The sequence below is a fragment of the Myxine glutinosa genome, chromosome 7 (assembly GCF_964187855.1).
Source record: "Myxine glutinosa chromosome 7, kmMyxGlut1.1, whole genome shotgun sequence".
Classification (NCBI taxonomy): domain Eukaryota; kingdom Metazoa; phylum Chordata; class Myxini; order Myxiniformes; family Myxinidae; genus Myxine; species Myxine glutinosa.
This window is the reverse complement of record NC_136267.1, coordinates 39,568,543-39,856,900: the sequence shown is the minus strand read 5'-3', so window position 1 is coordinate 39,856,900 and position 288,358 is coordinate 39,568,543. Positions and strand designations below refer to the sequence as shown.

At 45.7% G+C, this 288,358-nt stretch overlaps 8 protein-coding genes across 24 annotated transcripts in view; 4 read left to right on the top strand and 4 right to left on the bottom strand.

The window, feature by feature from the left end:
- The window catches only part of LOC137431148 (S-adenosyl-L-methionine-dependent tRNA 4-demethylwyosine synthase TYW1), a 34,970-nt gene extending 24,231 nt beyond the window's left edge, over window positions 1-10,739 (bottom strand). For 2 of the 11 annotated variants that reach the window (XM_068122142.2, XM_078781536.1), the window contains exons 1-2: window positions 10,434-10,721; window positions 4,511-4,664 (exon numbers count right to left, since the gene is read on the bottom strand). In XM_068122142.2, the coding sequence (XP_067978243.2) occupies window positions 4,511-4,648 (138 nt within the window). In that variant the 5' untranslated portion in view covers window positions 4,649-4,664; window positions 10,434-10,721. Of the gene's footprint in view, window positions 1-4,510; window positions 4,665-10,404 lie in introns of all 11 variants that reach the window. The other 9 variants (XM_068122144.2, XM_078781535.1, XM_068122143.2 and 6 more) reach the window with 9 other exon arrangements.
- A 7,168-nt stretch (window positions 10,740-17,907) lies between these two features.
- Window positions 17,908-28,126, bottom strand: NUDCD2 (NudC domain containing 2). Of its 3 annotated transcripts, none has more exons than XM_068122140.2 (6): window positions 27,997-28,126; window positions 27,359-27,454; window positions 21,923-22,018; window positions 19,102-19,150; window positions 18,630-18,781; window positions 17,908-18,453 (listed from the first exon to the last, which is right to left on the bottom strand). In XM_068122140.2, the coding sequence occupies exons 2-6, from the start codon at window positions 27,449-27,451 to the stop codon at window positions 18,373-18,375; spliced, it is 471 nt and encodes a 156-aa protein (XP_067978241.1). In that variant the 5' UTR covers window positions 27,452-27,454; window positions 27,997-28,126; the 3' UTR covers window positions 17,908-18,372. The 3 variants fall into 3 exon arrangements, with proteins under 3 accessions (XP_067978241.1, XP_067978239.1, XP_067978240.1); XM_068122138.2 differs by lacking the exon at window positions 27,997-28,126 and adding an exon at window positions 27,611-27,808; XM_068122139.2 differs by lacking the exon at window positions 27,997-28,126 and adding an exon at window positions 27,558-27,694.
- A 190-nt stretch (window positions 28,127-28,316) lies between these two features.
- BORA (BORA aurora kinase A activator) lies at window positions 28,317-82,678 on the top strand. Its single transcript, XM_068122137.2, has 9 exons — window positions 28,317-28,394; window positions 54,597-54,743; window positions 55,151-55,257; window positions 55,584-55,629; window positions 76,139-76,211; window positions 80,510-80,572; window positions 80,738-80,794; window positions 80,946-81,244; window positions 81,553-82,678. The coding sequence occupies exons 2-9, from the start codon at window positions 54,597-54,599 to the stop codon at window positions 81,769-81,771; spliced, it is 1,011 nt and encodes a 336-aa protein (XP_067978238.1). The 5' UTR covers window positions 28,317-28,394; the 3' UTR covers window positions 81,772-82,678.
- A 10,791-nt stretch (window positions 82,679-93,469) lies between these two features.
- FGG (fibrinogen gamma chain) lies at window positions 93,470-109,943 on the bottom strand. The gene is made up of 10 exons (XM_068122136.2): window positions 109,674-109,943; window positions 109,521-109,559; window positions 106,370-106,553; window positions 106,073-106,166; window positions 95,604-95,740; window positions 95,369-95,499; window positions 94,876-95,054; window positions 94,633-94,783; window positions 93,946-94,072; window positions 93,470-93,753 (listed from the first exon to the last, which is right to left on the bottom strand). The coding sequence occupies exons 1-10, from the start codon at window positions 109,722-109,724 to the stop codon at window positions 93,596-93,598; spliced, it is 1,251 nt and encodes a 416-aa protein (XP_067978237.2). The 5' UTR covers window positions 109,725-109,943; the 3' UTR covers window positions 93,470-93,595.
- Window positions 109,944-115,074: 5,131 nt separating this feature from the next.
- On the top strand, window positions 115,075-135,202 carry TMEM33 (transmembrane protein 33). 2 transcript variants are annotated; one of them, XM_068122134.2, is made up of 9 exons: window positions 115,075-115,481; window positions 126,292-126,333; window positions 126,508-126,602; window positions 126,702-126,807; window positions 133,461-133,530; window positions 133,752-133,819; window positions 133,974-134,107; window positions 134,203-134,286; window positions 134,509-135,202. In XM_068122134.2, the coding sequence occupies exons 2-9, from the start codon at window positions 126,295-126,297 to the stop codon at window positions 134,639-134,641; spliced, it is 729 nt and encodes a 242-aa protein (XP_067978235.1). In that variant the 5' UTR covers window positions 115,075-115,481; window positions 126,292-126,294; the 3' UTR covers window positions 134,642-135,202. The 2 variants fall into 2 exon arrangements, with proteins under 2 accessions (XP_067978235.1, XP_067978236.1); XM_068122135.2 differs by lacking the exon at window positions 115,075-115,481 and adding an exon at window positions 122,208-122,278.
- Window positions 135,203-139,346: 4,144 nt separating this feature from the next.
- RPS3A (ribosomal protein S3A) lies at window positions 139,347-144,011 on the bottom strand. The gene is made up of 7 exons (XM_078781502.1): window positions 143,767-144,011; window positions 143,226-143,329; window positions 141,073-141,260; window positions 140,819-140,944; window positions 140,231-140,313; window positions 139,778-139,887; window positions 139,347-139,553 (listed from the first exon to the last, which is right to left on the bottom strand). Exons 1-7 carry the CDS (start codon window positions 143,826-143,828, stop codon window positions 139,435-139,437), a joined length of 792 nt encoding a protein of 263 aa, XP_078637628.1. The 5' UTR covers window positions 143,829-144,011; the 3' UTR covers window positions 139,347-139,434.
- Window positions 144,012-144,969: 958 nt separating this feature from the next.
- Window positions 144,970-159,992, top strand: LOC137431143 (AN1-type zinc finger protein 2A). Of its 4 annotated transcripts, none has more exons than XM_068122129.2 (8): window positions 144,970-145,539; window positions 151,750-151,844; window positions 152,336-152,461; window positions 152,578-152,696; window positions 157,168-157,312; window positions 157,872-157,924; window positions 158,242-158,296; window positions 159,662-159,992. In XM_068122129.2, exons 1-8 carry the CDS (start codon window positions 145,485-145,487, stop codon window positions 159,695-159,697), a joined length of 684 nt encoding a protein of 227 aa, XP_067978230.1. In that variant the 5' UTR covers window positions 144,970-145,484; the 3' UTR covers window positions 159,698-159,992. The 4 variants fall into 4 exon arrangements, with proteins under 4 accessions (XP_067978230.1, XP_067978232.2, XP_067978233.1 ...); XM_068122132.2 differs by lacking the exon at window positions 144,970-145,539 and adding an exon at window positions 145,576-145,581; XM_068122130.2 differs by lacking the exon at window positions 144,970-145,539 and adding an exon at window positions 151,538-151,644.
- A 12,842-nt stretch (window positions 159,993-172,834) lies between these two features.
- Window positions 172,835-237,878, top strand: SMO (smoothened, frizzled class receptor). The gene is made up of 14 exons (XM_078782676.1): window positions 172,835-172,972; window positions 173,173-173,228; window positions 191,147-191,437; window positions 192,172-192,383; window positions 194,201-194,407; window positions 194,537-194,709; window positions 194,797-195,016; window positions 199,694-199,817; window positions 229,182-229,274; window positions 229,374-229,482; window positions 231,748-231,912; window positions 232,044-232,183; window positions 232,305-232,430; window positions 237,778-237,878. The coding sequence occupies exons 2-14, from the start codon at window positions 173,225-173,227 to the stop codon at window positions 237,876-237,878; spliced, it is 1,965 nt and encodes a 654-aa protein (XP_078638802.1). The 5' UTR covers window positions 172,835-172,972; window positions 173,173-173,224.
- Window positions 237,879-288,358: the final 50,480 nt, after the last annotated feature.

Below are 288,358 nucleotides of genomic sequence, written 5' to 3'. Positions count from 1 at the left end.
ATGACTGATTGTGAACGATTATGAACTCAACTCAAGTCAAATTGTTTCGACGAGATAGCACCCTCTTAACTAGAACGGCACTCGATAGAGTGCATACCTCCATCAGGCTGAACAGTTTACATTTTGTTTTCCACCGATAGGCCGGATCTGCATCCAGACCTGAATCAAATCAAATCAGCTTCATCTTCTCACCTAACCAACTCATCCACAAACTTTTGTCCTAATCCGTCCAAAACTTTTTGAGATATCCTGCTCACAAACAGACAAAGAGGGGTGAATACATAACCTCCGTCCACCTTAATGTCACTGGAGAGTTCATAGAACACGTTACCCCACACAGTTTTCAAGTATATACGTACTTCAATTTAAATAAAGTTTATGATAGTAAAGATCGTTTTAAAAAGTCCGGAAGTTTAGCGCTATTGAGGCAGACTTATACACCACCCTTATAATTATATACGTACTACCTTAATCAACATGTCCGAGTACTGCTAGACGGAAGGGTTTTGAAAGTGCAAATAAGGTGATTTGTTATATACTGATCAAGTATATAATTCAATTTAAATAAAGGTTTAAAGTTGTATAAATACATTAATTCAGGGTTTCACCACCATTTTACCCTGTGTCTATTACACCACCTAATCTAACAGGTTAAATTAGTTATTTGAGCCTGTGGTTTGTTCTTTATAACATTCTTACAAACAGTAAATTTCCTCTTTGGAATGATTTTCACATTTTGTTGGACTGCCAGAGAGGCAGCCAGAATAAATATATTATCTCACTCCTCTGCACATGTGCAACTGGGACGACTTCAAAGACAAATTTCTGCTAATTTACAGGTTTATTTTTCGATTTATGTTCAGAATATAACATTCAATATAACCAAGTTGTTCCTCGATCATAAATTGACGTTTTAAGATAGATAGATGGAAGGACGAACATGACCCAATTGCTTAACCCCACTTTTCTCTTCGTGTGCGTGGTGTAATACAAGCTGCCTCATTGAAGAATGTAGTGTGCGTCTCCTTTCCAAAAAAAAAAAAAAAGTTTCCTCCATTACAGCTGGGCTGCATCAAGGTTTAAAACAACTAATGCTTATGGATCGCAAATTAACTCGAAAGGTGCGATCACAACATTCACAAGCCTGGTGTTGGCTAAACGGTTAGGGTGCTGGCTTGGGATCCTAGGATTCTGAGTTTGAATCCCAGTCGATCATTGAATTAATGAAAGGGGGGTTGACTCGGCCTGTCATCCTTCTGAGGTCGGTAAATTGAGTACCAGCTCACTGGTAATTTGGGCACTGCATCAGCGGCACAAACGCGCCTCCAGAGAAATAACGCAACCAGAAGCCACAGGCTGCATACGAACAACAACATTCACATCGTGAACATCTCTCTTCAAACAAGTATTGACCATAAAACAACAACAACAACAAAAAGGTTTTATGCCCATTTTCAGGGTATTGGTTGAGCGATGGCAGTCCTCCATGTAGACCTATCCATTGTGTCCCTTTCGTGCAAATCCAAACGTTCCCCATCTCTCTTGACAGTTTCAATCAACGTCTTTTTCGGACATCACCTTGGTTTTCTTCCTTCGACCACGAGCTATAATTCTGTCTTTACATCTTCGTCTTCCGACCTTTGTTGCACATGACCATAGTTTTGATGACAGTTATCTCAATTTTGAAAGGTGTTGACCGTACACCCTTGTGTAGCTACACCAGTGGTTCTTAACCTTTTTAAAGGCACGGAACCCTAACGAACACTCACGGAACCCCTCAAATTTGACAATAAAATTAAGAAGAATTTCATCTTAATGTGTTTTCTGTTCTTCTTTTCGGGAGGCGACCTGGGAAATGCGTGGTTTTGTTTTGGCAAGGGCCACCCTCAAATCATTTTCGCATGCAAGCCTGCTCCTTTTCTTTGTTTTAATGTCCACCAGTTTCGAAAACGCATGCTCGCAGAGATACGTTGTAACAAACGGCGTGAGGATCTCAAGGGCAATTTTAGCGATGTGAGGATACCCTTCCATTTGGCGGCACCAAAACGTTGAGAGTGTTGTTGTGCCATAGAGTTGTTGTTGAGTCTGGCTCTGCTGAAGTTCGATGAGGTTGTTGAGGTATTGGTCGTTGACATCTGCCGTTGCAACGTCGAAAGTAAATGGCTGCCCCGCACACATGCTAGGTATTGCTCTTGGTCAGGGAAGTAGCCGTCGAATGACTTTCCCAGCTCATCCAAGTGCGTGGCAATCGCTTGCTTCAGCTCCGCCGGTACAGCAGTGCCTCCAACTTCAGACTCATCTTCGATCACGTTCACGCACTCGTCCAGTAGCGAAAAGTTCACGAAGTTGTCGTTCTCTGTTCGCCGCCTCCACAACGGTAACTTCTTTCGGAAAGCGCTCAGCTTTTCTTCAGATTCGATGACATTCACTCCACCGCCCTGCATCTGGCAATTGAGATGATTGAGTGCGTCGAAGATGTCAGCCAAGTACGCCAAGGCGAGAATGAACTCTGACTCTTGGAAATGCGTTGCATGGCAATGCTGGTGTTCTCGCAAAAACAGGGCTAATTCTACACGCAAGGCAAAAACACGGCTCACAACCTTTCCTCGTGATAACCATCGAACATTAGAGTGGTAGAGAAGGACTTCGAATTCAGAGCCGATTTCATTGCGCAGCTCTTTGAAGATGTGATGATTCAGAGCACGGCTTCGCACGTAATTCACAGTTTCAACGACGATTTTCAGAACATTGGCCAGTTTTGGAGGCAGGGTTTTTGATGCCAGCGCGTGTCTGTGCAGGACGCAGTGCGTGACGATGATGTGTGGTGCATCGGCCTTCACCAGCACTCCAAAACCGGAGTTGCATCCCAGCATGGCTGGAGTTCCGTCCGAGCAAACTGCAGACACCATGTTCCACGAGCGGCCGTTGCTTCTGAAGAAGTCGTCCACAAGCTTCTTCACGTCAGCTGCCTTCGTCGTTGTTGTGAGCGGCTTGCAGAACAGAAAGTCTTCCTTGATCCCGTCTCCTTTGACATAACGCACAAATAAGATGAGCTGGCTCAAATTCGAAACGTCGGTGGTCTCGTCGAGTTGAAGGCTGAATTTCGTCGGGCTCGCGACTAAATCTGCAACTACCTGGGCGAGGATGTCGTCGCTCATGTCGTCGATTCAGCATCTGATGGTGTCACTTGAGAGTGGAACGAGAGACAACTTGTTTTCAGCAGCTTTTCCCAGCATGATGTTGGCCATCTTCAACGCGGCCGGTTTGATGAGTGTCTCACCAACAGTGTGTGGTTTGCCCTGCTTTGCGATCAGGTACGCAACTTCATACGACGCGGTGAGGATCGGTTTGTCAATTGGAACGAAGCTGAGAGTGGGCAAGGTAGCACTTGCGTCGAATCGGACTCTCTTCAATTTGAATTCATCCAGCGTTGCGTCTTTGTACTGCCCCTCGCCGTGCAGTTTTTTGAAGTGTTCCCGTAGTTTTGCTGGTTCTACGCTGGAGTTGCTCAACTTGACATTGCAAAGCATGCATTGAGGACGCTGACTTCCGTCCCGTTCCGTCAAACACGTGAATCCGTGCCGCACGTAATCCTCCGACCACTTCCTTTTTTTGCTCAACATACCGCAAAAAAGTAACAAACTGATCTTAATTGAGTTCGGGCAAATAATTATATGACAAAAATTTAAAAAGGAACATGCTTAAATATAATCAGTACCCCTCTGAAAACTGAGAAATTTTAATGAAGAAAACATAACTTATAGTTACGATGACGGGATTTATTATCTACTCAACTCTGTCACCTCAAATCCCATGATAATATTACATAGAAAACTGAGAACTGTTAGTTTTGAATTGCGACCAAAGGAGTTATATCATCTCCACCTAATTTTCTGAGTAATTCAATCATATTTTATAATCACCATCCACTTTTGACTTTAATATAACTCTGAACCCGCCCTGCATATCCACAAACATTTCCAACTTACTTTTCAATTAATCGGTAACTCCAAAGTAAGGCGCGACCAATGACGCACGGCACACGGCAAGCTAATCGAGGCTATTCACTGGAATTTCCGAACACCTGCAAAGTCCAAAACCCAGTAAGTAAGTAAGCAAGTAAGCACCATCAACAGAATAATTAGCAAGTTGCTCATTGATTCAACTTACTACAGTCAGTGTGAAACAACTTATCTTAAACACAGACCAGAGAAACCATGAATGGGATGGGAATACAATTACAAATAACATTTCCATTCGTTCGTAACATACATAGCAAAATAATAATATTAATAATAAGCGTAATTACACATCGATTCAAAATTGATACAAAACTAAAAATAAATAAAAAAACAAATTGCAATGCGTTTGAGGACCTCCGCCGAACCCCTGAGACTGGCTCACTGAACCCATGGGGTTCGCTCGAACCCAGGTTAAGAACCACGGAGCTACACGAACCATCGTCATGGTTATTCTTTCGTCCTCACCAGCACAATCTATCCCATCCCACCTGAGCAGGTGCACTCTTCCTCCTGGTTTTTGAATAATGCAAGGCAGCCCAAATTCCACATCCAAACGCAACCGCAGAGTAGATGTAGAGACGGACATGCCACACGCCAGCCACGTATTCTAGCATCCCCATGACCATCCAAGCCTCATCGGCCCTGTAAACACAGGCCAGACGAACAAACCACCACAAATAAACGTTAAATTGTTAATGTGAAGGGTTTGCAATAACGAATCGGTAAACAGAGATAATTTGGCCCATCACAGCCGTGTTATAATAAAGTTTATATGGTAATTTACTTGCGGTGCATTTACAAGCAATCCTGATGACTAAGACTTGGCTACACTCGATGGTAATTACCTCTCAACGATTGGCTTATGGAAGGAGACCCTGAATATCAACCTAGAGGTCAAGGCTGTGTCTGTGGGCAAATCTCGCACATTCTGGCACCTTGACCTACTTGTGGAATACAAGGCCACCTTCATTCCGACAAAGCTTGCTGACTTCCTTAAACTCGGACAAATTGCGCGCAACTCTTCAAAATAATCCTCTCACCTCTTCTCAGAGTAGAGGCTGGAGTTCTTAAAGGCAGCATCTTTCACCCAGTCCTATTTCTCATATACATTAATGACCTCTCCGATGCTCTGAAAAACGTTTGCCCTCTTTGCAGATGACTCCACATTATATTTACTACAACTGCACATCTCACCAACAAGATGATGGCAGCAGTGGTTTACCTCTCTGCTAACCTGGAAAGGATCCGATAGTGCAGGGGTTCTCAAACCCAGGGTTGCGACTCGAACGGAACTTGAAAAAAACCCTCAAAATCCCGGTTTTTGAGGGGGGTTTTCACGTCGAAAGCGTTTTCCCCAACAATTATTATCGTAGGTACCGATAACATTTGGGTCGCGGGGGGAATGCGATTTCAAATTTTTGGTCATGGGCAAAAAAGTTTGGGAACCACGGCAATAGTGGTATAACACTTGGAGCACGTCTTGCAATCCAGGATAATCATACAGCCATCTTTCTGGAAGGTTCTACAAATCAACCCTTGCTGGAAAAGGTTGTCACTGGAATTTCTGGGCCTCACTAATCAGCTATGATTTTTTTGGGCAGACGATGCTTTTCATTCAAAAGAAAAACACCAAATCTGCCCTCTGAAGTCAGCTGAAAGCGAGCATCCGCCATCATTTCTTTCCTCGGTGAATATGAACATAAAGGTCTTTGTCTGTAGATCAATACACAGCTCTCACTTCTGAAATGGATCCTCTGCTTCACACCTGTCTCTGCGTAATGCAGTGGAATCCAAGGATATAAACGTCATTGGTTTCTCCCACAAAGATGTCCATGGCCTGCTGCTCCCTCATTGCAGACAGGTCGGCGGACCCTCCGTCTTCATCGCTCCAAGTCACCCGTTCTTCCATCAACAACCTCATTATGCTGCTCACCTTTATGTTCCTTTTTTCTCCCACTTTTGGAACCTTTTTCAATCCCACTCTTTTCCCTCCACGGCTTTGCAGTAGCAGCGCAGCACCACTTCAGATCTACCTCTATCCCCACCTGTGAACTCTCCTCTTCTCATTAACCTTCCCCTCCTCTCTCCATCCAGTTACAGGTTGTGATGTTCTCTCACCCCTTCTCCTCATTAATCCCTTTATTGCACCCACCTACTGCCCCACTGGCAGTGCATTGCTCTCACTCTTCCCTGAGCCTTCATTTTGCATACCAAGAATTACATAACATATGAACATTCTTTTCAAAATGTTATTATTTTACTAATATAACCAAAGTACCACAATTTGTGGAGAAATGTTGAGAGCATCTCCTCTCAAGCTAAGAGGTCAGCGGTTTGAACCCGCAATCGGCCAAGTCATCCCAAGTACGAGAAATAGGACCACGGGTCCTGAAGCTCACCTGGATCAGGAGCACAGGTCAATGACGTCATAAAATATTGAAACTCTGTTCATGCACAGAATCAATTGGTACCTCTCGATGCTGATTACAGCGATATGTTTACAGGTCGTGTTTTTATCGCCCCCTGTAAGTTAGGACAGGTATTATTTTAGTGTTTCAGGCCTGATTTCAACACGTTAATGAGCGCAGATTTTGATGCGGTCAAAACACCTTCGTTGGGCATCAGATATTAAGCTTGTAGCCAAGTTTTTTTTTTGTTTTTTTTTTGTATACTGAATCGAGGCTCGTGAAAGAGCTAACATTTATTTCACAAACAAATCAACCAGACAAACAAAACACACAAAAAGAGGGAGCGGAAGACAAGATGGGGAGAGAAGGGGAAGCACACAACCACAACATTTGAGAGCAGGGAGAAGTGTGGGAGGGAGAGGACTTGGGGGCAGGAGGCGTGGGAGGGGGAGGGCGGGGGGGGCGAGATATAAAACACAAGGGGACCGAAATTAGCGGGGGTAGAAAAGATCAAGGTTTTGGATGGGGGAGGATAAGAGATGGTGGTGAACAGCTGTTTTAAAGACCTGGAGGGTGCAGTGGGGTTGAAGAGAGTGAGGGAGTTTGTTCCAGAGGCGGGAGAAAAGAGGAATGAAGGAGTGAAGGTGAGCAGAAAGTCTTGATTTTGGCAGTTTAACCATAAGAGGGTTGCAGGCAGATCTTGTGTGACCTGTAGGAATATTTGGGGGACAGAGCCCAGAGAGGGCTGGGGGGGCAAGGCCAGAGAGGAGTCGGTAGAAGACGGAAAGACCACCAACCTGCCTGTGGTGAGTGAGTGAAAGGCCCTTGGAGTTAGCTTCATCGCGGGAGATTCCAATGATTCTGAACGCTTTGGTTTCAACAGCGTGAAGACGGGCTAGGTGTGAGGCAGGAGCACCAGACCAGAGGGGAGAGCAGTATTCCATAGAGCTGCGGATGAAAGCCTTGTATGTGGTGAGGAGCTCAGGTGTGCAAAGGAAGGACTTCGCACGACGGAGGATGCCCAGTCGGCGACTGGCTTTGGAGGCCAGATTTGAAATGTGGTTTTCCCAGGAAAGATCATGGCAAATAGTGAGACCCAAAAGCTTGAGTGACAGAACTTCTTGGAGAGGATTATTCAGAAAGTGGATGGGAGGGTTTTCCAGTCGGTCTTTTCGGAGAGACATCGTAAGAGTGTGAGATTTATCAGGATTGAAAGACAAGTTCCATTTGTTTGCCCAGTCTGTGATTTTGTCCAGGTCTGCAGAGAGTGAGGAGGCTGCAGACTGCCGAACTGAGGGATGAGAAATGGAGCGACAGAGCGTAGAGTCGTCAGCAAAGAGATAGAGAGGATTTTCAAGAGAGTCAGAGAGATCATTGATGAAGACCAGAAAAAGCACAGGGCCCAGAACACTACCTTGGGGAACTCCAGCCTGAACAGGAAGAGGAGATGAGAGAAACCCATTCAGGGCCACACGTTGACTACGACCAGAGAGGAAGTCCGCCAGCCATGCGTGGAGATTTCCATGGATACCAAAGGAGGAGAGTTTGGTGAGCAGAGCAGGGTGCCAGACCGTATCGAAGGCACGTGAAATGTCAAGGGAGACGGCTCTAATTTCCTGTTTGGTGTTGAGGACCTCCATCCATTGTTGAGAAAGCAGAAGCAGCATGTCCAGAGTAGAGTGACCAGGTCTGAAACCAAATTGATGATCAGAGATCAAGCCATTGGAGAAGAGGAAAGATTTCATATCTGAAGCAATGATGGATTCCATGACTTTGCTGATAATTGGGAGAAGGCTGATTGGTCTGTAGTTGCTGGGATCTGTTTTTGCACCTTTTTTGTGCAAAGCGGTGATGTTGGCTGATTTCCAAGCAGATGGCAGATGACCTTGAGCAAAAGAGAGGGTGAAGAGAACAGAAAGAGGGAGTGAAAGTGCAGAAGAACATGATTTTAGGACCCGTGGGCTGATGCCGTCAGGACCAGTTGCAGAATCAGAGTCGAGGGTTGACAGAAACTTTTCCGCCTTGTCAGGAGGAAAGGACACAGAGTCCAGGAGCAGCTGGGTACGACGGGTACAGAGAGGGATGGGTTTGGGACACAAGATTTAGAGGCAAACACAGAGTTGAGGCATTCAGCTTTTCCACGTGCGGAGTCAGCCGTTAAGCCGTTTGAGGTGAGGGAGGGGATGGAGGGGGAACAAACACCAGAAACAGATTTGACCAGACGCCACCAGGATTTGGAAGAGGGAGACAGATAAGAGAGTTCGGTCTTGAGAACGGTGAGATATTGTTTCCTGGCTCTCCTGAGGGTGGACACACACTTGTTTCGGGCTTTGTGAAAGGAAATGAGATTTCCTTCCGTTGGATTTGCTTTCCAGGAGACGAAAGCAAGTTGTTTCAGGGCAACAGCCTCACCACAAGATTCCGTGTACCATGGACGGGAGGAAGGGTATGACAACTGAAGACGAGATGGGATAAATCTGTGCATGAGAGAGAGCAATTTACTTTGAAAGAATTCCCAGGATTAGTTGATGTCAGAGGCGGTAGAGATGGGAGACCAGTCCAGATGATTGATGGCTGCTTGAAGACCGTGCCAGTTGGCCTGAGTGAAATGCCAGACTCGACGCTGAGGAGGCTCTCTGAGAATGGTCAGAGAGATGTCCACTTTGACAAGCACATGATCAGATGAGCCGATTGGAGCAGAAGAAGAGCAGCAGACATTTTCAGGGAAGTTTGTCATAACCAAATCCAGAAGAGAAGATGCTCTTGACTGAGATCCGGGTCGCAGAAGTCCTTTGCTGAAGAGCCATGGCTGGTGAGAGAGGTACCCACACCCAGCCAACTGGCATGGTGACAATTGAAATCACCACATATGAGGAAGAGAGAGTTGGGATGGGTAGATAGAAGTTGGTCCATATTATCAGACAGTGAGATGTAGATGGAGTCATCGCTGTTTGGTGGATGGTACAACACACATATGAACAAAAGGTGGGAGCGAAGGGGAAGCCGTAGCCAAAGGTATTCCTGGGGGTGAGGTGGAGAGAGGGCAGTGGAGGGCGAGTGAGGAAGAGAGTTTTTTATAAAGATAGCAACCCCACCTCCAGGACGAGGCTCAGGTCTATCATACCGGAGGAGAGATACCAAGGCATCAGAGACATCATGAAGGAGGAAAGTTTCTGTTAAGCAGATCACATCTGGTTTGTCAGAAGCAACCTGTATGGAGAGGTCAGTCAAGTTTGAGCGAAGGCCCCGGATGTTTGAGGTCCATACCGTTAATGAATAGGAAGGGGGAGCATCGGGTCCAGAACAGGGGGGGGTAGGGGTAGGGTAAGATGTGGAAGAGGAGGAAGAGGTAGGGAGAGCTGTTGAAGGTGTGTCAGAGATTACAGAGATTTCAGAATAGCTTGGAGAAAGGGAAGAATGGGGCGGACAAAAGGTTTGATGGAGATTGGGTGAGGCACAGTGAGGTGTTATTTGAGGAGGGGGAAGAGCAAGGCAGAAGGTTGGGGGAGATGAAGGTGAAAGTTGGAAGGGGGAAGAAGCAGGGAGGATGCTTTGAGGAGGAGGGGTGAGAGGGGAGTCTAGGAGGGGAGGAGCGAGGGAGAGTCTCGGAGGGGAGGGGTGTGGGGGGAGTTTAGGAGGGAGGGGAGGGAAGGGGCAAGGGGGGAGAAGAGCTTTATGTTTCATGTGATAATAACTGAAGGGTTTACGGACTCACTGACTGACACTGACTGACTCACCTGAGGACACTACACAATCGCATAAGCTCACCAGAATAAAGTCCAGGTGAGCTAAAAATGGTACGTGCTGCTTCCTTGCTTGACGCTCAGCAATTGAGAATAAAGCACGAATAAACAATAGGTTGGCAACCATAACGCAGGCTTTGATATACTAATACTATATAATTATAGGCCTAATGGCCTCCTCTACTTTCTCACAACTCGTTTTGCTTTATAACATTTTTAATTCGCACAAACCTGAAGTAATTCACGTGGTATACACCTACCACGAGTCGGTGATCGCTCTCGTTTTATTGAATTCGTCAAATCATTTTAGCGTCGCACGAACTGGCGAGATGAGCAACCGCGATGACTCGCCTGAAGTAAAGCTTTAGTTTGTAGGACTCGAGTCTCAGTAACTAGAGGTTTTATACTTTGATATTGCTCACACATATACTCGCAAAACATATAAGTTAACCCATTTTATACTCAATTGTATTACATCGAGCATACTGTACACAGGAGTGCATGACGGAAGCAATTTGTCGCTTAATCGCGGCCATCTTACCCTGCGCAAAAAGTGATCGCTTTAAAACAATTCTGTACCAACAGTTTGATCACATTAACCGAAACCTAATGTTAATCGGAAATAGTGACAATACTGCCCTGTGCAAGTATAAACCACTAATTATTGTGTCAAAGGCAATGCTAATTTTTTTTTTTAAGTGTCTTCCATAGTGTTGTTGTTGTTTTACGAATTTTTTTCCTTGTGGCTGGGTGGACGCAAATTTGGATTACTTCCGGTTAGCTACGGCCGCCGCCATTTTAGCGCGGTGAAAACAACTCCTTAGCAACGATTTGAACGTCATTGCTTAATGTGATACTGTTCGTAATTTTTGTTGTGCAACCTGCCCAAATGTTGTTTAATTACATGGAAAACCTTAGTAACGATGCTAAACATCGTTATGAGGTGAAATTACATGCGATTGCGCAATAAAAGTGCCCTTATATGCATCTAGCAGATATTTGGATTGAGGATGGCCAGTCTGCGTGGCCACACTGAGTATGCTGACCTGTATTGCCACTTCGTAGAAAGCCACAATGAGATATGTTAGTGATATCAGAGTTCCTGAAACAATATTCCTTCTGCGTAATAGAATATCAGTACCTATCCTATCCTATCTCTATATCCTATCTATCTATCTCTTTTTATGATCAGGACATGTTCCAGAGGAGCGCACTATGGGAAAATAGGGCTATAAGAGGTCGTTACCAACATTGTGCCTATGGAGAAAGGTTCCCAAGAGTGTATACATGTAATAAGTATGAGGGCCAAAGAACAACCTCATTGGGCATTGAATAGCACTATGTGCAGATGTATTTTGGAGTTTTACAAGTAAAAAAAAATCTTTGTGATGCGGTAATTAAGACATGCAGGACATACAGTACTGTATTGCACCTCTCTCCACATCAACACTGCACTCCATGGAATTGTAATAAATTCCCTTGTTTGTTATTATTTCCCTTAGTAATTCTCTTCACAGAAGAGATATGAGATCTTTAACATCCACCAACTAATACTAGGAGACGGTATGCCCGGGTTTAACATCCATCAGGACGGCACACACACATTGATGAATCGCTTTGCATGAGAAACACCAGGACGAGAGGGTATAGTTGTGTGGAGATTCAAACCCAAACTAGATGGCTCAGAAGTGTATCGCATATCCTACCAGCTCACCAAAGAGTGTTGTACCTGCATCTTAGGGATCTCAGAGACTCGTGAACTGCTTGGGATGGAGTCGCAACTCAATATGTCATTTTTTATCATAACTGGTGAATGAACCACCACCGCAGGGCAGGGCACCACAGTATAAACCAGGGAAAAAAGCATACAGCGAATATGTACATATATAATGCTTTAAAAGTCCATTTCACAATGAAAAATATTACCATCAATGTCAAAAGTGTTTCTGCTGCAAATTAAGATTATGAAAAAAGATCATTATATGTAGTCTAGTAGGAAGACTAGGTCCCCCTGCACCCCCCGGAGATATACTTCTAATCAGTGTTTCTAGATTGGAAAAAATGTGTAGAAAATGACTAGCTATGGCCCCAAGCTGAGAAAATGTCCCACATACCATTTTTATGCAAATTACTGCTGCCATTATCAAAAAAACGATTTTTGACATATCTCAGCCAATATTGCAGATAATTGAAAAATGAAGGTGTCTAGACCCATGTTTTGAAGGGCATAGATCATGATAGAACTATTCATAACATGATTACATGTGTCTATGGTATACTAGTATGCTAATTAGTGCTTTATTTACAAAATAATCACAGTTTTACGAAATAATAGACTCATATTAAGGTCCGTCTACACAGACGTTAACACAAAGTTTTATTTTTCTAAATATTACAACTGTCAAAATAGTCCTAGCACTCAATGTGACCACTCTTCTCTTGCTTGTTTTAGATAAACATCATTAGCATTAGTGATTCTACACTGAGTCAGTCATCATCATTTTCATCGAAATCGTCAGAGTCAAACTCTTCTTCTCCTTCCTCTTCCTCCTCCTCTTCGTGCTCTCCTGTGTTCAGAAGATCCACCAGTGAGGTTGGTAGGATGGGACCACTGGACCACATTGGTTTCAACAGTCCTTCATCAGTCCTTATCCATCCTTGCTCCTCATAAGGTTTTGGCTTTTCGATGATAGGTTGATCGGCTCTTTTGTACAATGCTACGCGGTGGTTCACACGCTGGATGTGCGGCTTCAGGGCAGACTGGCATGGAGGAAGGCGAGCCAGATCAACCTTGGACTTGGATGTGAGGGTCTTGTCCTCTCCCACCATTTTTCGTAGCAGCTTGGCACGGACAATGTCCACTGATGACTCGCGACTCTGGCCGTACATCACACAGGTGAATTTTTCCAACTGCCTCTCCACCTCAGGGTTGGCATCCCAGTTGTCACCCAGTTCACCGAATGCCCTGTGAAACCTGGGATTCTTCTCCAGCTTTTTCAAGGGCCCGACTTTTCCCTTCCCTTTGAAGGCACTGGTGCAGTCTTCCCCAGGTGGCCCTTGCGCACCTTTTCCTCAAAGGCATGGTACTTTTTGATGAGGAGTAGAGTTGAGGGGTCTTTGAGGGCTTCATCGAGGTGCTCTCGGTTGCAAGACTGGGTCATTCTGAGAAGCACAGCAGGGTCAGAGATCATGATGTTCTCCTCCTCAGTGAATCTCTCCATCAACAGCCTCTCCATTGCCTCACACACTGTTTTGAGGCAAAAGAGGGACTTTGCGTAGGCCTTTCCACTGAGAACACCTTTGAGAGATCCACTTGTTACTAGTTGTGCCTCAAAGAGAATCTCTGCATATCCAGAACCACGCATCTTGTGTCCAGTGAGCATCCCGATGTAGTTCATGGATGTGTGGAAGGGTCCAATCGTTACTACATGACTAGCAAATTCATTTGGCCAGCGCCAGATGATGGGAAGGGCTTTCATGCAGACACCCAGATCAAATGTATTCAGGACCCATCTCTGACCCACCTCAGCAGTTGCTGCCTCGGAACGCTTCAGTAGCTCACGAACAACTGCGTTGTCTGTGATCGGTTGGTGGATAGGCGTGCAGTAGTCGACTGTTGATTTGCTGGGTGGGGGAGAACCAGTTGCAGAGGTGAAACCCCCTAGCCCAGGCACAGGTTGCAGGCCACAGCTTCCGATGTATCTGATGAAGAGCCAGATGTAGTACTCTTGCATCGTAGTGGCATAGACTGTGTCATTCTCTGCTGGCGGTGTGAATGATGAGCCTTCAGGGAACTTCGGGCCAACGCGAGTAAAGTGCAAGGGTGGGAGAGTTTTTGGTGTGTCGACCTTCAGGCTACGCTGTTGTGACCTATTGATGGTAGGTAGCATTCGGTCCTTGCTGCTCTCGAACCCGGGCTTGACCTCCTGCACCATGATTCCTCCAGCACTGTTTACAATGTTGCTGCCGTGCACACTGGTAGTGGTTTTATTCAAGTTGTCCCACTCACAGTGGAATACAAGGTTGCCCTCTCCTGTCACAATTTGTGGTGTACGATAAGTTGAGACTTCATCCAGGACCTTGGCGAGAGCAGTTTCCAACTCCAAGGCGAAATCGTAGCTCTCAGAGTGTCCAAGCCTGTGTAGTATTGTGGTGAGCTGTTTGCTTCGGAACAGGTGCCTTACAGTCACACAGAGGAGAATGTGCTTTGGTAACTTCCATTTTCCATCTGACACTGCACGGCACAGATCTTGTCCAATGGAGAAGACCAGACGCTTCACCTTTTCTGTCTCGATGCCCTCCTTGCCAGTCATTAGCACGCTGAGAAAGCGGACAAGGTCTGGAGGTAGGATGTCTTCAGGATTGAGCTCCATGTCTTCAGCTGTTGGTGGCCATGGTTGGTCTTTACACTCTCTGAAAGCCTGTAGAATACCCTGGCGAAGTTGGAGGGCAACATTTTGGTTCTTGTTTGTGCTTCCGAGTGTGAATGCTCGTGCGAGAGCATTGGAAACTGTTATGTTTGAGCTGTGCACAAGCCAGAAAGAAATGACATCACATTTGTCATGATCAACCTTCGTGAAGTGGATATGCTCCTTGATTGGGTCATTCTGTAGGCGTTTCAGTAGTTTCTCTGACCGATAATTTGAGTTCTCATATCCATTCAGTTTCAGTTCCTCGACATAGAGCAAGCGCAAGGAAGAAAGCTGTAGAACTTTATTCTGCTGGATGACCTGGGTTTGAATGTGTTCCAGTACTGAGTTGAATGCCTTTTCATGGGCGGCTGACATGCAAGCCTGCTCCTTTGGTGCTTCGGCTCTGTGAATCGCACGCTCATAGTTGTAGAATGCTGTGCGGAAAGCTTTAAAACATGACGGATGGTGTTTGGCCTCACATGCAAAGAGGTCTTTGTTTTTCACCTTTCGATGGAGTCGATAGAGACCCATTTTCTCAGCCCGTGTTTCGATTTGCTCCCATGCATTTTCTTTGTTTTTAAAGGATGGGAAGGTTGTAGGCCTCTCAGTATTGCGATGAGCATCTTTGGTCTCAACTTTCTCACAAAATATACACTCTGGCGGGAAGATGGGTTCAGCAGAACCTCCTGGTTTACGAGGAGAGTGATGCCATGATGAGGTTGATGGCCCTGGTTCTGTATCATCTCCCAGACGATGAAAGTGGCGGACAAAGTGCTTATAACACTTGCTGTGATATCCTACTCTTTCTAGGTCATCAGGAAGAGTTGCCGGGATCTGATCACATACTGATTGCATACGACATGGGGAGTCATGCGGTTGGTTGAGACGTCTATCCCGGATCTTTTGAAGCAGTTGCAGTTTTTCTGAAGCAGATCCTTTAATTTTACGGAGGGGCGTGAAATCCCCATGATCAGACATGGATGGTACATGAAGGATGCATGTAGGAGGAGAGCTTTGGGCTGCAGGTTCTACACTCCGTTTTCTTTTGGGCATGCTTGCTGTCGATGTCTACCATCACTGTTAAATGACAAATAAGAAATCACGAATGATGTTAAAAGTGCCTGTGAAAGGAGGCTCTGAGTTTTCAGTGAGGTAACAGAGGTTCTGAGTCATGTTCTACACTAGGGTACTTTTTAGCTGACTAAACCATGTTTAGTGGCATCAAAAGTGCTAATAGCTAAAACATCTAAATTCTTCCACACTAACGTTAGCTATCTAGGCCAATGAAACATTGTGCTAAGTTACTGTAGCTAGCTCAGCTGTCGTGCCTCTTTCTGGTTCAATTCATATACAGAAGTCAACAGATATGTCTCATGTTTGGCATTAACAAAAGTTTAAGTTACACCGACATTAGGAACATACTGTACATAGATGAGGCTAGCTTTAACGTTAGCTAACATGGTGCTAGCTGGCTCAGCTGTTATTCTGCCTGTTTATGATTTCATGCAGAAACTGAAGTCAAGAGTGTGAGTAACATTATAGTTAGCATCTTACCTGGCTAGATTGGAGGATGAATACCAAGAACAACACACAGATGGAATGGAAGACTGAACTTTCAACTGAGGTATTCAATAACATCAACGTTACCAATTGATACGAGCGCGCGACATTACCAATTGATACGAGCGCGCGAGCGCGCATGTTACATGGATGGAAATGTAAAATGGCAGCTATAGCAGCACTAATTTGGATCTCTAGTCTGTCATTTCTGCACTGTGATTGGATAACATAAAAAAATATGTTTGGGAGTTAACAGCAGGAGTTGGTAGATTTTACGTGGGCTGGGTGAGAAACCTTTAAATAAGCAAGTGAAAATCTCTCGCAATACAAAGTCAATGGTGGGAAGAAAAGTTGAGTGGTACCAATGTTACTGCCAATGTCCCGCCCCTATGCAAGACTCAGGAGCATCTTGTTGACATTTAACCTTGAAAATACCTGGGTTTAGACCCCTTATGTACCATGTTAAGTTATCTGCAGTATTAACGTATCCTTATCATTTGTAAAACTGATTATTTTGTAATTACAGCATTAATATGCATACTAGTATACCATAGACACATGTAATCATGTTATGAATAGTTCTATCATGATCTATGCCCTTCAAAACATGGGTCTAGACACCTTCATTTTTCAATTATCTGCAATATTGGCTGAGATATGTCAAAAATCGTTTTTTTGATAATGGCAGCAGTAATTTGCATAAAAATGGTATGTGGGACATTTTTTCAGCTTGGGGCCATAGCTAGTCATTTTCTACACATTTTTTCCAATCTAGAAACACTGATTAGAAGTATATCTCCGGGGGGTGCAGGGGGACCTAGTCTTCCTACTAGACTAATGCTGTTATTGCATTGACATTCATTTATTTATTGTGGGTGAATGGTCATAAGTCGAATAGACTTATCCTACAATTAAGCAAAAAGCGAGGAGTGAAGTTGAGCAACAAGCCGAGATTGAGAAAGGGTAGCCTGTCACAAGAGAACGGCTGCAAGCTGAAGGGGCAGAAGAGTGACATCGGCCAGAAAACACAGTGTGAGCAAATAGTTTGAAAGCTGAGAGGCCACCAACCTGTCTGCAATGAGTGAGCAACATACAAGGATGTGTTCATTTACCAAGTTTATTGTGCCATGCTCACTAAGTGGCTTAAGCAATCAAACAAGCACTCCATTCAAACCCGCTGAAAGCGAATGGCTGGCTTGGCAAGCGTTAGGTAGCTGCTTGGTAATTTAACTCACCACCCGCGTCTTGCCTCTTGGTGGAAATGGTAATGAGGTTCAGAGCTTTGGACTCCCCAGAATTCGGGAGATGGTTTCAAATGCACCATCCAAAGGAGAGCAACACTCTTTCAATCAAGCAATGGGCAAAGAACTTGTTGGCCTTTGCTGCATACAGGCTCTAAGATCTGTAGCGCAGATTATTACAACGACCAAAACCTTGATGAGTTGCACCATACTCTTTACAGAGCGTTGGTGCTGTCTTTAAAGTCCACAAACTAGTGCTGGAAAGCCGGGACACCCAGCTTAACGTCCATCCGAGGGACAGCGCACACATTCATGCCTCGCCCTGTCTGCGAAACACCCAGGATGGCAGTTTATAGCTGGGTCGAGATTCGAACCAAGGCTGAATGTGCGTACCTCTGGCGTGAGCCTAGGCTGGCGAGCTAGCCCACCAACATGTACTCGCATAATAAAGCACAGAACACAAAATCATTCAAAGAATACATCCCACGCGTTCACCATATAATGGAACCCAACACAAGAAGGAAGAAAGTGGAATATTTTTATTCCAAAGCGCAGAACATTTTGCCAAATGGGCAGTTTGAAAAAACATGAATGAGAAGATATAAAGGGAAGAGAAGGGGTTGGATGGAAGTTAATTGCAATAAATGACTGGTTCTCAAAAAACAAATTCCGGTAGTGATAATTTTTCATTGAACTCCTCATACACAATGGCTTTCAAACCCCGATTTAAAATAATAACAATAACAATTTTATAAAATACAGATGTCTTTCTCTCCGAAGAGTGTTTAAGAAAATCCTATGCAATCCCATTTTGATTTTACCACTGGCCACATCCAATTGTGGGTGATGCATGGCAGTACAACCCACTTGAGATCTCTGTTTTATCTCATGAATATCAATATCATACATCAGACATTTTAAAGATCAGGAAACAATCAAGTTATTTCTCACTCATGGCAAAATAATTACGTCTGTGGCCAGGTGAATCAAACATTGGGAGATAAATCGGGGCCACCGGTAGAATAATTTCCACTGACTTCTGCTTTGCTGAAATCAAAGCCAGGATTCTGTTGAAGGTAAGGTCATTGGGAGGATTAGGGGTCAGGAAGGGGTGGGGGGGATGCAAGGGGTGGACATTCTCATTAACAATTAATAAAGTTGGCCTCATGTTAGCAAAACTGCATTTGGACCTCAAACTGTACATAGGCATAGCACAACGAAGGAAGGAAGAGGTATACTGTACCTCGGTCTGAAAACGTTCAAGAGTAAGTTTGCGCTGCATCTGGTCAAGCGTCCATGGGTCAGCCATGAAAGATCCTTTTAAAAGTGCTGACCAACAATGGCTCGCCTGCCTCACCGATTTCACGAGGACAATGTGCAGCAAGCGATTTTCCTCTGCGCAAAAAGGCATAACTTACAATGAAATCTGGAGGCATAACGAGTTCAAAGTTTAAAAAATAACATAACCCATGTCTTTTTACGTACTCCATGTTTTCTTGGTCGTTTCGCTTCTTTTTTTTTTACCTTTTAAAAGTTCAACATACATTTTGCCATGGCATTGGTATGGGCAGCTGTTTTAGACATGCAAAATGTGGTGCTTTTTAAGCTTTTCTTTAAAGTAATTAATCACCCGTTTTCAAAGTATGCTGAGTTTTCAAAGCCTCATATTTTGAAACAATAATTAAGATAAAATAAGAACCAAAGATTTGTATTACCAAGCGTCCATGTTGATTCATCTGCAACTATCGTTTCAAACAGTGGACCCTGTAAAACACATGACACACAGCCAACATAAATATACTGTGTATATATATATATATATATTTAAATATATTATATATATATATTTAAATATATATATATATATATTTAAATATATATATATATATATATATTTAAATATATATATATATATATATATATTTAAATATATATATATATATATATATTTAAATATATATATATATATATATATATATATATATATATATATATATATATATTATAATAGCCGTAGATGATTCTGTCTGTCTGTCTATCTGTTGGGTGTCTGTCCGAAGTGTGGCTTACTCGGTTTGCAGAGTAGCTCCACCCATAGCTCCACCCATTCTGGGAGAGCCTTCATATAATTATAAACAAATATCCACCATTTTATTAACTCGCATAGCTTTGAGGCCTGTTTTGTAGGCCCGTGGTGTCTTGCTCTCTCTCCCAGTTTTATTTCAAATCAAATTCGATATATCATTTCATTTTACACAGTCGCTAACATAGTTTTAGACTCAGTTGAAAAAAAACGGGAAGAAAATCCGATGAAAGTTGCCCTTTATAGAACGAAATGAATTCTCAAACGCCTGTAACTTCAAGGCCATCGAGTCTCTCTCACGCCTTTATCTCCAATCTAACTCACCATATGATTTCATTTTTATCGATGGTTTTAGACTCGGTGTCAGCAATAATTGAGAACATTCCACACACGCGGGAAAATGCAGAGATATATTTTTAAAAATCGCGTCATGGTGTATCATACACCGCCCAACATGACACCGACGGCAACGTGTCGATATATATTAAAAATTCGCTTTTGCTTTTCCGTTAAGATATATTACTTTTTTGTTTGATGACAGTCGTCACAAAAACGTCAACAATGATGCCGACATATATTTCTTCGTTTTTATTTAATTCAACATTATTAGCCGGAAGTAAAATATGTTTCAGGAAATTACCGAGAGATATTTCTTCGTTTTTTTTAAAATTAGTTATGTGCGCATACACTTTAAATAGGTTTATTTGAAATCTTTAATTTTCCACAATATAATTTACTTGCCATTTATCATTTGATGATTACGAGACAAATTCCTCTTGAGGATCGTGACAATTCATGCGCTGCGTGGAAACTTCTATTTCCAAAATGAATGAGACGATCGATGAAGAACGCAGACTTGACCAGGATGTAGCAAGAAAGCGAATGAGACGGGCGAACGAGTCCATCGACGAACGTCAATGCAAACTTGCGGGGTCACCCGTGGGAATCCCACGGGCATGGATGTGTGTGACATTTCGACATATTGAGTTAGATGCTGCACATTCATTTTTACAAAATGGTTACTGGCAAGTCATCAGATCCAGAAATGGTGTAATGAACACAATTTATTTACGCGCAAGCACGAAAGCAAGACGGGCCGATTTCCGATTCCGACGGACCGATGGGCGAGACGGGCCGATTTGGAGCAAGAAAAAGAACGAGACGGGAGAAAAACGAGAGAAACGAGACGGGGAAAGCCGATTGGAGAGGCGAGTGAGGAGCGATTGGAGAGGCGAGTGAGGAGCGATTGGAGAGGCGAGTGAGGAGCGATTGGAGAGGCGAGTGAGGAGCGATTGGAGAGGCGAGTGAAGAGCGATTGGAGAGGCGAGTGAAGAGCGATTGGAGAGGCAAGTGAGGAGCGATTGGAGAGGCGAGTGAGGAGCGATTGGAGAGGTGAGTGAGGAGCGATTGGAGAGGCGAGTGAGGGGCGATTGGAGAGGCGAGTGAGAAGCGATTGGAGAGGCGAGTGAGGAGCGATTGGAGAGGAGTGTGAGGCACGATTGGAGAGGAGTGTGAGGCGCGATTGGAGAGGAGTGTGAGGCACGATTGGAGAGGAGTGTGAGGCGCGATTGGAGAGGTGTGTGAGGCACGATTGGAGAGGAGTGTGAGGCGCGATTGGAGAGGAGTGTGAGGCGCGATTGGAGAGGAGTGTGAGGCGCGATTGGAGAGGAGTGTGAGGCGCGATTGGAGAGGAGTGTGGGGCGCAATTGGAGAGGAGTGTGAGGGGCGATTGGAGAGGAGTGATTGGAGGGAAGTGTGAGGCGCGATTGGAGAGGAGTGTGAGGCGCGATTGGAGAGGAGTGTGAGGTGCAATTGGAGAGGCGTGTGAGGGATTGGAGAGGAGAGGAGTGTGAGGGATTGGAGAGGTGAGGGATTGGAAAGGAGAGGAATGTGAGGGATTGGAGAGGAGAGGAGTGCTAGGTGGAGAGAGGAGAGTGTCAGGTGGAGAGGAGTGAGGGGTCACATATTATGTGAAATAAATAAATTGTGTTCATCACTCCATTTCTGGATCTGATGACTTGCCAGTAACCATTTTGTAAAAATGAATGTGCAGCATCTAACTCAATATGTCGAAATGTCACACACATCCATGCCCGTGGGATTCCCACGGGTAACCCCGCTAGTATATATATATATTTATATATATATATATAGTAAAGACTTGCGATTGGGAGTAAAATCAAATGAATCCATCTTGAGTTCTCCAACCTTTAATTAATGAGCAAACAATTACTCGAGGTTTCGATCAGCAACACAAAACTGTGCATCCACTGACCGTTCTCAAGAATAAAGAAATAACTCTAAATCCCCCTTATATCAATGTGAAAAAGGTCGTGAGCACAGCCGGATCGACCAAACAACAGCTTTCTGGAACTAGACCCATAACCTTCAAATTACATACAGTGAAACATTGATGTTTTGAATTCTTGTTGCCAAACAATCCCAGCACTTACTTGTAGGATGCATTTTCCACTTAAGCTTACTGACAGCCGTGATGGTTCAAGAACGCACTTTATATTGCGAGCAGACGTGCCTTCTGGGAAATCTATCTGAACAAAAACATGTCAAAACATTAAACAACAATGTGTGAGGTTTGTCATTTATGCATTTGGGAATAGAGTACTGATCAAGTACAGGTGCAGGGAGGAGAATGAATGTTACAATGTCACGGAATTTGCTATTTATCGGTCGATTCGATGAATATGGCAAACATCATTTAATTAAAGTAATTCTGGTGTCGAGTATTGTCTGGAGTGTCATTCATGAGTGACAAACTCAGTCATCACCGACATGTATGATGGATAATGTGGACAAAATCTTTCAATCAGATACGCCCGTCAGTTTGGAGCAGTGAGCCAGCCATTGGGAGCGGAGCAGAACATCTGCCAGAAACCCAGTGTTGCTTCCAGCCATAAATCCAGTGGGATTTGATCTCACTTACTAGTATCTAGATTCTAGAAGTTAAACATTTCAGGATGTACTCGCATGTAGTTTGTGAAGTCTTTCAGCTTTCCAAGCGCTATCCCCATATATGGCTATTCCAGTGCATCTCTTTCATCATTATCTTGCCTAGATTTTTTATTTTTTTTCTCTCTGTCTCTGTCTCTCTCTCTCTCTCTGTCGTTACGTGGTCCTCCCGGTGACTACCTGGTCTCGGTGACCCCCGGACCGTGAGAGGAACCCCGCCAGAAAGATATATGATTTATACGCTTTTGTAACGCAATCAATATGAATTCCAGTGAATAAGAAACCCCACACCAAGGATCCAGATTAATCAATAATATATTCCCAATCAATCAACAACAATCAACAATCAATCAACAATATTACTAAGATGGCCATCTCATATTTTCCCCCTTGACCCCACTCACTGCACCCTCAATGGTCACTGTCCCTCACAATGTCTCTGGGCCCCTCCAGACCAAGGTGAAGGTCGACTTCTCCACACACGGGCGGTTGAACGGACCCCTGGCTGACGTGCTCCAAACGTGCACGTCCCGTACCGGGAACGGCTGCTGCAGCGGACACCTCCTCGGGACGCCACCGGGGTCGGAGCCCGTGATCGCGGCCTCTGGGCTGTGAACGGCTCGCAAAGCGCGCGAGGCCCAAGGTGCGACCCATACACGCCCTCGGAGGCGCCGAGGCGAACCGTGCCGGACGCTTGGTTCCTTCCAGGAACCCACGGCAACCTGACACGTAACAGGCAATCACCCCGCACAGGTAACTCCTCTCGCCAGACGGGCTTTTCAAACTCAACGTTCCCAAAGCAGGTAAAGATCGACTCGGCTCGCGTCAGAGCTGGTCGAGGATCAAGATGGCCGCTTCTCTCCAGACCTTGTCTTCCCTTTTTTTCTCTTCCGGTTCATGATCCCGTTTCCGGCCTCGTTCTTACCAGGAGCGCTTCTAACCATTTAACCACAACAACCTTTAATAGAATAAACATTAATAAGAAATGACCTGAATAGTAATTCACATAAATCCGGAATCCGTAACATCATTATCCCCCACCCAGTGGGGGATAATAATGATTCACAGAAACCCAGTGTTGCTTCCAGCCATAAATCCAGTGGGATTTGATCTCACTTACTAGTATCTAGATTCTAGAATAATAATAATAATAATTCATTTATTTTGTATAGCGCTTTTCCAGAAGCCCAAAGGCGCTTTGACAGAGTGGCAAACATAATGCATAACAATACATGAAAACAACAATTGCAAAAAAGACAAGAATCAATAGGGAAATATTTAAAGCAAAAGGAGGGAGAAGGAGAAGAGATAGTCAGGGGTTAAATGCTGTGGGTTGAATGTTGAATGCAGTGTTGAACAGGTGGGTCTTTAGTGATGTTTTGAATGTGGTGAGTGAGGAGGAGTCTCTGATGGTGTGAGGTAGTGAGTTCCAGAGGGTGGGCGCAGCGATGGAGAAGGCCCTGTCCCCCCAGGATCTGAATTTGGTCCGGATGGAGGGGGTCAGGAGGTTTGTACCAGCAGAGCGGAGGTTGCGGGTGGGAGTGTGTCTGGAGAGGAGGTCAGCCAGGTAGGATGGGGCCAGGTTATGGAGGGCTTTGTATGTCAAGAGGAGGATTTTGTACTGGATTCTCTGGGGGATGGGGAGCCAGTGAAGCTTGTAAAGGACGGGGGTGATGTGGTCACGGGTCCGGGAATGGGTGAGTAGACGGGCAGCGGAGTTCTGAATGTATTGGAGTTTATTGGTGATTTTTGAGGGTGAACCATAGAGGAGGCTATTGCAGTAGTCCAGACGGGAGGTGATGAAGGCGTGGATGAGGGTTTCTGCAGCCGTGGAGGAGAGGGATGAGCGGAGACGGGCAATGTTTTTCAGGTGAAAGAAGGCTGACTTTGTGATCTGTTTAGTGTATTTGTCGAAGGAAAGGGTTTGGTCAAAGATGACGCCAAGATTCCGGATGTGAGGGGAGGTGGATACTGGGATACCGTCGATGTTGAGGGCAAAGTTATGGGTGGATTTTGTGAGCGTTTTTGGGCCAATGATGATTATTTCAGATTTATCACAGTTAAGCTTGAGGAAGTTGATTTGAAGCCAGGATTTTATTTCAGTGATGCAGTTTGTCAGGATAGAGTGGGTGTCGGTGGAGACGAACTTGGTGGAGATGAAAAGCTGGATGTCATCGGCGAAGCAGTGGAATTGGAGACCATGACGGCGGATTAAGTGACCGAGCGGGGACAGGTAAAGGATGAAGAGGAGGGGGCCAAGAACTGAACCTTGTGGGACACCTTGGGGGAGGGGAGCAGTGGGGGATTTGCAGTTATTGATGGAGATGAACTGGCATCTGTCATAGAGGTATGATTTAATCCAAGAGAGGGCAGTGCCGGTAACGTTAAAGGTGGATTCAAGTCGGGTGAGGAGGATAGTGTGATCGATGGTGTCAAAAGCAGCACTGAGGTCGAGGAGGACGAGAATGTTGAGGTTGCCAGCGTCAGAGGAGAGGAGAAGGTCGTTGGTGATTTTGAGGAGAGCAGTTTCAGTACTGTGGTTGGACCGGAATCCGGATTGGAATGTTTCATACAGGTTGGCAGAGAGATGATGTTTGAGTTGAGTGGCTACAGCGCATTCCAAAACTTTTGACAGAAAGGGTAGGTTGGAGATGGGTCTGAAGTTGTTTAGGGTGTCAGGGTTTAGACCAGGTTTTTTTAGAATGGGGGTAACAGCAGCAATTTTGAGGGAAGGTGGGACGATGCCTGTAGACAGGGAGGAGTTTATTGTTGCAATGATAAGTGGAGAGAGAGCAGGGAGGGAGGCTTTGACAAAGCTGGAGGGGATGGGGTCAAGAGTGCAGGTGGCAGTTTTCATTCCTATGAGGAGTTCAGAGAGGTCAGTAGGGGAGATTGGGGAGAAACGAGACAGGGGATGGCAGGACAAGGGGGGGCAGGTGGTTGGAGGGGGAGCGGGTGCGGCGGTGGTCAAGCTGTTGTAGATGTTGTCAATTTTGCGTTGGAAGAAAGAGAGGAAGGAGATGCAGTTGTCTACTGTGAATGACTGGGTGGTGGTGTTCAGGGGGCGGAGGAGTTTGTTTATTGTCGAGAAGAGTGCTTTTGGGTTTCCAGAGCCAGAGTGGATAATTTGAGAGTAGTAGGCAGAGCGGGCGCGGGAGAGGGCATCTTTGTAGTGTTGTAGGTGGTCCTTGTAGGCTTGGGAGTGAACTGTGAGACCCGTTTTATTGCGGAGTCTTTCAAGTTGGCGAGCACGAGTTTTCATCAGGTGGAGTTCAGGGGTAAACCAGGGAGCAGAATGGGTGAAAGAAACTGTTTTGGTTTTTACAGGCGCAAGCTGGTCAAGGCAGGAGGAGAGAGTGTGGTTGTAGTAGTCAGTGAGGTCAGAAGGGGTGTGGAGGTCAATGAAGGGAGAAGTGGACATTTTTTCAGAGAGGGTGGATGAGAATGAGGTCGGTGAAAGAGCGTTTAGCTTACGGAAGTTGATTGTGCGATAATGCCTTGGTGTTGGGGCGGGGATGTTGATGGTCAGAGTGATGGCTAAGTGGTCAGAGAGGGTGAGGTCAGAGCCATAGAGATGGTGCAAATTTAATCCAGTGGAGCAGACAAGGTCCAAAATGTGACCACGGATATGGGTAGGAAAGTCGACATGTTGAGTGAGGTTAAAGCAGGTGAGTAAATCAGTGAAGTCAGTGGTTATTGTGGAGTCAGTGGAGTCCATGTGGATATTGAAATCACCAAGGAGGAGGATTGAGGGGGAGAGGGAACATAGCTGGGTCAGAAAGTAGGAGAAGTCAGACAGGAATGATGGGTGTGGTTTGGGAGGGCGGTAGACGACAGCCATGACTGACTGCGTGCGACCAGAGAGTTTTAAAGCCAGGTGTTCAAATGATGGAGCAGATGAGATGGAGATGAGGTTGGTCTTGATGTCTTGACGGTGGATAACGGCAATTCCACCACCTCGGCCCTCCGAGCGTGGTTTATTGACGTAGGAATATCCATTGGGTGTGGTGAGGTTAAGTGTGTAGTAGAAGAAGCAACCGGATAGAAGTGAAACATTTCAGGATGATTGGATCCATTTCAGGATGTACTCGCATGTAGTTTGTGAAGTCTTTCGGCTTTCCAAGCGCTATCCCCATATATGGCTATATAACCCAATTGGCCATTCCAGTGCATCTCTTTCATCATTATCTTGCCTAGATATATATTTTCTTTTTCTCTCCGTACGTGTCTGTCTCTGTCTCTGTCTCTGTCTCTGTCTCTCTCTCTAGTCCGATGGCACAAATCTCCTGCCCCATCTTGACCACAATACTCCTCCACTCCCCTCTGTCCTCGGCCAACTCTCTCCACTCTCCAACAACCCCACCTTACTGATATCCCTCGTCACACAGTCCTCCCATCAACTGCGGTCTACCTCCTTTTCTCCTACCTTGCTCCCTCAACCTATCCACTCTCTTCCCCCATCAGAACCAAATGTCCAACCAACCCACTACAACCACCTTTTTACCAATATTCGTTTTGGAGATTGTTCTTTCATGATTAATCACACCAATCACAACATGCTGCAATTATAACCGAGAAATGCACATTTTTGATGTTTCTTTTCCAGTTATACCGGTAGTTATTAAACATTCTCAGTTTATCAGTTATGAATGACAGTCGATCTGGAGGAGGTCGTCACTTTGCGAACAACCAGTAGCAACCAGTTACCCAACCACAACACGGGGGTAACTTAGAACACCCTTTGGGGTTCTTATTATTATTATTATTATTATTCGTACACTACAATTGCAGCACAAGGCCGCGAGGTAGCATCATTGGCTAAAGGCGCAGCTGTGCCGGCGATAGCTAGCCTCCTCTTCACGAAGAAAACCCGGTACTGGGAAAATACAAGTACAGTACAATGACGTGTTAATTTTAATTACCTCCAATACGACATCTTCTAACGTCTGATACCAGCAACCCCAGGGTGCTTGGCAACGCACCACACCGCTCCGTTCGTCAAAATCTGTCGCCATATCCTGTTCAGTACGATCAAGTTAGTTTCCTCACAAAACAGATCACTGTTCATACAATCATGTCACCAGGATGACGCCTCACAGGTAAACAACAAAACCTAATTACCTTTCATCGATACTGATATATTATTATTAAACGAAGGCAGCGTTCGTTCTTACCAAATCAGTTATTTACAAAGCATGATGCACAAACACAAACCCCAAATTAAAAAAACTACATACAGATACAATCCTGCACTAATACTAATATAGTAATAGTTATGGCGTTAATTAAATACATTTCACCACACTGTAGTTTAAGTTTTAAATAAACTAAGGACAAGTAAAACAACAACAACAACAAATTTATATAATTATGTATGTGTGTATATATATATATATATATATATATATATATATATATATATATATATATATATATATATATATATTTATATACATACAATATATTATATATTCCTCACATGAATTTCCACCTCTGTTGGGATATTACTTATATATCCTATTAGGTTTTTTGTTTGTTTTTTTTCACGTCAATCACCCACTTATTGTTGTTTTCCACACCTCACGTTCATCAACCGGAAATTATACGCCGCACTTTCGTTACATATTAATTAGTTTTCGGTTTAAATCTCTCACATTGATTGCATTCAAATTTAAATTAAATGTTTCTTCAAATTTTCCCTCCAAAATTTTTTTATTATTTTATGTCTATTTTTATAACAACAATTACCTCCAACCTTTAACCCAAACCAACTGCTTAGTTGGCACATAATATTATCTGTTTCTATTGGTTACTCTAAATACCGAGCATAATAAGGTTAATCGTGATTGGCTAAAGCCGCGCTGTGTTGTGCGTCATTTCGATCGTGGTCGTGATTGGCTGGCTCCCAGTTTTGAACACGATTGTGCATCCAGGTGAACTGCAATCACTCAGAAAAAGGTATAATGGTTTTTATTTCGTTTACGAGTCTTGATTCACGTGTGCCTTTGAGTAACCTTCCGGCAAATTGCCATTAGATCTGTTCGAGTAAATGCGCAGTTTATTCCAATGAGGTGGCTTGGTGATTTATATATGTTTTTATATCATTCATTTCGGGATTTATCGGTACAGGTTTTAAATGGTATTGATCATGCGACCGTTGAGTGGGGTAGGGCTGCTTTGCACAGCGGGGAAACTTTCAAAAAAAAAAAAATTCGATTTACTTCCATTAAAAAGGTATTTTTTTATCATTATAGATTATATACTATATAGGTATTAATATTGATTTTTACTCTAAATTATTTTTATTTTGGTTCCACAGTGAATTTCTAAATTGTGGCCTGAAATTGGCAGAAATTTTGTTGTGCAAACTTCTACCTGCTCAAATGTATGGTATTGAATAAGATACCTTAGTGTAAGCACACCTTACCTTGTTTGGTTGTGAAGGTGTATACAACACATTCTTTCCCTGAAATTTGTCATTTTGTGATGGAGTAACTTCGAACACCTTTTGGGGTAACTTTGAAGTGTTCATTTTGCACCATACTTTGAAGTTTGAGAGGACGATATATTAGTTATTGCTGTTATGTGAATAAAATGGAAATGTTGAAAGGAACAATGTTGAATATAGCAAGCGATTATGAGAAACGGGATTGAATGAGACCCACCCTTATTTGAAAAAAAGAAGAAGATTGAGCAAGAGTTCTTTTTTTTCTTTTTTCTTTTTTCATGTAAATTGAAACTGGCCCATCTATCCTCACTTTAATCGACTATATCATACTGTTTGAAGATTGCTTAGCATATGATTGATAAAAATATGGCGATCAGAATTGGTGTATAAATCCCCTATATGACTTGCTTATGGCGGAGGCTCGCTGAGAATGAGATCCTTTTATATTGTTGCGGATCTCAGCGCCGGCCTTTCCCCTTACCAAGGGGGGATTAGCCCCCTTGTCTTTGACTAGCCGACGGGACCCGGGACCTATGACGTCACTCCTGGACAGCGCGAAGTAGGGTCGTAGGACTAATCACTATTACCTAATTACTCGCGCCGCCCAGAAATGAGGAAATAAGCCCCGCCCGAATCACGGGTGTAGATGGAAACGCCGAGCGGTAGCGAACCCGTGACCCGAGCCGTTATCAAGGGCTAAACCCGATCCAAGCGGTCCGTGATCGTGCCACGCTTACCCAATGGAGGAAATGACTGAAACGGTCGGATTTGGAAGAAAGGAATAACACGATTTATTTACACTTTGTACAATAAAGAAGAAGCAGAATACACAGTGCAGCCTTATACAGTCTTAACTTATCCCTGGACAAACGGGCCCGTTCACACACAGACACACTCACACGGGGTTGCAGATGAACAGGTCGATGGTCCAGGAATGGCGTCCAGGCAGCTCGTTCTCCGGTCCCCAACTCGCACCGCGAAGCAGATGAAACGGACGGCAGCGGCCAGGAACTCTCCTCGTGTCGTTTGGCGCGCACTGGATTATTACAGGGCAACGGTAGGCTGGCTGTGGCGGTTACACTCGCGGCTCAGCCGCGTACATAATAAGCGAACAGTTCCAATAAACGCGAACAATGCGCTCTTCAGTATCTCACTGCGTAGCTCAATGCGCTCCTTCAATACAATTCGCTCGCGATGCGTTACTCCGTTCTCATCTCAGGTGAACTCGCCGAGTGCCTCTCCCTTCTCATAACTGAGGTGGGGGCCTCGTGCCAAGGGTTTTATTACCACGCCCTTGGAACCCTCTGGAACTCACCAGACGTTTCTTGCCATGCCCTCTCAAGCCATGCCCATCGAGCTCTGGTTGGTTGTTGCCCTTATTGTCACCGCCTTCTGACACGCTGCTTGATGCGGCCACACCTCGTCCTCGCGCTCCTCCCTCTTTCCGGGCCTACCTCGTGTCATTGGACTAGTTTCGAGCGAAACCAAGGGCAGCGAACGCTGCTGGCGGCCAAAGCGTAACAAACTGCTGCGGGTAGCCCAAAGCGTAACAAATTGAGGGATGCCAAATGGGGCACGGGATCGAGTTTGCCCATAGATGGAATTGAAGGGTGGCCGCAAAATTAAAAGGACCTAAGCTTATTATTTATTTACACAACGCAGATGTTTACTAGTGAAAGTGGCCTACTCTTCCACATACTATGACATAACTATTTCTAATGGGCCTACGTGTTGCTTGTGGACTAACTATGGGGGCAAACCTTTAACCTTTAATGATGTTATATGTACACTCTCAAAACCGCAACAATATTATGGATGGGAAACACCACAGCAAACAGTGTGGTCCAACAGTGCTTGGTGAGCAGGAGGAAGTGGTACTTTGCGGATCACGTGAAAGCTGTTTCAGCACGGGGGTTCTGTTTGACATGACTGACTTGTGCATGCTTCTTCGGTCATACTTATGTAAAGCTGGTAGGGCAAAGGGGGGCATTAAGCTCCAGGGGGCATTAGGCTCCACTACATTGTAAATGCATTTTATAATAACTTCCTGTACAAGAAAACTCATTCTGATTGGTTCTTGAGTCACTTGAGAACATGGCCGGTGTATCATGAATAAAATATAATCCAATTACAATGTAGTGGAGCCTAATGCCCCCTGGAGCTTAATGCCCCCCTTTGCCCTATAACTGTGCTGTAGTTTTCCAATAATTTCTACAGACGATGTAGATGCACTTCAAGGAATAGTGTGGGATCCAGTGAACAGCCGTAGCCAAAAATATTGGCACCTTGGCACGTTTTTCAAATAATGCACCATTTCTTCCAGAAAATTGTTGAAATTAAAAAATCTTTTGGTATCCACATATGTATTTCTTTGGTTTGTAGTGGAACTAAACAAAAAAGCTGAAAAACTACTAAATCTTAGCTTATTCCACACAGAAATCCTAAAATGGCCCGGACAAAATTGTTGCCACCTTTTGGAAGTTGTTAGAAATATAGATTTCAAGCAGGTGATTCTCCTTTACCTTGAAATTGAACTCGCCTATGGTGAGTTGCAGGTGCCTGCAATATAAAAATCACTCGTCAACCCATTTGAATAGAGAAAAGGAGTCAATCTGCTGTTTTGTGTCACTGTGTGTACCGCAATGAGCACGGAGAAAATAAAGAAAACCAGAGAATTGTCTGAGGAGGTCAGACACAAGATTGTAGCCAAGCATGGACAATCTCAAGGCTACACGTCCATCTCCAGAGATCTTGATGTTCCCATGTCCACCATACGCAATGTTATCAGGAAGTTTAAGGCCCATGGTACTGTCGCCAACCTCCCGGGACGTGGCCGCAAGATAAAACTTGATCGAAGATTGCAGCGAAGGATTGTTCGATTGGTGGAGAAAGCACCTCGATCAACTGCCAAACAGATTCAATGTGACCTTCAGACACAAGGTACGACAGTTTCAACTCACCTCGTCCGTCACCAACTCGATGAAAGGGGGTTATATGGTAGGAGACCCAAGAAGACCCCACTGCTGAGAGAGAGACATAAGAAAGCCCAGCTGGAGTTTACCAAAACACACCTGAACAAGCCAAAGAACACCTTCCCTACAGTCAAACATGGAGGATGTTCGGTAATGTTTTGGGGTTACTGTGCTGCCTCTGGCACTGGGTGCCTTGAATGTGTGCATGGCACATTGTGGCCTGAAATTGGCAGAAATTTTGTTGTGCAAACTTCTACCTGCTCAAAGGTATGGTATTGAATAAGATACCCTAGTATCCGGACGTGGCTGCACAATCAGGAGTAAATCAGGAGATTATCACGGCATTTTGGAGCACAATGTTCAACCCAGTATCAGAAAGATGGGTCTCAGTCGAAGGTCATGGGTCTTGTAGCAGGACAATGACCCCAAACACACTTAAAAAAAGCACCCAGGAATGGTTCAAGACAAAACGCTGGACTGTTCTGAAGTGGCCAGGAATGAGTCCAGATCTAAATCCCATTGAACACCTGTGGGGAGACCTGCAAACAGCAGTTGGGAGAAGGCACCCATCAAATCTGGGAGAGCTGGTGCAGTTTGCACAAGAAGAGTGGGCCAAACTGCCAGTCGAGAGGTGAAAGAAGCTCATTCATGGCTATTGGAAGCACTTGACTGCAGTTATTTTGTCCAAAGGCTGTGCTACAAAATATTAAGTCTGGGGTGTCAATAATTTTGTCAATGCCATTTCTTTTTATTTTCTGATTTAAACGGATATATTAAGTTCTGAATTAAAAACAAAGGTTCTGTAATATTAACAGTGAAATAAAGAATTGTGGAGACAAAATATTTTCGTCAATTTCAAATTATTTTTAAAGAAAATTGTGAGTTATTTGAAAAAAGTGCAAGGGTGCCAATATTTTTGGCCACGACTGTATACTCACAAACTTTATATATTAATAATAAGATTGCATATACAAACTTTATATAATAACAATAATTAATTTTAAAAAACATTTTCATGGTCGAAATATCCCACCCCAGTTGTGAGGCAACCTTGAAAGCTATATGATTTGTATACTGTTCAAATTAGCCCCAACCATGGGATAACTTTGAACGCAACAACAAAAAGGTCATCGCAACTCCCTGCGCTTTCTACCTAAAGCAAGGTTGAGAGCTGGCAAAATGTTCCACCAGGAATAACCAAATATAAAATTGAGTATTTCCTTTTCCGTTTTGATCCCTGTAACCATAAGTTTCCACCCCATGGGGAATGAACTGGGTGTCAATTTTAAAAAAATGTTACATATTTCATGCACCCCCAAATTTTGATTGCATATACAGTTTCATTTTTAAAAATCTTTTGAAATTTGCCCATTATTGCATTTTTCAGTATTCGACCTTTTGACCCTGCCCCAAGAGGCGTGGTCAAAATGATGATGCTCTTGCACCTTGCCATGTGGTGAGCATAACTACCAAGTTTGGCGAACGTCAAATACCAAAAAATGCGATTCCGGGCACATTTTAAAACATTTAATGAAACATTTAAAAACAAAAACAAACAGTTTAATGAGACTGTGTATAACCAATCAGCATTGGGAAACACATGAAATATGTAACGATTTTTGGGGGGGATTTGACCATGATTCATGCCCCAGGAGTTAACAGAGATGAAAACGTCACACAAAATTTAACACAAAACATCAAAATTAAAATGTCACAGGGAGCAAAACACAAAAAGAAATTTAACTCAAAATTATATATTCGGTCTTTCCTGGTGGTACCTTTTGCAATCTTTCAACTTTGCTTTAGGTGGAAAGTTGACGGCAACAGTCATGCAGTGCGCGATATTCTTTGACGATCATCGGCGTGTCACAATGTCTTGACCAATTAAACTACAGCTTTCATTGACTCTGGCCGTAGCGTCAAATAGCGTACTTTGAAGCCCAAAAATATATTATGAAAATTCAATGTAGTAGCCTGAGCCTGACTGACCTGAGTTTCCTTAAAGGGACACAGACAATGTGTCCTAAAAGGGACACAGACAGAAAATCATGGTTGGTTTAATTAATAGCTATGGCTTCACTTGACACTTTCTCATTGTTCTTTTTTTTAAATAAATGTATTGGATGGAAGATATTGTTACATTTATGAGGGTAGGTGAGAGGATACCATAAGGAAGGTAGGACTGTATAATTGTAGCATGGACCATGGATGCGTAGGAGAAATCTCGATGTACAGAAGTAGGGAAACTGTAGCTTCAGATTGTTTGTGTCTTCACATGAGGGGTGAAGCAGTGCTAATTCGTGTAGGGATTAAGGCAAATTTTCCCCAGTACGTGATTTCCCCTCTGTAATTTTCCCTTTATGTTTTCCTGACAAGGCCGTCCAGGAAAACCTCCTTTAAACAACAACAACCGCCGACAGATCCCAAGCAGAGCTGATCGGACTAAGCCCCGCCCAAAAGACCTAATAACGAAAATGGCCACGCCCCCAGGGTAGGGTGATAGGAAGGTGGAGAAAGCCGGCAGGCTACGCCCTTAAAGGTCATAATTGGCCGAGAGGAGCATGGGGTGAGTTGGAAAGAGCTTCGCCAATGGTCGGTGTGAGGTCATCTAGAAACTTTGAGAGTGAAGAAGAAGGGCGCGTCTCTCTTGGTCCTGGTGAAGAAGTTTGGCCATTTTTGTGTGCTTTTGAGGAGCGGTTTTTCTGCAACAATCGTTTAAAGAGCTTCGATTATTGTTGGTGCAAGGGAGCTGGAAGCCACGCTGTCCCTCCCGAACAGTGGTGGAGAACACTGAGTGGGCCGTCTTGTCTGCTCACTTCACAGCTCGGTGTGCTCGTGTTGGGCAACAACTCTTGCCGATCGTATACAGAAGTTCACCAACAGTTTTGAGATTTAAGAATGACGAAACTTTATTAAAACAGCACTTATACAGATCTGGAGGAGACAGACATCTACAGCAAGAACCAGCTTCATGCCACGTCTAGCCTTCCTGGAGCACATTGATTCGCAGTCCGTATAAATAGGGACAAGTTTATCAGAAAATCTCTGAGAGAACAAAGGAACTAGCGAGAGTCCCCCACCGTCATCCCTAGCCCCCACCGTCATCCGTCCCTTATCCGGACCAGATGTTTCTCTGGGCTCCGAGGAGACAGAAAATGTAACTCATTAAAGGGAGGGTGCATTCTTGGCTTCGATAAGGCCATAAAATATATGGGTTTGTTCAACTGAGTAATTCAAAACATGTTTATACAGATTCAAGCGTCGCTGTGATTAATACAAAATATATAGTTTTAACGATAGGTTTATGTCTGCAATCTAATCATTCTACCGGCGTTACACATCCGCGCGCATGTGAGCGTTCTCCTGCCCGCGGCTCGAGGCGCCGTCTGAGAATCATCAGAGGGATTTTACGACCGGCCTTATCTAGCCTCGAAAGGGCACACGTATACAATTGTCCAGCACGACTAAAGCGAGCCTTTCCTCATTTTAAACTAAAACGAAGCAAAAACCTTTTATTAACTTTATGAAATAGCATTTTAGACAACATTTAAATCATAACCTCGTAGCCATACGGCGTCCATAGCCGACCATTAAGCAGCAACAATTCTGCGACCTGACATCCCTTCCTCTTGTCTCGTCGAGACAAAGTATCTCAAGAGACAACGTGCCACATCGGGCTTTATTGAAAGACAATCGTGTAATGCGGGTATCTCCCGAGGGCATACCGTGCGCCCATAGCGCCTCGCCCGTGCATTTGGGGAACGTGTCGTGTGGTGCGTGCTTTGAACCTGAGGGCTCAGAACATGAAAGTCCATTAACGTTTCGGATCCACAACGAAGACGTCTGGTCCAGATGAGGTTCTGCCCCGCCAGAGGGCCCACAACCTCCCCTGCGGAACTTGCTCCCCCCACCCTTTGCAGACGCAGTCCTTGCAGATCTTCGAAGTTAATCAACGGTCATGCCCATGAGGTCCCTCACGTGCTGCTGTTCTGGGGAATACAAAATGTCGTCAGTATCTTGTGTCTCAATTTCCTGATCAGGGTACAGAGCGTAAAAATCCGATTCACTTGAAGCATTTGAACTTAAAACATTTGGAGAAAAGAGAGGGACTTCCTTTATGTCAAAGTCTCCCATGGGCGCCTGGTCGGCTTGCGGGTCTAGGACATCCGCGTCGGGTCCCTCGACCGCCAGACCCAGTGTCGCAATCAGATCCATAGTTGGGTCGGAAGGGGGCGTGCAGCTGTCAGCTTGTAATACATAAGAGGCGTTAGCCAGTACACGCAAGGGGTTTTCAGCACAAGTATCACAGTCATCACAAACATCCATACAGGCAGCAGCCAGTTCCCACATGGGATCCACACAAGTATCACAGTCGTCACAAAATTCAATACAATTTTCTGGAGCGTTGGTCGCAACTGCCTTGTTGAAGGACCCGTTCAGGTCGACGGCCTCTGTGGTCAGAGCCATAGTCGTTGTCAGCGGCTTCTTCACTTTCCATCCTGTAAAATACTTTCTCATACAGAGGAGGACTAGAGATTTCATTAGTGCCCCCCAAATTACTACCCCGATTATCACAGCCAGTGCGGTCAATAACCACTTCACTATGGTGCCCGTCCATCCCCGGAACCAGTCAGTGAGCCAGCTAAATGTATAAGAATTTTTGCGCGCGATCCGATCGATCGTCAGGGCGTGGCTAGTTTCCCTTAGTCTCACTATTGCGGCTGACACTCCTTCAGATGGATCGGGTATGTAAGTGCAACATTTTCCCTCTATAATTCCGCATACCCCTCCTTTCTCTGCCAAGAGCATGTCCAAAGCCACCCGATTCTGCATCACCATTGTACGCATGTGAATCACCGTATCCAATAGTATGTCATGAGCCGTAGCGGTGTCGTTTGCCACCTTTTCTAGGGCCAAAGCCAATTTATCTATCCGGAAACTATCCATGACTGTGCCCGCTCCTGGGAAGAAGAAACCAAACACCTTTTCCCATAGGCTCCCGTGTAGTTTAGTGGTTCCATCTTCGTTCATGACTGACCTCTTATAACGCCTGTCCAAGGACTTTGGGTCTAGCTCATCCAGTATCTCAACGTCAGGAAGGACTGAACCCAGATAACATGTGCCCCCCCAATTATTTGGTAAATAGGGGTAAGCCTTGTCGCCGCATATAAACATTGTCCCATGGGGTGGGACCAGGTGGGTGGATAAGCACCGGAGTCCCTTTACCACCCCATTAATCCTACTAACCCCCCTAGAGAATGTTATAGCCGTTATGTTGTGGTTGTGTTTATCTTGCAGTACTATTCGTAATGTAATCCCTGAGCTCCCTTGTCCCAGCTTCCCGGGGAGAGTGTAGGCGCATTCTGATTCTCCCATACGCAAGTGGCCGGAACCCTGGAGGCAGACCCTCCCTTTCTGTGGTTTGACCCAGACGGGGGCAGGCCTCTCGGCCACATGGGCAATCATTGACGGGCGATAATTAAATTGTCGATTGCAACTCTTGCCGTTGTCAACCCCTTCTCTTTCCAGCGTGGTGACTAAACATGGGGAATCGATAGGTTGTGAGCAGAGGTCATTGAGGGACAGAGGTAGCACTATCATGTGTATTCCTGTGGTGCCTGCTTGGGGAAAGTGCATGCACGACCAGCAGTGTGTCCTATTTTGAATTGTTGCCACCTCCCTGGCCACTTTCCAATATGTGTTTTCCCCCCTCTTTGGGGCCTTATCCTGAGGGTGTGGCGTGAGTATGTATTCGATGCATGGTGTGTATTTAGTTTCGCTATCAATAGTATTGTACCTATGATTAGGCCCATCCTTACTGTGGTTGCTGTGGTGTAGTGTCTGGTGCTTGTATGGCCAACTTACAGTGCGTGGCGTGGATCCACGAGGTCTTGCCCTCGCAAAAGACTGCCGTTGGTGTAGTCAGCAACACCTGGACTGGTCCCTTCCACCTTGGTTCCAAGGCGTTCTTGCAGGTGAAGTGCTCCACGAACACCTGGTCTTTTTCCTCTGGTGGAACACCTGGTCCACAAGTCTCCTGGGAACGCCTGGTCTACAGGTCTCCAATTCATCTATCTAGATTCAATTCATTCAATTCATAGTTTCATAGAACACCTTTTCTCCAATTTCCTAATCCACTTTTTTCAAGTGGATCCAATTTTATCCAATATTCAATTTTTTAATTCAATCCCATTTAATCCAGTCCAATTCAAATTAAATTCAATCCTTCTCTCAGCATCCCATTACCTGTTTCCAACATCAATCAAAATCATAAAAATCAATAAAATAATAAAAATAAACGAAAATTACTTCAGCTAGAGTTTCAACTAGAATTAACACAAACAAACCACCATTAACCTCCATTAACACAAACAAACCACCATTAACCTCCATTAACACAAACAAACCACCATTAACCTCCATTAACCTCCCCCTATTATTTATTTATTTTCACGAATAAACAAATAATAGAAATAACCTGGTCTACTTCCAATTTCAATTCTGGTCAGTTCTGGTGTCTGGTCACACACAATGTTTTCCTCACCCACTGTGATTCGCTCAAAATAGATTCTCACTGTTATGTCTGAAATTCGTCTCATGAAAACCCATTCAAGAGTCCAGTGTAACAGACAGCCAAACACATAGACACGCCGAAGACCCCAGGGTACCCATCAACCTAGCTTGTCCCCAGATCCACAACACAGCGAAACATGTAACTTTACTAAAACTAGAACGGGCACTCGGTAGAGCGCATACCTTCGCCGCAGCTACTTTTGTTGCCAAAATAAAAGACTACAAGATCTGTGTAGCAAAGCCACACCTACGTTGTCATGCGGGAAGATTTGTTTCAAATTAAACCATTCTATCCCGCCAAAAGTTTGATATTGTAATCACATCCATGACCTTTTCATGACCTTGACCTTGACCTTTGACCCGGTCGATTCCAAAATCTAATCAAATGGTTCCCGGATAATAACCTATCATCCCACCAAATTTCATGCGAATCGGTTGAATACTTTTTGAGTTATGCGAATAACATACACATACACACACACACACATACAAATAAATACACAGCGATCAAAACATAACCTTCCGCTTTTGCGAAGGTAATAATCACTTACTCATAACTAATACTCATAATAACTCATAATTACTTATGTAATTACTCATGCCAATACTTACTCAAAATAATGTAATATCCCAATCTTCACCCCCTATGCAAATCGAAGCACCCCGGACAATCCACAACCAATATCAACCACTGTAGCCGCCTTCCCGACTCCAGGCAGCCACACACAGCCACATACATCTCCATCCACGTCACACAAGACAACAGCCAACGAGTGTGTCCACCACACAGAAACCTTTGGCAATGCAACAACCGAACTCCCAGACAACCAACAACAAAACCCAATCCATCTCCATGGCTCATCAAGCAGTTCCAACTTAATCCAGCTTCACATACCGATTTCCCCAAAAACTCGTGAAACTTCACCCCCATTCTGGAAAAACCCTGGACTAAACCCTGACACCCTAAATAACTTCAGACCCATCTCCAACCTACCCTTTCTGTCAAAAGTTTTGGAACGTGCTGTGGCCACTCAACTCAAACATCACCACTCTGCCAATAACCTGTATGAAACATCCCAATCCGGATTCTGCTCCAGCCACAGTACTGAAACTGTTCTCCTCAAAATCACCAGCGACCTTCTCTCTCCTCTGACGCCGGCAACCTCAACATTTTCATCCTCCTCACCTCAACGCCTCCTTTGACATCATCAATCACACCATCCTCCTCACCCTGTTTAGACCAGCTTGTGCCTATTAAACCCAAATCAGTTCACTCCCAAGCCTACAAGGACCACCTACAGCACTGCAAAGATGTCCTCTACTCCACCTACTACTCTCAAATTATCCACTCTGGCTCCGGAATCCCAAAAGCACTCTTCTCTACAATAAACAAACTAAATAAACAAATAAATAAACAAACTTTACAACGTGAACAAACTCCTCAGCGCCCTGGATACCACCACCTGTCATTCAGAGTAGACAATCTCCATCTCCATCTCCATCTCCATGCTTCTCCACTTGCAACCCAAATATTTTCCATGAAATGAATAAAATGAATTTTATGAATCTTCTCATTATTCGAAAGTTTACAAAATGTCCCAAATCTGTATATTATTTTCTACTGTGGTTATATTAAACCATTATTTTACAAAATCCAACTTTCAATAAACTGAAAAATGCTTCGCCATGGAATAGTCCACCACTCATATAAATAATCATAAGAGTTCTGCGAAACATCTCCATCTTTAAAACTTAGCCAACCATTTTTAAACCACATGTTTTCCCCCCAAAAAACAAGTCACATTCTTTGTATATTGCCAACATTGTTCATCGTTTAAGTATCATCCAGAACTAAAATTTTATAAACCATCAACTTGTAGATGCATTTATTTATATCCCATTAACCCAAGAACTCTCAATTGCTTGGTTATATTTTAGTAATGTCATATATCCATATTTCTTTTCCAAAATGTTCCTGATATACACATTAATCCCATCTGTCTTTGTTTCCAGATCAACTCAAATCAAGAAATCGACACAAATCCTTATTACCTCCAATCAACTCAAAATTAAATCAAACAATTCAAAACCAGATCGGATCAGCGATCAGAAATCACTTTTCCCTGATTCATTGACCTTATATCCCATCCCAGGTCCAAATTTTGTGACTCACAGTACCTGCCTCCATGGAACAATGACGCCTGAGCACTCAATTAGCCCTCCCAGTACCAAAGACTTACAATCAGACCGACAGACAGACAAATAACAGAGGCATGTCGCCAGCCCCAGCACAGGACATCACCTTTCCGGGCAGGCACAATATAATCCACAGTATCGAAATGCCAATTTCTATCCGGAGCCTCGCAAAGCCAAAATCGGGCATGTTCACTGCATTTCAACCTCCAACCACACGGGGTGTTCCACCCTGCGCCTGCTCCACCATGCAACCCGATCTGTACTTGGTGCGCCCGGCGCCCCCTATAATCAGCGAGTTATAATAACCACAATATACTTACTTGGTGTACCAATATACCAATATACAGCACCCACCTCTTGATACCACAACTTAATTCATGTTACTTGCATCTCTTTGCATCTTCCCAATTGTCCTCCATTTACCATGACTATCCCCATTGCTCGGTCACACACGTCACTGTGCTCGGCCCGGTTAAATTAAACTCAAGCGTACTGTACCTGACGCTTCCGGTCGGCACCGGAAGTCTGTTTATTTCTTGAGACCCCTGAATCGGGACATCAACGACAATTACAACGACAAACAGAACTCGATATTCTCTGTTCACTAATTACGTACATGATTTCAGTTTTAACCCACAATATAATGTCCCGATATTCTCCAGATTTAAGTCCTATATATCCTGCCGTTAAATCAACCTCCAGTAGACTGACAGCCTGTCGTTCTTCCAAGGTTAGTGAATTATCTCCGACCTTTTTCCCTTACAAATCTCGAACAAAGGTCAAATGAACTTTAAAAGGTCAAACTTCAAACGGAGAAAGGTGGTACCAGTTCTCATTCCACAACTAATACAAGTCCGGCGACATTCCCGTTCCTTGCAAGAACTCCACATCCGGACAGACAGACGACCACTATCGTGGCTCCACATCGCAAAATGCTAGCTTCTACGAATCCAACAACCGTATAACTCCACAGACAGACAAACACAACCACATCCTCCTCGCGCCCACACCTTGGCACAAGCCACACCACATACCGACAGTTGAAACTGAACGTCCGACATCCAGCAAAGTCGAAATGACCCACAATGCATTTGGGCACACATCCTCCTCTGAGAGTGGGCGAGTTATCGCCGGCACTCTGAGCAAATCTCATGCTCTGAACCCAATTCAACAAACTCAACAACAACTGCTCTTATTTCCCATCCTGACAACAACAATTACAACGACAACTGCCCAAAACCGAGAGCCCCCATTCAGCGCACACGTGACTCGCGGTTCGCTCGGCTCCTGCCCGAACGCACAATAACTCTACCCAAACTTCCACGGAGCCGCACGGCGGAAACACAGGTTTGTACCACACTTTAATTAAACGAACATCGCCAGGATTCTCGGATAGACGTTAATTTCACAACACACACGACAAGAATCCGATTTAAATTCAGAGATCGCCGATCGACCTGGCACAACCATCTCAACGCGACGACGCCACGCCGCCCTCCGTCCTGGCGCGCACCCTCGTGCCTCCACACGAATCCCAACACTCCCAAACAGATGAAAATCCGGACTCAGTTCAGGACCTCACCTGTTCCCTCGGATAGTCGCTAGGAATGTCAAAGCTTCACACCGAAACCCTCTGCTTTGCATATGTCATACAGACAAATACATTGGCCAGATACACACGTCAATTAACATCCCAATATACATTCATTCCTCATTCATATACGAGTGAGTCTCCCAGACTTCGCGCGAAACTCAGATCGACTCAAATCATGCCTTTCTCCAGCCACTCCCATGTACAATCTTTGCTCATTCATGTTACGTCTCTCATTCAAGGAAAAGGATTTTTGGGACGGGTTGGACGGGGTGGGTTGAGGTGAAAAAGGGAAGGCAGGGCGGGGGGTGTTGGGGTGTTGCCTAGAGCCCCGGGACTGAGCTCAGGTCTTGGGGGGGGGGTGGGGGGTCCTTTTGCACGGCCCAATTCTGCGGCTGTGGAGGGGGCCCTTGTATGTTCCAGTTTTGGGGAGGGGGCCCTTGTGGGTTCCAAATTTTGGGGAGGGGGCCCTTATGGATTCCTGGGCAAGCATTTGCAACATGTCGTCCTTTACATCGGCCTTCTTATCGTCGCCCATGTCCCACTGCTCGGCCGCTTCATCTAATTGGTCGGTTAGCCTTAGTGCGATGTGTACCCCGGCCAACAACAGGTCGACCAGGGCCCCCCAATCGTCGAGGGTCTGGGCCGGGGTTGGTGCTACATTCGGCCAGCGTGCGTGTACTTTGGCCTGGTCCCACACCCACGCTGGCAATACAGCCTCTCCCATGTGGCAGACGTCCCGCCAATCTGCGCCTGTATTCTGTATCCACAAACGCATAAGTTCCGGTACGTGACCGGGCTGTTCAGCCAGCAAGGTTCTCACCCGCTCCTGCATAGCCGCCAAATCTGGTTCTTTCAAATGGTTTTTTAAAGGGACACATCTCGATTGTAGGCTGTGGGTTCTCCGATTCCGTGAGCCCTTCCACTGAGGGGTACAATACAATACTCCTAGCCCTTCTGGGGCCGCGAACCCGCTGTCCGCCCCACTAATTTCTTGTCCTCTAAAAGGGTTGCCCGGGCTAAGGTGAACCTGGGGGGCGGCTGGTCTAGTTTTCTGGGGGTCTAACCCCTGGGGGAACAGGGGCGGGGGTGGGAGAGGTGGCGCCTGTGGCCCGGGGACAGGGCTCAGGGCTTGGGGGGGTGGGGGGTCTTGGTCTGGCATCTGGTCCAGCGGCATCACTCGCTGATTTACTTGCTTAACTGCTTACTTACTTGTCCTCTGTCTGGTGTAGCTTCAATAACCATAGCTGCAATGCTTAAAATTTCAATATTTCAAAAACCATTCCTGTCCTTCTCACCCTATGGCCACCTGGCCCATTTCCTGTGAGCTTATTTATTTTCTCTTGTCCACCAGATCCTGGCCTGTTTTATCTGGACCTCTGTTGCTTGCTTCCTTCTTGTCAAGCCTACCTACTGCGCGTTTTCCTTTTCCTGGCCATGTTCCTATGGCCCTCTAAGTTAGCCACAGCCCTTCGTTCCCTGGCATGCAATGGCATACCCCATCTTGTCTCTGGGCTGTTCCTTCCTGGAAAAATCTTGGCCACCTGGCTTCAACCTATATGGCTGTCCGACCTCATTTTCCCCTCCTGGTGCTAACTGTAACTTTAAGCTTACTGTTAAGTCCTTACTGGTATCCTGCGCAAAATCTATTCTTAGCTTTACCCTTAATGTTTATCCTGGCTTTAACAAAGGTACGTCATTCTGAGGCCTGAAACAGCCTTTACTTACAATTTCAGTTCGGAATGCAGGCAGTGCGGATGACAGGGAAGCGGACTGAAACCGTTCGAGGAAGCAAGGTACAAATTTGGAAAGATAGCCCTCTGGTATAAAACAATTGCTCACCTTAATCAAATTAGAGTGCCAGCGTCCCGGCCTCGGGCAGCCTTCCTCCTGTCGCCCGGGTTCCGCTTCCCGTCCTCCGCGTCTGTTGCGATCCGAGTCACGGCACCATCAATGTTGGGCAACAACTCTTGCCGATCGTATACAGAAGTTCACCAACAGTTTTGAGATTTAAGAATGACGAAACTTTATTAAAACAGCACTTATACAGATCTGGAGGAGACAGACATCTACAGCAAGAACCAGCTTCATGCCACGTCTAGCCTTCCTGGAGCACATTGATTCGCAGTCCGTATAAATAGGGACAAGTTTATCAGAAAATCTCCGAGAGAACAAAGGAACTAGCGAGAGTCCCCCACCGTCATCCCTAGCCCCCACCGTCATCCGTCCCTTATCCGGACCAGATGTTTCTCTGGGCTCCGAGGAGACAGAAAATGTAACTCATTAAAGGGAGGGTGCATTCTTGGCTTCGATAAGGCCATAAAATATATGGGTTTGTTCAACTGAGTAATTCAAAACATGTTTATACAGATTCAAGCGTCGCTGTGATTAATACAAAATATATAGTTTTAACGATAGGTTTATGTCTGCAATCTAATCATTCTACCGGCGTTACACATCCGCGCGCATGTGAGCGTTCTCCTGCCCGCGGCTCGAGGCGCCGTCTGAGAATCATCAGAGGGATTTTACGACCGGCCTTATCTAGCCTCGAAAGGGCACACGTATACAATTGTCCAGCACGACTAAAGCGAGCCTTTCCTCATTTTAAACTAAAACGAAGCAAAAACCTTTTATTAACTTTATGAAATAGCATTTTAGACAACATTTAAATCATAACCTCGTAGCCATACGGCGTCCATAGCCGACCATTAAGCAGCAACAATTCTGCGACCTGACACTCGCATCGACAGCCGGCACCATATTGGGCGCTCAGACACGGGAAGCGTTGGACTTCGCCACCACTGCTAACATCACCAAACAATCTCGTTGGATGAGCTTAGTGCACAAGAAAAAGGGATTTTATTTTATTTTGTTATCTTTCCCCTGTGTTGTATTTGTAACTGCATGGAGGTACCTCAAAATATAATTTTAGTTTTACCTCTGCACTCATTTTCATTCTTTGGTTTATAATCATTAAATTCATATTTGTTGAATCTATTGTTGTTTCTTTATCGTGGGTTCGGGAATAAACCCGTGTTGCTTCTGCTCCGTTCAGGTAAACGTTTCACAGCCTCCATCTCACGCGGCACGTCATAACCGCTAAGAATTCGGGAGTTCGCCTCGGGAGTAAAAACGTGCAGCCATTCGTCGCCCGGTGGTCTTAATTGCTGGTGACGTGACAATATTACTGTTTTGGGGTGTACTTTTACGATTGATTGGCCCCACCCTCTCCTCCTCCTTCCCCCCCCCACCCCCCCCCCCTCCCTAAAAACGGCAATTTGATTACCTATGTGACCCGCTACGTCATCTCGAGGATAGTCTTTCTGCTGGGAGTTTTTATAATGATTTTGACTCTCAAAGGATTCTAGATCAGAAAAATCTTGGAAAAAAGGGTGCCAATTTGATTCATACACCTGCATGAAGAAATAAATGTATTTTATTTTCCAGATGTGGGGCACCTCTTTATATGAACCTTTCTAGAGCATTACTTGGTTCCTCCTAAGAACACAAGGGTAGTGTAGCATGCACATGAGTTTTTTTTTTGAATGTCCCTTCTTTTCTGGACTTTGCCACATGGCACATACCCTTATATAAATAAAGAGGCCTTTTCTATGCCCCTGGCATTTTACCCAAGAATGTCTTTGGACCCCATCGTCACCTTTTGTTTAAGTTTGGTTGGTTTTCATGTAAACAAGTTCTTATTGCTTTACATTAGATAAAATAATATTGAATTAATTATTTTGGTGTCCAGTTAATTCTTTAATTAATATTATTGATTAAACATATATATTTATGAATAGATAGTATTAAATAATGGAGGTATTTAGATAAAAATAATATTTATAAAATACATTATAAATAAGCATTAAAATAATTTGGTGGTTGCTGGGATTTGCAGTGCAGCATGGTAAAATCTATATATATATAAAACACAGTTTGTGTGTGTGTGTGTAATGTTACCGATAGACTCCTAAACGGAGAGGCTCACGTGCTTGATATTTGGCACAGACATGGCCACTGAGCCTGGTAAGAACATGGCCGACCTAAAAATTTATTTCATAATATTTCTTTACCATATTTTAACCTCAGCGCGGAATATTATGACCAGAATCTGACCGCTAGCAGAGCAGCGCGCTGATTCGCTCAGAGCAATCACATGATGTTCCTTGCCGCCATTAACTCAGTTACGCGTTCGCACGTATTTCAGAGCGAAAAGCAATTGCCTTTTTTCACATTTCAGCGACGAACATTGCCATTCACACCACAGAGGTTTTTTGCCCTTTCATCTTTAGATCCATATTTTTTGCCATAATGTAGCGCATTATGGCTCTCTCGAGCTCGAGTTAGCCAATCACCTGGGGGCATGAGGCCACGTTGGCCACGCCCACGACACGACGCAGAGTTGCAATCGATCGCTCAGAGCGATCACGTGATGTTCCTTGCAGCGCGACTATATATATATATATATATGTCACTCAGATCCCTCACAATCGACCACCACCTCCTCCTGCAATACTAAATATCACTCAGATCCCTCACAATCGACCACCACCCCCTCCGACAATACTAAATATCACCCAGATCCCTTGGAATCGACCACCACCTCCTCCTACAATACTAAATATCACTCAGATCCCTCACAATCGACCACCACCCCTCCTACAATACTAAATATCACTCAGATCCCTCACAATCGACCACCACCCCTCCTACAATACTAAATATCACTCAGATCCCTCGCAATCGACCACTACCGCTCCTACAATACTAAATATCACTCAGATCCCTCACAATCGACCACCACCTCCTCCTACAATACTAAATATCACTCAGATCCCTCACAATCGACCACCACCTCCTCCTACAATACTAAATATCACTCAGATCCCTCACAATCGACCACCACCTCCTCCTACAATACTAAATATCACTCAGATCCCTCACAATCGACCACCACATCCTCCTACAATACTATATATCACTCAGATGCCTTGGAATCGACCACCACCCCCTCCTGCAATACTATATATCACTAAGATCCCTTGGAATCGACCACCACCTCCTCCTACAATACTATATATCACTCAGATCCCTTGGAATCGACCACCACACCCTCCTGCAATACTATATATCACTCAGATCCCTCGGAATCGACCACCACCTCCTCCTACAACACTAAACATCACTCAGATCCCTCACAATCGACCACCACCTCCTCCTACAATACTAAATATCACTCAGATCCCTCACAATCGACCACCACCTCCTCCTACAATACTATATATCACTCAGATCCCTTGGAATCTACCACCACCTCCTCCTACAATACTATATATCACTCGGATCCCTTGGAATCGACCACCACCCCCTCCTGCAATACTATATATCACTCAGATCCCTTGGAATCGACCACCACACCCTCCTGCAATACTATATATCACTCAGATCCCTCACAATCGACCACCACCCACTCCTGCAATCTATATATATAAAACAGTGTGTGTGTGTGTGTGTGTGTGTGTGTGTGTGTGTGTGTGTGTGTGTGTGTGTGTGTGTGTGTGTGTGTGTGTGTGTGTGTGTGTGTGTGTGTGTGTGTGTGTGTGTGTGTGTGTGTGTGTGTGTGTGTGTGTGTGTGTGTGTGTGTGTGTGTGTAATGTTACCGATAGACTCAGAAACGAAGAGGCTCACGTGCTTGATATTTGGCATAGACATGGCTATTGAGCCTGGGACGAACATGGCCGAGACCATATTTGACGAGATCCATATTTTTTTATTCATATTTACCTCAGCGCATTTCAGCGAAGTACCCGCTAATCTCAGCCGGTGCCAGAGCAGCTCGCTGATTCGCTCAGAGCGATCACGTGATGTTCCATCCCGTCACACGTTTGCACGTAATTCAGGGCGAAAAGCGGTTGCGTTTTTTCACCTTTATGCGATCGTGTTTTGTGTCGATATTGTGCGATATGAATTAAATTTTAATTCATATTTCGTGTTTACGAATTCGAATATGAAGGATTTCCCCTTTCCCCTTTCGATTTCGAATACGAATCGAATAAGAGCTTGAGTCGAGAGGGCGAATGTACGGGTTGGGAAAGTACGGGTCTCCCTTCCCCCCCTGCCCGGCAACGCCGGTACTGGAGGGCGTGCGTGGGTCACAGGATCGGTGAGTCTCCAAAATCCGCTTCGTGCTCTTGCGAAGATGCAGGACGATGTCGCGATTGTTGTGCTGCTCTCCGACCATGAGAACTGCAACGTCATTGTTGACTGGCCCTCCCCTTCCCTCCCCCTTCCCCCTCCCCCATCCGTCCTCCCCCTCCCTTCCCCCTCCGTCCTCCCCCTCCCTCCGCCCTACCCCCTCCCCTTCTCCCCTCCCCCCTCCCCCTCCCCCTCCCCTTTCCCCCTCCCCCTCCCACTCCCCTTTCCCCTTCCCCCCTCCCCCTTCCCCTTGCCCCCCCCTCCCCCTCCCTCCTCACCCTCCACCCTCCCCCTTCCCACTCCTCCCTCCCCCTCCCCCCTCCCACCCCTCCCCCTCCCCTCCCCCTTCCCACCCCCCTCACCCTCCCATCCCTCACCCTCCACCCTCCCCCCTCCCCCCTCCCCTCCTCCCCCCCCTCCCACCCCCTCCCCCTCCCATCCCATCCCTCACCCTCCCCCTCCCCATCCCCCCTCTTCTCCCCTCTCCCACTCCCCCTCCCCCTCTTCTCCCCTCCCCCCCCCTCTTCCCCCCTCCCCCCCGTTCCCCTCCCCTCCCCCGCCCGGCAATGCCGGGTACTTCTGCTAGTCCGTTATAAATGACAGTGTAGGAGCTATGCTCCAACGTGAATCGGAAGAATGGACGCGACAAAAAGCTGGAATTCGTCCGAGTTTCTTTATTAACTCAAATCAACTCGGGTACTCTGAAAAGCCCGTTTATCGGGCAGCAATATATATACACATTATCCCGGAGCGTTTGCCCGGGAAAGGCGAGAGGGGGCGTGCCTGGGCGTCCTGGACGAGGCCTGGCAAGTCGAGAGCAGGCATGCCCGGGCGTCCCGGACGAGGCCTGGCAAGTCGAGAGCGGGCCTGCCCGGGCGTCCTGAACGAGCCCGGCATGGTGATCGCTCCGCGTCCTCGGTAGGTGCAAGGCGATTGTGTATACCCAGCGGTAGCCGCTACACACGTCCCCCTAGAATCGACTTGCACCGGCAGGGTCAATTTAAGGGGGGTCCTGATGACCCGGCCGAAGTGACCCCTGGCGGGTCGTTGGGGGGGGTCCGGTGTGGTGGTGGGCGGTCGAGTGGGGGGCACCGTGCACGGGGGGGCGGCCTCGCCGCGGCGGAAGGGCCAACCGTGGTGGTTGGTCGATGTCCACGTGCGCCGGCTTGAGGCGGTCCACCGCAATCCGGTCCGACCTGCCGCCGATGTCGATGACGAACGACTTGTCGTCCCGTCGCAGGACCCAGAAGGGCCCGTCGTACGGCGGCCGGAGTGGCCCCCGATGTGCGTCATGGCGCACAAAAACGTACTCCACTGTGCGAAGCGCTGGGGGGACGTAGGACTGGGGGTCACCGTGGTGGGATGTTGGCACGGGGGCAAACCGTCGGGCGGTCTCCTGGAGGTCCGAGCGCTGGTGAGCTGCGGACCAGGGACTGGTAGCGTCGGGCACGAATTCGCCCGGGACGCGTAGCGCCTGGCCGTAGACCAGCTCGGCGGTGGACGCCCGGAGGTCCTCCTTGGGGGCCGTGCGGAGGCCCAAAAGGACCCACGGCAGCCGGTCGGCCCAACCTCCGTCCTGAAGGCCGGCCATGAGCGCGGCCTTCATGGAGCGGTGGAATCGCTCGCACAACCCGTTGGCTTGGGGGTGGTAGGCCGTAGTACGGTGGAGCTTGACCCCCAGGTTGCGGGCGACCACGCCCCACAGCTCGGAGGTGAACTGCGGTCCGCGGTCCGACGAGATGTGCGCCGAAGCGGGCGACCCAGGTGGCGATGAAAGCCTGCGCCACGTCGGCGGTGGTGGTGGAGACGAGGGGAACGGCCTCCGGCCACCTGGTGGTCCTGTCCACCATGGTGAGCAGGTGTGTGAAACCCCGTGATGGGGGGAGGGGGCCCACCAGGTCCACGTTGACGTGGTCGAAACGTCATTCGGGCACGGTGAAAGGTGCCAGCGGGGCCTGGGTGTGTCGGTGGACCTTGGCCTGTTGGCAGGCTGTGCAGGTGCTGGTCCAATCGCGGACGTCCCGTCGAAGGCCGTGCCAGACGAATCGCGCCGACACAACCTTCTGGGAAGCTTTCCGGCCCGAGTGGGAAAGGCCGTGGAGGGAGGCGAAGATGCGGCGTTGCCAGGTAACGGGCACGATGGGGCGAGGCTGGCCTTGGGAGACGTCACAGAGCAGGACAGTGTCCACGAAGGGGATGTCGGCCAGGCGGAGGCCCGTGTCCGCCACCCGGAGGGCTTGCACCGTGGTGTCGGTGGTTTGGTCCGCCGTCGTAAGCGCGAAGTCCACGCCGAGGTGGCCCGCGTTCGCGCTGGCCCGGGAAAGACAGTCGGCCATGGCGTTGTCTTTGCCGGCGACGTGCCGGATGTCCGTGGTAAACTCCGACACGGCGGAGAGGTGGCGCTGTTGGCGGGCCGACCACGGCTCCGTGACCTTGGCCATTGCATAAAGCAACGGCTTGTGGTCAACGAACGCCGTGAAGGGTCGGCCCTCCAGGAGGTGGCGGAAATGGCGAACGGCCAGGTGTAGACCGAGGAGCTCACGGTCAAACGTGCTATATTTGAGCTCGTTCGGCCGGAGTTGCCGGTTGAAAAAAGCGAGTGGCTGCCAAACCCCGTTCACCCATTGCTCATGTACGGCGCCCACCGCGTAGTCGGAGGCATCCGTGGTGAGGGCGATGGGAGCGTTGAGCACCGGGTGAGCGAGCAGTGTTGCATCGGCGAGGGCCCGCTTTGAGCTTTTAAAGGCCGCGTCCATTGCTGCGGACCAGACAACGTTGTGCTTGGCCGGCTTGCCCCGGAGGGCTTTGTAGAGGGGCCGCATGAGTTGAGCAGCGCGGGGCACGAAGCGGTGATAGAAATTCACCATTCCCAGGAATTCCTGCAGGGCCTTTATGGAGCGGGGACGCGGAAACGTGGTGATGGCCTCGACCTTGGTTGGCAGCGGCACGGCCCCGTTCTTGGTGATGTGGTGGCCCAAAAAATCAACGGCCGTCATGCCGAAGTGGCATTTGGCCGGGTTGACGATGAGGCCGTGCTTGCTGAGGCGCCCGAACAGTGTTCGGAGGTGGAGGAGGTGCTCGGCCCGGGACGTGCTGGTGACGAGGATGTCGTCCAGGTAAACGAAGAGGAACGGCAGGTCGCGCAGCACGCCGTCCATCAAGCGCTGGAACGCCTGAGCCGCGTTCTTGAGGCCAAACGGCATTCGCAGGAATTCGAGTAAGCCGAACGGCGTGATGACGGCCGTTTTTGGGACGTCTGCCGCCCTGACAGGTACCCGGTGGTATCCCCGTATTAAATCGATCTTTGAAAAAATGACCCGTCCTGCCAAACGGGTGGAGAAGTCTTGGATGTGCGGGATCGGATATCTGTCGGGGGTGGTAGCGTCGTTAAGGCGGCGGTAGTCGCCACATGGGCGCCAGCCGCCCCCTGGTTTTGGGACGATGTGTAGTGGCGAAGCCCACGCGCTATCGGAGTGCCGCACGATGCCGAGGTGTTCCAAAGCGTCGAACTCGGCTTTGGCCACGGCGAGCTTGGCTGGGTCGAGGCGGCGGGCTCTGGCGTAGACCGGCGGGCCCGTGGTTGGTATGTGGTGCTCGATCCCATGTCGTACTGCGACGGCCGAAAACGTCGGCCGCGTGAGGGCTGGGAACTCCGTGAGCAGGCGAGCAAACTCGTTCGCCGCTGGGAGGGCGCATGCCAGCTCGGTCGGAGCGGAGCTGCTCAATGTGCATGCCAGGGAGCTGAAGGTCTCGGCGTTGATGAGGCGACGCCATTGGACGTCCACCAGCAGTCCGTGTGCGCAGAGGAAGTCGGCGCCTAGCAGAGCCATGGGCACACTTGCGGTTACAAAAGTCCAATTAAAGCGTTGGCCGCCGAAGCAGAGGGTGATGTTGCGCGGGCCGAAGGTGCGGATGGCCGATCCGTTGGCCGCAACCAAGGAGGGGCCGCAAACCGCGGACTGCCTGTCCTGATCGGAGGCGGGTATGACACTCAGTTGGGCGCCGGTGTCACACAGGAAGCGCTGTCCGGACGCTTTGTCCCTGATGAAAAGTAAGTTGCCCGTGTGGCCGGCGCTCATGGCTGGTAATGAACGCCGGCCCGGCCGTTTCCCGGCTTGCCGAAGGTGCACGGGGGTTGGCATGTCCGGGCCTTCTGTCCGAACCTGGCATGATAATAACACCACGCCTGGTCAGGTGGAGGCCCTGGTCGTCGTGCTGGAGGTGGTCGGCGCGGCGTAGCGGCCGCCAATTGCGTCGGCAGTTCGGTCGTCGACCGTGCTGGGTGCTCGGGCGCCATGGGCGTTGCTTCGGACGGCGGTGGGCTCGTGGTCGCTGCTCCAATGCGTTGGCCTGCCGCGGAGATCTTGTCGGCTTCCCTGGCGAGGGCGCGGGGAGCCGTGATTGTCGTGCTTGCCAGGGCGAGGCGTACCGGGCTAGGCAGCTGACGGAGGAACAGCTCCCGGAACAGGAATGCCGGAGAGTGCTCGCCGAGCAGCGAAAGCATGTAGTCCATTCGCTCGGACGGGCGCGTGTCGCCGAGCTCGGGCAGGTCGAGCAGGCGCCGTGCGCGTTCCGCTGATGAGAGGGCGAAAGCGTCGAGGAGGAGCTTTTTAATCGCGTCGTATTTGTCAGCGGCTGGCGGGCTCTCGAGGAGGCTCAGGGCGCGGGCCGCGGTGGCGGAGCCGAGCGCTGCTACCACATGGTGGAAGCGGGTGTCGTCGGCCGTGATGCCTCGCAGGGCGAACTGGGAGTCCGCCTGGGCGAACCAAACCGCCGCGTGAGCCTCCCAGAAGGTAGGCAGTTTGAGGGTAACTGCCGTGTCCATGTCGGGTCACCAATGTAGGAGCTATGCTCCAACGTGAATCGGAAGAATGGACGCGACAAAAAGCTGGAATTCGTCTGAGTTTCCTTATTAACTCAAATCAACTCGGGTACTCTGAAAAGCCCGTTTATTGGGCAGCAATATATATACACATTATCCCGGAGCGTTTGCCCGGGAAAGGCGAGAGGGGGCGTGCCCGGGCGTCCTGGACGAGGCCTGGCAAGTCGAGAGCGGGCATGCCCGGGCATGCCCGGGCGTCCCGGACGAGGCCTGGCAAGTCGAGACCGGGCCTGCCCGGGCGTCCTGGACGAGCCCGGCATTGTGATCGCTCCGCGTCCTCGGTAGGTGCAAGGCGATTGTGTATACCCAGCGGTAGCCGCTACAACAGTTTGAATATTTGAATAACAGTTTGATTCGATGGTTAGATGAGGATTCTGTGTAGTGAACATGTCTATCAGGTAAAGTGTTTATCGCTTAATATATTATCATATAAAGTGATTTATTATTTAAGTTATTAGTTTGTGGTAATACTTTAAATACAAGTAGTAATTAAATAAGTTTCAATACGGATATTGCGTTGCTGGGTTTACTGACTGTCTGGCCACAACTTTGAGGTTGTGGGTCCATTGATGTTGAGTAATATACTGATGTGTATCTGCAGCCAGGGTTGTGGACCTGCCGTTTGGAGGGGTTCTGGGCTGAAGGCATCGAAAACTCCATGAAAAACGTTGCCCAGTTGATCCGGGCAGTGGGAAAATCAGTCAATTGCTTATGAGTTAAGGTTATAACTTCTAATATAATAGATTTTACAAGTACTGTACTTACAAGTACTTTGTATGTGTATGTGTATGTTATGAATGTCCGGCTTCCTTCTCAGGACTACAGCGCAGTAATTGGTCTTTGTTTTGGTTAGAACCTTCAAAAACACCAGGTTTTCTCCAATTTTGTTTCCATTTTGCAAATTTTGCAAATGGGGCACATTTTAAAATGAAACATTTTATATGCAATCATGTGGCTGCTTGGCTGCATCATCTTCTGGGAGTGCTGCTGTGCCGCTGATGCAGTGCCCCCTATCTATTACCAGTAAGCCGGTACTCATTTTGCCGACCTTGGATGAATGACAGGCTGAGTCAACCCACCTGGTTTTATTTAAACAGTTCGACAGGGGCTCAAACTCAGGCCCCCAAGATCTCGAGCCAGCCACCCTAACCGTTAAGCCAACACCGGACTTGGACATTCATGATGAGAATGAAATTTATCATCGGCAGACAAGTAAATTAGTCTTTTAATTGGGTAAGTGTAGCGACCGGGCAAAATGGCCTAATTGTTATTAATTTATTTGTATTATTAATTGCTTTTGCAGATGTCTCGGGAAGTTAACTTGCACGATCTCTCCTGTCCGAAAAACTCCACTCTGAACATCTACAACCCGTTTGATAATGAAGACCCCAAATCTCTCCATGAGTCTATCATTAGTCCAGGAGGTTTGGAAATGGCTCAGAAACCGCAGGTAATTTGTTTATCTGACATGCAGGACAATGCATGAAGTACGGGTTGTCAAGTAATGATTATGGTCATGAGACATCTCCGCATGTCCACGGAATGCCTGAGACATTTCCAAGATTCCCACAAATGTGTACGGAAAAAACATTATAAAGGAGAATATTATTTTTCTCTTTTGGAGGATATTCCACTATAAATTGGATTTAAATGATGCCAAACAGTCATGTCAGGGCTTGATTTGTGAAAACCGTAACGCATGCTGATTTGTCGACCACCGATTGGCTTAGGCTGGATTGTTTCAATGATCAGCTCTTTGGTGTTTGTTGTTGTTCGCTTGCTTCTTGATTTTTTTTGGGGGGGGGGGGGGGCTATTTGAGATTTTTTGGGGGATTTGATGATGTTGTGCTCTACCAGGCACCTCACGGTTTCCGTTGGTCCATCAACGACCTGGCCATTATGCAACCGGCCGAGATATCCCACGAAGACGTCCATCGGCAAGCCTTGTACATGTCCTCCACAGGGTATGCGGTGTACTGGCATTGGCATTGTGTGAATTCTCAATTGATCTCCTTGCTCATTTCTTTCTTTGCAGTTCCTTTTTCACTTTTGTAGAAGCCTAATTCACAAGACACCTTAACTGGCTTGGGGGCTTAGGCTGTGTGTGTGTGTGGTTGTGTTTGTGGCATGTTGTGTGGTCCCTCCACCCCAAAGTTTGTCAAAAATTGAGGTGTGCAATTATTTTAATGATTACAGTTAAATAATAGGTTAGTTTTTTTCATTCCATTCTGCCCCTATACTTGTCGCTTTGCTCGTTTAACACCGCCATTTGCGCCACACTGCTCTCTAGAATGAATGATGACATGGAGGAGGAGAGGCAGCAAGCCATTGAAGAGGTGAGTGGCATTTATTGTACAATCGAGCTTCTTCTTTTTTTGCCCACACTTATTTGGATGGAAAATTAGAAGTTATGGTGTGTAATGTGGCGACGCTATGCTTTCTTTTTATGGCGTAGCTCATCGGGCAGAGCCGTCTAGAACGGTGTTTCGCCGTCCGTATGTATGTATGTATGTAAGTATGTCCCCTCAAACGTATACCAACCAGAACTAAGAATCTGGTCACATGACAGGGTGATGTGATTATGTCTGATGTCATTATGGCGGTGCGGCTGCTGACTCCACACACCGCCATGTTGATTTATATGCCGTTCATGCCGAACATATAATCGAACCTGTTATACATCACAATCTTCATGCTCTACCTTTACGCTTTTCATTCTGTGTGAAACACAAACAGACCGATTGTTAAAATGATCATCAAATATCGAAATCATCGGCGTCCCGTCTCTTCCAACAATACTGTATGAATAGGCCTTGGGCATTATGCCTCATCTTCGGACCACTTCAGACAAATTAAGCCCAGGTTTCTTAATACAGTAGTGTATCGTTTTCGGGAGTATAGTTTTCGTAATAGTAATAATAATAATATAGTAAATATAACCACAATACTTTAATCACATTGTCATGAATTGAAAGTATATGGATTGAAGCAGTGTATGGTTCATGATCAATGATGAGCATTGTTCGGCATGAATATTAATAACCGAGGAAGTAAGGAATTAGCCTCGGGTTTTTGATAGTAATATCATTTTCGAAATAATCATAATGTAACGTTTTTTGGGGGTTTTTTTTTTGTTTTTTTAATACAAGATCGAGGCTCGTGAAAGAGCGAACATTAATCACACAGAAAGACAAACCGACACATAAAACATATAATGTCGGGAGCGGTAGACAAGATGGGGAGAGAGGGGGAAGGACACAAACACAACATTTGAGAGCAGGGACCGAGAGACATGGAGACATCGAGAGATCAGTGAGAGGGAGAGGGCTTTGGGGGGGGGGGCATGGGAATGGGGGGCATGGGAAGGGGGGGTGGGAGAGGTATAAAACATATGGACACTGCCAGGACTTCCAGGAAAGAAGTTGGAATTTCAAACAAGGTGGATCTGGGGTGAATTAGCGGGGGTAGAAAAGATCAAGGTTTTGGATGGCGGAAGATAAGAGATGGTGGTGAACAGCTGTTTTAAAGACCTGGAGGGAGGAGTGGGATTGAAGGGAGTGAGGGAGTTTGTTCCAGAGGCGGGAGAAAAGAGGAATGAAAGAGTGAAGGTGAGTAGACAGCCGAGATTTCGGCAGTTTAACCATCAGAGGGTTGCTGGCAGATCTTGTGCGACCTGTAGGAATATTTGGGGGACAGAGCACAGAGAGAGCTGGGGGTGCAAGGCCGGAGAGGAGTCGGAAGAAGACAGAAAGACCACCTACCTGCCTGCGGTGAGTGAGTGAAAGGCCCTCAGAGATAGCTTCATCGCGGGAGATTCCAATAATTCTGAAAGCTTTGGTTTCAACAGCGTGAAGCCGAGCGAGGTGCGAGGCAGGAGCACCGGCCCATAGGGGAGAACGGTATTCCATTGAGCTGCGGATGAAAGCCTTGTATGTGGTGAGGAGCTCAGGTGTGCCGAGGAAGGACTTCGCACGACGGAGGATGCCCAGTCGGCGACTGGCTTTGGAGGCCAGCTTGGAAATGTGGTTTTCCCAAGAAAGATCATGGCAGATAGTGAGACCCAAAAGCTTGAGTGACAGAACTTCTTGGAGAGGATTGTTGAGAAAGTAGATGTGAGGGTTGTCCAGTCGATCTTTTCGGAGAGACATAGTAAGAGTGTGAGATTTGTCAGGATTGAAAGACATGTTCCACTTGTTTGACCAGTCTGTGATTTTGTCCAAGTCTTCAGAGAATAAGGAGGCTGCAGACTGCCGATCTGAGGGAAGAGGAATGGAGCGGCAGAGAGTGGAGTCATCAGCAAAGAGATAGAGAGGATTTTCCAGAGAGTCGGAGAGATCATTGATAAAGACCAGAAAAAGCACAGGGCCCAGAACACTGCCTTGGGGAACTCCAGCCTGAACAGGAAGGGGAGATGAGAGAAATCCATTCAGGGCCACACGTTGACTATGACCAGAGAGGAAGTCCGCAAGCCATGCATGGAGATTTCCATGGATACCAAAAGAGGAGAGTTTGGTGAGCAGAGCTGGGTGCCAGACCGTATCGAAGGCACGTGATATGTCAAGGGAGACAGCTCTGATTTCCTGTTTGGCATTGAGGACCTCCATCCATTGTTGAGACAGCAGAAGCAGCATGTCCAGAGTAGAGTGACCTGGTCTTAAACCAAATTGATGATCAGAGATCAAGCCATTGGAGAAGAGGAAAGATTTCATATCAGAGGCAATGATGGATTCCATGACTTTGCTGATAATTGGGAGCAGGCTGATTGGTCTGTAATTGCAAGGATCTGTTTTTGCACCTTTTTGTGTGACGCGGTAATGTTTGCTGATTTCCAGGATGCTGGCAGATGACCTTGAGCAAAAGAGAGGGTGAAAAGAACGGAGAGAGGGTGAGATAGAGCGGCAGAGCAGGATTTTAGGACCCGTGGGCTGATGCCGTTTGGTCCAGTTGCAGAATCAGAGTCGAGGTTAGACAAAAACTCCTCCACCTTGTCAGGAGAGAAGGACACAGAGTCCAGGAGCAGTTGGGTTCGACTGGGAAAGGTGGGAACAGCGAGAGATGGGTTTGGGAGTAAAGATTTTGAGGCAAACACAGAGTTGAGGCATTTGGCTTTGTCACGTGCCATGTCAACTGTGTGGCCATTTGAGGTAAGGGAGGGGATGGAGGGGGAACAAACACCAGAAACGGATTTGACCAGACGCCACCAGGATTTGGAGGAAGGAGACATGTTTGAGAGTTCATTCTTCAGTGTGGAGAGATAGTGCTTCCTGGCACTCCTGAGGGTAAACACACTTGTTCCGAGCTTGGTGGAAGGAACTGAGATTGCCTTCAGTTGGATTAGCCTTCCAAGAGGCAAAGGCAAGTTGTTTCAGGGCAACTGCCTCAGCACAAGATTCAGTGTACCGTGGACGGGAGGAAGGGTAAGACAACTGAAGACGAGATGGGATAAATCTGTGCATGAGAGAGAGCAGTTTGCTTTGGAAGAATTCCCAGGAAGAATTGATGTCAGAGGCAGTGGAGACGGGAGACCAATCCAGACGATTGATGGCTGCTTGAAGACCGTCCCAGTCGGCCTGAGTGAAATGCCAGACTCGTAGACGCTGAGGAGGCTCTCTGAGAATGGCCAGAGATGTCCACTTTGACAAGCACATGATCAGAAGAACCGATTGGAGCAGAAGAAGAGCAGCAGACATTAGCAGGGAAGTTTGTCATAATCAAGTCTAGAAGAGAAGATACTCCATTGGCTGAGATCCGGGTCGGGAAATTGACAGATTGTGTCAATCCCAGTGAGTCACAGAAGTCCTTTGCTGAGGTGCCATGACTGGTGAGAGAGGAACCCACATCCAACCAGCTGGCATGATGACAGTTGAAATCACCACATATGAGGAAGAGAGAGTTGGGATGAGTGGATAGAAGTTGGTCCATGTTGTCAGACAGTGAAATGTAAATGGAGTCATCACTGTTTGGAGGACGGTACAGAACACATATGAACAAAAGGTGGGAGCAGAGAGGAAGCCATAGCCAGAGGTACTCCTGGGGGTGAGGAGGAGAGAGGGCAGTGCAAGGAGAGTGAGGAAGAGAGTTTTTGATAAAGATAGCCACCCCACCACCAGGACGAGGCTCAGGTCTATCACACCGGAGGAGGGAGTAACCAGGAAGAGATATTAAGGAATCGGAGACATCTTGAAGGAGGAAAGTCTCTGTTAAGCAGATCAAGTCTGGATTGTCAGAAGCAACCTGTATGGAGAGATCAGTCAGGTTTGAGCGAAGGCCCCGGATGTTTGAGGTCCATACCATTAATGAAGAGAGAGGGGGAGCATCGGGTACAGGACAGGGGAGGGGAGGAGTAGGGTAAGATGAAGGATGAGAGGGGGAGGTAGGAAGAGCAGTTGAAAGTGTGTCAGAGATTACAGAAGAGTTCCAAGAAAGGGAAGGATGAGGAGGATGAAAGGTTTGATGGTGAAGGGATGAGGCACAGTGAGGGGTTCTTTGAGGGGGGGGGGGGGCAGAGGAAAGTAGAAGGTTGGGGGGGGTGGAGGTATGAGATAGAAGGGAGACAAAGTGGGGAGGAGGCAGCTTTGAGGAGGAGGGGGGAGGAGGGAGAATTGGAGAGGAATGGTATGGGGGGGAGATTTGAATGGGAGGGGTTGGGGGAGAGTTTTGAAGGGGAAGAGTGAGGGGGGAGTTTAGGAGGGGAGGGACAATGGGGGAGTTTAGGAGTGGAGGGGCAAGGGTGGAGTTTAGGAGTGTAGGGGCAAGGGGGGGATTTGGAGGGGAGGGACAAGGGGGGAGTTCGGGAGTGGAGGGGCAAGGGGGGGAGTTTAGGGGTGGAGGGGCAAGGGGGGAGTTTCGGAGTGGAGGGGCAAGGGGGGATTTGGAGGGGAGGGGCTAGAGGGGAGTTTCGAAAGTGGATGATTAATGAAAGACGAACATTGATAACAAATTGGGTTTGTTGTGATTTTCAAGTTAGCAATCCGATTCAGAACGATGGAGGAGGGGTGGAATGAATGTGAATTTAGACCATGCAGTGAGGGAGACGTATAAGAGATTGAATTTCTTTTTTTTGACGTGAAATGAGATGGAGAGGAAATTGAGAAAAGCCTTTTAAATAGGAAGAAAAACAGCGTGTTGTAATATACCATTGAATAAAACACTGAAGAGGAAAGTTTATACATATTTAAATAATATTAAAACAGAACCGTAAACAATCTTATATGCACAAAGTACCAAAGGGGGGAGAGCCGAGAGGGACCACCACGAGTCACGTGGATGGGGCAAAAGGTGGTTGGCAAGGAGATAATGGGGGCGGGGCGAACAGCACCTGAACAGAAAGTACAGGATGAGACAAAGCACACACGTGGAGAAAGGAAAATAAAAATAAAAATAAATTTTTTTTGGGGGGGGGGGTGGGGGTATTTTAAATAAATGTATTTAAAACGTTAGACAAAGAGTATTATGTTCGGGGTAGAAGGGAAAAAACTAAGAGCCAAGCAAAACACGATGTAGGCGTCTTAAGTAAACAAACACCGATGGGGGTACAAGGCCACACACGCGGAGCAGAACACGATTAATTAATTACGAGTTACAGGAAATTCAAACCAAAACTAACTATAAACAAACAATAACGCAATGGACGATAAAATAGCGAGTTGAAATTTGACAAACACACGAATGACACGAACGTTAATATTATAGTAAACTAGCAGAAGTACCCGGCATTGCCGGGCGGGGGAGGGGAAGGGAGGGGAACGGAGGGGAGGGGAGAAGAGGGGGGGGGAGGGGAGAAGAGGGGGAGGGAGGGGAGAAGAGGGGGAGGGCGGGAGGGGGAGGGTGAGAGGGGGGTGGGTGAGGGATGGGAGGGGGAGGGGTGGGAGGGGGGGAGGAGGGGAGAGGGGGGTGGGAGGGGAGGGAGAGAGGGGAGGGTGAGAGGGGTGGGAGGGGAGGGAGAGAGGGGAGGGAGAGGGGGGTGGAGGGGGAGGGGAGGGAGAGGGGGTGGGTGAGGAGGGAGGGGGAAAGGAGGGGGGAGGGGGAAAGGGGAGGGGGGAGGGGAAAAGGGGAGGGGGTAGGGTGGAGAGGGGAGGGAGGTGGAGGATGGAGGGGGAAGGGAGGGGGAGGACGGACGGGGGAGGGGGAAGGGGAGGGCCAGTCAACAATGACGTTGCAGTTCTCATGGTCGGAGAGCAGCACAACAATCGCGACATCGTCCTGCATCTTCACAAGAGCATGAAGCGGATTTCGGAGACTCACCGATCCTGTGACCCACGCCCTCCAGTACCGGCGTTGCCGGGCGGGGGAAGGGAGACCCGTACTTTCCCAACCCGTACATTCGCCCTCTCGACTCAAGCTCGTATTCGATTCGTATTCAAAATCGAAAGGGGAAAGGGGAAAAGAGGGGAAAGTATTGTAGGAGGAGGTGGTGGTCGATTGTGAGGGATCTGAGTGATATTTAGTATTGTAGGAGGAGGTGGTGGTCGATTGTGAGGGATCTGAGTGATATATATAGTATTGTAGGAGGAGGTGGTGGTCGATTGTGAGGGATCTGAGTGATATATATAGTCTTGTAGGAGGAGGTGGTGGTCGATTCCGAGGGATCTGAGTGATGTATAGTATTGCAGGAGGGGGTGGTGGTCGATTCCAAGGGATCTGAGTGATATATAGTATTGTAGGAGGAGGTGGTGGTCGATTCCAAGGGATCTGAGCGATATATAGTATTGTCGGAGGAGGTGGTGGTCGATTGTGAGGGATCTGAGTGATATTTAGTATTGTAGGAGGAGGTGGTGGTCGATTGTGAGGGATCTGAGTGATATTTAGATCTAATCGTAACACTAATCCCTTCGTAGTGACTGCAAACTTACTGGAAGTTATAATATATCATTTTTGTTGCCCGTTACGTCATTACGTCTATGATGTCATTACGACGGCTGACTGCACCGACCGACATTTGAATTTTCAAATTAACCCGCTCACTACGGGAGTGGCAGGCAGGAAGGGCCATTCATCTTTGGGGTATATAGATTACAGTCGACGGGTATATAGATTACTCAAGAACATTGGGTGTGTGTTCATGTACAAAGTTTCTTGTGGAGAGATCGCCAAGTGGTTTAAGCATTCGGGCAAACACTCCATTCAAAATCGTTAAGGAACGGCTGGCTTGGCAAGCGCTAGCTAGCACACCTCCAACCCTTGGGGGGTACATAGATTACAGTCGATCTTCGCTCAGTTCTGTAAGTAAAACTTACCTCATGGATGTCAAGATTCCTCCAAATTTCTTTGTTTAATGTTATAAACGGCATTAGTGATGGTTTGAAAAGCTAATAATATGTGTTTGTGGTTTATAATATTTTACAAGCCCGGCTACGCCGCTGTGAGACTTTTGGTCTTGTTTTATACTGTTGTGGCGGACACGATGGCTCGCTGGCGCGATGACATCATTCCGCGCACCAGGAGGGTGTCGGCCACGCCCGAGGGGTAGGCGTGGCCTCGGGATATACACGGGGCACACATCCCTGAGCACGGCAGTGCTATAGTGATCCTTAGAATAAAGACTCTTTTGATTACGTTCGTTGTTGCTTCCTTCATTGGCAAGACAAGTCGTGCGCATAGCACCGCACTACATTGGTGACCTCGACTAGTTCCGCCGACGCTGAACTACAGAACGCGCCATGATCAGCAACGCGGTCGTGGTGAAACTCCCCGAGTTCTGGGAAGCTCAGGCGGAGATATGGTTTATGCAGGCAGAAGCCCAGTTTCAGCTTCGTGGCATAACGGCGGACGAGACGCGCTACTTCCACGTCATCGCCGCCCTCGGGCCCGGCACAGCCGCCCGCGTCGTGTCCGTCCAGCGGAACCCACCGGCCGACCACAGATACGAGGCACTCAAGCGTCGCCTCATCGCCACGTTTGGCCTCACAGAGGACGAACGGGCCGACCGTCTCCTGGACCTTCCCGACCTCGGCGACACGCGACCATCGGTCCGAATGGACCATATGCTGTCGCTACTGGGGGACAAAGCACCGGATTTTTTATTCCGGGCGCTCTTTTTACGCCAGCTGCCGGCACAGGTACGCCTCGCGTTGGCCGGTTCAAAGATAAAGGAACCCCGAGCGCTGGCCGTTGAGGCCGACAAGTTTTTCGCGGCATGTGACACGCGGGCGAGCTTCGGTGCGGCCGTCGCGGATCCCAGGGCTGACCCTGATGCTGATGCACCACACCTCGTGGATCTCGAGGCTGATGCACACCGCGTGGCCGCCGCCACGCCCCGCCCACCACCACCACGAAAACCGCGGCCTCAGCCTTCGCCGCAAACCTGGTGCCATTTCCACGCCAGGTTTGGCCACAAGGCGAGGAATTGTCGCCCACCGTGCTCGTTCGGCAAGTCGGGAAACTGCCAAGCCGGCGCTCGGTAGCGGCCCTGAGCGTCTGCCATTCCGTCAGCCTTCTTTTTATAACAGACACCTTGTCCGGGCGCCGCTTCCTATGCGACACGGGTGCACAGGTGAGCGTTATCCCTGCCTCTACGTCCGACAAGCACGCCGCGGCCGGGGCCCCGCGTTGCTTGCAGCCAACGGAACACCCATACGCACGTTCGGGAAGCGCTGCCTCTCCCTGCGGTTCAGAGGGCAACGCTTCACGTGGACGTTCGTATCTGCCAGCGTGCCCATGGCATTGCTCGGTGCGGACTTCCTCTGTGCAAACGGGTTGTTGGTAGACGTACAGAACAGACGCCTCGTCCAGGCTGAAACGTTCAGCTCGCTTCCTTGCGCGCTGAGCAGCTCGTTGAGCGGCTCACTAAGCGGCTCACCGAGCGGCTTGCCAAGCGGCTTGCTGAGCGGTTCGGTCCCGGCGAGGTTGGTTTGTACCCTCCCGGCAGCGGATGAGTTCACCCGCCTCCTCGCCAGTTACCCCGCCCTCACGCGGCCCACCTTCTCGGCGGTGGCCGTAAAGCACGGTGTGGAACATCACATCCCCACCGTCGGGCCACCGGTCTACGCCCGGGCCCGCCGCCTCGAACCAACAAAGCTCGCGGTGGCGAGAGCAGAGTTCGCTACGCTGGAGTGGCTGGGCATCGTGCGGCGCTCCAAGAGTGCTTGGGCGTCGCCGCTACACATCGTGCCGAAGCCTGGCGGGGGATGGCGACCGTGCGGGGACTACCGCCGCCTCAATGATGCCACCACCCGTGACCGTTACCCGGTCCCCCACATCCAGGACTTTTCCGCCCGGTTGGCGAACATGTCCTGCTTCTCCAAGGTGGACCTCATACGCGGCTACCACCAGGTCCCCGTCAGGCCGGAGGACATCCCGAAGACGGCCGTCATTACGCCGTTCGGCCTCTTTGAATTCCTTCGGATGCCCTTCGGTTTGAAGAATGCGGCTCAGGCGTTCCACCGTCTGATGGACAGCGTCTTGCGCGACCTGGATTTCGTCTATGTCTACCTGGACGACATCCTCGTCGCAAGCGCGTCCCGTGAAGAGCACCTCCGCCATCTCCGCACGCTCTTCGAACGCCTGGGCCAGCATGGCCTGATCGTGAACCCCGCCAAGTGCCGGTTCGGCGTCGCCGAGATCGACTTTTTGGGGCACCGCGTCACCAGGCACGGGGCCATCTCCATACCAGCCAAGGTGGAGGCGGTCAAGGGGTTTCTGCGCCCCCGCACGATCAAGGGGCTCCAGGAGTTCTTGGGCATGGTAAACTTTTACCACCGTTTCCTGCCCCGCATCGCCCAGCTCCTGCGCCCCCTGCACGAGGCCCTCCGGGGGAAGCCGGGCAAAGGTGACGTCGTTTGGACCGAGCAGATGGACGCGGCGTTCGCGGGCGCGAAGCTCGCCCTGGTTAACGCCACCATGCTCGCGCACCCGGCGCTCGATGCACCGATCGCCGTCACCACTGACGCGTCGGACTACGCGGTGGGGGCGGTGCACGAGCAATGGGTGCGTGGAGCTTGGCAACCGCTGGCGTTTTTCAGCCGGCAGCTTCGCCCGCACGAACGCCGGTACAGTACCTTCGACCGTGAGTTGCTCGGGCTTCACCTGGCGGTCAGGCACTTTCGCCATCTGCTCGAGGGCCGTTCGTTGACGGCCTTCGTCGACCACAAGCCCCTGGTCTTCGCGATGGCCAAGGTCGCCGAGCCGTGGTCGGCCCAGCAGCAGCGTCACTTCTCGGCCGTGTCCGAATACACGACGGACATCCGGCACGTCGCAGGGAAGGACAACCCGGTGGCGGATTGCCTTTCCCGGTCCGTCGCCCACGCGGTCCACCTCGGCATCGACTATGCACGGATGGCGGCGGACCAGACCACCGACCCCGACGTCCAGGCCTTGCGGACCGCCGTCACGGGCCTCTGCTTCACCAGGGTGCCGTTCGACGGCGCGGGCACGGCCCTCCTGTGCGACGTCTCCCTCGGGCGGCCTCGCCCCATCGTGCCCGCGGGCTGGCAGCGCCGGGTTTTTGACGCCATCCACGGCCTGTCCCACCCGGGCACAAAGGCCTCCCAGAGGCTGGTCGCCGACAAGTTCGTCTGGCATGGCCTCCGGAAGGTCGTCCGCGATTCGACCAGGACGTGCCTCGTGTGCCAGCGCGCGAAGGTGACCGCCACACCCAGGCCCCGTTGGCCCCGTTGGCCCCGTTTACGGTGCCCGAACGTCAGTTCGACCACGTTCACGTGGACTTGGTGGGACCTCTGCCCCCCTCGCGGGGTTTCACCCACGTCCTCACCATGGTGGACCGCACCACCCGGTGGCCGGAGGCCGTGCCTTTGACGGCGGCGGACGTCGCGCAGGCGTTCATCGCCACCTGGGTTGCCCGGTTTGGCGCCCCCTCGGACATTCCGTCCGACCGCGGCCCCCAGTTCACCTCAGAGCTCTGGGGGGCGGTCGCGCGGGGGCTCAGTGTCCAGCTGCACCGTACCACGGCCTATCACCCCCAGGCCAACGGCCTGTGCGAGCGGTTCCACCGCGGGCTGGCAGCGCCGGGTTTTTGACGCCATCCACGGCCTGTCCCACCCGGGCACAAAGGCCTCCCAGAGGCTGGTCGCCGACAAGTTCGTCTGGCATGGCCTCCGGAAGGTCGTCCGCGATTCGACCAGGACGTGCCTCGTGTGCCAGCGCGCGAAGGTGCACCGCCACACCCAGGCCCCGTTGGCCCCGTTTACGGTGCCCGAACGTCGGTTCGACCACGTTCACGTGGACTTGGTGGGACCTCTGCCCCCCTCGCGGGGTTTCACCCACGTCCTCACCATGGTGGACCGCACCACCCGGTGGCCGGAGGCCGTGCCTTTGGCGGCGACGACGGCGGCGGACGTCGCGCACCCTCCACTCCGGGCCACCCTCCCATTGGCTCCGGGCCACCCTCCGCGACGGCGGCTGGGTCGACAGACTCCCCTGGGTCCTGCTGGGCCTCCGGACGGCGCCCAAGGACGACCTGCGCGCATCCGCGGCGGAGTTGGTCTTCGGACAACCGCTGCGGGTGCCGGGCGAGTTCCTCCCCGACTCCACGGCACCATGGTCCGCTGCGCAGCAGCGCTCCGCGCTGCAGGAGACCGCCCAGAGGTTCGCCCCAGTGCCGACGGCGCACCACGGGCACCCGCCAACGCACGTCGCCCCGGAGCTTCGCACGGCGGAGTACGTTTTCGTCCGACACGACGCCCACCGGACACCGCTGCGGCCCCCGTACGACGGGCCCTTCCACGTGCTGGAGACCGGGGCGAAGCACTTCACCCTGGACATCGGCGGTACCCCTGACCGCGTTTCAGTGGACCGCCTCAAACCGGCCCACCTCGACGTGGACCACCCCCCGCCAGTGGCTCAGCCCCCGCGTCGGGGCCGCCCCCCGGCGGGCGGACCCCCGGCACCACCCAACCCCGCCGGCACGCCGCCCCCTGGCCCCGCACCCATCCCAGGGGCAGCCGGTGGCATCCCTGCATCCCAGACGCCGCCAGCCGCCAGAGGGCGCTTCGGCCGGGTCATCCGTTTGCCCCGCAAACTGACCCTTCAGGTGCGCGGGAATTCTGGGGGGGGCGCGTGTGGCGGACACGATGGCTCGCTGGCGCGATGACATCATTCCGCGCACCAGGAGGGTGTCGGCCACGCCCGAGGGGTAGGCGTTGCCTCGGGATATACACGGGGCACACATCCCCGAGCACGGCAGTGCTATAGTGTGATCCTTAGAATAAAGACTCTTTTCATTACGTTCGTTGTTGCTTCCTTCATTGGCAAGACAAGTCGTGCGCATAGCACCGCACTACACTGTACTTGTTTTCTGAATGCTTGCTTCTCAAACTTTATCAAACAGCTCATGTTAGTTGAAACGTTAAAGATGTATAAAGAGGACCTGCATACTCTGTGATCTAAGAAGTGTATTGGTTTCTACAAAAGGACAAACGAGTATCCAAAAATCAACAACAGTTCGTGTGGTTTATTTACTTATTTATTCATTTTGTATACTAAGTCGAGGCTCGTGTAAGAGCTAACACAAAGAACATATAATAAAAGGGAGCGGGAGACGAGGGTGGGGGGAGAGGGACGCATGCAAGCACAACAGTAGAGAACAGGAACATCGGGAGATCTGTGGAAGGGAGAGGGCTGGGGCTGGGTGGGGTACACAGGATAAACAAGATAGACACGACAAGGACTTTCAGGAAAGAAAACGGAATTTGAAGGAGGTAGATTTGGGGTGGATTAACGGAGGTAGAAAAGATCAAGGTTTTGGATGGGGGAAGATTTGAGAGGTGAACAGCTGTTTTAAAGACCTGGAGGGTGCAGTGGGATTGAAGAGAGTGAGGGAGTTTGTTCTAGAGGTTGGAGAAAAGAGGAAAGAAAGAGTGCAGGTGAGCGGAGAGTCTTGATTTTGGCAGTTTCACCAGAAGAGGGTTGCTGGCAGATCTTGTGAATCCTGCAGGAATATTTGGGGGTTAGAGCACAGACAGAGCAGGGGGAGCTAGGCCAGAAAGGAGTCGATAGAAGACAGAAAGACCACCAACCTGCCTGCGGTGAGAGAATGAAAGGCCCTTAGAATCAGCTTCATTATGGGACATTCCAATGATACCATTGATGGGAGAAAGTGGTTTGAGAAACTGTCTGTTGTCTTAATCTTTCACATTTAGTATGGCCTGGTGTTGGCTTAACGGTTAAGGTGGCTGGCTTAAGATCTCAGGGTCTTGAATTTGAGCCCCTGTCATGCCGTTAAATAACACCAGGTTGGTTGACTCAGCCCTTCATCCTTTTAAGGTCGGAAAGTTGAGTACAATACCAGCTCACTGGAAACGGGGGCACTGCATCATTGGCACAGCTGTGCTATCAAAAGTGATGCAACCAGCAGCCATAGGCTGCATACAAAATAGTAATAATAAAAAGTGTATACAATGTCATAGCTTGTGGAGGAGCAAGAACATACAACGGATCAGGACGTAACAGAACAAAAGGAACCATAGAAAGAGAAGGGGAAACGTACCAACAGCAGGGTAGAGGGATAAAATAGAGGGAAACTTGGAGAAAATAATGAGCGGTCGGAGATGTCAGATGGTGATCTGTGACCAAGATGGGTACAGAGAAAGCTCTCGGGGAGGAAATCTTAAGGAAGTAGATGGGAGGGTTCGCCAGACGGTTGTTTCAGAGAGAGAACTTGAGATTTGTCAGGATTTAGCCCTCTCCTCCCTCCAGGTCTTTAAAACAGCTTTTCACCACCATCTCTTATCTTCCCCCATCCAAAACCTTGATCTCTTCTACCCACATCAATTCACCCCAGATCCACTTGGAAATCCCGACTTTTCTTTCCTGGAAGTTCTGGCACTGTCAATGTGTTTTATACCTTCCCCACCCCCACCGCCCCTGTCTTCCCATGCCTACTCCCCCCAAGCCCTCTCCCTCCCACAGATCTTGCGTTGTCCCTGTTCTCTGCTGTTATACTTGTGTGCTTCCCTCTCTCTCCCCATCTTGTCTCCCGCTCCCTTTATTGTATGTTTTGTGTGTCCGTTATTTTTATTTTTGTGATTGATGTTAGCTCTTACACGAGCCTCGATCTTGTGTACAAAAAAAACAAAAAACGGTTAGGGTGCTGGCGTGGGATCCTCGGATCCTGAGTTCGAATCCCGGTCGATCGTTGAATTAATGCGAGGGCGGTTGACTTAGCCTGGCATCCTTCCGAGGTCAGCAAATTGAGTACCAGCTCGCGGTAATTGGGGCACTGCATCAGCAGCACAAACGCGCTTCCAGAAAAATGATGCAACCAGCAGCCACATGCTGCATTCGAAACAACAACTGAGTCATAGTGTATTGACGTTTAAATGAGGGGTATATCTCTCCCACTGTTCACATAGAGGTTTAAACCTTTCTATATTCTGGAATCAGTAAAGCAAACTTTATTAGACACTCGTAATAAGCTTCTTGTGGTTCAAGAAGCTTCTGCCATTGATCTGTCCAGTTTCCCATTCAAAGATGCATTTTGGAAGAAGTCCGAGATGTTCAAATGCATCCGTCAGTGTGTTGATTGCTCTCAAACTAAAAGCAACTGACATGAAGTTGTGCTTTAAATTTTAAATCAAGATGAAGATGTGGTCAAGCAGCTTTTTAAAACGGAAGGCTAGCCCAACTGAGGACAACTTGAGGTCACCCTGTAAGGCTTGCAATAAGTGTTTGTTCATCCTGAGGCAAGCCATAAAATGTCATGTTACTCGTCTCGAGGCTGAGCTCTCCAACCGATGACCTTGCGCAAACTTCTGGTGGTGCACCGGCGAGCACTCTACCCTTCTTATCAAGCTCACTGCCTGTGAATATACAAGTCATGCATCAATGTGTGGTATAATCTCATTTTTACCTCTGCCACCAAAGGTGGATGGAGGTTGTGTTTTCTCCCCTGTCTGTCTGTCTGTCTGTTTGTTACTTGCGAAAATCGAAGATTTTTCACATATATTAGTTTGGTCTTGTGCGTTATTCTGTTTGTCTGTTTGTCTGTTTATCTGTCTGTATGTCTGTATGTCAGTCGCCTACAGGGCACAATTTTCAGTCGATCTTCACCAAACTTCACCAAATTGTAGAGTTGGTCATAATCAAGAAGTTTATTGTTTTTGGGGTCAAAAGGTCATACTTATGGTCATACATACAAAAGGTGAAAAGGTCAACAACTTTGTCAAATTTCTAAAATCCTCAATTTTCATCCAATTGCCTTGAAATTTTAATGAGGATTTGCATATTGGGACACTGAATCCAACTACCAACTATTTTTGAGGTCAACATAGGCCAAAAGGTCAACATAGGCCAAATTTCTAAACATTCTTAATTTTCATCTGATTGACTTGAAATTTTAATAGGATTTCCATATCTGGTCACTGAATCCAACTACCAAGTATTTTTCAGATCAACACAGGCCAAAAGGTCAACATAGGCTAAATTTCTAAAATCCTCAATTTTAATCTGATTGACTTGAAATTTTAAGAGGATCTGCATACCAGGTCACTGAATTCAACCACCAATTATTTTTGAGGTCATCATAGGCCAACAACTTATTTTATGGATTTCGCAAGTATCGTGCTATGCACGACATATTTATTGTTTGTTTGTTTGTTTGTGAACAAGATGTCTCAAAAAGTTGTGGATGGATTCGGAAGAAATTTAGGGTCAAGCTGCGTGAAGCTTCAGCTACGTGAAGCTCGGCTTCACGCTGTTGAAACCAAAGCTTTCAGAATTATTGGAATCTCCCGCGATGAAGCTATCTCTGAGGGCCTTTCACTCACTCACCGCAGGCAGGTAGGTGGTCTTTCTGTCTTCTACCGACTCCTCTCCGGCCTTGCACCCCCAGCTCTCTCTGTGCTCTGTCCCCCAAATATTCCTACAGGTCGCACAAGATCTGCCAGCAACCCTCTGATGGTTAAACTGCCAAAATCTCGGCTCTCCGCTCACCTTCACTCTTTCGTTCCTCTTTTCTCCCGCCTCTGGAACAAACTCCCTCACTCCCTTCAATCCCACTCCTCCCTCCAGGTCTTTAAAACAGCTGTTCACCACCATCTCTTATCTTCCCCCATCCAAAACCTTGATCTTTTCTACCCCCGCTAATTCACCCCAGATCCACCTTGTTTGAAATTCCAACTTCTTTCCTGGAAGTCCTGGCAGTGTCCATATGTTTTATACCTCTCCTACTGCCCCCTTCCCACGCCCCCCCCCGCCCCCCAAAGCCCTCGCCCTCTCTCAGATCTCTCGATGTCTCCATGTCTCTCGGTCCCTGCTCTCAAATGTTGTGTTTGTGTCCTTCCCCCTCTCTCCCCATCTTGTCTACCGCTCCCTATGTTATATGTTTTATGTGTCGGTTTGTCTTTCTGTGTGATTAATGTTCGCTCTTTCACGAGCCTCGATCTTGTATACAAAAAAAAAAAAAAAAAAAAAAAAAAAACATTCGGCAAAACGGTAGTGTATTTTACTATTAGTGTATTCGGCAGAACTACAGAGCTGAAGAACAAGGATGAAATGATTAGATTTTGGTGTAGATATGGATTCGGATCCAGCTACGAGAATTTTTAAAGTGATTCTTCACCATTGGGAAATAGGGCCAAAAACGATATAGAGCAGGATATCTCAAAAAGTTGTGGACAGATGATTTTGATGAAATGTGATTCTGTATTGTGATTTTCTGATCTACTCGGGGATACAAAACGTAAACAGTTCACCTTGCGGAGGTATGCTTTCTACTGAGTGCCGTTCTAGTGTATTTGTTCATCCTTCATATCTTGAACATATAGGGTACTGCGTATGAATTCTTTTTTTGTTTGTTTATGCCTCCGCTGACGAAGTCACCGGAGGCATCATGTTTTCGAGTTGTCCATCTGTCCGTGCGTCCGTGATAGGTTTTCGTTACCATGATAACTTAAGAACAGCTGAGGGGAACCAAGTCAAACTTGGTACAAGTATGTATACAACAACCGGCATTTTAAGGCCATTTTCCCTGCAAGAGTGGGGGTTAGCCTTGCGGTCCCCATGACAATCTTCTCCATTTTGCCATATTTTCTGCATCTCTCCTTGTTAACCCCCTTGCCCGCATTTCTTCTTCGACCATCTTTAGCCAAGTCTTTCTCGGTCTTCCCCGTCCTCTACTTCCTTCTACATTCATTTCCATCACTCTTCTCAACCAGTCACTTTCATCCTTCCTCAACACATGACCAAACCATCTCAAACTGTTTCTCTTCACAGCATCCATCACAGGCTCTATTCCCATCATCTTTCGCAATTCATCATTTGTCTTCCTCTCTCTCAACGATACCGAACCATTCGCATTTCCACCCTTTCCAGCCTTCGTTGCTGCTCCACGTTCATTACCCATGTCTCGCTCCCATAAATCATAACACTTCTTACACATGCAGCATACACCTTTCCCTTCAGCTTCAACGACACTCCCCTTCTCTTCAGCATGCCACTCAGTTCCCGAAACCTCTTCCATGCACATCTCACTCTTGCAACTGTTGCCGAGTCTGATCCACCTTCTCCATTCAGCATGTCTCCCAGGTAACAAAATGCCTTCCAGCTTCACGCCATCTCCAAGATCCAACTCAACATTTCCTCCATCTGCAGCTCCCTCTGTGCACACCTTACACTTGAATGTAGCTGCCACACTGGTTAATGACCCTCTCAAACCACTACATTTTTGATGAACCCACTCAGCACACATTGTACATTGAATGGAATTCACTCCGACACCCTTCCTGCACACAGCACACGGCCACGTCCCAGTTCTTTCAACCTCACCACATGCTTTACCACTTGCCATCACCTTCGTCTTTCCGATATTCACCTTCAGGTCTCCATGCATTCCTTCCACTTGTTCATCTTCTCCTTCAGTCCATCCATACTTTCTGCAATCAACACCAGATCATCTGCATACAACAATTCCCACGGTAAACCCTCCTTTACATTCCGAGCCAGCACCTCCATCACAGCTACAAATAGTAGTGGACTTAGTACCAACCCCTGATGCACTCCCACCTTCACCTCAAACTCACCACTGTTCCCGTCCTTCGTCCTTACAGCTGTGCGCGCTCTTTTGTACATTGCCATCACTACTCTGGTCAACCATTCCTCCACTCCTAACTTCCTCAATGCCCATGTCAATACTTTGCATGGAACCCTATTGAATGCTTTCTCCAGATCAACAAACCCAAGAAACAACTTCTTCCTCTTCTCCATGTGCTTCTCCTGCAACTGCCTCACAATAAAAAGCACGTCTGTCGTTCCTCTTCCTGGCATAAATCCAAACTGCATTTCGTCAATCTTCACTTTCTTCATTATCCTCCTCTCCAACACCCTTTCCAATACCTTCTTTCCATGCTCCAATAACTTTATCACTCTATACGGGCCACAGTCCAGAGGGCACCTTTCCCCTTGTATAGAGGGACGAGGGTACTCGGTTCCCAATCCACTGGAATGCGGCCTTCTTTCACCACCAGATTGCAGATCTCTGTCATTCTCTTCACACCCCAATTTCCCGCTGCCTTCAACATATCTCCCACGACTCCCATCGGCCCTCCCGCTTTTCGACTCTTCATTGCTTTTATCGCTTCCTCAACTTCCTTCTCGGTTATCTTCTCTGCCGGTCCTAAAACTGGGTTACTCTCTATGTTGCCATCCCATTCATTCTCTGCATTCAACAATATTTCCATATATCTCTTCCATCTTCCTTTTATTGGCTTATATCCCTGGTGTTGGCTTAGCGGTTAGGGTGCCGGCTTAGGATCCGAGGATCCTGGGTTCGAATCCCGGTCGATCGCTGAATTAACGCCAGGGGGGTTGACTCAGCCTGTCATCCTTCCGAGGTCGGCAAATTGAGTACCAGCTTGCTGGGATGAATGATCCCGGTGTGTACCCCAGTTTAGAATAGGTACACCGTATCCCGGCGCATCGTAAGAGGCGACCAAGGGTTGGCGTCAGGAAGGACATCCGGCCATAAAAACATTGCCTCAAACAGGGAACCATGATTGTCATGGGGCCCGCAATGCTAACCCCCGCTCTAGTGGGGAAAAATGGCCTTAAAACGATCATTCATTCATTCGTCCTTTAATTCCATCTGGGTCCACAACGATTTGTCCCACTTCATCCGTCAATCAACTCACCCCCATCACATCACACCTCTCTTTCGATATCTGCTTTGCAATCCTGAATACCGCTCTCTGACCTTCCGAATCCAAGCGTTCTCCGAACATTTTCCTACATACCTCCTGCGCCTTTGCTACCTCTTTCTTTGCAGCCTTCTTGGCTGCCTTATAACTTTCATGCTCTGCCTTTTCTGCCCCCATACCCTTCGCCTTCTGCCACTCCTTGTACTTCTTCCTCTTCTCGTAAATCTTCTTTCCAACTTCATCATCCCACCACCATGTTTCCGAGTGCCTCGGTGATCCTTTTGTCCATCCGCATACCTCACCAACGGCTCCCAACAGACTATCTTTCATTGACATCCAACCACTTTCAAGCTCAACCACATCATCCTCTACCATACTCAGCCTCTCTTTGAATGCCTCCCTCACTGTCACCTCTTTCAACCTCCACACCTTCATTCTCGGTTAGTACTTCACCCGCCGAGCTCTCCTCGCACCTTTCACGCTTATGTCGCAGACAACCAAGTGGTGCTGTGAAACAGCCTCCTCCCCCGGGATCACCTTTGTCCCGGAGGTGCCCCCTCTCTTGCCTACGCACCAGCAGGTAGTCAACGGTTGTCGTCGACCCACCTGACGTGTATGTAACAAGCTCATTATCCTCTTTCTGGAACTGAGTATTACAAATCAATAAATAAGCTCCATCAGCAAACTCCAAAATCCTTTCACCTTCTCCATTTCTCACACCATATCCGTAACCCCCATGAACTCCCTCAAAACCGTCCGTACTCCTTCCCACATGTCCATTTAGGTCTCCTCCTACCACAACAACTTCCTCATCTTTCACGTTTTCCATCATCTTCTCTATTGCACACCAGAACTTGTCCTTCTCTTCATCGCTCCGACCAACCTGCGGAGCATATCCAGAGATGACGTTCACCAAGAGCTTTCCAATCATCATTTTCACCATCATCAACCTTTCACTCACTCTTGTCACACTCACCACACTGTCTACAAACACCTCAGAAAACAGGACACCAACACCATGCACGCCTTCTGGGCACCCTTGCCACACAAACTTGTATTTCTGTCCCTGCCTACCCTTCACCATTCTCACACCACTTCCCTTCCATCTCGTCTCCTGCACACAACATATGTCCACTCTTCTTCTGATTACTTCCACCACTTCTCCTGATCTCCCTGTCATTGTCCCTACATTCCATGTCCCAAACCTCAGAAACCGATCTCCACGTCGGGCATCAGACGTTTCGTCATAAATGGAGTGATTTCCACCCTTGCTTCGATCGGGTTCCCCACCTTGAGTTTTGACGAGAGGGAGTGGGGTCCCCCATGGGGTACTTCGGGCTGTACCCTGCCCATATGTCGTTGTAATTGTCATGGTTCTCTTTTTGAGGCAATGTTTTCATGGCGGGTACAAGTATGTATAATGATGTAAAATTATGAGGTCAAGACGTCAAAGGTTATAAGTTCCGTTAGGTAATAATTCTGTTGATGCGCTAACTTTTAAACTAGTGATGGAATTTTGACCAAACTTGGTACAAGTCTATATCATGATGCAAAGTTGAACTGATTTGATTTTGGCATCAAATGTCACAGGTGATGACAGGTAAATATGTGATACTTGAGAAGAGCTGAATGGATTTTAATCAAACTTGGTACAAGTATGTATAATGATGTTATGTGGGCGGAGGCATATCGGTCGATGTCACAACGTCGAAGAGTGACAATCTAGTTTTGTTTTTAACTACCATCTATGTTTGTTCAGTTTTTTTCCAAGAGCCTAATCGTTCCATCACCATGGATTGAAGATGGTAATGGCAGCCGCAAAGCAGCACCAAGTATGTACCTTACCAAGTTATACTGATTGGTAATGTAACATCTTTTTAATGCGGTGTTGTTTCTAAATATTGTTTAAAAGTTTTCTATGTGAGGGACCATAAGGGAAGAGTCAACGAATAATAATAACTATAATAGTTCGCTGACATGTCACTTCATTGGAGGAGGAGTCCACTCGACCCATCAAGCCTGCGCAATGATTGGTTGTCCGTGATATATCGTTTTTCAATGCTGAGCGTCAAGAAAGGAATCGGCACGTACCATTTTTAGTCTTTGGTATGACTCGGACGGGGCTTGACCTGCCCACCTCCAGACCATTATCCCACCGAGACTGGTCGACTGAAATGACAATATTGTGGTACAAGTTTGACTTCAGCATCCTGTAAATTGTTATTTAGAGTTTTGGTTATTTAGACAATAGTCAATGTTTTAATCCTAAAAGATGAGCAGCAAACAGGAAGGACTCTTCAAAGTATTGATTTGGCCTGTTCACTCTTTATTTTAATAGTATATGCACTTCATATGGGAGCGGCAGGGAGGGTCTTGGAAAAATGACACGATAAAACACCGATATACACCTTAACACAGATTTCACCCAAGACAGAAAGCCCCTTGGGAAGGGGGGCAAATGCAGTCACTACAACCTCCATCGTGTGAACCTGAGTCCTCCTGTGAAGTGTGGTTGAGATGGACAAGTAACAACCGAATGTATCATGGTCAGACAGACAGACAGACAGACAGACACCAAATTGCGTATTTTAGTACGATTATTAAATTGTTGTTTGTATAAAAGTCGAGGCTCGTGAACGAGCTGGAAAATATAACAGATCAGGATGTAACAGAACAAAAGGAACAGTAGACAGAGAGGTGGAACACACCAACAACACGGTAATAAGTAACAATATCAAGGGAGACTTGGTCAAATGTTTCAAACTTTGTTTCATCACAGCCAACTCTTTAAACACGGGTTTGGATAATATTTCCCAGTGGGGCAAATGCAAGGGGGGCAAACGTTAAGTTTAATGCTTCGAAAACTGGATTTCTTCCCATCTCTCTCTAAAACTCCTCTCAACTCTCCAATCTTCTTTGAAAACTCCACAATTACAACATGTGATACAATAAACCTACTAGGTATTACCCTAACATCAAATTTATCTTGGAATCCACACATTACACAAATAGCTATGTCTGCCTCAAATAAACCAGGAGTCCGGTTCAGATGTTGAAGATTCTTCTTCTTTGAACAGTTGCTTCAACTATATAAACGATTGATTCGTCCTCGTATACGTATAGAGTACTGCTCTCACATCTGGGGAGGTTCTAGCTCCACATACTTACTGGACAGAATTGAATGCAAATTAATTCCGATTTATCAACTCTCCCAATCTGACCTAAAAACTCGACCTGCTCGAATTATGCCACAAAGTTGGCTTTCTTTCTCTTTTCTACAGTTATTCCGGTTTCTGCTCCCAATAATTTGCTGCTTGTGTACCTCCGCCATTAGCGAGACCATGCAATACTCGACAAGCCACTACATCTCGTGATTATTGTGCGGCCATTGGAAACTCAATGGTGGCCCATTATGATGTTTGTATCTTCCCCTCCACTGCCAAACTCTGGAACTCTTTACCTTCCCATGTATTTCGAAGCACTTACGACCTTCCCCTTTTCAAAAAGCAAATTTTTAAAATTACTTTCTCAAAAACTTTTAGACTATTCTTTCTTTCTTCACTTTACTCTCAATGCAGTTGTCTTATTTAATGCCTGTCCAAGATGAGGACTATATAATCCGTGACTGAAGCCTTCAACAACAGACCTGTCAGTGATGGGAAATTGATAGGCCCATAGACACAGCTTCATTGCAGGAGATTCCAATGATCTTGAAGGCCTTTGTTTCCACGGCATCAGGCTGAGAAAGGATTCTGCTCTTTCCAAAACCCAATGCCTTAACTCTTTTCCAGAAAACGTGAGGGTCTCATATTCCTCTCTACCCATTATATGCGCTTGGCTGCAAACTCCCTCCAACATAGCTTCATTCCTGCCCATAAGGAGGAATTCCGAGCCAATCTCGACGGCTCCACAGCTACCAGAGCCAACAGCATCAAGGCGTTAATCTTCATGACTTGATTATCTGCTCTTTTCTGGGTCTTTATTTGAAGGCCTCCATCCTGCATAGTCAAAACTGTTGCTGTTACCCAAATTCATTAGAATGGTGCCAACTGACACTCAACTTCAGACCATCACCCTTCACCCCATCATAAGTAATCATCATTGCGTATGCAGCTTGTGGCTGCTGGTTGCATCATTGATGGGTGTGGGGCTTTGCTGCTGATGCAGACAAATATGCAACGGTGAAATATTAAGATTCTATGGAGGTGGGAAAGTGGGGCCTAGATACAAACACTGGGCATAGCAGGGTAGACTAGATCTATCTAAACACGAGCTCAGCACATTTAATTAATTATGCTAATCACATCACACTTTTTCTAACATGCACTATGAAATAACGATACTAATCTATCTCCATTTTATCCCCGAGACCAGATCCATAACAATATACAGTCACGTGAAAAAGTAAGGACACCCCATGTAAAGTTTTGACTTTTTCAACATATTTCAACATACAGCTATTTGATCTTCATTTCAACAATATTGATAGATAAAGGTGATAGAATATAACAAATATCATGAAACATTTACATTTTGTAGTCCATTGTATAATTTAAATAAACATAAATGCAAATTTTGCATGTGGAAAAAGTAAGTACACCCCTACATTTATCACTACTTCAAATACCTAAAATTAGAATCAGGTGCACCAGCTCAGGTGCAAATGATTAGAACATCGTTGGAGAGGATCTTGGAGGAACCTGTCTTATTTAAACCTCAGACATTTAGTTTTGTTTGCTCTTTGTTGTTGAAGTGTGCGGCGTCACCATGCCTAGATCAAAAGAGCTCTCTGAGGCCTTCAGAAAGAAGGTTATAGATGCCTACGAGTCTGGGAAGGGATTTAAAAAGATCTCCAAACAATTTGATATCATTCATTCGACTGTCCGGAAGATCATCTACAAGTGGAGAAGATTCCAAACAACTGCCAACTTGTTCAGGCCAGGCCGCCCCAGCAAGTTCAACCCGAGAGCAGACCTCAAGATGCTGAAAGAAGTCTCTAAGAACCCCAGAATGTCATCACGGGACCTACAGGTAGCTCTTGCCACTGTTGATGTCAAAGTGCACGAGTCTACCATTAGAAAGAGGCTGCACAAATTTGATCTGCATGGGAGGTGTGCCAGGAGGAAACCTTTGCTGTCCAGAAAGAACATCAGGGCAAGACTAAAGTTTGCCAATGAACACTGAGGCAAAGACCAGCACTTCTGGAACAATGTGCTCTGGACAGATGAGTCAAAGGTAGAGCTATTTGGCCACAGTATCAGAAGACATGTTTGGTGAAAACCAAAGACAGCATTTGACCACAAGAACCTGATACCAACTTAAAAGTATGGTCGTGGAAATATGGTTTGGGGCAGCTTTGCTGCATCAGGGCCTGGGCAGCTCACCATCATAGAATCCACTATGAATTCTTCATTGTACCAGAGGGTGCTTGAGGATAATGTGAGGCCATCTGTCGGAAAGTTGAAGCTCAACCGAAGGTGGATCTTGCAACATGACAATGACCCGAAACATACCAGTAAATCCACCAAAGAATGGCTGAAAAGAAAGAAATGGAGGGTTCTGGAATGGCCAAGTCAAAGCCCAGATCTAAATCCCATCGAGATGTTGTGGGGGGATTTGAAATGAGCTGTGCATGCAAGAAACCCCTCAAACATCGCATAGCTGAAAGAATTCTGCATGGAGGAGTGGGCAAAAATTTCTCCCAGTCGATGTCAGAGACTGGTAGACAGTTATAAGAAACGCCTACTTCAGGTTGTTTCTGCCAAAGGGGGCAATACCAAAGGGGACAATACCGCCAAGGGTGTACTTACTTTTTCCACATGCGAAATTTGCATTGATGTTTATTTAAATTATACAATGGACTACAAAATGTAAATGTTTCATGATATTTGTTATATTATATCACCTTTATCTATCAGTATTGTTGAAATGAAGATCAAATAGCTGTATGTTGAAATATGTTGAAAAAGTCAAAACTTTACATGGGGTGTACTTACTGTTTCACGTGACTGTACATACAGTGCATGTACAATGTTTTCTGCTAGCTATTCATCATGTATATTGGCAGGAAATGACATTTTAATAATTGACTGTAAATAATCTTGAGGTTATCTCCAATTTGTCTTTGCAGGGAACACCGTTGCAGAAGAGTCTTTTATTCAAATGAATTGCAGTCTTCAGGTCATGACAGATGGTGAGGCCTCATTGCGTGCCATCGGAATGTAACCTTTTCACATTTCCGAGTCTTGTGTCGTCTCTCGTCATGAACCTGCAATGAATAAGATGGTTTTTTTTATTCTCATTGTTCTGTTCACAGTTGCTCACAAAATTTTGTGTTTCTTCCTATTCTCCTCTAAAGTTTCTTGCCAGACGCTCATTTCGGTCCCACCATCGGTCGATTTGGAGACTATTTTGGGTAAGAACATACAATACTTACCTTGTTTTCACACTATCGTGTTGGTGTGGATCATATTTAAGATTTTGGGTTTTTTTCTTCCCAAATGTCCTGCTGAGTTGTTGCCTAACGTCCTTTCATTGTTTCCCCCTCGACGCCATCGACACGACAGCTGAGTTTTGTGCTCCTGCAAACGATTCCAACTCGAGTATATCTTTACGAAGAAAACTGTTCCTCGACAGCCCATTAGACATGTCACAAACAAGCAGCCTGTACGACTCGCCTTTGGTCTCCCCAAGTGTCTCACCTCTCGTACCTGAATCTCTTCCACAAGCGATCCCACTGTTTCAATCCTCGGCCCTTCCTGGCAGTCACGCAAAAGACGAGGTTCAACAAGTGCCGTTGTGTGCTCGCAAGAATTGTGGAGGCAGTGAAACGAAAGCGTCTTCGGACGTGCCTACCTCTAACACAGTAAGGCATCCGATGCATATTTGTCATGCCTAGAAACATTTATACTCTTATCCACAGTTTCACGGTCATTCACTAATGTGAGATAATCAGTTGTTTTTCAGTTTATCCAGATTATTGAGCTGATATTCAAACCAAGCTTCTTTCACTAGATCCTTATCACAAGGATTCTCCCCACCTTCCACGCTGTTCCTGAAAATCCCATAATTTGATCATGTACCACCCTAACTAGGTTGTATTACCGATGTCACGAGCTGATTTCTCCCTCCCCCCTTGCTCTCTCGTTCATTCCCCACGACCTGCCGAAACAGGACCATATCTCTTCCAGTCCTTTTGCCAGCCGACAACTGGAATCCTCTGAAATACTGATGCCACCCAACCTTATTCCAACTACTCCATCCGGGAAGGTCATCTTTCGTACTGCCACCCCGACTCACACAGCCATGCGAACCCCAGACATTGAGGGTTTCTCCCCCATACCCCATGCAAGGCACAGGGATCAAGTGCTTGATGTTGCGGTTCTGTCTTGAGCATTCACTCTTAACACGTTTTTCTTGGAATAAGTTCTTAAAATACAAAGTAGTTGTGAACTACACGTGGAGAGATTTTTTTTTTTGTGTATATTTTGTAATAAACGATTGTTAAAGACAACTTTTATCATTGACAGTTTTTAATTTCCTGGAAATTCTTCTTGTATTGTTAGATGTGCCTAAACCAACGCTATGTGATTGTCAGTTTCATCTTTAACTTTGAATACCTTGAGGCTTGATGTTGAACCTTTTGAGAGCTGAGCTTGTTTCCTTAGCTGCTGCCCCCACACCCTCTGGACCTGTGCTGATTGCTCCTGATCTTCACTGTAGCTCCATTTACATAGCAGCTTTATTCACCAACTACCTTGTTGGATGCCTGTTTTCAACCTGATACCTGTTTTTCTATTAATTCCTCAATATTTGAAATGTAGCAATAGAATGTATGCAGTACAGCAAGTTATCTGTATATGCGAATTCGCTAGCATGCGAGGACCCACTTCGACCAGAACTTCAATATATGCAAGAAAAGCTTGCTACTATGTGATTTGTCTCTGCGGAATAATTTGTTCAGTTGTCATGCGTGGGGCACTGTGGGAGCGGCGTGGTGTTGCTGTACATACCATCGTCACTCTCGCATTGTCCATCCTAGTGTGTAAATCTCTGGCTTACTCTCACATTTTCTCGCATTAACCATGGCCTCCAAGTGTCCTGCACCATCAAGCACCTACCCCAGCTGCTCCTAAGAGGAAGAGGACATCACTATCTTTCGAGCAAAAATCTGATTTTAAGACGTTTGTATGGTGGTGACGATGCGTCGGTGGTCGGGCAAGCATTCAACCTTGGCTGCCACACAGCACCACCACCAAATAATTGCTTTAGTTGGTTAATAAAACTCCTGTCGTTTTAATATTGTTTGTTTTTACCATACTGTACATTTATAATATTATTGTGTTGTTATTGTTTGAATAACATATCATGGGATGAGTCATTATTAGTCCCCTACCGGTGTACACCGGAGGGGACTATAGGTTTGCACTCCATCCCTCCGTCTGTCAGTCCGTCATGCAAAGAACAGTTTTCTGGACTTTTTTTCTAAACTCTTAATGCTAATGATTTCAAACTTGGTACATGGTTTCCTCATGATAAGTTACAGATCAAGTCCAAACTTCACGACGTTTCGATCATTTTTAACAAAGTTATGGCACTTTGAACTTTGGTAATTTCCCAACAGTTTTCCAGGCGACAGACTGACGGTAGGGGACATGTATTGCAGCGCAATACTCAGAATGCTTGTTGTTTTAGACATGGAATTGAGCCTGTTGTTGGCTTAGCGGTTAGGGTGCCGGCTTGGGATCCTGGGTTCGAATCCCGGTCGATCGCTGAATTAATGCCAGGGGGACTGACTCAGCCTGTCATCCTTCCGAGGTCGGCAAATTGAGTACCAGTTCACTAGTAATTCCCTGTGTGTCGCAAGAGGTGACTAACAAGGTTGGCAGCAGGAAGAGCATCCGGCCCTAAAACATTGCTTCAAAAAGGGGACCAAGGTGCCCGAAAAAGGCCAACCCCTGCCCTGCAGGCGAGAATGGCCTCTAAAGGTGGTTATTCTTCTACATGGAGTCGGGGGAAAGTCAAATTCAGTCACGCATCCCTATGATTTGCATTAAAAGTAATATTCGTTATACGCAAGCTTTCAGGAGCGCATCCCTCGCATATATAAGAGGACGTAAATGTATGGGACGCTTCCACAGAGGGGACAAAATCAGTACCTCCTCCCAGGAAAAAAACATTGCCTAACCTGTCGAGATTGACCAGCCTTCATGACATTACTCACAGCTCTGCAGTCTATGTATAAGGGGTGCCATCTTGTCTCCATGTACCATCATCTCTCCCCCATCAACAGGGCAATACATAACTTTTGAAATGACGTATGAATGCAACAGGGCAATACACACACACACACACACACACACACACACACACACACACACACACACGCACGCTTCAACTTTTACCAATGGATGCAAAAATCTAGTATAATTCTCTTGTGGCCCTGGAACCAAACAAATATTAGAGGGCCAGTCAACACCTTAAAATGGCGATATAAATTCGAGAATGTAATGTGTGTAGTTGTAGATGATATATGTTATATCTATGGGTAAGAGGGTATTTTATATAACATACTATGATATAACATACTATGGGTAAGAGTTTTGCCTGTTTTAGATCTGGCAACTGAGCGTACAGCATCAGTTGAGCAGTTCCAAGATAGCGGCTCCCCTTTGAGGCAATGAGGCATGCACCAGGAAGGAGCAACATTCTGTTATCCGTTTCTTGGGAAGTGAGCGTGTGAATCCCAGTGAAATCCATCGCAGATTGAAAATGGAATCTGATGACGCATGTTTATCGCTGCAGCAGGTGTACGACTGGGACAGGTAGTTCAAAAGTGGAGTGTCCATTGTGGCAGACGCTGCTCGCTCTGGCCGGCCTCACACAGCCAACACACCAGAAATGGTTGCAGGAGTTGAGCGCGTGCAAAGGGGAAACCGTCGCATTACGCTGCATTAAGTGGTCTCCGAATTGAATATTATACATGATTCAGCACACCATATCATTCACAATGTGCTGGGGTTCCGCAAAGTGTCTGCAAGGTGGGTGCTTCGACAACTCGCACCCGAACTGAAAGAACGGCGAGTGGACCTATGTGAAGAACTTCTGCGACTTTACGAAACAGAAGGCGATACTTTCTTACAGTGCGTAGTGACTGGGGATGAAAGCTGGGTCCACTACTTTCAGGCAGAAACGAAGAGAGCAAGCAAAGAGTGGTGCAATTCAGCTTCACCGTAGCCCAAAAAATTCCGCACACAGCCGTCCGCTGGAAAAGTGATGCTGACGCTCTTCTGGGATAGTCGAGGCCCACTTGTAGAGCATTACATGCCCAGAGGGACCACAGTCACCAGTGCGTCATACTGCGACCTCCTTAAAAATCATCTGAAACCATCAATCAGATCAAAACGTCGTGGACTACTCAGTACCGATGATTTGCTGCAACATGACAATGCTCGGTCCCATACCGCCTGCGCTACAGCTGCAACAATCGAGGACCTGCATTTTGAGTGTCTTCCTCATCCACGCTACTCACCAGACCTCACCCCTTCGGATTTCCACATCTTTGGGCCACTTAAAGAGGCACTTGGTGAACCACTTTCCGATCCAACGAAGAGGTCCAAGAGGCGGTGCACGAATGGCTACACAAGCAGCCAAAATATTTTTTTTTTCTAGAGGAATCCAGGCCTTAGTAAAGCGCTGGAAAAATGCATTGAACGCAATGTAGATTATGTTGAAAAATAACAGTTATACACGTACATGCAATAAACAGGTTGTGAAAAATATTTTAAGGTTACTTATTGATTGCCCCTCGTATATACTGTATTTATAACATCCTCCTCTGGGCCCCTCCCCCTTCCAACATGATTAATACTAATAACTAGCCGAAACCCATGGAACATCCATGGAAGGGAGGATGTGGTGTATGGATAGAGTGTACCATTATGGATGGCATAGGGGATTTGCTTGTCCGAGTAAGAGTTAGGAAGAAAGATGAGAATGAAGAGTGCGTATATGAACAACGATCGCCGACACCGGCACAAATGCATGCTCTGGATTGTCCAGTCAGTGGACGGCTTGCTTTCGCCTTCGCCTGTCCAATCGGCGGACGGCTTGCTTCGCCTTCGCCCAGCAGACGCCAATACGATGGCGTCGTAAGATGGCGTCGTATCGGCAGTTAATCGGATGCTTTTGGGCCCCAACGTTGGCTAATTCAGATTTTTCGAGTATGGCTGTACGTGATAAACAAAGAGCGCGGTTCGTAGATCGTAAATCCATTAGTGCCGTGGGCATCGGGTCACTGGGTGCGGCGTAAAAGGGATAACAAAGTCGAGTCCTTATGCTATTATTATATAGATAGTAAATATCATCATTTTAAACTTACTCTGTACATGCACAAGCCAATATGCCCTTCGCAGCGATCCGTCAGAGCGTTGTGTAACGTTCTCAAAGTTTCAAGTCTTTCGTTGTGCAGAGACACAGTCCTTTCTCTCAGGTACTTTTTCCAAGTATTTTTGGCTTCTTACAAAAGCTTGGTGAGCCATTCCAAGCAACAATCCTTATCCCAGACCCACTATACATTTTATGTATGCCCCAAACTCTTCATGGTTTCTGCGCATGTGCAATGAGTATTTTGGGGTGGATTATGTCATTTTTAAAGTGCCTATTAAAGAAATCCCCACCCCATTACAGGATGCCAGCCTAGGGAGCTTTTCGGTGTTCGGTGATTCTCAGGCGAAGGAGCATCACATCTTTAGTCTTGGATATGACGGCCACGGTCAAATTCCCCTCCTCACTTTCCTCTTTTCATGTTTGTTCGTTCCCTTGCTTATTGTGTCCAACTGTTACCCCCACTCTCCCTATCCACCAATCAGTGCGTTGTCTTTTTAACCTCTGTCACGTTACCCCGCTTTCAGCCAACATGTTGAATATGATTTTTTTTTTAATAGAATGGATGTTATTTTCATATTATTTGCAATATTTTTCTCTTATAATTGATCCTCCTTTTATATTCTCAACGAGTGGTCACCCCCACCGCCTGGGCGGGAGTAGCCGTGTCGGTCCATCGAACACAGATGGCCACTTCGTGTCAAAGAAACGTAAAATAATTGTCAAGGGTAGCACCACGACCAATATTGTAATCACCACAGGATGAGTCACAAGGTGAGAAAAAGGGCGAATGGAAAATGAGGAAAGAAAAACGGGCACACCCAATTGGTCAGTGTCGCGACCAATCGACGAGTGATGGGAAAAACAGGCACACTCAATTGGTCAGTGCCACGACCAATCGACGAGAGAAGGGAAAAACGGGCACACCCAATTGGTCAGTGTCGCGACCAATCGACGAGAGAAGGGAAAAACAGTCACACTCAATTGGTCAGTGCCACGACCAATCGACGAGAGAAGGGAAAAACAGGCACACCCAATTGGTCAGTACCGCGACCAATCGACGAGAGAAGGGAAAAACGGGCACACCCAATTGGTCAGTGTCGCGACCAATCGACGAGAGAAGGGAAAAACAGTCACACTCAATTGGTCAGTGCCACGACCAATCGACGAGAGAAGGGAAAAACAGGCACACCCAATTGGTCAGTGCCACGACCAATCAACGAGTGAGGGGAAAAATGGGCACACCCAATTGGTCAGTGCCGCGACCATTCGACGAGTGATGGGAAAAACAGGCACACTCAATTGGTCAGTGCCGCGACCATTCGACGGGTGAGGGAAAAATGGGTACACCCAATTTGTCAGTGCTGCGACCAATCGACGAGTGCGGGGAAAATAGGGCACACCCAATTGTTGAGTGCCACGACCAATTGATGAGGGAGGGGCCAAACCAAACGAGCACACGCAATTGGTCAGGGCCGTGACCAATCGACAAATGAAGGGAAAAACAGGCACACCCAATTGGTCAGTGCCGTGACCAATCCATGAGAGAAGGGAAAAACAGGCACACCCAATTGGTCAGTGCCGCGACCAATCGACGAGTGAGGGGAAAAATGGGCACACCCAATTGGTCAGTGCCGCGACCATTCGACGAGTGACGGGAAAAACAAGCACACTCAATTGGTCAGTGCCGCGACCATTCGACGGGTGAGGGAAAAATGGGTACACCCAATTTGTCAGTGCCGCGACCAATCGACGAGTGAGCGGAAAATAGGGCACACCCAATTGTTGAGTGCCACGACCAATTGATGAGGGAGGGGCCAAACCAAACGGGCGCACGCAATTGGTCAGTACCGTCAACGTGAATAATAAATATTGCTGATATAGATACAGACGCACAGATACGTCAGGGGGCAGGGATACGTCAGGGGGCGGGGATACGTAAGGGGCGGGGGATGCTTCGGGGGGGGGGGGATACGTCGGGGGTGAGATATGTCAGGGGGTGGGGGGATATGCCAGTGGGTGATATGTCAGAGGGGGATTCGTCAGGGGTGATATGTCAGGGCCTCAGGGGGGATATGTCAGGGGTGATATGTCAGAGGGGGATTCGTCAGGGGGGATATGTCAGAGGGGGATTCGTCAGGGGGGATATGTCAAAGGGGGATATGTCAGGGGTGATATGTCAGGGCCTCAGGGGTGATATGTCAGAAGGGGATTCGTCCGGGGGGATATGTCAGGGGTGATACGTCAGGGCCTCAGGGGGGATATGTCAGGGGTGATACATTAGGGGTGAGTTCATTTACCAAGTTTCATGTGGAGCGCTCGATATGTGGAGCTTATAGCTACCGGGCCAGCTTTAATCTCTCTTTCTTGCAAGCACACATCATACACTTTTCATCATACACTTTTCTTCTCTTTTATTTAAGGCCTTGCCTGGATGAGGACTATATAGTCCGTGCCTGGAGCCTTCAACATAAAAATCAAATTTCAAACGACACGTCGCCTCTGAATTTTTGAAAAGCAGATAGAGCATTCAGACGATGATATCAGACGAGCTCACCAACCGGCATCGACCGTTGGGTGTGAGCCAGCCGCTCAAGCCCTATCATGTTTTGATGTAAACCTGCTGAGATGTGCCAAGATTTTAGTGGTCTGCTAGATAGCTACGCAAGGTCAGGTGAGGGCCGGAGTTCACTATTGCAAAATGAGTGTTTGTTTCTGTGTCACGTGTGGTCGGGCCCTGAAAAGAGAAACTCGAAATTAGATTATTGGTTGTTTTTTTGTTTTTTGTTTTTTTATTCATGTTCTTACATCAAAACAATTAAGTATGAAGAAGCAATTGCAGCTTGGTGCTATATGGAGGCACCCATGTTTTGCCTTGGTGTGTCCCTGATTGGCTGTGAAAAGCGTGTGATGCAAAGAGCCATACATCCGGAGGATCTTGATGGGAAGAAAACTTTTATTTTGCTTTGTTTTGTAAAACGAATTATACCATATAAGTGATACAACCACTGACTTAAAAAAATCTAGACGAATGTAACCTTGTTGCACACAATGCATTTCAGGTGGTTGGACTTGTACAATGCAATCAGCAAGATGGAGCCAATAGCGGGCATTCAATGGAAGATGAGGACAACAGAGGGCATTCAATGGAGGATGGGGACAATAGAAGGTGTTCGGTGGAGATGGGAGCAACAGAGTTTGTTTGATGGAAGACGGAAACAATAGAGGGTGTTCGATGGAAGATGGGAACAATAGAGGACATTCAATGGAAGATGGGAACAATAGAGGGCGTTTGATGGAAGACGGGAACAATAGAGTTTGTTCGATGGAAGATGGGGACAATAGAGGGCGTTTGATGGAAGACGGGAACAATAGAGTTTGTTCGATGGAAGATGGGGACAAGAGTTTGTTTGATGGAAGATAGGAACAATAGAGGGCGTTCGATGGAAGATGGGGATAATAGAGGGCATTTGATGGAAGACGGGAACAATAGAGTTTGTTCGATGGAAGATGGGGACAATAGAGGGCGTTTGATGGAAGATAGGAACAATAGAGGGCGTTCGATGGAAGATGGGGACAATAGAGTTTGTTTGATGGAAGATAGGAACAATAGAGGGCGTTCAATGGAAGATGGGGACAATAGAGTTTGTTTGATGGAAGATAGGAACAATAGAGGGCGTTCGATGGAAGATGGGGACAATAGAGGGCATTTTATGGAAGACGGGAACAATAGAGTTTGTTCGATGGAAGATGGTGACAACAGTTTGTTTGATGGAAGATAGGAACAATAGAGGGCGTTCGATGGAAGATGGGGACAATATAGTTTGTTTGATGGAAGATGGGGACAATAGAGTTTTTTCGATGGAAGATGAGGACAATAGAGTTTGTTTGATGGAAGATGAGAACAAGACTTTGTTTGATGGAAGATGGGGACAATAGAGGGCGTTCGATGGAAGATGGGGACAATATAGTTTGTTTGATGGAAGATGGGGACAATAGAGGGCGTTCGATGGAAGATGGGGACAATAGAGTTTGTTCGATGGAAGATGGGAACAATAGAGGACATTCAATGGAAGATGGGAACAATAGAGTTTGTTCGATGGAAAATGGGGACAATAGAGTTTGTTTCATGGAAGACGGGAGCAATAGAGTTTGTTCGATGGAAGATGGGGACAAGAGTTTGTTTGATGGAAGATAGGAACAATAGAGGGCGTTCGATGGAAGATGGGGACAATAGAGGGCATTTGATGGAAGATGAGAACAAGACTTTGTTTGATGGAAGATGGGGACAATAGAGGGCGTTCGATGGAAGATGGGGACAATAGAGTTTGTTTGATGGAAGATGGGGACAATAGAGGGCGTTCGATGGAAGATGGGGACAATAGAGTTTGTTCGATGGAAGATGGGGACAATAGAGTTTGTTTGATGGAAGATGAGAACAAGAGTTTGTTTGATGGAAGAGAGGAACAATAGAGGGCGTTCGATGGCAGATGGGGACAATAGAGTTTGTTTGATGGAAGACGGTATTCTTGTCTCGAAACACTGCCCAATATCCACATACCTTTCCTATTGCATTTGTATTAGACCTAAAGTCCTAGAGATCCTAGAGTCATGTAATTTGTGGAATAGTTTCTCTACAAGTCGTACAGGAGGAAGTTGTGACACTGTTTACTTCGGAATTTACCATCTTTCCCACATGGTGATACAACGTGTCATGCAATGATCATAACTGAAATTGTGGGTTTCTTGCCATTTCTAAGTTTTTAATTCTGGTTGTAAAGAAAAACAAGTTCTTCCAGTTGCAGCCCAAAGTAGCATGGTATTTGAGGTGAAAGGACAAGAAAAGAAAACAAACCAGCAACAGTTGCAACATTTGCACCAACAAAGATTATAATTGCTAATAGCCGGCGAAGCCGGTGTTGTGAATGAACGCGTATTATGTTGATAAGCCAGATTTTGCTGGATCCTTTGAGAATTTCGCAGCTTTGACGCACCAAATCGCTCCATGAAGGCCGCCATCTTGCGGATGCGGAAGTATGCATAAAAAATTGCGAAAACGTTCAATAGGAGTTTGTTTCACAATCTTATGCACCTCTAATTTGTAATTAAAATACTTTAAGACCAACCTCATTCCCCGGGCCCGCACGGGCCCTGGTTATCTTCAACGAAATCTTCATTAAACACCAGAACCAATGAGATTCGAGAGAACCAATTAGAACCAATTAGAACCAATTAGAACCAACCAATGAGAACCAATTGAAAAAATATTTCCAAAAAAATTAATTACCGCGTTTCGGGGGCTGAAAACGGCATCAAATATTTTTTGTCCGTTTTTGTATTTTTGTGTTTTGTATGTTTTGTAATCTTTTGTTTTCTATTTTGTTTGTATTTTGTATGTTTTGTTTTGTTTTGTATTTTGTTTTGTTATTTTGTTTGTATGTTTGTATGTTTGTATGTTTTGTATTTTTTATGTTTTGTTTGTATTTTGTTTTGTATTTTGTATGTTTGTTGTAAACTAGGAGGCTTTGGCTTTGGCTTCGCCGGCTCATTGCAGCTTTGCAGTAGAGTCATATTATGATTTACATCAAGTAAGGCCCAAGCTGACAGGTATAGAGCTAGGCCTAAGTTGACCATTATACCTAGACAGGCAATAAATGGCTGCTCAAATTAGAACTAAACACAAAAATATTGTTACGTTTGTGGGGGTAGATGATGGAATACCTTAGTAAAGGTAGGATCGTTTCGGTATAGCATGGACCGTGGACGCATAGGAGACATCTAAATATATTTAAGTAGGGAAACTGGAGCTTAAGATTGTTTATGTGTCTTCACACAAGGGGTGAAACTGTGTTATCTAGTTAGGGATTAAGGTTATTTTCCTGCCGGTATTTGATTGCCTCCTGTGGCTTTTCCCTACGTTTTTACAACTACAACAAGGCTGGCCGTAAAGAAAACCTCCGTTTAACTTTAAACAACAATCACCGGAACCGCTGACAGTGAAGTAAGCCACGGTAAGTAAGCCACGCCTTAATGACGCTCACACCAAGCTAAGCCGGCAGGCCATGCCCCAAAGTTTGTCATTGGCCGAGCACGACCATGGGGTGATTCGATGGGGCTCGGCGATTGGCCAGTGCGACGTCAGAGCGAAAAAGTTTGAGGGAAAAAGGACTGTTGAAAGAAGGATCGCTTTCTTGGGTTTTTGTGCAGGAGGAGGAAGGGCGCCATCCTTTTGCGCTGTGCTGGTGATTTTAGTGCGCTTTAGAAGGAGCGTGGAGCTTTTGCTGCACCGGCAGCATCTCGACAGAAGCGGGCAACATTTGGGCTCATCAAGGAGCTGGGGTCAGCGTGGCACTTGACAGTGGAGAGTGAAAGAGGGCTGTCTCGGCTGCTTGCTCACGCCTTGGCGTTTTGGACGTGCGGTTTCGGTGCCATTGTTGGAGCACTTCCTGCGCTAGTGGCTACACCGGCTGCAACGACCACCAAGCCCCTAAAAGCATTTTGGGCCAAAGCTGAGTGCCGGCCGATAAAAAGGGAAACATTTTATTTTATTGTCCGTCCCCTTGTCTGTATTTGAGTCTGCATGTGAGGTACCTCAAAGTAGATGTTCGTTTTTACCGCACCTTTCATTTTCACCTCTCTGATTTATTTTCATATAATTCTTGTGTTGCATTTTATTTGTCGTGTCGTGTCTGTTCATTGTGGGTTTCAGATTAAGCCCATGTGCTTCCCTTCATGTAAGCACCTTCGCTGCCTTCCGTCCTGCGCGCGTCATAAAAATAACCGCCAGGATTTTGGGAGTTCACCTCGGGAGTAAAAACGATTGGTCATTCGTCACGCAGTGGTCTTAATCGCTGGACGACACGACAATGTGACCAGCCATTAAAGGTCAAAGTTGGCAAATAAGGTACAGTATATGGCCAGCCATCCAAGTCAGGCCGAAGCTGGAAAATATGTGGCTGTTCAATAAGTATTTCCCCATTGGATTAACTACCAGGATTGTTATCTCCGCCACCAAAGGTGGATGGAGGTTATGTTTTCACCCCTGTCTGTTTGTTTGTCTCTCTGTCTGTTTGTCTGTGAACAATATATCTCAAAAGGTTGTGGACGGATTCAAACTAAATTTGGCAGAGAGGTAGTTAGTGTATGTGACAAGGACGAAATTATTAGATTTCGGTGAAGATCCGGATTCGGATCCGACTAGTAGAATTTTAAAGTGATTCTTCACCATTGGGAGATAGGGCCAAAACCGATACATAGCGGGATATCTCCAAAAGTTGTGGACGGATTTAGACGAAACTTGGTGGAGAGGTTGGGTGTGTGACAAGGACAAATACATTCGATTTTGGTGAAGATCTGAATATGGATTCAGCTACCACAATTATTTAATTTTTAAGTGATTCTTCACCATTGAGAGATTGGGCAAAAAGCAATATATAACATGATATTTAAAAAGTTACGGCCGAGTTATGACTAAACTTGGTGGATGAGTTGGTTTGGTGACAAGAACAAGCCGATGAGATTTTGGTTTAGGTCCGAATTCAGATCCGTCCTATCAGTGGGATACAAAACATAAACTGTTCAGCCTGGCGGAGGTTTGCGCTCTACCGAGTGGTGTTGTCGTTTATTTGTGAGTTTTTGTTTGGTTTTATCTCACACTAATAAGAGTAATGTAGCAATGGCGGGAAGGTATGTGGATATACTTGCATTTCCCTTTTTCTTTCTTTATTCCATTGTTGTACTCATAGTTTGTGTTGGTGGTGGTAGTTCGTGCATGGTGGTGCGTGACTTTTGCTATGGTATGTTATTAAGGTGGAGGTCATTCTGCGATGAGCTAGTAGTCTCCACGCTTCTGGCCTGCACCCAATTGCCGCACCATTGGCAGCAGCTTCATGGAAGTGGATTTCAGAGAGTACCAGCGGTCATGCCACGTGGACCAGATGATGCCGTTGTCATAGGTACCAGCTTCCTCATCCCTGGTGTAAAGACCACCTGGGTAGAATGATCACCACAACCACAATGTGTGAAGGTTAGTGTAACTGTAAAACGAGGCCTACAGCAGTTGGAGCAGTAAACTCCCATATTCAAAATGTCATGTCCGTTAATTGCATCTCTAACATAGAAGAACTTGTTCTTCAAGCGTATTGTCATTGGAGAAGAAATTACTTAAACTTTAGTCCGTACCAGGATAATACTGTCCGTTGAGGTGTGCAGCGTGACAGCGATTCATCCACCAGCCCGAGCCATCCTGTGCCGCACAATTTCCATCGTACCTGTCGTTGTCGCTGTCGCGAGTGCTGAATTGCATGCCCTATGACAACAAAAACAACCGAGCTGAAAATGGCGGCATCAGAACATCACCGGTATCATTTCCGCAACACTTGTGTACCTTGCATCAGTGATGAGATTCTTCATAGGCAAGGGATCGCATTTCAAAATTGAACAAAATGTGACAAAAACAGGTCTTTGTCTACTGGTACCCTGAGCACCCCTAACGTGGTCCTCGAAGCAGGATGTCCTGTTTAGGGTCAACATCTGAACCCATGGATCATGATGCCAGGATCCCAGGTTCGCATCCCAAATGTCGTGTTGATGTTTATCCATTGTCGTTCGTGTATGGGTTTCTGCACACTTCAATACTCCTTTCAAAGCCCCATAATATTCACTACAGGAGTATATTATGGAGTATCTCAGGATTGGGTGGAGGGGTGTGAGTTGTTGAGGACCTGAAGTTCCATTTTGCATTACGCGGAATTTCCAGGGGTACCTGCTAATCCATAATAATGCGGGCCTTTTGCAGATGGATTACTGTGGCATTTCATGGAATTGAGTGTTGTGATCAAGTCAAACTATGATAGGCTATTCAAGTACCAGGTGAGAGGTGAATTGCTTGTCACTGGGGTCGTCTCCAAAATCGAATCCATCGAAAGAATCACCAGCATCTCCTTCCAGGAACACGGAGTAAAATAAGCGATAACTGTCATCCTCGGCTCCAATCTTTATGTGACCGTAGTCTGCGTAGCTGCAAGAAGCAAGACGATTTATTGAAGCCATTGGACAAAAACATTAAGCAAAAACTTGTTGCAGCTCATGCATTTATTTGGGAGCAGGCACCGTTTTTCTCCATCCCAGTCGGTGAGCTCAACACGCAGCCGGTACTGATCCTGTGTGGTCAGCAGGTGCATCTTCTCATTTCCGAGCCAGAACTCGGAGTTCAGTGTGGGTGAGAGGTACCCAAAGCCCTCTCGATAAGCATTCCATCCTCGAGAGAAATTCACACTTCCATCTTGGCGCTGGAATTGGGTGAAGGAGTGGGATAGGTTAGACGATGCCATTAAATGGACAAGCAAACACAGCAATGACAAATGTGTCGGTTGAGTAGTGTGCGTAAAGGAAGGATTTGGTATGCTGCGGAAAGGAGTCCTCAAGGTTACTCAAAAACTTTACAGTTAGCTAAAGACAACAAAGATAACTGTAAATGGCTCATCGTGCATTGTTCCAGAAACACTCAGTGGAATGGAGATCAACAGATTGGAAAGATCAATCTGCAGGATAAGCGTAGTGCTCCACAATATTGTTCGAGTCGCCGAGTAATAGAGTAACATACGTGCTGGATGACCGTCCAACCAACCCCACGGTCTATCTCGCAATAAACGAGGAAGGGACTCTTGGCTTTGAGAGGTTTCACATTGTACAAGCCACTCTGAGTGCCCCCATTATCAGCGATCTGCTGGCAATCTGAAACAAAAACAAGAGGTTGGAGACACATGGAGCCATGCGGATACTGCATTGTCCCGAGGAAGTCTCCATCTGGAAAGTGTGTTTCTTTTGAGCAAGCTCACCTTTCCCTGTGATCGGTGAGATGGACTCCTCGGTCTTGTCAACACAAGACCGCTTGCAGGTACCCACTATGCTGACGAGATTGGCCTTCAGCATCTCGGATTGATCCCGGTTGGTCTTGTACAACTCCACCAGCTCTCTACGCATAAAAGGGTCCGTACAAAGGTTATCACCAACTCTTTGCCTCATGATGGAGTTGTGTGAGAGAATAAAAGTTTAGTCTGGAGTACTAGACTCAACAGCGCAGTCTTTGGTCCTAACGACATAAATTTTAGTGCAATTAGGGGTCATTTATTTATGACTAATGCATCAAGTCAGGTCAGTTGTCCTCTTCGTCCAGGAGGTTGACTGCCATGGAGCTCCAGGATATGACCAGGGTATGACAGTGCAGTCATAACGAAGGATATGACTAAGATTTAATCCACTTTGTTTATTGATGGTATCCAACAAGCTTCTCCTCTACATAACTGTCCTTAAGAGTTCCTCCTTTACCTTATTCTGCATCCAGAAGATTCTGAACATCCAACTTGTACATCCACATCTCAAAAGCCTCCAGCCCACTTACCACTGTGCTACTAATGTCCACGTATCTACTCCATCAAACAGTGCTGACCACACGTGACATTTAGCTATTTTTTCCAACATTTGTGTGATAATTTGTCTAGATATAAACATCTTGCTCCAACTTAATGAAAGCACTTCCATCGATTTCTGTTTGCCTTCTCATTTCTGTGTCACATTTCCCATTCTCTGTTATCATACAGCGAAGATGTACATACCTTCTTTTTTTGTATACATAGTGGAGGCTCCTGGAAGAGCTAGTACTGGTACACTAAATGAATCAGGATGCAACAGGACAAAAGGAACAGTAGAGAGAGAGTGGGTGGGGGGGGGGGGGGGGAACATAAACAGCAGAGTTGAAGGCCAAGACAGAGGGAGATTTGGACAAACATTGTGTGTCAGGAGGAATGTGGGAGCAGGAGAGGATGCTTGGGGAGGACAAAATCAGGGAGACTTGGACAAACAATGGGTGTGGGGAGGAATGGGGGAGCAGGACAGGATGCTTGGGGTGGACAAAATCAGGGAGACTTGGACAAACAATGGGTGTATGGAGGAATGGGGAGCAGGAGATGATGCTTGGGGACGACAAGATCAGGGAGACTTGGACAAACAATGGGTGTATAGAGGAATGAGGGGGAGCAGGAGAGGATGCTTGGGGTGGACAAAATCAGGGAGATTTGGACAAACAATGGGTGTATGGAGGAATGGGGAGCAGGAGATGATGCTTGGGGAGGACAAGATCAGGGAGACTTGGACAAACAATGGGTGTATAGAGGAATGGGGAGCAGGAGAGGATGCTTGGGGAGGACAAAATCAGGGAGACTTGGACAAACAATGGGTGTATAGAGGAATGGGGAGCAGGAGATGATGCTTGGGGAGGACAAGATCAGGGAGACTTGGACAAACAATGGATGTGGGGAGGAATGGGGAGCAGGAAAGGATGCTTGGGGTGGACAAAATCAGAGAGACTTGGACAAACAATGGGTGTATAGAGGAATGGGGAGCAGGACAGGATGCTTGGGGTGGACAAAATCAGAGAGACTTGGACAAACAATGGGTGTATAGAGGAATGGGGAGCAGGAGATGATGCTTGGGGAGGACAAGATCAGGGAAACTTTGACAAACAATGGATGTGGGGAAGTATGGGGAGCAGGACAGGATGCTTGGGGTGGACAAAATCAGGGAGACTTGGACAAACAATGGGTGTATAGAGGAATGGGGAGCAAGAGATTATGCTTGGGGAGGACAAGATCAGGGAGACTTGGACAAACAATGGGTGTATAGAGGAATTGGGGAGCAGGAGAGGATGCTTGGGGTGGACAAAATCAGAGAGATTTGGACAAACAATGGGTGTATAGAGGAATGGGGAGCAGGAGATGATGCTTGGGGAGGACAAGATCAGGGAGACTTGAACAAACAATGGGTGTATAGAGGAATGGGGAGCAGGAGATGATGCTTGGGGAGGACAAGATCAGGGAGACTTGGACAAAGAATGGATGTGGGGAGGAATGGGGAGCAGGACAGGATGCTTGGGGTGGACAAAATCAGAGAGACTTGGACAAACAATGGGTGTATAGAGGAATGGGGAGCAGGAGATGATGCTTGGGGAGGACAAAATCAGAGACTTGGACAAACAATGGGTGTATAGAGGAATGGGGAGCAGGAGAGGATGCTTGGGGTGGACAAAATCAGCGAGACTTGGACAAACAATGGGTGTATAGAGGAATGGGGAGGAGGAGATGATGCTTGGGATTGCCAAGAGGGACACAGAAGGAAACTCTCAGTAGGGAAACTTGTCCACTTGCTCCAAACTGTTACGATCGACTGAGATTTCCAGTACTGATTTATCTTGCTGTTTACCTATCGCAGTTGTCTTCGTTGTTTTTATGGTGATTTTTCATTCCATATCCTTTACCTTTCTGATTCACTGCCATCACTATTTCTTGCAGCTGCTCTGGTGATTCTGCTGTTAGTACACTCTATCAGGAGCATAACCTGAGGTTATTACCCCACGCACGCAAAGCGAAAGGCAGAGTTAAGCAAATTGATTCACTTGTCTGTCTGTCTGCAGTTTACAAATGTCAGCCACACCGCTTTTGCCTTTGTATATTCTCTCCAGATTTTCGTCCGATGCAAACCTTGCCTGCGATTCTGGTAGCCTTGGGATACCCATGTCCAAGTGCACCCTTTGTTTTGCTTTATTCATGACCTTTAGCTTGAGTATGACCGTTCCCACTACTGGCTTGGTCCTCAAGTTGATATCTGCCGATGGATAATTTTTTCCTCGTTTGACACTTTTCCTGAACCTTTGATTTCCCATGATGTAGTTTGTAGTCAGTCCCCAGCTTCCTCTTTATACCTGGAGGACAATTCCCATTGTAACTTTCCTCTTGTCTGCTGAAACCATCTACTCAGAATAGACAATATGTTATCCTTACAGAAATGTTTTCATTTGTCTCATCTGCTGTTCCTTTCCCCGACCCTTAGTTGGCTACAATATTATCATGTTGTTGTGCTCCTCCCTTTACATTCAGATTTCCCATCATTATTAGAACATTTCTGATGCACGCATGGGTATGGGACTATGGGTGACAAAGTTGCATAAAGGAGCGTGAAAATGTGGAGAAAGAAAAGCTCGGTTAGAAGTGGATAAGAATATGGGTTGGGGAAGGGTTATGTATATATGATTAGGGTGGGAGGAGGTCGTGAGGAGGTCGTGAGGAGGTCGTCAAACATTAACCATTTCTGTAATTAATAGATGACCTGCTTTGATATTGCAGAGGTCAAGGTTCGTAGAAGGGGTTAGTCAATGCACAGACAATGAGGTGGGGAACAGGTGGACAAGTTACACAGACCTGCAAAAGGACAGACAGCACAAGAAGACAGCCAAACGAAGAATTAGAGGATAGGCAGTTAAGCAGCAAATGGATGTGACAGCCAAGAACAAGATAGATGCTGATGAGAAACTATAACAGTACTCCGTAGAGCGCAAACCTCCACCAGGCTGAACAGTTTACATTTTGTATCCAACTGATAGGCCGGATCTGGATCCGGACCTGAACCAGAATCTAATCGGCTTGTTGTTGTCGTCTATCCAAATAAACTACCAAGTTTTGTCCGAATCCGTCCACAAATTTTTGAGTTATCCTGCTATATATAATTTTTGGCCCTATCGCCCAATGGTGAAGAATCACTTTAACAATTCTCATATGTGGATGTGGATCTTAACCAAAATCGAATTAATTCGTCCTTTTCACAAATACAACCTGTCCATCAAGTTTCGTCCAAATCTACCCACAGCGTTTCTAACAGCTATCCTTTAACAGCTATCCTTTAACAGCTATCCTTTAACAGCTATCCTTTAACAGCTATCCTTTAACAGCTATCTTTTAACAGCTATCCTTTAACAGCTATCCTTTAACAGCTATCCTTTAACAGCTATCCTTTAACAGCTATCCTTTAACAGCTATCCTTTAACAGCTATCCTTTAACAGCTATCCTTTAACAGCTATCTTTTAACAGCTATCCTTTAGCAGCTATCCTTTAACAGCTATCCTTTGACAGCTATCCTTTAACGGCTATCCTTTAACAGCTATCCTTTAACAGCTATCCTTTAACAGCTATCCTTTAACAGCTATCCTTTAACAGCTATCCTTTAACAGCTATCCGTTAACAGCTATCCTTTAACAGCTATCCTTTAACAGCTATCCTTTAACAGCTATCCTTTAACAGCTATCCTTTAACAGCTATCCTTTGATAGCTATCCTTCAACAGCTATCCATTAACAGCTATACATTAACAGCTATCCTTTAACAGCTATCCTTTAACAGCTATCCTTTAACAGCTATCCTTTAACAGCTATCCTTTAACAGCTATCCTTTAACAGCTATCCTTTAACGGCTATCCTTTAACAGCTATCCTTTAACGGCTATCCTTTAACGGCTATCCTTTAACGGCTATCCATTAACAGTTATCCTTTAACAGCTATCCATTAACAGCTATCCATTAACAGCTATCCTTTAACAGCTATCCTTTAACAGCTATCCTTTAACAGCTATCCTTTAACAGCTATCCTTTAACAGCTATCCTTTAACAGCTATCCTTTAACAACTATCCTTTAACAGCTACCCTTTAACAGCTATCCTTTAACAGCTATCCTTTAACAGCTATCTTTTAACAGCTATCCTTTAACAGCTATCCTTTAACAGCTATCCTTTAACAGCTATCCTTTAACAGCTATCCTTTAACAGCTATCCTTCAACAGCTATCCTTTGACAGCTATCCTTTAACAGCTATCCTTTAACAGCTATCTGTTAACAGCTATCCTTTAACAGCTATCCTTTAACAGCTATCCTTTAACAGCTATCCTTTAACAGTTATCCGTTAACAGCTATCGTTTAACAGCTATCCTTTAACAGCTATCCTTTAACAGCTATCCTTTAACAGCTATCTTTTAACAGCTATCGTTTAACAGCTATCCTTTAACAGCTATCTTTTATCAGCTATCCTTTAACAGCTATCTTTTATCAGCTATCCTTTAACAGCTAACCGATAACAGCTATCCTTTGACAGCTATCTTTTAACAGCTATCCTTTAACAGCTATCCTTTAACAGCTATCCTTTAACAGCTATCCTTTAGCAGCTATCCTTTAACAGCTATCCTTTGACAGCTATCCTTTAACGGCTATCCTTTAACAGCTATCCTTTAACAGCTATCCTTTAACAGCTATCCGTTAACAGCTATCCGTTAACAGCTATCCTTTAACAGCTATCCTTTAACAGCTATCCTTTAACAGCTATCCTTTAACAGCTATCCTTTAACAGCTATCCTTTGATAGCTATCCTTTAACAGCTATCTTTTAACAGCTATCCTTTAACAGATATCCTTTAACAGCTATCCTTTAACAGCTATCCTTTAACAGCTATCCTTTAACAGCTATCCTTTAACAGCTATCCTTGAACAGCTATCCTTTAACAGCTATCCTTTAACAGCTATCCTTTAATGGCTATCCTATAACAGCTATCCATTAACAGTTATCCTTCAACAGCTATCCATTAACAGCTATCCATTAACAGCTATCCTTTAACAGCTATCCTTTAACAGCTATCCTTTAACAGCTATCCTTTGATAGCTATCCTTTGATAGCTATCTTTTAACAATTATCCTTTAACAGCTATCCTTTAACAGCTATCCTTTAACAGCTATCCTTTAACAGCTATCCTTTAACAGCTATCCTTTAACGGCTATCCTTTAACGGCTATCCTTTAACGGCTATCCTTTAACGGCTATCCATTAACAGTTATCCTTTAACAGCTATCCATTAACAGCTATCCATTAACAGCTATCCTTTAACAGCTATCCTTTAACAGCTATCCTTTAACAGCTATCCTTTAACAGCTATCCTTTAACAACTATCCTTTAACAGCTGCCCTTTAACAGCTATCCTTTAACAGCTATCCTTTAACAGCTATCTTTTAACAGCTATCCTTTAACAGCTATCCTTTAACAGCTATCCTTTAACAGCTATCCTTTAACAGCTATCCTTTAACAGCTATCCTTCAACAGCTATCCTTCGACAGCTATCCTTTAACAGCTATCCTTTAACAGCTATCTGTTAACAGCTATCCTTTAACAGCTATCCTTTAACAGCTATCCTTTAACAGCTATCTGTTAACAGCTATCCTTTAACAGCTATCCTTTAACAGCTATCCTTTAACAGCTATCCTTTAACAGTTATCCGTTAACAGCTATCCTTTAACAGCTATCCTTTAACAGCTATCCTTTAACAGCTATCCTTTAACAGCTATCTTTTATCAGCTATCCTTTAACAGCTATCTTTTATCAGCTATCCTTTAACAGCTAACCGATAACAGCTATCCTTTGACAGCTATCTTTTAACAGCTATCCTTTAACAGCTATCCTTTAACAGCTATCCTTTAACAGCTATCCTTTAGCAGCTATCCTTTAACAGCTATCCTTTGACAGCTATCCTTTAACGGCTATCCTTTAACAGCTATCCTTTAACAGCTATCCTTTAACAGCTATCCTTTAACAGCTATCCTTTAACGGCTATCCTTTAACGGCTATCCTTTAACAGCTATCCATTAACAGTTATCCTTTAACAGCTATCCATTAACAGCTATCCATTAACAGCTATCCTTTAACAGCTATCCTTTAACAGCTATCCTTTAGCAGCTATCCTTTAACAGCTATCCTTTGACAGCTATCCTTTAACGGCTATCCTTTAACAGCTATCCTTTAACAGCTATCCTTTAACAGCTATCCTTGAACAGCTATCCTTTAACAGCTATCCTTTAACGGCTATCCTTTAACGGCTATCCTTTAACAGCTATCCATTAACAGTTATCCTTTAACAGCTATCCATTAACAGCTATCCATTAACAGCTATCCTTTAACAGCTATCCTTTAACAGCTATCCTTTGACAGCTATCCTTTGATAGCTATCCTTTGATAGCTATCTTTTAACAATTATCCTTTAACAGCTATCCTTTAACAGCTATCCTTTAACAGCTATCCTTTAACGGCTATCCTTTAACAGCTATCATTTGACAGCTATCCTTTAACGGCTATCCTTTAACAGCTATCCTTTAACAGCTATCCTTTAACCGCTATCCTTTAATGGCTATCCTTTAACAGCTATCCTTTAACAGCTATCATTTGACAGCTATCCTTTAACAGCTATCCTTTAACAGCTATCATTTGACAGCTATCCTTTAACGGCTATCCTTTAACAGCTATCCTTTAACAGCTATCCTTTAACAGCTATCCTTTAACGGCTATCCTTTAACAGCTATCCTTTGACAGCTATCCTTTGATAGCTATCCTTTGATAGCTATCTTTTTACAATTATCCTTTAACAGCTATCCTTTAACAGCTATCCTTTAACAGCTATCCTTTAACAGCTATCCTTTAACAGCTATCCTTTGATAGCTATCCTTTGATAGCTATCTTTTAACAATTATCCTTTAACAGCTATCCTTTAACAGCTATCCTTTAACAGCTATCCTTTAACAACTATCCCTTAACAACTATCGTTTAACAGCTATCCTTTAACAACTATCCTTTAACAGCTATCCTTTAACGGCTATCCTTTAACAGCTATCCTTTGACAGCTATCCTTTGATAGCTATCCTTTGATAGCTATCTTTTAACAATTATCCTTTAACAGCTATCCTTTAACAGCTATCCTTTAACGGCTATCCTTTAACAGCTATCCTTTGACAGCTATCCTTTGATAGCTATTCTTTGATAGCTATCTTTTAACAATTATCCTTTAACAGCTATCCTTTAACAGCTATCCATTAACAGCTATCCTTTAACGGCTATCCTTTAACAGCTATCATTTGACAGCTATCTTTAACGGCTATCCTTTAACAGCTATCCTTTAACAGCTATCATTTGACAGCTATCCTTTAACAGCTATCATTTGACAGCTATCCTTTAACAGCTATCATTTGACAGCTATCCTTTAACAGCTATCATTTGACAGCTATCCTTTAACGGCTATCCTTTAACAGCTATCCTTTAACAGCTATCATTTGACAGCTATCCTTCAACAGCTATCCTTTAACAGCTATCATTTGGCAGCTATCCTTTAACAGCTATCATTTGACAGCTATCCTTTAACGGCTATCATTTGACAGCTATCCTTTAACAGCTATCATTTGACAGCTATCCTTTAACAGCTATCATTTGACAGCTATCCTTTAACAGCTATCATTTGACAGCTATCCTTTAACAGCTATCATTTGACAGCTATCCTTTAACAGCTATCATTTGACAGCTATCCTTTAACAGCTATCATTTGACAGCTATCCTTTAACAGCTATCATTTGACAGCTATCCTTTAACAGCTACCCTTTAACAGCTATCCTTTAACAGCTATCATTTGACAGCTATCCTTTAACAGCTATCATTTGACAGCTATCCTTTAACAGCTATCCTTTAACAGCTATCATTTGACAGCTATCATTTGACAGCTATCCTTTAACAGCTATCATTTGACAGCTATCCTTTAACAGCTATCATTTGACAGCTATCCTTTAACAGCTATCATTTGACAGCTATCCTTTAACAGCTACCCTTTAACAGCTATCCTTTAACAGCTATCATTTGACAGCTATCCTTTAACAGCTATCCTTTAACAGCTATCCTTTAACAGCTATCCTTTAACGGCTATCCTTTAACAGCTATCCATTAACAGTTATCCATTAACAGCTATCCTTTAACAGCTATCCTTTAACAGCTATCCTTTAACAGCTATCCTTTAACAGCTATCCTTTAACAGCTATCTTTTAACAGCTATCGTTTAACAGCTATCCTTTAACAGCTATCCTTTAACGGCTATCCTTTAACAGCTATCCATTAACAGTTATCCATTAACAGTTATCCATTAACAGCTATCCTTTAACAGCTATCCTTTAACAGCTATCCTTTAACAGCTATCCTTTAACAGCTATCCTTTAACAGCTATCATTTAACAGCTATCGTTTAACAGCTATCCTTTAACAGCTATCCTTTAACGGCTATCCTTTAACAGCTATCCATTAACAGTTATCCATTAACTGTTATCCATTAACAGCTATCCTTTAACAGCTATCCTTTAACAGCTATCCTTTAACAGCTATCCTTTAACAGCTATCTTTTAACAGCTATCGTTTAACAGCTATCCTTTAACAGCTATCCTTTAACGGCTATCCTTTAACAGCTATCCATTAACAGTTGTCCATTAACAGTTATCCATTAACAGCTATCCATTAACAGTTATCCATTAACAGCTATCCTTTAACAGCTATCGTTTAACAGCTATCCTTTAACAGCTATCCTTTACCAGCTATCCTTTAACAGCTATCCATTAACAGTTATCCATTAACAGTTATCCATTAACAGCTATCCTTTAACAGCTATCCTTTAACAGCTATCCTTTAACAGTTATCAATTAACAGCTATCCTTTAACAGCTATCCATTAACAGTGGATGATATCCAAGGACGGCCAGGGGGGTTGACTCAGCCTGTCATCCTTCCGAGGTCGGCTAATTGAGTACCAGTTCACTTGTAATTCCCTGTTTGTCGTTAAAGGCGGCAAAAAGGGTTGGCGTCAGGAAGGGCATCCGGCCGTAAAACATTGCTTCAAAAAGGGGACCGAAAAACAACAACAACCACGGTTCCCGAAAAAGGCCAACCCCCGCTTTGCGGGGAAAAATGGCCTCTAAAGGTGGTTTGCTAGGCAGAAAAGCCACTAAGGCCATAGTTCCCAGATTTGATTGTCCCATCATGACAGACAGATTTTAAAGCTGAAGAGGTCCAAGGACTGCACCTCCATCAGAGGATGCACAAAGTTATTTAACCAACTTTCTTTTTTGTATGCGAAGTTTTACGGTCATGGAAGAGCAAGAACACAGTGGAAAGTGGGTAAAAACACCAACAGCAGGGTAGAGGGAGATACACTTGGAGGAAGAATGAGTGAGGGAAAGGGTGAGTGCAGGGGGAGGGTGGGGAACAAGCTGGACACAAGCTCAAACAGAACAAGAAGAGGGATGAAAGAGGAACTTTCTGACTAAATGTGGAATCATCTGAGGATTCTAAAGAGGATTTTCCAGTTCCAGAAAAGCACAGAAGTCATTGATGCAAACTAGAAAAATAGGAAAACACTCCCATGGAGGATCAGTCCCCAAAGGAAGAGAAGGAGAAAGGATTCCATACACAGCACTGTGATTCTAGCATGCATGGAAGAAATCTGCAAGCCATTTTAGGAGACAGGCCGAGATTCCATTGGTGGAAAGCTTAGTGAGCAGAGCTTGATGCCAGACTCCGAATATCGAATTATGAATATTATTTCCTGGTGTACTAACTAATAGGGTAGGAGTTGTGATAGTTACGGTACTCACTTGATCTGGTTGTCATGGCTTATTGAGACGGATTCCAATATTTTAACTTGCTCCAGGATATTCTCAATGGTGCCATATCCTTTGCTTCTCAAGTCTGAGGATGGATCAACGGGTTTAGTGTAAACGACGTGTTCGATGTGAACAACTGGAAGTCTCAGAGCCGGAGTTTAAATTTAAAAAAAAAAATTGAAATGCTTTTGTCGTCTGTCAATGCTGTGGCTGCGGAGATGAAAAAAAGAAGATATTAGAATTGTTAAAATGTTAAATCATGGAATATATGAATCCGTAGCAATTTACCCTGAGTCTTCGTCGTCACGTGTTTGCTGTCTTCACGTATCGTATTGATGTTTATCTCCAGTTTTTCTCTCTGCTCCTCGAGCTTTGTTAAGTCTTCCTCGGCATTGGTTGCACCCTCCCGCACGTGTGTGTGGAAGTTGCTCATCACGTCTGCCACTCCGCAGTGCGTCGGACATGACTCTCCCTGGGTGAACGTACAGGTGGAGCATTTAGAATTTCAATGGTGTATATTTATTGGCTTGCATCCATTTCAGAAATATTCCTGACATTGTGTTAACCTTCGACCTTTTCTTTCGATCATCAACAAACGAAATAGCCAGGAATCTGGTCAATTGTGTCAACTGATTACGATACGCGGAAATACTTTGCAGCGTGTACGGGCATTGCCGACGGGCATCCATACAGGTTGTGGTTTAGATGTGGCTGACAGAAACAGCATTGTGAATTTGGACACTAAGCCTCCTAAAGAAAATCTAGTCTTGGGAGTATTATGATGTCACTAATAGCTTGTGAGGTAAAAAAAACCCAACTGACTCACACATGACACTCAGAGAGGAAGTTAGCTTGGCTGCTTTGCCAGGTCTGTTCTGTATGTGCTGACAATCCAAAAACATGTTACCACACTCAGGGAAACTTAGTATGGGCAACGCAAGGCAACGCCAAACAAAATCATTCCGACCAAAGAAAACCAAAACCAAAAAAAACAAAAAACGGTGTGTGCTGACTATCAAAAAACATCTTACCACACTCAGGGAAACTTAGTATGGGCAAGGCAAGGCAACGCCACACAAAATCATTCTGACCGAAAAAAAACAAAACCAAAAAAAACAAAAAACGGTGTGTGCTGACAATCCAAAAACATCTTACCACACTCAGGGAAACTTAGTATGGGCAAGGCAAGGCAACGCCACCCAAAATCATTCCGACAGAAGAAAACCAAAACCAAAAAAAACAAAAAACGGTGTGTGCTGACAATCCAAAAACATCTTACAACACTCAGGGAAACTTAGTACGGGAAAGCCAAGGCAACACCACCCAAAATCATTCCGACAGAAGAAAACCAAAACCAAAAAAACAAACAAACAGTGTGTGCTGACAATCAAAAAACATCTTACCACACTCAGGCAAGCTTAGTACGGGCAAGGCAAGGCAACACCACACAAAATCATTCTGACTGAAGAAAAACAAAACCAAACAATACAAAAAACAGTATGTGCTGACAATCCAAAAACATCTTATCACACTCAGTGAAACTTAGTATGGGCAAGGCAAGGCAACGCCACCCAAAATCATTCCGACCGAAGAAAACCAAAACCCCCCCAAAAAAAACAGTTTGTGCTGACAATCCAAAAACATCTTACCACACTCAGGCAAGCTTAGTACGGGCAAGGCAAAGCAACGCCACCCAAAATCATTCCGACCAAAGAAAACAAAAAACAAAAAACAGTATGTACTGACAATCCAAAAACATCTTACCACGCTCAGGGAAACTTAGTACGGGCAAGGCAACGCCACCCAAAATCATTCCGACCGAAGAAAACCAAAACCAAAAAAAAAAAAACTGTGTACTGACCATTCCAAAAACATCTTACTTACTCAGGAAAACTTAGTATTGGCAAGGCAAGGCAACACCACCCAAAATCATTCCAACCGAAGAAAAACAAAACCAAAAAAAACAAAAAACAGTATGTGCTGACAATCCAAAAACATCTTACCACACTCAGGGAAACTTAGTACGGGCAAGGCAAGGCACGCCACCCAAAATCATTCCGACCGAAGAAAACCAAAACCCCCCCAAAAAAAAACAGTGTATGCTGACAATCCAAAAACATCTCACCACGCTCAGGGAAACTTAGTACGGGCAAGGCAAGGCAACGCCACCCAAAATCATTCCAACCGAAGAAAAACAAAACCAAAAAAAACAAAAAACAGTGTGTGCTGACAATCCAAAAACATCTTACCACACTCAGGGAAACTTAGTACGGGCAAGGCAAGGCAACGCCACCCAAAATCATTCTGACTGAAGAAAAACAAAACCAAAAAATACAAAAAACAGTATGTGCTGACAATCCAAAAACATCTTACCACACTCAGGGAAACTTAGTACGGGCAAGGCAAGGCAACGCCTCACAAAATCATTCCGACCGAAGAAAACCAAAACCCCAAAAACAAAAAACAGTGTATGCTGACAATCCAAAAACATCTCACCACGCTCAGGGAAACTTAGTACGGGCAAGGCAAAGCAACGCCACCCAAAATCATTCCAACCGAAGAAAACCAAAACCAAAAAAAAACAAAAAACAGTGTGTGCTGACAATCCAAAAACATCTTACCACACTCAGGGAAACTTAGTACGGGCAAGGCAAGGCAACGCCACCCAAAATCATTCTGACTGAAGAAAAACAAAACCAAAAAAAACAAAAAACAGTATGTGCTGACAATCCAAAAACATCTTACCACACTCAGGGAAACTTAGTACGGGCAAGGCAAGGCACGCCACCCAAAATCATTCCGACCGAAGAAAACCAAAACCCCCCCAAAAAAAAACAGTGTATGCTGACAATCCAAAAACATCTCACCACGCTCAGGGAAACTTAGTACGGGCAAGGCAAGGCAACGCCACCCAAAATCATTCCAACCGAAGAAAAACAAAACCAAAAAAAACAAAAAACAGTGTGTGCTGACAATCCAAAAACATCTTACCACACTCAGGGAAACTTAGTACGGGCAAGGCAAGGCAACGCCACCCAAAATCATTCTGACTGAAGAAAAACAAAACCAAAAAATACAAAAAACAGTATGTGCTGACAATCCAAAAACATCTTACCACACTCAGGGAAACTTAGTACGGGCAAGGCAAGGCAACGCCTCACAAAATCATTCCGACCGAAGAAAACCAAAACCCCAAAAACAAAAAACAGTGTATGCTGACAATCCAAAAACATCTCACCACGCTCAGGGAAACTTAGTACGGGCAAGGCAAAGCAACGCCACCCAAAATCATTCCAACCGAAGAAAACCAAAACCAAAAAAAAACAAAAAACAGTGTGTGCTGACAATCCAAAAACATCTTACCACACTCAGGGAAACTTAGTACGGGCAAGGCAAAGCAACACCACCCAAAATCATTCCGACAGAAGAAAACACTTACAAACTCGGGGTCTGGGGTGCAGCCATCGTCGCCTCGGCCCTGTAAAGACAGATGATGAGATGGAATCATGTACGGTACACCATCCGTCCATTGTACATCAGTGAGAAGTAGTATCAATTTGATAATCCGCAAGAAGAAAAAGAATATACTCACTTGTGCTTGAGCCAATAAGAAGGTGAAAGCTAATAACAAGAGGTGATGCATTTTGACGACACTGGCCACTGGACTGCAGTATGTGCTGACAATTTTCTGTTGTACCACTTGTACCACTGGACTGCGGACGACCTTTTTTATTGGTAGAGGCACCCACCACTATTAGCCAACATCACCCGTCACGGTGTGCCGCCCCTTGCCCTCCACTCGGCATTTCCCAAACGCCGGTGGCAGTTGAAGGTCGGGAAATCATTAGAGAGTCTTTCCTGACATTGATCAAACGGCAACCCAAATAATCCTTGAGATATTGGTGGTTATGGTCAAATATTTGATAAGAGGAATTTCTGGCCACCATGTTATTGTATGCCGATGGATTGACCATGTACTGGCACAAAAATATAGATTGAATATTGTATCATTTTAAAATGCCATAAAACTTTAGAAATTGCTCCGCAAAATAAAATTCCATAATAAACAGTTGTTTACAAGCAAAAAATGTGTGCAAGCAGCGCTTTTGAAGGTGTCTTTTGTTCCGTACACCATTCATTACCATTCATTTACTGGTTCCATAAAATGCTCAAGGTTCATTCACAAGATGAGGTTCATCATAGCAGTTAGAGAATGTAGTTTGAAAACCATCATCAGGTAGTATTACAGGGGCGATGATGAAACCGATTTACGAGTGCTAACTAAAGTAGCGTGAAAAATGAGGTTTTGTCCTAATGTTAAAAAAATTCGAGATCATTGATAACTCCAAGCCTGTAATCAATAAACAATAGAGGTAAAGCTAAATGTTTATGAACTTGTGATTTTTATTCCACATTACACACGAATATTCCACATAACAAACTCATGGCCACAATGGACAGAGCGGTAGAGGTAGTGAAATGTACACTACACTCTATCAAAAGATAGGACATTGGTCTGTAAAGAAAAGTCTATTTTCAAGTAGTTTTTCATTCAACAAACTTTAAGTATTTTATTTTTTATTAAACAATGGCCTTTTTTTTGTATACAAGATCGAGGCTCGTGTAAGAGCTCGTGTAAGTCAAGTCAAGTACTTCCCATGGGGAATAAAATTAAAAAAACCACCTTTAGAGGCCATTTTTCCCCGCAAAGCGGGGGTTGGCCTTTTTCGGGAACCGTGGTTGTTGTTGGTTTTTTGGTCCCCTTTTTGAAGCAATGTTTTACGGCCGGATGCCCTTCCTGACGCCAGCCCTTTTTGCCGCCTTTAACGACAAACAGGGAATTAGCAGTGAACTGGTACTCAATTAGCCGACCTCGGAAGGATGACAGGCTGAGTCAACCCCCCTGGCGTTAATTCGGCGATCGACCGGGATTCGAACCCAGGATCCTAGGATCCCAAGCCGGCACCCTAGCCGCTAGCCCAACACCAGGGTTTCCCCTGGTCTTATGGGGAATCTTATGGGGAACATCTTATGGGGAATAAGATATGAATTTTCATCCGATTGACTTGAAATTCGAAGAGGATTTACATATCAGGTCAATTTATTCAACCACCAATTACTTTTAAGATCAACTTTGGCCAAAGGCTAAAGGTCAACATAAGCCGAATTTTTAAAATCATCAATTTTCTTTTGATTGATTTGAAATTTGAATATAATTTGAATATTTGTTCTTTGAATTCAACCACCAATTATTTTTAAGGTTAAATTTGTTTTAGGGATTTCGCAAGTGTCGTGCTCTTCTTGTTTGTTTGTCTGTCTGTGAGCAGGATATCTCAAAACGTTGTGGCCGGATTCGGACGAAACTTGGTGGACAGGTTGGGTGTATGACATGGACGAATTGATTAGATTGTGGTGAAGATCCAGACCAAGATACTAGAATTAGCTTTATTTCTCAAGGGATTCTTCACCATTGAGAGATCGGGCCAAAAACGATATATAACACGATATCTCAAAAAAGTTGTGAACGAATTATGACAAAACTAGGTGGATTATTAATAGTAGTCCATGGTGTTGTTGAACTATTTATTATTTATAACATCCTTTAAATGTTTGCGTGCGTGTTCGTGCTCGCTCTACCACCTTAGGTACCACCAAATAATTCACAACTGTCAACTTATCAGCAATTTATAAGGTTAAACACCCACAATCATTTCACTACTATGGAATAAAACTATCCCAGTATTTGACATTATAATCCTAAAAGCCAGTACATGCCCATTAATGATTAGGCTGTTAATGAAATGTGGGTTTAAGAGTTTTTCTGTTATTCTGACTCATTAGGAGGGAATATATATGGTTTTACAATGAGACACGTTTGGAGGAAATTTGGATTTTATTCCCTAATGCTGATGTTGCTTTTCTGTCGATGTTTGCTTTGATTAATGATCTGTGGATTTATCCAGTAGTGGTATGTGCTGATGTGTGCAATAGTCCAGAGTGGGTACGCTGTACATCGCCGCTCGGTAGATTCACTCCATCGTAGTTTGGCATTCAGGGTATTGCCTTGTACCTAAGTTTGCGGTACAATGTGTCGGGGTCGTGGGGAGGAAGGATTGGGATGACGATGCATCTTATGCGTTACAATTGGAGTTGAATGGTGCAAAATGGTTAAGGATGAATTTTGATGCAACGAAAAAGACCATGAGAGTAAATAAAGTCTCTTTAGGTAATAAAACGGAGCTATTCTTGATGGATTCGATTCGTCCAAAACTTTAAAGAACGCTCGAGTAAAGCTGACTCAACTTCAAGCATCCCTTATCTATCTGCACTCTTCAGCCTGTAATAAACATGGAACTTGGTCCTCAATCCTGGAAAATATCAATCTCACTCTGTAGCTCCAGAGAAATCGTCAAATTAATCCACCGATCTTTGTCCATGGTCAGCTGCAGGAGGAGGTTCAGTCTCTTGAAATACTAGACATTGATGTATTCAAGGTCTGACCATGTGTAGCAAACGTGACCTCCATAACCAGTCGCAGTCTGGGAATCCTCTATCTTTCCTTGAAAAATCAGAACTAATCAGTTTTCAAGGGATTTGTCCATATCAAAAATGGAGTACCACTCTCTCCTATCGTCTGGTGCCCCTGTAACATATCTGTCTCTCCTGGATTCTGTGGAATCTAAAGCTCTCAAAATGATTAGAATCTCCCATGACAAGGCCGAAGAACAAGTTCTGTTCACAATTGTCTCACAATCTCCCTCACACCAAGGTCACATCGCAGGCAGGGCGGTGGTCTCTCCTTTTTCACAGGCAACCGAAGGCGCTGGAGTCTTTGTTTTCAGGTTGTCCTTCCGGCTCTGTGGAGCAAATTTTCTGAAGGTATTCCAACCAAACTCGGTAAAAGTATGAACTGCAATAAAAGATTAATTGATTAGGTTTGGGATTCAAAAGGTCATGTGACCTCTGAAAATCTTTGTTAGCACAATAACTTGTGAACAACTGTGTTTGTGTGTGACTACTGTGAACTACTGTGTTCAACTCTGTGTTTGCCTCAAAATCTTGTGTCCCAAACCCATCCCTGTCTGCACCCACTTTACCCAGTCGTACCCAGCTGCTCCTGGAATCTGTTGCTTCTCTCCTGACAAGGTGGAGAAGTTTCTCTCAAACCTCGAATCTGATTCTGCAACTGGACCAGACGGCATCAGCCCACGGGTCCTAAAATCCTGCTCTGCCACTCTATCTCACCCTGCAAAAACAGATTCTTGCAACTACAGACCAATCAGCCTGCTCCCAATTATCAGCAAAGTCATGGAATCCATCATTGCTTCGGATATCAAATCCTTCCTCTTCTCCAATGCCTTGATCTCTGATCATCAATTTGGATTCAGACCAGGTCATTCTACTCTGGACATGCTGCTTCTGCTGTCTCACAATGGATGGAGGTCCTCAATATCAAACAAGAAATTAGAGCTGTCTCCCTTTACATATCACGTGACTTCAATACGGTCTGGCATCCAGCTCTGCTCACCAAACTCTCCTCCTATGGTATCCATGGAAATCGCCACGCATGGCTTGCAGACTTCCTCTCTGGTCGTAGTCAACGTGTGGCCCTGAATGGGTTTCTTTCATCTCCCCTTGCTGTTCTGGCTGGAGTTCCCCAAGGCAGTGTTCTGGGCCCTGTGCTTTTTCTGGTCTTTATCAATGATCTCTCTGACTCTCTGGAAAATCCTCTCTATCTCTTTGCTGATGACTCCACTCTCTGCCGCTCCATACCTTATCCCTCAGATCGGCAGTCTGCAGCCTCCTCACTCTCTGCAGACCTGGACAAAATCACAGGCTGGTCAAACAAGTGGAACATGTCTTTCAACCTTGACAAATCTCACACTCTCACTATGTCTCTCTGAAAAGACCAACCGGACAACCCTCCCATCTACTTTCTCAACAATCCTCTCCAAGAAGTTCTGTCACTCATGCTCTTGGGTCTCACAATCTGCCATGATCTTTTCTGGGACAAACACATTTCCAAGCTGGCCTCCAAAGCCAGTCGCCGATTGGGCATTCTTCATCGTGCGAAGTCCTTCCTCGGCACACCTGAGCTCCTCACCACATACAAGGCTTTCATCCGCAGCTCAATGGAATACTGCTCTCCCCTCTGGGCTGGTGCTCCTGCCTCACACCTCGCTCGGCTTCACGCTGTAGAAACCAAAGCTTTCAGAATAATTGGAATCTCCCACGATGAAGCTAACTCCGAGGGCCTTTCACTTACCCACCGCAGGCAGGTTGGTGGTCTTTCTGTCTTCTACTGACTCCTCTCTGGCCTAGCCCCCCCCCCCACCCCCCAGTCCTGTCTGTGCCCTGTCCCCCAAATACTCCTACAGGTCGCACAAGATCTGCCTGCAATCCTCTTCTGGTGAAACTGCCAAAATCAAGACTCTCTGCTCAACTTCACTCTTTCATTCCTCTTTTCTCCCACCTCTGGAACAAACTCCCGCACTCTCTTCAATCCCACTCCTCCCTCCAGGTCTTTAAAACAGCTGTTCACCACCATCTCTTATCTTCCCCCATCCCAAGCCGTGGTCTTTTCTACCCCCGTTACTTCACCCCAGATCCACTTTTCTGAAATACCGACCTCTTTCCTGGAAGTCCTAGGTGTGTCCATATGTTTTTTTTACCTCTCCCACCCCCCCCTTCCCATGCGTCCTCCCCCCAAGCCCTCTCCCTCCCACAGATCTCCCGATGTCTCTGCTCTCAAATGTTGTACTTGTGTGCTTCCCCCTCTTTCCCCATCTTGTCTGCCGCTCCCTTTATTTTGTCTTATGTGTCCGTTTGTTTTTTGTCATTAATGTCAGCTCTTACACGAGCCTCGATCTTGTATACAAAAAAACAACAAAAAAAAACTACAGAAGGGATTTCAACCAAACCTGGCACAAGTATGGACTGCGATACAAAGATGAACTGATTTAATGTTGGGTTCAACAGGTCAAAGGTCACGTGCACTTTGAAAGTCATTTGCTATTCATAACATGACTTAGAAGCTGTTTCTCTTCTTCTTTTCTCTTCTTCTTTCATTTGACAGTTTCTCTCTTCTACTTATCTCTATTCTCTCTCTCTCATGTGACCTTTCATTTTTCATACGACATTTCATCGAGATCAAATATAGGTGGAGCCGGAGGCATATCCATTGACGCAATTGCGGCAAATTCTATCTTCTAGGGTTTTAAAACTCCTCTTCTTCAACATCTATCTCTGTCCTCTGACCGTCCCTATATCTACTCGAGGATGGAGCTGAGTTGCTCGGCTGACTGCAAGCATAAACTCCTTTGTTCCTCGCTTCTCCCACCTCTGGAACAATCTTCCAGACGATGATATTTACCACTCTTCCCTCCAGGGCTTCAAGCAGGTAGTGTACTGCCACCTTGTGTCATTATACCCACAATCTTTTTTTTTTTACACACATTAACCCTAACTACCACAACCTTCTCCCAGGTTACTGTCTCATTCCTGTTCATTCATTCCATTGCTTATTCTGTCCAACTGTTTCCCCAATATCAGTATCAGTTTTCTACCACCTTCCTCTTACCATGAGCCTCAATTTTGGAAAGAAAGAAAATGGCACCTACTCATACTCGTGGCTGGCAGGATAGCTTAGACCTTAGAGGTATGCCTGTGTGCTGTCCAGCCTGGGTTTGAATCCCGATTCCCGACCCAGCTATAAACTGCCATCCTGTGTGTGCCATTAAACATCAGCAATAACACAAGTTTAGCTGCGTCATCTATGGAGTGTCTACGTCACAACTCCCACTGATTTGTCCAGGTGCTTGTTCTATATGAGAAAGGAACACACAACAAGTTGGATGAGATGGCCATGGATGATGGCATACATGTATACCTTCCTAACATGTGATAAAGTCATGCAGGCAAAATAGCAAAGGGTGAAGATCATGTTATGTTGACAAGCAGTGGTAGTGTCAGGAATAATGAACTAGTGTTGTTGGTGAAGACAAGTGTCGATATGCGTCGGCGAACAGGTAGACCACAATCAATGGAATCAACACAGACTTCACAATAGCAACGTTGCTCGTGTTTACCCTTCATTTTTCTCTGGACACAGGTGCCCCGTGGGCCCATCATGCCTGTGCTTTATCCACAACTCGGTAATTATCCTGCGCTCGCGAAGCAAAAAGCAGGGTTCGGCATTCGCGTACGTCCATACGTGCGTGTCTGCATTTTTAAAATTCATTTTCTCGGCAACCGTTGATCCGATTGACACGAAATTTTACCGTAGGAGCGCCTCCGCCTGTAGAATGTTTTAATGATAATTATGACGTCATAGGTCATGTGGTACAGGCGCCATCTTGGAAAAATCGAAAAAAGTTGCACCTCTATATCTCCGAAACTGCTCCATGGAAAAAAATTGAAACATGGAGTGTTGTCAAGTACTCCCCATGGGGAATAAGATATTTTAATGATCATGTTTAATAATAAGTACCTCAATAATAAGATATAAGTACCTTAATTATGACGTCATAATTCGACAAGTACAACACTTGATTCGATCAGTATGAATTTTTTTTCTCTGCAATTCTTGGTCCGATTGACACGAAATTTTCACCAAAGGAGCGCCTCCTCCTTTAGAGTATTTTAATGATAATTATAATGTCATATGTCACGTGGTACATGCGCCATCTTGGAAAAACTTCGCATCTCTATATCTCTGAAACCACGCCATGGAAAATTTTTAACATGGTCTCATTGTCAAGTACTCCCGTGGGGAATAAGTTATTTTAATGATCATGTTTAATAATAAGTACCTCAATAATAAGATATAATAAGTACCTTAATTATGACGTCATAATTCGACAAGTACAACACTTGATTCGATCAGTACGAATTTTTTTTCTCTGCAATTCTTGGTCCGATTGACACGAAATTTTCACCATAGGAGCGCCTCCTCCTTTATAATATTTTAATGATAATTATAATGTCATATGTCACGTGGTACAGGCGCCATCTTGGAAAAACATCGCACCTCTATATCTGTGAAATCACGCCATGGAAAAATTGACATTCATGGTCTCATTGTCAAGTACTCCCCATGGGGAATAAGATATGTTAATGATGATGTCATCGGTGCCTTCGTTATTACGTCATAATTCGACAAGTGTAACATTTCATCCGATCAGTATGAATATTTTTTTTCTCTGCAAAGGTTGGTCCGAGGGACACAATTTTTACCATTGGAGCACCTCCTGTAGATTTTTAAATATATCATGATGTCATATGTCATGTGGTACAGGCGCCATCTTGGAAAAACGTTGCACCTCTATATCTCCAAAACCGCTCCATGGAAAAAATTTAAAGGTGACTCATTGTAAAGAACTACACATGGGGAATAAGTGTTGTTAACGATGACGTCATTGGTGCCTTAATTATGACGTCATAATTCGACAGGGACAACGCTTAGTTTTGACAACGACAGGGACAATGCTTAGATTATAAATACATCAGTCAGTTTGAAATTTATTGAACGTGATCTACGCAACAATTCCATTAGAGAATATAAATTTATGATGTCATCGCTCACGTGGTCTGGCAGCCATATTGTATCAAAGAAAAAAACCTTCAAAAACAGAAGAGTCTCGGCAACCTCCGCCTGCAGGTCACATTTGATGACAAAATCTCAGTTATTATGAGTAGCTAAATTCAACTTATAAAGGGAAAAATTAAACTTGATTAGAGTATCGCAATTTGAAATGAATTAACGAGGTATCACGATATTTGCTTGTCATCGTCAGCAGCGTTCACCTTTTTACCTCCGCCACCAAAGGTGGATGGAGGTTATGTTTTCACCCCTGTCTGTTTGTTACTTGTGAAAATCGAAGATTTTTCAAGTATATTGGTCGTTCTTGTGCCTTATTCTGTCTGTTTGTTTGTCTGTCTGTATGTTCGTCGCCTACAGGTCACAATTTTCAACTGATCTTCACGAAACTTCACCAAGTTGTAGAGGTCATCACAATTGAGAAGCATATTGATTTTGAGGTCAAAGGTCATCTGGAGGTCAAATTTCTAAAATCGCCATTTTAAATCCGATTGACTTGAAAATTTAACAGCATTTGCACATTGAGTCAATAAATTGGGGAACCTACTATATTGAGGTCAATAGGTCAAAGGTCAACTCAAGGTCAAACTTCCAAAATCATCACTTTTCATCTGAAAAATAATCACTTTTCATCTGAAAAACCGTCAATTTTCATCCGATTGACTTGAAAATAGAACAGCATTTGCATATTGCCCCACAGAATTGGGAAACCAACTATTTTTGAGGTTATAAGGTCAAAAGTCAACTCAAGGTCAAACTTCCAAAATCATAAATTTTCATCTGAAAAATCATCAATTTTCATCCTATTGACCCGAGCAAGATCGTCAAATTTGATCTTGATGACATGGACAATTTGCTAGATTGCAGCCTTTTTTGGAGGGGAGGGGGTGGATTGGGGGGTGGGGGGTGGATTTTCCAAGTATCATGCTCTGCATGACGTCTGCTTGTTATGTCTGTTTGTCTGTCTGTCTGTTTGTTTGTCTATCTGCCTGTCTGTATGTCAGTCGCCTACAGGTCACAATTTTCAACCGATCTTCACGAAACTTCACCAAATGGTAGAGGTGATCATAAGCAAGAAGACTATTGTTGTTGGGGTCAAAAGGTCCATAGGTCAACATAGGCCAAAGGTCACCAACTTTGTCGAATTTCTAAAATCCTCAATTTTCATCCAATTGACTTGAAATTTTAAGAGGATTTGCATATCGGGACACTGAATTCAACCACCAACTATTTTTGAGGTCAGCATAGTCCAAAAGGTCAACATAGGCCGAATTTCTAAAATCCTCAATTTTCATCTGATTGACTTTATATTTTAAGAGGATTTGCCTATCTGGTCATTGAATTCAACCCCCAACTATTTCTGAGGTCAACTTCGGCCAAAAGGTCAACATAGACCAAAAGGTCTCAGTTCCTTCCACCAAGCTCGGAACAAGTGTGTGTCTACCCTCAGGAGTGCCAGGAAGCACTATCTCTCCTCACTCAAGAATGAACTCTCAAACCTGTCTCCTTCCTCCAAATCCTGGTGGCATCTGGTCAAATCCGTTTCTGGTGTTTGTTCCCCCTCCATCCCCTCCCTTACCTCAAATGGCCACACAGTTGACATCGCACGTGACAAAGCCGAATGCCTCAACTCTGTGTTCGCCTCAAAATCCATAGTCCCAAACCCATCTCTCTCTGTTCCCACCTTTCCCAGTCGAACCCAACTGCTCCTGGACTCTGTGTCCTTCTCTCCTGACAAGGTGGAGGAGTTTTTGTCAAACCTCGACTCTGATTCTGCAACTGGACCAGACGGCATCAGCCCACGGGTCCTAAAATCCTGCTCTGCCGCTCTATCTCACCCTCTCTCTGTTGATTTCACCCTATCTTTTGCTCAAGGTCATCTGCCAGCATCCTGGAAATCAGCTAACATTACCGCTTTACACAAAAAAGGTGCAAAAACAGATCCTTGCAACTACAGACCAATCAGCCTGCTCCCAATTATCAGCAAAGTCATGGAATCCATCATTGCTTCGGATATGAAATCTTTCCTCTTCTCCAATGGCTTGATCTCTGATCATCAATTTGGTTTCAGACCAGGTCACTCTACTCTGGACATGCTGCTTCTGCTGTCTCAACAATGGATGGAGGTCCTCAATGCCAAACAGGAAATCAGAGCTGTCTTCCTTGACATATCACGGGCCTTTGATACGGTCTGGCACCCAGCTCTGCTCACCAAACTCTCCTCCTATGGTATCCATGGAAATCTCCATGCATGGCTTGCGGACTTCCTCTCTGGTCGTAGTCAACGTGTGGCCCTGAATGGATTTCTCTCATCTCCCCTTCCTGTTCAGGCTGGAGTTCCCCAAGGAAGTGTGCTGGGCCCTGTGCTTTTTCTGGTCTTTATCAATGATCTCTCCGACTCTCTGGAAAATCCTCTCTATCTCTTTGCTGATGACTCCACTCTCTGCCGCTCCATTCCTCTTCCCTCAGATCGGCAGTCTGCAGCCTCCTCACTCTCTGAAGACCTGGACAAAATCACAGACTGGTCAAACAAGTGGAACATGTCTTTCAATCCTGACAAATCTCACTCTCTGACTATGTCTCTCCGAAAAGATCGACTGGACAACCCTCCCATCTACTTTCTCAACAATCCTCTCCAAGAAGTTCTGTCGCTCAAGCTTTTGGGTCTCACTATCTGCCATGATCTTTCTTGGGAAAACCACATTTCCAAGCTGGCCTCCAAAGCCAGTCGCCGACTGGGCATCCTCCGTCGTGCGAAGTCCTTCCTCGGCACACCTGAGCTCCTCACCACATACAAGGCTTTCATCCGCAGCTCAATGGAATACTGTTCTCCCCTATGTGCTGGTGCTCCTACCTCACACCTGGCTCGGCTTCACGCTGTTGAATCCAAAGCTTTCAAAATCATTGGAATCTCCCGCGATGAAGCTATCTCTGAGGGCCTTTCACTCACTCACCGCAGGCAGGTAGGTGGTCTTTCTGTCTTCTACCGACTCCTCTCCGGCCTTGCTCCCCCAGCTCTCTCTGTGCTCTGTCCCCCAAATATTCCTACAGGTCGCACAAGATCTGCCAGCAACCCTCTGATGGTTAAACTGCCGAAATCTCGGCTCTCTGCTCACCTTCACTCTTTCATTCCTCTTTTCTCCCGCCTCTGGAACAAACTCCCACACTCCCTTCAATCCCTCTCCTCCCTCCAGGTCTTTAAAACAGCTGTTCACCATCATCTCATATCTTCCCCCATCCAAAACCTTGATCTTTTCTACCCCCACTAATTCACCCCAGATCCACCTTGTTTGAAATTCCAACTTCTTTCCTGGAAATCCTGGCAGTGTCCATATGTTTATACCTCTCCCACCCACCCCCCGCCTTCACATGCCTCCCCCCCAAAGCCCTCTCCCTCCCACAGATCTCTCGATGTCTCCATGTCTCTCGTTCCCTGCTCTCAAATGTTGTGTTTGTGTCCTTCCCCCTCTCTCCCCATCTTGTCTACCGCTCCCGATGTTATTTGTTTTATGTGTCTGTTTGTCTTTCTGTGTGATTAATGTTCGCTCTTTCACGAGCCTCGATGTTGTATACAAAAAAAAAAAAAAAAAAAAAAAAAAAAACATAAGCCAAATTTCTAAAATCCTCAATTTTCATCCGATTGACTTGAAATCTTAAGAGGATTTGCGTATCTGGCCACTGAATTCAAACCCCAACTATTTTTGAGGTCAACATAGGCGCTCACATCAAAAATTTCGTGTCAATCGGACCAACGTTTTCGGGGAAAATGAATTTTTAAAATGCAGATACGGCACACGGCACACGAACGTAGACGAATGCCTAACCCTGGATTTTCGCTTGGCGAGCACAGGGTAACTAGGTGGACGAGTTGGTTAAGTGACGAGTACAAGCTGATGAGATTTTGGTTCAGGTCCGAATCCAGATCCGGCCTATCATTGGGTTACAAAGCAAACTGTTCAGCCTGGCGGAGGTCTGTGCTTTACCGAGTGTCGTTCTAGTTGAAATCTATGTTTATTGGCGCTATCCGCTATATTTTAATCATCTCGCAATATAATTGTTTCCTCTCGTGATATTTTATTGTCTCGCGATATTTTACTGCTCCCAATTATTGAAATTATTCAGTGTAATTGCAATCCTCGCAATATTTAAATTGTCCCTCGAGAATGTTCTCTGTGATACTTGTCTGTTGCGATATATATTTGCGTGTTCTCGCAATACTGTATTTATTTGTGTGTTCTCGCGATAATGTTTGTATTTGCGTGTTCTCGCGATAATGTTTGTATTTGCGTGTTCTCGCGATAATGTTTGTATTTGCGTGTTCTCGCGATAATGTACTTATTTGCGTGTTCTCGCGATACTGTACGTATTTACGTGTTCTCGCGATACTGTACGTATTTGCGTGTTCTCGCGATACTGTGTTTATTTGCGCATTCTCGCGATGCAATATTTCTTTGCATGTTCTCGCGATACTGTGTTTATTTTCGTGTTCTCGCGATACTGTATTTTTTTGACGTGTTCTCGCGATACTGCATTCATTTTGTGTGTTCTCGCGATATTTATTTGGCACGTTGTTACCGACACCTTTCTCCATCCTCCCGGTGAGAAGAGTATTTGCGTAATCGTCATATCTTCAAACTTATTGCGAGGTTTATCGTCGATTGTATTTATTTCATTAAGCGATTCTATCTTCGGTACTGTATTTAGTTCTCTGTGGCACAATGTCAATGTTTTATGAATTGCTTGGCAACCTGTCGAGGTAAAAAAAATCCACGAGACTCGTTTGTACCTTGCCGAAGGTGCGGCAGCGTGTGCGTATGTGCGAGCCGAGCCTTAACGGGTGTGGATCGGGCCCCTTGGTCTAAAGCGGCTCACATACAACACACGAACCCTTGTTACTGTTAGTCAGTCACTTAGGATGCCGGCGATGTCTCCCTCCTTTGTAGAATTTACTTTCATCCACAAAAGTCAAAACCAATGTCACCTTCACGAAGTTTTTAGCCTGTGCTTTGTTACCGTTTCAACTGTGAGTTTGGAGTCATCTAAGTGGTTTGTACTATTCTCAACGTCCACCTTTGTGGTGTCATCTACCTGTGTGACGTCATCCAATGGAACAAACTTGCAAAGGAGCTTTAAAAAAAAAGAATACTCTAATTGCATCAGCTACCTGCCAGGTACTGTATACACACTACCAGGATCCTCTTGTTGCAGAAGGAGGTCGATGCGAGTGACAATAGGAATCACCGACTCAATGGCAAAGCAAGTGTACTTCGGTCACATGATCTTCAAATCCTGCAAGCAGCCCTTAATGAATCGTGCCTGTGATGTTCAGATTTGAAATGGCCGAGGAAAAGCTGTGTATAGAATCTTCCATCTCTACAGTTTTTCACAAAGCTAAGCCGATGAACACTGACATACCTGGCAAAGTAATGGCAATCGCCGTCAGATGGCATGGACAAACAGCCACGGCAAACAACACTGTTTGTGTGCCTAATGGTGGCCTCATGCTTTGAAGTTCCTTGCCGGGAAAGTCATATTTATCTCGTTCTTGACCTTTCCACGTGATCTCTGTAATTTGTTGTTGTTGTATAGCTCCGGAAAGTTCTCTCGATCAAGCCCGCGGCACGGAGACGGCCAATACATCTTGCTGAAGTGACCCAGAGATCCCCCACATCAAGGCTGGTGTAGCCTGCCTTCACAAAGTCAGGGCCATGACGGAGAGAGCAGAGACAAGAGGGAAACGGCCGGTCCGTGGGAACCCATTGGCACTCTGACCGTGGACGCTCTGCCCTGACGAATCTGGGCAGCAGGGAAGAATGGGGAAGATTTGGCCCCAGACCTTGTTGGGAGGGGTATAACCACCGCAAAGAGGCGACCCCCCTGATAGTTGCTCTGAAGATTTGTTTTTATCAGCGGTATCGTGGTTGTCTCATCCACTTCATTTCCAGGGTGGATGGAACACAATTTAGCCTTTGCATCATTCACACCTGCAGAGTTAAGATGCCAACCTGGTACGCACATTTTAACTGTACTTGCACATTTGAGGATTGGAAGAATCCCAAAAGTTCTCTCCCGAGTCTAGATGATTGCCTTTTTAACGAGTTCCCATTCAAAAGAGGCCTAAATTTATTTGAGGTGCCCATATGATGTAAACAGCTGTTCACCACCATCTCTTATCTTCCCCCATCCAAAACCTTGATCTTTTCTACCCCCATTGAAACGCCCCAAATCCACCTCTTTCAATCCCCAACTTCTTTCCTGAAATTCCTAGAAGTGTTCATTTGCTTTATACCGTGTACCTCTCCCTCCTCCCCCAGCCCTCCCCCTTCCACAGATCTACCGACATCCCTGTTCTCTTCTGTTGTTGTGCTTGTGTGCTTCCCTCTCTCCCCCTCTTGTCTCCCGCTCCCTTCATTGTATGTTTTATGTGTCTGTGCATGTTTTCATGTTCAATGTGTTAGCTCTTACATGAGCCTCGATTGTGTATCCCCAAAAAAAGAAAAAAGTTTGTGTCATATCTTGTAGACTCTAAACCTACTTAGGGAGAGAAAAGTCCAAGAAAAACTTACAGGAGCAGGCAAACGTGACCTTGTTTACATTTATAATGTCCCAAAGTTTGTGAAGACTTCAGAGATCTATGTATACTAAGAATAAGAGAAGCAATGCACAAAATCTCATGCAATATGTGATGTCTTGATTTGAGACACGCGAAAGCATCCCTCTGCCATCGCGCTCCTCATCCTTCAAATAGGCAAGCTGCAGCATTCTCTCTCTCTCTCTCTCAACCAAGAATAGAAAAAAGAAAAATCACAAGCTGGTCAAACATTTGGAATATGTCTTTCCATCCTGACAACTCTCACTATTTGTCTCCGAAATGACCGTCTGGCAAACCCTCACATCTACTTTCTTAACAATCCTCTTGAGGAAGTTGTCATTCAAACTCCTGGGTCCCACTATCAGCAGTGATCTTTCTTGGGCAAACAATATTTCAAAGTTTGCCTCCTAAGCCAGCCACCGACTGGTCCTCCATTGTACAAAGTCCTTCCTCGCTTGGCACACGTGAACTCTTATCCACAGACGAGCAGCTTGATAGACTACTGCTCTCCCCACTTTGGGCTGGTGCCCCTGCCTCACGTTTTACTCGGCTTGACATCTTGGAAATCAATGCTTTCAAGATCATTGGAATCTCCTGTCCTCATGAAGCAAAATTCTCCTCATGAAGCTGAGTCTATAGGCCTGTCGCTTTCACACCGCTGTAGCTTTCACACCGCAGTTTCACACCACTGTCGTTTTCACACCGCAGTTTCACACCACTGTCGCTTTCACACCGCAGTTTCACACCACTGTCGCTTTCACACCGCAGTTTCACACCACTGTCGCTTTCACACCGCAGTTTCACACCACTGTCGCTTTCACACCGCAGTTTCACACCACTGTCGCTTTCACACCGCAGTGTCACACCACTGTCGCTTTCACACCGCAGTTTCACACCACTGTCGCTTTCACACCGCAGTTTCACACCACTGTCGCTTTCACACCGCAGTGTCACACCACTGTCGCTTTCACACCGCAGTTTCACACCACTGTCGCTTTCACACCGCAGTTTCACACCACTGTCGCTTTCACACCGCAGTTTCACACCACTGTCGCTTTCACACCGCAGTTTCACACCACTGTCGCTTTCACACCGCAGTTTCACACCACTGTCGCTTTCACACCGCAGTTTCACACCACTGTCGCTTTCACACCGCAGTTTCACACCACTGTCGCTTTCACACCGCAGTTTCACACCACTGTCGCTTTCACACCGCAGTTTCACACCACTGTCGCTTTCACACCGCAGTTTCACACCACTGTCGCTTTCACACCGCAGTTTCACACCACTGTCGCTTTCAGTGGTCTCTGTCTGCTACCGCCCCCTTTCTGGTCTTGCACCCTCTGTCCTTTCAGTGTTTCATCTTCCTCACCCTGCCCGAGGCATCTGCAGGGGGCACATGGTCCACTATAAACCCCCTGCTGGTGAAATGCCCAAATTCCAAGATCACTGTTCACATCCACTCATTCTTTCCTCCCTCCCCTCCCCTCTGCCCCTGGCATCCACCCCTTCACCGCTGGCATCCACCCCTTCACCCCCCCATCTGTGAAACCAACTTGCCCTGTCTGTTCAATCCCATGCTTCCCTCCAGGGATTCAAAAAGCTGTTTACCAATATATCAAGTTTTCACACATTCATAACCATGATGTTTTCTACTCCCATTGGCCTCATCTCCACACCCCAAGCAAAAAGGTTTTTCTGGGTTTCCAGTTCTTCCTTGCACTTCTGTGGTTAATAGTTTGGCTGTATTTGGCTCAACAGTTCCCTCCCTTTGTGCCCATTCTTCGACTCGGCCCTTATCCCTCTAAGTCCCCGTCTATTTTGTCCCTCAACGCAGCTGTTGGTATGTTCCCCCAACCCCTCTTTATACTGTTCTTTTTGTTCAATCATGTCCTGGTCCATTCTCTGTTCTATCTCCATATGTTTCGACACTATACAAAGAAGAACAATTGTCAATGAGATTATCAGATTGAGCTTAAGAAGCAAATTTATTCCTTGCACTGTCTTTCACTGTAACAGGCAATGGCGGACGAACCACAGCCACAGCGACGCGGTTTGAAGGTGAGTGTCCTTGTGGACTTGCGGAAAGTTGTTTATTACTTTTTTGATATGCAAATTGTCTAGGTGTTCATAGATTCTGGTTCACATCATCTCATATATGAGTTAGATTGTAACATCTGTGCTTGTGGGTGTTATCTTATTTTATTTTTCCTAAATGCGCTTTTGCTCCACCAGGCGGAGATCCTTGGAGACAAGCTGGCAGCGGCCATGTTCCTGACACGGCTTGTCACCATCGTGTCATCCCTGATGTTTTTACTTCCGACGGCAGGGCGAGTAAATTCCACCATTACAATATTTCCTGCCATTTGGTTTCATAATCTCAACAATCCATAAGCTCCAGTGGCATGTTCCTTTTGCTGTCTGAGCAGGAATTCGTGTTACCGCCGTGCTTTGCTGGGAGCTGCTGTGACCAGTGCTTTGCGGCTGCAACAGCGCCTGCCCCGGGCGTCATTCTCACGGCAATTCCTGGCACAGGTATCTCGGTGATTACAGTCGAATAGCATGACTCGGGCATTTTGGGTGTACACACAGAACCAAATTTCCCCCCCCCCCCCCCCCCCCCCCAAAAAAAGGAATTTATACAGTTGAGGCTCTTGGTAGAACCAAAGAACAGGGGGCGGGGCACTTGATCGACAAATAAAATGTGCCAAAAAGGAAAACTGGGAGAACAACAAACCACGGCACAACGAGAGACTAGTAGGAGGGTTGGAACAGGATCTCTGCAAGTGAAGTAAATTTAAGTAGTGAAAGTGGGACCATCAGGTCACGATGGATACCAACCGAAAAACGAAACGAAAGCAAACCCTCAGACTCTGCTTCCTGATGCGCGATTCCAATGATGCAGATTGCAGCGTCATGTTGAAACCTTTTTCCGGAAAACATTGGCACACAAATCCAACTCGTCTTTTGTCGCATGTATTTCATTATCATCTTGCTTTTGATTGGGCCTAATTGGCCACCTCAGGCTCTTAAAATTCCTTTCTTGATATATCTGGTTTCTTACCTTATTTTTGGAGATTGGGGGGATGAAGTTAATCATTTTAACAGTTTAGTTGCTGTTAGAAACCCATGTGCTTCCTTCTGGTTGCAGTCATTTTCCATGGGAGTGTTGCTATGTCAGTCACTGCAAAATGCTTAACATAGTAACCTACCTAGTGGTGAGCTCCCGCTTGTGGTAGACAGATTAGTAGGCCTTTGTCATCCCTTCCTCAGCTAGGATGATGAAAGAACAGCCTCATGATGATCTCCCTTCTCTGTTCCACCCCTAATCCAAACCATTACAGGTACGCCAAATGATCTCACTGTTCAATTCACTGTTCAATCTCACTGTTCAAAACTTTGATTTCACATCTTGCGACAACATTTTGATTTCGCGCCTCGCGACGTTTTTGATTTCACGTCTCGCGACGTTTTCATTTCGCGTCTCACGACGTTTTCATTTCGCGTCTCGCGACGTTTTCATTTCGCGTCTCGTGACGTTTTTGATTTCACGTCTCGCGACGTTTTTGATTTCACGTCTCGCGACGTTTTCATTTCGCGTCTCGCGACGTTTTTGATTTCACGTCTCGCGACGTTTTCATTTCGCGTCTCGCGACGTTTTTGATTTCACGTCTCGCGACGTTTTCATTTCGCGTCTCGCGACGTTTTTGATTTCACGTCTCGCGACGTTTTCATTTCGCGTCTCGCGACGTTTTCATTTCGCGTCTCGCGACGTTTTTGATTTCACGTCTCGCGACGTTTTTGATTTCACGTCTCGCGACGTTTTCATTTCGCGTCTCGCGACGTTTTTGATTTCACGTCTCGCGACGTTTTCATTTCGCGTCTCGCGACGTTTTTGATTTCGCGTCTCGCGACGTTTTCATTTCGCGTCTCGCGACGTTTTCATTTCGCGTCTCGCGACGTTTTTGATTTCACGTCTCGCGACGTTTTCATTTCGCGTCTCACGACGTTTTCATTTCGCGTCTCGTGACGTTTTCATTTCGCGTCTCGTGACGTTTTCATTTCACGTCTCGCGACGTTTTCATTTCGCGTCTCGCGACGTTTTCATTTCGCGTCTCGCGACGTTTTCATTTCGCGTCTCGCGACGTTTTGATTGCACGTCTCGTGACGTTTTGATTGCGCATCTTGCGACGTTTTTGATTGCGCATCTCGCGACGTTTTGATTTTGCATCTCGCGACGTTTTGATTTCATGTCTCGCGACATTTTGATTGTGCATCTTGCGACATTTTTGATTGCGTGTCTCGCGACGTTTTGATTGCGCATCTTGCGACGTTTTTGATTGCGCATCTCGCGACATTTTAAATTGCCACTTTCACAAATTTAACTTTGACACTCTACCATCATTCTTACGACAAAATATAAATGTTAATATTATTGCCAATAGAATATTGATCTATTTCTAACAAGAGTGTAGAGTTAGCCTGCCGGCCTATGACGAATGTATCGAAGCCAAAATCGTCGTGTTCATTTTTGGTGATCAACCAGGTAACCTCCACGTGAATTATTATTGCTAAATCACTCCCCCACCTAAGGCAGTGGCACAATTGGAATAGTGTAAGGGCTGCGTTGCTATATTTAAGACGTATGGTCTGAACCATGATGCTCGGCTTCGTAGGCCCCAATATGGCTTCTTCAATGACTAGAAATGGAAACTGTGATGTTTGTGATGGCAATAGTCACCATTGATCCGGATTGATCAAATATCTGCCTTGCCTAGTTACCAGGATATTCGGTTATCAAGATCGAATACCTGCACGGGGGTGGGAGTCTGGCTCCATCAGAGGGCCATCTTTGTGTCCACCCCAAGCCCTCATTTATCCCCACATTCCTTATTTGTCCAAGTCTCTCTCTATGTTGTACGTCAACCCCACAGTGTACGTCTCGTGTTTCCTCCCTCTATATACTGTCCCATTTGTTCTGTTGCATCCTGTGTTTTTTTTTTTTTTTTTTTTTTTTTTTTTTTGTATACAAGATCGAGGCTCGTGAAAGAGCGAACATTAATCACACAGAAAGACAAACAGACACATAAAACAAATAACATCGGGAGCGGTAGACAAGATGGGGAGAGAGGGGGAAGGACACAAACACAACACTAACTGTGGAGCAAAGAGTTCTTGCTCTTTCATGAGCCTTGACTTTGTATACCAAAAATACCACAATGGTGCATGTGCACTGGTGACAGTCGGATGCTCCAAAATGCAACGTAAACTTAATGGGACTGCACAGCTAAAAAGCACGTGGCTGTGGTATTGCAATTTGAGACGTGGCTGTAGTGTTGAGTTGTGTAACAAATCAGCATGCGCATTCATGGGTGTTAACTCTATGATCTGAATTTTTTGGCCTTTCCATCCATTGTGAGATTTCTAACTATTAATGGATTATTTTTGCACCTCCAAAGCAACGTAATTAAACGATGTCGTACGTTATCGTTCACGAATATATAGTGCCTCCACCTGCTGTAAGCCGGTACCATGCCACCAAAATGTTTTTCATTCAGCCTTCATTGGAAATATATCCATTATTTTTCTTGCCAAACGGTCCCAATTATTCTCTTCTTCCTATGCTTTGGCATCGGCTGGGAGAAGTAGTGTTTAGGGGTGAGGGAGTAATTATCCTGGCTAATCTTTCTAGAATCGGCACATCAGATTCATCGTTCTACTGGCAAGCATTTGTAATTTGTTCTCTGGGTGTTGGCATACAGGTAACTTTCCGACACATCACGACCGTGAGATCTATAATATCCACCGATGACCGGTTCTGGCAGACGGTTCCTCCAGCTTAATCTTTTTAGCCGCGTCGCAGACGCTGCTCATAGCTGTTGCTGCCCTCTGCCAACAGCCCTCTGCTGTTGTTGTTGTTCTTCTTGTTCTTCTTCTTCTTGTTCTTGTTCTTGCAGAGAAGACAAAACCTCAAAGCTCCACCCATTCTGGGAACCATAGCTCCACCCATTGTGGGAGAGGTTTCATATAAACAAATATCCATCATTTTATTAACTCGCATAGCTTTGAGGCCTGTTTTGTAGGCCCGTGGTGTCTTCCTCTCTCACACAGTTTTATTTCAAATCAAATTCGATATATCATTTCATTTTTCACAGTCGCTAACATAGTTTTAGCCTCGGTTGAAAAAAAACGGGAAGAAAATCCGATGAAAGTTGCCCTTTATAGAACGAAATGAATTCTCAAAGGCCTGTAACTTCAAGTCCATTGAGATATATTTTGTTTAAATCGCGGCATGGTGTCATACACCGCCCGAAATAACAGACAGGAAAATGCAGAGATATATTAAAAATTCATCCATTTGATGACAATCGTCACGATGAAATATTTAATTTATACGTCGTCACAATAATGTGGAGAGAGGAGCATAGCTTCGTTCACGTGTCGCCACATACGGGAAATTGCCGAGATATATTTTTTTACAATCGCGGCATGGTCAGTCATACACCGCCTGAAATAACAGACGGGAAAATGCAGAGATATATTAAAAATTCATCCATTTGATGACAATCGTCACGATGAAATATTTAATTTATACGTCGTCACAATAATGTGGAGAGAGGAGCATAGCTTCGTTCACGTGTCGCTACACACGAGAAATTGCCGAGATATATTTTTTTTACAATCACGGCATGGTCAGTCATACACCGCCTGAAATAACAGACGGGAAAATGCCGAGATATATTAAAAATTCGTCGCCACACACGGGAAATTGCCGAGATATATTTTCACTTTGCACAAAAATAACATCAAGTAATCGAATCAATAGGAATGTCCTGTGCCTATAACATCGACGTTATAGGCACAGCTGCATCTAGGCATTGTGTAACATCGACGCGGCTTTTGTTTTAATTAAAACTTTTTGTACTTGTTTTCCAATGAATGATGCACATTTTGATGAATCATCCTGCGTGAGAAACACACGGGTGACAGTTTATCGCTGGGTCAGCATTCAAACCCAGTCTCGACCAGGCCGAGGTACATTAATCTTTCGATAGGTGTACCGCTGGGTATACCCATTCTGTACGGTGGTACACATATCTATGGGTAAGACAATATCGCAGGCTTTGATGGATCTAGTGACTTCCTCCTGCGTCAGTTTCCTGAAAGGGAAACTCGTATTGTTGTACCACATTCGTTGAATTAGTGCTTAAACTGACATTGTGTTTCCAACAAGTGAAATAAAACAATATTTTAAAATTAATGTATTTCATATCTTCCAAAGAGATACCCCACCCCCAACCAATTGCTGAGTCTTAGGTACTGTGCCCAGACCATGGTGCTGCCATCCCCTGGTCTCCCCATTTTCCTTTTTGCTCAACAAGACCCCAACACCTGCGAACACTCGACCTTTAATTGTTTTTTTTGTCTCTGGGTCACTGCCAGAATTTTTCTTTTGTGAGTTGTTAACCTGGCACTTGATGCATTCCGATTCCCCTTCCGTCCTTATTTGGCACACGACTTGGTTGTTTGGGATCTTTTTATTATTATTATTATTATTATTATTATTATTATTCACGGTCAAGGCACGTTCGTGGAAGAGCAAGGACACAACAGATCAGGACACAACATGATAAGAGGGAACAGCAGGAGACAGGAAATGGCAATAGCAGGACGGAGGGAAAAGGTAGACTGAGATGGACAAACGAGGGATGTAGGTGACAATGAAGGGTAGGGGAGAACGTTGGGGGTGGACAAGATGGATACCTAAGCAAAATTTTGAGGGGTGGGGGTGGTTTCAATGGGTGTAGAAAATGTCATGGCTTTGGATGGGGGATGACCTGAGATGGTGGTGAACAGCTGTCTTGAAGACCAGGGGGGAATAAGATCAAAGAGTGCCAAGGTGGTTCCACAGGTGGGAAAACAGGAATAATTGAGTGGAGGTGAGCAGTGGTTCTGGATTTTGGCAGTTTCAATAGGAGGGGGTTGCTGGTGGACCGTGTGTGTCTCGTAGATACTTTGGTGTGGGGGTGGTGGGGAAAAGAGGGTGCAAGACCAGAAGTGAGGTGGAAGAATACGGAGACCAGCGACCTGTCAGCGGTTGTGAAGTGATAGGCCCACAGACTCAGCTTCATCTGTAACTTAACCTGAACTGAACTCTGTGATTTGGAGCTTTCCTGATGTCTGACTGCTCTCAGCCGTCGATGGTCTGAAGAACTTGAAAATTTGCACACGCATAGATCCTCACATAATGAACACGATGGTAAAATTGTTTTTTTTACATTTGTTAACTTGTCTGATTATATAGTTCTGCAATCATTCAGTGTGTCTTTGACAACATGCTAATAAAACACTCATACAGAAGAAATTACACGCTGATTAATTTATACCGTCAGTATCCTAATGCATGTAACCCTTATTCACGTGTTTGTTGTACTTAAACATATGCAAAATTAGAACTTTTTTTTTAGGACATGTGACGACTACTGAATGAATGATCGTTTTAAGGCCATTTTCCCTGCTAGAGTGGGGGTTAGCCTTGCGGGCCCCATGATAATCATGGTTCCCTGTTTGAGGCAATGTTTTTATGGCCGGATGCCCTTCCTGACGCCAACCCTTAATCGCCTCTTACGATGCGCAGGGATACGGTGTACCTATTCTAAACCGGGGTACACACTGGGATCATTCATCCCAGCAAGCTGGTACTCAATTTGCCGACCTCGGAAGGATGACAGGCTGAGTCAACCCCCCTGGTGTTAATTCAGCGATCGACCGGGATTCGAACCCAGGATCCTTGGATCCCAAGCCGGCACCCTAACCGCTCAGCCAACACCAGGCTACTTGACTTGACTACAAATGGACATAAGTGGTATCAAAATGTACACAAGACCGTGGAGAAAAAAAAAAAAGTAATCGGAGGAGAATTGGAAATCCCCAGTGGTTGTGAAAAATGTCAAGGGGGCCGTCCAGACCCCCCCCCCCCCCCCGCCAGTGCAGTTAGCATTACGCCAGTTGATGTGAAGCATCTCATATTGTACCTGAATTATTATTTTATCTGAAGGAGTGAAGGTGAGGCTGAAGGATGTAGATGTGAAGAAATTTGCAAGCTGGCTTTTCCCACGAACCATGCTATCAAGGAGAATGCCATAATAATCATGGTAGTGCTTGATGAGCCCGTATTGTGTTTGCAGGTGTTGATCGAAGACAGCGCACACTATCTGCTGTTTGCTCTCATCTTCCTCAACTCCCGCCCTCTTTCCCGTATCCTCCTGCTGGAAAAACGAACGCTTTGTTTTCATTCATTCATGCTAGCTATCAAAGTTGCCAATTGTAAAACTCGATTTCTCTTTTGCTCGATCGCCCGGCACGCGCCGCTTTGCTGCCCTTTGGATGTGTAACGGTGCATGCCGTCCCACAACACGTGGTACATTTTCTTTAACGTTTACCTGCCTTCTCATAAATTGCCTCTTGACCCCTTGAAGTCACTCTGCTGCCATTATGTTTGTTTTCTCTGCTGCACAGTACCATGTATCTACAGAAGATTTTGATGGTGAGTTTGTCTGGGGTCATGAAATCTTGTTTGGCGTTTTAAGAATTCAACAAAACGGCCATTTTGTTTTCATACGAAACGCCTTGGTGCTTCTGAGGAATGTTTAAATGATCACGTGTGCGTTTTGTTATCGTGGTTCCTTTTTGCAATGCAGAATCAAGGGCCCAGTTGTTATCCAGGGGTGCAGTCCCTCCTTCTGCGTATTTCCTCAAACCAGCAACAGATGCTGCGCTTGTGCGCCCTAGCCGAGACGTGTCTCATGCCCACCGCGGTGTTCATGTGTCTCAGGTGTGTGTTTGTATTGTCAAAGTGAATCATCGTCTTCCGTTGTGATTATTGCATTTGACAATGTTCCGTCAACGTTGAACGTGTTCTTGTTGCAGTGGTCAGTGTAGCCTGTTTTTGCCATTCTTCTACTACCGTTTCCTGACACTGCGATATGCTTCTCGCCGCAACCCTTACTGCCGGTGAGTGGCCAAGTAGAGTAGAAGAGGAAAGGGGTCTTGGTTTGTATTGTCACAAAATGAAGCATACACCAATCCCAAACCCTTCCTGCGTCCACCTATCACTGTCCCCCAGACTGGCTCCAACGGGCATCTTTGTTTTGCTATTTACTGCTTACCTTGGTAACCCAGGAATTTGGCCCTACGTAATGTCTCCATACATCCCTTTGCCTCACCTCTCCCAAGATACCTATTTTCTGAGCTAAGGCTGATCGTGGAGCAGGCAACAGATCGGCCCGCATGTCCAGCCTTCATCAGGAAAGTGTGCCGAAGCGCAATCGGCCTCATTAGCCGTCTGGCGCCTCCCGTAACACCGTGAGATGTCCACGCGTGCCCGACCCTATTTATATGTACTGTACATAGGGATGTACAAGTATACGTGGTTACCTGTTTAGTCCATAGCTGCTTTCATTATTACCTGGGAATGTTTGACGTGTCACAAGCATCTGGCATACCATCGACACGAGTGTAACATGGCTGCTCAGGTAATAATCTTGTGGCGTTGATGAACATTTGGTATCCCCAAACATGGGGGGGGAGGTTTCTGGTGGTATTATTGGCTGTAAGTTATGAAAGAATCAATTTTGAGTACACGATGAAAAATTACCCCCAAACGACACGGCCGTCATTCATGGTGGAACTGACACGTGTGATGCTGATGGGCATCTTGGTCCTCATTGGTGGACACGAGCCATTTAAAAAAAGAACCTGTGCAGAATCTCTTCCACCTGCTCGCATGTTTACCCTGCATGCTTGCAATTCCAGGAAGATGTCGATGGTTCGGTGGGTGTCACATTGACTGGTGTTTTTTTGTGGATGTTCAAATGAGTAGTTTAGTTTGTTTTTGTATCGAGAACCGAATTAAACCAACTTAACCAGATAGTGTCACGTTCTACATTCAATAAGATTATTTATTTATTTATTTGAACCATTTGTGAGCCAATCGGGGAAAAAAAATATGCATGACTCCTGCTAGTATTTCAGATCGAAAGCCGATGACTGCCTTCGTTTTCTCTCTGAGTCTCAAATGCAATATTTTGAGGTAGGTTACTAATTACGAGGAAGAAGTGAATAACTGATGCGTGACGTAACATTGACTGCAATTCCAATTGTAGCATGCATAAAACCTCTGCATTGTATAAGGTCAACACCAGTTCAAACGTAATGAAAGATAGTAACAATGGAATCCGATGAATCAATACCATATTGACTATGGCAGGTCATCCATGCAGTTTAATTTTAGATTTGTCCACTAGGTTTTAGGTAAGGTGAAAAGCAGTCCTTGTGCTCACCTATATAATTTGTAATGGCACAGGTTCCAACTTCTCAAACTCATTCAGGCTATAATCCTTACATACAAGTAGTGACATGACACCAATCGATCAAAGAAGGGTTTCAAAATGTATGGATTCCCTGCAGATGCTGGAAGGGGGAAGGGGGGAAAAAATGGGAAAATAAAGTTCTTCATCTGAGATGGAAATGGACTTTGGGGTAATTTCCGTGCCAGGTAAATTGTAATCCAGTGTGTTCAATTATGTGATGCTGTTGTCATTGTAGTTGGTTATAGGGTATATAACTTGTACAAAGTTATATACACTCTCTGGAACAAACTCCCTCACTCCCTTCAATCCCACTCCACCCTCCCGGTCTTTAAAACAGCTGTTCACCACCATCTCTTATCTTCCCCAATCCAAAACCTTGATCTTTTCTACCCCCGCTAATTTCACCCCAATTCCACTTTTTTGAAATACCAACCTCTGTCCTGGAAGTCCTTGTTTTATACTCCTCCCACCCCCCTTCCCACACCTCCTCCCACCCCGCTTCCCACACCTCCTCCCCCCAAGCCCTCTCCCTCCCACACATCTCCCAATGTCCCTGCTCTCAAATGTTATGTTTGTGTGCTTCCCCTTCTCTCCCCATCTTGTCTTCCGCTCCCTCTTTTTATATATTTTGTTTGTCTGGTTGATTTGTTTGTGAAATAAATGTCAGCTCTTTCACGAGCCTCGATTCAGTATACAAAAAAAAAAAAGACATAAATCTTCATGGAAACGACAGATCATTTGACATATCAAGAATATCCTGGCAAAGTTGCTTTGTACGAGTACAAGTACTTGCGCGTCACCCCAAACCAATCGCTGAGTTCGGTACTGAACCCAGCTCACTGCTGACAGCCCCCTGGTCCCCAAAATTTCCCCGTTTTCATTTTAGCTCCAACAAGACCACGCGTTAACACCCAAGGACTGTTGATAGTTTTTCTTCCTAAACGTTTGTGAGTTGTTAACTTGACACTTGTTCCATTCTGATTCTCCTTCCCTCCTTTTTTTGGCAATGTGTGGCATTTGTAACTTGCTTTAATTAGACACACAAACTGACGCCTTCATTCGATAGCAAGTCACTCAAGGAAAACACGCGTCTCCGAGATGTCTAGCCTGGGTTTGAATCCCAACCTGGCCGTAAACTGTCATCCTGGTGTCTCAGGGCAGCCTGGGCCTGGGTTAACAGTTCAGGTGTTGGCTTGGGATCGTAGGATCCTTTGTTCGAATCCCAATTGATCGTTTAATTAACGCCAGGGGGGTTGACTCAGCCCGTCATCCTTCTGAGGTCAGAAAATCGAGTACCAGCTCACTGGTGGTAATTGGGGCACAGCATCACAAGCGCGCTTCCAGAAACATGATGCAACCAGCAGCTAGGCTGCATACGGAACAGACATAGCGATTCATTCAACAATGTATGTGCCGTCCCATTAATGGCCGTTAAGCTCAGCATTCCTTCTGCCAGCATTAATTGGATGTTAAAGTTGGTGGGTCCTTCGCCAAGAGTAGGCGAGATATCGCTGGCACACTGAACAAATTATTGCCCTGACAAACTGCAGGGTGCAAAGGCAATGGCAAACCACCCGATATCACCCTTACTAAGCAGCCAGAGACCTGCATTCAGGAAGAGAACACAATCAACCAGTCTTCTCAAGCTTTGTTTTCACTCACAATTATCTTTTCTAATTCTCTATTCTTGTGTGTGCACATCTGGCATGGGTTGTGCCTCATTTCTGTCTTTCACTTTCCTTGTTGCACTCGTTTCAAGTTTCTCCATTCGATCACTACCTGTGTTTCTTCTTCTCTTGCTCTGTTCACTTCAAATCAGGGTAAACCTTTACCCACGCATTATACTTCATTTTCCATGGTTTCTGCGATATGTTATGGTTAAATCAATCCTGTGACTATCCTTATTCTGACATTAGAACGAAAAAACCAAAAACGAATTCAGCAGTCAACTTAACGTGTTGTTGGCCACCTAATTGTAGTGTCCAGCACCATTTTTATACGTGGTTGGGTTTTGGATGTCCTGATGTACCCTCAAAATCACAATGAACATCTATTTTCGGCCCCAAATGTACAAACAAGGTTTTTAAAATCCAGTAATGTAGACAATCATGGGCTTGGAGTTTCTCATTTTGGTATTGTGCAGTTTCCCGGTCAAATTTATTAATTCAAAATATGGAAATTAGCTTTTGGGGGTGTTCCATGCGCGACATATGGGGGGGAGGGGGGGGGTGAAAAATTAAGCATACTAGCAGGAGGCACCTGCAAATATTTAGTGGGCCATTGGTCCGTGGTGAATTATTAAACTTAATTTCATCATAACAGTGGAATGAAACTTCTCTTAAAGCTAACTTGCAGGGGGATTAAAAATATAATTATATAATAATTATGTACGTAATTGTACCCCCCCCACCCCCCACACACACACACCCTCCCAAAGAGTGAAAAGTGCACCTAAATGGCTTCGTGCCTTCAATAAGACTGTGGAGTGGTGCAGAAAGTTGAGAGGAGTGTTCCTGATGCAGCAGGGGGAGCACAGATTGAAGGGGATCAAATTGCAAATTGTCACTACTCCAAATATATGAGGACGAGTTCAGGCCAGAACCAACCCAATAATTCTTAACCAAGATGAGCGAGCTGCTTTGGACATTTTGTTCCGTTTCAGAATTGGTACAGACGAGGCATAAGCTTCCTGCAACACTTGGAGTTGCGTTGCCTGGATATAGAAGCATTCAGCTGCAGTAAGTTGTTTTTGCTCAAATTCTTCACGAACCGCATGACCATGCCTGACATTTAACTGAAGGTGGCGCAGGAATGTGGAATTTATTGGATTATGGTTTGGCATTCGCCTTTTCCGCATTATGTTTGCATTTGGCCTCCCGCCCATGCGTAGCACGGGTACCTCACTAGTCTAAATAATAAAGCAAGACTGTCTGCCCCCAAACCACTCCCTCAGTTTTGGGGCTAGCCTCACCCAACTTTCTGTGCAACCTTTTGGGGTTCTCAGGTGGGTGGGAGGTTTCATAAATTTTAATACAATTACGATTTCATTTCCCTGGTGTTGGGCTAGCGGCTAGGGTGCCGGCTTAGGATCCTAGGATCCTGGGTTCGAATCTCGGTCGATCGCCGAATTAACGCCAGGGGGGTTGACTCAGCCTGTCATCCTTCCGAGGTCGGCTGAATTGAGTACCAGTTCACTGGTAATTCCCTGTTTGTCGTTGAAGGCGGCAAAAAGGGTTGGCGTCAGGAAGGGCATCCGGCCGTAAAACATTGCTTCAAAAAGGGGACCGAAAAACAACAACTACCACGGTCCCCGAAAAGGCCAACCCCCGCTTTGCGGGGAAAAAAATGGCCTCTAAACGGTGGTTTTTTACGATTTCATTTCCACCCAAACTAAACTGCTCTCTCTCCACCTGTAAACACATTCACCAGTTCAGCATCCAGAGCTTCGCCATTTCCTGCATGTGGAAACATGCGCTGGTAAGAATTTTCATAAAACTTCTCAACTTTTTTTTTGGGAGATTTTGGACTCCCATGCATAGCATGGTTACCTTGCTTGTTTGCTAATAAAATCCCATAGCCCAAAAGATTATCTTTAAAGGCCCACAGCAGATTGCCTCCTCCAAACAGGTATTTTGTCAAACTGGCATGGCATAGAGGTCACCTTTTTCACAGCAAGTAGTACTTGAAAGACAAAAATCATCATCGATGAAAGGAAGGTTTTATTGAGCACAGCAGATTACGTACAAGCATTGGTCGAACCAGGTGACGATGTGCAGACGTACTTGCCCATTCACACAGACTCCTGTACCGGGGGTTCGTAACCTTCGGCGCGCTCCACCTTGGCACCCGTTCCGTCGGCCTTCACGGTTTGACCACCCCCTTCACTGTGCAGCTCCATCAGCTTGCCCACTAAGAAGGATTTGGGATTGGGAAACAGATTCATGACAATCTGGAAATAGGGCGAAACACATTGCAAACCCACATTCACATCGGGGAAAGAGACCAGCTAAGATGGAAATGTCCATCAAAACGTGCACGTGCATGCAGAACACACGTGGACTGGGGGTATACGTTTTACAATGAAATCACTTTTCCGAATCTCTTGAGCTCTCCTTCAACCACAATCGACTTACAGTCCAGTTTGGGCTTTTTCAGCATCTTCACCTTCCTCACGTACACGTCGTGCAGCGGAAATATGGATTGGCAAGCCTTCTCTATGTCTTTTCCAATGCTGTCTGGAATTCTGCAATGGAAGAAAGTGATTGGTTAAAATGGAAGACACAAGGTGCATCATCTTACAAGTCACACGGTACTGCCGGTGCCCACTCCATCATACCCTTTTTTCAACACTGTTCTAGCCATTGCCCGTTTATATCAATCGTAATAACACTCGACAAGCACGCGCTGAAGAATCAAAGCTGCAACCATTACCGATACAGTATGGGCTAAACCCTGGTTTATGATGAAGCGTATCTGCCCAACACCATCCGATGTTCGCTTAAACGGCAATATCAGAATATTTCCCATGCAAGATAGAAAAATTGGTTCAATTCCATTTGGCTAATCCAGCCCAACACGCCACTTACAGCTTGTTGACAACCTCCTTGAGATCGTTTGTTTGGACCTCACGCGTCATTATATCCACCATTCGCCTGCGGATTGCCCGAACCTGCACAAAACACACTGAGTTAACCACGCAATGCGGACAATTCAACAGGCACAGGCAAACCATATCCCAGCTAGAAAGCGTCCCAAAATGAATGGCCCATCCGCATCCGCTTTTTACTTGAACCAAACTTGACAAAAATCAGCAGTTAAAAATAATAAAAATAATAATGTCAACCTTCTTATTTTGTTTTCTCCATATTCTCAAAATAAAAGTTGGTTAAGAATTTGATGACAAAAGCTCAAAAGCTGAACTAGAAAGCATCTCAAAATGCGAGCGGACAAAATAAAGACATATGGAAGTAGTTACAAAACCTGGCCGTTTCGCATTGCATTGAATTCGATGAACAAAATTCTAAAGCTCCGCCTTCCATTTTAAAGTCAGAATCCTCAGATTCCACTGACTTTAAAAGTCAGAATTTTAAAGTCACAAAAAAATCTACCTTGGACACGTCATGCGATGTCAAACTAAGGCAAATGTCCAACCTTCAGAGCATATATTAACGTACCTGCTGGTGTTGGGCATAAGAGGTCTTCCTGATTTGGTTGGGCCGCTTCTTGGTAAAGCCAATGCTGAACAGTCGAAGGAGGTAACCATCGGTGGTCTTCACATCCACATGGGCTTCAATTAGAGTCTGAGAATAAAGATGGAGGAACTTCGATCTCTCGCTCATAATACCACGAAGAATCTCTTACAATCGGACCAAACTGGAGTAAAACCCCAAGAGTTGCTCAGCATCTACAACAGATCATGTGACTTTACCTGCCACTTCTTGACCATCGAGCAAAGTTTGTCGCGTGTGAGGTCCATGCCATGGAAGTTGGTTAGACAGCTCTTGCCTTGTACATCCTCCACGATGAGGCGGAACTTACGGAAGGTCAGCTCATCATTCTGGAGGTCCGCCAAAGATACCTCAAAGACACGACCTTTCAGACTGTCGGATGCTATGCCTGTTCACGAATACAAAAATATAAAAGTGCAATTTAGCTCGGCCAATCGGCGACCACTACAAGTGCAGAATATGTCTAAATGTAAGTCTTTACTTCCACAGAATATTTCCTCTTTTTATTTTCCCCCAATTGTACTCACCACACGTCGCTAGAGACACAGGCTTGTTTTACCCGTGGATAATGACCTGACTGAACTAGAGTTGCTGCATCGTCATGATTTACACCAATCATAATACAAACATTTATTTGAACCACCTTTAGAGGCCATTTTTCCCTGCAGAGCAGGGGTTGGCCTTTTTCGGGCACCGTGGTCCCCTTTTTGAAGCAATGTTTTACGGCCGGATGCCCTTCCTGCCGCCAACTCTGTTAGTCTCCTCTTGCGACACACAGGGAATTACCAGTGAACTGGTACTGAATTTGCCGACCTCGGAAGGATGACAGGCTGAGTCAACCCCCCTGGCGTTAATGCAGCGATCTGACCGGGATTCGAACCAAGGATCCTAGGATCCCAAGCCGGCACCCTAACCGCCAAACCAACACCAGGGATTAAATACAAACATTTATTTGTAATATTGGTGACTAGCAGAAGTACCCGGCATTGCCGGGCGGGGGAGGGGAGGGGAGGGGAACGGGGGGGAGGGGAGAAGAGGGGGGGGGGGAGAAGAGGGGGGGGGGAGGGGGAGAAGAGGGGGAGGGGGAGGGGGAGAAGGGGAGGGTGAGGGATGGGAGGGGGGAGGGGGAAATGGGAGGGGCAAGGGGGAGGGGGAAAAGGGAGGGGGAGTGGGGAAAAGGGGGGGGGGAGGGGGAAAAGGGGGGGGGGAGGGGGAAAAGGGGGGGGGGAGGGGAAAAGGGAGGGGGAGGGGGAAAAGGGAGGGGGAGGGGGAAAAGGGAGGAGGGGGAAAAGGGAGGGGGGGGAAAGGGAGGGGGAGGGGGGAAAGGGAGGGGGAGGGGGCAAAGGGGAGGGGGGAGGGAAAAGGGGAGGGGGAAGGGAGGGGGAGGACGGACGGGGAAGGGGGAGGGCCAGTCAACAATGACGTTGCAGTTCTCATGGTCGGAGAGCAGCACAACAATCGCGACATCGTCCTGCATCTTCGCAAGAGCACGAAGCGGATTTTGGCGACTCACCGATCCTGTGACCCACGCCCTCCAGTACCGGCGTTGCTGGGCGGGGGAAGGGAGACCCGTACTTTCCCAACCCATACATTCGCCCTCTCGACTAAAGCTCGTATTCGATTCGTATTCGAAATCGAAAGGGGAAAGGGGAAATCCTTCGTATTCGAATTCGTAAACATGAAATATGAATTAAAATTTAATTCATATCGCACAAAATCGACACAAAACACGATCGCATAAAGGTGAAAAAACGCAATCGCTTTTCGCCTTGAATTACGTGCAAACGTGTGACGTATGACGGGATGGAACATCACGTGATCGCTCTGAACGAATCAGCGAGCTGCTCGCACTGGCTGAGATTAGCGGGTACTTCGCTGAAATGCGCCGAGGTAAATATGAATAAAAAATATGGATCTCGTCAAATATGGTCTCGGCCATGTTCGTCCCAGGCTCAATGGCCATGTCTATGCCAAATATCAAGCACGTGAGCCTCTCCGTTTCGGAGTCTATCGGTAACACCTCTCACTCACTCACTAACTAACACACACACACACACACACACACACACACACACAGTTTTATATATATAGATATTACTTAGTTGTAATTTATTTCTAATCTAATAAGGTCCAAATGGTGTAAAATCTAAATGGTCAAGGGTCCAAGGTGGTCTAATGGGTCTTCTGGTAATTTTGTGTCCTCAAAGTCTAAGGCGTCTCAGCAGTCTAAAGGGTCCAAAGGTATATTCCAATAGTACGTAAATAATAGACAGGATTGCACCCTACATTCAAACAGTACGTAATTAATAGACGATATAATCCCCCAACCCCCATATACATGTGCACTACATACGTGTGCCCTGCGACCGCGTCACCAGGGTCTTGCCAATCTGACGAACGTTGAACATGCATGGCGCTTTCACATCATACCAATCCTTCTTTGAGAACGGATCCACACTATGGGAAAAGAGAGTTATAAAGAAAGGAATAAACTAATTATACATAAAAATCATTTTGAGAATAACGAATCAAAAAACTTCAAATGCGTTTATCGTCTTTTAGTTTACTTAGGAGCACGTGGACCTCCGTGCCCCCAACCCCCAATCTCCGCATTCCCGCCTCGGAAGCCATTTTCCCCACCACGAATCAATCCAACATATACATCGCGAAAGGAAACATATTAAGCAATATCAAGCAAGTTTAATAAAAGCGAAGATGAAAAGTGAGAAACACAATTCTTGGATTTCTGCGCTAGGCCCGAGGCTCTAGCCGAGCAACCACGCTACGGTTCGCTTTTGTATCAACTGTAATTTATCACCAACAAAGCACGAAAATCGAACATCATGGAAACGTTTCGCTCCCTTTTTCCTCTCCGCAAATCAAGTTCCACTTACATTTTCTTCTTGGCGCCCTTTTTTCCACCTTTACTGAGGCGTTTGTTCTTCCCCACCGCCATGATGCCGCAAAAGAACGAGACCCTCCGATTCGTCTCCGAATGAACTTGCGCCGGGAAGTTTTAACATCACTTATATTATATATTAACTCAGATAACTGTGTTGCATATTAATCTTTGTTTGAACCTTGTGCTCAATTGTGTTCGCAAAACGTAGTGTATAAAACGGATAAAAGTCATAAGGAGGAATTACACACCGAGTTAGGTAATACATTACGAAATTATGCATACACCCTGACACAAACACGATGTTCCCTTATTCGTTATTAATATTGCAGAATAATTCGACTAAGATCAACTATGTATAACCGTCTGTGTCGTTTCACTTTGAGAAGTTGAGCAGAGTTTGCAGGGTTTTTTTTCCTGTTTCGTCGTCTCCATCCGGTTCCGTTTGTTCTGTCACACATGACATATTGTGCTCAGTGCTCACTGAATTGTTATACACGCGACATACTCAAATTGAATGACTTAGCCCTTACTAAAGAGTGTCAATGTTACGAATGTTAAACGTTAGTGTGTGTGTGTGTGTGTGTGTGTGTGTGTATATGTGTGTGTGTGTGTGTGTGTGTGTGTGTGTGTGTGTGTGTGTGTGTGTGTGTGTGTGTGTGTGTGTGTGTGTGTGTGTGTGTGTATGTATATATGTGTATATAATATATGTGTATGTGTGTGTATGTATATATGTGTATATGTGTATATGTGTATATATGTGTGTGTATGTATATATGTGTGTGTATGTATATATGTGTATATGTGTATGTATGTGCATATATATTTGTGTATATATGTGTGTGTGTGTGTGTGTGTGTGTATGTATATATGTGTATATGTGTATGTATGTGCATATATATTTGTGTATATATGTGTGTGTGTGTGTGTGTGTGTGTGTGTGTGTGTGTGTGTGTGTGTGTGTGTGTGTGTGTGTAGTGACCCATGGGTCCCCCAAAGCTCGAGACCAGCAACATAATCTCCTTGCCCAAGCCGGTGACGTAACCGGCGGACAAACCGCGGCGCCGAGGTTATAATTGCTTGTACCTGTCGGTCACATGACCACCAAAGCGTGCCTCGCCTGAGAGGCGTGGCTTTGGTTCTGACGTATGCTTTTTGGCTTGGATTATATGTATGCGAACCCGATAAACGGGCTTGCAGAGTTCCCGAGTTGATTATACAATAAACATCTTCTCGGACGAGTTTGTGTCTTGTCCGTCACTTCGTCCGTCTCAAGCAGGAGCCCTGCTCCTTCATTATAATATTACTAATGTTATATTAATAATTAGATAATATGTAGTCCATTTGATAATTTAAGTCTCTGCTCTTTTCGTTTACGTCAGTTTGGCAAATGTTGGGTTCAATTACCCACTCGTCCTTGAATCACAACCTGTAGACCTGTGGCTGTGGGTATAAAGTTACCGAATATGCAAAACGGAACAAATTCCGTTCATGTAGATTTACGCCACGCCTATGTAAGCCACGTGACAGCGATGGCCGATGACGCACGCAAAACGTCACTCGTCCTGCCGTGTGGGCGGAGTCACGCCAAACCTCCAATCGGACGTCAGCTCGAGAAACAGCTCAAAACGAGTCATCATGTGGACCACGTAATCATACACGTCATACTCTAGGAAAGGAAGCAGTAACGGTGAGAGCGTGCAACATTCGGCGATGGAGTTCCCCGATTTGGGCAAGCACTGCTCTGAATCTCTGTGTAAACGCCTCGGTAAGTGGTAAACGGTAAACGTAAACCTCAGTAAACGCCTCGGTGGTGATTTCAAAGGAAGGAGTCGACTCGGACTCGTTTTGCGGCCTCTTCTGAAATGACGCATAAAGTATTCGGAATGAACACAACGTTGTACATTTATTTTTAGATCGTGGAATTTTATTATTTTTGTGTTGTTGTCTACATACTTGTCTCATTGAATATCCTTTAAATTAAAATCTTTATTGTTTTCAATGACTAAATGCACAGTCACGTCTGATACGGAAGGCCAACTAATAAATGATAAACAACGTTGACTGTTTTTTTTTTTGGATACAAGATCGAGGCTCGTGCAGGAGCTAACATTAATAACAAAACAAAAAAACGGACACATAAGATGAAATAAAGGGAGCAGGAGACAAGATGGGGAGAGAGGGGGAAGCACACAAGTACATTTGAGAGCAGAGACATCGGGAGATCTGTGGGAGGGAGAGGGCTTGGGGGGAGGAGGCACGGGAAAAGGGGGAGGGGGGAGAGGTATAAAACATGGACACTGCAAGGACTTCCAGGAAAGAAGTCGGAAAAAGAAGTCGGACTTATTAATACATCTAAGTTTGGGTGAGAGCAAACCAAGGTTGTCATAATTTAGCAATCTTTAATTCATTTTGATTAGAATCTTCAAAAACTTGTAATCACAACACCTCAAAGTAAACTTTATATGAGCAGCTATAATGTGAAGTGTTGTGGCTCTTCCACCACATTTACAAATAAAATATAATTAATGACTCATTGCCAGGCTTTCCTCATCGTTACCATCAAGTGTTCCTCTCCACACATCATATGATATAGCTAAAAACCTATCATACTGCAGAATATGGATTCATCAGATTTAACTGTTAGCTTAAAACAAAATGGCTAAATTTCAGTGGAAGACCAACATAGAATTGTTTTTCTGCATAAAGAAGGAAAAACATCGAGTGAAATAGTCACATCACTCAATTTTTAAGGTGTGATATCCGAAGTACAATCAATAAGTACAGAGAAACATCATCTGTAATTGACAAACCAAGGACTGACTGGAAGGCCCAACAATCTGTCTAACAAGGATCAGCAATACTTAGAGCTTAAATAGTTTGCTTAGCAGTTAGGGTGCTGGCTTGGGATCCTCGAATCCTGAAACGGTTAGGGTGCTGGCTTGGGATCCTCGGATCCTGAAACGGTTAGGATGCTGGCTTGGGATCCTCGGATCATGAAACGGTTAGGGTGCTGGCTTGGGATCCTCGGATCCTGAAACGGTTAGGATGCTGGCTTGCGATCCTCGGATCCTGAAACGGTTAGGGTGCTGGCTTGGGATCCTCGGATCCTGAAACGGTTAGGGTGCTGGCTTGGGATCCTCGGATCCTGAAACGGTTAGGATACTGGCTTGGGATCCTCGGATCCTGAAACGGTTAGGGTGCTGGCTTGGGATCCTCGGATCCTGAAACGGTTAGGGTGCTGGCTTGGGATCCTCGGATCCTGAAACGGTTAGGATGCTGGCTTGGGATCCTCGGATCCTGAAACGGTTAGGGTGCTGGCTTGGGATCCTAGGATCCTGTGTTCGAATCCCGGTCGATCATTGAATTATTGAATTAACACCAGGGGGGTTGACTCAGCCTGTCATCCTTCTGAGGTCAGCAAATTGAGTACCAGATCACTGTAATTGGGGCACTGCATCAATGGCACAAACGTGCTTCCAGGGAAATGATGCAAACCAGCAGCCTTAGGCTGCATACGAAGCAACAACAACAAGCAATACTTGAGGACAAAGACCCGGTTGCACAAAACCTTAGCCAAATATTTCCCCTAAGTTATGTTGTAATTCCTTCCCTAAGGATTTCGTCAAGTGCTGTTGCATAAACGACCCTTACAGATTAAGATTCCCTTAAAGTTCTGGAAATCCTTAGGAGCCGCTGCTATGCCAGGCAACCAATCCGATTAGAGATAGGAAGAGACATCCGAAAGCAAGAACACGTAATGAATACGTAATTTTAAATGACGCTTGTTATATGTTGTATGGGGAATACAAGCTTGCAGATGAAGGAGGAATAAAATGATTCTTGTGTAAAATTCATTTGATTCTCATTCACCATTTAACCATTTTATTCCACCACCAAATGTGGGCGCAGTTTATGGCCCAGTTACAAAAAGCATCCTTAAGGAAAAAATTTAGGATTTTCTGAACTTTTCCCTTAAGGACATCCTCAAGTTGAGGATGACTGTGGCCTATTTGCCCACAGCGAGGAGCAGCTTCAATCACTCATGGACAGTTTTTCTACTGCAGCGAAATGCTTTGGACTCACTATTAACATCACAAAGACTGAGGTTATGTATCAGGCCCCACCTAGTTTGGAGCGTGGTGAGCCATGTATCGTTGTGGACGGTCAACAACTGAAGAACACTGATGCTTACACCTACCTCGGGAGTGTTTTGTGTGATGATGGTCAATTGGATCGGGAAATCTCCAATCGGATAGCAAAGGCTAGCACATCCTTTGGCCGTGTTTACCACCAAGTCTAGAACAGTCACAATATTAAAATGATTACTAAAATATCAGTCTATAGAGCTGTGGTTCTGAGTACATTGCTGTATGGTTCTGAGTACTGGACAACCTATAGTCGCCACATTTGTCAGCTGGAAGCCATACAACGATGTCTGCGGAAAATCCTGCACATAACGTGGAAGGAAAAAGTTTCCAATCTGGATGTGCTAATTAAAACTGGCTGTGTATCGGTGGAGAGTGTCATCAAAAAACGATAACTCCAATAGGCTGGTCAATGGTCATCTCTTAAAAATGAGCGATTTAAAGATCCCGAAACAGTTCGCTTATGGAGAACTGGCTGTGGGCAAATGTAGCATTTGGAAACCTAGAAAGCGCTACAAGGATTGTCTAAACACGACACTAAAAAGCTGTGATATCGACCCGGCCAAGTGGGAACAACAGGCCACAGATCGCTTGTTTTGGAGGATTGTCAACAAAGGCATCACAAAATTCGAGGAGGTGAGATGTGAGCGTATACACCAGGCCCGCTTGAGGATAAAGAATCCAGACCAAGCGGCATTGACCAGATTCCAGTGCGTCAAATGCGGGAGACCGTGTGTAACTGTGGCTGGCCTCGCTGCGCATTCTCGTGCTCACCACAAGACATGATACCCAACAGTCTTCGTCGGACTCGACGTGACTTCCATCATCATCATGAAGTTGAGGATAGTTGCATATACAAATAATCCATAAGTTTTTCCTTAAATCCTTCCTTGAAGTTGAGGGAGCAAGCCCAAATAACGTGTTCTTGCTTTTGGACGAGTGTCCTATCTCTAACCTGATTGGTTGCCTGGCATAGCCATGGCTCCTAAGGATTTCCATAACCTTAAGGAAATCCTTAGCTGAGGCTTTCCAAAGTGTTGTTTATACAACAGCACTCGAGGAAATCCTTAGCTAAGGGAGAAAAACTACCTTAAGGTAAATCTTTCCTTAACCCATAAACGTGTCGAGCCACGATCATGGTCGATATGTAGGCAAATTAGTTTAAACTGATGTCACGCCAAAAAACGAACCATGAGCTTCAACTTGAGGGGCGTCCTTAAGGGAAAAGTTAGGGAAATACATAAGTAAATCCTCCAATCTTTCCTTAAGGATGGATGGACCCCACCCCAATTCAATCGCCCCTCAATCGAAATTTCCAGTTTTTTCCTCGGAGTTTCCTTCCATAACCATCTTGTCCACCCCATGCATACTCTACTGTCCCCCATTTTTCCCCACACCCTTTGTTTGTCCAAGTCTCCCTCTATGTTTTCCTTCTAATCTACTCTTGGTTCCCTCCCCCCCCCCCCCCCCCCCTCTCTCTCTCTCTCTCTCTCTCTCTCTCTCTCTCTCTCTCTATCTCTATCTCTATCTCTATCTCTATCTCTCTCTGCTTTTGCGTCTTTTATGTTCTGATTCGTTCAGTGTACTACTAGCTCTTCCACGAGTCTTGACTGTGTATACAAGAAAATAACATCGACATTGGACTATGGAACAATGGTCAAAGGTGCATTGGACAGATGAGTTCAAGTTTCAGTTATTTGGATCTATTCTAAAACAGGAGGATATGTGAGATAAGGTAAAGAAACTGGAACTTATATAGAGCCTTGCTTGAAGCTGCCAATTAAGCACAGAGGAGGTTCAATTCAAGTTTGGGGTGCATATCCTCGTGTGTTGTTGCAAAATTGCTGAAAATTGATGGTATATTGACTGCAGCGAGGTACAGATTGATTTTAAAATTTTTTTACACCCAGTCGTGCAAGACATATTGGTCCAAACTTCATATTGCAGCAAGATAACACAACAGAGTGTCCACAATCTTAGTTGTCTCTGTAGATTACCAAACAAGAGAGATAATGGGTGTGAGGAATGAATGAAAACCAACAGCACCTTCACCCAGCTCTTGCATTATTTCCTGTCTATCCGTTCCCTTGCAAACTCGATGGTATTCATAGATTACTTACCCTGCACAGTCAACTTGTTGTGAGCCAACTCTTCTGTTTTTGAACATTTTTTTCCTTTGATCCAATATGGCTGCCAGACCACGTGAGCGATGACATCATAAATTTATATTCTCTAATATAATTGTTGCATAGATCACGCTCAATACATTTCAAACTGATCAGACTAAGCATTGTCCCTGTCGAATTATGACATCATAATTATGGCACCAATGACGTCATCGTTAACACCTATTCCCCATATAGAGTTCTTTACAATGAGCCATGTTTCAATTTTTTCCATGCAGCGGTTTTGGAGATATAGAGGTGCAACATTTTTTGGTTTTTCCAAGATGGCGCCTGTACCACATGACCTATGATGTCATGATTATCATTAAAATATTCTTCATGAGGAGGTGTTCCTATGGTGAAAATTTTGTGCCCATCAGACCAACAGTTGCTGAGAAAAAAAATTCACAATGATCAGATAAGTGTTGTACTTGGCGAATTATGACATCATAACGAAGGCACCGATGACATCATCATTAACATATCTTACTCCCCAAGGGGAGTACTTGACAATGAGCCATGTTTCAATTTTTTCCATGGAGCGGTTTCGGAGATATAGAGGTGCAACTTTTTTCGATTTTTTCCAAGATGGCGTCTGTACCACGTGACCTATGCCGTTATAATTATCATAAAAAAATTATACAGGAGCCGCACATATTCTGAAAATTTTGTGTCCATCGGACTAACAGTTGCAGAGGGATTTTTGTTTTATTCATACTGATCAGATCAAGCGTTGTACTTGTGGAATTATGACGTCATAATTAAGGCACTGATGACATCATCAACATATCTTATTCCCCATGGTGAGTACTTGACAATGAGCCATGTTTCAATTTTTCCCATTGAGCGGTTTGGGAGATATAGAGGTTTAACGTTTTTCCAAGATGGCGTCCGTACCACGTAACCTATGACGTCATAATTATGAATAAAAAAATTATACAGGTGGAGGCGCTTCTATGGTAAAATTTCGTGTGAATCGGACCAACGGTTGCCGAGAAAATGAATTTTTAAAATGCAGACACGTATGGCACACGGCACACATACACAACTGAATGCTTAACCCTGCTTTTCGCTTAGTGAGTGAAGGGTAACAAGCCCCCTGCAATATAGCATCTACAACCCCTTATCATTTCCTGTCAAGCTACCAACATTCCAAAACTCAAATGTCAACCTCTTCTTCTTACCCCTCATCTGAGTTGCTCGAACAGTTTACAATTCACAATGCGATGCCTGATTTATCCACCCAAGCCTTGTCCAGTCGCTGAATGTCGACCTGGAAGTGTCTGCTACCCCAACGCCACCCCTTCTGGACGAGCCCCCGTCCCTATTTGGAATGCTGCCATTAACATCATTCACTTATTCTTTTGAATAACTATTGTTGTTAGCCTGAGTGTTATACATGCGGATGGCCTGTCAACCAAAATGAAGGGTTATATATGACCTCTTAGATTCACACAACTTGGCCTAGCAAGCTCAACACACGCAGATGTTACGATGGTCTTGGACAGTGGAACTGTCCTTGGGATGTGGGGACTCGTATCCAAGGCTCCTTAATGAAAGGTGCTACCATTCCAATTGACGAAACCATTTATATTAGATTTGATCTTTAAACTATAGATGGCTCACAGCTTATTTAAAGTTACGTGTATGTTTTTCTCATTTTAGATTTCTTGCCGATGAAATGTGATGCCTGTGAGAAGATTTTCTGCAAAGATCACTTCATATATCGAGACCACAACTGCCCCTCTGCCTACAAAAAGGTTAGTTTTGCAAATAGGTATTTTGCAACGAAGGTTGTATACCGTGATCCCTCACCTGCCCTTGATGAGCACAGGCCCGTGGCTATAGGTGGATTTGTTTAATAATTACTTTAAGTATGTTGTGTTGTCTGCATTGAAAATTATTGAGGAGTGTCACTATTACTGTTGTTAATTTTAATTATTATTATAATGAAATTGTTGATTACTAGTGTGGGGAAGTTCTCTCTGCCATCATCAGGTTGATAGCGTTTGCCGCAACCATTGCGTTCACACAGGAATGGATGTTTGGTCAATCAGCCTTTGGCTGCTCTGGCGTCAGGCCCCACCTGTAATGGGTGGTGAGCAAGCAGCCATATTGTGCCGCCTCGTACTCTTATATGCGACAATATGTTTAAAATAAATTGGAATGTGCATTTTTTAGGTTTGACAGTTAAGTTTCCTCTTTAGTGTAGGTTTCCTTGTATAAACCAATACGTGAACTTTTTTGCCAGGATGTACAGGTTCCTCTATGCCCATTGTGTGGACGACCTGTCCCTGTACCCAAAGGGGTTCTACCAGATGTCGGGGTGGGCCAACACATGGACAATGACTGCAAAGCAGGAGCAGAGAGGCGTAAGGTGATGCTCAAGTAATGTAAATGAGATATTTTACCTCAATCTTTATTGTTGTTATTTGCCAGTGCATTATCATTATTGTGTGCATTGTTCTTCTGTTTTATCACTTTGTGTTCCAGGGCCTGACCACACGCTGTACAATGAGAGGATGCAAGCAGAGAGACTTTGTTCAGGTGATATGTTCCACCTGTAGTGGAGGATTTTGTATTAGGCATCGACACCCACCTGATCATGCCTGGTAAGTATTTGCAAACCACATCAGGCCAAGAGAACCTCGAAAGGACGTAGTCTGTGAAAATGTGCAAATGAGCTACAGCTATAAATTCGTATTTTTGATATCGAATAGGCCTGTTTCATGTTTTGATCTGAGCACTCATTGATGCTATGATCTGAGGCTTTGGATCTTCCGGACTTTTTGATGTCTTTGTAATGTATGTGCGTTGGCAGGATGGCCCAGATGTTTTTTGAGAAATTTCGCAATTTCTCTGTAACTCCTGCATATTTCCAAACACTGTTTCATGACCTTTTCTTTGAAGTGTTGCACATCTTTTGATACCAAATATACAGTCACGTGAAAAAGTAAGTACACCCCATGTAAAGTTTTGACTTTTTCAACATATTTCAACATACAGCTATTTCATCTTCATTTCAACAATATTGATAGATAAAGGTGATATAATATAACAAATATCATGAAACATTTACATTTTGGAGTCCATTGTATAATTTAAATAAACATAAATGCAAATTTCGCATGTGGAAAAAGTAAGTACACCCCTACATTTATCACTACTTCAAATACCTAAAATTAGAATCAGGTGCACCAGCTCAGGTGCAAATGCTTAGAACATCGTTAGAGAGGATCTTGGAGGAACCTGTCTTATTTAAACCTCAGACATTTAGTTTGGTTTGCTCTTTGTTGTTGAAGTGTGTGGTGTCACCATGCCTAGATCAAAAGAGCTCTCTGAGGCCTTCAGAAAGAAGGTTATACATGCCTACGAGTCTGGGAAGGGATTAAAAAAGATCTCCAAACAAATTGAAATCAATCATTTGACTGTCGGGAAGATCATCTACAAGTGGAGAAGATTCCAAACAACTGCCAACTTGTTCAGGCCAGGCCGCCCCCAGCAAGTTCAGCCCGAGAGCAGACCGCAAGATGCTGAAAGAAGTCTCTAAGAACCCCAGAATGTCATCACGGGACCTACAGGTAGCTCTTGCCACTGTTGATGTCAAAGTGCACGAGTCTACCATTAGGAAGAGGCTGCACAAATTTGATCTACATGGGAGGTGTGCCAGGGGGAAACCTTTGCTGTCCAGAAAGAACATCAGGGCAAGACTAAAGTTTGCCAATGAACACCTAGTTGCAAAGACCAGCACTTCTGGAACAACGTGCTCTGGACAGATGAGTCAAAGGTAGAGCTATTTGGCCACAGTACCAGAAGACTTGTTTGGCGAAAACCAAAGACAGCATTTGACCACAAGAACCTGATACCAACTGCAAAGCATGGTGGTGGAAATATTATGGTTTGGGGCAGCTTTGCTGCATCAGGGCCTGGGCAACTCACCTTCATATAATCCACTATGAATTCTTCATTGTACCAGAGGGTGCTTGAGGATAATGTGAGGCCATCTGTCGGAAAGTTGAAGCTCAACCGAAGGTGGACCTTGCATCATGAAAACGACCCTAAACATACCAGTAAATCCACCAAGGAATGGCTGAATAGAAAGAAATGGAGGGTTCTGGAATGGCCAAGTCAAAGCCCGGATCTAAATCCCATCGAGATGTTGTGGGGGGATTTGGAACGACCTGTGCATGCAAGAAACCCCTCAAACATCGCACAGCTGAAAGAATTCTGCATGGAGGAGTGGGCAAAAATTTCTCCCAGTCGATGTCAGAGACTGGTAGACAGTTATAAGAAACGCCTACTTGAGGTTGTTTCTGCCAAAGGGGGCAATACCACCTATTAGAGCCAAGGGTGTGCTTACTTTTTCCACATGCGAAATTTGCATTTATGTTTATTTAAATTATACAATGGACTACAAAATGTAAATGTTTCATGATATTTGTTTTATTATATCACCTTTATCTATCAATATTGTTGAAATGAAGATCAAATAGCTGTATGTTGAAATATGTTGAAAAAGTCAAAACTTTACATGGGGTGTACTTACTTTTTCACGTGACTGTATACAAGTTGGACAAAGTGTTAAATTTAAAAATGGAGGCCAGGAGGTGTGATGTGCAGTAATTCAGGAATAGTTATTTTTGCCTTCAAACAGATTTTTATCTTTTGTTGAGTGTTGTGTCCTGTATAAGATTATGGTGAAAACAAAAGAATGCATTAGAAATCTACAATGAAATACATAAGAAACTAGAACGGCACTCGGTAGAGCGCATATCTCCGCCACACTGAACAGTTTATGTTTTATATCCCACTGATAGGCCGGATCTGCATCTGTACCATAACCAAAATCTAATTGACTTGTTCTTCTCACCTTCCCAATGCATCCACCAAGTTTTGTCATTTCCTGTCCATAACCTTTTGAAATATCATGCTATATATAGTTTTTGGCCCTATCTCTCATTGGTGAAGAATCACTTGTAAAATAAAATAAAATAAAAACTATAGGATTCGGATCTTCACCAAAATCAAATCAATTTGTCCTTGAACCACACACAACAGCTCCACCAACCTTCATCCAAATCCGTCCATAACGTTTTGAAATAGCATGCTATATATCATTTTGGTCCTTTCTCTCAATGGTGAAGAATCACTTATAAAAAATATATAAAATTATCGTATCCATATACAGATCTTCACCAAAATCGAATCGATTTGTTCTTGTCCCACACCCAACTTGGCCACCAAGGTTCGTCCAAATCCGTCCATAACTTTGAAATATCATACTATATATTGTTTTTGGCTGTATCTGTCCATGCTCAAGAATCACTTCTAAAAACTAGTTTTTTTTCATAGAATACTTAACCCATGCTGTCGTGAGAAGGACTTTGTGCGAGCCAACTCTTCTGTTTTTTTAAGGGGCTTTTATCTTTGAACCTGCCAGAAAAATAGGGCAAATATAGAATGTAGAAAATAGGGCAAAATGGAGAAGATTGTAATGGCTAACCCCCGCAAGGCTAACCCCCGCTCTAGCAGGGAAAATGGCCTTAAAATGCCTGTTGTTGTTGTTGTTGTTGTTGTTGTCGTCTATATAGCTGCTAGCCCATGTGACATGATCTCATAAATTTACATTGTCCAATATAATTCTTGCATAGATCACGCTCATGAAATTTCAAACTGATCAGACCAAACGTTGTACTTGTCGAATTATGAAGTTGTTGTTAACAACACTTATTTCCATGCGGAGTTCTTTACAATGAGCCACATTTCAATTTTTTCCATGGAGCGGTTTCGGAGATATAGATGTCCAATGTTTTTTTGCAAATGGCACCCAAATCACGTGAGCTATGACGTCATAATAATCAATAAAAATTCTAAATGAGTAGGGCTAAGGTGAAAATTTAGTGTCAATCAGCCCAACGGTTGCCGAGAGAATGAATTTTAAAAATGCAGATGGTTATGTACACGACTGATTGCTTAACTCCGCTTTTCGCTTTGCGTGCACAGGGTAATTAAAAAAATTATCGTATCCACATGTTCACCAAAATCAAATCGGTTCGTCCTTGTTACACATCCAGACTGTCCACCAAGTTTTGCCGAATCTGTCGTTAAACTTTTTGAGATATCCTGCTCACAGACAAACAAACAAACTGTAGAGTTCTTAGAACACGATACCCCACACAGTGTTCAAATAAGTGTATACTTCAATTTTAATAAAATAATTATATAAAAGATCGTTAAAAAATATATCCAAAGTTTACCGCGACTGAAGCAGTCTTGTACGCGACCCTTGTACACTGTAATAAAACGACGTTGAGTCCCAGTTTAGGAGATGCAGGCTTCATTGATCACCATAGAACACATCGGCATCGTACATAGCCATATCGGCATCCTCTTCTTCATCCCGATACATTACCCTCACATGCCACATCCTCTTCCCTGGGGCTCCATTTGACAGCTCCTATTACATACACCACCCTATAGCACATGTCTAAATACTACAAAACTGGAGGTTCTTGGAAGTATTATGAAGGCGGTTTGTGTTCTACAGTGTTCAAGTATATAATTTAATTTAAATATAGGTTCAAAGAAGTTTAAATGCGTATAAATAAATTAATTCTGGGTTTTACTGCCATGTCACCATGTCTATTATGTCACTTTATCTAACAAGTTTCATTAGTTCTTCATGCCTGTTGTAAATATAAAACAAAGATATTCTAGCTTTTTATTTTTTTATTAATTTTCTGAAATTTGTAGAATTTGTTTTTCTCTTGGAAGTTGTGGGTTACGATGTGTAAATAAAGGTGGAAAAAGTCTGATTTAATGCAATTTAATTCCAGGCTATAAGACAACAAAAGATGAAAATTTTGAAAGGGGGTGTAGACTTTCTATAGGCACTGCATGTATATGAATATCAATGGTGCAAATCACAACACATTTCCATATAGCGCTCACAGCTTGATCCATGTTCAAGGGTCGAGGGATATCCAGAGAATTTTCAAAGAAATGGGTTTGAAGATCATGGCTTGTATCAGTTAGTTAGGGTGATGTTCTGATATATTTCCCATGACATTCAACCCTCTCCAGTGTCGGCCACAAGATTGCCAAGTCTCCGCATCGGCCACCTTCCATCCCTCGTTCCACTCCTCCGGCACGTGTTGTTACTGCGCAAGCACCTGTCCCAGTTGTGGCAGCTGTGACTGCAAACTTGGGAAACCTCCAGGGAGACCTAGTAAATACCAACCGCGCTGTGTTCTCAAATGTTAAATTTTAAGTCTTAAATTGATCATTGCTGTGACTCATTAAAATAAGCCACATAAATTTCTTCATAAAATATCACACTTGAGTTAAAATGACTGAAACTTGCTTTGTCTCTGATATTGGCCACGTGCAGGTTCTCCATTCCTTTTTCTCCGGGCTTTTATCCAAACTAAACTGGACTCCCTGAATTTGCTGCCTCTTGCTCTTCCTTTCAGTCATTTGAGACCGCTCCCCATTGCCACCTCATTGTTTATCCCATACCCCTTCCAACCCTCCCCCCCCAAGCCATTCTGCTGTTGCCGACCCCTTTTCTGCCTTTCACACAGTGATATGGCTGTGTGCTGTTGTCCACCTGTCCACTGTCCCCCTGTCGGCCTCCTCACCTTTTGGTCGAAAGTGGGAGGAGAATAGGGAAAATGTGTTTAGATTAATTTAGGTAGGTGTTAAGCATTGTTTTAAAGCTTAGCTATATAAATGAGAGCAATGAGGACAGCCCAAAATGATAGGACATGACTTGAACTGTCTTGCAGACTGAAGAAGAAGCTCTTCAGATTGCACTGCAGCTCTCCCTATCAGACAACCGGTAAGTACCTCTCTTTGTACCAACACCACCTGTATCCTTAATCTTGATGCTCTGTAGTTGTTGTTTTTTGCTAATATTTACGTGGTCGGTTCAGTTTTACAATGCTTCAACATCTTTGCAATTTCAAAACTTGTATTTCGTAATCCAGAATGTTACAGAATGATGTTTTGTTTTTGAGATGGTTTGCTTATCGAAGGATGTTTGCCGCTCAAGTGAAGGGTAACTTTTGGAGTGAAATGCATGCTACACAATGACCGGTTCAGTATAGCTCGCTTGTTTAAGGATGCGAACGATTATATCCCTTGTTTGGTATGTAGGGAAAGGGATGAGCCAAGTCAGAGCGATTCAATACGAGGGAATTTCCCAAGATGGGTAGGTCCATTGCATGCAAGAGCTGTACACTAGGATTCGTGCTTTCCACCCAGTGTTTGTGGTGTGCACATGATGAATGCTAATACAGGCGTGTGCATGCGTCCACGTTGAAGGTTTTGGGTTTGTTCTCTGGCTGTTATGATGCTTTCAGTTACATGGTGAGATGTGATCAGTTATGGGCAATCTGCATATTACGCACATGCTGGGTAAGATGGATGCTGAAACGACAACAAACACTGGGTATCAACAAAAATTAAAATTTTTATAAACCACGGACACATATGATTACCTTTTTAACAGTCACTACTGCTGTTTAACACTAAACTGAAAGAAATTTGGAGGAATCCCGACATCCTTGAGGCATTCTATGCTTATCGCGTCCACCATAGACCAACGGACCTGAGCCTAGATCTACTGTCATCTATATACCCCAGAGAGGATAACATGATCCTGTCCTGCCATTTCCTAGTTGTTAAAACATTCCAAATCCTCCGATTATTATTGGTCTTTTATCCTGAAAACCATCAACCCTTTGGTCATCAAGATGCCTAGCATCACGAAAAGGATTTTTTTTTTTATATCGGCGCCATCATCGGCCGATGCCGATAGCCTCAAAATGCCAGATATCGGTCGATATATCGGCGGAGCCAATATATCGGTCGACCACTAATTTGAACCTCTCCCTCTTTTTAACTTTCGGTCTGGTACTGCAGTAACGGTATCTTGTATGGATGCGGTTTCAGATTGTCATGTATGATTCTGCCAACGGTCGTACGAAAAGTTCCCACCAGCTGTGGGAGTCAGCATGTCAACTTTTTCGGAGAAGCCTGCAAATCTTCTTTTACAGCCTCTATCTTATCGGGTGTTTTCACCAAAGGCTTTTGACCATTGTGTCCTTTAATTTGGTTTTTCACACTTCCAGTGTCTCAAAACGTTTCAACAATGTGTTTGGTGGTTTTGTATTGCGGAATTCCACATTTGGATAGACCCAACAAAACTGCCTTTGTGTCGAAACATATGACTGTCATAAAAAAACGTCTCTAAAATGAGCCTCTGTTGGGGCACAGAGAAATTGTTTGACGTTGTTGAAACTTTTCTGAAAACAAACTTTAAACCTTGTTCTTTAGGTGACCTCTAAATAAAAAAAACTGAATCGCATTAGTAAAATTATGACAGCTGTTTGAAGAGTTGCACATCATTTTGTACGACCCTGTGTACATAAAATATCGTTGTCGTGTAATTGTCCTCATAAAGCAATCTTTCAAGTCTGGAGTGGAAATGATGAGTTGATTAAGCATCTTATCCAACGTGAAGCCTTTCCACCATGCAGGACAAACGTTCCATTTCCTCTTGTCTCCTTGACAGGCCTCCAACAAGAATGGGAGCTGCTGCATAACGTGAGTGTGCAACGGAGGCTTCAATCAAGAGGAATGTATTTGAAAGGCACCATTGTTTTAATTTTGCTTTCTACATTTTATGACATGTTTCAGTACTTGGTCTAAGCTTATATATTGTATTTAAATTATGCATGTAGGTATATCGGAAAAGTAGTCATTGCTATGGGTGAAGTTGATCTTTACTAAACGTACATTCCCTGCACCACCTCCTGATGCGCTTTATTTAATTTTGCATAGCAGTGCAATCATTGGACATTGTATGCAGAACCTTCCCTGAAATAAAGAACACCATGGATTCATATTGTTGTCAGTAATGAAATGACTAATTCTACGACATGCTGAAGACACCTGTTCTGGAAGAGTGTGTTGCTCTTTATAATATGTAAAGGAACTTGAACAAATGTATGAAGACTCACATCTGAGAAGTTAATATGGTTCAGGTGAAAGGGGAACCACCCTGCAGTTTGACATCATCTTCCAATAGGTGGATTGGCAGGATAGTCCAGACTCGGGTTACGCGCCTTCCCATCTGAGCTGTCTAACCTGACCTATCTATAAACTATCACCCTGGTGTTTCGCAAGCAGGGTGATTCATGAATGTCTCCTGTCTTTCAATTGGATGTTAAACTTGGCGTCCCATTAATTGGTGGACGTTATAGATCCGACGGTGTCCTTCGCGAAGAGTAGGCAAGCTATTGCTGGCATCCTGAACAAATTGCAAAGGGGCACTACATCCGTGGCACAGCCATGCACCCAGAAATGATGCAAACCATCAGCCACGTGCTGCACACAAAATAATAAATGATTGTCCTCATAATTTTATGTCATTGCCTTATTGTGACCATCACTTCAATGCACTGGATTTGAGAGATCCCACAATGTGAAGTTTACATCGAATATTTAGCCAATAATCTCTAATGGGTAAATTTAAAAAAACTTTGTTTCATGGCTTGGACAGAATTAATAAGGGTCTGTATCTTTTGGGCTGATTTTCATTGAGAACTTAAAATAGACCCACAACAAAGATGGCATATAATCATCGGATCCTATGTATTTGCTTTTGTCAACAAAAGTATTAAAAAGCCAGATGTAAATTTGCTTAAGTATTCAATTCTACCAAACCAAATTCACGTGAATGTAAACCACAAGGGTTATGGAAAGTTGAACAAGTAACATAAAAATTATTCCAGGCTTCAATCTCCACCATAAAAAAACGGACCATGAACATTTATTTTTTTTGTATACAAGATCGAGGCTCGTTTAAGAGTTAAATAATGAACAATTGATAATGTAATTGTTGACAGTCTGTTGCAGTGTTAATTACAATTGCCTTTTTGGCACGAGGGATGTGCAGAACATCTTATTGCAAATTTCCACAGAACGTAATTGCCTCATTGTTCAGCACGTGCAACTGATGCACCCTTAGGTTTTCCTATGTGACACGAGGAATTCTGAGCAACTTCGAAACGGCCTTTTCTGAGACACATAGTGTGTGGATCATCCAAAAAATACATTATTTAACTAGAACGGCACTCAGTAGAGTGCATACCTCCACCAGGCTGACCAGTTTATGTTTTGTATCCCACTGATAGACCGGATCTGGATCCGGACCTGAACCAAAATTGAATCGGCTTGTTCTTGTCACCTAAACAATTCATCCAACAAGTTTTGTCATAATCCATTCACAACTTTTTGAGATATAGATTTTCGTCCTATCAATCAATCGTTTTGGAAGATGCACTAAAAAAATCCTCGAATCCGGATCCAGATTTGGATCTTCACCGATAGCGAATCAATTCCTCCTTGTCACAAAACCAACCTGTCCACCAAGTTTTGGCCGAATACGTCCATAACCCTTCGAGATATCCAGTTCACAGGCAGACAAACACAAACAAACTAGTCTCAAATCGATGTTCTGTATACCTATCCTCAATAATTTTACAGGTTGGTGGGATTGCCTAGGCCCTATAGGTATGCACACTCACCTCTAATATGCCTAGCCTGGGTTCAAATCGAGACCCAGCTAAAAACTGTGATCACAGTGTTTCGGTGTATGTGCCGTCCCTCGGATGGATGTTAAGCCGTCTGCCATCAACAGCGACCCGTCTGCCAGCTCTGGTTGTTGGTAGATGTTGAAGATCCCACGGTTATCTTTTGCGAAGAAAAGGTAATGTTATCGCTGGCACCCTAAACAATTACAAAATCTTGTTCTGAATTATTGTTGAGAAGGCAATGGCAAACCACCCAGGACAAGCAAACCATCCAGAATAACCAAAGCACTCAGAATAACCAAAGCACCGAGCACAACCAAAGCATCCAGCACAACCAAAGCACCCAGAATAACGAAACCACCTAGAATAACCAAAGCACCCAGAATAACCAAAGCACCCAGAATAACCAAAGCACCCAGAATAACCAAAGCACCCAGAATAACCAAAGCACCCAGAATAACCAAAGCACCCAGAATAACCAAAGCACCCAGAATAACCAAAGCACCCAGAATAACCAAAGCACCCAGAATAACCAAACCATCCAGAATAACCAAACCATCCAGAATAACCAAACCATCTAGAACCGTGGTTCTTAACCTGGGTTCGGCTAAACCCCAGGGGTTCAGTGAGCCAGTCTCAGGGGTTCGGCAGAGGTCCTCTGAAACGCATTGCAATTTGTTTTTTTGTTTTTTTTTAGTTTTGTATCAATTTTGAATCTATGTGTAATTACTAATTACGCTTATTATTAATAGAGAGCTTCGTAAGCGAACCTCTATGGCAATTGCATGTATATGTAAATCCATTCAAAATTTCATTTTCATTTCAAATTTCACAAAAAAAAAATTTCAAATTTTTCCCCATTCCCTTGGGAACAAAATTTAATGTTGTCATTTCAAATGTCCCTTCCATGATCCGCCATCTTGTCCCTTCCATGATCCGCCATCTTGCTCACGTAATCTTGCTTTGGTCTGGTGCGACCGATAAATTATTTTCACCTGGTGATTAAAATCAATAAATTACAATACAGTACTGTACAGAACGGATTTTGAATTCGAAACCGCTCATCATTTACGCCAGCTACACCGACTTCATTTAAGCCAGGTACACCGATTTCAGTACGTACCTGCCAGTCGGACCTACAGTCACGTGAAAAAGTAAGTACACCCCATGTAAAGTTTTGACTTTTTCAACATACAGCTATTTGATCTTCATTTCAACAATGTTGATAGATAAAGGTGATATAATATAACAAATATCATGAAACATTTACATTTTGTCGTCCATTGTATAATTTAAATAAACATAAATGCAAATTTCGCATGTGGAAAAAGTAAGTACACCCTTGGCTCTAATAGGTGATATTGCCCCCTTTGGCAGAAACAACCTCAGGTAGGCGTTTCTTATAACTGTCTACCAGTCTCTGACATTGACTGGGAGAAATTTTTGCCCACTCCTCCATGCAGAATTCTTTCAGCTGTGCGATGTTTGAGGGGTTTTTTGCATGCACAGCTCGTTTCAAATCCCCCCACAACATCTCGATGGGATTTAGATCCGGGCTTTGACTTGGCCATTCCAGAACCCTCCATTTCTTTCTTTTCAGCCATTCCTTGGTGGAATTACTGGTGTGTTTAGGGTCATTGTCATGTTGCAAGGTCCACCTTTGGTTGAGCTTCAACTTTCCGACAGATGGCCTCACATTATCTTCAAGCACCCTCTGGTACAATGAAGAATTCATAGTGGATTCTATGATGGTGAGCTGCCCAGGCCCTGATGCAGCAAAGCTGCCCCAAACCATAATATTTCCACCACCATGCTTTACATTTGGTATCAGGTTATTGTGGTCAAATGCTGTCTTTGGTTTTTGCCAAACATGTCTTCTGGTATTGTGGCCAAATAGCTCTACCTTTGACTCATCTGTCCAGAGCACATTGTTCCAGAAGTGCTGGTCTTTGCCTAGGTGTTCATTGGCAAACTTTAGTCTTGCCCTGATGTTCTTTCTGGACAGCAAAGGTTTCCTCCTGGCACACCTCCCATGTAGATCAAATTTGTGCAGCCTCTTTCTAATGGTAGACTCGTGCACTTTGACATCAACAGTGGCAAGAGCTACCTGTAGGTCCCGTGAAGACATTCTGGGGTTCTTAGAGACTTCTTTCAGCATCTTGCGGTCTGCTCTCGGGCTGAACTTGCTGGGGCGGCCTAGCCTGAACAAGCTGGCAGTTGTTTGGAATCTTCTCCACTTGTAGATGATCATCCGGACAGTCAAATGATTGATTTCAAATTGTTTGGAGATCTTTTTAAATCCCTTCCAAGACTCGTAGGCATCTATAACCTTCTTTCTGAAGGCCTCACATGGTGATGCCGCACACTTCAACAACAAAGAGCAAACCAAACGAAATGTCTGAAGTTTAAATAAGACAGGTTCCTCCAAGATCCTCTCTAACGATATTCTAATAATTTGCACCTGAGCTGGTGCACCTGATTCTAATTTTAGGTATTTGAAGTAGTGATAAATGTAGGGGTGTACTTTTTTTTTTTTTTTTTTTTTTTTTTTTTGTATGCAAGATCGAGGCTCGTGAAAGAGCGAACATTAATCACACAGAAAGACAAACAGACACACAAAACAAATAACATCGGGAGCGGTAGACAAGATGGGGAGAGAGGGGGAAGGACACAAACACAACATTTGAGAGCAGGGACCGAGAGACATGGAGACATCGAGAGAACTGTGGGAGGGAGAGGGCTTTGGGGGGGAGGCATGGGAAGGGGGGTGGGGGGTGGGAGAGGTATAAAACATATGGACACTGCCAAGACTTCCAGGAAAGAAGTTGGAATTTCAAACAAGGTGGATCTGGGGTGAATTAGTGGGGGTAGAAAAGATCAAGGTTTTGGATGGGGGAAGATAAGAGATGGTGGTGAACAGCTGTTTTTACTTTTACTTACTTTTTCCACATGCGAAATTTGCATTTATGTTTATTTAAATTATACAATTGACTACAAAATGTAAATGTTTCATGATATTTGTTATATTATATCACCTTTATCTATCAATATTGTTGAAATGAAGATCAAATAGCTGTATGTTGAAATATGTTGAAAAAGTCAAAACTTTACATGGGGTGTACTTACTTTTTCACGTGACTGTACCTACCTGGTCCAGTCGATGAGAAGTCTGGACTATATAGCCTACAGTAGGTAAGTCCTGCATTCTATCCCAATCTATCCATTCAATAAAATTAATTTTAATTCGAAGCCCAAGATCAAACAACCTTGCCTAGCTAGGCCTAGGCCTACAGATGTTTGCGAGGGCTGCGCACTCGATCGACTGACCATTGTCGACGAAGCTCTCACTCTACGCAATGCATATTCATATTATTATTATTATTATTTTGCTATGTATGTTACGAACGAATGGAAATGTTATTTGTAATTGTATTCCCATCCCATTCATGGTTTCTCTGGTCTGTGTTTAAGATAAGTTGTTTCACACTGACTGTAGTAAGTTGAATCAATGAGCGACTTGCTAATTATTCTGTTGATGGTGCTTACTTGCTTACTTACTTACTGGATTTTGGACTTTGCAGTTGTTCGGAAATTCCAGTGAATAGCCTCGATTAGCTTGCCGTGTGCCGTGCGTCATTGGTCGCGCCTTACTTTGGAGTTACTGATTAATTGAAAAGTAAGTTGGAAATGTTTGTGGATATGCAGGGCGGGTTCAGAGTTATATTAGTCAAAAGTGGATGGTGATTATAAAATATGATTGAATTACTCAGAAAATTAGGTGGAGGTGATATAACTCCTTTGGTCGCAATTCAAAACTAACAATTCGCAGCTTTCTATGTAATATTATAATGGGATTTGAGGTGACATAGATTTGAGTAGATAATAAATCCCGTCATCGTAACTATAAGTTTTGTTTTCTTCGTTAAAATTTCTCAATTTTCAGAGGGGTACTGATTATATTTAAGCATGTTCCTTTTTTAATTTTTGTCATATAATTATTTGCCCGAACTCAATTAAGATCAGTTTGTTACTGTTTTTTTTTTTTTGCAGTATGTCGAGCAAAAAAAGGAAGTGGTCGGAGGATTACGTGCGGTACGGGTTCACGTGTTTGACGAAACGGGACGGAAGTCAGCATCCTCAATGCATGCTTTGCAATGTCAAGTTGAGCAACTCCAGCCTAGCACCAGCAAAACTACGGGAACACTTCAAAAAACTGCACGGAGAGGGGCAGTACAAAGACGCAACGCTGGATGAATTCAAATTGAAGAGAGTCCGATTCGACGCAAATGCTACCTTGCCCACTCTCGGCTTCGTTCCAATTGACAAACCGATCCTCACCGAGTCGTATGAAGTTGCGTACCTGATCGCAAAGCAGGGCAAACCGCACACTGTTGGTGAGACACTCATCAAACCGGCCGCGTTGAAGATGGCCAACATCATGCTGGGAAAAGCTGCTGAAAACAAGTTGTCTCTCGTTCCACTCTCAAGTGACACCATCAGATGCTGAATCGACGACATGAGCGACGACATCCTCGCCCAGGTAGTTGCAGATTTAGTCGCGAGCCCGACGAAATTCAGCCTTCAACTCGACGAGACCACCGACGTTTCGAATTTGAGCCAGCTCATCTTATTTGTGCGTTATGTCAAAGGAGACGAGATTAAGGAAGACTCTGTTCTGCAAGCCTCTCACAACAATGACGAAGGCAGCTGACGTGAAGAAGCTTGTGGACGACTTCTTCAGAAGCAACGGCCTCTCGTGGAACATGGTGTCTGCAGTTTGCTCGGACGGAGCTCCAGCCATGCTGGGATGCAACTCCGGTTTTGGAGTGCTGGTGAAGGCCGATGCACCACACATCATCGTCACGCACTGCGTCCTGCACAGACACGCGCTGGCATCAAAAACCCTGCCTCCAAAACTGGCCAATGTTCTGAAAATCGTAGTTGAAGCTGTGAATTACGTGCGAAGCCGTGCTCTGAATCATCGCATCGTCAAAGAGCTGTGCAATGAAATCGGCTCTGAATTCGAAGTCCTTCTCTACCACTCTAACGTTCGATGGTTATCACGAGGAAAGGTTGTGAGCCTTGCCTTGCGTGTAGAATTCGCCCTGTTTTTGCGAGAACACCAGCATTGCCATGCAACGCACTTCCAAGAGTCAGAGTTCATCCTCGCCTTGGCGTACTTGGCTGACATCTTCGACGCACTCAATCATCTCAATTGCCAGATGCAGGGCGGTGGAGTGAAAGTCATCGAATCTGAAGAAAAGCTGAGTGCTTTCCGAAAAAAGTTACCGTTGTGGAGGCGGCGAACAGAGAACGACAACTTCGCTAACTTTTCGCTACTGGACGAGTGTGTGAGCGGGATCGAAGATGAGTCCGAAGTTGGAGGCACTGCTGTACCGGAGGAGCATAAGCAAGTGATTGCCATGCACTTGGATGAGCTGGGAAAGTCATTCGACGGCTACTTCCCCGACCAAGAGCAATACCCAGCATGGGTGCGGCAGTTGTTTACTTTCGACATTGCAACGGCAGATGTCAACGACCAATACCTCGACGACCTCATCGAACTTCAGCAGAGCCAGACTCAACAACAACTCTTCGGCACAACAACGCTCTCAACGTTTTGGTGTCGCCAAATGGAAGGGTATCCTCACATCGCTAAAATTGCCCTTGAGATCCCCACGCCGATCGTTACAACGTATCTCTGCGATCATGCGTTTTCGAAACTGGTGGACATTAAAACAAAGAAAAGGAGCAGGCTTGCATGCGAAAATGATTTGAGGGTGGCCCTTGCCAAAACAAAACCACGCATTTCCCAGATCGCCTCCCGAAAAGAAGAACAGAAAACGCATTAAGATGCAATTCTTCTTAATTTTTTTGTCAAATTTGAGGGGTTCCGCAAGTGTTCGGTGGGTTTCATTAGGGTTCGGCGCCTTTAAAAAGGTTAAGAACCACTGATCTAGAATAACCAAAGCACCCAGAATAACCAAACCATCCAGAATAACCAAAGCACCCAGAATAACCAAACCATCCAGAATAACCAAACCATCCAGAATAACCAAACCATCCAGAATAACCAAACCATCCAGAATAACCAAACCATCCAGAATAACCAAACCATCCAGAATAACCAACCTACTCAGAATAACCAAAACACCCAGAATAACCAAAGCACCCAGAATAACCAAAGCACCCAGAATAACCAAAGCACCCAGAATAACCAAAGCACCCAGAATAACCAAAGCACCCAGAATAACCAAAGCACCCAGAATAACCAAAGCACCCAGAATAACCAAAGCACCCAGAATAACCAAAGCACCCAGAATAACTAACCCACCCAGAATAACCAAAGCACCCAGAATAACCAAAGCACCCAGAATAACCAAAGCACCCAGAATAACCAAAGCACCCAGAATAACTAACCCACCCAGAATAACCAAACCATCCAGAATAACCAACCTACTAGAATAACCAAAACACCCAGAATAACCAAAGCACCCAGAATAACCAAAGCACCCAGAATAACCAAAGCACCCAGAATAACCAAAGCACCCAGAATAACCAAAGCACCCAGAATAACCAAAGCACCCAGAATAACCAAATTTGGAGGGGGGTTGCATGCGCAGTAGAGAGCTTGGCATGATGCGAATAAACCCGCTTGTTTCTCATACTTTGTGATGATTACTGAGTCTGCAGACATAAGAAGAGCTCAGTGGTCTTCTATCATGAAAGAAAGGTACCTTTTGAGTAAATAAAGGTACGTTTTGATTATTGCAGAGGAAACGAGGTAATGCATGTTTTGTTATGATATGATCGAAGTAGCGGTCTATTATACACCTCGCAAATAAAACGTTCGTACAATCAAGAGAACTGCTGACTCTGTCACTGATCTCTATACTAACTGGATAGGGTGCCCAACGGCGGTTCTGAAGCCACCGGAAGTGTACAGGCAGCCATGTTGTTTCCCCCAAAATAAATTAGCTTTCTCCACTGATCTCAAAACAGATCAGTGGCTTTCTCAGAAAACATTCACCCAGTGTGTCTGTGCTGCGGAAACGTGGACATATTTCTCCTGAGAAATATAAAGTAAGTATTGTGTTTGTTTGTGGCACTTATGGTTCTTGATTTATTGATGTTTAAAAACTATGACCTGTGGGCCGCTGGCCTCAGATAGGTCTTGGCTATAGTTACTAGGCCACGACGTTTTCGGCAAATAAAATTGGCTTGATCAAGGTTTTGGTTAATGCTATGTATATCATTACATGCCTGAGGTTATAAGCTTTCAGAGTGAGTATATGAGGATTGGGCATGGATGGTGTGATATACATGCATTCTATACATGTTCTATACACATGTGATGCAGGTGATGCAGAGACTAATTTCTTGGTTCGCTACACTTTCTGGTCGGAAGACGTTTATCCGCTTGGATTTAGAATCTGCTTGCACTCAGATGTTGCTTGATGAGGGCTCTAAGAAGTATACATGTTGTAACACGCACAAAGGGGATTGTTTGTGTTTAATGTCTTTCAAGCTGATGTTTTGATCACCGGACGCACTGAGCCTGAACGCTCGTGTAACCTTGAGGCGGTTCTCAAAAGTCTTGTCAAAGCCGGTGTAAAGGTGAAACGTGACAAATGTAGGGTTATGTTTCCAGAAGTGGAATTTCTCGGTCGTATTGTGAGTGCTAATTGCATGAGGCCCAGCAAGTCTAAGACCGAGGCTATCAGTGATGCTCCTACTCCTGCGAACACGACTGAGCTCGCATAATTCTTGGATATGTTGAACTGTTGGTAATTTTATTCCGAATCTAAGCACCGTTCCTGAACCTCTCCACAAACTCCTTCACAAAGGTGTTGAATGGCAAAGGTGCACACAGTGTAGTAAGGCATTTGCTGAGGCGAAACGGTTGCTGTGTTCATCTAAAGTATTGATGTACTACGATACTGTTAGTCCACTTGGTCTCAGTTGTGACGCCTCATCCACAGGCCTCTGCACACATTCAGCATTGGGCTGAGAAGTTAGCAGCCTCTGACTATTCTAGAAGGTATCATCCTGGCAGTGAGAATTTCCACACTGATGCCTTGAGTAGGTTACCACTGCTTGTTAATCCAGGTAATGTACCTGTACCAGGGGAAGTTTTTATGGCAAGGAGTGTGTTCGGCTGCGCTTATGCTCCAATCACTTCCAAACAAATTGAATCATGGACGAATGTGGACCCGACCGTATCTATGGTCAAACAACGTGTTTTCAGAGGCATATGGTCAACGTACCCTATGAGATCCACAAGAAATTGAAACCACACCTTGCTCGCAAAAATTAGCTGTCTTTACATTCTGATTGCCTGCTGTGGGGCAACAGGGTCATTGTACCACCCAGGTGTTGTACAAGGTATGTTTTGAGCTACATGAATCACATCCAGGTATTGTAACCATGAAGTCAATTGCCAGGAGCCATGTTTGGTGGCCGGGTATAGTTGAAAACCTAGAGAGCTATGTTCGTCATTGTTCCGTGTGTCAAGCTACTGCCCGAAACTCATCTAAGGCCACAGAGAGAATTGGGGTCCACAGAGAGACCACACTTCACATGTGGTCTTGGCCTCAGACCATGGTCTCGAATGCACATACATTATGCTGGACCATTCTTAGGGAAGATATTTTTGGTTGTAATCGATGCTCATTCAAAGTGGATCGAATATTTAGCCGTATTATCCTGTACTTGCTAAATCACAGTTGAGTGTGTTACGTGCCATATTTGCCACTCATGGTTTACCTGATTGTGTAGTTAGTGACAATGGCTCATGTTTCACCAGCACTGTGTTTCAGGATTTCTTGAAACAAAATGGTATCGAGCACTATCGCAGTTCTCCCTTCAAACCTGCTTCGAATGGTCAGGCTGAGGGAGATGTGCAGGTGATCAAGAGTGGTCTCAAAAAGGTAAATGGCAGTTCCTCTCTGCAGATCAGGTTGTGACATGGTCCATTTACATATAGGACATGCACACACACAACCACTGGACGCACAACCGCAGAAATGATGTTTGGGCGAGTGCTAAAGACACGCTTAAACCTGATCCATCCTAATGATTATCCAGAATTACTGACCACCAGTTTAGACAGAAGTGGCACCATGACAGGACCTCAGCTCCACGTACCATCAATGTGTTCGATGTTGTTGTCGTGCTGAATCGTGGCCGTGGGTCTAAATGGCTCACAGGTCAAGGTGTCGATTGAACTGGCAGCTCTCTATCTGTTGTGGAACTGTCCAATGGACATACAGTACCTAAACATTTTGACCAACTCCGCCTAAGGCATTGTGACTCCAATTCTCCAAACCATGTTCAACCCATTGAAAGTGAACCCTTGGTATCTATTCCAGTTGTGAACCGAGTGCCAAAACCCAATGTGTCTGAACCCAATCGTAGAGTGGTGGAACCTCTTCCCCCTCCTTTTCCTCTAATATAAAGGCTACAAGTCCATCTCGCAATGTTATCAGGACGCTTAAGGCCCATGGAACTGTAGCCAACCTCCCTGGACTTGGCCGCAATAGAAAACTTGATTGAAGATTGCAGTGAAGGATTGTTCGAATGGTGGAGAAAGCACCTCGATCAACTGCCAAACAGATTCAAGCTGACCTTCAGACACAAGGAAAGACAGTTTCAACTCACACCATCCGTCACCAACTCAATGAAAGGGGGTTCTTTGGGAGGAGGCTCAGGAGGACCCCACTGCTGAGAGAGAGAGACATAAGAAAGCCCGACTGGAGTTTTCCAAAACACATATGAACAAGCCAAAGTCCTTCTGGGAGAATGTCATGTGGACCGATGAAACCAAATTAGAGCTTTTTGGTAAAGCACATCATCTCTATGTTTATAGAAAACAAAATGAAGCCTTCAATGAAAAGAACACCTTCTCTACAATCAAACATGGTGGAGGTTCAGTGATGTTTTGGGGTTGCTTTGCTGCCTTTGGCATTGGGTGCCTTGAATGTGTGCATGGCATCATGAAATCAGGAGATTACCAAGGCATTTTGGAGCGCAATGTTCAACCCAGTGTCAGAAAGCTGGGTCTCCATCGAAGGTCATGGGTCGTGCAGCAGGACAATGACCCCAAACACACTTCAAAAATCACCCAAGAATGGTTCAAGACAAAACGCTGGACTGTTCTGAAGTGGCCAGCAATGAGTCCAGATCTAAATCCCATTGAACACCTGTGGGGAGATCTGAAAACAGCAGTTTGGAGAAGGCACCCTTCAAATCTGGGAGAACTGGACCAGTTTGCACAAGAAGAGTGGGCCAAACTGCCAGTAGAGAGGCGTAGGAAGCTCATTCATGGCTTTAGGAAGCGCTTGACTGCCGTTATTTTGTCCAAAGGCCGTGCTACCAAATATTAAGTCAATGGTGTCAATAATTTTGTCAATGCCATCTCTATTTATTTTCTGATTTAAAATGATATATTAAGTTCTGAGTCAAAAAAAAGGTTCTATAATATTAACAGTGAAACAAAGACTTGTGGAGACCAAATACTTTTGACAATTTCAACTTATTTTTTAGAGAAAATTGTGAGTTATTTGAAAAAAGTGCAAGGGTGCCAATATTTTTGGCCACGACTGTATATACCAAGTGAATCGGATGAAATTGACGATTTGTGTGATCTTGACCTCTTGTTAGTAAATATAGCACCTTGCAGTGTAATAGGTTTGTCATTTATTTTGATAAAGCAACAAAAGAATGAAAATATTTATGGGCATAAAATAACGTTTTGAGATTTTATTTCTAAATGAGAAGCGACAGATACAATGAAGACAGGTATAATGCAGTTTGGGTATTATGATAAAGGGTAAAAAGAAAGTTGCAGTTTTTATGAATTGAAAAGTTGAATTGTCAATCAGGATGTTATGGTGGTTGAGGTCCATCTGTTGATAATGTACATTGAGAAAAGGTAAGATAAGGATAAGGAGAGGATTGATAGGTTTAGGGGCGTGGCTTGGAGCAAAGGGGCGGGGCGGCTAAAACCCTGTCATATTGAAGCGAGTATGTAATATATAGATTGCTGTTTGCACATCTTGTGTTGATGCCCAAGACATTCCACTGTGGTGCGCCCCCTCCAGTCTCGGCACCAGTCGTGCGCGCCTTAACCCCCACACCTCCCTCCTAACTCCCCCACAGCCGCCTCCGCCGATGCTCATCCTTTGTGCCTTCTCGCTCCGAACGGGCCGTTACTCCCGCGATCCTGCATCACCCGCTCGACTCCACAAAAGAGCCGTCGGGTTCCTGAGGAGGCCTTGAGATCCATGGTGAGAGCGGCGCCCACGGGAATCGCACCTTCCGCTAACAAAGACATTTTAATAACTATCAAAAGTTTCTCCAAAGTTTAGTCCGAGCTGCGGGAGTCGATGTGATCGGGCCGTAAGAAACCCGGAGCGGTTGATCCATGGCGTCGGTTTGTGTCCCGTGCGGTGGTGGTTACGGTGGTGGTGTGTGCACGTGTGCGCAGGGAAGAGATTCAAAAGATCGGGGATGACGGGGATGGTTGAGTGAGCGGCCACATGGGTAGGTTTCGCATGCTTGTCTCAAACTCGCTCGGGATCACATGATCACATCATATGCGACTTGCAAGGTCATCGAGGTACATACAGTACGGTACAGGTGAAGGTCATTTCGTTCATTGTGCTTGTCATTCCACCTCCTTTGCTATTTTAACCGAAGCTAACCTCGAACATGGCCGGGATGTTGCCAGGGTAACTGACACACAGTGGGCCGACCGTTTCGAAGAAACCGTGGGAATCTTTAACCTCCTTATACTTATAGCTCCAGTGCAGATAGGACAGCCGGCTTTACATTGTCCATGCTTCATATATACGCAGACCGCATGCTCCACGATGCATATTACACCAGAACGGAAGTTTGAAGTTTATTTCCCGTGTTCAGCCATTAATTCATTTTTTCCAAGTGATAATTTCATATTTAACTCGATGGTATTCATAGAACACTTACCCTGCGCAGTCAACTTGATGCGAGCCAACTCTTCTGTTTTTCAACGTTTTTTTTCTTTGCTCCAATATGGCTGCCAGACCACGTGAGCGATGACATCATCTATATTATAATAGCCGTAGATGATTCTGTCTGTCTGTTGGGCGTCTGTCCGGGGTGTGGCTTACTCGGTTTGCAGAGTAGCTCCACCCATAGCTCCACCCATTCTGGGAGAGGCTTCGCTTCATATAAACAAATATCCACCATTTTATTAACTCGCATAGCTTTGAGGCCTGTTTTGTAGGCCCGTGGTGTCTTGCTCTCTCTCCCAGTTTTATTTCAAATCAAATTCGATATATCATTTCATTTTTCACAGTCGCTAACATAGTTTTAGACTCGGTTGAAAAAAAAACGGGAAGAAAATCCGATGAAAGTTGCCGTTTATAGAACGAAATGAATTCTCAAAGGCCTGTAACTTCAAGGCCATTGAGTCTCTCTCACGCCTTTATCTCCAATCTAACTCACCATCTGATTTCATTTTTATCGATGGTTTTGGACTTGGTGTCAGCAACGCGGGAAAATGCAGAGATATATTTTTAAAAATACACCATATCACCGCCCACCGCCCAACCGCCAACAACCACCCAATATGTATCATACACCGCCCAACATGTATCATACACCGCCCAACATGACAGACGGCAACATGTCGACATTATCGCTTTTTCTTTAAATCGAGTGAACCGAGCCGAACCGAATAAACCGAGTGAATTCACCGTTTACTTTTGATGACAGTCGTCACAAAACGACATATATTTCTTCGTTTTTATTTCATTCAACATTATTAGCCGGAAGTAAAATCTGGTTCAGGAAATTACCGAGAGATATTGCTTCGTTTCTTTATTTATTAGTTATTTGCGCATACACTTTAAATAGGTTTATTTGAAATCTTTAATTTTCACAATGTAATATATTTGTCATTTGATGATGACGAGACACTTCCTCTTGACTCGTGACAATTCATGCGTTGCGTGGAAACTTCCATTTCCAAAATGAATGACACAGTCGATGAAGAACGATGAAGAACGAACGGTGTCAGCAACGTGGGAAAATGCAGAGATATATTTTTAAAAATACACCATATCACCGCCCACCGCCCAACCGCCCAACATGTATCATACACCGCCCAACATGTATCATACACCGCCCAACATGACAGACGGCAACATGTCGACATTATCGCTTTTTCTTTAAACTGAGTGAACCGAGCCGAACCGAATAAACCGAGTGAATTCACCGTTTACTTTTGATGACAGTCGTCACAAAACGACATATATTTCTTCGTTTTTATTTCATTACCTTCGCAAAAGCGGAAGGTTATGTTTTGATCGCTGTGTATTTATTTGTATGTCTGTGTGTGTGTGTGTGTGTATGTTATTCGCATAACTCAAAAAGTATTCAACCGATTCGCATGAAATTTGGTGGGATGATAGGTTATTATCCGGGAACCATTTGATTAGATTTTGGAATCGATCGGGTCAAAGGTCAAGGTCAAGGTCATGAAAAGGTCAAAATCGTCTTTTTACCATAGCGCGGTCAATTTGTGTCCAATTTGTATGAAACTAATGCCAAAATGTTCAGAATTCAATGCCCAATCTTGTGATATGCGACATGACACTCTGACGTCATAACCCTTGTTAGCGGTTGGGGGCCAAAGGTCAGGGGGGTCACGCCCTTGCAAAATGTGCGGTTTTTTAAAAATCATAACGCGGTCAATTCGGATCCAAATTGGATGAAAGTAGATGTGTCATTCTTATGTGTCATGATGTTTTCGACTGTTGGTGCAATTTGAAGAGATGAAAAACAGAACATATATATATATATGCATATTTTACAGTTGTAAGGATGCATGTAATAAACTTGGATTAGCAGCCGTAAACATGGTTCTTTCCGTGCAAATCAACGGGACTATGGCACAGTGACAACGAATCAGCGCCGAGATCTTGTAGTCATCGAGTGTCATTCCCTCGAATCTTGCGACACAGATCTTGTAGTCTTTTATTTTGGCAACAAAAGTAGCTGCGGCGAAGGTATGCGCTCTACCGAGTGCCCGTTCTAGTTCAACATTATTAGCTGGAAGTAAAATATGGTTCAGGAAATTACCGAGAGATATTTCTTCGTTTTTTTATTTATTAGTTATTTGCGCATACACTTTAAATAGGTTTATTTGAAATGTTTAATTTTCACCGAAAACGTTGAAGCAACCGCATAATATTACGGTGATGTTTAACTCTGAGTGAGAATAGTTCTAAATTTTAAAAACTTTCTTCTGATATTTGTGATTTATTTCAAACAAACTGTATTTCCCATCTACACGGGCATGTATTCCTATTAACGTTATGTAAAGTACATAAATTGTGTGGATTACATCATTTGTGGATGTGATCAATTACCAGTAACCATTTTATATAACTGAATGTGCAGGTGCAGTATCTAACTCAATATGTCGAAATGTCACACACATACATGCCCGTGGGATTCCCACGGGTGACCCCGCTAGTCTATATTATAATAGCCGTAGATGATTCTGTCTGTCTGTCTGTCTGTTGGGTGTCTGTCCGGGGTGTGGCTTACTCGGTTTGCAGAGTAGCTCCACCCATAGCTCCACCCATTCTGGGAGTGGCTTCATATAATTATAAACAAATATCCACCATTTAATTAACTCGCATAGCTTTGAGGCCTGTTTTGTAGGCCTGTGGTGTCTTGCTCTCTCTCCCAGTTTTATTTCAAATCAAATTCGATATATCATTTCATTTTTCACAGTCGCTAACATAGTTTTAGACTCGGTTGAAAAAAAACGGGAAGAAAATCCAATGAAAGTTGCCGTTTATAGAACGAAATGAATTCTCAAAGGCCTGTAACTTCAAGGCCATTGCGTCTCTCTCACGCCTTTATCTCCAATCTAACTCACCATATGATTTCTATTTATCGATGGTTTTGGACTCGGTGTCAGCAATAATTGAGAACATTCCACACACGCGGGAAAATGCAGAGATATATTTTTAAAAATCGCGTCATGGTGTATCATACACCGCCCAACATGACACCGACGGCAACGTGTCGATAAATATTAAAAATTCGCTTTTGCTTTTCCGTTAAGATATATTACTTTTTCGTTTGATGACAGTCGTCACAAAAACGTCAACAATGATGCCGACATATATTTCTTCGTTTTTATTTCATTCAACATTATTAGCCGGAAGTAAAATATGTTTCAGGAAATTACCGAGATATTTCTTCGTTTTTTTTATTAGTTATGTGCGCATACACTTTAAATAGGTTTATTTGAAATCTTTAATTTTCCATAATATAATTTACTTGCCATTTATCATTTGATGATTACGAGACACTTCTTCTTGAGGATCGCGACAATTCATGCGCTGCGTGGAAACTTCTATTTCCAAAATGAATGAGACGATCGATGAAGAACGCAGACTTGAACAGGATGTAGCAAGAAAACGAATGAGACGGGCGAACGAGTCCATCGACGAACGTCAATGTAAACTTGCGGGGTCACCCGTGGGAATCCCACGGGCATGGATGTGTGTGACATTTCGACATATTGAGTTAGATGCTGCACATTCATTTTTACAAAATGGTTACTGGCAAGTCATCAGATCCAGAAATGGTGTAACCACCGTTTAGAGGCCATTTTTCCCCGCAAAGCGGGGGTTGGCCTTTTCGGGGACCGTGGTAGTTGTTGTTTTTTGGTCCCCTTTTCGAAGCAATGTTTTACGGCCGGATGCCCAGAAATGGTGTAATGAACACAATTTATTTACGCGCAAGCAAGAAAGCAAGACGGCCCGATTTCCGATTCCGACGGGCCGACGGGCGAGACGGGCCGATTTGGAGCAAGAAAAAGAACGAGACGGGAGAAAAACGAGAGAAACGAGACGGGGAAAGCCGATTGGAGAGGCGAGTGAGGAGCGATTGGAGAGGCGAGTGAGGAGCGATTGGAGAGGCGAGTGAGGAGCGATTGGAGGGGAGTGTGAGGCGCGATTGGAGAGGCGAGTGAGGAGCGATTGGAGAGGCGAGTGAGGAGCGATTGGAGAGGCGAGTGAGGAGCGATTGGAGAGGCGAGTGAGGAGCGATTGGAGAGGAGAGTGAGGGATTGGAGAGGAGAAGAGAGTGAGGGATTGGAGAGGAGAGGAGTGTGAGGGATTGGAGAGGTGAGGGATTGGAGAGGAGAGGAATGTGAGGGATTGGAGAGGAGAGGAATGTGAGGGATTGGAGAGGAGAGGAGTGCTAGGTGGAGAGAGGAGAGTGTCAGGTGGAGAGAGGAGAGTGTCAGGTGGAGAGGAGTGAGGGGTCACATATTATGTGAAATAAATAAATTGTGTTCATTACACCATTTCTGGATCTGATGACTTGCCAGTAACTATTTTGTAAAAATGAATGTGCAGCATCTAACTCAATATGTCGAAATGTCCCACGGGTGACCCCACTATATTTCTTCGTTTTTATTTCATTCAACATTATTATCCGGAAGTAAAGGTTCACATGTTCATTTCACGTGTGCAAAAACAAACTCCATTTCACGTGTGCATGGACATGAAACACAGACGGGAAATTGCTTGGAGATATTTCGTTCGAAGCAATTCTACACCGCCCAAATAAAATATTTCACCGATACACCGAGCGAATTTCAGCGAATTTCAGCGAATTTCACCGAGTTTCAGGAAATTACCCAGAGATATTTCTTCGTTTTTATTTCATTAGTTACTAGCAGAAGTACTCAGCGTTGCCGGGCGGGGGAGGGGGGAAGGGCACGTACACTTTAAACATGTATATACATGTGGGATGTGGGATATATACATGTGGGACGTGTGTGTGTGTGCGTGTGCGTGTGCGCGCGCGTGTGTGTGTGTGTGTGTGTGTGTGTGTGTGTGTGTGTGTGTGTGTGTGTGTGTGTGTGTGTGTGTGTGTGTGTGTGTGTGTGTGTGTGTGCATATATGTGTATGTGTGTATATATATGTCTGTGTGTGTGTGTATGTGTATATATATATATATATACACAAAGAATTAAGTTAAGCACCCCCCCCGTTTTTTTACAACCTCGCACATTACAAGTTTGTTGTCGTCAAAACAGTGTAATATACCCATGATATTGCTATATTTTCTGGAGAAGTGATATTATGGTCACATAAAAACATAACAATCATGCCGTTTTCAATATTTTATTCTGAATAATTTAAGGTGAAATTTTTTGGGCATTTTAGGCATATTTTCACCTCAATTTAAGTATGGAGCTATAGGTCCATCACGGACAGTGTGGATGACGTTTATGTTTTCTAACGTACAGTCATTGTTCTGAGAAGACCTCTAGCGATCTTTGCGTCAATAACGTGTGTAGGACCCACGTGATCGGATCACTGACTCAACCAATCACTTTTTTTCACTTTGATCACTCAATTTCATCAATGGATAATTGCTAATGTCATACCAATCATTATTTGATCTCACATACCTTAGAATATATGCCAATGTATACATATACACAAAGAATATATATTAGGGGGTGCTTACCTTAATTCGTTGTGTAGGGGTGCTTAACTTAATTCTTTGTGTATATATATGTGTGTGTGCATATGTGTGTATGTGTGTCGATGTACATTTGTCTGTACGTGTGTGTGTGCGTGTATGTGTGTGTATATATGTGTGTGTGTGTGTTTTTGTGCATGTGTATATATGTGTGTGTCTATGTGTATATGTGTGTGTGTGCGTGTATGTGTGTGTATATATGTGTGTGTGTGTGTTTTTGTGCATGTGTATATGTGTGTGTGTGTGTGTGTGTGTGTGTGTGTGTGTGTATGTGTGTGTGTGTGTGTGTGTGTGTGTGTGGGTGGGTGTACATGTGTGTATGTGTATATATATATATGTGTGTGTATATGTGTGTATGTGTATGTGTGTGCATGTGTGTCGGTGTACATGTGTGTGTACACGTGTGTATGTGTGTGTATATATGTGTGTGTCTGTATGTGTATATATGTGTCTGTATGTGTATATATGTGTCTGTATGTGTATATGTGTGTGTGTGTGTGTGTGTGTGTGTGTGTGTGTGTGTGTGTGTGTGTGTGTGTGTGTGTGTGTATATGTGTATATGTGTATGTGTCTGTGTGTGTATATGTGTATGTGTGTGCATGTGTGTGTATCCATATGTGTATGTGTATATGCATGTGTCGGTGTGTGTGTGTGTGTGTGTGTGTGTGTGTGTGTGTGTGTGTGTGTGTGTGTGTGTGTGTGTGTGTGTGTGTGTGTGTGAATAAGAGAGAGACCGAATTTTGAGATACAGAAATGAAAAAACGAGGTGTGTGTGTGTGTGTGTGTGTGTGTGTGTGTGTGTGTGTGTGTGTGTGTGTGTGTTATTGTGAAACAGGTGCAGCATCTAACTCAATATGTCGAAATGTCACACACGTCCATGCCCGTGGGATTCCCACGGGTGACCCCACTAGTCTATATTATAATAGCCGTAGATGATTCTGTCTGTCTGTCTGTCTATCTGTTGGGTGTCTGTCCGGGGTGTGGCTTACTCGGTTTGCAGAGTAGCTCCACCCATAGCTCCACCCATTCTGGGAGTGGCTATAAACAAATATCCACCATTTTATTAACTCGCATAGCTTTGAGTCCTGTTTTGTAGGCCCGTGGTGTCTTGCTCTCCCCCAGTTTTATTTCAAATCAAATTCGATAAATCATTTCATTTTTCACAGTCGCTAACATAGTTTTAGACTCGGTTGAAAAAAAACGGGAAGAAAATCTGATGAAAGTTGCCGTTTATAGAACGAAATGAATTCTCAAAGGCCTGTAACTTCAAGGCCATTGAGTCTCTCTCACGCCTTTATCTCCAATCTAACTCACCATATGATTTCATTTTTATCGATGGTTTTCCTTTTAGACTCGGTGTCAGCAATAATTGAGAACAATCCACACACGCGGGAAAATGCAGAGATATATTTTTTAAAATCGCGTCATGGTGTATCATACACCGCCCAACATGACACCGCCGGCAATGTGTCGATATATATTAAAAATTCGCTTTTGCTTTTCCGTTATGATATATTACTATTTCGTTTGATGATTGTCGTCACAAAAACGTCAACAATGATGCCGACATATATTTCTTCGTTTTTATTTCATTCAACATATTAGCCGGAAGTAAAATATGTTTCAGGAAATTACCGAGAGATATTTCTTCGTTTTTTTTATTAGTTATGTGCGCATACACTTTAAATAGGTTTATTTGAAATCTTTAATTTTCCACAAACATTCCACACACGCGGGAAAATGCAGAGATATATTTTTTAAAATCGCGTCATGGTGTATCATACACCGCCCAACATGACACCGACGGCAATGTGTCGATATCTATTTTAAATTCGATATATCATTTCATTTTTCACAGTCGCTAACATAGTTTTAGACTCGGTTGAAAAAAAACGAGAAGAAAATCCGATGAAAGTTGCCGTTTATAGAACGAAATGAATTCTCAAATGCCTGTAACTTCAAGGCCATTGAGTCTCTCTCACGCCTTTATCTCCAATCTAACTCACCATATGATTTCATTTTTATCGATGGTTTTAGAGTCGGTGTCAGCAATAATTGAGAACATTCCACACACGCGGGAAAATGCAGATATATTTTTTAAAATCGCGTCATGGTGTATCATACACCGCCTAACATGACACCGACGGCAACGTGTCGATACATATTAAAAATTCGATATATCATTTCATTTTTCACAGTCGCTAACATAGTTTTCGACTCGGTTGAAAAAAAACGGGAAGGAAATCCAATGAAAGTTGCCGTTTATAGAACGAAATGAATTCTCAAACGCCTGTAACTTCAACTTCATGGCCATTGAGTCTCTCTCACGCCTTTATCTCCAATCTAACTCACCATATGATTTCATTTTTATCGATGGTTTTGGACTCGGTGTCAGCAATAATTGAGAACATTCCACACACGCGGGAAAATGCAGAGATATATTTTTAAAAATCGCGTCATGGTGTATCATACACCGCCCAACATGACACCGACGGCAACGTGTCGATATATATTAAAAATTCGCTTTTGCTTTTCCGTTAAGATATATTACTTTTTCGTTTGATGACAGTCGTCACAAAAACGTCAACAATGATGCCGACATATATTTCTTCGTTTTTATTTAATTCAACATTATTAGCCGGAAGTAAAATATGTTTCAGGAAATTACCGAGAGATATTTCTTCGTTTTTTAAAATTAGTTATGTGCGAATACACTTTAAATAGGTTTATTTGAAATCTTTAATTTTCCACAATATAATTTACTTGCCATTTATCATTTGATGATTACGAGACAAATTCCTCTTGAGGATCGTGACAATTCATGCGCTGCGTGGAAACTTCTATTTCCAAAATGAATGAGACGATCGATGAAGAACGCAGACTTGAACAGGATGCAGCAAGAAAACGAATGAGACGGGCGAACGAGTCCATCGACGAACGTCAATGCAAACTTGCGGGGTCACCCGTGGGAATCCCACGGGCATGGATGTGTGTGACATTTCGACATATTGAGTTAGATGCTGCACATTCATTTTTACAAAATGGTTACTGGCAAGTCATCAGATCCAGAAATGGTGTAAAAACCACCGTTTAGAGGCCATTTTTCCCCGCAAAGCGGGGGTTGGCCTTTTCGGGGACCGTGGTAGTTGTTGTTTTTTGGTCCCCTTTTTGAAGCAATGTTTTACGGCCGGATGCCCTTCCTGACGCCAACCCTTTTTGCCGCCTTCAACGACAAACAGGGAATTACCAGTGAACTGGTACTCAATTAGCCGACCTCGGAAGGATGACAGGCTGAGTCAACCCCCCTGGCATTAATTCGGCGATCGACCGAGATTCGAACCCAGGATCCTAAGCCGGCACCCTAGCCGCTAGCCCAACACCAGAAATGGTGTCATGAACACAATTTATTTACGCACAAGCACAAAAGCAAGACGGGCCGATTTCCGATTCCGACGGGCGAGACGGGCCGATTTCCGATTCCGACGGGCCGATTTGGAGCAAGAAAAAGAACGAGACGGGAGAAAAAGGAGAGAAACGAGACGGGGAAAGCCGATTGGAGAGGAGTGTGAGGCGTGATTGGAGAGGAGTGTGAGGCACGATTGGAGAGGAGTGATTGGAGGGGAGTGTGAGGCACGATTGGAGAGGAGTGTGAGGCACGATTGGAGAGGAGTGTGAGGCGCGATTGGAGAGGAGTGTGAGGCGCGATTGGAGAGGAGTGTGAGGCGCGATTGGAGAGGCGTGTGAAGGATTGCAGAGGAGAGGAGTGTGAGGGATTGGAGAGGTGAGGGATTGGAAAGGAGAGGGATGTGAGGGTTTGGAGAGGAGAGGAGTGCTAGGTGGAGAGAGGAGAGTGTCAGGTGGAGACAGGAGAGTGTCAGGTGGAGACAGGAGAGTGTCAGGTGGAGAGGAGTGAGGGGTCACATATTATGTGAAATAAATAAATTGTGTTCATCACACCATTTCTGGATCTGATGACTTGCCAGTAACCATTTTGTAAAAATGAATGTGCAACATCTAACTCAATATGTCGAAATGTCACACACATCCATGCCCGTGGGATTCCCACGGGTGACCCCGCTAGTCTATATTATAATAGCCGTAGATGATTCTGTCTGTCTGTCTATCTGTTGGGTGTCTGTCCGGGGTGTGGCTTACTCGGTTTGCAGAGTAGCTCCACCCATAGCTCCACCCATTCTGGGAGTGGCTATAAACAAATATCCACCATTTTATTAACTCGCATAGCTTTGAGTCCTGTTTTGTAGGCCCGTGGTGTCTTGCTCTCCCCCAGTTTTATTTCAAATCAAATTCGATAAATCATTTCATTTTTCACAGTCGCTAACATAGTTTTAGACTCGGTTGAAAAAAAACGGGAAGAAAATCCGATGAAAGTTGCCGTTTATAGAACGAAATGAATTCTCAAAGGCCTGTAACTTCAAGGCCATTGAGTCTCTCTCACGCCTTTATCTCCAATCTAACTCACCATATGATTTCATTTTTATCGATGGTTTTACTTTTAGACTCGGTGTCAGCAATAATTGAGAACAATCCACACACGCGGGAAAATGCAGAGATATATTTTTTAAAATCGCGTCATGGTGTATCATACACCGCCCAACATGACACCGCCGGCAATGTGTCGATATATATTAAAAATTCGCTTTTGCTTTTCCGTTATGATATATTACTATTTCGTTTGATGATAGTCGTCACAAAAACGTCAACAATGATGCCGACATATATTTCTTCGTTTTTATTTCATTCAACATATTAGCCGGAAGTAAAATATGTTTCAGGAAATTACCGAGAGATATTTCTTCGTTTTTTTTATTAGTTATGTGCGCATACACTTTAAATAGGTTTATTTGAAATCTTTAATTTTCCACAAACATTCCACACACGCGGGAAAATGCAGAGATATATTTTTTAAAATCGCGTCATGGTGTATCATACACCGCCCAACATGACACCGACGGCAATGTGTCGATATCTATTTTAAATTCGATATATCATTTCATTTTTCACAGTCGCTAACATAGTTTTAGACTCGGTTGAAAAAAAACGAGAAGAAAATCCGATGAAAGTTGCCGTTTATAGAACGAAATGAATTCTCAAATGCCTGTAACTTCAAGGCCATTGAGTCTCTCTCACGCCTTTATCTCCAATATAACTCACCATATGATTTCATTTTTATCGATGGTTTTAGAGTCGGTGTCAGCAATAATTGAGAACATTCCACACACGCGGGAAAATGCAGATATATTTTTTAAAATCGCGTCATGGTGTATCATACACCGCCTTACATGACACCGACGGCAACGTGTCGATACATATTAAAAATTCGATATATCATTTCATTTTTCACAGTCGCTAACATAGTTTTCGACTCGGTTGAAAAAAAACGGGAAGGAAATCCAATGAAAGTTGCCGTTTATAGAACGAAATGAATTCTCAAACGCCTGTAACTTCAACTTCAAGGCCATTGAGTCTCTCTCACGCCTTTATCTCCAATCTAACTCACCATATGATTTCATTTTTATCGATGGTTTTGGACTCGGTGTCAGCAATAATTTAGAACATTCCACACACGCGGGAAAATGCAGAGATATATTTTTAAAAATCGCGTCATGGTGTATCATACACCGCCCAACATGACACCGACGGCAACGTGTCGATATATATTAAAAATTCGCTTTTGCTTTTCCGTTAAGATATATTACTTTTTCGTTTGATGACAGTCGTCACAAAAACGTCAACAATGATGCCGACATATATTTCTTCGTTTTTATTTAATTCAACATTATTAGCCGGAAGTAAAATATGTTTCAGGAAATTACCGAGAGATATTTCTTCGTTTTTTAAAATTAGTTATGTGCGCATACACTTTAAATAGGTTTATTTGAAATCTTTAATTTTCCACAATATAATTTACTTGCCATTTATCATTTGATGATTACGAGACAAATTCCTCTTGAGGATCGTGACAATTCATGCGCTGCGTGGAAACTTCTATTTCCAAAATGAATGAGACGATCGATGAAGAACGCAGACTTGAACAGGATGCAGCAAGAAAACGAATGAGACGGGCGAACGAGTCCATCGACGAACGTCAATGCAAACTTGCGGGGTCACCCGTGGGAATCCCACGGGCATGGATGTGTGTGACATTTCGACATATTGAGTTAGATGCTGCACATTCATTTTTACAAAATGGTTACTGGCAAGTCATCAGATCCAGAAATGGTGTAAAACCACCGTTTAGAGGCCATTTTTCCCCGCAAAGCGGGGGTTGGCCTTTTCGGGGACCGTGGTAGTTGTTGTTTTTTTGTCCCCTTTTTGAAGCAATGTTTTACGGCCGGATGCCCTTCCTGACGCCAACCCTTTTTGCCGCCTTCAACGACAAACAGGGAATTACCAGTGAACTGGTACTCAATTAGCCGACCTCGGAAGGATGACAGGCTGAGTCAACCCCCCTGGCATTAATTCGGCGATCGACCGAGATTCGAACCCAGGATCCTAAGCCGGCACCCTAGCCGCTAGCCCAACACCAGAAATGGTGTCATGAACACAATTTATTTACGCACAAGCACAAAAGCAAGACGGGCCGATTTCCGATTCCGACGGGCGAGACGGGCCGATTTCCGATTACGACGGGCCGATTTGGAGCAAGAAAAAGAACGAGACGGGAGAAAAAGGAGAGAAACGAGACGGGGAAAGCCGATTGGAGAGGCGAGTGAGGCGCGATTGGAGAGGAGTGTGAGGCGCGATTGGAGAGGAGTGTGAGGCACGATTGGAGAGGAGTGTGAGGCGTGATTGGAGAGGAGTGTGAGGCACGATTGGAGCGGAGTGATTGGAGGGGAGTGTGAGGCACGATTGGAGAGGAGTGTGAGGCACGATTGGAGAGGAGTGTGAGGCGCGATTGGAGAGGAGTGTGAGGCGCGATTGGAGAGGAGTGTGAGGCGCGATTGGAGAGGCGTGTGAAGGATTGGAGAGGAGAGGAGTGTGAGGGATTGGAGAGGTGAGGGATTGGAAAGGAGAGGGATGTGAGGGTTTGGAGAGGAGAGGAGTGCTAGGTGGAGAGAGGAGAGTGTCAGGTGGAGACAGGAGAGTGTCAGGTGGAGACAGGAGAGTGTCAGGTGGAGAGGAGTGAGGGGTCACATATTATGTGAAATAAATAAATTGTGTTCATCACACCATTTCTGGATCTGATGACTTGCCAGTAACCATTTTGTAAAAATGAATGTGCAGCATATAACTCAATATGTCGAAATGTCACACACATCCATGCCCGTGGGATTCCCACGGGTGACCCCGCTAGTATATTATAATAGCCGTAGGTGATTCTGTTGGACGTCTGTCCGGAGGTGTGGCTTAGTCGGTTTGCCGAGTAGCTCCACCCATAGCTCCACCCATTCTTGGAGTGGCTTCATGTAAACAAATATCCACCATTTTATTACCTCGAATGGCTTTGAGGCCTGTTTAGTTAGGCCCATGCTGTCTTTCTCTTTCACACAGGTTTATTTCAATTCTAATTCGACATAGCATTTCATTTTTAACAGTCACTAACATAGTGTTAGACTCGGTTGAAAAAAAACGGGAAGAGAATCCCAAGAAAGTTTCCGTTTATAGAACGAAATGAATTCTCAAAGGCCTGTAAACTAAAGCCCATTCATTGAGTCACCCTCACGATTTTATCGAATTCACCATCTGATTTAATTTTTATCGATGGTTTTAGACTTGGTGTCAGAAATAATTGAGAACATTCACGCACACACGGGAAATTGCCGAGATATATTTATAAAAATCGCGCCACAATGAATCGATGATACACGAAAATACACCGCCTAAAATAACATTCGGGGAAAATGTCGACATATTAAAAATTCGCTTTTTCTTTTCCGTTAACATTTATTACTTTTACGTTTTATGAGAGTCGGCACAAAAACGACATATATATCTTCGTTCTTTCTTATTTCATTCAACTGTATTATCCGGAAGTAAAATATGTTTCAGGAAATTACCGAGAGATATTTCTTCGTTTTTATTTCATTAGTTACTAGCAGAAGTACCCAGCGTTGCCGGGCGGGGGAGGGGGGAAGTGCACGTACACTTTAAACATGTATATACATGTGGGATGTGGGATATATACATGTGGGACCTGTGTGTGTGTGTGTGTGTGTGTGTGTGTGTGTGTGTGTGTGTGTGCGCGTGTGCGCGTGTGTATATATATATATATATGTGTGTGTGTGTGTGTGTGTGTGTGTGTGTGTGTGTGTGTGTATATATGTATGTTTGTGTGTGTGTACATGTGTGTATGTGTATATATATGTATGTGTGTGGGTGTACATGTGTGTGGGTGTACATGTGTGTACGTGTGTGTGTGTGTATGCATGTATATGTGTGTATGTGTATGCATGTGTGTGTGTGTGCGTGTGTATATATATGTGTGTGTGTGTGTGTGTGTGTGTGTGTGTGTGTGTGTGTGTGTGTGTGTGTGTGTGTGTGTGTGTGTGTGTGTGTGTGTGTGTGTGTGTGTGTGTGTATATATGTGTGTATGTGTATATATGTGTGTGTCTGTATGTGTATATATGTGTGTCTGTATGTGTATATATATGTGTGTGCATGTGTGTGGGTGTACATGTGTGTGGGTGTACATGTGTGTGGGTGTACATGTGTGTACGTGTGTGTGTGTGTATGCATGTATATGTGTGTATGTGTATGCATGTGTGTGTGTGTGTGTGTGTATATGTGTATGTGTCTGTGTGTGTATATGTGTATGTGTGTGTATACATATGTGTATATGTGTGTATGTGTATATGCATGTCGGTGTACATGTGTGTGTACGTGTGCGTGCGTGTGTGTGTATATATGTGTGTATGTGTGTCGGTGTACGTGTGTGTGTGTGTGTGTGTGTGTGTTTGTGTGGGTGTGTGAATAAGAGAGAGACCGAATTGTGAGATACAGAAATGAAAAAACGAGGTGTGTGTGTGTGTTATTGTGAAACCATGTGCAGGTGCAGCATCTAACTCAATATGTCGAAATGTCACACACGTCCATGCCCGTGGGATTCCCACGGGTGACCCCACTAGTGAATTTATATTCTCTAATATAATTGTTGCATAGATCACACTCAATAAATTTCAAACTGATCAGACCAAGCGTTGTCCCTCTCAACCTGTAAATGCAAGACTAAAGCTGGAGTACCGGTTTTTAAAAATGAACAAGAATTTAACATGTTTTAAAGAAAAGTGGGTTTTTAATGATGCCATATGCACACTTGATGATGATGATTTGATAATAACTTTTCCTTGAGACCATTCTATTGTGTTTTGTTTTCTTTGTGACTGAACATAACTGATTTTTTGTACTCTTGTAATAAAAGGAAGAAACAGAAAAAAAAAATTATGACGTAATAATTATGGCATCAATGACGTCATCGTTAACAACACCTATTTCCCATGTGGAGTTCTTTACAATGAGCCATATTTAATTTAAATTTTTTTCATGGAGCGGTTTTGGAGATAGAGGTGCAACGTTTTTCGGTTTTTCTAATATGGCAATATGGCACCTGTACCACGTGACATATGACGTCATAATTATCATTTAAATATTCTACAGGAGGAGGCGCTCCTATGGTGAAAATTTCATGTCAATCGGACCAAGAATTGCAGAGAAAAAAAATTCATACTGATCAAATCAAGCGTTGTACTTGTTTGTCGAATTATGACGTCATAATTAAGGCACCGATGACATTAAACTGTCTTATTCCCCAAGGGGAGTACTTCACAATGAGCCTCGTTTAAACTTTTTCCATTGAGTGGTTTGGGAGATATAGATGTGCAACGTTTTTCCAATATGGCGTCCGTACCACGTGACCTATGACGTCATAAGCATGAATAAAAAATTTATACAGGCGGAAGCGCTCCTATGGTAAAATTTTGTGTCAATCGGACCAACAGTTGCCGAGAAAATGAATTTTAAAAATGCAGACACGGCACATATGGCACACGTACCCAACCGAATGCGAAACCCCGATTTCGCTTCGCGAGCACAGGGTAACTATAACGGCACTCAGGAGAGCTTACATACTGTACATGTATGTACGCCGAACTCGGACAGTGGACCTGGTTGGCCATATCACTCAATGGTGAAGAATCACTAAATAACTCTCATATCCGAATCCATATTCAGATCTTCACCAAAATCGAATTTTATTGTCCTTGTCACACACACCAAGTTTCGTCCGAATCCGTCCACAACTTTTTGAGATATTTTGTTCACAAACAAACAGACAAACAAGAAGACGTCATGCGGAGCACAATACTTGCAAAATCCGCCCACCCCCCCCCCCCCTAAAGTTTTCCATTGATACAGCAAATTGTCCATTTCATGAAGATTAAAATTTACAATCTTGATCAAAGCTCGGGTCAACAGGATGAAAAGTGACGATTTTTCAGATGAAAAATGATGATTTTGGAACGTTGACCCTGAGTTGACCTTTGACCTTTTGACCTCAAAAATAGATGGTGGTTGAATTCAGTGACCATATATATAAATCCTCTTAGAAGTTCAAGTCAATCAAATGAAAATTGGTGATTTTAGAAATTTGGCCTATGTTGACCTTTTGGTCTGTGTTTACCTAAAATATAATACGTGGTTGAATTCAGTGACGATATATGCAAGTCCTCTTCAAATTTCAAGTCAATTGGATGAAAATTGAGGATTTTAGAAATTTGGCCTATGTTGACCTTTTGGCCTATGTTGACCTCAAGTATACTTGGTGGTTGAATTCAGTGACCAGATATGCAAGTCCTCTTCAAATTTCAAGTCAATCAGATGAAAATTGAGGATTTTAGAAATGTGGCCCATGTTGACCTTTTGGCCTATGTTGACCTCAAATATACTTGGTGGTTGAATTCAGTGACCAGATATGCAAGTCCTCTTCAAATTTCAAGTCAATTGGATGAAAATTGAGGATTTTAGAAATTTGGCCTATGTTTACCTTTTGGCCTATGTTGACCTCAAAAATACTTGGTGGGTGAATTCAGTGAGCAGACATGCAAATGCTGTTCAATTTTCAAGTCAATCGGATGAAAATTGAGGATTTTAGAAATTTGGCCTATGTTGACCTTTTGGCCTATGTTGACCTTTTGGCCTATGTTGACCTCAAAAATACCAGGTGGGTGAATTCAGCGAGCAGACATGCAAATGCTGTTCAATTTTCAAGTCAATCGGATGAAAATTGAGGATTTTAGAAATTTGGTCTATGTTGACCTTTTGGCCTATGTTGACCTCAAAAATACTTGGTGGTTGAATTCAGTGACCAGATATGCAAGTCCTCTTCAAATTTCAAGTCGATTGGATGAAAATTGAGGATTTTAGAAATTTGGCCTATGTTGACCTTTTGGCATATGTTGACCTCAGGAATACATGGTGGTTGAATTCAGTGACCAGATATGCAAGTCCTCTTGAAATTTCAAGTCAATTGGATGAAAATTGAGGATTTTAGAAATTTGGCCGAAGTTGGTGACCTTTGGGCTATGTTGACCTTTTGACCTATTGACCCCAAAAACAATAGGCTTCTTGCTTTTGACCAACTCTACCATTTGGTGAAGTTTCGTGAAGAACGGTTAAAAGTTGTGACCTGTGGGCCGGTGACAAACAAACAGACAGACAGACAGACAGACAGAGACAAACAGACAGACCGAACCACAAACACAACCGACCAATATACTTGAAAAATCTTCGATTTTGCAAGTAACACAGACAAACAGGGGTGAAAACATAACCTCCATCCACATTTGGTGACGGAGGAAATGCAATGTGCATTTGTTCAATTATTCCCCCTCCCCCTTCGCTGCCCCCTCCCCCCCCCCCACACTGCCATCTTGTTTTTCCAGCTATCGTCTGCCCTCCCTGGGCAGCGCTGCCCGCCGTGGCCCTCACAGTTTGCTGCTTGTTGTTGGGAGTTTGTGCCGGGGCTCGAGGGGCAGCTCGAGATGGGCCGCGGGGTCGTGAAGGGTCTCGTTTCCCTCCGCCGGCTCCCGGACCTTGTGCTCGGGAAGCCGAGTGCCACCAGCTGCAGGAGACCACATGCTTGGGTGCCACACTCCCTTACACCACCACGTCACTCGTTCTGTCCGATGCACACTCGCAGGATAATGCGCTCGCCGAACTCGGACAGTGGACAGGTAACAACAGGATAAGAACAACCACCTGCGTCCTTGTACTGTACATGCATGTATGTACATGTGCATGTACTGTACATGTATGTATGAGCATACTGCACACGTATGTACTGTACACGTACGCACATGTACTGTACATGCATGTATGCACATTGTACATGTACTGTACATGCATGTATATACATGTACTGTACATGCATGCATGTAATGTACTGTACATGAACTTGTACTGTACATGCATGCATGTACAGGTGCGTGTACTGTACATGTATGTACTTGTACTGTACATGTATGTACATGTACTTGTACTGTACATGTATGTACAAGTACTGGTACTGTACATGTATGTACAAGTACTGGTACTGTACATGTATGTACATGTACTTGTACTGTACATGTATGTACATGTACTTGTACTGTACATGTATGTACATGTACTTGTACTGTACATGTATGTATGTACATGTACTGTACATGTATGTACGTACATGTAATTGTACTGTACATGTATGGACGTACATGTACTTGTACTGTACATGCAGGGACATGCATGTACTTGTACTGTACATGTATGTACTTGTACTGTACATGTATGTAGGTACATGTACTTGTGCTGTACATGCATGTATGTATATGCACTTGTACTGTACATGCATGTATGTATATGTACTTGTCCTGTACTGAATGTGACACTGAATGTGACACAAGTATATGTTCTTGTTCCCTTCTGCATTAAGGGCTGCGCGGTTGGCCGCGGTGCTGGGTCGTGCTGGCCCCTCTCCTCTGTGCAGTGTACCTACCAGCTTGCGGAGATGGTCGGGTGGCACTACCAAGCCACGCGACGTGCCAGGCTGCCCGGCAGGCCTGCGAGCCTTTGGTTGAGCTTGGTGGTGGCCCAGGTGCTTGGCCCAAGTCTCTCGACTGCGACGGCTTTCCATCGGATTGCACGGTGGGCCTGGGATAGGAATTGGTGACCGTTGGTTGAGCACACCGGGAATATTTTTTTCTCTGCTTGCATCCACAGCACACCGGGAATGCGTGCAGTCGTCCTCTGCGAGCGTTGAACCTAAATTCGATTAGAAGTTCATTCCCCTGGAATTTGTTGCGGGCGCCGATGCACAATGGCCTACTCGGCCACCACCAATCATCGCCAGCAGACGTGGCACCCAGTTTAGCGTCCTATTGATGGGACGTTGATGCAATTCCCTGCCCGCAAAAGCACCAATCCGACAGTTTATGTAATCAGGTCGGGATTCAAACCCAAACCAGACAGCTCAAAGGCCTCTGCCTCCTGCCGGACAACTTATGGAGTGAAGACGCCAAGGAATGAGCAAACCGGTGCATGATCATATAGGCCATCGCTGTTTATTGTATGCTTTAGCGAGCATTTAAAAACTTCCAATTAGTTTATTTCAATTTTGACCTCAGCCCAAGCAGACCTATGGATGGTATTTTTTTTTTTTTGTATACAAGATCGAGGCTCGTGTAAGAGACAAACATAAATCACAAAAAGATAAACTGACACATAAAACATGATAAAGGGAGAGGGAGACAAGATGGAAAGCAGGGACATCGGGAGATCTGTGGGAGGGAGAGGGCTTGGGGGGAGGAGGCATGGGAAAGGCGGGGGGAGGTTGGGAGAGGTAAAAAACGCATGGACACTGCTCGGACTTCCAGTAAAGAAGTCGGAATTTCAGAAACGTGGATCTGGGGTGAATTAACGGGGGTAGAAAAGATCAAGGTTTTGGATGGGGGAAGATAAGAGATGGTGGTGGACAGCTTTTTTAAAGACCTGGAGGGAGGAGAGTGATTGAAGAGAGTGAGGGAGTTTGTTCCAGAGGCGGGAGTAAAGAGGAATGAAAGAGTGAAGGTGAATAGAGAGTCTTGAGTTTGGTAGTTTCACCAAAGAGGGTTGCTGGCAGATCTTGTGCGACCTGTAGAAATATTTGGGGGACGGAGCACAGATAGAGCTGGGGGAACTAGGCCGGAGAAGATTCGGTAGAAGACGGAAAGACCACCAACCTGCCTGCGGTGAGTAAGTGAAAGGCCCTCAGAGTTAGCTTCATCGCGGGAGATTCCAATGATTCTGAAAGCTTTGGTTTCAACAGCGTGAAGCCGAGCTAGGTGTGAGGCAGGAGCATCAGCCCAGAGGGGAGAGCAGTACTCCATTGAGCTCCGGATGAAAGCCTTGTATGTGGTGAGGAGCTCAGGTGTGCCAAGGAAGGACTTCGCATGATGGAGGATGCCCAGTCGGCGACTGGCTTTGGAGGCCAGCTTGGAAATGTGGTTTTCCCAGGAAAGATCATGGCAGATAGTGAGACCCAGATAGGTATTATTGATTACATCAAAACATCAAACAAAAGTACGTAATTACGAGAGTTTTTATGTCTAGGCAGTTTTGTCTTATTGTATCTTTATAGCCTTACACTTTCTCTTTTGGGCTGCGTACCTGAGATCTCTTTCAAGGAGCTTCAACGCAGGAGGCAATTTAGGCTCATCAAGCTTGTGCAATGGTTGTCAACCTATTGTTGCTCGTATGATCCATCCTTTTAAAATGCAGAACGCCAAGCAAGGAAGCAGGAAGTAGCATCTTTAAAGTCATTAGTATGACTCAGCCAGGGCTTGAAACGCAGACCTCCCAGATTCAGAGAGGATTTACCAGTTACGCCACAGAGTCTGGTAAAATGAGAGCATGGTTAAGAAGGAATAATTAACTCCTTCTCTCAACACAACAGATTATCCTGTTCCTTTCCCCTGTGGTTCCAGCAGCCACTGCCACTGCGGTTTAACATCTCAGAGAACTGTGTGGCACCACTGATTCTATCTGAGGATGCGCGCACCTGGCTGGGTGGTGTACCTGGCTGTGCCGAGCCATGTACACCCCCGCTATTTTTCGATCATGAGCTCCTGACCGCACAAGCGTTCCTCGCCACTGCTGCTACCCTAGCCTTGTTGTCCACCTTGTTTGCACTGGTGAGCTCACAAACATGCCCACATTTGTGATGTATTTTGTCAAAGTCACAGTATATCCCAAGCTTCGTCACTGCCCAGCTACAGGCTCAACTTGAAGGAAGTTGGAGAAATCTTTATTTCCACTCGCAGGCGACATTTGCTGTGGATTGGCGTCGTTCGCGCCGCCAGCCGGCCGTGTTCCTTTTCTACATCAACGCATGTTGTGCTGGGGCCTCCGCTTGCTGGCTTACACAGTTTGCACATGGTGCCAGGCAGGACATCGTATGCCAGCCGGACGGCACAAGCCGCATCGGAGAGCCCAAGTAGGTCAAAATGTTTTGCTTCACATTTGATCGCAATGCAAGACTATTTGTGATCCTGACGACTTACACACTTGTGTGTCCACACAGTAGCCGCCAAGCTCCCTCGTGCATACTGGTGTTTGTCGGGGTCTACTTCAGCCTGTTGGCCGCGGCTGCGTGGCTGGTGCTTCTTGCTCGTGGATGGCTCGCCGCATGCTCGGCACTGGGTCGGCCACGGCCCGCGCCTCGCTACCAGCTGGCCCAACATCATCTACTTGCGTGGTCCTTGCCTTTTGCTTTGACGGTGGCGGCCTTGGCCTCTGCTCAGGTGACCCAATAACCTTGCAAGGGAGTGCTGTTTGGATTCTGCTGATTGGATGAATATATTTTAGGCTCGGTGATTGGCTGACACCAGTGCCATAGATCTTTGGACGGAAGTAGCTCTGAGTTGATTCCGACATCCTTTTTTAAATTTTTACAGATAATTGTCGCAATTGTGTATTATATGTTTCAAAGATTGCAGCACACCTTCCAATATCTTGAAATATAACTTACTAGCAGAAGTACCCGGCATTGCCGGGCGGGGGAGGAGGAGGGGAGGGGGAAGAGGAGGGGAGGGGAATGGGGGGGAGGGGGGAGGGGGGAGGGAGAAGGGGGGGGGAGGAGGAGGGGAGGGGGAAGAGGAGGGGAGGGGAACAGGGGGGAGGGAGAGGGGGAAGGGGGGAGGGGGGGAGGGGAGGGCGTGGGGGTGCCCGGGGGAAGAAGGGCCCCTCCCCCCTCCCCCCCTTCCCCCTCCCCCCCCCCTCCTCTTCCCCCTCGCCTCCTCCTCCCCCTTAACACCAGGGGGGTTGACTCAGCCTGTCATCCTACCGAGGTCGGCAAATTGAGTACCAGTTCACTGGTAATTCCCTGTGTGCCGCAAGAGGCGCCTAACAGGGTTGGCGGCACGAACCCGGAAGTCGGAACTCATTGTCGTCAAATAAATTTCTCTCATCTCCCCTTCCCGTTCAGGCTGGAGTTCCCCAAGGCAGTGTGCTGGGCCCTGTGCTTTTTCTGGTCTTTATCAATGATCTCTCCGACTCTCTGGAAAATCCTCTGTATCTCTTTGCTGATGACTCCACTCTCTGCCGCTCCATTCCTCTTCCCTCAGATCGGCAGTCTGCAGCCTCCTCACTCTCTGAAGACCTGGACAAAATCACAGACTGGTCAAACATGTGGAACATGTCTTTCAATCCTGACAAATCTCACACTCTTACTATGTCTCTCCGAAAAGATCGACTGGACAACCCTCCCATCTACTTTCTCAACAATCCTCTCCAAGAAGTTCTGTCGCTCAAGCTTTTGGGTCTCACCATCTGCCATGATCTTTCTTGGGAAAACCACATTTCCAAGCTGGCCTCCAAAGCCAGTCGCCGACTGGGCATCCTCCGTCGTGCGAAGTCCTTCCTAGGCACACCTGAGCTCCTCACCACATACAAGGCTTTCATCCGCAGCTCAATGGAATACTGTTCTCCCCTATGGGCTGGTGCTCCTGCCTCACACCTGGCTCGGCTTCACGCTGTTGAATCCAAAGCTTTCAGAATCATTGGAATCTCCCGCGATGAAGCTATCTCTGAGGGCCTTTCACTCACTCACCGCAGGCAGGTAGGTGGTCTTTCTGTCTTCTACCGATTCCTCTCCGGCCTTGCTCCCCCAGCTCTCTCTGTGCTCTGTCCCCCAAATATTCCTACAGGTCGCACAAGATCTGCCAGCCACCCTCTGATGGTTAAACTGCCGAAATCTCGGCTCTCTGCTCACCTTCACTCTTTCATTCCTCTTTTCTCCCACCTCTGGAACAAACTCCCACACTCACTTCAATCACACTCCTCCCTCCAGGTCTTCAAAACAGCTGTTCACTACCATCTCTTATCTTCCCCCATCCAAAACCTTGATCTTTTCTACCCCCACTAATTCACCCCAGATCCACCTTGTTTGAAATTCCAACTTCTTTCCTGGAAGTCTTGGCAGTGTCCATATGTTTTATACCTCTCCCACCCCCCCCCTTCCCATGCCTTCCCCCCAAAGCCCTCTCCCTCCCACAGTTCTCTCGATGTCTCCATGTCTCTCGGTCCCTGCTCTCAAATGTTGTGTTTGTGTCCTTCCCCCTCTCTCCCCATCTTGTCTACCGCTCCCGATGTTACTTGTTTTGTGTGTCTGTTTGTCTTTCTGTGTGATTAATGTTCGCTCTTTCACGAGCCTCGATCTTGTATACAAAAAAAATAAATAAAAATAAAAATAAAAATGTAGCATGTATGTTTCACTCTCTGTCACATGCCGTTGGTCCCATGTCAATCGGATGAAGTTGAAAAATTAACATTACGAAGTTTCTCTGGGACGTACTGATTCCGAATAATGAAGTTGAAAAATTAACGTTCCGAAATACGCTAATTACGCTAACAGAAGCGCTGGCGCTGCGAAGCGCTAGAGGGAGCGCTGCCCTCCCTCCCTTCGATTCCCTCCCTCTTCTGCTAGCGCTTCTGCGCTAATACGCTAATTTTAAAACCCGAAGTTTTTTTTTTAATTTAAGGTGTGCTGTAGTTGCTCTGAGACGTACTGATTCCGAATATGCCTTTGGTTTTTCTCTGCGATGAGTAGTTCTCGAGTTATAAGAGGACAAACAAACATACTTTACTGCTTTATATATATAGATGGCTGTTCTTATGCAAGGCCAAAAAGTATTTCTGCCCACCACCTCCCAGACTATTTCAGCAGGATCCTAAGGGGTCCTTGGTCTTGCATGACAAAATTTTGTTTCTCCCTCAAGACTTTCCATTAGAATTCGACATTTAGGAACTGTCCGTAAAGAGGCTTTTATTACCACATCGTTTTGCCCATGTCTTTGGAGGTCTGTTTCATTGCATGCTTCATTGGCCTCATTGGCCACATCATTGGCCTGTTTCATTTTTATTCCCATTGCATGTCTGTTTCTCTGTCTGCCTACAAACATCAGTTTAAGATTGAGAAACAACTTAAGTTCAATTGAGTGTTATATTTTGACCATGAACCGGAAAATGAACCTGTAGTTTAACAGTACTTTGGCTCTGAAATCGACCTGATTGCACATGTGCAGAGAGGAGTGAGATAATATATATATATTTTTTGCTGCCTGCCAAATAGGAAATATTGGTTTTAAGGACATCATAAAGGACAAACAACAGGCATGAAGAACTAATGTAAATGTTAAATAAGGTGTGTAAATGACGCTGCGTCAATGGCGGTAAACTTCTGAAAAAAGTTTTTTTTCTACAACCTTTAAAATCTTTGTTTTATTTCAATTGAATTATATTGTCCTGTCCATAGCCGATGAACACCAGCCTTGGACGAATAGCCGAACCAGCTTTAACTCCGAGGCGTGCCCCGAAGATGACCGTTATTTTTGGCACGCGCGGGAATAAAGGAATTTGAGATGTTGAATTAAACGAAACACACGGGTTTAATCTGAAACACACAACGACCAGACGCGACCGTAAATTAAACAAATAATTTAATGAAAATAAATGCAAGATTAAATAAAGTTGTGGTAAAAACTAATTCCCTACTTTGAGGATCCTCCATCAGACTAAAAAACACACAAGGGGATGATAAAATAAAAGTACAATGTCCTTTTCGTGCCGGTACTTAACTGTAGCCTCAAAATGACACCTTCTTTAGGAGGTTAGTGGTTGTTGAAGCTCGATGCTCAAAGCCTCCCTCGCAGGAAGCTCAAAATGGCAGCAATGCCGCACGTCGAAGGCTCTCGCTATTAAGTCTGTGGAAAGCTCGCGAAGACTGCCTCCTTCCTCCTCCATTGCCTGGACGAGCACAATGCAGACTTCAGCTCCCTGGTGAGTCCAACTCAGTCAGCACCAAGTCGAAAAGATGGCGCCGCTTTCTTCTCCAAAAACGAGAGATCGACTCTTCTTCTTTACTCTCTCGAACCAATCACCCAACGTCCCTCCCATTTTGCCCCGCCCACAACCTCTGGACTTATCATGTCCCTCAGGGGCGTGGCCTGTTTCCTATGGTCCATTAGAGGCTGGACTTACTTGCCGATCAGCTCTGCTCGGGTTTTGTCGGTGGTTGTTGTCATTAAACTGAGTTTTTGCGTGGCCAGCCTGGTTGTAAAATGTTGTTTAATGGGGGAAATCACAGAGGGAATATCACTTACTGGGGAAAACTAACTTTAATCCCTGTCTAGTTAGCACAGCTTCACCCCTTGTGTGAAGACACATAAACAATCTTAAGCTACAGTTTCCCTACTTAAATACATCGAGATGCCTCCTACGCGTCCATGGTCCATGCTATCACTATACAATCCTATCTATACAATCTATCACTATACAATAATATATATCACGATACAATCCTATCACTATATATATCACTAAATAACACTACACAAGGTACTGCACTGTGGTGTGTCATAAAAAGTAACAAGTTGCTGATATTCGAGGGCCCGCCTTTTTGGTGGTATGAGGAATATATCTGTACAATATGAAAACTAAATATTGAAAGTTTTTTTTAAATATCGCGTACACAAGCCGAGTTACCGAGATGGTTGCCATGGCAACATAATTCAGCCAATCACTGCCATGATCTAATCAGGTTGAGATAATGTCATGAGGAATAGATATCTCCAATATAAAAGCCAAATGGCAACGGTCTTTTAAATATCGCATACACAAAAGTATATGGACAAATGATCGGTTGGTCAGACAGTCTGTCGGACAGAGATCATTTTAATGTCCTTGTCTCTGACCTATCTGAGGGGCAGGGGGACAAGTAGACAATATACTTTGTTTTAAAAAAAGCAGCAGTAAATGTGGTGGGAATGTAAAGGAAATTTGATTTGCACACAATTTTCCAAAACCCTCCCTTGTCCCCCCACCAAACCCCTCTAAAACCTTACTGGATATGATCCCTCATGTAATTATGGAATCTTGGAATTAACACATTAAACTTCACCCCCTTAACCTTATTTTCACAGGTGGATGGAGATTATATCAGTGGTATCTGCTTCGTAGGATACAGAAACCTGGCAGCTCGAACGGCGTTTGTGCTACTGCCTATAGGCCTGGCTGCCATCGGTGCTGGATTTTTTATCATACGAGGTGAATGCTTATCATACAGTCTCACTACTGTGTCGTCATGAAAAATTAACAATAAAGGGCTTCATCAAGGACCCATCTAACCACTAACCGAGTCCCTCTGAGCATCCGCTCTGAGTCGAGGAGGTCGGCGGTTCGAACACCAGCCAAGTCATACGAAAGCCTTTATATATATATATATATGTATGTATGTATGTATGTATGTATGTATGTGTATATATATATATATATATATGTATGTATGTATGTATGTATGTGTATATATATATATATGTCGGTCTAAGACCTCAAGGGAAGGAAGAAGAAGAAGAATCAGAGCAACAATGTTTAATAAAATCGATTACAAACACACAGTGTGGAGCAAGGCTCGAGAATGCACCGCCTAACACGCAGCGGGCAATTCCTCAAGACACTCGCTGCAAAATAAGTAAAAAGGCATTTCATTTATAGCAAAATATCAGACAAGAATCTGCGCTAAAGACATAGCAAAACCTGGGCCATAAAGACCCACCTTCCCTCGTCCCTTCCTGAAGAAGGCCAAACTTAGACAAAAAGATGTAAGCATAGGATAGGCTGAGCCTTTTTGGCTCTTTATCTAAACATATCAGACCCGAGCGCAGGCCGAAGAAAATATTCTCATACACTAGGCTAAATGGTAGATGAATGATTGGATACACACGCTGAATACACAACTATCAAAGGATGTGTAATGTCTATATTTCTTTCCAAGGTTGGTTACATCCTTGATTTAGGAGACATACTAGAAACTACAAAGATATATAATTAATTATTCCCTTTGTGAAGAAGGCGTTTGGCAACATGTTTTCCCTGTACGTGGGCGGTGAGCATATTATCTACTGTCTGGCACATACATTCAAGGACTTGTTTATTGGGCTAAGGATCCACCCTGTACCTCGAGTCTCGAAACCACATTTTGTCCCCCCGCCTCTGCCTGCAGCTGAGTTCAAATCAGTTTTCAGAAGCACGATATATAATTTCAGATGTTATGCAGAATTGAGTCATGGGGTTTAAACCCTAATGGCTAACAGTTCCTCCCTTTGTCTTGACAAGACACCTCCTTGGAAAGACACCGTATATCCCAGTGGTCAGCATCCCAATTAGTCACATGCCAGGCACGACACAGCGTCACGCATGCTCAAAGAAAGATATCGGCCCTAACTGGCCGTCTAACATTCAACGCATAAATTGTTAGCCATAATTCGCGACGACGGCGCCTGGTTAAGAGATTGCTGCCGCCCGGCCGGATTCCGAATCCACCCTCGCAGCGGCGTAGGTGCGACCCGGTTGCCAGCCAGATTTAGGGCCCTCCTTATGCAGGCGTGGTCCTCGCGAATTAGGGCAAACAATCGACGTCCAATGCCATCAAGCCTTGTACATGTGATTGCTCTGTGGAAGAAAAGGATGCACATTCGTCATCACCAATATCCATCTCCTCATAATCACAAATCTCCATCTCCACATAGTCTGTGTCAACGTCAGTATTCAAAGTGTTGGGTGTTTTAAGCTGAGACGATCCCAAAGTGGTTGTTACGGGTGGTGTAAGTGGTGGTGAGGGTGGTTCTCCCGGATATCCCGGATACATGTTTGCCATCCGCTCCTCACTGCTGGCATAATAGCAATAGCTCTTAAAAGAACCTACACTTTCTAAATCACAGGTATAATCATCCCAACTAAAATCATAATCATTATCAGAATCCCAAGCATCAATAAATAGGTTCATCGATTTCAAGCCAGGAATCATAGATCCCTAAAGCCACATCCTCTTGTCACGAAACGTCGAGGCCATCAACCCAATCGTGGGGGTCCGAGACGATAGAGTTGGCTGGTTCACCAATGGCCTTTGGATCCTTCCCATATAGTGAAAGTAACATCCCGTTGTTGGTGGTGGATGGGGTCCATCCTGTGAAACATTTTCTCACACAAATCATGATTAGGGATTTCATTATAACTACGGTGAGTACGATTCCCACGATTATGGCCAGGCCTGTCAATAGCCATTTTACAATGACCCCTGTCCATCCTCTGAACCAGGCTGATATGCTGGACCATACATTAATTGGCTTCTTCCCTTCCCTTTCGGCTATCCGTGAGATCCTGGGTCGCGGCCTTAAGCCGACTGATTGAGGCCTCTATGCCTCCCGAGTGATCTGGGATATATGTGCAGCATTTTCCATCAATTACCCCACATACTCCTCCCTTTTCTGCTAACAACATATCCAAAGCCACTCGATTCTGCATCACCATTGTTCGCATATGCACTAATTCGTCTTCCAATTGTAGTTCTGCGATTCGAGTTTCGTTTCCAATTCGTTCCATTACTAATGCGAGACTATCTATCCGCCAATCATTCATAGTCACTCCCGCTTGGGGAAAAAATGCTCCTAATAGGACTTGCCACCAGCGTCCGTCCAGTCTTACTGTTTCATCCGGGTTCCAAAGAGAGAATCGTTTCTTCCTCTCGTGGGTAGGGGTGTACCCTGTTTCGTTAAAATGATCTACCAAATTTACCTTGGGAAAAATGGATCCCAGATAACAAGTCCCTCCCCACTGGTCGGGTAAGTATGGATATGCTTTATTTCCGCAAATAAACATCACTCCATGGGGTGGGATAAGGGCCGAGGCCATGCATTTACCGATCTCAACGCGGGTGGCGCTTGGTGTTCCCCAAGATATGGTTAGCTTGGTTACGTTATGCTGGGCTTGGTCATCTATGGTTATTACAAGGGGGCCTCCCTTTTCTCTCCCTCTGGTGTCGGATGGCAGGGTATGGGTGCATTCCGAGGTTCCCATCTGAACGTGTCCCTTTCCTATAAGACACACCCGTCCCTTTTGCTCTGTCACCCAGACTGGATCAGGTGGTTTGTCTAACAAAGCCTGCTTAATGGGTGGGGTATATCGAAACTCCCGGGAACACACTGCTGGGGATTTTGGGCCTATCAGTTCCAAGGTTGTGGTCAGACATGGGGTACGCAAGGGTCCTGAGCACATATCTCGTAGGGACAGGGGCAGCACTACCATTTCTATCCCTGTCGTACTGGTGTGAGGAAAATGCATACACACCCAACAACGTGATCGGTTCTGTACCTTCGCCATTGCACGGGTCACTGTCCAATACGTATTTTCCTTTGGCTTTTTCTTGCTTTCGATCCGTGGGTGCGGAATTAATATGTGTGAGATGCATGGTGGCCTATAATATCGTAGGGGGAGGTCATGAATTCACATTGTAGTAATAGAGTAGTGCCTCTGTTCAGTAATACATGCGTGGTTAAATTGTTCGAGTCCTTTCCCCATTTGTAACCCGCCCTGGCCATGCTTACTATTGGTGCGCCGCCTTGTCGTGGCGCTTGCTTCAAACGACTGAGGGCAGCAAAACCTGTCTTCCTTCCATGTGAGTCTGTGTACAACACCCTCCACATTATCCGTGTCCATACGTCTTCCTTTACATGGCAGCAGGGTATATTTATCCTCTGACCCCAGATAACTCTCTGCCGGTAGACCTTAATGGTTTGGTCGCCATATGCATATGTCTCCGTGTTCGCCCATGCCCTCATGTCCCCAGTGCTGGCAAAGCAGTATATTAAACTAAGTGTGATTGCCACCCCTAACAGGCGGTGGTGCAGCATCCTCGATCTGTGGTGGTACGTTTGAGGTGTCTGTGTTTGTGGGTATGGCCAACTTACAATGTGTGGCATGTACCCAGGACGACTTGCCCTCACAAAACACCGCTGTTGGTGTGATCAGAAGAACTTGGTATGGCCCCGTCCACCTTGGTTCGAGCGCAGTGTTACGGGTGAAATGCTTCACCAGCACGTAATCTCCTGCCTCGAAGGTGTGGATAGGCTTGCTTGTTGGCTCCGGCAGGGCCTCCCGAACACGTTCATGTATGCTGCGCGCCACATGGGATAGACCTATGCAAAACTTTAGAAGCATGTCATCCATGATAGGTAATTCAAGTGCTGCCATATCCACTGGCGCCGATACCGGCAAACTCATGGGCCGACCCATTAATATCTCGTGCGGAGAGAGACCAGTGGTGCGCCCTGGAGTGGAGCGCACGCTCATTAACGCTAGCGGAAGGGCCTACGGCCACTTGAGGCCTGTCTCGTCGCAAATCTTTGCCAACTTACCTTTCAGTGTGCCACTCGTTCGTTCTACAAGTCCCGCCGATTGCGGGTAGTAAACACAGTGGAACGACTGTATCACTCCCAAGGCCTTTAACACGGCTTTAATGACGTCACCTGTGAAGTGCCCGCCCTGATCGGATGACACTTTCTGCGGGACACCAAATCGACATATAAAGTGCCGCAAAAGGCACTTGGCCACCGTTATAGCGTCAGCCCTGACGCATGGGTAGGCCTCCACCCACTTGGTGAACATGTCCACCACTACCAATACATGCTTAAAGGACATACAAGGCGGTAAATTGAAAAAAATCGAACTGGATATGACAGAACGGCCCGACGGGAGCCGGGTGACCCACGTTGTGGCGGCGTCTGGGGGGTGCCCCCCTATTATGCCATTGACATATAGCGCACGAGCGACAGACCATGGTAACCGCAGCCGAAAGGCCTGGTGCTGCCCAGGTGGAAGTGACCTGCCTCATCACCCCCCTATGGCACACATGGCCATTTTGATGCGCCATGCGTGCCAACCATGGCAATAAAGCTCGCGGTGCCACGGGTTTGTCATTAATCGTCCACATTTGTCCTTCCGCGGGGCGCTGAGCTCCCAATTTAATCCAATCTTGATGTTCTACGTTTGAGGCCGCGGCTTGTAATTGTATTACATCGAACTCTGTAGGTGCGGATGTCGGAACGTCTGTCTGGGCGGTCGCTTTAGCGCCCTGTTTGCGCGTAACTACTGGCATATTATACCCAATCTGTTGGTTTGCCGCTTGTGCTGCTGCTTCGTCGGCTCGGGCGTTTCCACGGGCCACAGCGTCGTCTGTACGCTGGTGACCTCGGCATTTAACTACAGCTAATTCACGTGGAAGCATAATACTATGAAGCAGATTTCGCACTAAGTCCCCATTTTTAATGAGTGCTCCCGCTGAAGTGAGGAACCCTCTCATTTTCCATATGGCCCCTTTGTCGTGGACCACTCCGTGTGCGTATGCCGAGTCTGTATAAATTGTCACTGCCTTTTCCTCGCTTACTTCGCACGCTCTCGTGAGTGCGTACAGTTCAGCTTGTTGTGCTGACCAGGTGGGCGGGAGGCGGCCGCTTTCGACCGTTTCTGTATCCGAGCATACTGCGTACCCAGATAACAGGGATCCGTCCCATGCCCGTTTGGCTGAACCATCGACGTAATAGGTGTGATCGGCTTCCTGTAGCGGTGTGTCCTGTAAGTCAGGCCTTACTGTTGATATTAACTGCACCACGTCCGTACAAACGTGCGGGATTCCCTCCTCCTTTGTTGGCAAAAGTGTCGCTGGGTTAAGAACGGTACACCGCATCACCGTCACGTTGGGTGCCATAATTAATGCCGTTTCGTATTGCATCAGTCGAGTGGCTGTGAGATGCTGTGTGTTTCGCTGTTGTAGTAGCGTATGGACGCAATGCGGTACCTGTAAAAGGACAGCATGTCCCATTACTATGTCGGCCGTCCGCTCAACTGCGTATCGGGCAGCCGCCACGGCTTGTAAACACAGCGGAAAGCCTTGTTCTACCGCATCAAGCTTTTTGCTGAAATAGGCTACCGGACGTTCCCTATCTCCATGAGTCTGAGTTAACACGGATTGCACGAATCCCCCTACTGCATGGGTGAAAAGTGTGAAGGCCTTTTTATAATCGGGAAGGCCCAAGGTTGGGGCCGTTACCAGGGCTCGTTTGAGTCCTCCGTAGCAGCGTATTCGATTGTCCGTCCAGTTCACCATCTGTGGCTGGTCGTTTTTCGTCGCCTCATATAGAGGTTTTGCTAGTAACGCATAGTCAATTATCCATGTACGACAATACCCTGACATTCCCAAAAATCGCAACGAACACACTAACACTTCACTGTTATCCTTCACTTCACTTCAAAATTTCACTGTTATCCTATCAATACCTGGACATTTTTTTTCCCTTCCTTCCTAGATACGCGAATTTCACACCAGTATAAACCCACTGGAAAAATTATCTGAAAAATAACGAAATCGTCTCCAAGTTCTCTAACTAATCTCCATCCGCAATCACCAATTTTACCCTCCTATGCATTTTGCCTTAGGTTTTAGAACCTAGAGTCTACCAAAAACAACAACTAGCCTCCCAAAGCCATTTCCCTGCAAGAGCGGAGGTTAGCCTTGCGGTCCACATGACAATCTTCTTCATTTTGCTCTATCACCTCCCTTTGAGCAATAATTTAATTGATGTGATTCCCATATACCTGGTGGAGTTCTGTTCACCTCGTCTGCAGAGCCGTGATCCAATCTTCACCAGCCCCCAATCACCTTCTTATCACAAAACAACAGTCCATAACTAACCACTTTCCTTTATTTCCTGTCTTTTCCATTAACTTTTATAACCTTTTCCTCCACTTTCTCATCAATTCCTGCAGCCACCTGTCATTGACAAGTAATCCATCTGATTCGACTTTCCAATCCAATCATCTTTGCACTTTCCATGACCTTCTTCACACTTCCTTTTAAACCTTTTCTTCAGACACAACCCACATGAGTTATGAATACAATTTCCCTTTTCAGGCACGTGTCTAGCCACTCACAAAGTGTCCATAAGACAACGTCATCATATTTCACAGAACTCCACCACTCTATTAAATCCTAAACATGCCCAATGGGCAATCCACGAAAAAAATCAAAGCATTTTCAGTCCCCCTTTTCTCATACACTAGCCAATGTAAGTCAGCCAAACATAAATAAAGAGGTTCCAGCGAGTTGTGACCTCCATAACTCTAAACAACTCCGCTGGCACCTTTTAAAACAAACTTTCCCAGTCACTTACTAAAATAAAGTGCAGCTCTTGTCCGTAGATATACGTTAACCAAGGTTACATGAGACTTGACAACAATATTCCTGCCCCGTGGAGCAAGGCATCAGAGACAACTCCCCTCTCCACCTGAACTTATCCCAGGTAGAATTTGGCTACCTACAGAGAAAGTACCTGCACAACACATTTACAAACCAATTCGTCCCCTCGTATTAGGGGACGTCACAAATGTTCCACCACAATTCACAGCAGGTGACCACCCACCTGCCTTCTGTCGAAGTCCAGTTCAATTTCCATTCACAGACAGACAGACAGACGAATCCCCAACGTACTAACAGGATGGTCTCACAGAGGCCATTCCATTCAAATCTGTAGGCTGCCACGATTCTTCCCGCCAGGACACACCATCATAGTCACCATAGTCACACGACACGTCAGCAGACACAGTGAATGACATTCGACACCATAACAGATGCCGCAGACACTGCTCCTCTTTGATCCATATCTGCAGACGCAGTCAGACACACCCAGTTGGACAGACAGACTGGCTCCACATTACAACTGCAAACATCCGAAATGACAACAGCTAACTCCAAATATTTATTGTCCCCCTTTCAGGGAAGTCAAATCAACCACCATTAAAGCACAAAACAGAAAACGACCATATACTCAGAGAATATGCCATATACTCAGAGTGAGACCCGAAAATCAAGCAGACAGACCGACAATCGAACCTGTCTTTCGACACTGCCGAACGACAAGTCTGCAGACACTGAGGGAGTGACATTCGACCCCTAGTAGATACCGCGGACACCGCTTTGGTCCGCACCTGCAACTCCATCACGCCTGCAACTCCCTCAAAATCAGTGTTCAGAGACATGACTCCATGGACAGCCAGAAAGCCAGACAAATACGGACACACACACACAGAGATAGACACAGGTGGGTTATCGCCTGCATTCTGTACAAATTCCATGTTCCTGTCTATAAGTTGGCCCATCAAGTATAACCCCTTTCACAAAACCTTTTCTGAGGGTCTAATGTGACAGACAGACAGACCGGCAAATAGGCAGGGGCAAATCCCGAGGCCCCAGACTCCATCACCACACACATACCCCGCATCACATAGGAGTATCAACATTTGTCATAGGAGTATCAGCTTGAAATATACACCCGCTCTGATCCTCCAGAGCTGAGGAATCCAGCCGACCTGAGCCGGTCAGCAAATGCCATATGTCTTCGTCCCAAATCGAGGGCAAATTTTCACAATGGCAAACAATTAATATATTGTCCACATTCATCTTGGTCACCCCAACCCATTCTGGCTCTCCCCAAGAGCTCTGTGTCCGGACAGACAGACAGATAAACGGACTGGGTGAAACCATAACCATCCATCCTTCCGATTGGACTCACGTCAGCATCACATGTCATTCTTGCCTTCATTCAACGCATTCTGCCATCCCAAGTCGGCCAAATACAAGCCCCGGCCATGCCGTTGAATAAACACCCAGTCGGTTGACAGCCTATCATTTTTGACTTTCACTCCCATTCTCCCTTACTACATTTGGAGAGCCGTTAATGTGGGGATGTAATTGAACACTTGTTTTAAAGCCCTGTCTACACATGCTCTCCATAACATACTCATTATTCCCTGCCAATTTTACTCATCCGGATTGCCCAACGCCTGTAGGCAATTTGGGGAACCCCTTGTCAATCCATGACACACTTCAATGACTCACACAATAAACACAAATACACGCTGCAATGACAGATCATTCATTCCCTTATACACAAATACCATGTGACTGACCCTTTATTCTCCAAAAATCACATAAACATTTTCTATTTCCACATATAAGAAATAACCAATATCTCTCTTGAGATACAAAACAAAAACGCTTCCAACTCTAGCATCCCAAAGTCTTCCTTGGAAGCATGCTCGACAATGCAGCACCGCTTCCACTCAGCACACAACATACCTGTGCTCACTCCAACACATCCAGTGCGTAGCTTAACTTAAAATACTCATCGTCCTACCTTTCTTGGGCTAGTCCCTCCTGGTAGTCCTAAGATCGGGTCGCCCCCCGATCCCTAACCTTAAACGCAGTTCTCACGCCGGAGTAACTTAACACCTATTTATCTATCACCCACATATTGGTCTACCTGCTTCCCACGCAGGAAGCTTACCTGAGGGATATCCCTCCTTATCTCGGGCGCCCTGTATAATCGATTCATTACCCACTGCTGCTCTGGTTTAAACTAAATATGGTTCGGAATGCAAGCCAGGTAGTACAGCCGACAGAGGTCCACACGTCCAAAGCAAGGCAGGAGGCTTCAATTTCGATGTGCAAAAATGCTTACCCAAATTTGATGCCGGCAGGCCTCCTTCCCGACCTGGAACGTGAGGGTCCACCTCGTCTGCACACCTGGATGATCCCACTCCTGACACCAAAATTGTCGGTCTAAGACCTCAAGGGAAGGAAGAAGAAGAAGAATCAGAGCAACAATGTTTAATAAAATCGATTACAAACACACAGTGTGGAGCAAGGCTCGAGAATGCACCGCCTAACATGCAGCGGGCAATTCCTCAAGACACTCGCTGCAAAATAAGTAAAAAGGCATTTCATTTATAGCAAAATATCAGACAAGAATCTGCGCTAAAGACATAGCAAAACCTGGGCCATAAAGACCCACCTTCCCTCGTCCCTTCCTGAAGAAGGCCAAACTTAGACAAAAAGATGTAAGCATAGGATAGGCTGAGCCTTTTTGGCTCTTTATCTAAACATATCAGACCCGAGCGCAGGCCGAAGAAAATATTCTCATACACTAGGCTAAATGGTAGATGAATGATTGGATACACACGCTGAATACACAACTATCAAAGGATGTGTAATGTCTATATTTCTTTCCAAGGTTGGTTACATCCTTGATTTAGGAGACATACTAGAAACTACAAAGATATATAATTAATTATTCCCTTTGTGAAAAAGGCGTTTGGCAACATGTTTTCCCTGTACGTGGGCGGTGAGCATATTATCTACTGTCTGGCACATACATTCAAGGACTTGTTTATTGGGCTAAGGATCCACCCTGTACCTCGAGTCTCGAAACCACATTTTGTCCCCCCGCCTCTGCCTGCAGCTGAGTTCAAATCAGTTTTCAGAAGCACGATATATAATTTCAGATGTTATGCAGAATTGAGTCATGGGGTTTAAACCCTAATGGCTAACATATATATATATATATATATATATATATATATTGTAACGATTTTGAGAAGTGTAACGGGTTTTGAGAAGTGTAACGGGTTTTGAGGAGTGTAACAATTTTGGAGGAAGGGTAACGGATGTGAAGAGTATGGTTTTGGTATGGTAACATCCTGGTAATGTAAATAATGGTCGCAGCCGTCCTCCTAATTAATTTCATAGAACATACACGCAGGTCACGATATATCTTTTAAATAGTGTATTTCCTTATTCCATGTAGGCTAAGTATGTGTTTTCCACTTGATTGACTTTGCATTGTATCAAACAAAATAAGCGTAGGCCCTTCCAATTTCCCCAAAACCTCCCTTCCATTTGCCTTCCGCATTTTGGTCGGTTTTTCTCTTCAACCACCATTGGCCACGAGGTAAGGTTGGAGAAGAAAGGCGTGGCTCCACCTCGTCAGAAGAGGGCAGGAGTGAACCGGCCCTAACAGCCAATCAACACCGCGGTGAGTGACCCGGTAGGCGTGCCCTCGGAGCCGGCGGCTTAATTCCGCCGGAGGTGATAAAAGCGACTGTAAGGGACTGCTTTGAGAGATGACGAGATGAGCTGGAGAGGAGCAACGAGGCTGCACCAAGGAGAGGCCTTGAGAGATACGCTGGGGGATGACCTGGAAGAGGAGCGCAATCCACCGCAAGCCCTACCTACCTACCTGCCTGCAATATCCCCTGTCGTTGGAGAGACGCGCTGAACGGAGGGAGACGGCTCCACCCCAGGAAGAGGAGCAGGTGTGCCGAGCCAGCGCGTGACGGCCGCGGATACGCGACGGAGGTTTTCCCGCCAAAACCGCGAGGGGTTGAAAGCTGCTGCCTCCGACCTTGCCTTCCTCTCAAGCAATCAACCTCGAGCCATTACCTGCCAGCAATATCCACCGTGTGAGTGTGAACGTCCTGTCCTACTCGTTTGTCTTGGGGATTAAGTAAATGAAATAGAATAAGTTAACAATGCACTGTGTGACTGCTCTTTTCCATCTATTGCTGTAAATAATATTGGTCGCTCTAAAATATTGCTTGTGTGTGTATAATAAATCTGTTCTTCCTCCAAACTCTGTCTTTCTTCTCTCTTCTTCTCTTTCGGTCGCTTTAGAGGTTTCCCAATTGAATATCTGTAGCGCGATTAGTCAACGTTCGGGTGGAATCGGGTTCTAATCGGGGAGTAACTGTTCGGACGCGGTTAAATACACCACCGCTCGGTAAAATAACATCCAAAAACCGTGTCCGTAACAATTGGTGTCGAGGAGTTGGATTCGAACCTGGGACTAAATTTGTTAGGCCCAAAGTTTAAAAAAAATTTTTGGTCAAAATTACGAGCTGCCGAAATTGTGTTGTTTTATAAAACCCGAATTTTGAGATCGCGCCATGGACAATCAAGGCGATCGGATGTCGGTGGGGGAAATAGACGGGGTAGAATCGACCCAGGACCTCGGGGAAATGTAAGTGGGGAAAATGGTGGAGGAGAGTAAAGAAGGTGTGGTTGAGGGGGTATCAGGTGCACAAGATGGCGTCCTCGCGCACATGGTTGTTGCGGCACCAAATTTAGTCGCGGCAGTCGAGCCCGCAGTGCCAATGGACTTTTGCCTATTTATGACGCATTTCATGGCATCTATGAAGGGCGACAGTAGGGGATTGGATGCAATGATGGCTACCCAGGGAATCGACATGAAAAAAATGAGGAGGGAAGCAAAGGACAACCCGGAGGGATATCGGGAGCAAATAAACGACAGCATAAAAAAAATGGGGGAGTTCGTAGATGGCATGGGAGGCGGGAGAGGCACATCGGTGCACGACGAGGTAAAGCGGGTCGAAAAGCGCTGGTTGAGCGAAGCGGAGGAAAGCACGGGTACAATGACGGGGGTAGAAATCGCGACACGGGGTTTAGAAAAGCCAGCGGTCGCCGAGGTTAATAAAGAAAAAGCAGTAGCGGGAATAATTAAAATTGAAGAGATGACGGAGGTAGCCCGGGAATTGCAGGGAGAAATGGATTATGTACAAGGTCTGTGTTCAAATCATGATGTGATGCTCACTAACCAAATAAAGAGTTTGCAGGTGGCAAAGGAGGGGCGGAGACGAGGTACGGAGGTGAGTGGCAATGTACATGATGTGAGGGGAGATTCAGTCGGCTTGGGGATTGGTTTGGATCCGGGTGTTCGTGAAAGGCCGTTGGTGGAATGTACGGACGGCGTTGGAACGCCAGGTTTTGTGAGGGTGAAAGGGGTAGCGTATGCTTGTAAGCATGCAAGTAAACTTAGTAAAGCATCGACGGTAACCAGGTTAGCGGTTAGGGCGACGGATAGCCGATGCGAGCACTCGGGGCGTGGGGTGCTTTGTTGGGTGCGAGGCCCGGCGCGGATCGATGCTGCGTCGCTTCTCTTCGAAGCGTCGTTGCCGATTCGGGCTTGGCCCCGCCCCGCACGGTCGAGTCCGGGCTTTGCCGGGCGAGGCGACCGGTCCGGTTCGAGGGCGAGTGGGAGGAGGCGGAACGGTGCCCCCTCGTGGGGACGGGGTTCCGACCGGGGGAGATTGAGCCATCGGGCCCGGGACCGCAAGGTGCCGCGCCGAGATGGTGCGTGGAGCCTCGGTCCAACCAAACCACCTCCCTTGAACCGAAAGCCGGACGGATTCAACCTGCAAAAAAAAACAAAAAAAAAACGACCCGCGTTCATTGCTCGGCTGTACGAAGCCGGGCTGTAGATGTGAATTGGCGCACCGAGAGGATGTAATAAGTAGACGGGTGATGTGAATTGGCGCACCGAGAGGATGTAATAAGTAGACGGGTGATGGTGATAGTGATAGTAGTGATTTGAAACGAAATTTAGAAAAGTGAATAGAATTGGCAGTAAATGGAAAATTTTTGAATTGTTGGATTTGGACGAGCGAAATTGGTAGTGAGAGACCCCCGATGTGGTGGGATGGCAAATCCACCATCCCTCACAGGTGGGGGCAAATGCGCTATAGATTATGGGGTTTATGGCAGTGAAAACGAGCCAGGGAGGGCTTGGATAATGATAGGGATCTAGCGAAGATGACCTTAGGTAACGATAAGGTTAGTTAGTGACTGATACCTGTAGTGGGGACGCAGGTAGGTTAGTGTGGTTGATAATGACGTGGGAGCGCAATAGTTTAAAGGGACGACTGGGAAGCGCAAGTTTCAGAGGGGAGGAGTTAGCTGAGATGATGCCGTGTGTGGGAGTGATTGAACAGGTGTGATTGCACAGGTGTGCAACTGAACAGGTGGATGGAGCAGTGTATGAGTGAGTGATGGTGATTGTGTATTGTGATGACCAAGTGGTCCAGGAAGAAAGGAGGGTGCAGGTGGCACCAGGTGAGATTGCACAGGTGTGCAACGACAGGTGAATGAAAGACAGGTGTATGGAATAAATGGTATGGAGTATTGGAATGGATGGTCGTGGAGTGAGTATGGTGGAAATTGTGGAGTGGAGTGGATGGTGCGAAGGTGTGAATGGGGGAAGAGTGGACCCCCATCACGGATACCCGGGGCGGGTAGTGTAAGTGTTAGGTAGAGGGTACAGGTAAATTGTGGTTGGATATTGGCATCTGTGGTGCGGGTGACAGAATGGTATGTGGATGGGTGCGTTGGTGTTGTGGAAATGGCTGGGCGTGTAGCCTGTTAGTGTGTAGTTGGTTTGGGCACTCCACCACTGTAAGGATGTCGGCCAGGTGAGGCCGCAGGTGGGCTCTGGGAGCCGGTAGTAGTTGTGGGGATGGGGCCCGAGGATCCGGAGGACGGACCCGGGTAGCCCAGTGCCAGAGGGCACCAGTGGGGTGACAGATCCAAGAGGGGTCTTCCCCAGTTAGTTAGGTTAGGGTGAGGAGCTAGGTAAGCTCGGGTGGCAACTACAGTGGTGGAGGTGTGCAGGTGGGTAGACCTGTTGGGAGAGGTACACGTCGCAGCCCAGAAATTGTGCTAGAGCACCGGGAGATGAATCGGGGGAGTGAGACCCCAAATTGAGGAGCACCACAGTTTGGCCAATGGGAATTGGTTATTAGAACCCATAGTGTAAGTTGGCCAATGGATTGGCAGGGAAAGACCCCGGGTAGTGTAAAGTGTGTTAAAATCATTTAGAGGATAGTTAGGATGAAGGATCTCCTCACACCATCTGCATCCACTCACCTGAGGTGACAGGTACTCCACACCATGCCATGTTTGATTATTTTTTACTGTGCAAATGTTTGGGTTGTGAGACGCATCATGACGTGGGTGTGACATTGTGCGTAATTCCATCTCTCCCTCCTTATGAGGATTGATGATGAATTGGTGATGGCAAATTTTGAAGTAAAGGGATTGTGGAGACGAATTTGGTATAGGGGAAATATGGGGAAGACGTGACAGTAGTGACGAATTTGTAAATGGGTAGATTTTGTAAATATGGGGTAAGAGCAAGGGTAGTGTAGGTGACAGGGGGGTGACGTACGGTAGGGACGAGCTTTCTCACTTCGCCCTCCGTACGCATTTCACCTTGCATTGCCTTGTTTGACGTGTACCCTTGTGACCTTACCCCTCGCTCAATTGTCTTTCTTTTGTCTCCCACATGACCTGTGCGCCATTGGGTGCCGAGGGGAGCGTGCGTGAGGTGGCCATTGTGCGCCCGAGATTCCCAGAACCAGCACGCATTGCGTTGATGTACCACTTTATGGACCGCTGTTCGGCGGCCAAGTACCACTTGATGGACCCCAGGTTCTGGGGCAGAGCACCTCTGTTGGAGACCGGCCATAGTGGCCAGGGAATCTTGCTTGCGGACCTCGGTAAGGTGGCACCTATGCCAAACAGGTGGACCACCCTTAGTTGGCCCCTGAGGCCCTAAATAATAATAAAAAACGAACACAAGTTGTGCTTTTTATTATGTCCAAATAGGCCGCATGAAGCCAGAAGACGTCAGGAAGAACATCGGCCCAGCAGACAAGGAGAAGACCACCACCAGTTGTTTTGTTGTGTTTATTATGAACCATGGTGACTGCGCACCGAGTGGTGCTTTGTGGTGCTTGTGGTGCTTTTGGGTGCTTTTGGGTGCTTTGGTGGTATTGGTACTGGTGCATCGATGCAATGCGTGCTGTCTCCTCCCTCCCAACAGGAATTTCTTTCTCTTGTTCCCTAAAAAGAAAAGAAAAAAAACACACAGGTCCTGGGTTGCGTTGTAAATGAGAAATCACGTCATTGTAAATAATGCTCCCCACCGTAAATGTATAGTTTCAGAATAATTCCGTAATTCGGTTAGCTGTGGGCTTGAGTCTGTTAGACAGGATGCAATGCAATAGGGGGACATACTTATTTGTGTTTTAAAATTGTCACACTCAGGGTCAGGTTAATTGTAGAGGGAATTACACCTACATGTCACACTCAGTTAAGTCTAGTAGGCCCGAGGACGTGCCTGAAGAAAGGAGGGTGCAGTGTAACGATTTTGAGAAGTGTAACGGGTTTTGAGAAGTGTAACGGGTTTTGAGGAGTGTAACAATTTTGGAGGAAGGGTAACGGATGTGAAGAGTATGGTTTTGGTATGGTAACATCCTGGTAATGTAAATAATGGTCGCAGCCGTCCTCCTAATTAATTTCATAGAACATACACGCAGGTCACGATATATCTTTTAAATAGTGTATTTCCTTATTCCATGTAGGCTAAGTATGTGTTTTCCACTTGATTGACTTTGCATTGTATCAAACAAAATAAGCGTAGGCCCTTCCAATTTCCCCAAAACCTCCCTTCCATTTGCCTTCCGCATTTTGGTCGGTTTTTCTCTTCAACCACCATTGGCCACGAGGTAAGGTTGGAGAAGAAAGGCGTGGCTCCACCTCGTCAGAAGAGGGCAGGAGTGAACCGGCCCTAACAGCCAATCAACACCGCGGTGAGTGACCCGGTAGGCGTGCCCTCGGAGCCGGCGGCTTAATTCCGCCGGAGGTGATAAAAGCGACTGTAAGGGACTGCTTTGAGAGATGACGAGATGAGCTGGAGAGGAGCAACGAGGCTGCACCAAGGAGAGGCCTTGAGAGATACGCTGGGGGATGACCTGGAAGAGGAGCGCAATCCACCGCAAGCCCTACCTACCTACCTGCCTGCAATATCCCCTGTCGTTGGAGAGACGCGCTGAACGGAGGGAGACGGCTCCACCCCAGGAAGAGGAGCAGGTGTGCCGAGCCAGCGCGTGACGGCCGCGGATACGCGACGGAGGTTTTCCCGCCAAAACCGCGAGGGGTTGAAAGCTGCTGCCTCCGACCTTGCCTTCCTCTCAAGCAATCAACCTCGAGCCATTACCTGCCAGCAATATCCACCGTGTGAGTGTGAACGTCCTGTCCTACTCGTTTGTCTTGGGGATTAAGTAAATGAAATAGAATAAGTTAACAATGCACTGTGTGACTGCTCTTTTCCATCTATTGCTGTAAATAATATTGGTCGCTCTAAAATATTGCTTGTGTGTGTATAATAAATCTGTTCTTCCTCCAAACTCTGTCTTTCTTCTCTCTTCTTCTCTTTCGGTCGCTTTAGAGGTTTCCCAATTGAATATCTGTAGCGCGATTAGTCAACGTTCGGGTGGAATCGGGTTCTAATCGGGGAGTAACTGTTCGGACGCGGTTAAATACACCACCGCTCGGTAAAATAACATCCAAAAACCGTGTCCGTAACAATATATATATATATATATATATATATACACATACATACATACATACATACATACATATATATATATATACACATACATACATACATACATACATATATTGTTGCGGACGCGGTTAAAGATGTTATTTTACCGAGCGGTTGGTATTGCCGCGACCGAACAGTTATTCCCCGATTAGAACCCGATTCCACCCATACGTTGGCCGGATCGCACCGCGGCTGCTCAATGAGGGAAAAGACTAAAACGACGAATGCAAAGAGGAAGACGAAGGCAAAGAAAGGTTTGGAAATACTACTAAATTTATTTACTATTTACACACATAAGCAAAAAGAAAGCAGTCACGTTTATTTACAACACATAAGACGCAGGTGACACAGTGCAAATACTAGCTTACCTACAGTCTTAATTAACCCAGGACAGAACAAACAAAAGACAGACTCACGCGGGGAATGACAGGAATGGCAGGAGGTGGATGGCTGGAGGTGAACGCTTGGTGGAGCCAACGTGGAGCTTGGTGGAGCTTTGGTGGAGGTGAACGCTTGGTGGAGGTGAACGCTTGGTGGAGCCAACGCGGAGCTTGGTGGAGCCTTGGTGGAGGTGAACGCTTGGTGGAGCCAACGCAGAGCTTGGTGGAGCCTTGGTGGAGGTGAACGCTTGGTGGAGCCAACGTGGAGCTTGGTGGAGCCTTGGTGGAGGTGAACGCTTGGTGGAGCCAACGCGGAGCTTGGTGGAGCTTTGGTGGAGGTGAACGCTTGGTGGAGGTGAACGCGGCTGGTGGGGGGTTGGTGTGACGGGTTCTCTCTCCTTCCCTCACAAGCTTCAGGACTCTTTCTCTCTCTTTCTTAGTCCCACCCAGTCCAACAACTTCCTCTCTTGCTTAGTCCAACTCAAGGCCTTTCTGTCTTCTGATCTCCTCCCTCCTCGACTCTCTCCGGGGGCCTCTGCCTCGGGTTATATAAGCCCCACCCTTGACCCTTTGCGAACCTCCCCAAAACGTTCTCTCTCCGCCCTCTAAAGCCAACCCCTCGTTCTGGGTTGGTCGGCAAGGGCTGGTTCACTCCTCCCCTCTATGACGAGGTGGGGACCCGCCTTTCTTCCCCAACCCTGCCTCGTGGTCAATGGCGGATGAAGGGAAAACCGCCCAAAATGCAGTTGGTAATTGACGAAAAGGGGGAATGGAGGTTTTGGGAATGGGAATGGAAGTTTTGGGAGTGGGAATGAAGTTTTGGGAGTGGGAATGAAGGGAATCTATCTCTTTCACTGGTGCAATGGAGTATTTCAATTAATGGGAGACACAGCCTTACCCTAAAACACAGAATAAGATATAACTATCGAACAGGGGTATTCTATGATTGGCTGACGTGTATGCTTGTGGACTAATTATGGGACGCCCTTTTGACCTTTACACAGCTCCGGAGGCAGGAGGCGCAGACTCAAGCAATACTCATCACCAATTTACCACGATACAACACAATCAAAAAAAATACAGTCCTCATATCCGCAACAATATATATATATATATATATATATATATATATATATATATATACATACATACATACATACATACATACATACATACATACATACATACATACATATATTTATATTTATATTTATATATATATATATATATATATATATATATATATATATATATATATACATATATATATATATAAAACTCTTGCTGAGGCAAGGAGTGAAGTTTGCAGCAAGCAAGCAAACTCAGTTTTGTATATAACAAGGAACTTTCATGCAGGAAGAGGCCATTTGGCTTATGACGTCATAATTCGACAAGTACAATGCTTAGTCTAATCAGTTTGAAATTTATTGAGCGTGATCTACGTAACAATTATATTAGAGAATACTGTATAAATTTATGATGTCATCGCTCACATGGTCTGGCAGCCATATTGGATCAAAGAAAAAAAACCTTCAAAAACAGAAATGTTGCCTCGCAACAAGTTGACTGAGCAGGGTAAGTATTCTATGAATACCATCTAGTTGTACATGGTAGAAGTAAACCGCTCCATCATTTCTAATGCTGCAGATGTCATTTCCTGTGGAACAAACCCAGTCAGGGCTGTGATTGTGAATCCTGTCGTTGTGGATAAGCTTTCCATGTCTTCCAAGCTGACTTTTTGCCTTTGCCGCTGAACTGAGATATTGTATCAGAGCCGGAGAAGGCACGAGCTTTGTCCTTTCCAGGTTCCTGCAGATGTAATTGAAATGGCAATAGCAGAAGTGTTTTCCTGTACGAAAGCCAACCCATAACTGCATACCTGGATGGTATTGCAGAAGATCATGAAATACTCCCACCAGAATCACAATCACACTTGAGTCTACGATTCTGGTGAGAACAGCAGTCTCCCCTCTGTTAGGGAATCATGGACATGCAGACAAATTCTACCGTCTGCCTCATCATGGTCACTCTCCCCTATTGTGATGTCGGTGTGATTCCATGTGTGATGTCGGCCTTGCTACCAAAGGTAATGTACACCTGTTTGGTAAGCAGATAGTAGTGTTTGACTACTTCCAGTGGGACATTCCAGTGATTTAGCAGCATTTTGGTCCTTAATATTTGACCCATATAACAGCATCCAGACCAGAACTTTGAGGGAGTTAGGTACTGCACTGTCCTAGCGATTATGAGTAAAACTACCTGAGAATTGGGGAAATTCTGTTCTGAACATTTCCTTCCATATGACTTTAGCTACATGTGCCATTGAGAGAGCATCTTTATTCTTTGTCCAGTATTCCTCATCACCACACTGTCCAATTTTCCTCATCACCACATGTCTCTCTTGTGCCCCTTTGCTGTTTTGAGTTAGCTAATTTAAGCTGACATTTATAGTGCCACTTTTCCTGGTTGCTAAGAAGGTCCTTTGCATTAACATGATCTTGAAAATAACAAATAACGGCTCAATTCTACATTTTCATTCCTCATATAAATGTAGACCTTTGCGTCTTGTCTGGACACAGGGCATTTTAATGTACATTCATCCGTTCCACATACGACACATTTTGCCCAGTCCATGTTGACGAGTAAGATTCAAACTTTCTCTCCTCTTATAAACCAGATTGCTGTCTTTCTGTTGCCGTAGTTCAGTGTCACTGTCATGAGGCCCCCTGAAATAAAGAAAAGGACCATTAATATTGAGTCACCAACAACACAATGAAAAATCACTCATAGAGCGACACCTGGCAAAAGAGAACAAAGTAGAATGGCACTCAGTAGAGCATCCTTTTACCTCACAAATAATTGGTGGTTGAATTTTGTGACCTGATATGGCAATCGTCTTCAAATTTGAAGTTAATCGGATGAAAATTGACAATTTTAGAAATTTGGCCTATGTTGACCTTTTGGCCTATGTTGACCTCAAGAATACACATATACAGGTGTATATACACATATATAATATATAGGTATATATACACATATATAATACACATATATATATATATAATACACATATACAGTGCATATCAAAAAAACGGTAATCCGAATTCAAGGGGTTAATATGCAAAGGTTATTTAGTTTGACAATTTACATGTGGTTTACCAATTATGAGGAGATCCTCAGCTTTCCATTGATACCTTCCATGCATCATTGCTGTCACACATAACCGAGTACATGTTCATTGAAAATGACAAGTTCAAATCGCATTTTTACAAGTTTGGCTAATCGATGTAAGTCAGGATAATTGGTGCAAAATGAACGTCATATGTGAACTTTTCTCAGGAATGATTGGCCTTTATGCACCCACACCTTCAACATGTCCACCTCCCCTTTCAACACAAAGGTCACAGCGGCGGAGCATGCCCCGAACTGCTCGTCTTACCATAGCCGGGTCATTGTGCAAAGCATCCACTTCATGTCGAATACGGCCCTGCAATTCATCAAGATCACGGGGAGGAGTTACGAACACCTTGTTCTTTAAATGTCCCCAAAGGAAATAATCACATGGTGTGAGGTCAGGTGATCTTGGCGGCCATTCCACTGCATGGTTGAGGGCGATGACTCGGTCTCCAAAGAGTTCCCTCAGTCGATCTCGAACAGCGATAAGACGATGTGCTGGGGCGCCGTCTTGGGCCCACCAGAGATATCTGAAGACACCACGAACCTGTCGCTCAAAGTTCTCCTCCAGCTGCAGTAAAACTTCATCATTGATCATCTGCAGATACCTGTTACCATTGACATTCCTTTGAAAGAAAAATGGTCCAATCACTTGACCACTTCCACAAAGTCCCAACCAAACAATCCACTTTTGTCGATTCATGTTGGTGTCAAAATTAAATTCCGGGGGGTTGTCCTGTCGGTGCATATTCAACAACATTATGGGTATTGACCTTGCCGTCCATGGTAAAAGCAGCTTCGTCGCCGATAACGAGATACTGCAGGAAATTGACATCTGCTTCGCAACGTGCTATCAACCATCTGGCAAGCACCAGCCTCCTGGCAAAATCCCCTGGCGTAGGTTGATGCCGGATGTGATTTCCGATATGGATGTTGGTGGAGGTCCAGTCTTGTGATTCGGTTGAATGTTGCCTAAGGCAATCCCGTCCCATTTCGTCTTGCGCTGGTATCCCTAGGATGCTCCAAAACTTGCTGCATTACTGCTGCAATGTTCATTTCTGATCGCCCAGTGCGCCTCCTACCAGAATTCTCCTTGTTGTGGTTGAAGCTAGTGCCATGCTCTTGGTATTTTCTAACATTCGCCCAGATGGTTTTGGCTGCTGGAGGCTCCCGTTCTGGGAAACGTTCCCTGAACGCATCACGAGTTTGCTGCAAACTTCCAGTTTGGTGAAAGGTTGTAACCACGCAGATCCGCTGTTCAGTCTAAGTTGAACCATATTTTCAATGATGGTTTTGGCTGCTGGAGGCTGTCGCTCAGGCTAATCGATTTTGAATTGCAGTTTGGTGAAATGTTTAGACTGTCTCTAAACCCATACACTGTAGGCCCATCTTAAATACCCATCTTAAACAAAGGATGACGCAACCGACGATTACCAGACCAGCTTAACAATTTTACATAATCAACTTGGCAGTCGACAAGTAATGCGTCCATTTCAAACTGTCTTGCATCAATTAGCCAAACTTGTAAAAATGCGATTTGAACTAGTCATTTTCAATGAACATGTACTCGGTCATGTGTGACAGCAATGATGCATGAAAGGCATCAATGGAAAGCTGAGAATCTCCTCATAATTGGTAAACCACATGTAAATTGTCAAACTAAATAACCTTTGCATATTAACCCCTTGAATTCGGATTACCTTTTTTTTGATACGCACTGTATAATACATAGGTGGTTGGTTTCAGTAAGATGATATGCAAATCCTAATCAAATTTCAAGTAAATCGGATGAAAATTGAGGATTTTAGCAATTTGAAATGCTTGTTGAGTCTATGTTGGCCTTTTGGCCTATGCTGATCTCAAAATTAGTTGGTGGTTGGATTCAGCTCGCTGATATGAAAATCCTATTCAAATTTCAAGTCAATCGGATGGAAATTGACGATTTAAGAAGTATGAAAAAAAGTGGCTGAGCTTTGGCCTGTGTTGACCTTGTGACCTATGTTGATCTCAAAAATAGTTGGTGGTTGAATTCAGTTTGCTGATATGTAAATCCTATTCAAATTTCAAGTCAATTGGATGAAAATTGAGGATTTTAGAAATATGGCCTATGTTGACCTTTTGGCCTATGTTGACCTTTTGGCCTATGTTGACCTTTTGGCCTATGTTGATCTCAAAAATAGTTGGTGGTTGAATTCAGTAAGCCGACATGTAAATCCTATTCAAATTTCAAGTTAATCGGATGAAAATTTAGGATTTTAGAAATTCAAAAAAATGTGGTTGACCTTTGGCCTATGTTGACCTTGTGACCTTTGTTGATCTCAAAAAAAGTTGGTGGTTGAATTCAGTTAGCTTATATGAAAATCCGTTTCAAATTTCAAGTCAATCGGATGAAAATTGAGGATTTTAGACATTTGGAAAAAGTGGTTGACCTTTGGCCTATGTTGACCTTTTGACCTAAAAATATATGGGATTTTGTCGGATCAGGAACTCTACCGTTTGGTGAAGTTTTGTGAAGATCAATTTAAAATTGTGACCTGTAGGCAAGTATAAGTGAGCGGACAGACAAACACACACACAAACACACAAACACACATAGTACGGCAGATAGGTGAAATATTTGGGAGAATTGTGACTTTGATGACACAAGCACGAGAGTTGGCACACAGTTCGAGTATTCCCTAAGGAAGATATTTGGCTACAGGGCCATCGCAGATTTGTCCTGTGACAACAATGGCGGCCATTTTTCAAAATGGCCTCCATTGCTTGTTATTTTACATATATTTGGTACATTACTGTGTATAAACTGTTGTTGTGGTCATACAAGCTTGACATTTGGCACATAATTAAAGACCCCGAACTATGGGGTTATCATATATTTGTCCTGTGACAACAATGTTTTTAAAATGGCCGCCATTTATATGGTGTATTATGGTATATAGTATATGGTATATGGTATATTAATTTGTATAAAATGTTGTTTGAATCATACAAGCATGGTATTTGGTACACAGTTAAATATTCTGACTATTAGAGTCATCACAGATGTGTCCAATAAAAATGGCGCCCAATTTCTAGTACAGCAGATAGGTTAAATATTTGGGAGAATTGTGCCTTTGATGATACAAGCACGAGAGTTGGCACACAGTTAGAGTATGCCCTAAGGAAGATATCTGGCTATAGGGCCATCGCAGATTTGTCCTGTGACAACAATGGCGGCCATTTTTCAAAAAAGGACAAATCTGCGATGGCCCTATAGCCAAATATCTTTCTTAGGACATACTCTGACTATGTGCCAAATGCCATACTTGTATCATCAAAGGCACAATTCCTGCACCTATTTGGCATACTAACACACAAATCGGAGTGATCAACATACTTGTGAAAAATTTTTTTTGCTAAGCAATAAATCATAAGTATCAGCATTTTATGGCAACCCTATATATTTACCACTTATATCACAGGGCCTATGGCCACCCCCAACAGATCCATCTGAAAAGCAGAGGAAACATTGATTTTCGTATGCAGGGATTTGATTGTCTCCCAGCAAAAAAGGAACTAGCTGTGCAGCCGCCAAAAACCGTGATCTGAGCCTGCCAGTGCCAGTGTTAGTGGGGTGGCTCAAGTCCAAATATAACTGTTATCGTGACAAGTTGTGTAACGTTACGGGAAGACGCAGATAACAGCAAACGTAGTTTGTTTTGCCAACAAATCAATGTCGCACTGTGGCAGCCATTTTGGATATATGCAAATTAGTAAATTATCCAATAAGATAGTGTTTCAAAGACAATAGCCCCGAGTGGATTGATGGTCATCTCTTGAGGTTGTAGCTCAGACCTCTGCTGATTTTGGGGAACCCCCGTCATCCCCCCCTGATCCAAAGTCAAAAAATCTAAGAGCGAACTATCCTGCGGATCATCGAGTAGAAGGGCTGTTTCGGGTTTCAGAGCAATCGGTTGGTAAATAAGGGACAAGTAGGGACCCAAGGTTTCAGGGGGTTAACCCCCATGGGAGCCCCCATGATCCGAAATTGAAAAATCGAAGTCCGAGCGTTTGTGCGGGCTACTGTCTTGTATTCATGTGTCAGCTTTCAGAACCATCAGCGAGGTGATAATGGAGGAGTAGCAAAAATAGTAAAAAGTAATCAGACGGACAGACAGACATCCAGACATGACGACCCATTTTATAAGTTCATCTCTTCGAGAATCGAGATGATATGACCGAATAATATGGTCTTTTAAAATACTCGAAAATTATATCGAACTATTGAGATGTAGAAGAAATGGAATTCCAACATTACTAGCAGAAGGCCATTGTAAAAATACCGATGGGGAAAAAAGGAAGCCTTTTATTCTTCCATTGGTTGAACGAGTTCAAAATTGGGAGGTTCAATAAGGAATGTCGTGAATTGTTGTATGCACCCGTCACTTAAATAAATAAAGAGTAAAATGAGTTTAACAACTTATTGATTTATTCAAAGTATTAGATTGAGGAAACTTACCATGGATTATATGAAGGTAATTTTAGACTTCGGAACAAAGTCTTGTTCTGGTTAAAAAAAATTATTAGAACCAAACCAAAAGAGATACAATGATGGGTTTTCAAAAAGTTTGTCACAGAATTCATAAAGTTTCTTGTGTTCTTCAGTACACCTGAACATATGCACTTTTAATGGCACGTAGCACATCCAAGCGAGAATCCTCTTCAATCCACATATTGGGCAACTTATCCCTCGTCACAATGCTGATGCAATTGCTTAGGACCCCACTGGAATTTTATTTAACTCTAGACATAATTTTATTTAACCTTTATTTAACTCTAAATTCCAAACTTTTATTAATAATTTTTAAGCGGTGAAGCCGCTTCAATATTTGGCTATGTCCTTCCTTCCATCCGTCCGTCAAAAAATGAAGAAGAAGAACCTTTCTACCCCCACTGTGTTTAATTCTAAAGAGTTCTAAAGTGTAATTGTAGAGGGTCCTAAAGGGAAATTCTAAATGGTTCTAAAGGGTAATTCGAATGGGTTTTTCAATGAGGCCTCACTAGATTCCTATACAGTGCTAACACTACCTCTTTTGATTCCTAACTTATCTGTCTACGAATACATCGTAAAACCCCCTTTAGCTATAGCTGCCTGGCATTGTCATGTCTGCTTACCCCCCATATCTATTACCACCCCCAGATCCTTCTCCTGTGTGACACGTTCCAAGATTACACCTTGCATTATATAATAATAATAATAATAATAATACATTTATTTTATATAGCGCTTTTCAAGAAGCCCAAAGGCGCTTTGACAGAGTACAAAAAACAAGTGCAAAAAGACAAAAATCAATAGGTAAATAATCAAAGCAAAAGGAAGGAGAAGGAGAAGAGATAGTCAGGGGTTAAATGCTGTGCGTTAAATGTTGAATGCAGCGTTGAACAGGTGGGTCTTGAGTGATGTTTTGAATGTGGTGAGTGAGGAGGAGTCTCTGATGGTGTGAGGTAGTGAGTTCCAGAGGGTGGGAGCAGCGATGGAGAAGGCCCTGTCCCCCCAGGATCTGAATTTGGTCTGCATGGGGGGGGGGGGGGGTCAGGAGGTTGGTACCAGCAGAGCAGAGGTTGCGGGTGGGAGTGTGTCTGGAGAGGAGGTCAGCCAGGTAGGATGGGGCCAGGTTATGGAGGGCTTTGTAGGTCAAGAGGAGGATTTTGTACTGGATTCTCTGGGGGATGGGGAGCCAGTGAAGCTTGTAAAGGACGGGGGTGATGTGGTCATGGGTCCGGGAATGGGTGAGTAGACGGGCAGCGGAGTTCTGAATGTATTGGAGTTTATTGGTGATTATTGAGGGTGAACCATAGAGGAGGCTGTTGCAGTAGTCCAGAGGGGAGGTGATGAAGGCGTGGATGAGGGTTTCTGCAGCCATGGAGGAGAGGGATGGACGGAGACGGGCGATGTTTTTCAGGTGAAAGAAGGCTGTCTTTGTGATCTGTTTAGTGTATTTGTCGAAGGAGAGGGTTTGGTCAAAGATGATGCCAAGATTCCGGATGTGAGGAGGTGGATACTGGGAAACCGTCGATGTTGAGGGCAAAGTTATGGGTGGATTTGGTGAGCGTTTTTGGGCCAATGGTGATTATTTCAGATTTATCATAGTTAAGTTTGAGGAAGTTGATTTGAAGCCAGAATTTTATTTCAGTGATGCAGTTTGTCAGGATAGATTGGGTGGCAGTGGAGATGGACTTGGTGGAGATGAAAAGCTGGATGTCATCGGCGAAGCAGTGGAATTGGAGACCATGCCGGCGGATTAAGTGACCAAGGGGGGACAGGTACAGGATGAAGAGGAGGGGGCCAAGAACTGAACCTTGGGGGACACCTTGGGGGAGCGGAGCAGTGGGGGATTTGCGGTTATTGATGGAGATGAACTGGCGTCTGTCAGAGAGGTATGATTTGATCCAAGAGAGGGCAGTGCCGGTAATGTTAAAGGTGGTTTCAAGTCGGGTGAGGAGGATGGTGTGATCGATGGTGTCAAAGGCGGCGCTGAGGTCGAGGAGGATGAGAATGTTGAGGTTGCCAGCATCAGAGGAGAGGAGAAGGTCGTTGGTGATTTTGAGGAGAGCAGTTTCAGTACTGTGGTTGGAGCGGAATCCGGATTGGAATGTTTCATACAGGTTATTGGCAGAGAGGTGATGTTTGAGTTGAGTGGCTACAGCGCGTTCCAAAACTTTTGACAGAAAGGGTAGGTTGGAGATGGGTCTGAAGTTATTTAGGGTGTCAGGGTTGAGTCCAGGTTTTTTCAGAATGGGGGTAACAGCAGCAATTTTGAGGGATGGTGGGACGATGCCTGTAGACAGGGAGGAGTTTATTGTTGCAGTGATAAGTGGAGAGAGAGCAGGAAGGGAGGCCTTGACAAAGCTGGAGGGGATGGGGTCAAGAGTGCAGGTGGCAGTTTTCATTCCTATGAGGAGTTCAGAGAGGTCAGTAGGGGAGACTGGGGAGAATTGAGACAGGGGTTGGCAGGATAAGGGGGTGGCAGGTGGTTTGAGGGGGAGCGGGTGCAGTGGTGGTTAAGCTGTTGTAGATGTTGTCAATTTTGCAGTGGAAGAATGAAAGGAAGGAGATGCAGTTGTCTACTGTGAATGACTGGGTGGTGGTGTTCAGGGGGCTGAGAAGTTTGTTTATTGTAGAGAAGAGTGCTTTTGGGTTTCCAGAGCCAGAGTGGATAATTTGAGAGTAGTAGGCGGAGCGGGCGCGGGAGAGGGCATCTTTGTAGTGCTGTAGGTGGTCCTTGTAGGCTTGGGAGTGAATTGTGAGACCTGTTTTATTGCGGAGTCTTTCAAGTTGGCGAGCACGAGTTTTCATCAGGCGGAGTTCAGGGGGAAACCAGGGAGCAGAATGGGTGAAAGAAACTGTTTTGGTTTTTATAGGCGCAAGCTGGTCAAGGCAGGAGGAGAGAGTGTGGTTGTAGGAGTCAGTGAGGTCAGAAGGGGTGTGGAGGTCAACGAAGGGAGAAGTGGACATTTTTTCAGAGAGGGTGGATGAGAATGAGGTAGGTGAAAGAGCGTTTAGCTTACGGAAGTTGATAGTGCGATAATGCCTTGGTCGCAAGGTAGGATGGGGAGCCAGTTTGTTTATTGTAGAGAATTGTAGAGGAATGGATGCTATATGATGTCTATTTTCATTATTCTTACCTATCCCCAGCACCTTACACTTGCTTAATTTAAACGACATCTGCCAATCTTTTGCCCAATGTATGCAAGTACCATTACTATCCTGAATCTGATCACCTCCCTCTCTGTTATCTATCTCAACTCCAAGCTTTATGTCTCCTGCAAATTTGGAAAACCTACTCTTCACCCCACTATCCAAATCATTGATGTAAATTATGAATAATATTGGTCCTAGTATGGATCCTTGAGGTACTCAAACACACATCCTCCCACTCACAGCCACTTTGTTTCCCATGACTAATCCAGTTTCCAATCCAGTTAGTTACACGACCAACCGCATCACAAGCTCTCACCTTAGTTAACAACCTCCTGTGTGGTCCCTTCTGAAATAGCCTCTCAAAGTCTAGATATACCACATCCACTGCACTTCCCTGTTCCACTCAGTCAGAAACTCTTTCATACAATTCAAATAAATTGGTTAAACATGATCAGCCTTTACTAAATCCACGCGCACTGCCTTCAATTTGTTTGTATTTATTCAAATTGCTTCCCACCCGATCCCTAACTAACGTCTCCGACATCTTTCCTACAGCAGGAGTCGGGCTAATAGGTCTATAGTTCCTCAATTCTTCTCTGGCCCTTTATCAAACTAGAACGGCACTCGGGAGACCACATAACCTCCGCTAGGCCGAACGGTTTACTTTGTGTATCCTACTGATGGGCCGGATCTGGATTCGTACCTGAACCAAAATTAGTCGTAAATCGGCTTGTTCTTGTCACCTAACCAACCCATCCAAGACAAATGAACAAACAGCCAGACAGAAAACAGGGGTGAAAACACAACCTCCGACCACCTTCAGTGGCGGAGGTAATAACGGTTACATTGGCGACTCTCCAATCCTCAGGAACCTGTGCTGACTCCAATGAGCTGTTAAAGATGTCGGATAATACTCGTTTATAAATTATTGGCTTAATTTCCACCCCGTTTGTGTTTAAAAGTTACCTTCTGTGAAATTATATGACAAAGTTCAACATACAGCCTTTGTCGATGTGAGTAGTTTAAATAAGTCACGATATTTAATGATATAAGGTAAGGATAGCAACACTGTTTTGGAATGGATGCATATTGCCGGATGGCCATTTTGCTCTCCGTCACCAAATCTACAAGCAAACTGTCCAAAAGTTTACTGGAAGGATGGCCGATGTGTGGTATGGCACGATGTGTGACTTGTTCTTATGGCATGGGTATGGCACGATGTGACTTATTGACGGTATGGCACGATGTGTGACTTGTTCTACAGGAGTGGTCTCTCTGTGCCGCCTGCGCTCCTGCCATCCTTCCCTGTTGAGCCCTGCCGCCTCGCGCAAGCTCACGCTCACCATCCTGCGTCTCGGTAATTGTGCATTACAATGGTTTCCATATTTCATGCTTGGATCAAAAAGAGTGAGCCACCTATCATTGTCCAAAGCACCTGCGTGTTTGTGTTGTGCAGTGGTATTTGCTGTGCTGGTGGCCATATGCGTTTTTGGTTCGTTCGTGTGTCACGTGATCGAGTACAGCCATCATGACCAGTGGGAGCGAGCTCTCCTACTCCATGCTCTGTGAGTTGCACTTCTCCAATCCTCAGATTGGATTTGGGTACTTGTATGGATTATCATGTATGTATTATCTTTAATCTGCCGTAATCTTTCCTGATGATGTCGGCCATCCTCCAAAATTGGACACGTCTCAAATTTTGCATGACCGTGAACGATCATACAAAGAGATTGGCTGTGCGAGAGGTGGGTACTTCCATGAGGATCATTTTTTGACTGATGATCCCTGCGATGGGTTTTTTAATGAAATGGACGTGACCCTTCCATGACATTGAACCTCCATAACGTGTTATTGGAGTTCAGGGAGTCATTGGGTTTCCAGGCAAGTATCAGTATGGTTTGTCAAACCTTGGATTCCATGGACTACCATGCAAGCGCAGATTCATCCGAGCCTTTCATCGGCGTCGTCGTTGCACTTGGGTCGTAAGGTGTGGTAGAATAAAGTGCCCCCGCCACGGCTATTCCGGGATCTCCGAATGTGGAACAACGTTTGATCGAGTGAAGCATTTGGGTACATGTGCTTCAAATCCGATGGCAGGGTCTGTGGGATATGTTGGAATGCCATTTCTGGGTTCGACAACAATCATTGCCAAAATCTGAAAGAGCGGAACATAATTATGGAGATTCTCATCTTCAACCTAATGGCAAATTCTGGTGATATTCAACTTCATGAACTTTCAAAAACCATTTCACAGTGTTCATCGTGATTCATTGTGGAAGATACTGCATTTATAGCTTTTCCGGGAAAAAAAACAACATCAACATTATCAGTTCTCTCTACCGAAACACCCAGTGCTCTGTAAATATTGGCCAAGACAACAACAGACACTTTTGGTGTCAATATAAGAGTCAGACAGGGATGTGTTTGGAATGAATGATCGTTTTAAGGCCATTTTCCCCGCTAGAGCGGGGGTTAGCCTTGCGGGCCTGTTTTAGCCGGACAATCATGGTTCTGTAGCGGCTACCGCTGGGTTTTCACAATCGCCTTGCACCTATCAAGGACGCGGAGCGATCACCATGCCGGGCTCGTCCAGGACGCCCGGGCAGGCCCGCGCTCAACTTGCCAGGCCTCGGTCGGGACGCCCGGGCATGCCCGGGCAGGCTCGCCCTCAACTTGCCAGGCCGCAGCCAGGACGCTGGGCCACGCCCCCTCTCGCCTTTCCTGGGCAAGCGCTCCGGGATAATAGATATATATATTGCTGCCCGATAAACGGGCTTTTGAGAGTGCCTGAGTGTTTGGTTTGATTAAAGCAACTCGGATGAATTCCAGCTTTTTGTCGCGTCCATTCTTCCGATCGACGTGGGAGCCCCAGCTCCTTCAGTTCCCTGTTTGAGGCAATGTTTTTATGACTGGTTGCCCTTCCTGACGCCAACCCTTTAGTCACTTCTTATGACACGCAGAGATACGGAGTACCTATTCTAAGTCGGGGTACACACCAGCAAGCTGGTACTCAATTTGCCAACCTCGGAAGGATGACAGGCTGAGTCAAACCCCCTGGCGTTAATTCAGCGATCGACCGGGATTCATACCCAGGAACCTAGGATCCCAAGCCGGCACCCTAACCGCTAAGCCAACACCAAGCTCCTGGAATGACAACACCAGGAATGACAATTGATTTTTGTTCCATCACATCGGGAGCTCAGTGGACCAACGGGAAACTGGGAGATCAATCTAAACTTTGCTGTGTGGAAATCTAAGATCATCAGGGAGAAGAGAGAAGACAAAACTGGAATTATTCAACAGCGAGGTTAATCTCAGTGTTGCTTTATGGGACGGAAACCTGGAGGACCGACAAACTTTTGAGCTTCCAGTGCACGTGTTTGCCGAAACTACGGAACATCAAACGGTTTGATTAAATCCCCAATGAAAAAGAGAATGCTCAACCACTGACCATCAATGTAAGGAGGAGTATATGGACATATCTGGGGTACGCACATAGAAGTTAGAATGTCTGACGTCAGACTTCCAAAGCAAGCCTAGAAATGGACCCAATGGGGGAAAGGATGAGAGGCAGACCCCAAGTTACCTCCAAAAGAACCATCTCAACCGAGGCAGAGGGGGCTAATAATAATAAACCTATCAAAAACTGGTACCAGATGTAAGGTAAAGATCCAGGCTGTGATTGGAGCAGAATAAGTCATTACATGACTGGACATCTAGGCTTGTTACGCATTGTCAGTAAGTTTGTGCAGGCCCATAACTATAGGTACTGTTTTATATATATTGTTGTGCAAGTTGTGAATTTTATTTTGTGTTGTTTTTTTTGTCAGATGTGTAGCTAATGGGAACGAACGGGCTGCTTGCCCGGCATCATCACGCCGCCCGTTGGCCTTACCCATACTGCACCTCGCCTGCGCATTTGTAGCTGCGCTGCTCATGAGCTCCTGGGTGTGGACTCGTGCCTCCATACTTGTGTGGCGTCGTGCACTATGCAGGTTGCAAAACTCGCGCACGGCTTCGAACCACACCGTGCTGCATGAAGCACCACATCTCACGCACCAAGTTCACCTTTTGTAGAAATCTAAAGAATGCATCTCCATCGTTTCCATATCCACCCTGACAATAGATTGCTCGGTCGAGGAGACCCGGTGCCCAAACGCTTAAGGAAGAGTCACATGATTGCGAAAGCCTTCGCCCGTCGGCGGGATATCCTGCAGGACCCAGCACTGGAGCTTTCCCTCAGCACTCGCTCTGGAGGTGGTGTAGGTAGGTCCAGTGTCAATGTCAGGTGTCTGGTACCTTGTGAGGGAGAGCCTTTGTCATGATAATGATTGGGTGTTTGCCACACCGTTTGTTGTTTGACTTTTGAATCCGATCGGATTTGCAGCTGCTATGGAGCTCGGTCTCGAGGACTCTGAGGAAATGGACTCCGGCTGGATGCATCACATGAATAAGATGGTAGCTCGTCGGGGTGCGATATTGCCACAGGAGCTCTCTGGAGATGGGCCGAGAGGTAACGTGCCAATCCATTGGTGTACTTTGTGTCAACAACAACAACAACAACAACATGCATTTTAAGGCCATTTTCCCTGCTAGAGCGGGGGTTAGCCTTGCGGTCCCCATGACTATCTTCTCCATTTTGCCCTATTTTCTGCATCTCTCCTTGTTAACCCCCTTGCCCGCATTTCTTCTTCCACCATCTTTAGCCAAGTCTTTCTCGGTCTTCCCCGTCCTCTACTTCCTTCTACATTAATTTCCATCACTCTTCTCAACCAGTCACTTTCATCCTTCCTCAACACATGACCAAACCATCTCAACCTGTTTCTCTTCACAGCATCAATCACAGGCTCTATTCCCATCATTTTTCGCAATTCATCATTTGTCTTCCTCTCTCTCAACGATACTCCGCACATCCGTCGAACCATTTGCATTTCCACCCTTTCCAGCCTTCGTTGCTGCTCTACGTTCATTACCCATGTCTCGCTCCCATAAATCATAACACTTCTCACACATGCAGCATACACCTTTCCCTTCAGTAGTTTTTTTTTAAATGAATAAAAAGAAAATGTACTTTGTGTCAAATGGCTGAAAGATCAATGACCAATCTCTTGTTCCTGAAATGAGGTTGAAATATCCCACTCGCTGGTTTAATATTTTTGAACACCGAGAAACTTCATCTTGGTGTTCATTAATTTATAATTCTGTATGCTGTTTATTCATGGGAAATCTTTGTGGTAATTGTGGAAAAAATGGTAAATTTAATAATTATACCACATTGTTGAACACCAGGATGTAAGCGGATGGGATCGGGGGAACACGTTGGCACATTGGGCCAGGTAAAGGAATCCCAAGCATGTATCAAAAGCTTCTTTGAGTATTTGAACAGACAGCAAATACGACGTGGTTATGCAACTCCTGTAACGGATTACCCCAAATGCATTTACTACATGTTTTTGTTCATTCATTCATTCATTTACTACATGTTTTTGTCTACACCACCACCGTTTCGTTAAATTTCTCGTCAATTTTTAAAAAAACTACTGCACAGATTTCTGTTGAATGAGAAGCAGAATTACGTATTTTATTTATTGCTTTGTACACACTCAGGTTGGAGACTGTCAGGATGGCCTAGATATAGGCACACTCGCCTCTAACCTGTCTAGCCTGATTTTGAATCCCGGCCCAGCTATAAACTCTCATCCTGGTGTTTCACCAGCAGAGAGGTCAATTCAATGTGAGTGCCGTCCATCGGATGGACATTAAACTGGCAACCTGTATGCCAGCATTCGCTGGTGTACATTAAAGATCCCATGGTTCTTCACGAAGAGATGGCGAGATTTCGCTGGCACCATGAACAAATTACAATTTCATGCCCTAGCCTTACCTCTAGAGGGCACTACATCAGCGGCACAGCTGTGCCCCCGGCCACTTATGCTAACCCGCAGCCTTGTGCTGCATATGAAAGAGTAAGTAGGGTTGGGATACGTAAAAGTCCAAGCAGACTCTTAAGCTCATCAATCCTTTAAATTGGTGTGTGTCTATGTTGTTGGTTATCTCCATGCATGGGGAGTCCTACCAGGTCTCGAAGTATCCACCTCCATTTTCGGTAAGGGGAAGTTGGAGGTGGTGGGGGTAGGAGAGTGGCAGGATCAGGATTCATGGACCAAGCTGTGAAGTTTTGTTATATTCAAAGTTTTGTTCCGAGGGCTCTTTTCAGGATCATCGCTGGGCCCCATACAGCTTCCAACTGCAGTTTGTTTGTATCAATATTTCCAGGGATGGTTTTTAAGATATCTGTAAGGTTCTTCTTGCTGGATGGAGAAGGTGGATCAGACTCGGCAACGGTTGCTAGAGTGAGATGTGCATGGAAGAGGATTCGGTAAATGAGTGGCATGCTGACGAGGAGGGGAGTGTCGTTGAAGCTGAAGGGAAAGGTGTATGCTGCATGTGTGAGAAGTGTTACGATTTATGGGAGCGAGACATGGGTAATGAACGTAGAGCAGCAACGAAGGCTGGAAAGGGTGGAAATGCGAATGGTTCGGTGGATGTGTGGAGTATCGTTGAGAGAGAGGAAGACAAATGATGAATTGCGAAAGATGATGGGAATAGAGCCTGTGATGGATGCTGTGAAGAGGAACAGGTTGAGATGGTTTGGTCATGTGTTGAGGAAGGATGAAAGTGACTGGTTGAGAAGAGTGATGGAAATGAATGGAGAAGGAAGTAGAGGACGGGGAAGACCGAGAAAGACTTGGCTAAAGGTGGTGGAAGACGAAATGCGGGCAAGGGGGTTAACAAGGGGAGATGTAGAAAATAGGGCAAAATGGATAAGATTGTCATGGGGACGGCAAGGCTAACCCCCGCTCTAGCAGGGAAAATGGCCTTAAAATGACTGTTGTTGTTGTTGTTGTTGTTGTTGTTGTTGTTGTTGTATGGTTCTTCTTCATCATTCCCGTTGTTCAAATTATCATGAGCACAATTTTGGCATTCTTCAGCTTGTTGGATCTTTTCACTTCATTTTTGAGATCTAGGTATTTGGTTATTTTCTTGATTTCTGCGTTGTTTCGGCCAAAATCGCTGGGTACTGAAACCTCAAGTATCAATGCCTCTTTTTCCTTTTTATACTTAAATACTCTATCAAGTCGCGGTGGTTTGTTTTCTATGTTCACACTCGATGGGATCATCAGCTCATACACGAGCATTACTTCCTTATTCTCAATTATTGTTTTTGGTTCATGTTTTCATGACTTTTCTGGGACTGGGATATTGAAGTTTTTGCAGATGTGCCAGTGGATTACTCGACCTACTTTGTTGTGTTTTTAGGTTTATAGTCTGGCAGCTAAGCTAAATATAGCATAACAATTGTGCATTTTGTGAGGAAAGCACCAAATTTGGCACACTAGTAGACTATCATATTATGAAAAGATCTGGATATTGGGCCATTTCAGATTCAGAGATTTGATTTTTGCAAGATTTGCAGATTTTGCAGATTTGCAAGCTGAGATTGCAACGCCAGGGACGGCCGACTCCTTCCTACGAGCTGCCCACGTCACCCGCACAAGAAGAGCTCATCAAATCACTGCAGCGGCACTGCACATCCTGCAACACCGTGCGTATGAACGCCACTGTATGACATATGCTGATGATGCAGAAGACCTGCCTGAGTTCGAAGACTGGTGTCACCAGAGAGGAGAAGACATTCCCAACTTTCAGTACTGGGCAACTGTGCTGGAACTAGAGATGTTGGTACTGGTCTACGTGCGTTCTCTGCGGCAGGCTTCATTCACGATGTACCTTGATGCCCTGACGGAACTGGTCCCATGGTTCCATGCCTTAGACCACACACACTATGCCAGGTGGGTCCCTGTTCACCTGAGGGACATGGTTGCACTCCCAATGAAGCACCCAGATGTAGCCAGAGAATTCAGGGCTGGCAACTTCACTGTACAGAAGACGAAGAAGGTGTTCTCTTCGATCCCAATCGAATCGAAATCTTGCAAAAATCAAATCTCTGAATCTGAAATGGCCCAATATCCAGATCTTTTCATAATATGATAGTCTACTAGTGTGCCAAATTTGGTGCTTTCCTCACAAAATGCACAATTGTCATGCTAAGCTGCCCCACTATTACAGCTGTTCTGGTATGAGTTTTTTACATCCCAATACGTGGTGACTCGTGCTTTCTGTTTCTACCTTGTAGAATCTACACCTGTGCGATTGACTCAGTCCCAACATCTATCTATAATTCCAGTAATCTCTGTGTGTATGTGTGTGTGTATGTGTGTGTGTATGTGTGTGTGTATGTGTGTGTGTCGTTTGTCTGTGACCGCTGTTTCTCGACAACCACGGGTCCGATATACTTGAAACTTGCCAGGTATATTGCTGGGGACCTGAGGATGTGCCTTTTCAAGGTTTCATATTAATCGGAGAAGTAGTTACCGAGCTATGGCGATTTATTTACCCGTACTCGCAAGCCGTTCGCTTTGGCTTTGCGAATGGACCAAACCATTTCATGTAAATAGAGGGGGGGGGGGGGGGTTCTACCGTACTCGCAAGCCGTTCGCTTTGGCTTTGCGAATGGACCAAACCATTTCATGTAAATAGAGGGGGGGGATTGTCACCGTACTCGCAAGCCGTTCGCTTTGGCTTTGTGAATGGACCAAACCATTTCATGTAAATAGAGGGGGGGGGGATATAATTTTAGATATATATATATAGTACGGGCATGCCCTAGTTTTCTTAAAGCTGGTGGTATAGTGTCCTTGTTCTCTGGCATTTAGAATGATTCATTCTCCGTCCCAGTTGCTCTGACCTCTTCTTAGCCATTCCAAAGAGCCTTCTTTGTCCATGCCCATTCTGTCCAACTTTTTTTTTTTTTTTTTTTTTTTGTACACAAGATCGAGACTCGTGTAAGAGCTAACATTAATGACAAAAAAGGCAAAAAACAAAAACAAAAACAAACAGACATAAGTTGAAATAAAGGGAGCGGGAGACAAGATGGGGAGAGAGGGGGAAGCACACAAGTACAACATTTGAGAGCAGGGACATCGGGAGATCTGTGGGAGGTAGAGGGCTTGGGGGGAGGAGGCGTGGGAATGGGGGGGGGGGTGGGAGAGGTAAAAAAACAAAACACATGGACACAGCTCGGACTTCTAGGTAAGAAGTCCATATTTCAGAAAAGTGGATCTGGGGTGAATTAACAGGGGTAGAAAAGATCAAGGTTTTGGGTGGGGGAAGATAAGAGATGGTGGTGAACAGCTGTTTTAAAGACCTGGATGGATGAGTGAGATTGAAGAGAGTGAACATGTTGGGAGTTTGTTCCAGAGGCAGGAGAAAAGAGGAATGAAAGAGTGAAGGTGAGCAGAGTACATCTGTTTTATATCTTTGTTTTATATCTCCCTACTGTTTTATCATTGTCGGTGTATTTCTGTTGATATTTCGCTTTGCATTTTTCTTTTCCCTTTTTTAGTAATAGTTGGGGCTATACTCATTTCTGTTTCAGTTTCATGAATGATATATTCCATTTGCAAGTCTGTCTTTGGAAATTTTTTGCAACGTGCGTTGGGGATACCTTCTCTGGCTTGCTGTTGTCGTGTACTTTTTAATCTGGCAATTTTCATTTATCTGTTCAACCAATGACAGTAGGGTAGGTGTGGTTAGAGGCCTTATCTAAAGTGTGCAGATGTACTTTGTCAGTGGGAGCTGCTTTACGACACTTTCCGATGTTACAACTGCTTTACGAACGCCTCACGTGGAAAAAGTGGACTCAAGTTAACCCGTTCACTGCCCATACTTCTGTGGTGTTCAGCTTTCCTCACCCATGGATGTTGTACCACGTGTCGCTTTTGTGACCTTATTTGCAGCTAATGTTCAGCTACTGTTTGCTTTCTTCACCCAGGGTACTATGATTATTGAACAACGTACTTACAGTGAGCAGATTATAATCATGGACACTGACCATTGATGATGCACGAGTGGATTATATTACGATGTGGACACGACGTCAGATTGGCTTACTGGTGATACGCCATTTCTTGCTTCGTATTGAACTTATAACTGTTATCCTCCTTAAGCTTAAACTGCTGATGGGACACTGCTCAGACTGGCTGAAGTCATTAATCTTTAGTGGTGAGTATGACTCGATAACGTGGTTTCCTGTACAGATGAGATTATTTTGAAGTGTATGTGTGTGTGTGTGTGTGTGTGTGTGTGTGTGTGTGTGTGTGTGTGTGTGTGTGTGTGTGTGTGTGTGTGTGTGTGTGTGTGTGTGTGTGTGTGTGTGTGTGTGTATCAAGACCGTAATTCTCTCACCCGTAATTGGAGGAAACAATGAATCAGCTCTCTCCTAATCAATTATCCCAGATGACTTGAATCTTTATATAATTAACAATTAATCCCCTACTCTGCTAGCCTAAATATGTCTGCCTAAAGCAACCAATAAAAGCTACACAAGGTAAGCCCTTTAGGCAGCCATTTTTGGTTACAGGTTGCATATATATTGTCGCGTGACTCCCCCTCGGTTAAGACCGGGGAAATCACGGATAGCAATCGAGCTTACTTGAGGCGTTCGGGTCATTGGCGGATTTCACTCTATGCGTGGGAGGAAGAAGGAAAGAAGAAGAAGAGGCGAGATTTACCTGACGGTCCATGCGCAGTCTTCCACCTGCGAAAAGTAACTCACAAAAGAAAACGGAATTATGTGTACAAAAAGAAACACGTTTATTTTACGGAACCCGAGAACAATGGACACGCTGATAAAAACTAAACCCCTATAATGGAATGCTCCCACACGGACTTCAACTACAGGACAAATGGAAAGGATAAATAAAATAAAACGGCATGTTTGTGGATGCTTCTTATCTGTCTGGAATCGTCAGGTCCGTTCAGGCTCCAGTGTTGGCGGGAAGTAGGCCTCGGCGTGCCCTTGTCCACTAGGCCTCAATAAGGCCCCCTTCGCACACTGCTAGGCCTCCGAGCCACTCACTCGCCCCGGTCTCGCCCGCTCCAGTGGCAAGCCTCGCTCACACGTGAACGCCAGGGAGGAGAATCGACGGCGCTCCAACGTTTCTCCAACGTCCATCGTCAAGCAGGCAATTTGCGGATCGCAAGGGAAGAGGTCCAAATGGGAGAGAAAGGCAAAGAGGTCCAGGCAGGAAGGAATCCAACAACGTGAAGCAAGAAATGCCGGCTAATGAGTCGTTTTGTCGCTCGTCGTCTGACGTCAGCTCTCTCTCTCTGCCAATCAGTGTGTTGCTTCCTCGTGGTCTTTCGCGCCCTCACACGTCGCCGGCGCTTCTCCTTCAATCAGCGCGTTGCTTCTTGTCGTTCTTTCGCGCCCTCCTCACTGATTGGCCGAGCGTCTCGCGCTTTTGGTGTTAGTGTCATCGGTCGGTGGCCAATCAGTGTCGCATGTCCTTCATCTTCCTTCCTCTCCAATCGGTGCCCTGGTTGTTACTTGCCCCTCCCCTGGCCAATCACGAGTTCTCCTGGGCATGGCTCCCGGCCTGCCTGTGCAATGTTTGCTCATCCTGCCGGCGTTGTGCGCAGCCGCTTCTGGTCTGTTCGTCCAGTCAGGTTTTATTATGAGAGGGAAGTTAATTAGTGTGGATGCGCTAATGGGCCTAGCTAATGTATATGAGTGCGTTGCCATACGGGACACCGGGATGATCACAGGTTTCACACACGTGGGATTTAGCATAATCCGTACAACTATTTATCACCTGATCATCCTTGTATGATCACAGGTATACTCTTAATCTGACAAACTGGGCTAGACAGGTCCCTGACTTACTTACATCGAGATGGTTCTTCTTCTTCACGACATCGAAGCACCTACCTATGCAGATCTACCTGGATCTATGTATCCCCCTACCCCACCGACATAACAATATATATATAACTGTGAGAAATAGTAGAAACTCCACAGTACGAGCAGGGCGTCTCATTTGCATTAAATAAATAATCGGGAGATTAAATCAGATGCGGACGTAGCTTCAGGCGGTCGATCTTTAATTTTCGACAAGTTTTCGACCAACAAAGGTCTTCTTCTTAGTCTACAGAAACAACAGGCATGTATATCAGACAAGTATGTATGGTGATATGTGTATCACTATACATACTTGTCTGATATACATGCCTAGTACAGCGGATAACAACAACAATTGTGCATTTTAGGAGAAAAGCATGAAATTTCTAACATAGTTAGTGCATACCATAAGGTTTATTTTCAGATGTGGAGGGAAGTCAGATTTGACCTCTGAGGACCGTGAGAGGTCAAATCCAAAATGGCCACCAGTCCACCGAGTCTAATGTTCAAACGCGCTTAATTTTGGAACCAAATAGTGTAGAAAAACATTATAGGTGTCATTTCCAACTAAATTGGGGATGCTCCTGATGAGCTGTGAGTTGCCTTTGGTGTCGGGTCAAGCTTTCGGTACATAGCTGTTCACGAAATGGTTGCCACATTGAATCCAACACAGTGTCTGACTCTCCCAATCTTTCACGCTTTCACCGGGTGTGATACTGTATCTGCATTCGCTGGCAGAGGAAGGAAGACTGCCTGGGAAACTTGGAAGTCTTTCTTAGAGGTGAATGATGCTTTCAATGAACTCCTAGGCATGCCAAGTGAGGTCAGTGAAGGCTCAATGTTACTGCTGGAGCGATTTGTGGTGCTGATGTACAACCGAACCAGTGAGAGTACGGAAGTGAATGATGCCAGGAAACAGCTCTTCACACAGAAGTGTAGAACTCTAGAGAACATTCCTCCAACCCAGGCAGCACTCAAGCAGCACATCACGCACACTTGCTACCAGGCCAACTGTTGGAACCAGGCATTGGTCATGGATCCAGAGATGCCAGACCCATCTGACTGGGGCTGGACAAAGGAGACAACTGGGTGGCAGCCTCTTTGGAGCACTCTCCCTGAAGCATCAAAATCGTGCCAAAATCGATCCACTGTGGCTGCAAGAAAGGGTGCACTGGACGCTGCAAGTGCCAAAGCTGCACTCAAGTGCACTGCATTGCGCTTCTGTTCTGGAGACTGTTAGATTTTGATCATTACCAATTTTCATCATTGCACTTGATTTAATGTAAGCTTTTGTGGACATACTTGGTTAACTACAGTTATTTTTTTAGAGGTTATTGCATCATTCCTTGCAGTGTAAACACTTTTTTTCATCATTTCTGATCTTTGGGTGTTCTGTACCTATCCCTCCCTGTATCTGAAAAAAATTAAGCTTTTAAAGTTCAAATGAACTTTTTCCAATAGCAGTTCCAACTGCAGTATCATAAAAATAGATATTTAACGTAATTTGACCTTGACCTAAATGCATGTCCTTGAGTTCTGGCGATCTCAAAAGTATCACCAAATGAATGGGCATCCCCAATTTAGTTGGAAATGACACCTATAATGTTTTTCTTCACTGTTTGGTTCCAAAATTAAGCGCGTTAGAACATTAGACCCGGTGGACTGGCGGCCATTTTGGATTTGACCTCTCACGGTCCTCAGAGGTCAAATCTGACTTCCCTCCACATCTGAAAATAAACCTTATGGTATATACTAACTATGCTAGAAATTTCATGCTTTTCTCAAAAAATGCACAATTTGTTAAAATATGAGAGCTTATCCGCTGTACTAGCCTGTTGTTTCTGTAGACTAAGAAGACCTTTGTTGGTCGAAAGCTTGTCGAAAATTAAAGATCGACCGTCCTGAAACTACGTCCGCGTCTGATTTAATCTCCCGATTATATATATATATATATATATATATATATATATATATATATATATATATATATATATATATATATATATATATATATATATATATATATATATACTGTATATATATACTGTATATATATATATATATATATATATATATATGTATATATATATATATATATATATATATATATATATATATATATATATATATATATATATATATATATATACTCTATATATATATATATACGTATATATATATATATATATATATATATATATATATATATATATATATACGTATATATATATATATATATATATATATATATATATATATATATATATATACGTATATATATATATATATCTATATTATAATAGCCGTAGATGATTCTGTCTGTCTGTCTGTCTGTCTATCTGTTGGGTGTCTGTCCGGGGTGTGGCTTACTCGGTTTGCAGAGTAGCTCCACCCATAGCTCCACCCATTCTGGGAGTGGCTATAAACAAATATCCACCATTTTATTAACTCGCATAGCTTTGAGTCCTGTTTTGTAGGCCCGTGGTGTCTTGCTCTCCCCCAGTTTTATTTCAAATCAAATTCGATAAATCATTTCATTTTTCACAGTCGCTAACATAGTTTTAGACTCGGTTGAAAAAAAACGGGAAGAAAATCCGATGAAAGTTGCCGTTTATAGAACGAAATGAATTCTCAAAGGCCTGTAACTTCAAGGCCATTGAGTCTCTCTCACGCCTTTATCTCCAATCTAACTCACCATATGATTTCATTTTTATCGATGGTTTTACTTTTAGACTCGGTGTCAGCAATAATTGAGAACAATCCACACACGCGGGAAAATGCAGAGATATATTTTTTAAAATCGCGTCATGGTGTATCATACACCGCCCAACATGACACCGCCGGCAATGTGTCGATATATATTAAAAATTCGCTTTTGCTTTTCCGTTATGATATATTACTATTTCGTTTGATGATAGTCGTCACAAAAACGTCAACAATGATGCCGACATATATTTCTTCGTTTTTATTTCATTCAACATATTAGCCGGAAGTAAAATATGTTTCAGGAAATTACCGAGAGATATTTCTTCGTTTTTTTTATTAGTTATGTGCGCATACACTTTAAATAGGTTTATTTGAAATCTTTAATTTTCCACAAACATTCCACACACGCGGGAAAATGCAGAGATATATTTTTTTAAATCGCGTCATGGTGTATCATACACCGCCCAACATGACACCGACGGCAATGTGTCGATATCTATTTTAAATTCGATATATCATTTCATTTTTCACAGTCGCTAACATAGTTTTAGACTCGGTTGAAAAAAAACGAGAAGAAAATCCGATGAAAGTTGCCGTTTATAGAACGAAATGAATTCTCAAATGCCTGTAACTTCAAGGCCATTGAGTCTCTCTCACGCCTTTATCTCCAATCTAACTCACCATATGATTTCATTTTTATCGATGGTTTTAGAGTCGGTGTCAGCAATAATTGAGAACATTCCACACACGCGGGAAAATGCAGATATATTTTTTAAAATCGCGTCATGGTGTATCATACACCGCCTAACATGACACCGACGGCAACGTGTCGATACATATTAAAAATTCGATATATCATTTCATTTTTCACAGTCGCTAACATAGTTTTCGACTCGGTTGAAAAAAAACGGGAAGGAAATCCAATGAAAGTTGCCGTTTATAGAACGAAATGAATTCTCAAACGCCTGTAACTTCAACTTCAAGGCCATTGAGTCTCTCTCACGCCTTTATCTCCAATCTAACTCACCATATGATTTCATTTTTATCGATGGTTTTGGACTCGGTGTCAGCAATAATTGAGAACATTCCACACACGCGGGAAAATGCAGAGATATATTTTTAAAAATCGCGTCATGGTGTATCATACACCGCCCAACATGACACCGACGGCAACGTGTCGATATATATATTAAAAATTCGCTTTTGCTTTTCCGTTAAGATATATTACTTTTTCGTTTGATGACAGTCGTCACAAAAACGTCAACAATGATGCCGACATATATTTCTTCGTTTTTATTTAATTCAACATTATTAGCCGGAAGTAAAATATGTTTCAGGAAATTACCGAGAGATATTTCTTCGTTTTTTAAAATTAGTTATGTGCGAATACACTTTAAATAGGTTTATTTGAAATCTTTAATTTTCCACAATATAATTTACTTGCCATTTATCATTTGATGATTACGAGACAAATTCCTCTTGAGGATCGTGACAATTCATGCGCTGCGTGGAAACTTCTATTTCCAAAATGAATGAGACGATCGATGAAGAACGCAGACTTGAACAGGATGCAGCAAGAAAACGAATGAGACGGGCGAACGAGTCCATCGACGAACGTCAATGCAAACTTGCGGGGTCACCCGTGGGAATCCCACGGGCATGGATGTGTGTGACATTTCGACATATTGAGTTAGATGCTGCACATTCATTTTTACAAAATGGTTACTGGCAAGTCATCAGATCCAGAAATGGTGTAAAAACCACCGTTTAGAGGCCATTTTTCCCCGCAAAGCGGGGGTTGGCCTTTTCGGGGACCGTGGTAGTTGTTGTTTTTTTGTCCCCTTTTTGAAGCAATGTTTTACGGCCGGATGCCCTTCCTGACGCCAACCCTTTTTGCCGCCTTCAACGACAAACAGGGAATTACCAGTGAACTGGTACTCAATTAGCCGACCTCGGAAGGATGACAGGCTGAGTCAACCCCCCTGGCATTAATTCGGCGATCGACCGAGATTCGAACCCAGGATCCTAAGCCGGCACCCTAGCCGCTAGCCCAACACCAGAAATGGTGTCATGAACACAATTTATTTACGCACAAGCACAAAAGCAAGACGGGCCGATTTCCGATTCCGACGGGCCGACGGGCGAGACGGGCCGATTTCCGATTCCGACGGGCCGATTTGGAGCAAGAAAAAGAACGAGACGGGAGAAAAAGGAGAGAAACGAGACGGGGAAAGCCGATTGGAGAGGCGAGTGAGGTGCGATTGGAGAGGAGTGTGAGGCGCGATTGGAGAGGAGTGTGAGGCACGATTGGAGAGGAGTGTGAGGCGTGATTGGAGAGGAGTGTGAGGCACGATTGGAGAGGAGTGATTGGAGGGGAGTGTGAGGCACGATTGGAGAGGAGTGTGAGGCACGATTGGAGAGGAGTGTGAGGCGCGATTGGAGAGGAGTGTGAGGCGCGATTGGAGAGGAGTGTGAGGCGCGATTGGAGAGGCGTGTGAAGGATTGGAGAGGAGAGGAGTGTGAGGGATTGGAGAGGTGAGGGATTGGAAAGGAGAGGGATGTGAGGGTTTGGAGAGGAGAGGAGTGCTAGGTGGAGAGAGGAGAGTGTCAGGTGGAGACAGGAGAGTGTCAGGTGGAGACAGGAGAGTGTCAGGTGGAGAGGAGTGAGGGGTCACATATTATGTGAAATAACTAAATTCACACCATTTCTGGATCTGATGACTTGCCAGTAACCATTTTGTAAAAATGAATGTGCAGCATATAACTCAATATGTCGAAATGTCACACACATCCATGCCCGTGGGATTCCCACGGGTGACCCCGCTAGTCTATATTATAATAGCCGTAGATGATTCTGTCTGTCTGTCTGTCTATCTGTTGGGTGTCTGTCCGGGGTGTGGCTTACTCGGTTTGCAGAGTAGCTCCACCCATAGCTCCACCCATTCTGGGAGTGGCTATAAACAAATATCCACCATTTTATTAACTCGCATAGCTTTGAGTCCTGTTTTGTAGGCCCGTGGTGTCTTGCTCTCCCCCAGTTTTATTTCAAATCAAATTCGATAAATCATTTCATTTTTCACAGTCGCTAACATAGTTTTAGACTCGGTTGAAAAAAAACGGGAAGAAAATCCGATGAAAGTTGCCGTTTATAGAACGAAATGAATTCTCAAAGGCCTGTAACTTCAAGGCCATTGAGTCTCTCTCACGCCTTTATCTCCAATCTAACTCACCATATGATTTCATTTTTATCGATGGTTTTACTTTTAGACTCGGTGTCAGCAATAATTGAGAACAATCCACACACGCGGGAAAATGCAGAGATATATTTTTTAAAATCGCGTCATGGTGTATCATACACCGCCCAACATGACACCGCCGGCAATGTGTCGATATATATTAAAAATTCGCTTTTGCTTTTCCGTTATGATATATTACTATTTCGTTTGATGATAGTCGTCACAAAAACGTCAACAATGATGCCGACATATATTTCTTCGTTTTTATTTCATTCAACATATTAGCCGGAAGTAAAATATGTTTCAGGAAATTACCGAGAGATATTTCTTCGTTTTTTTTATTAGTTATGTGCGCATACACTTTAAATAGGTTTATTTGAAATCTTTAATTTTCCACAAACATTCCACACACGCGGGAAAATGCAGAGATATATTTTTTAAAATCGCGTCATGGTGTATCATACACCGCCCAACATGACACCGACGGCAATGTGTCGATATCTATTTTAAATTCGATATATCATTTCATTTTTCACAGTCGCTAACATAGTTTTAGACTCGGTTGAAAAAAAACGAGAAGAAAATCCGATGAAAGTTGCCGTTTATAGAACGAAATGAATTCTCAAATGCCTGTAACTTCAAGGCCATTGAGTCTCTCTCACGCCTTTATCTCCAATCTAACTCACCATATGATTTCATTTTTATCGATGGTTTTAGAGTCGGTGTCAGCAATAATTGAGAACATTCCACACACGCGGGAAAATGCAGATATATTTTTTTAAATCGCGTCATGGTGTATCATACACCGCCTAACATGACACCGACGGCAACGTGTCGATACATATTAAAAATTCGATATATCATTTCATTTTTCACAGTCGCTAACATAGTTTTCGACTCGGTTGAAAAAAAACGGGAAGGAAATCCAATGAAAGTTGCCGTTTATAGAACGAAATGAATTCTCAAACGCCTGTAACTTCAACTTCAAGGCCATTGAGTCTCTCTCACGCCTTTATCTCCAATCTAACTCACCATATGATTTCATTTTTATCGATGGTTTTGGACTCGGTGTCAGCAATAATTGAGAACATTCCACACACGCGGGAAAATGCAGAGATATATTTTTAAAAATCGCGTCATGGTGTATCATACACCGCCCAACATGACACCGACGGCAACGTGTCGATATATATTAAAAATTCGCTTTTGCTTTTCCGTTAAGATATATTACTTTTTCGTTTGATGACAGTCGTCACAAAAACGTCAACAATGATGCCGACATATATTTCTTCGTTTTTATTTAATTCAACATTATTAGCCGGAAGTAAAATATGTTTCAGGAAATTACCGAGAGATATTTCTTCGTTTTTTAAAATTAGTTATGTGCGAATACACTTTAAATAGGTTTATTTGAAATCTTTAATTTTCCACAATATAATTTACTTGCCATTTATCATTTGATGATTACGAGACAAATTCCTCTTGAGGATCGTGACAATTCATGCGCTGCGTGGAAACTTCTATTTCCAAAATGAATGAGACGATCGATGAAGAACGCAGACTTGAACAGGATGCAGCAAGAAAACGAATGAGACGGGCGAACGAGTCCATCGACGAACGTCAATGCAAACTTGCGGGGTCACCCGTGGGAATCCCACGGGCATGGATGTGTGTGACATTTCGACATATTGAGTTAGATGCTGCACATTCATTTTTACAAAATGGTTACTGGCAAGTCATCAGATCCAGAAATGGTGTAAAAACCACCGTTTAGAGGCCATTTTTCCCCGCAAAGCGGGGGTTGGCCTTTTCGGGGACCGTGGTAGTTGTTGTTTTTTTGTCCCCTTTTTGAAGCAATGTTTTACGGCCGGATGCCCTTCCTGACGCCAACCCTTTTTGCCGCCTTCAACGACAAACAGGGAATTACCAGTGAACTGGTACTCAATTAGCCGACCTCGGAAGGATGACAGGCTGAGTCAACCCCCCTGGCATTAATTCGGCGATCGACCGAGATTCGAACCCAGGATCCTAAGCCGGCACCCTAGCCGCTAGCCCAACACCAGAAATGGTGTCATGAACACAATTTATTTACGCACAAGCACAAAAGCAAGACGGGCCGATTTCCGATTCCGACGGGCCGACGGGCGAGACGGGCCGATTTCCGATTCCGACGGGCCGATTTGGAGCAAGAAAAAGAACGAGACGGGAGAAAAAGGAGAGAAACGAGACGGGGAAAGCCGATTGGAGAGGCGAGTGAGGCGCGATTGGAGAGGAGTGTGAGGCGCGATTGGAGAGGAGTGTGAGGCACGATTGGAGAGGAGTGTGAGGCGTGATTGGAGAGGAGTGTGAGGCACGATTGGAGAGGAGTGATTGGAGGGGAGTGTGAGGCACGATTGGAGAGGAGTGTGAGGCACGATTGGAGAGGAGTGTGAGGCGCGATTGGAGAGGAGTGTGAGGCGCGATTGGAGAGGAGTGTGAGGCGCGATTGGAGAGGCGTGTGAAGGATTGCAGAGGAGAGGAGTGTGAGGGATTGGAGAGGTGAGGGATTGGAAAGGAGAGGGATGTGAGGGTTTGGAGAGGAGAGGAGTGCTAGGTGGAGAGAGGAGAGTGTCAGGTGGAGACAGGAGAGTGTCAGGTGGAGACAGGAGAGTGTCAGGTGGAGAGGAGTGAGGGGTCACATATTATGTGAAATAACTAAATTCACACCATTTCTGGATCTGATGACTTGCCAGTAACCATTTTGTAAAAATGAATGTGCAGCATATAACTCAATATGTCGAAATGTCACACACATCCATGCCCGTGGGATTCCCACGGGTGACCCCGCTAGTATATATATATATTGTAACGGATTTGAGAAGTGTAACAATTTTGAGAAAGTGTAACGAATGTGAAAAGTATGGTTTTGTTGTGTGTAACTGACCCTCGTAATGTAAAGAATGGTCGCAGCTCGTCCTCTTAGTTAATTCCATAAACCTACACACAGGACACGATATATCCTTTTAAATAGTTAGTCCCTTATTCTCTGTGTAGGCTAAGGATGTGTTTCCCACTAGTTTTACTCTTCATTGCACCGAATTAAATAAGAGTAGGCCCTCCGACGCCCCATGGCAGCTTCCAAGTGCCAGGTTCGCCACTTTGCTGCAATTACCTCTTTAGGCACTTTGCTGCATTTCCATCTGCCGTCCACTTTGCAGCAATTGACTCCATTACGCACGAGGTAACGCCGAAGAAGAAAGGCGGGTCTCCACCTCGTCATAGAGGGGAGGAGTAAGGCCGCCCCGCTCATCCAACCGAGAACGAGGGGTTTGGCTTGAGAGGGCGGAGAGAGAACGTTTGGGGGAGGTTCGCAAAGGGTGAAGGGCGGGGCCTATATAACCCGCCGCGGGACGCTCCCCAAGAGAGATACGAGATGAGCTTTGACGGAGATGGGTCCAGGAGAGGCGCTGGAGACGAGCAGGTGTGACCGAGCCGCCGTGAGACGTGCCGCGCTGCAGGAAAAGCGGACCGGGGCAACGCAAGGAGCGCACGAGGCAGCAGTACAGAGAAAGGAACTTCGCCCGCGCAGTTTGGGACCAAAGCTCGGCTTCTTGACGGCGGTGCCTTCTGGCCCGACCGTGCCCAGTACCCGCTGAACCTTCCTTGCCTCTAAAAGCCACCCATCTCCAAGCCATTCATTCCTGCCTGCATTTCCCCGTGTAAGTGTGATCGTCCGTCTGTCTTTAACATTGTCCTGGGGTTTATTAATTAAGCTTGTATAGGTAAGCTAAAGATTTCACTGTGTGCCTGCTCCTTCCATTTTCTGTATATAACCAACTGCTCTCTTTGCTTTGGCTTGTGAAAATAATTAATAAAACCTGTTATTCCTCCGCACGTCTTCTTCTTCTTCCTCTTTACATTCGGTCGCTTTAGAGGTTTCCATATTGAATAGTTGTGGCGCGATACGGCCAACGTCTGGGTGAATCGGGTGAATCGGGGAAAACTGTTAGGTCGCGGGGCCTCCGCTTGGCAAATATAACATCCTTAACCGCGGACCGTAACAATTGGTGTCAGGAGTGTCGGATTCGGACCTGGGACTAAATTCATTTAGCCCAAATTTTGGACACAATTGTACAATTGGCGTAACAATTGGTGTCAGAAGTGTCGGATTCGGACCTGAAGCGTTTAACGCGCTCAAAATTACAAAGTACCGAAATTGCTTTTGTTTTACAAAACCCGAATTTTGAAATCGCGCCATGGCTGGTCAAGGCGACGGGATGCCGGTGGGAGAGATAGACGGGGTAGAATCGACCCAGGACCTCGGGGAAATGTATATGGAGGATGTGGTTGACGAGGTTTCAGGCGCGCAAAATGGCGCTCTCGCGCACGAGGTTACGGGCGTGCAAAATGGCGCCTCGCACATGGCAGCGAGGGCCGCGCCCGCTGCGCAAATGGCTGTGATAGATGTGCAAATGTCGCAGCAAATGGCTGCGCAAATGGACGCCTGTATAACGCGATTATTAGCGACGATGGGAGTGTCAAGGCAGGAACTGAACGAAGATATGGATCGAATGGCCAGATTGAAAAAGGCGGAAGGGAACAGAGACCGCAGGTTGGGCGAGAGGGTCCCAAGGGTGCACGAGGAGGTAACGCGGGTCGAGAAGCGCTGGTTGAGCGAAGCGGAGGAAAGCGCGGGTACAATGACGGGGGTAGAAATCGCGACACGGGGTTTGGAGCAGCCGGCGACCGCTGAGGTAGAGGAGGGTGTTTTATTAAAGCCAGCGGTCGTAGAGGTGAATAAAGAAAAAGCAGTGCTGGGTACAATTAAAATTGAAGAGACGACGGAGGTAGCCCGGGAATTGCAGGGAGAAATGGAATATGTACAAAGTCCCTGCTCAAATCATGATGATGTGCTTACTAACCAAATAAAGAGTTTGCAGGTGTGCGTGGAGAAGGGAATCCCCCAGGTGAGTCGTGCTGTATATTGTGCGGGTAGATTTTGCAGGAGGATGTTTAACGACAAGAGAATTGTCACGCGATTGGGATCAAGGAAGCACCCGGGCGTTGGTGAAGGGTCGCGTGTGGAAAAAAAAGTGTGCGTCAAGGGGTGAGCGTGTTACGAAGCGCGAGTGTGATACCGAGTGCGAGCGAGAATGCACGTCGGGGTGTACGGAGTGTGACACAAGGAGTGAGAGCAATACGTGTGCGTCAAGGGGTGAGCGTGTTACGAAGCACGAGTGTGATACCGAGTGCGAGCGAGAATGCACGTCGGGGTGTACGGAGTGTGACACAAGGAGTGAGAGCAATACGAAGTGTGCGTCAAGGGGTGAGCGTGTTACGAAGCGCGAGTGTGATACCGAGTGCGAGCGAGAATGCACGTCGGGGTGTACGGAGTGTGACACGGGGAGTGAGTTGGTGGTGGAGCGGGTGCGAGAATGCACGCTTGGAATGGTCGAGGGTGTGCGAGGAAGCACACCTGAGTTAGTGGTAGCGCGAGTGTGGGAGAGCCCATGTGAGCGCGTTAGTGGGTGGATGCAAGAGTGCACGCCCATGGTGAGTGGTACGGAGTACGTACCAAGGGAGAGTGCGCAAGACAGTGCGCGAGGTGTGTTAAAAGAGTGTGCGAACGGTGAGTGTGCGCGAGAGGTGTGGTGTGTAACAGGGAGTGCGTTGGTGGAATGGACGGATGGCGTTGGAACGCCGGGTTTTGTGAGGGTGAAAGGGGTAGCGTATGCGTGTGAGCATGCAGGTGAAGCATCGACGGTAACCGGGTTAGCGTTTAGGGCGACGGATAGCCGATGCGAGCACTCGGGGCGCGGTGTGCTTTGTTGGATGCGAGGCCAGGCGCGGATCGAAGCTGCGTCGCTTCTCTTCGAAGCGTCGTTGCCGATTCGGGCTTGGCCCCGCCCCGCACGGTCGAGTCCGGGCTTTGTCGGGCGAGGCGACCGGTCCGGTTCAAGGGCGAGTGGGAGGAAGCGGAACGGTGCCCCCTCGTGGGGACGGGGTTCCGACCGGGGGAGATTGAGCCATCGGGCCCGGGACCGCAAGGTACCGCGCCGAGATGGTGCGTGGAATCTCGGCCCGACCAAACCACCTCCCTTGAACCGAAAGCCGGACGGATTCAACCTGCAGGCGACCAAACCACCCGAATTCATTGCTCGGCTTTGCGAAGCCGGGTTTTAATGATGTCATGACGCACCGAGGCTAGGATATAGCGGACGGTGATGATGATGATGATAGTGATAGTGATTTGATACGAAATTTAGAAAAGTGAATAGAATTGGCAGTAAATAGAAAATTTTTGATTGGTTGGAATTTGGACGAGCAAAATTGATAGTGGGACCTCCCCGATGTGGTGGGATGGCAACTCTGTCATCCCTCACAACGGGGGGTCAAAGGAGCACTAGTCTTATGGGGTTGATGGCAGTGAAAACTGGCCTGGGAGGGTTTTTTTTTTTTTTTGTTGTATACAACATCGAGGCTCGTGAAAGAGCGAACATTAATCACACAGAAAGACAAACCGACACATAAAACATATAACATCGGGAGCGGTAGGCAAGATGGGGAGAGAGGGGGAAGGACACAAACACAACATTTGAGAGCAGGGACCGAGAGACATGGAGACATCGAGAGATCTGAGAGAGGGCGAGGGCTTTGGGGGGGGGGCATGGGAAGGGGGCGGTGGGAGAGGTATAAAACATATGGACACTGCCAGGACTTCCAGGAAAGAAGTTGGAATTTCAAACAAGGTGGATCTGGGGTGAATTAGCGGGGGTAGAAAAGATCAAGGTTTTGGATGGGGGAAGATAAGAGATGGTGGTGAACAGCTGTTTTAAAGACCTGGAGGGAGGAGTGGGATTGAAGGGAGTGAGGGAGTTTGTTCCAGAGGCGGGAGAAAAGAGGAATGAAAGAGTGAAGGTGAGCAGAGAGCCGAGATTTCGGCAGTTTAACCATCAGAGGGTTGCTGGCAGCTCTTGTGCGACCTGTAGGAATATTTGGGGGACAGAGCACAGAGAGAGCTGGGGGTGCAAGGCCGGAGAGGAGTCGGTAGAAGACAGAAAGACCACCTACCTGCCTGCGGTGAGTGAGTGAAAGGCCCTCAGAGATAGCTTCATCGCGGGAGATTCCAATAATTCTGAAAGCTTTGGTTTCAACAGCGTGAAGCCGAGCTAGGTGTGAGGCAGGAGCACCGGCCCATAGGGGTGAACAGTATTCCATTGAGCTGCGGATGAAAGCCTTGTATGTGGTGAGTAGCTCAGGTGTGCCGAGGAAGGACTTCGCACGACGGAGGATGCCCAGTCGGCGACTGGCTTTGGAGGCCAGCTTGGAAATGTGGTTTTCCCAAGAAAGATCATGGCAGATAGTGAGACCCAAAATCTTGAGCGACAGAACTTCTTGGAGAGGATTGTTGAAAAGTAGATGGGAGGGTTGTCCATTCGATCTTTTCGGAGAGACATAGTAAGAGTGTGAGATTTGTCAGGATTGAAAGACATGTTCCACTTGTTTGACCAGTCTGTGATTTTGTCCAGGTCTTCAGAGAGTGAGGAGGCAGCAGACTGCCGATCTGAGGGAAGAGGAATGGAGCGGCAGAGAGTGGAGTCATCAGCAAAGAGATAGAGAGGATTTTCGAGAGAGTCAGAGAGATCATTGATGAAGACCAGAAAAAGCACGGGGCCCAGAACACTGCCTTGGGGAACTCCAGCCTGAACAGGAAGAGGAGATGAGAGAAACCCATTCAGGGCCACACGTTGATGACGACTAGAGAGGAAGTCCGCCAGCCATGCGTGGAGATTTCCATGGATACCAAAGGAGGAGAGTTTGGTGAGCAGAGCGGGGTGCCAGACCGTGTCGAAGGCACGTGATATGTCGAGGGAGACAGCTCTAATTTCCTGTTTGGCATTGAGGACCTCCATCCATTGTTGAGACAGCAGAAGCAGCATGTCCAGAGTAGAGTGACCTGGTCTGAAACCAAATTGATGATCAGAGATCAAGCCATTGGAGAATATCGTGTTAGGTAGAGGGTTAGGATATATCGTGTGTAGGGACCTAGAAGATGACCTTAGGTGACGTTAAGATTAGGTAGTAACAATGACACCTGTAGTGGGGACGCAGGTAGGTTAGTGTGGATGATAATGATGAGGGAGCGCAATAGTTTAAAGGGGCGACTGGGAAGCGCAAGTTTCAGAGGGGAGTAGTTAGATGAGATGATGCCGTGTGTTTGAGGATTGGAAGTGTATTGTGAAAAGTGTGTAAGGAACAGGTGTGATTGCACAGGTGTGCAACTGAACAGGTGTGTGGAGCAGTATATGAGGGAGTGATAGTGATGAGTTGTGCTGACCAAATGGTCCAGGAAAGAAGGAGGGTGCAGGTGGCACCAGGTATGATTGCACAGGTGTGCAACAACAGGTATAAAGAACAGGTGTATGGAGAATGGTTGTGTGGAATAAATGGTAGTGTGGAATAACTGGAGTATTGGAATGGATGGTCGTGGAGTGAGTATGGTGGAAACTATGGAGTGGAGTGGATGGTGCGAAGGTGTGAGTGGGGGAAGGATGGACCCCCATCACGAATACCCGGGGAGGGTAGTGTAAGTGTTAGGTAGAGGGTATAGGTAAATTGTGGTTGGATATTGGCATCTGTGGTGCGTGGTGGAAGAATGGTATTTGGATGGATGCATTAGTGTTGTGGAAATGGCTGGGCGTGTAGCCTGTTAGTGTGTGTAGTTGGTTTGGGCACTCCACCACTGTGAGGATGTCGGCCAGGTGAGGCCGCAGGTGGGCTCTGGGAGCCGGTAGTTGTGGATGGGGCCCGAGGATCCGGAGGACGGACCTGGGTAGCCCAGTGCCAGAGGGCACCGAGTGGGGTGACAGAGCCAGGAGGGGCCTTCCCCAGTTAGTTAGGTTAGGGTGAGGAGCTAGGTAAGCTCGGGTGGCAACTACAGTGGTGGAGGTGTGCAGGTGGGTAGACCTGCTGGGAGAGCTAAACGGCTCAGCCCAGAAATTGTGCAAGGGCACCGGGAGATGAATCGGGGGAGTGAGACCCCAAAATGGAGAAGCACCACAGTTTGGTCAATGGGAATTGGTTTTTAGAACCCATAGTGTAAGTTGGCCAATGGATTGGCAGGGAAAGACCCCGGGTAGTGTAAAGCGTGTTAATGTCATTTAGAAAGTAGTTAGGATGAAAATCTCCTTGCACCATCTGCATCCACTCACCTGAGGTGACAGGTACTCCACACCATGCCAGGTGGTTTTTATTATTTTTATTGATGCAAATGTTGGAATGTGAGACGCATCATGACGTGGGTGTGACATTGTGCCTTGATGTTCCATCTCTTCCTCCTTATGAGGGTTGATGATGAATTGGGTGATGGCAAATTTTGGATAGAGGGATTGTGGAGACGAATTTGGTGTAGGGGAAATATGGGGAAGATGTGACGGTAGCGACGAATTTGTAAAGGTGTAGATTTTGTAAATATGGGGTAAGGGCAAGGGTAGAGTAGGTGACAGGGGGGGGTGACGTACGGTAGGGACGAGCTTTCTCGCTTCGCTCTCCATACGCACTTCGCCTTGCATTGCCTTGTTTGATGTGTACCCTTGTGACCTTACCCCTCGCTCATCTGTTTCCCCCCCTTTTGTCTCCCACCTGAGGACTGTGCGCCACTGGGTGTTGAGGGGAGCGTGCGGAGGTCGTCTTGTGTGCCAGGACCCTCTCAACCAGCATGCATTGCATTGATGTACCACTTTATGGACCGCTGTTCTGCGGCCAAGTACCACTTGATGGACCCCAGGTTCTGGGGCAGGGCACCTCTGTTGGAGACCGGCCATAGTGGCCAGGGAATCTTGCTTACGGACCTCGGTAAGGTGGCACCTATGCCAAACAGGTGGACCAGTTGGCCCCTGTGGCCCTAAATAAAAATGGACACGGTTTGTGCTTTTTATATGTCCAAGTAGGCCGCATGAAGCAGGAAGACATCAGGAAGAACATCGGCCCAGCAGAGAAGAAGAAGACCACCACCAGTTGTTTTTTTTTGTGTGTTTATTGCAAACAGTAATGACTGTGCACTGGTTGGTGCGTTTGGGTGCTTTTGGGTGCTTTGGTGTTATTGGTACTGGTGCATCGATGCAATGCGTGCTGTCTCCTTCCTCCCAACAGGAATTTCCTTCTCTTTGTTTCCCTAAAAAGAAAAGAAAAAAAAACACAGGTCCTGGGTTGCATTGTAAATAAGAAAGAACATCACTGTAAATAATGCTCCCCACCGTAAATGTATAGCTTGAAAACAATTCCGTAATTCGGTTATCCTGTGGGCGCAAATCTGTTAGGCAGGGTGCAATGCAGCAGGGGGACATATTTATTTGTGTTTTAAAATTGTCACACTCAGGGTCAGGTTAATTGTAGAGGGAATTACACCTACGTGTCACACTAAGTTAAAGTTTTGTAGGCCCGAGCACAGGCCTGAAGAAAGGAGGGTGCAGTGTAACGGATTTGAGAAGTGTAACTGATTTGAGAAGTGTAACAATTTTGAGAAAGTGTAACGAATGTGAAAAGTATGGTTTTGTTGTGCGTAACTGACCCTCGTAATGTAAAGAATGGTCGCAGCTCGTCCTCTTAGTTAATTCCATAAACCTACACACAGGACACGATATATCCTTTTAAATAGTTAGTCCCTTATTCTCTGTGTAGGCTAAGGATGTGTTTCCCACTAGTTTTACTCTTCATTGCACCGAATTAAATAAGAGAAGGCCCTCCGACGCCCCATGGCAGCTTCCAAGTGCCAGGTTCGCCACTTTGCTGCAATTGCCTCTTTAGGCACTTTGCTGCATTTCCATCTGCCGTCCACTTTGCAGCAATTGACTCCATTACGCACGAGGTAACGCCGAAGAAGAAAGGCGGGTCTCCACCTCGTCATAGAGGGGAGGAGTAAGGCGGCCCCGCTCATCCAACCCAGAACGAGGGGTTTGGCTTGAGAGGGCGGAGAGAGAACGTTTGGGGGAGGTTCGCAAAGGGTGAAGGGCGGGGCCTATATAACCCGCCACGGGACGCTCCCCAAGAGAGATACGAGATGAGCTTTGACGGAGATGGGTCCAGGAGAGGCGCTGGAGACGAGCAGGTGTGACCGAGCGCTGCGACCGAGACGTGCCGCGCTGCAGGAAAAGCGGACCGGGGCAACGCAAGGAGCGCACGAGGCAGCAGTACAGAGAAAGGAACTTCGCCCGCGCAGTTTGGGACCAAAGCTCGGCTTCTTGACGGCGGTGCCTTCTGGCCCGACCGTGCCCAGTACCCGCTGAACCTTCCTTGCCTCTAAAAGCCACCCATCTCCAAGCCATTCATTCCTGCCTGCATTTCCCCGTGTAAGTGTGATCGTCCGTCTGTCTTTAACGTTGTCCTGGGGTTTATTAATTAAGCTTGTATAGGTAAGCTAAAGATTTCACTGTGTGCCTGCTCCTTCCATTTTCTGTATATAACCAACTGCTCTCTTTGCTTTGGCTTGTGAAAATAATTAATAAAACCTGTTATTCCTCCGCACGTCTGTCTTCTTCTTCTTCCTCTTTACATTCGGTCGCTTTCGAGGTTTCCATATTGAATAGCTGTGGCGCGATACGGCCAACGTCTGGGTGAATCGGGGAAAACTGTTAGGTCGCGGGGCCTCCGCTCGGCAAATATAACATCCTTAACCGCGGACCGTAACAATATATATATATATATATATATATATATATATATATATATATATATATATATATATATATATATATATATAAATATATATATATATTTTTTTTTTAACAGGAATTTAATTCCTGCGTGGGGACCTCCATCGCTTTCGTGGCGACAGCTCACTGCGCTATTGAGCCAGCCGAAATCTCCTCAGAATTTTCCACACTTAACACACTTTTTTGGATTTGAATCTCGGGTTCCCAATATTATGAGGCATGGATTTTGATGGGAATTCCAGCAACTTGACTTCCAAGCAGGTTGCAAGTGGCCTAAGTTAAGGGACAAGCTTAAGAGGAAAAGCAAGGGAAACAGAACAAGATTTGAGAACATGGGTATAATATCATCTTGGTCTATTGCCGAGATAAAACTGGCTGGTCATAATTGTCTCTACCTTTTTTGGATTAAAAATGTAGTGTGCAGGTGGGAGTGAGGGGTAGGTCCGGGTGGTTATGACCGACTGGTATGAGTTTAGTGCATGAGCTTTGGAGACGAACCATGAGTTCAGACATTCCACCTTGCCACCAGTAGTCTGCAGAGAGGCCTTTTGTGGCGATGGTGAGAATTTGAGCTAATTTTGACAGTACGCCACCAATTAGCCCAATGTTGGCTGGCTCACTTGAAAATGGACACGTATTCCTTATGAGCCTTAAAACCACATTTCCAAGCTGGCCTCCAAAGGCAGTCGCCGACTGGGCATCCTCCGTCGTGTGAAGTCCGTTCTGGGCACTTCTGAGCTCCTCACCACATACAAAGCTTTCATCTGCAGCTCAATGGAATACTGCTCTCCCCTCTGGGCTGGTGCTCCTGCCTCACACCTAGCTAGGCTTCACGCTATTGAATCCAAAGCTTTCAGAATCATTGGTATCTCCCGCGGGTTTTTCACTCTCTCAACGCAGGCAGGTTGGTGGTCTTTCTGTCTTATACGGACTCCTCTCTGGCCTAGGTCCCACAGCTCTGTCTGTGCTCTGTCCCCCAAATATTCATTCAGGACACACAATATCTACCAGAAACTCTCTTCTGGTGAAACTGCCAAAATCAAGACTCTCTGCTCACATTCACTCTTTCATCCCTCTTTTTTTTTTCCCCTGCCAGTGGAACAAACTCCCACACTCTCTTCAATCCCACTCCTCCCTCCAGGTCTTTAAAACAGCTATTCACCACCATCTCTTCACCACGTTTCCCCCATCCAAAACCTTGATCTTTTCTACCCCCGTTAAAACACCCCAAAGCCACTTCTTTCAATCTCTAACTTCTCTCCTGAAATTCCTAGTAGTGTTCATTTGTTTATACCATGTACACTCCCCCCTCCCCCACCCTCTCCCTTCCACAGATCTACCGATGCCAATGTTATCTACTGTTGTGCTTGTGTGTGCTTTCCTTTCTCTTCCCACTCTTGTCTCCCACTCCCTTTATTGTATGTTTTATGTTGCTACCTCTTTCTTTGCAGCCTTCCTGGCTGCCTTATAGCAGAAACAGCAGACCATGAAAGTTATAAGGCAGCCAGGAAGGCTGCAAAGAAAGAGGTAGCAAAGGCGCAGGAGGCATGTAGGAAAATGTTCGGAGAACGCTTGGATTCGGAAGAGGGTCAGAAAGCAGTATTCAGGATTGCAAAGCACATAGCGAAAGAGAGGTGTGATGTGATGGGGGTGAGTTGCTTGAAGGATGAAGTGGGACAAATCGTTGTCGACCCAGATGGAATTAAAGGAAGATGGAAAAGACATATGGAAATGCTGTTGAATACAGAGAATGAATGGGATGGCAACATAGAGAGTAACCCAGTTTTAGGACCGGCAGAGAAGATAACTGAGAAGGAAGTTGAGGAAGCGATAAAAGCAATGAAGAGTGGAAAAGCGGGAGGGCCGACGGGAGTTGTGGGAGATATGTTGAAGGCAGCAGGAAGTTGGGGTGTGAAGAGAATGACAGAGATCTGTAATCTGGTGGTGAAAGAAGGCCGCATTCCAGTGGCTTGGGAACTGAGTACCCTCGTCCCTCTATACAATGGGAAAGGTGACCCTCTGGAGTGTGGCTCGTACCGAGCGATAAAGTTATTGGAGCATGGAATGAAGCTATTGGAAAGGGTGTTGGAGAGGAGGATAAGGAAGAACGTGAAGATCGACGAAATGCAGTTTGGATTTATGCCAGGAAGAGGTACGACAGATGCGCTTTTCATTGTGAGGCAGTTGCAGGAGAAGTACATGGATAAGAGGAAGAAGTTGTTTTTTGGGTTTGTTGATCTGGAGAAAGCATTCGATAGGGTTCCACGCAAAGTATTGACATGGGCATTGAGGAAGTTAGGAGTGGAGGAATGGTTGATCTGAGTAGTGATGGCAATGTACAAAAGAGCACGCACAGCTGTAAGGACGAAGGACGGGAACAGTGGTGAGTTTGAGGTGAAGGTGGGAGTGCATCAGGGGTCGGTACTAAGTCCACTACTATTTGTAGCTGTGATGGAGGTGCTGGCTCAGACCGTAAAGGAGGGTTTACCGTGGGAGTTGTTGTATGCAGATGATCTGGTGTTGATTGCGGAAAGTATGGATGGACTGAAGGAAAAGATGAACAAGTGGAAGGAATGTATGGAGACAAAAGGTCTGAAGGTGAATATCGGAAAGACAAAGGTGATGGCAAGTGGTAAAGCATGTGGTGAGGTGGAAAGAACTGGGAAGTGGCCGTGTGCTGTGTGCAGGAAGGGTGTCGGAGTGAACTCCATTCAATGTACAATGTGTGCTGAGTGGGTTCATCAAAAATGTAGTGGTCTGAGAGGGTCATTAACCAGTGTGGCAGCTACATTCAATTGTAAGGTGTGCACAGAGGGAGCTGCAGATGGAGGAAATGTTGAGTTGGATCTTGGAGACGGCGTGAAGCTGGAAGGTGTGAAAACATTTTGCTACCTCGGAGACATGCTGAATGGAGAAGGTGGATCAGACTCGGCAACGGTTGCTCGAGTGAGATGTGCATGGAAGAAGTTTCGGGAACTGAGTGGCGTGCTGTTGAGGAGGAGAGTGTCGCTGAAGCTGAAGGGAAAGGTGTATGCTGCACGTGTGAGAAGTGTTATGATTTATGGGAGCGAGACATGGGTAATGAACGTAGAGCAGCAACAAAGGCTGGAAAGGGTGGAAATGCGAATGGTTCGATGGATGTGCGGAGTATCGTTGAGAGAGAGGAAGACAAATGATGAATTGCGAAAGATGATGGGAATATTGCCTGTGATTGATGCTGTGAAGAGGAACAGGTTGAGATGGTTTGGTCATGTATTGAGGAAGGATGAAAGTGACTGGTTGAGAAGAGTGATGGAAGTTAATGTAGAAGGAAGTAGAGGACGGGGAAGACCGAGAAAGACTTGGCTGAAGATGGTGGAAGAAGAAATGCGGGCAAGGGGGTTAACAAGGAGAGATGCAGAAAATAGGGCAAAATGGAGAAGATTGTCATGGGGACCGCAAGGCTAACCCCCGCTCTAGCAGGGAACATGGCCTTAAAATGCATGTTGTTGTTATGTGTCCCTGCATGTTTTCATGTCTAATGTGTTAGCTCTTACATGAGCTTTGACTCTGTATACAAAAAAAAAAGCCTTGCCAAATGACCTAAGGTTGCTCTCGGTCAGGCTATAGCTTTCCATATTGAGAAAGCAAGCTGTCTTTCCACAAGATTGGTGTACCAATGCCAGGAGGATAGTTAGGATATCTTCAGCAGACATCGGATAAACCTGCGCATTAGAGAGAGAGGGCTCTTGTGAAAGCTTTGCCGGGCAGAGTCATTATTCTTGGGTTGAGCATTATAAATCAACCTGGGCTGAGCCATATACGCATTGCCATTTCGTTACCATCAAATGAAGGAAGGAACCTGCAGTTTGTTATTAGTTTCCATTCCGAGCACATAGCTCAGAATGCTTGGCCGCCACGTTTAAATCCCACGATTCATCCATTATTTAACATCCTTGGAATTCATATTAAGGTACATCGGTGTGTCCCAATGCTATTTTCCTGACAGGTGATACATGACAAAATTTCAACATCACTTTCAGATACAGCAGGAAACAAAAGAACAAATTATTGCACGATGAAAATCTCTTTGCATCGCCTCTTAGCATTACACACTCTGAATGCAATTCTCTCGTCTTATTATATAATTTTTCCCTTTAATTTCCATCTATTGCAAATGTACACAAGGCTGAATTAATTAGCCTTCGAATAAACCCTGTTCATGAGTCTCCTTTAAAACTGGTATTGTGTTTTGATGATTATTTGCTAAAATCTCGAATCCATTGGGTCATTCTCCCAGCAGCAATTGGATAATTAGACTTGTACCTGCACGCTACTTCTAAAACTTTCATTTCCTTTTTACCATTAGAACCCCCTGAGCAATCCGGTTTTGCCTATTCTCTTTTAACCATGACTTCATAAAAACATTCTCCTCTCCAAATTGGTATTTGTTATTAAAAATTTGCCTTGGAGGCCATTTACCTATGATGTATACAAAATGTTTCTTTTATTTCTCTCCCATCCATACGCCCCAAACAAAACTCCTTTTCTTTCAATCTCCCACAACATTCCTTTATCTCTCCTATCCCCATTTTTCTTCCTTTTTTCAATTTCACTATACTAGCAACGGTACCCCCCCTACGGGCGGGCCTTCAATTGGGAGGCCCAAAAGAAAAGGCAAAATATCAGAAATTGAAGGCTTTTTTATTTTAAACGATTCATATAAACATCCGTTGAATCATATCACACGCAAATCATCAAAATCTAAACAGTACATGGCGCCCATTTTGAAAAAAGATTGAATTCTGCAAAACAGAAGCGGCCGCTGCACATCTTTCTCAGTTGCACGTTTATGTGTGAAGAGTGCGCGCCGAATCTGTAACACGGAAGCGGCCGCTACACCTGTTTCTCAGTCGCTTTGCACACGCTGCCGTGTTACTTTGGAGCCGCACGTTTATATAGGAAGAGTTCGTCAGGTGTCGATCTACTCTCTCCTGGTATGTAGAATAAACAGTATTTGTGGAATTTCAACAAAAGCCACATCACTGTTCATATCGGTAAATATTATTCCATCATGTTTGGAAAAATTGGAAAATTGGAAAAATTGGAAAAACAATATAACCTATTTTACTCCCAGGGGTCCCAGGAATACCCAATTGAATACCCAAGAGTACCCAATCAATAATCAAGAGTACCCAATCAAGAGTAGCCAATAATAATGTTGTACTGGGAATACCCAAGAGTTGTAAATATAATTTATCTGGTGTCTAGCATTTGTACACTGTACTTGACTACCTGTGTGAAACAACTCCATGATTTTGAGGCTATAGAAATAGCAAGTTTTTTTTTTTACTGTTTTGTAATGTCACGTGTTGTGTTTCCAAGTGGTATGTCATGTAAAGATATTCCAGTTTTAAAAGTTTTTGATTATCTTAATGTAAATTGAGCTTTGTAGAAGAAATAAAAAGTATCTTTCATTCCAATACGAGCAAAAAAATAATTTGCATGGTGGGATGAGTTTGTGTGGAATGGCCCTTCATAGATCTCTGGTTAAACATGACCTCCCTTTAGTAAATCCGTGCTGACTACCTTTAGCTAGTTAGCCTCGCTAGAAGAGAGGGTTATTGCATTTGGATCCGTTTGTTACTTGCCGGAAAAGATTCCGGCAAGTATATTGATCTGTTCGTTTGTTTGTTACTTGCCGGAAAAGATTCCGGCAAGTATGTTGATCTGTTCGTTTGTTTGTTACTTGCCGGAAAAAATTTTCCGGCAAGTATGTTGATCTGTTCGTTTGTTACTTGCCGGAAATTTTTTCCGGCAAGTATGTTGATCTGTTCGTTTGTTACTTGCTGGAAAAGATTCCGGCAAGTATGTTGATCTGTTCGTTTGTTTGTCTGTCTGTTTGTCTGTTTGTCTGTCTGCTTGCAGCACTGCGTCTACACCGTTGCACGTAGAATCGCCAAACTTTGCACACATATTGGTCTTGCCCTGGAATAGACTGTGCCCAATTGATGACGTCATCGGTGACGTGGTTCGGTCGCCATCTTGGAAAAACGGCAAAACGTTGCGCCACTATATCTCCAAAAGTGCTGAACAGAAAAAATTGAGACATGGCTCATTGTAAAGAACTCTCCATGGGGAATAAAATATGTTAATGATGACGTCATATGTCACGTGGTCGGCCACCATCTTGGAAAAACGGCAAAACTTTGCACCACTATATCTCCAAAAGTGCTGAACAGAAAAAATTGAGACATGGCTCATTGTAAAGAACTCTCCATGGGGAATAAAATATGTTAATGATGACGTCATCAGTCACGTGGTCGGCCGCCATCTTGGAAAAACCGAAAATTTTTGCACCTCCATATCTCTGAAAGTGCTGAATAGAAAAAATTGAGACATGGCTCATTGTAAAGAACTCTCCATGGGGAATAAAATATGCTAATGATGACATCACAGGTCACGTGGTTCGGCCGCCATCTTGGAAAAACAGAAAAACGTAGCACCTCGATATCACCAAAAGTGCTGAATAGAAAAAGTTGAGACATGGCTCTTTGTAAAGAACTCTCCATGGGGAATAATATATGTTAATGATGACGTCATCGGTCACGTGGTTCGGCCGCCATATTTGTCCTAAATGGCCGATAAAAAAGTACATTCCGGCAAGTCCTCGGTCTCTGACCGATTTTTCATTTGTCTGTCTGTCTGTCTGTTTGCAGCACTACGTCCACACCGTTGCACGTAGAATCGCCAAACTTTGCACACGTATTTGTCTTGCCCTCTAATATACTGTGCCCAAACGATGACGTCATCGGTCACGTGGTTCGGCCGCCATCTTGGAAAAACCGAAAAATTTTGCACCTCCATATCTCCGAAAGTACTGAACAGAAAAAATTGAGACATGGCTCATTGTAAAGAACTCTCCATGGGGAATAAAATATTGTTACAGTCGCGGTTTTGGATGTTAGTTTACCGAGCGGTTTGGTATGACCGCGTCTGCACAGTTTACCCGATTCCACTCGAACGTTGGCCAAATCGCGCTATGCTAAATCAATTAAGGAAAGGACACAACGGCTGGGTTAGATGACACGACACCAGGGGTACAGTTCTCAAGACCTCCGGAGGAGGTTATAATATTTGTATGCAGAACGTTTAGATTACACTGACAAGAGGTACAACATAGGAAGGTGGGCACTTAATCACGGTCTTATAGTAGCCCCGACAGACCACAGATAAACGGGACAAGACTGACTCACACAGGGATTGATGGCAAGGAAGGGCAGGTAGTCGATGGATAGCACAAGGTGCACCTTGGCTCAGGGACAGGATCCACACGGTCCGGTCCAGATATGCGGGGAGGTATCGTCGCGCTGGAGGTGGCGTCTGTTTCTCTTCAAGCTCGGGGCGCATCTGACGTCACCTCCGGTAAGTGGCTGCGTATATCCGGCGGGGAGTGACACGCCCTCGGCTCGTTAGCTCCGCCCCAGATGGAATCGGCCCGCCGCTTCTTATTGGGTGCGGGGGGGTTACCGGGCTCCGCCCTTGACGAGGAGCTGACAGTCAGCCCCTTCGTGGTAACCCCGTCGGAGCACATGGGCAATGGCGGCTAACCAAGCCGGAGTGAGGACGCACACTCCCCGCGCGCTGTTGTTGTAGTTGTTGTTGTTGTAGTTTCATGAGGAAGATGGGAGGAGGTATGGGGAGGTCCTAAACTCACTACTGGTGCCATACAATCACATTCTGGTGCAACGAAGAGTCAGAATTAATGGAAACGAGTCCTTAACTGACATAGACTAAGAATAACTAGCAAGATGTCCTATAGTTGTCTACGTGAGATGCGGTGAACCTGGGCACGACATTTAATGGGGGAAAAAGGGGAAGGTCGGTTCTACAGAGTGTTGTTTACAGACAATGGGACTAGGGAATGGGGGATTGGGGATAGTTGGGGAGTATTGGGGAAATAGGGGAATATTTACAAGCGGATATGGATGGAGGCCAAATCCCATATCCGCAACATTGCACCCTTCTCTACCTCGGGGCGTCCCGACCCGATAAATTTTTACCTACTTTAGTGTGGCACTCAGATGTAGTTCCCTCTACTATTAACTCTACCCTGAGTGCGACAGTTTTGCAGATGTTCACAAATGAGTAAATATGTCCCCCTGCGACGTTGCACCCTTCTCCTCACAGAAACACACCCACAGGATAACCGAATCGCGGAAAGAATTCTCAAACTAAACATACAGCCGGTAGGGAGCATTATTTACACAAGACTACGCTGATATTTACACTACGATCCAGGACCTGTTTTTGGAGGAACACATGCAGATGTTATGCATAGAGAGAGCACGCATGCCAGCATCGATACACCAACCCACGAGTGCTCTGTAGCCTTACGGCCTTTAATAATGTGCAGAGCACCCCATCCAAGCACCAAAAGCACCACCCCATCATGTACAGTCAGCACCATCCGGTGCACCAATAAAGCATTCAACAATCACCGGTGGTGTCGCAGCCGGCCGATGTTCTGCCGCTGGTCTTGCCTTCATGTGGTGCACTTGGCCTTCTTGCTTCTTTAAAAAATAAAGAAAGGCGCCAACCGCGTCCATTTCTGTATTGTGGCCGTCAGGGGGCCAACTATTAGTGGTTCATCTGTATGGCATAGGTGCCACGTTGACCCATAGGTCCATCAACGGGTGGTGCTTGCCCGCAAAAGACTGCGGTCCATGGTGGGCGGCCACAAACATTGCGGTCCACATGGTGTATCGATCCCGGCAGCAAGCAGCGAAAGTGCAGGCCCACAACTGCGGAGCCAGCACCTCTCTCTCCTCTCTCTCTGCCCCAAAACCAGATCCTCGGAGGTGGGAGACAAAAGAAGCAGACAAGTGAGTAAGATGGTAAGGGCGCAAAAGTGCACGCAATATAAGATGATGCACACTGGGGGCACATGGGAACCAGGTGAGACAGGTACGTTCCTATCGTACGCCCCCCCCCCCCCACCAGGTAACCTACATTGCCCCTCCCTTACCCCTTACTGTATCCACAAAACACAACACTACCCATAAACATCTACTTTACAGATCAACAAACGTCCCTACTGTCTTCCCCGTTCCTCCCATAAACCAAATTCGTCTTCTCTCCCTCCTAACCAATCAAATTTGCCATTTCCAACTCTCATCACAATTTGCCATCTCCAATTCAACATCAAAATTTGCCATCACCAATTCATCATCAGTCCCTCCTAAGGAGGGAGAGATGGAATCACCCCAATGTCTCATCCACGTCGTGATGCGTCTCACCAATCCACACAGCAATTCTCACTTCCTGCAACACAAAACAAAGAAAACACAGGTGTGGAGTCATCATCATCACCACAGGCAAGTGGCTGCGTATGGTGCGACAGGTTCATCAATCCTAACTATTTCCTAAATGACTTTAACAACTTTACATTACCCGGGGTCTTTCTCCTGCCAAACCATTGGCCCTCTTACACTATGGGTTCTAAAAACCAATTCCCATTGACCAAACTGTGGTGCTTTTCAATTTGGGGTCTCACTCCCCCGATTCATCTCCCGGTGCCCTCGCACAATTTCTGGGCCGCGACGTGTAGCTCTCCCCGCAGGTCTACCCACCTGCACACCTCCACCACTGCAGTTGCCTCCGAGCTTACCTGCTCCTTACCCTAACCTAACTACCTGGGGAAGGCCCTCTGGCGCTCTCCCCACTCAGTGCCCTCTCTGGCACTGGGCTACCCGGGTCCGTCCTCCGGATCCTCGGGCCCCACTGACACTAACGGCTCCCAGAGCCCACCTGCGGCCTCACCTGGCCGACATCCTCCCAGTGGTGGAGTGCCCAACCAACTACACACACTAACAGGCTACACGCCCAGCCATTTCCACAACACTAATGCACCCATCCACAATACCATTCTGCAACCGCACCACAAATGCCAATATCCAACCACAATTTACCTATACCCTCTATCTAACACTTACACTACCCGCCCCGGGTACTCGTGAAAGGGGTCCACTCTTCCCCCATCCACACCTTCGCACCATGCACACCACTCCGTACCACTTACTCCAACTCTCTCCACACACCTGTACTTGCACACCTGTGCTCTCACTCTTGGTGCCGCCTGCACCCTTCTCTCCCCAAGCGCATTCGCGCTGATCCACAACACTCACTACTCACACACCTGTCCAGTTCTCACACAGCATCATCTCATCTAACTACTCCCCTCTGAAACTTGCGCTTCCCAGTCGTCCCGTTAAACTATTGCGCTCCCTCGTCATTATCATACACTAAGCTACCTGCGTCCCCACTACAGGTATCAGTCACTAACTAACCTTAACGTTACCTAATGTCATCTTCGCTAGATCCCTAACAATATAACCTAACCCACCCGGGCTAGTTTTCACTGCCATACACCCCTTAAGCTATTGCGCATTTGCCCCACCATGGGAAGGGTGGCAGGGATGCCATCCCACCACATCGGGCTCCCACTACCAATTTTGCACATCAAATTTCAACAAATCAAAAATTTGCCAATCACTACCCATCAGCTGCCAATCACTACTGCCAATCCTTTGCCAATCATCAAATTTTGTTTTTTTTAGAATTTCGGGGCCAAAACACTAACCTCATTACACAGTCTACTCACTAATGCCTCTCGGTGCGCCAATTCCTGTCCAAAGCCCGGCTTCGTAAAGCCGATCAATGAATGCGGGTTGTTTGGTGGCAGCGGCTGGATACGTCCCGCATTCGGTGCAGGGACGGGGGCTTACCCGGGCCGAGATCCCACGCACCACCTCGGCGTGGAGCCATCCAATGTCCCGATCTCGACCTGCCGGAATGCCTCAACAAAAAGTGGTCGCCATGACGACCCTTCCTATCGGGCTGCCCGCTCCGCCTAGTGGAGCCCGGACGCGGCCGTTCCACGCGAGGCCCAGCATGGATCGTGCACGGCGGTCCTTTCGAACCCGCCGTGGCTCGGATCCCCGCTGGTTCTCGCGGCACGCGAAGCCCGGCACGCACCGAGGGCCCGCTTCGGCTAAAAGTCGACCTAACCTCTAACCCGGTTACCTTCGATGCCTCACCTGCATGCTTACACCCCGCAGCCCGTTCCTTGCTCACACATCCAGCCGTTTCCATGCTCCTCGTCGTACCTTCTCTAACACACCCAGGTACACTCATTCCACTCCCAGCCTTGGTCACACACCTGACCACCGAACACCTTGGCACACATTCGCCGCTCGCACACCTCACCAACACACCTCTTCGCGCCCCCTCCTCGGTCACCTCCTCTGTGACAATCACAGGTGTGCTCTCACTCGCACACCCAACCACGTGCCTCACTACCAATTCCAGCGTGCATTCCCACTCACGCTCTACCATTCCAGGTGTGCATCCTTCCATTCCAGGTGTACATCCTCGCTCACCTGTCACAACCAACTCACGCTCCTTGTCACTCTCACTACTCTCACCACCACTCTTGACAACGCACTCACCCTTACTCCCGACAGCGCACTCTTTCCTCATGCACCTGTCCGTTACACACCTTTCTCGCGCACACTCTTGCGCACACTCTCCCGTCACACCCTCTGTAACACTCACCACAGGCGTGCATTCTTCCTTGCCTTTGACAGCGCACTCTTTCCCCATGCACCTGTCCGTCACACACCTTTCTCGCGCACACTCTTGCGCACACTCTCCCGTCACACCCTCTGTAACACTTACCACACCGCGCTTCCATGTGCTCCCTCGCACACGCGCTACGACCGACTCACTCTCGCCAGCACCCTCACTCCTTGGCACGCACTTTTTCCTCACACACCCCAGAGTCGGACTTTCTCGCACACCTCCTTTTTCGCACACCAGACCTGTCGCACACTTCACCAGCGGCCTCTCACGAACACCCGGGTCCATCTCGACCCCCAAGCTTCTTAAATCCCCTGGCGCATCATACGCACGACCATATTGGTCACCACTTACACCGGGTCCTCTTTCTCTTCGCTTCTCCTCCATCACCTGCGAATCCCTCATCCGGTTAATGAGCACATCATCACGATCCGAACACAGACTTTGGACCAATTCTTTTACCTCCTCCTTTATCTCTTTCTTATCCTCTCTCCGTCGCTTCTTAATTTCGCTCACCCCTTCTTCCACTTCTTCTAATTTCTGCTTCACCTCCTTCATCTCCTCGTGCGCCCCTTTAAGTTCTTCCTCTAACTCCACTTTATTTTTTTCTATGTGCTCCCGCACCTCCCGCTCTTTAACCTCCATCACCTCGACCACCTTGTTCATTTTCCTCGTCAAGTCCTCATGTACCGTCTGACACTCTTTTTTAATTACCCCTACGTCCTTTTTCATCTCCTTCTGTGTCGATTTTAACCCCTCTATTACCGCTGTGTTCTTCTTTACCTGTGCCCCCAACTCCTTTTGTCCCACTGTCAGTTGTTCTACTCCCAGCGTCAACTCCTCTATACCACCTTGCAATTTTACAGTCCCCTTTCTCACCTCCTTCTCCATGCGCTCCTTACAGTGCCTCACCTCCTCGCGCACTCCTCCGACCTCCTCACTCACTCCTCCTCTGATCTCCTCTCCCATCACTTGCATCTCCTGCCCAGATGCCACCCTCATCTGCTCCATTTCCTCCCTGTGAGCATCCAGTTTGGTTTCTACCCCCATTCTGACCTCCTCTATCTGCTGCCCCATTTGTTTAACTTCCCTTTCCGCTTGGTCCCTCATGTTCCTCAATTTGCCTTCCATACTGTTTTCTAACCCCTCTAACCCATTTTTCACTCCCTCTATCTGATTCTCCTGGGCAGCCATTCTATTTTCCACCCCCATTAACCCATGTTTCACCCCTTCTATCCCATTGTCTAACCCTTCTAATTTCTTGTCTAATCCCTCACCGGTACCCCTCGCTTCGTCCCTCATTGCCCCCATTTGGCCCTCCAATCGCTCACCCAATCGCTCACTATCAGCCCTCATTTGCTCACTATCAGCCCTCATTTGCTCACTCTGAGCATCCATCCGATTCCCCAATTGCTGACTATTAGCCCTCATATCGTCCTTCTGCAGGTTGAGGGACGCCTGCATTTGCGCCATAAATTGCTCCATGAGGGCCTGCATTTGGGCCATCCCTCCCACTTGTGCAGCGGGTGCGGCCGCCGTAGCTATGTGCGAGGCGCCATTTTGCGCGCCCGCAACCTCGTGCGCAAGGACGCCATTTTGCGACTCTGCTACCCTCACTGCTTCGCTCTCATGTCCCTCATTTTGGTCCTGGATCGACCCTGCCTCACTCTCCTCTACCGGAACCCAGCCGTCTTGGTCTGCCATAGCGCGACTTTCAAAATTCGGGTTTTTATTTTTTTTGTAAAACACAATCAAATTTCGCCGTTATAATTTCGAGCGCGTGAAACGCACTCCGGATCGAATCCCACTTCCCGACACCAAATGTTACCCTAATGGTACAATTGGTGTTCCAAAATTTGGGCCTAACAAATTTAGTCCCAGGTCCGAATCCAACTCCTCGACACCAAATGTTACAGACGCGGTTTTGGATGTTAGTTTACCGAGCGGTTTGGTATGACCGCGTCTGCACAGTTTACCCGATTCCACTCGAACGTTGGCCAAATCGCGCTATGCTAAATCAATTAAGGAAAGGACACAACGGCTGGGTTAGATGACACGACACCAGGGGTACAGTTCTCAAGATCTCCGGAGGAGGTTATAATATTTGTATGCAGAACGTTTAGATTACACTGACAAGAGGTACAACATAGGAAGGTGGGCACTTAATCACGGTCTTATAGTAGCCCCGACAGACCACAGATAAACGGGACAAGACTGACTCACACAGGGATTGATGGCAAGGAAGGGCAGGTAGTCGATGGATAGCACAAGGTGCACCTTGGCTCAGGGACAGGATCCACACGGTCCGGTCCAGATATGCGGGGAGGTATCGTCGCGCTGGAGGTGGCGTCTGTTTCTCTTCAAGCTCGGGGCGCATCTGACGTCACCTCCGGTAAGTGGCTGCGTATATCCGGCGGGGAGTGACACGCCCTCGGCTCGTTAGCTCCGCCCCAGATGGAATCGGCCCGCCGCTTCTTATTGGGTGCGGGGGGGTTACCGGGCTCCGCCCTTGACGAGGAGCTGACAGTCAGCCCCTTCGTGGTAACCCCGTCGGAGCACATGGGCAATGCCGGCAGCAAGCAGCGAAAGTGCAGGCCCACAACTGCGGAGCCAGCACCTCTCTCTCCTCTCTCTCTGCCCCAAAACCAGATCCTCGGAGGTGGGAGACAAAAGAAGCAGACAAGTGAGTAAGGTGGTAAGGGCGCAAAAGTGCACGCAATATAAGATGATGCACACTGGGGGCACATGGGAACCAGGTGAGACAGGTACGTTCCTATCGTACGCCCCCCCCCCCCCCCCACCAGGTAACCTACATTGCCCCTCCCTTACCCCTTACTGTATCCACAAAACACAACACTACCCATAAACATCTACTTTACAAATCAACAAACGTCCCTACTGTCTTCCCCGTTCCTCCCATAAACCAAATTCGTCTTCTCTCCCTCCTAACCAATCAAATTTGCCATTTCCAACTCTCATCACAATTTGCCATCTCCAATTCAACATCAAAATTTGCCATCACCAATTCATCATCAGTCCCTCCTAAGGAGGGAGAGATGGAATCACCCCAATGTCTCATCCACGTCGTGATGCGTCTCACCAATCCACACAGCAATTCTCACTTCCTGCAACACAAAACAAAGAAAACACAGGTGTGGAGTCATCATCATCACCACAGGCAAGTGGCTGCGTATGGTGCGACAGGTTCATCAATCCTAACTATTTCCTAAATGACTTTAACAACTTTACATTACCCGGGGTCTTTCTCCTGCCAAACCATTGGCCCTCTTACACTATGGGTTCTAAAAACCAATTCCCATTGACCAAACTGTGGTGCTTTTCAATTTGGGGTCTCACTCCCCCGATTCATCTCCCGGTGCCCTCGCACAATTTCTGGGCCGCGACGTGTAGCTCTCCCCGCAGGTCTACCCACCTGCACACCTCCACCACTGCAGTTGCCTCCGAGCTTACCTGCTCCTTACCCTAACCTAACTACCTGGGGAAGGCCCTCTGGCGCTCTCCCCACTCAGTGCCCTCTCTGGCACTGGGCTACCCGGGTCCGTCCTCCGGATCCTCGGGCCCCACTGACACTAACGGCTCCCAGAGCCCACCTGCGGCCTCACCTGGCCGACATCCTCCCAGTGGTGGAGTGCCCAACCAACTACACACACTAACAGGCTACACGCCCAGCCATTTCCACAACACTAATGCACCCATCCACAATACCATTCTGCAACCGCACCACAAATGCCAATATCCAACCACAATTTACCTATACCCTCTATCTAACACTTACACTACCCGCCCCGGGTACTCGTGAAAGGGGTCCACTCTTCCCCCATCCACACCTTCGCACCATGCACACCACTCCGTACCACTTACTCCAACTCTCTCCACACACCTGTACTTGCACACCTGTGCTCTCACTCTTGGTGCCGCCTGCACCCTTCTCTTCCCAAGCGCATTCGCGCTGATCCACAACACTCACTACTCACACACCTGTCCAGTTCTCACACAGCATCATCTCATCTAACTACTCCCCTCTGAAACTTGCGCTTCCCAGTCGTCCCGTTAAACTATTGCGCTCCCTCGTCATTATCATACACTAAGCTACCTGCGTCCCCACTACAGGTATCAGTCACTAACTAACCTTAACGTTACCTAATGTCATCTTCGCTAGATCCCTAACAATATAACCTAACCCACCCGGGCTAGTTTTCACTGCCATACACCCCTTAAGCTATTGCGCATTTGCCCCACCATGGGAAGGGTGGCAGGGATGCCATTCCACCACATCGGGCTCCCACTACCAATTTTGCACATCAAATTTCAACAAATCAAAAATTTGCCAATCACTACCCATCAGCTGCCAATCACTACTGCCAATCCTTTGCCAATCATCAAATTTTGTTTTTTTTAGAATTTCGGGGCCAAAACACTAACCTCATTACACAGTCTACTCACTAATGCCTCTCGGTGCGCCAATTCCTGTCCAAAGCCCGGCTTCGTAAAGCCGAGCAATGAATGCGGGTTGTTTGGTGGCAGCGGCTGGATACGTCCCGCATTCGGTGCAGGGACGGGGGCTTACCCGGGCCGAGATCCCACGCACCACCTCGGCGTGGAGCCATCCAATGTCCCGATCTCGACCTGCCGGAATGCCTCAACAAAAAGTGGTCGCCATGACGACCCTTCCTATCGGGCTGCCCGCTCCGCCTAGTGGAGCCCGGACGCGGCCGTTCCACGCGAGGCCCAGCATGGATCGTGCACGGCGGTCCTTTCGAACCCGCCGTGGCTCGGATCCCCGCTGGTTCTCGCGGCACGCGAAGCCCGGCACGCACCGAGGGCCCGCTTCGGCTAAAAGTCGACCTAACCTCTAACCCGGTTACCTTCGATGCCTCACCTGCATGCTTACACCCCGCAGCCCGTTCCTTGCTCACACATCCAGCCGTTTCCATGCTCCTCGTCGTACCTTCTCTAACACACCCAGGTACACTCATTCCACTCCCAGCCTTGGTCACACACCTGACCACCGAACACCTTGGCACACATTCGCCGCTCGCACACCTCACCAACACACCTCTTCGCGCCCCCTCCTCGGTCACCTCCTCTGTGACAATCACAGGTGTGCTCTCACTCGCACACCCAACCACGTGCCTCACTACCAATTCCAGCGTGCATTCCCACTCACGCTCTACCATTCCAGGTGTGCATCCTTCCATTCCAGGTGTACATCCTCGCTCACCTGTCACAACCAACTCACGCTCCTTGTCACTCTCACTACTCTCACCACCACTCTTGACAACGCACTCACCCTTACTCCCGACAGCGCACTCTTTCCTCATGCACCTGTCCGTTACACACCTTTCTCACGCACACTCTTGCGCACACTCTCCCGTCACACCCTCTGTAACACTCACCACAGGCGTGCATTCTTCCTTGCCTTTGACAGCGCACTCTTTCCCCATGCACCTGTCCGTCACACACCTTTCTCACGCACACTCTTGCGCACACTCTCCCGTCACACCCTCTGTAACACTTACCACACCGCGCTTCCATGTGCTCCCTCGCACACGCGCTACGACCGACTCACTCTCGCCAGCACCCTCACTCCTTGGCACGCACTTTTTCCTCACACACCCCAGAGTCGGACTTTCTCGCACACCTCCTTTTTCGCACACCAGACCTGTCGCACACTTCACCAGCGGCCTCTCACGAACACCCGGGTCCATCTCGACCCCCAAGCTTCTTAAATCCCCTGGCGCATCATACGCACGACCATATTGGTCACCACTTACACCGGGTCCTCTTTCTCTTCGCTTCTCCTCCATCACCTGCGAATCCCTCATCCGGTTAATGAGCACATCATCACGATCCGAACACAGACTTTGGACCAATTCTTTTACCTCCTCCTTTATCTCTTTCTTATCCTCTCTCCGTCGCTTCTTAATTTCGCTCACCCCTTCTTCCACTTCTTCTAATTTCTGCTTCACCTCCTTCATCTCCTCGTGCGCCTCTTTAAGTTCTTCCTCTAACTCCACTTTATTTTTTTCTATGTGCTCCCGCACCTCCCGCTCTTTAACCTCCATCACCTCGACCACCTTGTTCATTTTCCTCGTCAAGTCCTCATGTACCGTCTGACACTCTTTTTTAATTACCCCTACGTCCTTTTTCATCTCCTTCTGTGTCGATTTTAACCCCTCTATTACCGCTGTGTTCTTCTTTACCTGTTCCCCCAACTCCTTTTGTCCCACTGTCAGTTGTTCTACTCCCAGCGTCAACTCCTCTATACCACCTTGCAATTTTACAGTCCCCTTTCTCACCTCCTTCTCCATGCGCTCCTTACAGTGCCTCACCTCCTCGCGCACTCCTCCGACCTCCTCACTCACTCCTCCTCTGATCTCCTCTCCCATCACTTGCATCTCCTGCCCAGATGCCACCCTCATCTGCTCCATTTCCTCCCTGTGAGCATCCAGTTTGGTTTCTACCCCCATTCTGACCTCCTCTATCTGCTGCCCCATTTGTTTAACTTCCCTTTCCGCTTGGTCCCTCATGTTCCTCAATTTGCCTTCCATACTGTTTTCTAACCCCTCTAACCCATTTTTCACTCCCTCTATCTGATTCTCCTGGGCAGCCATTCTATTTTCCACCCCCATTAACCCATGTTTCACCCCTTCTATCCCATTGTCTAACCCCTCTAATTTCTTGTCTAATCCCTCACCGGTACCCCTCGCTTCGTCCCTCATTGCCCCCATTTGGCCCTCCAATCGCTCACCCAATCGCTCACTATCAGCCCTCATTTGCTCACTATCAGCCCTCATTTGCTCACTCTGAGCATCCATCCGATTCCCCAATTGCTGACTATTAGCCCTCATATCGTCCTTCTGCAGGTTGAGGGACGCCTGCATTTGCGCCATAAATTGCTCCATGAGGGCCTGCATTTGGGCCATCCCTCCCACTTGTGCAGCGGGTGCGGCCGCCGTAGCTATGTGCGAGGCGCCATTTTGCGCGCCCGCAACCTCGTGCGCAAGGACGCCATTTTGCGACTCTGCTACCCTCACTGCTTCGCTCTCATGTCCCTCATTTTGGTCCTGGATCGACCCTGCCTCACTCTCCTCTACCGGAACCCAGCCGTCTTGGTCTGCCATAGTGCGACTTTCAAAATTCGGGTTTTTATTTTTTTTGTAAAACACAATCAAATTTCGCCGTTATAATTTCGAGCACGTGAAACGCACTCCGGATCGAATCCCACTTCCCGACACCAAATGTTACCCTAATGGTACAATTGGTGTTCCAAAATTTGGGCCTAACAAATATAGTCCCAGGTCCGAATCCAACTCCTCGACACCAAATGTTACAGACGCGGTTTTGGATGTTAGTTTACCGAGCGGTTTGGTATGACCGCGTCTGCACAGTTTACCCGATTCCACTCGAACGTTGGCCAAATCGCGCTATGCTAAATCAATTAAGGAAAGGACACAACGGCTGGGTTAGATGACACGACACCAGGGGTACAGTTCTCAAGACCTCCGGAGGAGGTTATAATATTTGTATGCAGAACGTTTAGATTACACTGACAAGAGGTACAACATAGGAAGGTGGGCACTTAATCACGGTCTTATAGTAGCCCCGACAGACCACAGATAAACGGGACAAGACTGACTCACACAGGGATTGATGGCAAGGAAGGGCAGGTAGTCGATGGATAGCACAAGGTGCACCTTGGCTCAGGGACAGGATCCACACGGTCCGGTCCAGATATGCGGGGAGGTATCGTCGCGCTGGAGGTGGCGTCTGTTTCTCTTCAAGCTCGGGGCGCATCTGACGTCACCTCCGGTAAGTGGCTGCGTATATCCGGCGGGGAGTGACACGCCCTCGGCTCGTTAGCTCCGCCCCAGATGGAATCGGCCCGCCGCTTCTTATTGGGTGCGGGGGGGTTACCGGGCTCCGCCCTTGACGAGGAGCTGACAGTCAGCCCCTTCGTGGTAACCCCGTCGGAGCACATGGGCAATGGCGGCTAACCAAGCCGGAGTGAGGACGCACACTCCCCGCGCGCTGTTGTTGTAGTTGTTGTTGTTGTAGTTTCATGAGGAAGATGGGAGGAGGTATGGGGAGGTCCTAAACTCACTACTGGTGCCATACAATCACATTCTGGTGCAACGAAGAGTCAGAATTAATGGAAACGAGTCCTTAACTGACATAGACTAAGAATAACTAGCAAGATGTCCTATAGTTGTCTACGTGAGATGCGGTGAACCTGGGCACGACATTTAATGGGGGAAAAAGGGGCAGGTCGGTTCTACAGAGTGTTGTTTACAGACAATGGGACTAGGGAATGGGGGATTGGGGATAGTTGGGGAGTATTGGGGAAATAGGGGAATATTTACAAGCGGATATGGATGGAGGCCAAATCCCATATCCGCAACATTGCACCCTTCTCTACCTCGGGGCGTCCCGACCCGATAAATTTTTACCTACTTTAGTGTGGCACTCAGATGTAGTTCCCTCTACTATTAACTCTACCCTGAGTGCGACAGTTTTACAGATGTTCACAAATGAGTAAATATGTCCCCCTGCGACGTTGCACCCTTCTCCTCACAGAAACACACCCACAGGATAACCGAATCGCGGAAAGAATTCTCAAACTAAACATACAGCCGGTAGGGAGCATTATTTACACAAGACTACGCTGATATTTACACTACGATCCAGGACCTGTTTTTGGAGGAACACATGCAGATGTTATGCATAGAGAGAGCACGCATGCCAGCATCGATACACCAACCCACGAGTGCTCTGTGGCCTTACGGCCTTTAATAATGTGCAGAGCACCCCATCCAAGCACCAAAAGCACCACCCCATCATGTACAGTCAGCACCATCCGGTGCACCAATAAAGCGTTCAACAATCACCGGTGGTGTCGCAGCCGGCCGATGTTCTGCCGCTGGTCTTGCCTTCATGTGGTGCACTTGGCCTTCTTGCTTCTTTAAAAAATAAAGAAAGGCGCCAACCGCGTCCATTTCTGTATTGTGGCCGTCAGGGGGCCAACTATTAGTGGTTCACCTGTATGGCATAGGTGCCACGTTGACCCATAGGTCCATCAACGGGTGGTGCTTGCCCGCAAAAGACTGCGGTCCATGGTGGGCGGCCACAAACATTGCGGTCCACATGGTGTATCGATCCCGGCAGCAAGCAGCGAAAGTGCAGGCCCACAACTGCGGAGCCAGCACCTCTCTCTCCTCTCTCTCTGCCCCAAAACCAGATCCTCGGAGGTGGGAGACAAAAGAAGCAGACAAGTGAGTAAGGTGGTAAGGGCGCAAAAGTGCACGCAATATAAGATGATGCACACTGGGGGCACATGGGAACCAGGTGAGACAGGTACGTTCCTATCGTACGCCCCCCCCCCCACCAGGTAACCTACATTGCCCCTCCCTTACCCCTTACTGTATCCACAAAACACAACACTACCCATAAACATCTACTTTACAAATCAACAAACGTCCCTACTGTCTTCCCCGTTCCTCGCATAAACCAAATTCGTCTTCTCTCCCTCCTAACCAATCAAATTTGCCATTTCCAACTCTCATCACAATTTGCCATCTCCAATTCAACATCAAAATTTGCCATCACCAATTCATCATCAGTCCCTCCTAAGGAGGGAGAGATGGAATCACCCCAATGTCTCATCCACGTCGTGATGCGTCTCACCAATCCACACAGCAATTCTCACTTCCTGCAACACAAAACAAAGAAAACACAGGTGTGGAGTCATCATCATCACCACAGGCAAGTGGCTGCGTATGGTGCGACAGGTTCATCAATCCTAACTATTTCCTAAATGACTTTAACAACTTTACATTACCCGGGGTCTTTCTCCTGCCAAACCATTGGCCCTCTTACACTATGGGTTCTAAAAACCAATTCCCATTGACCAAACTGTGGTGCTTTTCAATTTGGGGTCTCACTCCCCCGATTCATCTCCCGGTGCCCTCGCACAATTTCTGGGCCGCGACGTGTAGCTCTCCCCGCAGGTCTACCCACCTGCACACCTCCACCACTGCAGTTGCCTCCGAGCTTACCTGCTCCTTACCCTAACCTAACTACCTGGGGAAGGCCCTCTGGCGCTCTCCCCACTCAGTGCCCTCTCTGGCACTGGGCTACCCGGGTCCGTCCTCCGGATCCTCGGGCCCCACTGACACTAACGGCTCCCAGAGCCCACCTGCGGCCTCACCTGGCCGACATCCTCCCAGTGGTGGAGTGCCCAACCAACTACACACACTAACAGGCTACACGCCCAGCCATTTCCACAACACTAATGCACCCATCCACAATACCATTCTGCAACCGCACCACAAATGCCAATATCCAACCACAATTTACCTATACCCTCTACCTAACACTTACACTACCCGCCCCGGGTACTCGTGAAAGGGGTCCACTCTTCCCCCATCCACACCTTCGCACCATGCACACCACTCCGTACCACTTACTCCAACTCTCTCCACACACCTGTACTTGCACACCTGTGCTCTCACTCTTGGTGCCGCCTGCACCCTTCTCTCCCCAAGCGCATTCGCGCTGATCCACAACACTCACTACTCACACACCTGTCCAGTTCTCACACAACATCATCTCATCTAACTACTCCCCTCTGAAACTTGCGCTTCCCAGTCGTCCCGTTAAACTATTGCGCTCCCTCGTCATTATCATACACTAAGCTACCTGCGTCCCCACTACAGGTATCAGTCACTAACTAACCTTAACGTTACCTAATGTCATCTTCGCTAGATCCCTAACAATATAACCTAACCCACCCGGGCTAGTTTTCACTGCCATACACCCCTTAAGCTATTGCGCATTTGCCCCACCATGGGAAGGGTGGCAGGGATGCCATCCCACCACATCGGGCATCTCCCACTACCAATTTTGCACATCAAATTTCAACAAATCAAAAATTTGCCAATCACTACCCATCATCTGCCAATCACTACTGCCAATCCTTTGCCAATCATCAAATTTTGTTTTTTTTAGAATTTCGGGGCCAAAACACTAACCTCATTACACAGTCTACTCACTAATGCCTCTCGGTGCGCCAATTCCTGTCCAAAGCCCGGCTTCGTAAAGCCGAGCAATGAATGCGGGTTGTTTGGTGGCAGCGGCTGGATACGTCCCGCATTCGGTGCAGGGACGGGGGCTTACCCGGGCCGAGATCCCACGCACCACCTCGGCGTGGAGCCATCCAATGTCCCGATCTCGACCTGCCGGAATGCCTCAACAAAAAGTGGTCGCCATGACGACCCTTCCTATCGGGCTGCCCGCTCCGCCTAGTGGAGCCCGGACGTGGCCGTTCCACGCGAGGCCCAGCGTGGATCGTGCACGGCGGTCCTTTCGAACCCGCCGTGGCTTGGATCCCCGCTGGTTCTCGCGGCACGCGAAGCCCGGCACGCACCGAGGGCCCGCTTCGGCTAAAAGTCGACCTAACCTCTAACCCGGTTACCTTCGATGCCTCACCTGCATGCTTACACCCCGCAGCCCGTTCCTTGCTCACACATCCAGCCGTTTCCATGCTCCTCGTCGTACCTTCTCTAACACACCCAGGTACACTCATTCCACTCCCAGCCTTGGTCACACACCTGACCACCGAACACCTTGGCACACATTCGCCGCTCGCACACCTCACCAACACACCTCTTCGCGCCCCCTCCTCGGTCACCTCCTCTGTGACAATCACAGGTGTGCTCTCACTCGCACACCCAACCACGTGCCTCACTACCAATTCCAGCGTGCATTCCCACTCACGCTCTACCATTCCAGGTGTGCATCCTTCCATTCCAGGTGTACATCCTCGCTCACCTGTCACAACCAACTCACGCTCCTTGTCACTCTCACTACTCTCACCACCACTCTTGACAACGCACTCACCCTTACTCCCGACAGCGCACTCTTTCCTCATGCACCTGTCCGTTACACACCTTTCTCGCGCACACTCTTGCGCACACTCTCCCGTCACACCCTCTGTAACACTCACCACAGGCGTGCATTCTTCCTTGCCTTTGACAGCGCACTCTTTCCCCATGCACCTGTCCGTCACACACCTTTCTCGCGCACACTCTTGCGCACACTCTCCCGTCACACCCTCTGTAACACTTACCACACCGCGCTTCCATGTGCTCCCTCGCACACGCGCTACGACCGACTCACTCTCGCCAGCACCCTCACTCCTTGGCACGCACTTTTTCCTCACACACCCCAGAGTCGGACTTTCTCGCACACCTCCTTTTTCGCACACCAGACCTGTCGCACACTTCACCAGCGGCCTCTCACGAACACCCGGGTCCATCTCGACCCCCAAGCTTCTTAAATCCCCTGGCGCATCATACGCACGACCATATTGGTCACCACTTACACCGGGTCCTCTTTCTCTTCGCTTCTCCTCCATCACCTGCGAATCCCTCATCCGGTTAATGAGCACATCATCACGATCCGAACACAGACTTTGGACCAATTCTTTTACCTCCTCCTTTATCTCTTTCTTATCCTCTCTCCGTCGCTTCTTAATTTCGCTCACCCCTTCTTCCACTTCTTCTAATTTCTGCTTCACCTCCTTCATCTCCTCGTGCGCCCCTTTAAGTTCTTCCTCTAACTCCACTTTATTTTTTTCTATGTGCTCCCGCACCTCCCGCTCTTTAACCTCCATCACCTCGACCACCTTGTTCATTTTCCTCGTCAAGTCCTCATGTACCGTCTGACACTCTTTTTTAATTACCCCTACGTCCTTTTTCATCTCCTTCTGTGTCGATTTTAACCCCTCTATTACCGCTGTGTTCTTCTTTACCTGTTCCCCCAACTCCTTTTGTCCCACTGTCAGTTGTTCTACTCCCAGCGTCAACTCCTCTATACCACCTTGCAATTTTACAGTCCCCTTTCTCACCTCCTTCTCCATGCGCTCCTTACAGTGCCTCACCTCCTCGCGCACTCCTCCGACCTCCTCACTCACTCCTCCTCTGATCTCCTCTCCCATCACTTGCATCTCCTGCCCAGATGCCACCCTCATCTGCTCCATTTCCTCCCTGTGAGCATCCAGTTTGGTTTCTACCCCCATTCTGACCTCCTCTATCTGCTGCCCCATTTGTTTAACTTCCCTTTCCGCTTGGTCCCTCATGTTCCTCAATTTGCCTTCCATACTGTTTTCTAACCCCTCTAACCCATTTTTCACTCCCTCTATCTGATTCTCCTGGGCAGCCATTCTATTTTCCAACCCCATTAACCCATGTTTCACCCCTTCTATCCCATTGTCTAACCCCTCTAATTTCTTGTCTAATCCCTCACCGGTACCCCTCGCTTCGTCCCTCATTGCCCCCATTTGGCCCTCCAATCGCTCACCCAATCGCTCACTATCAGCCCTCATTTGCTCACTATCAGCCCTCATTTGCTCACTCTGAGCATCCATCCGATTCCCCAATTGCTGACTATTAGCCCTCATATCGTCCTTCTGCAGGTTGAGGGACGCCTGCATTTGCGCCATAAATTGCTCCATGAGGGCCTGCATTTGGGCCATCCCTCCCACTTGTGCAGCGGGTGCGGCCGCCGTAGCTATGTGCGAGGCGCCATTTTGCGCGCCCGCAACCTCGTGCGCAAGGACGCCATTTTGCGACTCTGCTACCCTCACTGCTTCGCTCTCATGTCCCTCATTTTGGTCCTGGATCGACCCTGCCTCACTCTCCTCTACCGGAACCCAGCCGTCTTGGTCTGCCATAGCGCGACTTTCAAAATTCGGGTTTTTATTTTTTTTGTAAAACACAATCAAATTTCGCCGTTATAATTTCGAGCGCGTGAAACGCGCTCCGGATCGAATCCCACTTCCCGACACCAAATGTTACCCTAATGGTACAATTGGTGTTCCAAAATTTGGGCCTAACAAATTTAGTCCCAGGTCCGAATCCAACTCCTCGACACCAAATGTTACAGACGCGGTTTTGGATGTTAGTTTACCGAGCGGTTTGGTATGACCGCGTCTGCACAGTTTACCCGATTCCACTCGAACGTTGGCCAAATCGCGCTATGCTAAATCAATTAAGGAAAGGACACAACGGCTGGGTTAGATGACACGACACCAGGGGTACAGTTCTCAAGACCTCCGGAGGAGGTTATAATATTTGTATGCAGAACGTTTAGATTACACTGACAAGAGGTACAACATAGGAAGGTGGGCACTTAATCACGGTCTTATAGTAGCCCCGACAGACCACAGATAAACGGGACAAGACTGACTCACACAGGGATTGATGGCAAGGAAGGGCAGGTAGTCGATGGATAGCACAAGGTGCACCTTGGCTCAGGGACAGGATCCACACGGTCCGGTCCAGATATGCGGGGAGGTATCGTCGCGCTGGAGGTGGCGTCTGTTTCTCTTCAAGCTCGGGGCGCATCTGACGTCACCTCCGGTAAGTGGCTGCGTATATCCGGCGGGGAGTGACACGCCCTCGGCTCGTTAGCTCCGCCCCAGATGGAATCGGCCCGCCGCTTCTTATTGGGTGCGGGGGGGTTACCGGGCTCCGCCCTTGACGAGGAGCTGACAGTCAGCCCCTTCGTGGTAACCCCGTCGGAGCACATGGGCAATGGCGGCTAACCAAGCCGGAGTGAGGACGCACACTCCCCGCGCGCTGTTGTTGTAGTTGTTGTTGTTGTTGTAGTTTCATGAGGAAGATGGGAGGAGGTATGGGGAGGTCCTAAACTCACTACTGGTGCCATACAATCACATTCTGGTGCAACGAAGAGTCAGAATTAATGGAAACGAGTCCTTAACTGACATAGACTAAGAATAACCAGCAAGATGTCCTATAGTTGTCTACGTGAGATGCGGTGAACCTGGGCACGACATTTAATGGGGGAAAAAGGGGAAGGTCGGTTCTACAGAGTGTTGTTTACAGACAATGGGACTAGGGAATGGGGAATTGGGGATAGTTGGGGAGTATTGGGGAAATAGGGGAATATTTACAAGCGGATATGGATGGAGGCCAAATCCCATATCCGCAACAATATGTTAATGATGACGTCATCTATCACGTGGTTCAGCCGCCATATTTGTTCTAAATGGCCGATAAAAAAGTACATTCCGGCAAGTCCTCGGTCTCTGACCGATTTTTCATTACTTGCCGGAAAAGATTCCGGCAAGTATGTTGATCTGTTCGTTACTTGCCGGAAAAGATTCCGGCAAGTATGTTGATCTGTTCGTTTGTTTGTTACTTGCCGGAAATTTTTTTCCGGCAAGTATGTTGATCTGTTCGTTTGTCTGTTTGTCTGTCTGTCTGTCTGTCTGTCTGTTTGTCTGTCTGTTTGCAGCACTGCGTCTACACCGTTGCACGTAGAATCGCCAAACTTTGCACACTTATTGGTCTTGCCCTGGAATAGACTGTGCCCAATTGATGACGTCATCGGTGACGTGGTTCGGCCGCCATCTTGGAAAAACCGAAAAACTTTGCACCTCTTTATCTCCGAAAGTACTGAACAGAAAAAATTGAGAAATGGCTCATTGTAAAGAACTCTCCATGGGGAATAAAATATGTAAATGATGACGTCATCAGTCACGTGGTTCGGTCGCCATCTTGGAAAAACGGCAAAACGTTGCGCCACTGTATCTCCAAAAGTGCTCAACAGAAAAAATTGAGACATGGCTCATTGTAAAGAACTCTCCATGGGGAATAAAATATGTTAATGATGACGTCATCAGTCACGTGGTCGGCCGCCATCTTGGAAAAACGGCAAAACTTTGCACCACGAAATCTCCAAAAGTGCTGAACAGAAAAAATTGAGACATGGCTCAATGTAAAGAACTCTCCATGGGGAATAAAATATGTTAATGATGATGTCATATGTCACGTGGTCGGCCGCCATCTTGGAAAAACGGCAAAACTTTGCACCATGAAATCTCCAAAAGTGCTGAACAGAAAAAATTGAGACATGCCTCATTGTAAAGAACTCTCCATGCGGAATAAAATATGTTAATGATGACGTCATAGGTCACGTCGTTCGGCCGCCATCTTGGAAAAACGGCAAAACTTTGCACCTCCATAGCTCTGAAAGTACTGAATAGAAAAAATTGAGACATGGCTCATTGTAAAGAACTCTCCATGGGGAATAAAACATGTTGATGACGTCATCTGTCACGTGGTTCGGCCGCCATCTTGGAAAAATCGAAAAACTTTGCACCTCCATATCTCCAAAAGTGCTGAATAGAAAAAATTGAGACATGGCTCATTGTAAAGAACTCTCCATGGGGAATAAAATTTGTTAATGATGACGTCATATGTCACGTGGTTCGGCCGCCATCTTGGAAAAAGCGAAAAATTTTGCACCTCCATATCTCTGAATGTGCTGAATAGAAAAAATTGAGACATGGCTCATTGTAAAGAACTCTCCATGGTGAATAAAATATGTTAATGATGACGTCATCAGTCAGGTGGTTCGGCCGCCATCTTGGAAAAACCGAAAAACTTTGCACCTCTATATCTCCGAAAGTACTGAACAGAAAAAATTTAGACATGGCTCATTGTAAAGAACTCTCCATGGGGAATAAAATATGTAAATGATGACGTTATCAGTCACGTGGTTCGGTCGCCATCTTGGAAAAACGGCAAAACGTTGCGCCACTATATCTCCAAAAGTGCTGAACAGAAAAAATTGAGACGTGGCTCATTGTAAAGAACTCTCCATGGGGAATAAAATATGTTAATGATGACGTCATCAGTCACGTGGTCGGCCGCCATCTCGGAAAAACCGAAAAACTTAGCACCTCCATATCTCCGAAAGTGCTGAATAGAAAAAATTGAGACATGGCTCATTGTAAAGAACTCTCCATGGGGAACAAAATATGTTAATGATGATGTCATCGGTCACGTGGTTCGGCCGCCATCTTGGAAAAACCGAAAAACTCTGCACCTCCACATCTCCAAAAGTCCTGAATAGAAAAAATTGAGGTATGGCTCATTGTAAAGAACTCTCCATGGGGAATAAAATATTAATGATGACGTCATCGGTCACGTGGTTCGGCCGCCATATTTGTCCTAAATGGCCGATAAAAAAGTACATTCCGGCAAGTCCTCGGTCTCTGACCGATTTTTCATCTGTCTGTTTGTCTGTTTGTTACTTGCCGGAAAAATTTTCCGGCAAGTATGTTGATCTGTTCGTTTGTTACTTGCCGGAAAAATTTTCCGGCAAGTATGTTGATCTGTTCGTTTGTTTGTCTGTTTGTCTGTTTGTCTGTTTGTCTGTCTGTTTGTCTGTTTGCAGCACTGCGTCTACACCGTTGCACGGAGAATCGCCAAACTTTGCACACATAATGGTCTTGCCCTCTAATATACTGTGCCTCAATGATGACGTCATCGGTGACGTGGTTCGGCCGCCATCTTGGAAAAACCGAATAAATTTGCACCTCTATATCTCCGAAAGTACTGAACAGAAAAAATTGAGACATGGCTCATTGTAAAGAACTCTCCATGGGGAATAAAATATGTTAATGATGACGTCATATGTCACGTGGTCGGCCGCCATCTTGGAAAAACGGCAAAAATTTGCACCACTATATCTCCAAAAGTGCTGAACAGAAAAAATTGAGACATGGCTCATTGTAAAGAACTCTCCATGGGGCATAAAATATGTTAATGATGACGTCATCAGTCACGTGGTCGGCCGCCATCTTGGAAAAACCGAAAAACTTAGCACCTCCATATCTCCGAAAGTGCTGAATAGAAAAAATTGAGACATGGCTCATTGTAAAGAACTCTCCATGGGGAACAAAATATGTTAATGATGATGTCATCGGTCACGTGGTTCGGCCGCCATCTTGGAAAAACCGAAAAACTCTGCACCTCCACATCTCCAAAAGTCCTGAATAGAAAAAATTGAGGTATGGCTCATTGTAAAGAACTCTCCATGGGGAATAAAATATGTTAATTATGACGTCATCGGTCACGTGGTTCGGCCGCCCTATTTGTCCTAAATGGCCGATAAAAAAGTACATTCCGGCAAGTCCTCGGTCTCTGACCGATTTTTCATCTGTCTGTCTGTTTGTCTGTTTGCAGCACTACGTCTACACCGTTGCACGTAGAATCACCAAACTTTGCACACGTATTTGTCTTGCCCTCTAATATACTGTGCCCAAATGATGACGTCATCGGTCACGTGGTTCGGCCGCCATCTTGGAAAAACCGAAAAATTTTGCACCTCGATATCTCAAAGTGCTGAACAGAAAAAATTGAGACATGTCTCATTGTAAAGAACTCTCCATGGGGAATAAAATATGTTAATGATGACGTCATCGGTCACGTGGTTCGGCCGCCATCTTGGAAAAAGCGAAAATTTTTGCACCTCCATATCTCCGAAAGTCCTGAACAGAAAAAATTGAGACATGGCTCATTGTAAAGAACTCTCCATGGGGAATAAAATATGTTAATGATGACGTCATCAGTCACGTGATTCGGCCGCCATCTTGGGAAAACCGAAAAACGTTGCACCACTATATCTCCAAAAGTGCTGAACAGAAAAAATGGAGACATGGCTCATTGTGAAGAACTCTCCATGTGGAATAAAATATGTTAATGATGACGTCATCAGTCACGTGGTTCGGCCGCCATCTTGGAAAAACCGAAAAACTTTGCACATCCATATCTCTGAATGTACTGAATAGAAAAAATTGAGACATGGCTCATTGCAAAGAACTCTCCATGGAGAATACAATATGTTAATGATGACGTCATCGGTCACGTGATTCGGCCGCCATCTTGGAAAATCCGAAAAACTTTGCACCTCCATTTCTCCGAAAGTGCTGAATAGAAAAAATTGAGACATGGCTCATTGTAAAGAACTCTCCATGGGGAATAAAATATGTTAATGATGACTTCATCAGTCACGTGGTTCGGCCGCCATCTTGGAAAAACGGCAAAACTTTGCACCACTATATCTCCAAAAGTGCTGAACAGAAAAAATTGAGACATGGCTCATTGTAAAGAACTCTCCATGCGGAATAAAATATGTTAATGATGACGTCATAGGTCACGTCGTTCGGCCGCCATCTTGGAAAAACGGCAAAACTTTGCACCTCCATAGCTCTGAAAGTACTGAATAGAAAAAATTGAGACATGGCTCATTGTAAAGAACTCTCCATGGGGAATAAAACATGTTGATGACGTCATCTGTCACGTGGTTCGGCCGCCATCTTGGAAAAATCGAAAAACTTTGCACCTCCATATCTCCAAAAGTGCTGAATAGAAAAAATTGAGACATGGCTCATTGTAAAGAACTCTCCATGGGGAATAAAATTTGTTAATGATGACGTCATATGTCACGTGGTTCGGCCGCCATCTTGGAAAAAGCGAAAAATTTTGCACCTCCA

Excerpts from the sequence above, each read along its gene's own strand:
- NUDCD2 (XM_068122140.2), bottom strand. The coding sequence starts at position 27,451 with ATGGCGACAGATTTTGACGAACGGAGCGGTGTGGTGCGTTGCCAAGCA. Across the intron at positions 22,019-27,358 it reads TAGAAGATGTCGTATTGGAG|ATAGATTTCCCAGAAGGCAC; the intron begins GTAATTAAAATT and ends GTTTTTGTTCAG. Across the intron at positions 18,782-19,101 it reads TGAATCAACATGGACGCTTG|AGGAAAATCGCTTGCTGCAC; the intron begins GTAATACAAATC and ends CTTTTTGCGCAG.
- BORA (XM_068122137.2), top strand. The coding sequence starts at position 54,597 with ATGTCTCGGGAAGTTAACTTGCACGATCTCTCCTGTCCGAAAAACTCC. Across the intron at positions 80,573-80,737 it reads TCTTCAGGTCATGACAGATG|TTTCTTGCCAGACGCTCATT; the intron begins GTGAGGCCTCAT and ends TCTCCTCTAAAG. Across the intron at positions 80,795-80,945 it reads CGATTTGGAGACTATTTTGG|CTGAGTTTTGTGCTCCTGCA; the intron begins GTAAGAACATAC and ends TCGACACGACAG.
- FGG (XM_068122136.2), bottom strand. The coding sequence starts at position 109,724 with ATGCATCACCTCTTGTTATTAGCTTTCACCTTCTTATTGGCTCAAGCA. Across the intron at positions 95,500-95,603 it reads CTCACCGATCACAGGGAAAG|ATTGCCAGCAGATCGCTGAT; the intron begins GTGAGCTTGCTC and ends TTTTTGTTTCAG. Across the intron at positions 95,055-95,368 it reads GTTGGACGGTCATCCAGCAC|CGCCAAGATGGAAGTGTGAA; the intron begins GTATGTTACTCT and ends ACCCAATTCCAG.
- TMEM33 (XM_068122134.2), top strand. The coding sequence starts at position 126,295 with ATGGCGGACGAACCACAGCCACAGCGACGCGGTTTGAAG. Across the intron at positions 126,334-126,507 it reads CACAGCGACGCGGTTTGAAG|GCGGAGATCCTTGGAGACAA; the intron begins GTGAGTGTCCTT and ends TTGCTCCACCAG. Across the intron at positions 134,108-134,202 it reads GCGGTGTTCATGTGTCTCAG|TGGTCAGTGTAGCCTGTTTT; the intron begins GTGTGTGTTTGT and ends TTCTTGTTGCAG.
- RPS3A (XM_078781502.1), bottom strand. The coding sequence starts at position 143,828 with ATGGCGGTGGGGAAGAACAAACGCCTCAGTAAAGGTGGAAAAAAGGGC. Across the intron at positions 143,330-143,766 it reads AAGGGCGCCAAGAAGAAAAT|TGTGGATCCGTTCTCAAAGA; the intron begins GTAAGTGGAACT and ends CTTTTCCCATAG. Across the intron at positions 140,945-141,072 it reads CGATGGTCAAGAAGTGGCAG|ACTCTAATTGAAGCCCATGT; the intron begins GTAAAGTCACAT and ends CTTTATTCTCAG.
- LOC137431143 (XM_068122129.2), top strand. The coding sequence starts at position 145,485 with ATGGAGTTCCCCGATTTGGGCAAGCACTGCTCTGAATCTCTGTGTAAA. Across the intron at positions 157,925-158,241 it reads CTCTCCCTATCAGACAACCG|GGAAAGGGATGAGCCAAGTC; the intron begins GTAAGTACCTCT and ends TTTGGTATGTAG. Across the intron at positions 158,297-159,661 it reads GAGGGAATTTCCCAAGATGG|GCCTCCAACAAGAATGGGAG; the intron begins GTAGGTCCATTG and ends TCTCCTTGACAG.
- SMO (XM_078782676.1), top strand. Across the intron at positions 194,408-194,536 it reads TGTCCACCTTGTTTGCACTG|GCGACATTTGCTGTGGATTG; the intron begins GTGAGCTCACAA and ends TTCCACTCGCAG. Across the intron at positions 232,431-237,777 it reads CTCTGGAGATGGGCCGAGAG|CTAATGTTCAGCTACTGTTT; the intron begins GTAACGTGCCAA and ends CCTTATTTGCAG.